This window comes from Cervus canadensis, chromosome 19, assembly GCF_019320065.1.
Source record: "Cervus canadensis isolate Bull #8, Minnesota chromosome 19, ASM1932006v1, whole genome shotgun sequence".
Classification (NCBI taxonomy): domain Eukaryota; kingdom Metazoa; phylum Chordata; class Mammalia; order Artiodactyla; family Cervidae; genus Cervus; species Cervus canadensis.
The window spans coordinates 6,592,959-6,853,240 of record NC_057404.1 but is presented as its reverse complement, the minus strand read 5'-3'; the positions used below and the strand labels follow the sequence as shown (position 1 = coordinate 6,853,240).

Sequence of the window (260,282 nt, the reverse complement as noted above, 5' to 3'; positions counted from 1 at the left end):
ACAACAAAAACTATGAAGAAACATAAAAATCTGAGCAGTGATTATATCTGGGTATTTTGATTACAAAAAACTGTTGTTTCAGTTTACTTTTAAGATTGTCCTAAATTTTTCCAATACGTTGCTTATAAGAAAAATAAACTCATTACACAAAAATCCACTTCCTCCTTTCAGTTCCGCCTCTGCCTCCCTCCCTCTGCCAACTCAGGACCTAGTTATTCTGGTAATATCAGGCACAGAATGATACATTGTGGGTTCTGTCCTTGATCCTCTCCTCCTTTGTTGATTTGGCTGTGGACTGGGGTTGTATGGCCTTTCTCCAGTGTGGATGGACCCCTGCCGGATATGTTCTCAGTGTCACTGATCCACAAAAGCTCTGCCACATTGCTTCTCATCAAAGCCAAAGTGGGCAGGGCAACTTGCCAGTGGCATGCTCAGGTTTCATTCAGCATATGCTGCTTAGAGTTCATCTTGTTTCAGAGGAACTGGGAAGGGCTAGGGAAGAGGGAAGGAGAGAGAATAGTTTTCCTGTTCACTAATATTTCTCTTTAGGAGATTAAAAGTCATACCTGGTGTCCTTGGCTGGATATATCTTGGCTGTTGATAACCTGCTTTTTGAGTCTCCTAGATCAAGAAGATCAAGAAGAAGACAGCATGGTTGAGCCGACAATGTGCAGAGAAGAGGCTCTTTCACTAATTCATTCATCCATTTGCAACTATTTGTTGAATTCCCCTTCTGGGTCAAGCATTGTTCTAGGTTTTAAGAATATAGCTGTGAACAAACTAGGAAAAAATCTCTGCCTTGATGGAGCTTCTGTTCTAGTTGGGGTGAGAGTCAATGACAGCCACAGGGGTGAGAGTCAATGACAGTCAACAGCGCGATGAAGAAAAATTCAGCAGAGTAACAGAGGTAGAGCAGGATGGGGTATGTGTGTTTCTCACCTGTCTTCAGTGGCCAGCTGCTGAATAGCAAAACTGGCGTCAAATTAGATTTCTTCAGGGTTGGAAATTTATGAGGAAAGAGATGGGGGGGGAGGGCAAAGGAAGCGGAAGATGTATGTTTGGGAACAATGACAGTTTTCTACTGTAGAATATGATCTGGGAAAATCGGAAGGTCAGAACAGGAGGTCAAGAGATAGGACAACTCAGATAGGTCCTGGGGGGATCAAAGAAATGTTGGAGTGAGAGTCAAGACAGAGTAAACTGGAAAAAATAAGAGTGGGCAGTAGTTGAGATGCTTAACATTAACACTGTAAGTAGATTGTTAGACAGAGTCTAGGGTAGGACCATGGCAGTGGTTGAGGTAGGATGGAGGACAAAATTATTGAAGGAGAGGAGGAAACAGTGAAAATGAATAGAGGGCTGGATTTGGAGTCAGGAATCCCGAGGCTGAGTCACAGCTTAGTTACTGACTAGCTGTAATCTTGAAAAAGTCACTCTACCATTCTCAGCCTTTATTTCCCTGACTGTAAAATTCCACTTCAGTGAGCAACGTGAAGTTTTAAATGGTATTAATATATGTGACAGTATTTCAAAACCAGGAAAATGCTTTCTGTATGTTAGGGATTGTATCCACTTGCCGACTGATGCAAGATAACTTTTCCATAGTTAGTGAACCAAAACAAGAATCAATAGAACTCCAGACTTTCTGTTTCTGGGACACTGAATAATCTGAGTGAGTATCAAAGGAAAATAATAAATCAGTCAAATGGATGACTCGTTGGGACTGTCCTGTTGACAGTATTTCCAGTTCTTTTTCTGTGATGAATAGTTCTAGATGTATGGTGTATAATGACTTAAAATCTTTTTGCAGGTGAGAGGCGTGGCTTTTAGGGCAGGGAGTAGGCACAAGAACTAGGAGGAGAAAGGTGGTTAAGTAATTCAACCTTTCAGTCAAAGAATAATTGCAATAAGCTGCTTTGTTCAGTTGTTTTAAAGGAATTTGATTTATCCTCAAATACAACCATTAGGATGGGCTTCCCAAGTGGCTCAGTGGTAAAGAATCTGCCTGTAATGCAGGAGCCACAGGAGACAAGGGTTTGATCCCTGGGCTGGGAAGACCCCCTGAAGGAGAGCATAGCTAACCCACTCCAGTATTCTTGCCTCAGAATCCCGTGGACAGAGGAGCCTGGCAGGTTCATAGGGTCACAAAGAGTCAGACACAACTGAAGTGATTCAGCACACACACACAACCATTAGGACAACAGAGATGGAAAAGACAGAACACTGGAAGAAGGAAGTGATTGTTTTGGAAGGCGTTGCTGAGAAGAGCCATTTAGCACACCTGCTAAAGAAGGCCCTGTGATAGAGGGATGCAGAATCATGAGTATTTTAATATTTGTAAGCACCATGTTCTTTCATTTTCTTTACTTCCTTTGACTTGTTGTTCAGTCACTAAGTTGTGTCCGAGTCTTTGTGATCCCATGAACTGCAGCACAGCAAGGCTTCCGTGTCCTTCACTATCTCCCAGAATCTGCTCAAATTCGTGTTCATTGATTCAGTGATGCCATCCAGCTATCTCATCCTCTATCACCCCCTTCTCCTCTTGCCCTCAATCTTTCCCAGTGTCAAAGTCTTTTCCAATTAGTTGGCTCTTCACACCAGGTGGCCAAAGTATTGGAGCTTCAGCTTCAGCATTAGTCCTTCTAATGAATAATCAGGGTTTATTTCCTTTAGGATTGACTGGTTTGATTTCCTTGCTGTCCAAGGACTTTGACTTAACCCCAGCTCTAATAATGCAAACCTTGCTTGTGCCCTCATGACCAGCCTCTAAACTTCTACTCCCCATTTTAAGAATAGGTGCCTGGGACTTCCCTAGTGGCCTGGTGGTTAAGAATCCACCTTGCAATGCACAGGACTCAGGTTCCAGATAGAACCCAAGGACCATCTGAGCCAATTCCTTAAAGTAGCCCTCCTCTAAAGAATCACTACCAGTTCAGTTTCCCAGATCTTAGGAGAATATGAAGGACTTCCCCGGGGGCACTAGTGGTAAAGAATCTGCCTGCCAAGCAGGAGATGCAAGAGATGTGGGTTAGATCCTGGGTTTGGGACAATCCCCTAGAGAAGTAAATGGCAACCCACTCCAGTATTCTTGCCTGGAAAATCCCATGGACAGAGGAGCCTGGTGGGCTACAGTCCATGGGGTCACAAAAGAGTCAGGCATGACTTAGCGACTAAACAACAACAACAAAGGAAGATAAGAAGAAATAGAATCTGAGAAGTGGGAAGAAATCACAGAAGACTTAGCACAAGAAGCTAAGCTAATTTACATACTAAAGAGCTAGCAGAGAGAGGAAAGGTGGAAGGAGGAAGGAAAAATATAGGCTGAGTATTGGGGAGAATTTGGGTTTGGGAAATTTGCTAAGGCTTATGAACTGGATTTCTGTTGATATTCTTTGAGAGATATGAATAAAGATTGAAATTGAGTTTCTATTAATTTTGAGTACAGTAACATGCTTCCTTATCTGTGACTCTATGCAGAGACTTGGTCACATGGGCACATGGCTTTTATTAGGGTTATGTTGTTGTTTTCGTTCATTTGCAAAGTCATGTTTGACTCTTTGCGACCCCATGGACTGCAGCAGGCCAGGCTCCCCTGTCCTTCACTATCTCCCCGAGTTTGCTCAAATTTATGTCCATTGAGTCAGTGATGCTGTCTAACCATCTCATAGCATCGCAGTGTATTTAAGTAAAATAAAATGCTTAGCATGCTACCTGCCCACCCCACCAAATTAGGTTTAGACTTGATTGCTTTTTATGTTAGGGATACTTGACGATTTGTTTCACATTTCTGTTTCTGATATCCAAATACTAGTGTTAGTACTGTACACACTTTAAAAAGCTATCTAGGAAGTTTTAGGCAGTGTTGGAAAATTCTTACATACTTGTTTTCATCCATCTAAAGAAAAATTGATTTCTTACAAATCCCCTCTTCTTTGGCTCTGGAAAAGCCCTTCCTTCTGACTAAATTGATTTTTTGTTTCGTTTTTAAAAGGATAGAATAAGTATTCAACTTATTGTTCAAGAACTTATTGTTCAAGTATAAATAATACCAGCTTTAATCTCTCTTTGTGTATGCATGTTGTTGCTGTTTAGGCCCTAAGTTGGGTCTGACTGTGAGCCCACGGACTAGTCTGCCAGGCTCCTCTGTCCATGAGATTTCCCAGGCAAGAAGACTGGAGATCTCCTCCTCCAGGGGATCTTCCTGACCCAGGGATTGAACCCGAGTTTTCTGCTTGGCAGGTGGATTCTTTACCACTGAGCTACCTGGGAAACCCCATTGTATGTATGTGTCTATGTATATACTCAAAAAACAAACAAAAAAACCAACCACTAGGAAGGTACATCAGAAATTAATAGAAATTATCTATAAGGGGAAAATTATCTGTAAGGCAAAGAAGGGATGGGAATAAGAGGCAAGGATGGAAGTGAGTATTATAAAAATAAAATTTAAGAGAAGAACACTAGATCTAAAGTCAGAGAGACTTGAGTTCAAATTCCAATCCTGCAACTAACTACCTTGAGAGTCCCTTGGACCGCAAGGAGATCCAACTAGTCCATCCTAAAGGAGGTCAGTCCTGGGTATTCACTGGAAGGACTGATGTTGAAGCTGAAACTCCAATACTTCGGCCACCTGATGAGAAGAGCTGACTCATTGGAAAAGACCCTGATGTTGGGAAAGATTGAGGGCAGGAGGAAAAGGGGACAATAGAGGATGAGATGGTTGGATGGCATTACCAATTCAATGGACATGGGTTTGGGTAGACTCCAGGAGTTGGTGATGGACAGGGAGGCCTGGTGTGCTGCGGTTCATGGGGTCACAGAGTCGGACACGACTGAGCGACTGAACTGAACTAACTACCGATTGACCTTTGAAAATTATTTAATCTCTCTTGGCTTCAGCCCCATTAATAAAGTGCAAAGGGTTGCTGGGAATATAAAGTAAGATAAGAGCAATGGAATACTTAGTCCAGTGCCTTGTAAATAATAAATGATTGGTAAATGTTGGCTATAGTTAATAACGTCTTGGCTCAGCATGAAAGGTCCAAGATTATGTGAATCTTGTAAGATTCTTAAGCTTTGTAACGACCCCTTTGTTTGTTGGTTGGTTTTTGTCCCCCTGTTTGTTTGTCCTACATTCTTAGGAGGAAAATCCTTGAGAGAATAGGTTTATATTTGTCTTTGAGGACAGCAGGAATGCAATGTTCTTACTCTGTAGCCATTTTGGTGTGGGATGAAAGATTGATAAGAACTCTAAGGGATAGAGAGAGTGAAAGCAGCTTTAGAGAGGAAATAGAAACAGGTTAAGATTTCAGGGCTTATTGCAAAGAAAGAGGAGGGAGTCCGGAGTCTGGACTAGAGGATGGTAGCCTGATAGAAGATCGGAGGGTATTTCCATATCCACTATGGATTTCTTCCTCCTTCCTCTCTTATTTTATTTTAAAGTTTTCTCCCTTCCTCCTGTTGTAGCGTGGAAAGCTAGGAGAGAGCATGGCTATGGATCTTTCTCAGCGTGGCTTAAAAATCCTAGGGGTTGTTTTCTTTGTTACCATCAGGAAATAGCTCTTGACTCCTTCTGTCCGGCAATCAATGCTTCATTGTTTATGAAGCTGAGGAAGTCCTTGGTGCAGATTGTATAATCCAGTCCAGACCTTTAGCATCTAATGCCTCTTTTAAAAAGAAACCAAAGCCTCTTTTCTTCCTGACATTTCAAGGTCCGGCTGAACCCAACAGCTTCCAAGAATTCTGCCCCTTGGCTACCTGTGTGATACTGGGCAAGTTTTTAAACCTCCAGCCTGAACATGGGTCTGTCCCCAGTGGAGACCAGTTGTGGGAGGACCATTCAGCCAGATCTCTCTCCCAGCACCAGATTAGTGGTTTTAGCAAGTGTAACAGAGGATTTTGTGAATGTGTTTCCACTGTGTGTGTTCCCCCGTGAACATCTCAGTCTTCCATCCTATTCTCACATCTTTTCCCTTTGTAAGATTCACAACTGATCTGAGTCAAAGCCTTTTAAAACTCCATGGCTCCTTCTGCTGCAGGTGAAGGCATGGGCCTATAGCAGCCAGGTATCTGTGGCTGGAGGCTTGCTGACAATGATGGAAAATGAGTTAATGAAAAGTTGCTCACAGAATTTGTAAGAAGGTGGGAGAAACAGGCTTGAAACCAAGGAGATTAGGCAGCAGACACAGTGTGGCCAGGATGCCACCACCCTTACCAACCATGGCCACCATCCTTGGACATCAATCTTAATACAAGCCTGCCTCCACCGCCACATGGATCCAACACCATTGTTCCTGTGACTTCGCACAGTTCAGAGTCCTAGATGGTGGTATCCTAGACAAGAAGAGCAAGATTTTCCATCTTTTCACGTCTATATTATACATATGTTGGCTACTCCTCAGAAGATACACGGCAGCTACACTGGGTTCACGTCCTCTGGTTAACTCTTGAGATGCTAGAGCCAGAAGAAGATTCTGGCTCATAATAGGGGAGGGAATGCCTCAAAATTTGGAAGGAGGATTTAGATGCTAAAGAGCAAGGGGGAAAAAAAGAATCTCCACTGATGTGCCAGAATCTTTAGTGTTGTAAAGTGAGTTTGTTTTTTTTTTTTTCCAACCAAGCCCTTTGTTCTGCCCTCCTCCACCTTCTCTCCTGTTGAGCTTGAGCCTGGCCAATTCCTGTTATGCTTCAGTACCTGAGCAGGTGGATTTGCTCCCTTTCAGCGCCTGGATTCCTGCCATCCATTGCTCAACTCCAACTGCTTGTTGTTTTAACATTGGGCCTCCACCCCCAGGGCCGCCTTCTGGCTGAAGTCTTGGAGTCAAGTGTCCTTTCATGAGGCTGCACATTGCCAGCTGATCACAGATCCTGGGACTTGGATTGCAATGGCCTTTTCCTTCCTTCTTGACTCTTCCCTCTGAGGGTCTTCTCTCTAATCCCTGGATGAAGCAAGAGTGCTGGATTGAAGAGAGACTCAAATTGGCTAACCATGGACTTGGACAAGTAATCTGACTTTATGAGCCTCGGTTTCCTTTTCTGGAAAACCCAGGGAGTGGTGACTGTAGAGATTTCTCGAGCTGCTGAATCACAGTGGTTCTAACTTCAGAGTCTTATTTTTCTCAACTCCACTTCCTGGGTTTCGGCCTCTCCTGGTTCTCCTACTCTTAATTCTGGTCTGCATTATTTCTATCCCTTTTGTTCATTTTTAACACACCAGTTATGGAGTCACAGTAAAAAGGGGAATTTTCCATTCTTCACTCAAGCCAGAGTCCTCCCACTCAGTATCATGTGTACATTGCCCCAGATCACTCAGCCTGAGGACTCTGACTTCCGGGATCTCAAGAGAAGAGTAGAGAGGCTGGGCTCTCAGCACGTGACCCTCACCCTTGCAGCATGGGGTTAAATATCCTCGTCGTTTTCTCAGTAAACACCCAGAGGATCCTGGTTACATTATGTTCCTTTTAGACAATATGGACTGCAACTTTAGAATCGGATCTCTGCTCCTTGGTTTTACCCAGAAGGAGGAAAAAGGGCCAGACAAAGAGATCTTTTGTTTATTTTATATACCAGAGGATTCTCTTGCAGGTTTTTCCCCTCTGCTGTCCCCATATTCTTTCTTTCCAGGTTTCATAAAAAATAACGGCTGTCATAAAAACGGCCACCGTGTACCGACAACTGGCATGGTAACAGACCTAGTTCTAGACGCTGGATCTACGTTACCCCATGTTGCCCTCTCAGTGAATGCAGGGGTTTGGCATCGATACCCTCCTTCTACACTTGAGGAAACTGAGGCTTCGAGAAGCCACATGACCTTATTCTCGGGACCCTCTCTGCCAGAGGGTCCCCAGTCAGCCCCTCGAGTGGGCTCGGTTTGCTCCCGCCAAGGTCCTCTAAGCTTCCCCACCTCCAGGGGTGGAGGAGTCTCTGCTGCCTTTCTGACTCTCGTCTTCCCAGAAGACTCCACGTCTCCTGATGTTTGCCCAGCTTCAGCTGTCTTTCTGGGAAGGATGCCACAGACGCTATGGGGCCAAGGACTTCTCACTGCTACCACGCTCCTGTTCTCACAGAGGCTGGCATGCTGGGGGTGGGCCCTGGGCACAAGTATACATTGGACTCCAGGAACCATGGCTCCAACATCCTCTCTGGGCCTTTTTGGGGTTAGAGCAGGAGTGGGATCTATAGATTTTTTTTGCAGAGGTCATTTAATTCATCTCTTCATCTTTACCGCGCTGACTCTTTTTTAGCCCACTTCTCAAGTTTGGTGACAGGCTCAGCTTCTCTCAAACTGCTCAAAATAGTTTCCATTTTGATTGAGACAAAATTGCCTTGTTCTACCCTATCAAGACCAGCAGTAATTAGTTATGACCCTCAAAATATTAATTTCTTTCCTTCTTTTTCTTTCCTTCCCTTAAAAAATATTAAGCAAGTGCTTTGGGGAGTTGCCTTTGCCTGTTAAGAAATACACAAACTATTGTTATGGGAGTTATAATTGGGAGGATTAATGTGCTTTTCTTTTGCTTTCTCTCTACTGGTTGGAGGAATCATTTTATCCAGAGAAGTGATTAAAATGGTTCGTGAAGAAATTCAAAGAGAAAGAGAGTTAATACAACAAAAATGGGATTTCACAGCAAGACAATAACTTGAATGCTGGGTCTGGGATGAGGGAAAGCATATTTCTAAATAATTTAAACTCCCATGTGGTCTAGAGCATAGAGTTTCTCCCATAGGGCAGAGAAGATAACTCTGTTTTTGATTTAGGTTTAGCCAGGAGTCTGTAGGTTGTATCTGGGTTAGAGCCAGGAAACTATAAAGCAGAGGAAATAAATGAGTTGCCTCTTCTCATCTGGGGCATCATGGGAAGAAGAGGCCACAGAGAGAAGCTAAGTTAGGAGGGAAAGTGGTGAGATACATGTTCTGATGAAAGGCATATTGGATCAGCTGAGAAGAGACCTCTGTTAGCAGACTCTGCTGTGGGCCAGTGGCAGGGTGGGCAGTCCAGTGTGGTATGAAAAGCAGGCTGTGTGTCAGGCAGAGAGAGAGGAGGAGCTTCACAGTCCCAAGTCTCCCTCCATTCCCACTGGAGAGCCAGTGAGCCAGCCCTGATGCCCACTGCACCCGCATGGCAGAGGGAGGCTAGGGCAGAGCTCTGAAGGGCCAACAGCTCATGAAGGAGCTTAGATGAGGCAAGGTGCCAGGGGACAAGTGGGTGGCAGGGTGGGGGTGGGAGGGATGACCAAGAGCTATGCCAGTTTTAGACATCAGTAATGGGACCAAACACCTACTAAGGACCGGCATAAATTCAAGGTGCCTTGTTCCCAGCATCATTGCCAGAACCCAAAAGGGACCAATTGAATAAACATTCAATTGACTAAGGTTTAAGCTGGTTTGGGCATTCAGTTGTCTTTCTCCTCTTTACCTAGCAGGTAGCAACAAATAAGACGAGGATACAAAGAAAACACTTTCTCTGCATAACCAAATTGTATGGTGAAGATATTTAAGTCTCAGTTCAGTTCAGTCACTCAGTCACGTCTGACTTTTTGTGACCCCATGGACTGCAGCATGCCAGGCTTCCCTGTCCATCACCAACTCCCGGAGCCTACTCAAACTCATGTCCATTGCATCGGTGATGTCATCCAACCATCACATCCTCTGTCGTCCCCTTCTCTTCCCCCCTTCAATCTTTCCCAGCATCAGGGTCTCTTCCAGTGAGTCAATTCTTCGCATCAGGTGGCCAAAGTATTGGAGTTTCAGCTTCAGCATCAGTCCTTCCAATGAATGTTTAGGACTGATTTCCTTTAGAATGGACTGGTTGGATCTCCTTGCAGTCCAAGGGACTCTCAAGAGTCTTCTCCAACACCACAGTTCAAAAGCATCAACTCTTCGGCGCTCAGCTTTCTTTATAGTCCAACTCTCATATCCACATGTGACTACTGGAAAAACCATAGCTTTGACTAGACGGACTTTTGTTGGTAAAGTAATGTCCCTACTTTTTTAATATGCTGTCTAGGTTGGTCATAGCTTTTCTTCCAAGGAGGAAGCGTCTTTTCATTTCATGGCTGCAGTCACCATTTGCAGTGATTTTATTTAAGTCTATTATCCAATATTTCAGTGGAAGAAAATCAGCTTTTTCTATTTCATGCCAGTGATTTCATTTTTTAAAAGTTTCTTGGTCCTGATGGCTAACCTCTGGGAAGTTCCTGAGTGTTTATATCCTCTGAAATTATAGAGTATGTTCCTCTTTTCCTACTCATCAACATCAGTGACAACAGAAACTAGGGAAGTTTACTGTTATGAGCTGAAAAATGTGTCCCCACAAATACATATGTTGAAGTCCTAGCCCCTCGTTCTTTAGACCGTGACTGCATTTGGAGAGAGGGCCCTAAAGAGGTAAGTAAGGTAATGTGAGGTGTTAGGGGAGGACTCTAAGCTGATCTGACTGGTGTCCTTAGAAGAAGGCAAAATTACGACACAGTAAGGAACACCAGGGATGTACACACAGAGCAGAAAAACCTTGTGGGGACACAGCGAGAAGGCAGCCATCTGCAAGCCAAGGAGAGAGCCCTCCGCAGAATCCTGCCAACACAGCGATCGTCAGCTTCCAGCCTCCAGAACTGTGAGAAATAAATTCTGTTGGTTGAGCCACTCAGTTGGTGGTCTTTTGTTACGGCAGCCCCAGCAAATGAATATACTTACCTTTCTTTGTTTTTGCCTGGATAACAGAATTGTGCAAGTGAGTGTCCCACGGTTTAAGAGAGCCCCACCTGGAGTCCCTTACTGGCACATTTTTTACAGTTGCAGAGTTCTGAGGATATTGCTGAGTATATTCCCACTATTTAGCATAAAAGTGCAGCCATGGCATGATGGATCAGTGATGGTGTTAGCTGAGAACATGCGATCTGAGGCTCCTTGCCGCCCTCACCCTTCTGAGTGCAGGCAGGCGACAGAGTCACAGAGGCACACGAGGATGGCAGCTGGGTGCCGTCCTTACCCATTGGAGCCATTTTTCTGGGACAGATGCTTCTTTTATACTGACGGGGAGGCATGGCATTAGTAGCACAAAATGAGAGACGGTATAAAAAACTGAAATGTAATCTTGAAAGTTGATCACAGAACAAGATGTGTAGGGAAAAACTTCAGGAAGTTTGTCATTTAGCAGAAACCTTCCAGCTGGGAGGGTGATAGAAACCCGTTGACTTGTCATCCAAAGGCCTGGGGTCTTGTGAGTATTCTTAATGAGCAATGCTTCCAACCAGCTGGAGACCAGCTCCTTAACCGACATCTGGAAATCACTCATGGAAATCAGGGGGCCCCTCATAGAAATGAGGCTCTGAGAAAACAGCTCTGAGAAAGAGGCTACAAATGAGGTTCTGAGAAAGCCATTTGTAGAAAATGCACCCTGTACATAGTCATAGGCTTTTTTTTTTTTTTTCTTTTCTGCTTTTCTGTTTTTTGTTATGGAAATGGGGTTGACCCAAGATATTCTGGGAATAAGTCAGCCTGAAGCCCTCAGCATCCTGCCCTAGGGATCCGGGGCTGAGGGAAAGAAGTCTTGCCCTGTACTGTGTCCAAGGTACTCAATTTTTGTCACATTCTGTGTCTGAGTGAAGGACATTAGGATGACTTGAAATACCAGGCAGGACTAAGAGCATTAATAGGGTGCCACCTGCCTTCAATCTATCTTTCTGTCCCCTCCAGCCCAGAGATAAACTTTGACTTCATCTACCCAACTCTCTCTGATAATCATTCACAGGGTCTTTTTCAAAACGAAAAGACTTTCTCCCATTCAAGTAGAATCCAGAGGGGAAATTTTTTCTGAAAGTGGAGAACTGTCTTTCCCACTCAGCCACCACTTATTTTGGGGGTAGAATACCAGGAGATGGTCCTGAGAAAATGCTGACCTGTCTGTTTTGACTTTGGCCCAAGAGCACATTTATTTCCTTCTCTAGGCTGGGAAAGATTGAAGGCAGGAGGAGAAGGGGACAATAGAAGACGAGATGGTTGGATGGCATCACTGACTCATTGGACTTGAGTTTGAGCAAACTCCAGGAGATGGTGAAGGACAGGGAAGCCTGGTGTGCTGTGGGCCATGGGGTCACAAAGAGTCAGACACGACTGAGCAACTGAACAACCACATCCAGGCAGCATTTCAAGGACAATTGTTTTCAATACACCCAGGTCCTGCTGCCTAGCACCTTGCACCCTCCTCTAATCCTGTGGTTAGAGAAACACCCCAGTTTTCTCCTTGTCCCAGAGCCTTGGAACTCCTTTCAAGGGGATGAATGGACAAGCCTTCTGGGTTGTCAAAGGTCTTTGCTACCTGAGTATTGCAACAGCAAATGGTCTGATCTCTTCCTTTAGATAAGCAGGGCCAGAGTTGAGGCAAAGAATCTTGTTCGTCAGGAAATAACAGCATGCTAGAACCAGAGTTGCCTCCCAGGTCATCTGGGCCACAAGACACAAATAAGAAAACTAAGGCCCAGAAAGAAGAAATAACCTTGCCAAGTCACATGGGCAGTCGTAACAACACCAGCTGCTCCCATTTATTGAGCACCTACTACATTAGCTACCGCTCCATTAGCATTTTACTCATATTAGTTCTCCCTAAAACAACTTTCCACGGTAGGTACTATTGCCTCTGATTTATAGAAAGGATGTGAAAGCCAAGAGAAGCCAAGTGGCTTGCCCGGGGACTCCCAGTTGAGCACAAAGCCAGGTTCCCAGCTCATACTTGGCTACTGCTCTCTGAAGTAAGACCCTGTTTTGATGGAATTGTCAGAATGCTAGATTTTCCATACCTAACATATGTTGGAGAGGTTGCTGTTGTGGTTTCATAAGTGACCACTATATACCAGGGTGCAAAGTAAACAAATAAATAAAACCCAAAACTGGTCTTCCCAGGGTGAAAGGATTATACCTCTCAGTTCATCTTTCCTCGGGCCTCTCCAAAGAGGCTGTGAAATGTTGACAAACGAGATCAAGTGCCAGCCACTGTGCATTTACTTCCTGATGAAGTGTACCCCTGGCATTTGCCGCTGAGGACACGGAAAAGCAAAGAGGGTGTTAGCTTTCTCATGAGGTGGTGTGAAATCAGAGTCTCCGTGCCGGTCTGGGAGGTGGGGCAGAACTGGTTTGTGCCTCTTCTTGACCCTTCCTTCTCACCACCAAGAGGTGTCTCTCCTTCCTTCATGCCCCAACAGCCCCCCGCGAAGCCCTCCTCCAGGCCGGGAGCTTTGCCCCGCAGCAACATACCTGTCCCAGGTGACACCTCTCCGGGATCCTGCTCTCTGCCTGCCCCAGGCTGGCTGATCCCTGGTTCCTGTGCTCAGGGCAAAGCTTCCTTCCTTTTAGGCAACACATCTGAAATTTAAAGGGTGGAACAATTAAGTTTCTGAGCAGTCTGTCGGGACTGTATTTGGGGAGCCAGGAAGGCTTTGTGGGGGGGACATATGATCACAATCTGATTTCCCAGTTTCTAGGGTTGCCATGAGCCTGATACTCTGCTTCTTTCCTCCCAAACTCTGGGGGGCAAGATTTCTGAGGTTCTGCCCATGCCAAGTATGTAGTAAGTGACACTTGTTTGTATTTGTGTCTTCACACAAACACTATACTGTGTGTGTGTGTGTTTATGCTTAGTCTCTCGGTTGTGTCCAACTCTCTGCGACCACATGGACTGCAGCATTCCAGGCCTCCCTGCCCCTCAGTATCATCCCATTTTACTGGTGAAGAAACTGAGATTTAGTGACTTACCAAACTCTTATCAGGAGGAAATCTGAGAGAGGTCCACGTGACCTCATAGCGTGCTCTTGTGTCTGGGCAAGGGCACAGATCTGTCAGCTCAGAGTGCACCTGTAGCCCAGGCTGAAGTGACTTGTACTAGCCCGTGAGAGCTGATCATTTGACTTTCAGGAATTTTTGTGAGCCAACTGTTAAACACAGCCATTGTTAAAACAAGAAATGCTATAACTTATAAGAAAACAAATTACAGCAAAAACAAAGGTAATAAATAATAAAAACTGACCACTATTGTCTATGCTGTTATTCAAGCCTGTTTTATCAGTACAGTGGAAATGCTAAATAATGCTGGACTATTGCACTCTCTTCCTAAGTGGGTGTTTGGTGATAGCACCTTGGTATCTTGAAATCAACCATGGTGGGATCATTCATACCATGGAAATTGGCAAAGGCTCAGGGCTTTTTCTTTCTAGAGAGCCAGTTGTTAAACATTTACTAGCAAGCCAATGCTCTAGCTCATTACCTCCTCATCTCAGACAACAAACCTTTATATCCTGGGGCTAAAAGAACATAAAAATCTAATTTAGTATTCTTCAAACTTATTTTATATTGGGCAAAACTATTGTGTCAAATACCATGCAGAAACCCAGGAACTGAAATAAGGAAAAGCAAAGCTCAACTAGTTGTTATTTCAAGACTTTAAGCTTTGTGGTGGACTTCTACATATAACATAGCAATAAATGATGAAAGATCTTTGTCAAGCCTCTTCTCTGGCTTGAGAAAGAAGCTTCTCTGGTCTAAGAAGTCATTTCTATGAAGCCAGACCCCTACATGAATGACTGCCCCCTAATCGTTGATATTCACCAAAGTCCCATTCTTGATCCCTCCTCTGTCAGTCTGTATACTCTGTCTGATCTTCATTCTGTGTCCTCAGCTACCAATTCATATGGATCACGTGTTGGTTTCTGAAAGATCCCAATAAATAGAAATTTTTCTCTTCCATGTTCTAAATAAACTAAGAAATTAAACAAGGCGTTAAAACAGATGCTAAAATTAAGGAACAAGGATATGTTGTATTGCACAGGAAATTATAGCCATTATCTTGTAGTAACTTTAATGGAGTATAAACTGTAAAGATACCAAATCATTATGTTGTACACTTGAAGCTAATATAATATTGTAAATCAACTATACTTCAATAAAAAAGATACTGAAAACATACAAAAAATCAATTATATTTTCACACATTAACAATAAAAAAGGAAACAAACAATTCCACTTACAATAGCATCAAAAAGAATGAACTACTTATGAATAAATTTAACCAAGATTTGTATACTGAAAACAATGAAACATTGCTGAAATATATTAAAGCAGACTTAAGTAAATGGAAGCACACTCAGTGTTCATGAATTGGAAGCCTTAATTTTGTTAATTTGGCAATACTCCGCAAAGCGATCTATCCAATAGAATTGTCCTTGCAAAAATAGTATCAACTTTTTTTTGGGGGGGGGAGGGCAAAAGTGAAAAAGCTGACCTGAATATTCATATGGAATTCAAGGGATCCCAAATAGTCAAAACATTCTTGAAAAAGTAGTACAAAGCCAGAGGATTCACTCTTTCCAATTTCAAAACTTACTACAAGACTTAATTACTAAGGTAATTAAGACTGATGCTGACATAAGGGTAGACATAGATTAATGAAATAGAAATGAGAGTTTGGAAACAAACCCATACCTCAGTAGTGAATTGATTTTTGACAAGGATGCCAAGACAATTCAATAGGGACATAATAGTTTTTCCAATAAATTGTAGTGGGACAACAAAATACCCAAAGAATGAAGTTGGACCCCTACCTCACACCACAGGCATAAATTAACTCAACATGGATCAAAGATGTAACAGCCAAACTAGAAAAATTAGGAAAAAAAATAGGGTAAAATCTTCATGACTTTAGATTTGGCGATGAGTTCTTAGATATGACACCAAAAGCACAAGCACAAAAGAAAATAATGTAAATTTGGCTTCATCAAAGTTAAAACCTTCTGTCACCAAAGGACACTACCAAGAATATGAGAAGGATGGGAGTTCCCTGGTGATCTAGTGGTTAGGATTTGGTGCTTTCACTGCCAAGGCCTGGGTTCAACCTCAGGTCAGGAAACTGAGATCCCGCAAGCCACATGGTGTGGCCCCCAATGTTTTTGGATTATATAAAGAAAGAATATGAAAAGGTAACCCATATAATGGGAGTAAATATTTTCAAATCGTGTATCTGATATGGGTTTGGTATCCAGAATATATAAAGAACTTTTATAACTCAAAGCCAAAAAGGCAATCCAATTAAAAATGGGTAAAAGACTTGAATAGATGTTTCTCCAAAGAATATACACATATAAGTGGCCAATAAGCATGCAAAAATATTATTAACATTGTTAGTCATTGGGGAGGGACTTCCCAGGTGGCAGCTATTGGTAAAGAACCCACCTGCCAATGCAGGAGATATGAGACACAGGTTTGATTCCTGGGTGGGGAATTTCCCTGGAGGAGGGCATGGCGACCCATTCCAGTATTCTTGCCTGGGGAATCAATCCTATGGACAGAGAGACCTGGTGGACTACAGTCTGTAGGTTCGCAGAGTCAGACAGAACTGAAGCTACTTGGCAAGCACACAGCAGTCACTAGGAAAATGCAAATCAAAACCACGACACATACCCCTTCACACCCACTAGGATGGCTATAGTTTAAAAAAAGAGAGAGAGGAAAAAAGGGGGAAAAAGGACAAAAAGCCCTGTGTTGGCAATACTATGGAGCAATTAGAGCCCACGTCCGGTGCTGGTAGGAATGTAAAATGTGTCACTGCCATGCAGACAGTTTGGCAGTTCTTTAAAAGTTAAACATAGAATAATGGAATTATCATATGACCTAGCAATTCCACTCCTAGGTAGGTGCATACCCCAAAGAAATAAAAACAAGTGTTCATACAAAAACTTGTACATGAATATTCCTGGCAGAATTATTCATAACACACCCAAAACACTAGAAACAACACAAGTGTTCATCAGATGCTGAATAGATAAATAAATGTGACATGTCTATACAATGGCATAAAAAAGAAATGAAGTACTGGTACATGCAATAACATGGGTGAATTTTGGAAATAAGCTAAAGAGAAAAAATGCCAGTCATAAAAAGCCATATGTAATTTGATTCTATTTATAGGAAATGAGCAGAGTAGGCAATTCTGTTGAGACTGAAGGTAGATCAGTGACTGCCAGGGACGGGAGTGAGAGGGTATGCGAAATGACTTCTTACTGGGCAAGAGTTTCTTTTGCAGGGGGCGGGGGCAGTGATGAAAATGCTCCGGAATTATACAGTGATGACAGTTATCCAACATTGTGAAGGTAATAAAAGTCACTGAATTGTCTACTTGAAAAGAATTGGTGAATATTATATTATGTTAATTTTACCATCTGTTTTTAAAATGGAGATGAAAATGTCATATTTGTTACTGGTGGAGGAGACTGGAGGACATTGGGGATCTTAGCTTAGCATAAAAGCTAACTGGGCCTACTAACTGAGCCCCCCGAATTCTATCTGGTAAGCAATCCTCCCAGGCAACAATGGATCTAGGAGTGTTTCAGAGAGGAAAGCACAGAGGGGAGCTTGTCTACTGTTAGGCTCCCTTTCAAGAGGAAGGGGAAATTGCATAGCCACTAAAGCCCACTCATCCCCAAAGTTATCAATCAGATGTGCAACTACTGCTCCAGAAGCGAGAAGGAAACAGAGGCAGAGAGAGGCCAGGTGTTACGTCCACTGAACTCACCATCCACGAAGGGAAGCATCAGGAGAAGTGAATGCACTGCCTCGTTGGTAGCACACATTCAGATGTGGGAAATAAATAGGGTTGCTTTGTTTTACATAATAGTTTGTAGTTTGTTTTCTTGGGGAGCCAGAATAACAGTGATACTTAGTCTTACAAATGAACCTATCTATGAAACAAATAGCCTCACAGAACAGACTTGTGGTTGCCAAGGGGAAGCGGGTGGGGAAGGGCTGGACTGGGAATTTGGGATTAGCAGATGTAAACTATTATATATAACACAAGGAACTATATTCAATATCCTGTGATAAACCATAACAGAAAAGAATATGAAAAATTATATATATATATATAAATATATATATAACTGCATCACTTTGCTGTACAGTGGAAATTAAACACAACACTGTAAATCAAGTACAGTGAAATCAACGTTTAAAAATACTTAGTCTAGCAATTAAAGGCATCTTGGACTCTTTTGGTTTACAATAACCTCATTGCAATTAAAAGCCTCTTTTAAGTAAATATTCAGTTAATTTAAAGTTCATCTCCCTGATGCTTTTTTCCCTCTTGCTCTTTTTCCTTCAAAATGACTATGCTTAAAGACGCTCATATAATGTCACGGCAAGAGGGAGGAAGTTCTGGGTCTTCATGCTGGCCCATGTGAGGCTTCTGATGCAGTGATGTGATTTAACCCCATCTCGAGAGTTTGGTCCTTGTGCCAATCGATGAAGGGCCTGGTTTTCTTGGCCATGCACAGGGAGCTGAGCTCTATCTAGCTCATGAGAGCATTTGATGCTGCTGGACCTGCAGACCCTTGGAGTTGCTGTCACATCCTCTGCCAAAGCCCTGCCTCAGTCATGTTTTCTGTGGGTAACCCTGGTTTCATTTCCTTCTCTGCTGGGCAAGTGGGACATGCCGGCAGTGGGGTGGTGGGAGGATGTGGGAACACATCACAAGAAGACAATGGAGAACCCAGAACTACTAGCGCTGATGCAGGCCTTAGAAAGCATCACTACAAACAAAGCTAGTGGAGGTGATGGAATTCCAGTTCAGCTATTTTGAATCCTAAAAGATGATGCTGTGAAAGTGCTGCACTCAATATGCCAGAAAATTTGGAAAACTCAGCAGTGGCCTCAGGACTGGAAAAGGTCCATTTTCATTCCAATCCCAAAGAAAGGCAATGCCAAAGAATGCTCAACCTACCGCACAATTGCACTCATCTCACACGCTAGTAAAGTAATACTCAAAATTCTCCAAGCCAGGCTTCAGCAATATGTGAACCGTGAACTTCCAGATGTTCAAGCTGGTTTTAGGAAAGGAAGAGGAACCAGAGATCAAATTGCCAACATCTGCTGGATCATCAAAAAAGCAAGAGAGTTCCAGAAAAACATCTATTTCTGCTTTATTGACTATGCCAAAGCCTTTGACTGTGTGGATCACAAGAAACCTGTGGAAAATTCTTCAAGAGATGGGAAATCAGTACCACTGACCTCCTTTGAGAACCTTAATGCAGTTCAGGAGCAACAGTTAGAACTGGACATGGAATACAACAGACTGGTTCCAAATAGGAAAAGGAGTTAACGTCAAGGCTGTAATATTGTCACCCTGCTTATTTAATTTATATGCAGAGTACAATCATGAGAACCGCTGGCTGGAAGGAAGCAACAAGCTGGAATCAAGATTGCGGGAGAAAGTATCAATAACCTCAAGTATGCAGATGAACACACCCTCATTGGCAGAGAGTGAAGAGGAACTAAAAAAGCCTCTTGATGAAAGTGAAAGAGGAGAGTGAGAAAGTTGGCTTAAAGCTTAACATTCAGAAAACTAAGATCATGGCATCTGGTCCCATCACTTCATGGGAAATAGATGGGGAGACAGTGGAAACAGTGTCAGACTTTATTTTTTTTGGGCTCCAAAATCACTGCAGATGGTGACTGCAGCCATGAAATTAAAAGGCGCTTACTCCTTGGAAGGAAAGTTATGACCAACCTAGACAGCATATTAAAAAGCCAGAGACATTACTTTGCCAACAAAGGTCCATCTAGTCAAGGCTATGGTTTTTCCAGTGGTCATGTATGGATGTGAGAGTTGGACTGTGAAGAAAGCTGAGCACGGAAGAATTGATGCTTTTGAACTGTGGTGTTGGAGAAAGATGTTGAGAGTCCCTTGGACTGCAAGGAGATCCAACCAGCCCATCCTAAAGGAGATCAGTCCTGGGTGTTCACTGGAAGGACTGATGCTGAAGCTGAAACTCCAGTACTTTGGCCACCTCATGTGAAGAGTTGACTCATTGGAAAGCCCCTGATGCTGGGAGGGATTGGGGGCAGGAGGAGAAGGGGACGACAGAGGATGAGATGGCTGGATGGTATCACCGACCCAATGGACATGAGTTTGAGTAAACTCCAGGAGCTGGTGATGGACAGGGAGGCCTGGCGTGCTGCGGTTCATGGGGTCGCAAAGAGTCAGACACAACTGAGCGACTGAACTGGACTGAACTGAATGCAGGTATGTGCATCCAGTCCCTGCCTTTGACACATCATTCTGCCTCTCCCTGCCATGTGGGATGTGACAGGGAAACAGAGCTCTGGCTGCAGTGTTCTATGACTCTCTTTGAAAAAGTCTGGGGTCCCACTTGATTTTGCAGTGTCTCTTCTTGCTCCTCTGTACAAAAATATTTTTTAAATAATTGCCGGTTTGTTTTTACTCTGGAGTGGGACATTTGCCACTGACTTCCTGTCCTTTCTCCTAAACTTAGCTTCCCTTTTCCCCTTTCCAGTTGATCTGACACACAACCCACCAAACAGAATGAATGCAGATCAGAGTGAACATTGGCTGTTACCCAGGTGCTGTCAGCGGAGCAATCTTGACAATGCTCAATGGTCTGACTTGATGGGTTTGGACCTTTGAAAAGGGAGCCGCCACAGTTCAGAAGTTTTGCTCATCTTTTGATATGGTCTTTCAAAACTATTGTCTCACTATGGACAGAAAAGAAACCTAGAGTCAAAGCTGAGTGATGACTTGGACACCTGCCTGGCATCCTACTCTCCCCTCCCTGAAGCATTGAATCACATTGATCCCATCAGGAGTCCCAAAACACCTGATTAAAGGTAAATGAAAAAGTAATCCATTCAAGATTTCTGAATGTAGTATTGTTATAAAGTATCATACTTTATAAACTCATAGTTTTAGCCCATTTTCATGTATCCAGATACCTTCTGGACTTTGTCTGGGTTCTCTACAGGCATCTCAAGCTTGGTATGTCCCAGGTTACTATGGGGAGCATTCTGAAAAGTGGAAGCGAAGCCTTCAGTGGTTAATCTTTCTCCCACCCTTGACTTACCCAGCTCTATCCAGGATAGAGGGTTTAAATTAGGACATTAAGCTATTGTGGCATGTTTTCTATTTATTGTTTTTAAAAAAATTTTATTGGAGTATAGTTGATTTACAATATTGTGTTAGTTTTATGTGTATAGCAAAGTGAATCAGTTATACATATACATATATACGTGTATACATATACATCCCCTCTTTTTTAGAGGGGATATATCCCATTCTTCTCTCATATAAGCCATTATACAGTATGGAGTAGAGAGTTCCCCTGTGCTATATACAGTATGTTCTTATTAATTTGTGGCATGTTTTTTTAAAACTTTAGATTTCAAGGACTTTATTTCTAGTTCTGTTTGAATGGATATCGTTAACATTTGAGTGAAAAGGCTATTCTGTAAGAGATGCACAGAAACGTCTATTTAACCTAAGAGGCAGGACTTACGTGGAGCCAACTAAGTCATTGTACAGCCTCCCACAGAATCAAAGAGCTCTTATCCTATTGTTTACAATGGAGTCAAAACTCTCATGAGTTCTATTTAGGGCCCAGATGGGCCAGTTATATCATCAGCAGTTGAATCTACAAGGTAATACTTACTACAAGCTCTCATTTCTGGAGTCAGACCAGCAAGGATCCAAATGCTGGCTCTTCTGCCTACCCAGCTGTGAGACCTCAGGCAGTCATGTAAACTCTCTGACCTTTAGTTACTTCATTTGTAAAATGGGAGGTAAAATAACTGCTTCACAGAGTTGTTGTAAGGATTTGATGAGACACTGCATTTAAAGTATTTGGTGTAGGGTAGACACTTGCACCGCATTATTTAATTTAGAGTAATGATCTGATCTCGGGCAAGTCATTTATCCTCTTTAAGCCTCAATTTCTTCCTTGATAAAATGGAGATAGTGTTCACCATTCTGCTTTTAGGTTCCACCACAAAATCTGGCACAGCAGATGCTCAAAAACATTTCTTAATAAACAAATGGATGAATGAGGGGGAAGAGAGAAAGAAGAATGTCATCTGTAACTATCTTACAGATTCTCATGAGGCTTAGGCGACATGTGGCTGAAGAAAGTCTTCTGTGGACAGTGAATGCTATTCAAAAATAAGCTAAAATTATGAGCAGTGTTTTAGGGTAAAGACAGTTCCTTGACTAGAGTGACTTTCTGGAATTTTATTCAGTTCCTCTCACATCTGGGACACTGCTCTTAGCCTTGTTCAATGAATTCTCCAGGAGTCTGATTATTTGGTCCCTGTTGTTGTTCAGTTACTAAGTCATGTCCCACTCTTTGTGATCCTGTGAACTGCAGCATGCCAGGCTTCCCTGTCCTTTACTGTCTTCCAGAATTTGCTCAAACTCATGTCCACTGAGTCAGTGATGCCATCCAACCATCTCATCCTCTGTCACCCTCTTTTCCTCCTGCCCTCAATCTTTCCCAGAATCAGGGTCTTTTCCAATGAGTCAGCTCTTTGCATCAGGTGACCAAAGTATTGGAGCTTCAGCTTCAGCATCAGTCCTCCCAACGAATATTCAGGGTTGATTTCCTTTTGGATTAACTGCTTTGATCTCCTTGCTGTCCAAGGGACTCTCAGGAGTCTTCTGCAATACCACAGTTCTTTGGTGCTCTGCCCTCTTTATGATTCAACTCTCACATCCATACATGATTACTGGAAAAATCATAGCTTTAACTATTCAGGTCTTTGTTGGCAAAGTGAGGTCTTTGCTTTTTAATATGCTATCTAGGTTTGTCATAGCTTTTCTTCCAAGGAGCAAGCATCTTTTAATTTTGTGGCTGCAGTCACTGTCTGGAGTGATTGGAGCCTAAGAATATAAAATCTGCCACTTTTACTTTTTCCCCATCTACTTGCCATGAAGTGATGGGACTGAATGCCATCATCCTAGTTTTTTGAATGTTGAGTTTTAAGCCAGTTTTTTAAATCTCCTCTTTTACCCTCATCAAGAGGCTCTTTAGTTCCTCTTCATTTTCTGCCATTAGAGTGGTATCATCTGCATATCTGAGGTTGTTGACATTTCTCTTGGCAATCTTGATTCCAGTTTGTGATTCCTTCATACAGCACTTATATGTACTCTGCATATAAGTTAAATAAATAGGGTGACAATATATAGCCTTGTCTTACTCCTTTCCCAATTTTGAATCAGTTCGTTCTTCCATGTAAAGTTCTAACTGTTCCTTCTTGACCCACATGTAAGTTTCTCAGGAGACAGGTAAGATGGTTTGGTATTTCCGTCTTTTTAGGAATTTTCCACATTTGTTGTGATCCACACAGTTAAAGGCTTTTGAGTAGTCAATGAAGAAATAGACATTTTCTGGAATTCCCTTGCTTTCTCTATGATCCAACAAACATTGACATTTTGACCTCTGGTTCCTCTGCCTTTTATAAACCCAGCTTGTATATCTGGAAGTTCTCAGATCACATACTGCTGAAGTCTAGCTTGAAGGATTTTGAGCATTATCTTACTAGCATGTGAAAGGCATGCAATTGTCCAGTAGTTGAACATTCTTTGGCACTTTTGGCCCCTAGCAACTCAGAATTCCTAGCCCAAGCTCCCTAGATTGGGCTGCCTTTGTGGTGACATGCCTGCTACCATGTCATGAGTAGGCAGAGGACCTCTTGACCCTTGAAGTTAATATCTTTTTTTAACTGGGTAAGGCCTTACATTCCAAAATTAGAACTTTGTTCTTCAGTTTATTGAACAAGGGATCTGTCCTTGGTAAAAATGCATTACTCACCTCAGTGTGAATTAGTTCATTACTTTTCTTACTGAGAGGGAAGTTTGATAATGGGAATGTCCATGGGCAAGAGATTTGGAAGCCCCCAGGGAGAAATGGACTTGGGAAGGTAATCCTTCAGGGCCTGGAAACTCCAGGTTTTGTACTCCACGTTCTGCCATATGGGCTGATTTTTCATCTCTTTTTTCCAATGACCTTCGTGGTCAAGTGACTCTGTGAGACCAGTATAACTTCTAGAAGAAACAAATGACTTTATGTCCTCACAAAATGAGTGAATTATAATTATACTTCCCCACCGCATCCCCAGGTCAGAGTTAGACAATCCATGTTCAAATTCCAACTCTTTTAGCATTGAAACAAGTATACTATCAAGGGTGAAACAGATCACCAGCCCAGGTTGGATGCATGAGACAAGTGATCAGGGCTGGTGCACTGGGAAGACCCAGAGGGATGGGATGGGGAGGAAGGCGGGAGGGGGGGATCGGGATGGGGAACACATGTAACTCCATGGCTGATTCATGTCAATATATGGCAAAAACCACTACAATATTGTAAAGTAATTAGCCTCTAACTAATAAAAATAAATGAAAAAAAATCTAACTCTTTTAGTTACCAGCTATGAGGTCTTGCGGGGTTGGGCTTCCCAGGTTGTTTAGTGGTAAAGAATTTGCCTGCCAATGCAGGAGCTGCTGGAGACATGGGTTCAGTCCCTGGTTCGGGAAGATGCCCTGGAGTAGGAAATGGCAACCCACTCCAGTATTATTGCCAGGATAAACCCATGGACAGGGGAGCCTGGTGCACTACAATCCTTGGGTCACAAAGAGTTGGACACAACTGAACAACTGAGCACCCATGCATGCAGTCTTGGTGAAGTTACCGAACCTCTCTTTGCCTCCTTGGTATTTATCTGTAAAATGGGGGTGATACTAGTAGCTATCTCAAGTATGGAAAAATAACCCATGCAAAACTAATCTATACTGTGAGAAGTCAAAGTGGTGACTTCTTTATGAGGACGGAGTGTGACTGGAAAGGGCCATAGGGAAGCTTCTGGCATGCTGGCATGCTGGCATATTTTTCATCTGGATGCTGGTGACATGGATGTGCTCAGTTTGTGAGAATTCATCAGGCTGTATATGATATTTGCATAACTCTGTATCTGTATTATTTTTTAATAAAAAGTGCTTTAAAATCCATGTAAACGACTTGACATATCATGTTACTATCAGCCATTACTTTGATCAGTGATCACTGTCTAAGCTTTAACATTATTCCCAAACACAAGGAAGGGCTTCCCCAGTGGCTCAGTGGTAAAGAAAGTGAAAGTGTTAGTCAGTTGTTTTGACTCTTTTGTGACCTCATGGACTGTAGTCGCCAGCTCCTCTGTCCATGGGATTCTCCAGGCAAGGATACTGGAGTGGGTTGCCATTTCCTTCTCCAGGGGATCTTCCCGACCCTGGGATTGAACCTGGGTCTCCTGCATTGCAGGCAGTTTCTTCACCATCTGAGCGACTAGGGAAGTCCCCAGTGGTAAAGAATCTGCCCGCAATGCAGGGGACACAGGTAATGAGGGTTCGATCCCTGGGTCTGGAAGATCCCCTGGAGTAGGAAATGGAAACCCATTCCAGCATTCTTGCCTGGAGAATCCCATGGACAGCGGAGTCTGGAAGGCTACAGTCCACATGGTCACAAAGAGTCGGACACGACTGAAGTGACTGATCAGGCATGCACACAGACACAAGGAAAACGACAAACAAAAAGAAGAACCGAGGGCAGGCCTTGACTGGGCACTCAGTGGTTTAATTAGATATTTGTACTTAGGGGTTGGGAAATCATGCAGAACAGGTTATTTTTGCTATTGTCTCATGCTCAGAATGCTTCATTCTATAGATGTTACAGCACATTTAGAAATAGTCACATTTCCAGAATTTCTCCTCTTATGAGAGCATCTTATTTGGAAAGAGGAGGGAAGGTGCCTTTTGGGAAGCTGAGTTTGCGTATCATTTTGTATGATTGAGAAAATGTCAAATGGACATATCTGAATTGGGGTGGGGGTGAAGCTGGTGAAGCTGATAGAAATACCGTATTCTGGTGCCACCACTTCTTAGAATACAAATTCTGAAAAAGGAGAGGAAGAGTCCCAGCAGAGGGAACTGGCAAGGCCTAATGCTCTCATGACACCATGAGCTCAAAATGTCTTGACCCAGCGCCCCCAGCAAGGTCATCTCAGAAACAACTGGGCTTCAGCAACTTGTCTTAGCGGCCTCAGAATGACTAAGGCGTATTTTAGCCTCATGGTTGGTTAATCATTAATGAAGATTTTTGACAAACAAAGTAGAACAAGCCAAGAAAGAAGGGTGGCTAAAAATTAGCTCAGAAAAGGTCACATTTCTTGCAAATGAAAGGTTTGGTGGTGTTTTTGATTGTGAGTATAACTGTGTGGAATGGAGTCACAAGGATATACAACCCTGCCGAGGAAGCCAGTGTGTCTTCAGGAGATTTTACTTAGGACTTTCCTCCACACTCACATTGATCTGCAGGACTATGGGCCTCCATCACCTTTCCCAAGAAGGCTGCGTTCCTGTAGGGCTTCCCAAGCGAGAGTGGGGAGTTGGGCCAATCCTTGCAGCTGCTATGTGACTCCAGACAGGAAGGATGGAAGGTCCCAGAGGGTGGAAGCTGCCTCTAAAGAAAGAAGGGGTGAGAACTTTCAGAGCCTCGGCTGGCCCTACAAACTCCCATGGAAAAATCAGCATTGGTGGGCATCACCTGGTGCCAGGTAGGCCGAAGAGAGACAGTTAGCTAGCAGGGGGAGCGCTCAGATGCAGCATGCTATTGATTGTTAGACAATCCCTCAGCCCTTCAGCTTAAAGGCAGTTGCCGCCATTTTCTAAAAGAAACTTGAAGTCCTAAATTGGAATGATTTAGGGTTCTTCCTACTTCCTTGTTATCCCGGCCAAATCTCTTCCTTCCAGAGTTAACACGGGCCTATCAACCGTGTTTAGCGTTTGTGGGGACAAAGGTTGTGTTTCTTCACTCCACACCCTTTCTCTTTTCTGAGGCTGCCCCACTGAACGTCTTTCAGGTACTTGTTTTTTCTTCTGGGCCTGGGCATTTCCTGTTTCCTCTTCTTCCTGCTCATCTGCGCACCCTCCTCCCCCTCAACTCATCCTGTTGTTCTTTGCTTAGATGCCACTTCCTCTCCAAAGTCTTCTTAACCCCTTGCCCAGGCCAGGGTGGGTGCCCCCTCCCACTTCATAGCCTTTTCATCACTGTCTTATCATGCCTGGGAGCTTCTGGAGGACAGAGGGGGGTTGATTTTGATCATCGCTGCTCCAGTGCATCATCCAGTTCTGATAGAGAGCAGGCACTCCACACATGTTTACTGAATAAGTAAGTGAACAAAAGCATAGGAGGGTGTAAAATGGAAAGGCTTAATGCAGTTAAGACAGTGGAAGGCATTCAGGCTAGTTTATAAAGAGGAAGAGAAAGAAAATAACTTTCTTGTCTATGATGTACCCAGCTTAAACATTTATTTATCCAGGCTTTTTAAAGATTCATTAACTTATTTGATTTTCACAGTAACCTTATGAGTGTATCTCTTTTACCAATTAAGAAACTGGTGCTCAGAGAGGCAAGGTGTCTTTTCCAAGGTCACAAGGCTGGTAAATAGCAAAGCTGGGGGTCCACCCACTAGGCATCCAGACTGCAAGCCCAGCCTGTTCCACCAGGCCACAGTGCTTGGCAGTCACTGAGGAACACTGGGCACCTAGAGAGGGAAGACTAATGAGGCGAAAGAGAAGGAAGGCCATGTCTAATCTGATAGCTTAGAACTTGGAACTGAAGCAAAACATGTCTCCTGAGTTTCATTCTGTGATTTAAGCCTAATCATGCCCTTGACCTTGAATGGTCAGAGAGGAGGAGTATGTCAAGGAAGTGGCAGGACAAGGATAAAATGAGTACATCTGTGTTATCCTACCACTAATTTTTTTTTTTTTAAAGCTGAAGATGCTTTTTTTTTCCTTTAGGGTCATTGTGTCAAATGTGATTTTTTTTCAAAACAGCCACGCTGAAATGTCACATTTCATGTTTGTTTGTTTTTTTAAACTCAACTCTCCCCAGAACACTTTATAATAAAGATAACATATAATATACTATATACATCTCTTTAAAATAGTCAAGTACCATAATGCCCTTAAAACAGGGTTTGGTAAGCCAGTAAGGTCAATTATAGTTGACAAAATACACTCAGCATGGGGCATGCCATGTCACAGCACCCAGTAAAATGCTGGGACTGTTCACAGAATTATCCTTCATTAGGAAAGAAAAATTAGAACTTCTGTGTTCTAGCTGTTTTTCCTTCCACCTAAATAAGTGCCTATGCATGTTGTCTTGACAGATATTTTTGGAATTTGAACATTGGGGATCTAGTCTAGTGAAGAATCAGAAGGGCATAGTTGACTGCCTACAGTAGGTTTTTAGTCCCGTCCATAATCCTCGACACAGCATCCCAAGTCGAATTTCTTCCACCTACCAGACAATTTTAGCAGCTCACCTAGTGCTACATCTTCTGAGCTGAACGTAGGCATTTCCGCCATCCTACCTTCAGTTCCTATCCCCGAGGAAAGAGGCTGCATGTGAAAACACAGTCAAAGCCAACGCAAACTACTTTTGGAGAAAAGCTTTTCTTTCTGTAGGCTGTGAAGCAGGCTGTTGGTCCTACTAAATCTATTTCCAGGGTCAGTGTGCTGAGACTTGGGAGTCTGAATTTCTTCCCTGGTTCCTACCAGCTGTGGGACCCTGGCCAGTCACATATCTGTTCTGCCTACTTCACTAAGTGCTTGGGAGGTCCCGAGGCAATGGAAACCAAACGGCCGTAGAGTCTAATGAATCACACAATCATAGCATTTCTCCCCACCCAACACACTGTTTACCTGCTTACTGGGTCTGTGTTCTCCCTCTTTAATGTAAGCTCTACGTGTACAAAGTTTTGTTGGTTTTGTTCATGCTGTACTCACCACAGCACCTAGAACAAAGTGGGGCATTTAGTAGAGGTGTAAGAAATATTCTGTAAGATTAATTCTTTTAATTCATTTTCTGACAAGAGCAATCCAATTGATTCTGCAACTTAAAGGGCATCTGTGCTCATCTCCTAAAACTAGATGGTATCGGCAAATCGCGTTGATCTCTCACTTTGGGAAGTTCCCTGGCCTTTCCTGTCTGTGAAAAAGACTTTATCCTTTTAAGAGGAAGCAGGAAGTTAGAATTCCAAGAACTGTGGGTTGGGAATGCCCATAACCCAGGCTACTCAAGACTAACTAGGTAAAATTCTTAATCAATGGCAAAGCTGCGTGGAGCAGTTTTTAGAGGTAATTCCACTGACAAGCTACCACTTTCCCTTGAATTCCCTTGAATTGGCTTTGCTGATGGAGCCCACCTGAAGTTAGTAATGATCTACAGAGAAAAAGGCAGTGTCTTGCTAATCTTGCTGCGTGCTGTAAAAAAAGGTGAAACACAAGACTTTGGTTTCCAATGTGGTGACCAACATACAGGTCACACCAGTACTTTCACGAGACCATCGAACAACTCAATGTCACGTCAACTGAGTCCATGTAGATATCTAAGTGTAAAGCTCGTAAGTGTAAAGCTCATAAACAAACTTCAGCACTGAGAACAGTGATAGGCTTTGCCACATCCTACTCTAATCCAGATGCTAAGTAGTAGTTGAGTGCTCAACTTTCTACCACCTGGACCCAAGGCTGAGAACACTGATAATTCACAATTTTTACTATGTACCTCATCTTCATTAATAATTCCAAATCAAAGATACGATTGGTCAATTCCTTCTATGCTATAAAGGTTTTTTCTAATTTTGTTAGGAAAAAAAAAGTGTATAAAGAAAACACAGTTTAAAATAAGGTATTGAAACTGCTTTAAAGAAAGTTTTATTTACTGCATACATCCTAAGAATGTATTGTAAATGAAGCAAGATCTAAATAAACTTAAAAGCTTTTCAAATACAAAGCGACTAAAGATAACAACTAAACTGCCAGCATGTTTGAAAACAGAGAACTCGAAAGCTTTTTTTTTTTAAACATTTTTATAGTTTGTTCTTAACCCTAAAAAAAAGTTCACATTTCAAGTTACAAACTTACCTCAGTAGTGTACATACGTGAAATGGTTTTAAAACAAGAGGAACAGGCAGACCATAGGTAGGTAGGAGGCTCACTGATACTTAACTGGCTATGTCACCAACATTTATTTTTAAGGTAGTTTGGTAGTTGCCATGTTAAGACACCATTTTTTCCTTTTTTTTTTTCCTTTTTTGCAAATAATTTACAGGCACATGTAAAATACAGTAAGACCTCTGGATCAGTCTCATCCAGTGAACCTCTGTGCTAATTAACCCCTCACTGGAAGGACAGTAAGAGAGCACTTCTTTCATACAAAGTCAAGGGATGGGAACTGAATGCAAACTGCATTTTGTTGGATTACTCATTACAACGGATTTAAGTTTGGATGCAGCTCGCTGGGTACATCATCAGAAACATTGCACAATTACTTTCTGTCATTTAACAATGATGGAAAGGAAGGCTAGGAATGTTTAAAGGCCTTTGCAGGCACTCAATAATCTTATAGAATAGTTAAATAAATATTGCTTATATATAAAAAATCCATCCCACCCTAAGATGAGGGAAAAGAGAGCATCTGGGAATCTCTTAATTTAAAATGTAAAACAGAACTAAAACATCTGCTAAGGGCATGATCCTATTATTAATCCACAATAAGAATTCAGCCATCAGCAAAATTCAGTGAGTGGAAACATTTGATGGAATCTCTAATATGATGTAAAAACACAACTATGTCCTTGCCATCTATTGCACACCTCACTTCCTTGTTAGAACCTTAAAAAAAAAAAAATTCCAAGTTGATGTATTTCATAAAGTAGATGACAATCTTAACATTTTACTGTATTTTACATTCACTCTGCTAAACAAAAGCCTTTAAACAGGCACAAAACACTGCAACAATACATTTACTTCCTAATAAAACAGAACTGTTTAATAACATTGAAATAAAATGGTTCCATTTTGCATTCAACTATATACCGTGAAATTCTGCAACATAAAACAACTAAAAATGAGCATTAGGAGATATTTACAAACTTTTACTCCTACAGGTCTCTCCTCCTCCTCCTGGCTGTGCACGCCCCAATTCAGTTCACTTGCCACATGCATGGCAACAACGGAGGGAGGCCCTGTTCAAAAGACATAATATTTCCAACACCCCTGACAACCAGACATTGTGCATGAAACATGATAAGGCAACTAGAAGCATAACCGTCTGCTAACAAGAGCCTTTGGGGTCTTGTCTATAATAACATTCTCTGTCTCTACAAACTTAGACTTCAAAACAAATATATAATAAAAGCATTAAGAAAGGAGTGAAGGTTTCATATTGGACAATTAAATAGCTATGCAAAGATGCCTTATGCAAACTATTAAAATCTTGTGCTTACACATACTCTGCTATTGAAAATAGCTCCCCAACCAAACCACAACCCCCCCAAAACAAAAACCCATACAAAACAAAAAACCCTAACAAAAAGAAGTATAAAAGCCATCAATGTTCTCTTGTCAGAGTAATTAATTTGTCCTTGACTTGCCAAATATGAAGGTGGGGGTGGGGGCGGGGGGGGCGTGAGTGGAGGGTAGCGGCGGGGTGGGGGAGGGGACATATCTAAGAGCAAAGGCACATGGACAATGAGAAGGGGCCCAGGACGATGGCAGCAGGTGACCGCGCCTTCCAGTGTTCAGACTCAGAAGTGTGACAAGTCTTTTCAATATTGGCTTAAGGAGAGGTCGAGCGTTTAAAGAACAGAACCATCATGAGTAACATGTGGTTAACACCCGTCAACCCTTAATTCCAGCAGAAATAGAGGTTTCACTCATTTTATAATTGCACTTTCCAGTATAACTTTTAAAATAATGTTTTCTGTAGTATTTTTAAAGCACTATTGTTTGTATCTTTAAATATTGAATATATTTTTCAAAATAGTTCCCTAGCTGCTCAAGTGTGCTTTTTTTTAATATATACTTGATATATTATTGAAGGTACTACAAAATAGAACTCTCTGGAGTGCAGAAGTTAAGAAAATAACCTTCATAACTGAAAATATATCCTTAAAAATACAAAAACAAAAACCTCTATACAAATGTACTACCGCGTACAAATTTTTAAGAGATGGTGTTTAAGGCACAAACCATTGCAAGTCTCTTAGAAATGTATGAACACAGGTCTGCTAAATTGAAAACAGTCTTAAAAAACTAGTGAAAACTTCATGTAATATAAAATATTCCAGTATGGTATCTGATAACATTCTTCGCGTTCGGGTTTCGTGTGTGCTAGCCCAGCACGCTCCTTCTTCATAAATAGTAAAGCGTTCCTTCAGCGGCGGCAGCAGGCCTCAGTAGGTCTGGTACACGTCGTGGATGGGTACCTGGATGGCTGCGGCGGGGAAGGCCTGAGGTATGTAGCCCGCGTACCCGCCGTACACGGCGGCGGCGGCAGCTGCGTTCTTCTGTAGTGTGGCGATCGTGGCCGTGGCGGGAGCAGCAAACGGCACGTAGCTGGCTCCGTAGATCCCGGCAGCGGGGATTCTCGGAACATTCGGAGCCACCGTGTACACTGGAGTTATTGGGCGACCCTGAGGGGAGAGAAAGCATCCTTATTCATCACCTGTAGGTATCTAACCAGACAGGCGGAGGACCCCACCCTAATGGCAGAAAGCGAGGAGGAACTGAAGAACCTCTTGATGAAGGTGAAAGAGGAGAGTGAAAAAGCTGGCTTAAAACTCAACATTCAGAAAACTAAGATCACGGCACCCGGTCCCATCACCTCATGGCAAACAGATGGGGAAACAGTGGAAACAGTGACAGACTTTATCTTCTTGGGCTCCAAAATCACCACAGACGGTGACTGAAGCCAAGATGTTAAAAGAGGCTTGCTCCTTGGAAGAAAAGCTATGACAAACCTAAATAGCATATTAAAAAGCAGAGCCATCACTTTGCCAAAGAGGTCTGTATAGTCACAGCTGTGGTTTTTCCAGTAGTCACGTATGGATGTGAGAGCCCGACTATAAAGAAGGCTGAGCACTGAAGAATTGATGCTTTTGAACTGTGGTGTTGGAGAAGACTCTTTAGAGTCCCTTGGATAACAAGGAGATCAAACCAGCCAATCCTAAAGGAAATCAGCCTTGAATATTCGCTGGAGGGACTGATGCTGAAGCTGAAGCTCCAATACTTATGGCCACGTGATGAGAGGAGCCAACTCACTGGAAAAGACCCTGACGCTGGGAAAGATTGAGGGCAGGAGGAGAAGGGGGCGACAGAGGATGAGATGGTTGGATGGCATCACTGACTCAATGGATATGAGTTTTAGCACATTCAGGGAGATGGTAAAGGATAGGGAAGCCTGGTGTGCTGCAGCCCATGGGGTTGCAAACAGTTGGACATTACTGAGTGACTGAACAACAACAACCTATCCATTCATTCAACAACCCCATTCATTCATTCAGCCTCCAGGGGTGAGGCAATGACAAAGAAACAAAAGTTTCCATTCTCAGGGCAGACAGACAGACAAGGACAGACAAGCAATAATCGTAAGGGACAGAGACAGGAGCCACTGAAGTGGAGCTGCGTCCTCAAGGCACATTCAAAGCCAACTGGTGACCATGACAGAACGGGCATGTTCACGGAAAGTTCAAATACTCTGGAATCTTCTGCCCACCATTCTACTCAATCAACCTATGCACCAGAGCGAGCTAGAGATGGGAGTTGAGGTCTACTCTTTACTCAGTTGATCTCACTGTAATTATGAATAAGTATTTTTCCTAAAATACATGCCACCTGCCTCAACTCATACCTAAATGAAGGAACATGATGTATCAACAATGGAGAGGAGCACAGTCTATGACTTTATGGAACAAAATACACAGCTCTCCCAAGGGCCAGTGTCATAAGCTGTGACCTAAAAAGATTGTGATCATACCAGATCTTCAACAAAGGCGTTTGCTTCAACTATCGCCGACTTAAGATACGACACCACTAAATATACAGTTGCTGTGGAAGCTTAGAGAAGAAGCCAACTACCTTGAGGAGCAAGAGGAAGCGTCTCTGAAGTGGAAAAATCTGAGCTGGGTTTTGAAGGATAAGTGGGGCTTCCCCGGTGGCTCAGATGGTAAAGAATCTGCCCGCAATGCCAGAGACCTGGGTTCTGTCCCTGGGTCAGTCAGATCCCTTGGAGAATGGAATGGCTACGCAATCCAGTGTTCTTGCCTGGAGAGTTCTGTGGACAGAGGAGCCTTGTGGGCTACAGTCCACGGGGTCGCAAAGAGTCGGACACGTCTGAGCGACTAACACTTTCACTTGGATAAGGTGGGATTTCCACATGAGCAGGAAGTGGGGAAGGAGGAGCTATCTGAAGCTGCCTTACTGTAGATGCCATGCTTCTGAAAGTCCAGGATGCTTCCTTCCCTCCACTTGAGAGTGGAACATACTACATTTTCAGAACAGGGGTAGACGAGGAAGACTGTGGTTCAGTATTTTCCAAAGTGTTTGCTATATGGAGTCCACTCTGTGGACCGCTTTAGGGAAAAGATTTTTGGTAAAACAAAACATAATACATTTATGTAACCAAACATCTTGTGTAACTTATGTTTCATAGAATGCCCTGTGGCACAAATAGTTCAGGATATGTAAAAGGGAGAATTAGATTTTAAAAAATTATTTCTTCCTGGGTCTTATAAAGGAATTACTTATCATTCCTTTACAAAAAATCTGCAAATTAGAGTCACAAAATTATGTTCAAAGCAACTTCAGAATTGAAGAGTCATTTTTTTTCAACTGTAATCCAAATAATAATTACAAATAATATCCAAATGATAGCAGTAACAGAGATTACAGTCTGCTGGGCACTATTCTAAGTGCCTTATTTAAATGACACTATTGAGACATCATCACAACCACCAATGAAGCTGGTGGATTATATGGAGAAGCTTCGATGTTTTAAATGACTTGCGCACGGTGACATAGCTTCTAAGCAATGGGATGTGTGAGCCTGGCACCTGTGCATTTAGCCTTGCATTATCCTGCCTGCTACAATGCAGCCACAATGAATGTTAGTAACACTTTACAGCCAAGGAGAGAAACTTTGGAACTGGGAAGGCTGTGGTTCACAGCAGGACACAAGCTGCCTTCTCCAAATCTGTGGACATCTCTTTAGTGACAAATGCACAAAGGAAAGGATCACCAGGAAGGTGAGATCTGAGAGAAACCACTCCATGTACAACAGTGCGAGCCCAACACCTGAGCCCAGGGGAGTGTGATGAGGTTGAGTTGAGTGTGGGGAGCTGGGGAGGAGGAGAGAAAAAGCCCTCAACTTCCCCTCCTCTCAAAAAAGGGATGGTTCTTGCTCTACTGATACCACTGACTTGCTGTGACGATTGAGACACTTTGAGAAATAAAAGTGAAAAAAGGATTATCTACACATGCAAGCTTTTTTTTTTTAAATTGCCTCTGAAGGCTACATGAAATTTTGGATTTAAATGGTTACAAAGGAACATCTCTGAGCTCCTGCAAAACAGAGGAGGAAGATCGAAGGTGTTCCCCAGGAAGGTCACTGGGAACCGATGTGTGGCTTCACCCTGAAAAGTGTTCTTTTTACCAATCCATGGAGCTTAAAATGCTCCTTCCTCTGCTCCAATTTGGCAGAGAACACAGAGGAGGCAGAGGACAGAACGTCTCCGAGAACCCAGGTCAAAGAGCTGAAGGCAGGACAGACAGTACTCAGCTTTGAGGGAGAGCAGTGGGGCCACACACTCAAGGCAGCCATTCCCACGTTACGGAGGAAGTAGCTCCAGGCATTCTGCAGAATATACTGGAGGAGGGAACAACGGCCATAGGAATCTACTGATGACGACAGCACACTGAACAAATCCCAAACCACAAGACCCCGACGGCAGCATCCAGTGCAGACTGAAATAAGACAGAAACAGTCTGCAATCCAGGATATGATCATGAAGCCTGAAATCTGGGCCGAACCACAACGGTGACCATGCAGCAAAGACCAAAGTTCACGGGTTTCCTAATAAAGAGGAGTTAGAATTAGCAGGATTCCACTAGGTAATGCTTGTAGGTTAATGTATGTATTTATAGTCAGGACACAGTAATAACTACTTCGTGAGTCATTTCCAACCCAAGACTACTGCCGGGGTTCACAAGCCTAGCTGTTTCAGCATTACTGAGGAGGTGGGACAAAATATGGATTCTAGAACCCAAGCCCAGCTCTGCTGAATTGGAATCTTCTGGGGTTTGAATCCAAGAATCTCTGCTTTATAAACATTGTCTCCTGGATAATTCTTATCCAGTTAGATACAAGACATCCCTGCCCTGAGTTTTTATGCTTATGGATTGATGAGGTGTTTGATACTCACTGCTTCACAAAAGATAGCTTCAACAAGATTATTTTTCTGTCTAGGAGAATGATATATTGTATAGGTATTCCCTGTGTGCTACATATTGCAGAAACAAAGAAATATATATAAGATGTGGCTCTTGGTCTGGAAGTACTTTAACTGGGGAGACAGAACATAGAACTTGACTGGTAGTTCAGTAGCCAATACTGAGAAGTACAGGACAGATGGTTTCCAAGGTGCGATAGATGGAAAAGGTTCTAGAGAAAAAAACCAGATAGAGGAGAACACTATGAGCAAAGGTGGGGAAGAAGGATGGAACGGTCAAACTGGATTGGGAGGAGAAATGGGAATAGTTGGAAATGGTTGGGAGAGAGGATTAAAGGCAGATTTTGTAAAGTTTCATAAATCTTTATCTCTATAGACATTTCTGTCTCTCTACAGGTACTCACATACATACATATATATATATATATGCATACATATATACGTACGGATATACTCAAGAGAGAGAGAGATGGAGGGGAGGAAGAGGGGCAGAACTTTAAAAAACCTTTACTGAACTATAATCTGGAATGCAAAAACTACAATCTGGCATGAACTATCCCCTGGGACTCCGTGTGTCTCCTCTGTAACGATAAGTACATGAGTTAAAAATTATCCTGTGTCATTAAAAAAAAAAAATAGGATGTATAACGTCACTGTGAGAAATTACATATGTCATTTTTGCATATTGCTTCCTATCTTTAATACAGTGGCGATTTTGGGATAGTACAATCATTAGCTAACATTTTCCCGTCCTGTCATGATTTATCTTACAAAAATATTTCTATCACTCAGACCCACAGTTCCAGCAGAAGGCCAGGCAAAGTGTCAATACATTTTTTTAGATAGATAGATTTTTTTTAGATAGATAGATTTTAGATAGATTTTTGGATTGGCTAACATTTTCCCGTCCTGTCATGATTTATCTTACAAAAATATTTCTATCACTCAGACCCACAGTTCCAGCAGAAGGCCAGGCACAGCGTCAGCGCTCCTGTGGAGTATTAAGCGAGTCCGTGATACCTGAGACCTCACACCAGCACCGCAGCAAGGCGCTTACCTGGAAAGGCGGTGGGGTGGACACGGCGGGGATGACGGCCGCGGCGGCCGCGGCGGCCGCAGCAGCGCTGGCTGGGTCGGGCTGCACGGCGATGGGGCTGATCATGTGCTCCATGGTGTGGATCTTCCCATCTTCAATCATTTTAGGGGCCGGAGCTGCCTGAAACATGGAATACTGGGCACCGATGGCAGGGATGGCCACTGCATGAGAAGGAAAAGGGAAGCAGAGCTCAGTCATGTCCAGCTGCTGAGGGAAGCGCCATCGCTTTCTCAACATTTTCCCAAACAAGTGTAGCAGCCAGGGGCTCTGCCTGCAAACGAATGCTCCCTCACTACAGGTGCTATCCAAGAGGAAGAGGGGGGAGGTGGAGGTAGCCCGTATCCTGCTGGACTTTCAAAAGGAACCATGTGGGCAATGCGTGGGATCTCCCCATGGATCCTCAGGACAGGCAAGCCTACAGTTAACTTTCTGCGCCCACATTTTCTACTGCTGCCAACAGAATTTAGAACAGAATAGCATTTAGACTCGCATGCTTGAGGTCCTACAGAGCAAGAAGGGCCTTGCAATTTTGAGAAAACAGGCTCAGAATAAGAAGTGAGAGCAGAGGCTTGAGGCCCAAGAGTGTGAAAAGAGCCTGCCAGCTCCTTATCACCTATCTTACTCAGTACCAGCCCCACTGCCCTTTTTCACTTTCACCACGTTTTAAAGAGCAGGTGCTGTTGAGAGTTTCATTCTGAGAACTCAGAGGTCAGTGTACATCCTCCCCGACCTGCCAATGCAAAGACATGTTTCTGTGAATAAAGTCCAAAGGACTCATTTCAACCAGAGGATCAGACAGATCACAGTTTTCGAATGTCAGTGTATGATGCTGCCGCTGCTGCTAAATTGCTTCAGTCATGTCTGACTCTCTGCGACCCTATGGACTGTTCAGCCCGCCAGGCTCCTCTGTCCATGGGATTCTCCAGGCAAGAATACTGGAGTGGCTTGCCATGCCCTTCTCCAACGTATGATAAGGAGAGGTAAAAAGACAAAAAAAAAAAAATTAGCCCTGACTTGGGGGAGTTTGTGTGAATGTGTGCTGTATGTTTTGAGGATGGTAAGAACATTGAAATGCATACAACAAAGTATACTTTCACTTGTTTTTATTCTCCAACTGTAGGTGACGTCTTCTAATAAAAGCCGATTTGATATCAGGTAAAGAGAAATGCTTGCGTGCTGTGTTCTCAGTTGCTTCTTTGTGTCTAACTCTTTGTGACTCTATGGACTGTAACCCAGCTAGCTTCTCCGTCCATGAGATTCTCCAGGCAAGACTACTAGAGTGGGTTGCCCTCCTCCAGGGGATCTTCCCGACTCAGGGATCAAAGCCATGCTTCCTGCTTTGCAGGTAGATTCTTTACCAAAGAGCCACTGGGGAAGCCCAAAGAGAAATGACTGTAGGCCAAACAATGGTACAGTCATTCAATAAAATATATCGAAAATCTAAACCAGATCTTTTACCTGCCTTTCTATCTATACGATCTTGTGCCTAGATACTTCACTATTGCCTGCTGTTCCTCCTAAAATACAGAGTTCTAGTTTTCTGAATGAATCAGAAATAGAGGTCAAGGGGACAGGGCCTAGAAAGGGCTGTAAGTTGGAGCTACATCTGAGTTGTACTAAGCAACTCCAGATTGTTCTGGCTACCAGCCACAGGAATTTCTACCCCATGCCTCAGAACACAATTACATGCTTAAAGATCTTTGAGTTCTTTTCTCTGGGCTTCCCTGGTGGCTCAGCTGATAAAGAATTTGCCTGCAATGCGGGAGACCTGGGTTGGGAAGATTCCCTGGGGAAGGGAAAGGTTACCCACTCCAGTATTCTGGCCTGGAGAATTCCATGGACAGTCCATGGGTTTGCAAAGTCGGACATGACTGAGCGACTTTTCTTTTCTCTAGTTAAATCTTAAACTACTGCCAACGGGAGTACCTTTCCCAACAAGTAGAAGTGACAACTCCTGTATCCAGGTTCTGCTTTATGGAATTAGAGAGAAACAGGATCAGTTTTATATCGCTTGAAGCATCAATGACATTTGCAAGGAAATCCAGTCTAAGGAGTCACTTAACTGCAAAAGTGGCAGAAATTTTTTCACAGGCATTTAGGAAAAAAAAAAAAATCACTGGATTACTTCAAAAGGAAGCTCTACTGAGAAAATGCCTTGTAAGCCCCTATGTGGCCAATGCCAGCCTATACCCCTTATACACAGCTCCCTTGAAACTGTTTCAGCCAGGGGAAGGAGTGCAGTCCTCGGCCAACACGAAGTCAGAGGAGCTGAGCTTCGAAGTGAGGATGCTCTCAAAGAGCTCTTCATCTACCCTCCAGGAGGCTGGGGGGTCTGGAGGAGCATCATGATGCAATCTCCCATGTGTCTGGGTGCTTGTGTGGTGTGTGCACAGAGGGAGTTTGTGCCCCGCTCACACTGCGCAGTTAAATAAAGCTCCTTGCAGCTGAGGATCAGAAAGAAGACCTGTCTCATATTAGACGACCAACGAGCCTTAACAAGGTTGGAAAACTGGTTTGTGGGGCCTGGAGGGTGGAAGCAAAGTTCAAGGTCCTTGGCTTCAATTGCTTGAGTGCCCCTACCCTCCATCTACTGATCCAGCAAGAGGCGGAAATGAGAGCTGGGAATTAGCTGCAGGAAGTTTCTCTGCGGCCTCACTCCCAGGCGTTCTGGTTGGTGAAGACCACGACAAGGGACAGCGGCGTTATTTGCTCCTGAAGGGGAATTTCCCAACAACTCTCAGAACTGGCAGAGTTGCACCTTCTGGCTTCTGATTGACTGGGGTTGAAATAGGCTTGAGTAAGGAATAGAAAGCTTTTAGCTGGCAGAAGGTACAGTAGAGCCTCGTATTTTTCTACCCTTGCACCCCTCGCCCCAACCTCCCTAACTGAGAATCTGCCTAATTGAGAAAAAGTCTAACAACTGGTGACATCCATTTGAGAAACCCACTATTAAGAAAGTTTGACTTGAACATGGTCAAAATTAGACCATCCCCCAAGTTCTAGATAAGAAGGCCCACGAGGCCAGAATCCTTGCCTAATCTCCGGCTGCCTTTGAGAAGAGGAAGCCATGTGCAGATGAAAGTGCCGAGGGAGTCACCTCAAAGAGAGAAGAGTTGGGGTTCAGGTTGAATAAACGCATTCTCACTCTGGTTGATACTGACCTGTACCAGGCTTAATGGCAACTGGATTGACGGCAGAGATTTCCAAATTCGGTACAAGTTCATATCCTTTTTCTTGCTGTTTTCCTTTTCCTTCATGATATCGGCTATATATACCACGGCCAGCAGAATATCCCCCAAGGTAGGAACCCCTGGGGCCCGGGGCCCTGTTGCCAGCTGCACCTCGACCCCGGCCTCTTATGCTGCCTGCTTATAATAACAACACAAAAAATGATGAGCTACCAACAGCGACAGTACGGGAGGTGGATCTAAACCCAGGGTTCTTGGCACTCTGGTATCTGTCCTGGCTCTAAGCTCTGCTCTTTAGAGAGCTCGGAAGATGCTTCAGACTTTCTCGCTCCAGCCTAGATGCATCCTAAGATGTCTGCTTAGTACACAAGATGAACTTGAAGGGTGAGTTCCTAGGATTGTAACTGCCACCCCAATAAATAAAAAATTTCGAAGACGGTCACAAAACTAGATGTAGAAGGGGAACTGCTAGTTCATCTTCCTCATTTTAGGCGTGAGAAAACAGGCTTCCGGAGCTTAAAGGGGCTGACTAAAGTCACAGAGCCAGTTAATCAGAGGGCAGGACCCAGAACCCAAGTATTTTGCTTTCCATTGTAATGCCTGCTTTCAGGACAGGCGAGTCAGTGACTAAAAACAACAAAACAACACAAACCCAACAATACTGTGCCCCCTAAAGGTTTTAACCTAAGAACCCAGAGACTTGCCGTCTAGCCCCACGTTGGATAGAGGCCCTGGAAGGGCAGAAGGCAAGAAAAGCTCGCATGCTGTGCGTGATGGGACACGTTACCTCACGCTGTATGTATGAACCATCTACATTTTCCTCGATGCGGCAGAAGTGAATGCCGTATGTGGAACCGACACCGCAAGGAGGGTGGGTTAGGAGGGGATCGCCGTCCACCAGCCCAGCAAACGACAGCCACCACCGTCCCCAACGGCATCCACCCGGCAGACGCGTCTCCCCCATCCGCCCACGCAGGCGAGGAGCCCCCCACTAACCTTTCACGAAGTAGTCCCTGTTGGGCCCGATGAGCGCGTTGTAGGGGTAGCCGTAGTAGGCGAGCGTGTAGGGGTCGCAGGAATACACGTAGCTGGGCGGCTGCACCACGGCGGCCTCGGCGGCGCCGCCGCCCTTGGCCGCCTTCTGGTAGCGGGAGTACTGCTCCTTGTCCACGGGCTTGGCCAGCGTCACCTCCAGGCACGAGCCCTCCAGCTCGGTGCCGTTGAGGTTGTTCATGGCGTGCACGGCGTCCTCGCGGCTGGCGAAGTGCACGAAGGCGTAGTCGCGGATCTTCTTGACGCGCTCCACGCAGCCCGGGTTGAACTGGCCGAAGCTCTTCTTGATGGTGTCCTCGGTGGTCTCGATCATGAGGTTGCGCACGTAGAGGATCTTCACGGTCTCCATCACGTCCTCGTCCACGTCGATCTCGGGCTCGGCCCAGTCCACGGCGATCTGGTGGCCCCACAGCTGGATGCGGCCGGGCATGAGCTTGCGGCGCGCCATGGCGGCGGCGCGGTGGCTCTCGTACTCCACGAAGGCGAAGCCGCGGTTCTTCATCTTGTCGGCCGCGCTGGCGTAGACGATCACGTCGAGCACGCCCTCCGTGACCTTGGCGATCTCCTCCAGGATCTCCTCGCGCTTCTTCATCTTGGGGATGCCCCCGATGAAGAGGCGGCAGTTGTCGACGCTGCAGCACACGCCCAGCAGGCGCCCGGGGCGGATCTCGTAGTTGTTGAGCTCGCGCACGGCGCGCTTGGCCTCGTTCTTGTGGCAGTACATGACGAAGGCGTAGCCGCGGTTCTTGCCGTCGAAGTCCATCATGAGGCGCAGCTCGTAGATGCGGCCCACCGCCTCGAACACCGGCACCAGCTCGTCCTCGTAGACGTCGCGGGGGATCTTGCCCACGAAGACCTCGCAGCCGCGCTGCGGGTGCGGGCCCTCCCAGCCGGGCGGCGGGCCGCCGTACTTGCGCTGCCCGTTCTCCTGCACCATGCTGTAGCCCGTGCGCGCCAGCAGCGCCAGCAGCGCCGCCTCGTTGGGCGCGCCCGCCACGCCCTCGGGCACCTTGGCAGAGGACCCGGCGGCGGAGTCGCTGCTCATGGCTGCGGTGGAATCCTCTGCGGTCATAATGTCAAAGGCATCCACGGCCGGTGGAGACCTGGGGACGGCAGGAGGGAGATGGTGAGCCTAGAATCTACACCAAGTTGAGCTACAACTTGACTACAGTTTTTTTTCTTTCTTCTTTTTCTCTTTTTCTTCTCTTTTTTTTCCTTAAAGCCATCCAAGACTCACGCTTAACTATCGGGTGGTTAAATGAGAAAGAAGATGGGGACTTCTCTGGATGAGCGGCAGCTCTAAAATAGTCTAAATTAGGCAAGTTGTTTTGCAGGAAAAACCAGAAGTGACTCAGGAGAAAAAAAATCAGAAGGAGCAGGTACTTCCGCCTCATCAGTACCCCCAGCAGCTTTGAAGCACAGAGAACCTGCTGTCATTGTGGGTGCAAATCTCATGTTCTTGAGGCAGTTGGCAAGATCTTTTGCTTAATTCCTGCACTGTCAACTCAGATTGATTTCCTTTTAGTTATAGCATTTTACCCCCTTTATTTCTTTGGCAGACAAAGCCTGCTTTCTTTTTAAAGAGGCTTTTTCATTTAGGAATGGAAAGAGGGCAGTGTATTTACATTGTTAAGGAAAAAACTGAGGAGGTGTTATTATGGAAGATACAGAACTGTGTGCTGAAGCTTTTTACAGGGAAGAAATGGAACATCCACAATAACGAAGGACTTGGGTGAGGAACTGTGCGAAGAGCTGGTAAGTCTGACTTTTTAAGGTGTCACTCCCTGTCAGCAAAATTCCTGATATGAACCATTCACGGATTTGGAATCAGTGCACAGAGCTAGATGAGGTTCAGGCTGGGGATTTGTGAAACAACAACTATCTGGTAAACTACAGGATCGTCTTCAGAGAACTGTCACATGCATTATCTTATTTGATCTTAATCTCCTTTCATGGTAAGTGATAGTATCATTAGTCCCAATTTGTCTATGGGGAAATACACTCAGAGAGGTTGAATAAATTACTCATTTCACAAAGTAGGTATCAGCTCCTATCAGGACTTGATTTCAAGCCATCTTGTGTTCTTTCTTCTAAACCAGTGCTGGGCAATAGAACTTTCTGTGATGATGGAAAAGCTATCAGTAGCCACTTGTGGCTACTGAATACTTGAAATGGGATAATTGCAGAGTTTTTCATTTTTTTCTAAAATTAAATAGCCACGTAAGTGCAAGTCTAAACCATGCCACCTTCACTCCTTCAGATCAGGGCCCTTAGAAATGATTTAAAATTATACAGTGAGATTATCACTAGGTGCTTCTTACTGTGCCTTTGTAAAGAATAGCTCTGATTAGCTTTTTTTAATGAAGTTTATTTCATTTTTTTGGACTATGAAAGTATTCAAGTAAATTTTATGGAAATTAAGAAAAGTAGGAAAAGAAGTTATTCCTAATTCTCCTACCCAGTGATAGCCACATAAACTTTCCCATCTTTCTTTTGATAGTTTCTTTGGGGGGGAATGGGAGAGGTGGAGCTAGGCTTCCAAAAATTTACATCTGCTGCTTTACTTCATTTTATAAGCATTCCTCCACATTCTTAAAACTGTAAAAATATGATTTATAATAGGAATATGGTTTCATCATTCAACTAAATTTTAAAAAAATTGACTACTGGGAATTCTACACAAGGATATTAAGGGAAATTTCAAGGTTAATTAAAGTACATTTGCTCATCTAAAGAAAAAAAAAATGATAGGGACACAACAGAATGTATGTTTTTGCCTGTTGACCAACCAGTACTACTTTGGTTCATCTGTTGAAACATTAAGCAGCAGTACAGTTTCATAGGTTAGTGAGTGGCCACTGGACTGATGTTGAAGCTGAAGCTCCAGTACTTTGGCCACCTGATGCAAAGAGCTGACTCATTTGAAAAGACCGTGATGCTGGGAAAGATTGAGGGCAGGAGAAGGGGACGACAGAGGATGAGATGGTTGGATGGCATCACTGACTCACTGGAGATGAGTTTGAGTAAACTCCGGGAGTTGGTGATGGACAGGGAGGCCTGGCATGCTCCGGTTCACGGGGTCTTAAAGAGTTGGACACGACTTGAGCGACTGAACTGAACTGGAACCAGAGTGCATGACTGTGTGTGAATCCTAGCTTGAACACTTCCTAGTTGTATGACCTGAAAGGATATTCAGCTCCTTTATGCCTCAGTTTCCCTATCTATAAAATGGGAATGATGATAATAGTATTAATTTTGTTAAGTTTACAAAAGTGAGTCAATACATACAAGCATTTTGAACTGTGCCTGGGAAATTGTAAATGCTCAAGAAATGTCAGTTATTATACTTCATCCAAACTTCTGGGTAAAACTTAAGACCAATTTAATTTTAGAGTAATTTTGACACTTTCTCAGTTCTTTAAAAACATCTGTTTGATATGGCTGCTATTCTTATTTTTAATTTTCTTTGCTCTTCAGTTGCTTGAAAGCTGTTTTGGCAACATATCCAATTATTATGAAGCCTTTTTTCTGGTTTAAATTTGAAAATAATACAGTTCCTGGAGTTTTGTGTTGAAGCAGAAATCTCAGTATCAGATTTGAACATGAAGATCTTTCCCCCCTTCCAAAAGGAAGCTAAGGATATATTCTTAAGAAGATAAGAAGATTCTTTGTACAAACACATGTGCATTTATAATCTGTGACCTGGGAAGGAAATGGCAGGTATATATAAACACCTATGAGGGAATTCAAGATCTTAACATGGTTTAGCTACATAAAACAGTGACTAAAGTCCAAAGAACAGTCCTTCTCTCTTTCTGAGAGATGTGGAGTTGACTTTTTCTTAATATTTTCATAATTGTACTTTGAAACTACTCTTTAACTCGCACAAAAAGCTGTATAATGCCAGGCTGAGGGAGTCATTTTCAATTCCAGCCCTATTAATTTCACCAGAAAATCTGTTGCTTTCAGTAAGTAGTTATAGCTTATTCTCTTGCACCTGCAAGCCAAGAAGAGCCTTTTTCCCCCTGAGCTTTCATCATCTGGGATAAATGAATCATGTTACTGGCTCCCTTTCTCTTTTTACTTTGGCTCCTAGGAGGTTCAGAATTGAATTTGTCACTTTAGTTTTTTTATTGTGTAAGACATTACAGCACACTCTCAGGTTCATCTGATCTTGGCTATAGTTCCATTTTTTTAGTCTCCTATATCCCCAGTACCATGAATTTAGCTATGTATATTATTCATCTTACTGTTTTCATATCCTTGGAAGCCATCTCTCATAATTTTGGAGTTAGGAGAGGAATAAAGGCATATACCCATGAAAAAAAAAATATATATATATAATTTGCATGAAATATAAATTAGTGTGGTATTTAAATGAACTATTTTTACACTAGAGATACATAAAAGCAACTGAGAACCGCAGTGAGATTCCACTCTGCATCCATCAGCATGCTATTGTGTGTGTGTGTGTGTGCACATATATGTGCACGCTCAGTCATGTCTGACTCTTTGTGACCCCACTGACTGTAGCCTGCCAGGCTTCTCTGTCCATGGGATTCTCCAGGCAAGAATACTGGAGTGGGTTTCCATTTCTTCCTCCAAGGGACGTTCCTGACCCAGGTATTGAACCTGGGTTTCCTGCACTGCAGATTCTTCACCACTGAGCCACTTGGGAAGTCCTAGCATGCCATTATAACCAACCAAACATACAAACTAAGAATGAAGTGTTGACAAGAATGTAGAAAAACTGCAACCTCTGCCCATTGCTGGTGGGAATGTAAAATGGTGCAGCTACTGTGAGGAACTGTAGAGCGGTTCCTCAAGAACATAACAGTTATCATATGATCCACCGATTCCACTACTGGGTATATACTCAAAAGAACTGAAAATTGGGACTCAAAACAGATATTTGCACACCATTGATCATAACAGTATTATTCACAGTAGCCAAAAGGCAGAAACAACTCCAAAGTCCACTGAGACATGAATGGGCAAATGAAATGTGGCATGTGTACTCAACGGAATGTTATTCAGCCTTGAAGAAGAAGGGAATTCTCACACGTGCTGCAGCATGTATGAACCATGAAGATGCCCTAAGTGAAATAAGCCAGGCACAAAAGGACAAGTATTGTATGATTCCACTGTCATGAAGCACCTAAAGAGTCAAATTCATAGCAGAATAGTGGTTGCCAAGAACTGTGGGGAGGGAGAATGGGGAACTATGGTTTATGACGTTCCAGCGATAGATGATAAGAAAGTTCTGGAGAGGGGTGGTGGTGATGGTTGCACATCAGTTAATACTTAATGCCACTGAACTGTACGTGTAAAAACAGTTAAAACGGTTCTTTGTTATGTAAAGGTTAACACACACACAGTGAAAAGGCTCAGAGATGCAAAAAGGATAAAAATAAGATTCTGTAAAGTTAGGATTTCATTAGAGGCCATTACAAATGGTATATTGCATTAGTTTAACACATTCAAGAAAATCTTATGGTCTACAAACTGCATTCTTCTTATCTATATGTCTAAGATGCCATAGTTAAATAAATTACCATGCTGTTTAATGAGTTTCTAAGGTCAAAGGCTTAGATATGTAAAAGATATATGGCTTATTTAATGTCTTAAAAGCAGGGGAACTATATAGCATTAGTTATATGACCCTTCTTTCAGAGATGAAACAGAAACCTTATTACAACTAAACATGCTTTAGACCAGGGCTTGGCAAATTACATCATGGTCCAAATATAGCTTGCCATTTGTTTTTTAAAATAAAGTTTTATTGGAACAGTCATCCTCCTTTTCTTTTTTTTAAAAAGATGGCTCTTTTTCCATTTCAGTGGCAGACTTGACTAGTTCAGACAGAGACTGCATGGGCCATAAAGGCTAAAATATTTATTCTCTGGCCAGGTATAGAAGAAGTTTGCCAACCTTTGTTCACAGAGAACATCAATGAGGCTAAATAATAAAGATTCTTCTTGCTAAGGTATTACAGTCACTTTCCCTCTGTTTCCTATGCTGAGCAATTACTTACCAGTTTTAAAGAGTCTTCTCAAACTGCTTGCCCCCCCACCCACCCCTGCAATTCTAAGCTGTCTTCCATTTAACTACACAGTCAAATTTATGAGACCAGAAGAAGAGACATCTGCTGAAGAATGCTGGCTCAGCCCCTAACACTTACATGTGAACAAAATTTCTTAAGATTTTAAATTCATTCGTTCTGCACATATTAATTGAGCACCTGCTGCTGCTAAATCGCTTCAGTTGTGTCCGACTCTGTGCGACCCCAGAGACAGCAGCCCACCAGGCTCCCCCGTCCCTGGGATTCTCCAGGCAAGAACACTGGAGTGGGTTGCCATTTCCTTCTCCAATGCATGAAAGTGAAAAGTGAAAGTGAAGCTGCTCAGTCGTGTCCGACTCTTAGCGACCCCATGGACCGCAGCCTACGCAGGCTCCTCCATCCATGGGATTCTCCAGGCAAGAGTACTGGAGTGGGTTGCCATTGCCTTCTGCAAATTGAGCACCTACTATGTGCCAAATACCAGTGGACCTCGTCCTCATGGAGCTTACCTTGAATCCTGACTGTGTCTTAAAAGTCTATACTCCAGCTGCCCTGAGTGACTCCTACCATTGAACTGAAATGATCCATGCAAAGCTCCCTGTGCAGAACCTCAGGCCAAGTGCTCAAGAAATGTTGGCATAAGAAATCTGAACTTAAAAATCTTACCCAGTCTTAAGACTGAGTTAAGAATCTTCCTTGTGTTTACAGGGAAACAAGAGGCTACCCCAGCCAACCTTAAACCAGTCAGAATGAGAGGCCTAGCCTGTGAATTCTGGTGTAGACTGGCATATCAGAGCTTCCCAGATTCCGTTCATAGCAGGTAAGTTGTCTGGCCGTGTGATTCTCCTCTGGTGACGTGGCTCAGCCATCCGAGTGTAAGCCTGTTTCTCACCTAACCTTTGGCTATAGCAGTTTGCAAGAGGCTCTTCCAGAAGGAACCTGCAGAGACTTGCTGCATTGGGCTCAGATGGTCCCGGGGCCCACATGGATGCCAGATCCCTGGCAGCAGGACCTCCCCACACAGAGCTATGCTCCCACACACTGAAGACGCATCAGTCTTCACTGAAGGCTGCTCTCATTAAACAAACATGGCATTATATTCAAAACTCATTTATTCACAGTTTGGCATGTAAAACAGCAGAATATACTATCAAATCAAGCTATTATTAATTTGACCTATTAGCTAGAGTTTTTGTTGTCTTTGTTTTAGGTTGAGTTTGGGCCTGTTAGCCTAAAATAACATCTCGGGGTTAACTCAGGCTTAAGGCAGAAATCATCGAGGATTTGAATTCCCTTAATACTGGTTTAGAATACCTTTCAGTAGGATTTTAAGTTTGCAGCGGGACATTTTTCTTTTGGCCCTGACGCATGGCTTGTGGGATCTTAGTTCCCTGACTGGGTATCAAACCTAGGCCCCCCAGCAGTGGAAGCGTGGAATCCTAACCACTGGACTACTAGGGAATTCTCTGAAGTGGGACATTTTAGAGGACAAGGGCTAACACTGTACTAGGAAATATTTCCAATGTTTACCAACCAGTCTACCCGGGATCAAAAGCAGGCATGAGTTTACACTCGTGGTAATGCAGACTACCAGTTAACTTTGGTTCAGAGCCGTGTGTGTGTGATAAATATGCAGTTTGGAATTGGAATTCTTGGGGGAGCTTTATTTGCTCACTAATAGACACACTGCAACTTGAAGAAAATACTCAGTGGTGAACAGTGTCTTCCAGCACTAGCTGGAATTTAATCCAGTGGAAGGTTTTAGAATTTATTCAAGAGGTAATTCTGGCTCTCTTTGCAGTTAGGGTTCTATTTTTATGTCCCCTTATTTATAACATAAAGTGTGTCTTACTAATAGTCACTTCTTGGGCATGACTCAGCATACACAATGTGCAGATAGAACACATCCTGTACTGGAGACAGCAAGGACTTTGGAGCTGAAGAAACATGAGTTCAAGGTCATGACTGTGCCACTTACCCGCCATGTCATATGGAAATGTCTACATCTCCAAGATGGTTCTAGTAATAGCACCCATCTCAAGAGGATTGGTTCCAAGATTAAATGATATTTAATATCACACATGAGGGGGAGAAGAAGACCAACTTCTACAAAAAGTTTCCAAGATTTGGCCTCACCCTGGGTGGTTACCTTACTGCTCTGTGCCAAGTTACCACCACCCATTACAGTAAATAGCAGAGCAGACACTCCTCCACTGGGCAGGCCCCCGGCCCGAGGACGGGCGGGCAGGCCCCCGGGCCCGAGGACGGGAGGGCAGGCCCCCGGGCCCCAGGAACAGGCCCCCGAGGGCAGGCCCCCGGGCCCCGGACGGGCGGGCAGGCGGGCGGGCAGGCCTCTGGGCAGAGGGACATTTCTGTTACCCCAGAGCTTGAACGTGTAAAAGCAGTTCTGCTGAAAACGGAGGCAGGATACTTGGAAATCACCTGGGGCCCCAAACAAAAAGCTGAAGCACAGCAACCTTTTCGACCTCGGCCAGCAGCCTTGTGCTATTTGAAGGCATGGCCCTTGGGACACACAAAAATCCTCCCGTGATTCTATTTAGGGAAAATCCTGGAAGGATAAAGAGGCCCTAGAATAGTGGCACTCTGGGCCATACCTTCTGTCGGCTCCTGGCAAATTCTGAGAAGAGTTAATTCATAATGGGTCTTCAACTGCACTGATGCCGGTACAGATTTTGTTACGGTAAAGCCATCACTCAGTGAATGACTGATAAACAGGTGAAAGCCGAGAGGTTCACTTTTCCCAGGCATTTCTATCAACATATCCCTGAAATGAGGCACTTGGCTGTGGGTTCCCAGGGACATTGGCTGTGTACCAGGAGAGGGGTAGAACCACCTGCCCCAGAGGGGTGGCGTGGGGGAACTTTCTGCAGGGTTTTGGCAGCATATAAATACCTGTTAAGAATCTGCTATCTGTACTCAGCTGTTAAAAAAAATGAAATAATGCCATCTGCAGCCCCATGAATAGACCTGGAACTTGTCTTACTGAGTAAAGTAAGTCAGACAGAGAAGGAAAAATATCCTTTGACGTCTCTTATACGCGGAATCTAAATATTAAAAAAAAAATGGATACAAATGAACTTAACAAAACAGAAAGAGACCCACAGAAGCAGGGAACTAACTTACGGCTGCCGGGGGGCAGGGGAAGGGATAGTTAAGGAGTTTGGGACAGACATGTACACACCGCTGTATTTAAAATGGATAACCAACAAGGACCTACTGTATAGCACGTGGAACTGTCTGTGCTTGATGTTATGTGGCAGCCTGGATGGGAGGGGAGTTTGGGAAGAGTGGACAGGTGTACGTGTATGGCTGAGTCCCTTCATGCTCTGCTGTTCACTTGAATCTGTCACATTGTTAATTGGCTATACCCCCAATACAAAATAAAAAGTTAAAAAGAATATGCCATCTGGTTAAATAAGCATTACACACGTATACTTCTTTCTCAACAGGTCGATAGGTAATGCTGGAAAAAAAAAAAATGAAACCTGCAAATTCGGACACATCTGCTTCCTGAATTAATGTTCTCCCAAGCTGTGAACAAGCAGTAGAAGGGACTTCTAGTTTCACCCCCTATCTTGGCTCTTCTGACCTACACCTTTGAGGCATCTGGCTCAGAACAGAGAGGTTGACAGGCCCACAAATCCTGGAGAGGAGAAGGAAAAGCAGTGATAGCCTGTATCATAATAGTAGCTTGAATGTATATAGTGTTTAGCAATTTAGAAAATTCTTTGATGTATGTAATTTTAATTTCCTAAAATCCAGAATTTGAGCTGCAAAGGAACCTTGGGTGTCATTTAACCCAAAGTTTCTGAACTGGGTTCCCTGCTGCCATTGTGGGTGTGATAATTCTTGGTTTGGGGTGGGGAGGTCTCCTGCAGACTGCGGCATGTTTCACAGGATCTCTGCCCTCTACATTCCCAACCCCCTACATGCGACACCCACAAACGTCTCCTGAGAGGCAAAACCGCTCCCTGTTGAGAATTACTGATCGAGGCTACTTTGGAGTCATAAACAGATTATACACTTACACATGTGTGCATGCTAAGTTGCTTTAGTTGTGTCTGACTCTTTGCAACCCTAAGGACTATAGCCCACCAGGCTCCTCTGTCCATGGATTCTCCAGGCAAGAATACTGGAGTGGGTTGCCATGCCCTCCTCTGGGGGATCTTCCCAACCCGGGGATCGAACCCAAGGCTCCTGCATTGCAGATGGGTTCTTTACCGCTGAGCCACCAGGGAAGCCCAAACATTTACACATGAAACAGTGTAAGTTTCATGTACCAATGAAATAGTAATATCTCCACACTCAGCATGGGCTTGGTGTCTTGACCTGGCTTTTCCTGTCAAGGCTATCAAAACTGAGACATGTGCAAAAGATTTCAAAGGTCCAAAGCAATGTCTCTTTGATACAAAACTACTCAAATTAATTTGGTTGGAAATCTATCAATTTAATTTTTCAAAGCAAAGAACTACCACCATAAAGCCCTATCATACTGATTCTGTTGTTAGACTGACTTTGCCATCCAGCAAACTGGCAGGCCTACGTCACACAAACAGCACTTTTGCAATCAGGCTAAGGATCTGCCAAGCTATAGAAATGCCTTATTAAATTCAGACCCCTTGGCTTCATGGACATGTGAAAACTGCTGACAAGCTGGTTTTTAAGACTTAGACCTTTTTCTGGTGTCACTGCTGGTTTCTAATTATGTCAAAGGCTTCACTTAAGACTCAGAATTTTGTTTTTTGACACACTATGAACAACCACTGCCCCTGGAACAAGTCAATTCACTGATAATAGAATCAACCTCTGTACCCCTTAGTCAGAAGGCAATGGTCTGATAAAATAGATGCTCAAACAATGTTTGTGCACGCATTCATTCAGTCATTCATTTATTCATTCATGCGAACACTTGCTGACTAAAATGACTGAACACTTGCTGACCGCCAGGCTGTGTTGGTGCTTGGTGATCCAGTCGTGAATGCTGCACAGTCCTTGGGGTTCCCAGCCTAGCAAGGGTGGACGAAGAAGGAGGGAGAAAAGAGGGCAGAGCAAACACCATGAGCAAAGACGGGCAGCCACGTAAGGTTATTTAACCCTAGGACTTCCCGGGTGATGCAGTTGATAAAGAATTCGCCTGCCAATGCAGGAGATGGAAGAGATGCTGGTTTGACCTCTGGCTTGGGAAGACCCCCTGGAGGAGGAAATGGCAACCCACTCCAGTAGTCTTGCCTGGAAAATTTCATGGACAGAAGAGCCTGGTGGGTTACAGACCATGGGGTTGCAAAGTTGGACATGACTGAGTGCGGACACACACAGGAACACACATGTGTTCTTTCAACAAACATTGAATGCCAAAGGTATGATCATAGCTTTGTAAAGTTTACAAGCAACAGTGGACTGTGGGTCAAAACAGAACCCAAAGAAGGATCCAGCTTTAACAGGTGGGTGAGGACTGAAAATCTGCACATCTGGCTAATTATATTTAGAGACAGATGGAAATTCTGCAAGGGTAATCCACCTTATCCACCTACACCTAAAACTACATTATCATATATTGATTGCATTACTGCAAATGTAATACCCAATGATGTTGTAATAGAATGAATTAATTAAAATCATGAAGATCAAAATCAATTTTATTGAGCATCTTTACAAGCCAGACACTTTGCTCACTGCTATCATTTACCGCAGTGGGACGATTTCAGAGGAGGACTGTATTCCACAGCATCTCCAGCATTGCTGGGAAAGTGGTTGGAAAGTGTTATTTCCCTCATATGCTAAGAAGAGAGTGGCATAAAAGAGAATAGATGACTTTAATGCAACTTAAATGCAATAGATGACATAAATTCCCTGGAGGGAAGGAGATGGACTAGAAATAATCTCTTACAAAATTTCTGTAATGTATGGTTTAAAAACTCTCGAGTTGCGCACTTACTGTGTGCCATGAGACACCTTAAGGAAGTTATCTGATTTTTCGAGATGTCCCTATGAGATGAAGTTTAAATGTGGGCTTTAGAGCAGGGAATCTGCAAACAGGCAGAGGGCCAGATTCAACCCTGTGGCTGTTCTTATAGAGTCTTATTGGACTCAGTTTGTTTACATGTTGTCCATAGCTGCTGCTCTGCTATAACAGTGGAGTTGAATTGCTGCAGCAGAGACAGTATGGCCCACAAAACCTAAAAGATTGACTGTCTGGCCCTTTCTAGCAAAAGGCCTGCTCTCTTTGGTCAGATTTCCTGCGTTTGAGCCCCAAACTGTGAAGCCGTGTGACAGTGATGTACTTATTTATTTAAAGTCTTTGTTCCTCACCAGCCTCATCTGCAGAATGAGACTGGACTGGCGGTAACAACAATCGCTATCTCAAGGTGTCACTGTGAGGAATAAATTAGATAATAATACCAAGTCCTTAGAACAAAACCAAGTACACAGTAAGAATTTAATACATGTTAGCTATTATTGCCTCCTTTTTAAAGATCAGGAACTTGAGGCTCGGAGTGATCAAATAACTTACCCAAGACCGCTCAGAATTGAAATTTAGCTGATGACAAAGCCCAGGGTCCTTTCTGCCATGGTAACTCTCTTTGCTGTGTTCTTAGTAATAGCAGAGTTAACTGCAGCCAGTGTTTATAGGGTAAAACTATCAGTGGGAGATGGACTTTGGTTGACAGAGTTGAAGGAAACGCAAGCACAGGTCCACAGTAAAATTGTTGGAAAACCATTCCTTTCTATAATACCAAGTGCCTCACTGCACCGCCCCACGTCCCCCACCCTTCAGAGAGTGCTGCAGACTGTTCCATAGCCTATTTCTGGCCCTTTATAAAGTAGTTAATAGGTTCAAATTTGACTTTTTAAGACTTAAAAAGAACTATTAAATTCTTAACTGGAAATGTTTAAGGACTAGAATTCACATAATCCAAATGTTTAAGTGAGGAATATGGGACCATGATATAGCAGTGGGAATGGGGGCTACTCACCCAGGCCCTGGAATCAGACCTGGCTTCATACCCTGGCTCCCCAACTTGAGAAGCAAGTGTTGTCACACCAGCCATATAATCTCCCTAAGCCTCAGTTTCACCATCTATAAAATGGTGATACTACACCTCACGATGTTGTGAAGATTAAGTGAGATAATGTATAGAAAATACTTAGAAAAGTACTTGGCTATATTAAGTGCTCAAATTTATTATTTTGTATTTTATATACTATATGATTTTTAAATAATTATTATTTCAGTTGAGCAAAATAGATGTTTTTCAAGGGTGTACTCTTGGGAATACAGCCTCATGTCTAAGTCACACCTAAGAATCACAAATTCTCTGCTTGACAATGTAATTTTAAAAGCTAAAGAATCTGAAGGAATTTACTCCCAGATTTCTGTGGACAAACTGAAAGGGAACTTCTGTAGCTATTACCTTCTATATTGATATAGGAAATGCATCATCATAACCACACATTTCACATGTGGTTATAATGATGCCTTCTTCAAAGCTACTGACTATTTTATGCCAAAGAGCAAATACTATGTTCTTTTTGATATTTGTTCAATTGTGTATTACCTTTTTATGACTATATTATAGTGTAGTATACCTACACTAATGCTTTGTGTCTACCCATTGAATGTAGTTGTAAATACTGTTTATTAACTATGATATATTCAAATTACCACTGCAAGTTTAAGAAAGTTACCTGGGAGTAATATTCACAGAAAAGCTTCATGTGCCAGCATTGGAATATATGAACTGGTGGTTTGATGGATGGTAATTTTTATAATAAAAATATTCTTTAATTTGCAAAGGGATTTATCATAGAGTTCCTTTAGCTAGAAAGTCCTCTGTGTCATCTAGAATATGATTCAAGTTATTGAAAAACTGATCTCTCTCTCTCTTTATATATATCTTTCCTGAATATACCTTCCCTATATTGATACAGACCTATAACACTGTGCCAAAGTATCGGTCCCATTTTCTTGATGGAGAAACTGGATAATCATGTGCTTAAGCTCAAAATCACAATTACACAGTGATAAAATGGGAATCACAATTTAATAAAGGAGCTTCATCTTTGGGAGTACAGTCTCTAGTTTAAATTCTGTTTGATAAATGGCCCATTTATCTTCAAGACAAATCTGGATAGTCCAAATATAGAACATATATATATACACACACACATATTTTAGAGTATATATACACATATACATATTTTAGAATATTATATATTACATATATATTCTAAAATTTGTGTATAAAGAGTATTTTTCATTCATTTAGTTTCTTGAATTTATACCAAAATAGATTTAGAAAGTGAACTTTCCCAAACATAAGCGTATGTAGCTTAATGATGGTGTGTAAATGCTCTTCCTTTCCCCCAGTTTCAAAGTATATTAGCAAGTGATAGTTATATAGTAATAGTATAGCCATTATTATTGTGCCGTATTATACATGAGTACATGCTCTATGGGTTCTTTTATTACCTTCTGGTGGTATGTCAAATCATAGTATACAAGAATATCATAAGTCTCCTTGTAAGAAAAATGACAAATTGCCTGTTCTGAAACAAAGACTCTCTAAGATAGAATGACATAGACAAACATTAGTTTCAGTTTTAGGTGTGACCTTCTGATTTTGTTTGGTTAACATTAGTCATCTCAGTTCTGACTAGGGGAACAGTATCTGCCAGCACAGAAAAAAATCAGATCCTGTTTAATGTTGATGTTCTTGTATTTGATTGACAAGTATCCCAAGGCACTAGTTACAGTGAAATAGAAGTTGGCCAGAAATACTCTCAACATTGATTAAGCCATGGGTTACTTTCTTCTACAAATATTTAAGTTGAATGTGGGGTATTTTTGAAGTTAAAAATATTTTCAAATACCACAGCAATATGACTATAATAGGCTCTTTGTGAGAAAACATATAAAAGGAAGTAAACTTTCTAGTGGGAGGCAGAGACAATATGCATTAAAATGCAACTTTAAACTAACCCCAAAATTACAGTTTCTTTTTATCCACTAAACATTTAAATGTTATTCTCCCTTAACTAACTTTCTAGCTTTGTTCTTCCTCTGGTGATACTTCGTTTATTATTATTATTTTTGCATATAGTGAAAAATGAAAATGATAGTTTAAAGAACACATGCTTCTAGCAAAAGTATGCCTAACGTTAAACCCTAGTACTTAGTAGCTTAATTCTTGCTATAAAAACTTGGACTCTATTAGAAATGGGGCCATTTGAGAGAGGGCCCTTTGTAACAGAGAAAGTAAAATTTACTTCCTATTGTGAAGTGATTGTAGACAGTTTAGCCTATTTCCACTTTATGCTTCACTGTTTGAAATGTATTAGAAAAAATAAAGAAACATAGTTTATTTCATTATCTATAATTGAAACTTTTCAAAGGCAGAGACCTTAATTGGTATCCCTAGTGCCTAGCACAAAATGAAGAAATGTTTCAGTAAAGGAAAAAAATTAATGAAAGAACCAATGAGTGAGCACCGTCTTTTATAAGAAATGTAGTAAGATAAAGCTAGAAAAAGAATTGTAATATTATATATAACTACCAATAAATTGCTTTGGATATCCTATTTATATTTAACTTTTGTTTTACCTGCATTTAGAACTATCTACAAATAGCCATACAGAGTATTGTCCAGGGAATAGATAGGGGAAACTCCCTGGCAGTTGAATGGCTAGGACTCCACATTCTCACTATTGAGGGTCTGGGATCAATCTCTGGTTGAGGAATTAAGATCCCACATCCCATGAGCCACAAAAAAAAAAAAAAAAGAATGGATAGGTCCGTTTTGGTGTTGTTTTTGTTATCGAGTTGCTAAGTTGTGTGTGACTCTTTTGAGGCCTGCCAGACTCCTCTGTCCATGGGATTTCCCAGGCAAGAATATTAGATTGGGTCGCCATTTCCTTCTCCAAGGGATCTTTCCAACCCAGGGATTGAACCAACATCTCCTGCACTGGCAGGTGGATTCTCTAACGCTGAGCCACTAGGGAAGCCCCAGCTTTGGCACAGGAGCTGGCATTTCTAATACACAGCTCAGGCGTCAGCAGGTCAAGGGGAAAAGCCCCACCGATCATTGACTGATGGACTATAGCCAAGGCGCCCAAGAGTCTGCTTGGAAAGCAGGTACTGGTCGGTCAGGCAGCTGGAGAACTCCCGTGACTTTTTTTTTTGCCTGAGCTGATATGCTTTGCTTCTACTATATGGTCTCAGAGATTCGGTAGAGAGTTTATGCTGCCACAAGGAAGGAGATACCAAGACAGGGCCTGACCAAGAGGGCAGCTTCCAAACGCTCTCTCATGTGCGGGTACCCTGAAAGGTTGGGTGTTCAGTGCTTGAGCTCACACAATGTTGGAGGGTCCTTCTCCCCCTGGCATTTCTCTGCTCGTGGGCGGTTCTCGCCCATGCAGTAGTGAGTCCTGATGACTTGGAAGAGAAATCGCAAACTAATCTGATGCTGGATATAATACAGAAGTTCATAAACGTCCGCACGGGAAATCTCCGCGATCCAGTATATCACTTATGTTGCCACACAGGCGCCCACAGCCTCTTGTTCAGGGGGTAAGAAGTGGGGAAGCAGCAGTGGGTCTCTGGTCTTTGGGGAGGGGGAAAAAAAAGCACGACTGCCATTTTCCCTGTTTATTCATATTTATTTCATCTTTTCTTTTTCTTAATTATTTTTTTCTCTTTCTCATCTTAAACGGTCACTTTATATTCCTGGCTTTCAAATGTAAATACACGGTTAATAAGTACTCCAGATGATCATATAGGGATAGAGTGATGCTACTGTCTGATTAGTAGCTGTTTGCTTTAATTCTTGTTTAAATAACACACACACACACACACACCCCCACACCCACACACACACACCCCCCCACACCCACACCCCCCCACACACACCCACACCCACCCACACACACACACACACACACCCCCCCACACACACACCCACACACACACACACACACACACACACACCCCACACACACCCACCCACCCACACACACACACACACACACACACACACACCTTTTTACCAAGAATTCACCACTTGAACAAAATGTGGTAACATATGGTTTTAAGCTAGGGAAAGGAGAAGAGTTTGTCATTTATGAATTATTTAAATGGTAAATGTCTATAATCTTTTTTCAAGGTAGAATTTGCAGGTTTGGGGGAGGAGAGGGAAGTTGTTCTATTCTGAGGAGAGATACATTTTAGAAGAAGGGAAAGTGGGAGACGGATGGAGGAGAACCAGTTTTCCCAGTGTCTATAATTTAACTAGGCAGTTAAAGTTAGTTGGAAATTTACGTAAAAGTTACAAAGACTATAAATATGCTACACAGAAATCAAAACTATATTAGTTAAACCCATGAAATACAGACTGAAATTTAAGAAAGGAAATGTGCAGAAACTTATATCCAGAGTTTTCCTGAACTTAGGGTGTTTAGAATGAAAGGGTCAAGTGTCAGGAAGTTTATGACTTTTCAGGTATAATAAACTTCTGGGACTGTTGTTTGAGACATAATTGCTGTTCACGCCTCATAGTCTGTGCTTTCCTTGTGTGTACTCGGAGTTAATATTTCAGTTGAAAAACTAGCATACCAGGAAAAACGTCTCTGATTTAAGCTAGTCATTTATTCCAGTCTCACAGGAGAAGACTGGATATTCTCTGAGTTGATAAAGTGTGAAATGACTTTAATGCTTCAGGGAAAATACACTATATCAGTCTTGCAACCTGTTTTTAGAAAGCGCGGCTTAGTCAAACCAGAAGATTTAATAGGCTTAGTTATTTCTTTTTTCTCCAAATTGCCTTTTATGGCCTAGAGAAGATGAGGACCTACAGCAGCCAACAGTTTATCTCTGTAGACCAGTCGCCATGAAAGACAAGAGGGGACAGACTGGGTCAGCGTGTTTCTCATAGGTCTTGAAGTCAGTCTTAGCAGATTTAACGTTAATTTATTTGAGATTTGGATGCCCCGTTGCCAATCCTGGGTTCTGATGTAGAGTTTCTAATTCGTGTGTGTATGCGTGTGTGCTCAGTCGTGTCTGACTCCTTGCAACCCCAGGGACTGTAGTCCACCAGGTTCCCCTGTCCATGGGGTTCTCCCAGCAAGAATACTGGAGTGGGTTTCCACGCCCTCCTCCAGGGAATCTTCCTGACCCGGGAACTGAACCCTCATCTCCTGCATTGCAGGCTGATTCTTTACCCCCTGAGCCACCTGGGAAGCCCAGTTCACCTGTAGAATCCTGCAGCTATGAGTGATGTGAGTGGGGTGCTGTTATCGCCAAGCCCATCAGAGCAGCCCGCCCAGGGAAGACCTTTGGTCCTGGTGATACTGGGTGAGGCAGCTTACATGGCCTGGTAGTTTCTTCTTACTTCTCGAGAGTCTGCAAGTGAAGGCTAAGCAGACCTTCACATTTTACACTGTAAGCACTTTTAGGTCCTGTCCACTGTAAAACAGAACTAGGATGACTGTTTGGAAAACACAGTTTGCCCACATAACGGTGGTTAATCTAGTTTGATTTTTCTAAAGCAGCACAGAAATTTATTTTTGCATGAACATAAATAAAAATGTGCTGTAGCCTGCAGCTCACAGCCACATCCAATATCTAGTGTGGGGTGACCTCATTCTTTCCCTCTGCTGCCATATATGTGTACATACATAACACACACATGCACACACATGACACACGCTCCCTTTTTCCTTCTTACCCTAAAACGCTACCTGCTTCTGCTGTTCCCTTGCTGGGGATTTCACCCAGCATGTTGACATCAAAATGCTTGTGGATCCCGGCCCCTGCCTCACTGTTCTCACCGCTGAATCCTAGCTATGGGAGGTAAGCCAGCTGAGCTGTTAGTTTTCCAACCACTTCAGCTTTCTCTCACTTGTCTGTTGGGAAACCACCGAAGCCTAGACTGGAAGGCAAAGTGAGTGAGGGTGAGCATGTGTGGGAATGTGTGTGTCAGTCGCTTAAATGACACATGTCATCAGTGAGACGTGGTGGGATTGAAAAGTACCTGTTTACAGGAAGAACCCTGACGAACCCTGACTCTTACCATACACCATATACAAAAACTGACTCACAATGGATCAAAGATCTAAATGTAAAAAGCTAAAATGATAAAACTCTTAGAAGAAAATATGGAGGAAAAACTTTATGACACTGGATTTGGCATTGATTTCTCAGACGTGACACTAAAAGCACAGGCAAAAAAGAAAAAAATGGGTAGACTGGGCTATAGCAAAATGAAAACTTTTGTGAACCAAAGGATACTCTCAGCAGAGTGAAAAGGCAACCCATGGAATAGGAGAAAATAATTTCTGAAAATATTAAGGAATTAATAGCCAGTGTATATAAAGAACTCCTAAAATGCAACAATAACAAAGCAAACCAACCAACTTAAAAATATGCAAAGGAATAAACAGGCGATTCACCAAAGATGATACACAAACAGCTAACAAGCATAAGATGCTCAACATCACTAACCATTAGGAGCGTGCAGATCAAAACCACAGTAACATAGCCACAATAACATACCACTTCATACCCATAAAGATGTCTTGTTATTTAAGACAAAACAGAAATAAGAGCTGGCAGGAATGTGGAGATGTTAGAACTCTTGTGCATTGCTGGTAAGAATACAAAATGGTGCAGCTGCTATGGAAAAGTTCCTCAAAAACTTTATCACATGATCTACTAGTTCCACCACCACTGAGCTAGTGGAACTAGTTCCAAAAGAACTGAAAATAGGGATTCAAACAGATAGTAGTACACCTGTGATCATAGCAGTTTTATTCACATAGCCCAAAGGCGGAATTATCTCATATGTTCATCAGTGCCTGAATGGATAAACAAAATGTGGCACATATACAAAATGGAGTATTATTCAGCCTTAAAAGGGAAGGAAATTCTGAAACATAACACAATGTGGATGAACCATAAAAAATTAACACTAAGTGAAACATACTAGACCCAAAGAATAAATGTTGTGTAATTCCTCTTATATGAGACTACCTGGAGTACTCAAATTTATGGAGACAGAAAACAGAATGGTGGTTGCCAGGAGCTGGGGAAAGGGAGAAATTGGGTGTTATTGTTCAATAGGTACAAAGTTTTAGGACAGGAAAATGAGATAGCTCTGGAGATAGATGATGTTGTGATATTTGTATAACAACGGAAATGCATTTAATGTCCCTGAACGGTACACCTAAAAATGATTACAGTGGTAAATTTTATGTTATGGATATCTGACCACAGTAAAAAGAAAAAAAAAATCATGGAAAACCAGCAGAGTTAGTACGTGGAATTAAAAAGGAGAAAGGAATGCAGGTTTTTAAGAGAAGATGGGGAAATTATTAGAAAAAATGATGTTCTAGATTATGCAGTGTTTTCTTCATGTTTATGATTCAAATGGCAAAGAGAGAAAACTGATCAATGTATTGGCTTATCACTGAGACTTTTCAAGTGTGTGAAATCTAGTCTAAAAGTGTCCTTGTTCTAAGGTTAAGAGTAGAGTTTCGACAGTTCCTTCATGCTTTTAGATATTGGAATCTGTTCCAACATATGTGTAATTTTTTTTCTAAGTACAGGACAAACCGATACTACAAGGTGACACAAAATCCCAGTAGAAAGGAAGCCAGCAAATATTTCTATCTACGATGTGTTAAGATGGAAGGGACAGTCTGCTCCAAAGAGAGGGCTCCATGGCCAGTGGCATGCTTTCTTCCAGAGTTTGGTCCAGTCTTCCTGGCATTGCTCAGTAATTGAGTCAAACCATCTTAACATTTCTGGTAGGTATAAGTGGTAATGGTGAAGCATAACTAAATATTCATGAGCTTAAACCTGTTACTCCTTAAACCTGTTCGATGTCTTCCAGTGTTTGAGAATCTGATTATGTTTATGATCAGTATTAGTAGACTTTCAGTGTTTCTGTGTTGAGGGGGGTGGCAATTGGTGAGGATGCCGATTAGACAGAACTAGTCTGTAGAAACTATCACTTTAAAATTCTAGTCGTGTGAATGCATGCTAAGTTGCTTCAGCCACGCCCAACTCTTTGTGACCCTACGGACTGTAGCCCGCCAGGTTCCTCTGTCCGTGGGATTCTCCAGGCAAGAATACTGGAGTGGGTTGCCATTTTCTTCTCCAGGGGATCTTCCCCACACAGGGATCAAATCCAAGCAGACACTCCTTAGATACAGACAAATTGAACCTCTTTAAAAAAGAAGAAACAGGTCTTGATAAGTTGTGACCCATCCAAGTTTAAGTATTTTTGTTTGTTGTTTGTCTGAACTCACCAACTGAATTAAGCTTCTTGTAGACAATGAAAAGGCCTTTTGTTCCCTGGAAGCAGGTGGAACAGATATGAACACAAGCGGTAGCATAAATGGCATGTGAGTGACTGCAAGCCTCACGGGTGCATTCCCCCGTGAACGGGCCAGAGGCATCGAGGTGGACACAGCATCAACCGGATGATACTGTCTACTTCAGAGGCCTGGCGTTAGTTAGCGCTGGGCTGGGTCAGGGGAGGGGACAGGCTTATATTTCCTAACCTTCTCAGATCTATTTATGATTTTAAATCTTCATGTGAAAGAACGCAATCTGTACACGTGTACAGTGGCATGAACCTTGTCATATGTCATGTTTGGGGATGGGGATGGCAAGTATCCTTTAGTACATTTCTGGAGGATAGTTTGACAACTTCAATTACAGTAGTCATTAAACTAACAGTTCATCCTCAAAAAAAAAAGTTCATTCTCATTAATTCCATTTATAGAAATTTAACCCAAGAAGATAATCAGGGACACGGGTAAAATTTATCGTCAGGTATGTTCACTACTGTGGTGTTCATAGCACTATGTAATGAACATCATAGTATGTATTTACATGTGATGTAACAAACCTTCAAAAATGTGAAAATGGCTATAACAATTACAGTGTAATTGTAGGCTAGAATATTTATTTCATGTTCTCAACTATGTTAATTTTGTTAAATTATATTTTAGAATATATATGAAAATTTTCAAAAGAGCTTCCCAAGTAGCTAGGTGGTAAAGAATCCGCCTGCCAACGCAGGAGATGCGGGTTCCATCCCTGAGTCAGGAAGATCCCCTGGCGAAGGAAATGGCAACCCATTCCAGTATTCTTGCCTAGTAAATCCCATGGACAGAGGAGCCCAGCAGACTACAGTCCACGGCGACTCAACAGACTCAGACATGACTTAGTGACTAAGCAACAGCAATTTTTAAAAACTTAAAAAAGGAATATACTACAGTGTTAATTGTGGTTATCTCTGGATTTTCGGATTGCAAGTAATTTTATATTATTCTTTAACTTCCAAGTTTCCTTTAATGAATAGGCTGTGACAAAAAGAAAAAAATATTTAATTAAAAACAATTTTAGCTCTCTGTGTCCCTGAGGTCAGTGGGCTATGTTCAGAACCCAGCCTAGAGGATGTGCAGAGAGACGTGGTGAGGCAGGTGGGCTGGGGGTGGGGGGGTGGGGGGGAGACAGTCGGGCGACCAGGGTCACTAGCAGCCCCTCCCTAACATACAGGGATCTGCCGTCTCCACCTCTCAGAGCGAAGGGACGGCTGTGGTCGCGGCTGGGCGGGCTGGCCGTCCAAGCCAGCTTCGGGGTGAAGCTGATGCAAGTAACCTTTTTCTTCTATGCCCCCTATCCCTACCATAGCATACCTGGGACTGTCACCCACAGAATAATGCCTTCTGCCTGTGGAGGATTGTAGAGTTGTCAAAGTGCATTTATATATATTGTAGTTCACAGGATTACCATGATTTGGAGAGTCTAACATAGTTATTTTTACCTTATATGACAGGTGAGGAAACAGAAATTAGAGGAGGCATACGGATTGTTCAAGGACATACCAGTAGCTCTCTAACTTTTACAAAGGACCTTCCTTGCAAAAATAATTTCAAAAGACCACTCTGAGTGAAATCGCTTGAACTCATTTGGGGGAGGTTGGGGAGGGTGAGGGAGACAGATACAGAAGCAGTAAACAATTTCCCTTAATTCCTAAGATGCTCACATAGCAGCAGCAGTAGCTTCTCGTCTTGGGCCTCAAAGATGTAAACTGAGCAAAGAAATAAGGATTTATATTGTTGGTTCAAAATGACTTATCACGTCGTATGTACTAATGTTGTCAATAAACATACATCTGGTACACAGTCTCTATACAGCAGATGTACTGGTTGACAAGAATGAAAACTTATCAAACTTTGGTAAGGTGTACTTACCAAAAACCACCAATTCGACTTGTCTGATCCTCTACACGATGTAGAATAAGAATACACAGGAAGATTCAGGCAGCTTTCTTGGGATTTCTCAGTTCAGTTTTTGGAGTGCCCCTTGAGACAAATCCTAAGGAGTTAAAAAAAAAAAAAACTGCTAGGGATGTTTTCTATTTCAACAAAATTTTCATACGTGCATTATGAATTTGGGGCCATTTTCTTCAAAAAATTAAACTAGTATTACTCTAATTATCATACTCTCTTCAGATCAAGAAATGCAACCTTTTATTCCTCCCCCTATCCTTGAAGAAACAGGGAACAGCCATAAGAAAATGACCAATTTCTTCCATTTGTTGTATTTCCCCCTCTGTCTTATTTAGAACCCTGCCTCCCCACCCCTGACTCCAAGATGAACAACACAGCCTTTAGGAATGAATACAGATGTAGCTTATATTTTATGCTTATAAATCCACAAGAAGAAGAGGTTGTACCCCTTTAAAGAGATGGTACTATCTAGCTCATGGACTCTCCCATCCCTGTTTGGGGGCTTATGTCACACATCACTATGGATCATCACATTCTTTCCTGCTAGATCCAGAGGGTCTCAAAAACCAGTGAAACAAGCACTTCGGTCAACCACCACCAACTGATCAGAGCTGGTATAAAAGAAACTTGTTATTCTGCCCTAAAATGTGTAAGACTCTTTGGAGGATGTTATTTGCACGGAGTACTACAAAAAATAGGATTTAGAGTCCTAGGATAATCTTGAAAGTCATAATATAGAAAGCATTCAAAAGAAACTTAAGTTCAAGAGAAAGGTATTTTAAAAGGGTATGTGAAAAATATGTATCCTGAGCACAAAACTTTTACCTTTATCTCACACCTGGAAATATTAATATAATCTGCCAAACTTCAGGAATATTCTCACCTAACCACAGAGGGCCCTCATGAAGCCATCTGAAGACCAGGATGACTGCCACAATCCAATATGGTGCAGTGGCTGCCAACGCCAGACTTGGAGCACCTAGAAGACTGGGATTTAATTCTAGCTCTGCCATGCTTTGTTCTATGTTCTTAGGCAAATCATTTTACCTGGCTGAGCTAAAGTTTGCTCCCCTGAAGAAAAATAAAAAGAGTTGGATTACCAGTAGTTTTCAAACTGGTTTTTTAATATTTGTTTTGTTTTGCCTTTTTTTTTTTTTTTAAAGGTGTAGCATCCTTTCTTCTACCAAAATTTTACCTAGATACAGAAACAAACTGATCAAACAGGAGCTGGCTAAGCTGAAGTAGGGGATGATATGGGAAACATCTCCACCCACTCTGCTTCATCGTCCATCCAGGCTGTGTGGGAACACCATTTAGAACCACAGAGCACAATTTAGAACCTGCCAATGAAACAGCCTTTTAAGTCAGTTACAGGCCTCCCAGGTGGCGAAGAACCCGCCTGCCAATGCAGGAGACATAAAGAGACATGGGTTCAATCCCTAGGTTGGGAAGATCCCCTGGAGGAGGGCATGGCAACCCACTCCAGTATTCTTGCCTGGAGAATCCCATGGACAGAGGAGCCTGTTAAGCTACAGTCCATGGGGTCACAAAGAGTTGGACGTGACTGAAGTGACTTAACACGCACGAACACAGTCAGTTACAGCTCCAAAATTATTCCACCATAACTATCTTTACATTGCAGTGACTGGCAAGGCATTCAGTGGGATCCATAACATTATAGGAACACAAGCAATAAAACTAAGCCACGAACTGGCTTTAATCCTAATTATTAATGATCTACTAAAAATAAAACCACACCCTCAAATAAATCATAGAATAATTGCTGTTAAACTCTGTACATCTCAAAGCATATAACCCTCACCTTTCTTAAAGGTTGCATCCTAGATAATACCTAATGATCACCGTCACAGTGTTTGATAAAGAACAATAAATGTGGAAATGACAAGGTGTGTCCTGAAATTAATTCTGCCCTATCAAGACAACAGAATAAAATGTAAACTCCTGCACTATTCATTTACTATTTAAGTGAATCCTGACAAACTTACTCAACTTTTCTGGGCCTCAGTCTCCATATCCATAAAGTGGAGCTAATTCCTTGTGGGACTGTATGGAGAACAGAGAAAATACTTATAAAACACTATTCCTGGCATATAATATTGGTGCAAAATTGTAACCTTTATAATGGCAAATGTTTCCCTTTGAAAAATAATATCATGGTAATGGAGATGTAAGCTCTATAAAGTGGAAGCAAATTATTAATATATAAGTGAAACTATAGGTTTTACATAGTTTTGTGCTAAATCTTAATGATGGAAAGGATTACTGAAGTGCCTCTCATGGCAATTCAAGTAACAAAAAATTTCCTGGGGGGGAAAAATACTTAGGACTATTTATTTACCGAAAAACCTGATTTTCCAGAATGACTCCAAACACAAGTCATTTCATAAATATTTTAGTACTATTTTATCATGAAAATCTTCAAGCAAAACCCACATGCCACTTTTTTCCTGTCACTCCACACTCATCCTGACACAATATTGGGTGTCCTGGGGCACCCCATTTAAGAAGTCCATCTCTAGTATAAGTCTTCCATTTTACTATGGAGTAAACTGTCTTACTGAAGGTCACATAAGATTTGTGGGGAAGTTCATAGAGAAACAAAATAGTTTACAGACAGAAACTGGGTTAATGCATTCACTCCAACCCTTCACTCCTTGTTCTGTGAAAAAGCTACAGATAGTGTCCATCATAGGCTTCCTGGGTGGCACTGGTGGTAAATAACTCCCCTGCCGATGCAGGAGAATAAGAGACACGGGTTCGTTCCCTGGTTCGGGGAGACCCCTGGAGGAGGGCATGGCAACCCACTCCAGTGTTCTTGCCTGGAGAATCCCATGGACAGAGGAGTCTGGCGGGCTATGGTCCATACGGTCACAAGGAGTTGGTAGGATCCGATGGCAATCTTCTGTTGAGCTTACGACACCTATGGCATCATCTTCATTTGCCTGCCCTGATTTCCGCCCTCTCTATTTTGTCTACCATATGTATTTTTGAAAGCTGTTCAAATCTATTTTTGGAATGAGGCAAGGTATAAATAAATATGTGAAATTAATAACTCTCTTTTTTCCAAAAGGAGGCTCTAGTCTAATATCAAGTTTCATGTCACATTCTGCTTCTTTCAACTCTCAAGCATAAACTGAGGCTAAAAATAACTTTCTCAACCCCAGTCCTCCACCAAGGAATGAGAATTCTGTTTCTTAAAAACAAACTGGTTCTAAACATAAACCAAATGTCCACACCCCAGGACAATAGAATACGAGTCTGAAGGGAACAGCTACCCACTCCAGTATTCTGGCCTAGAGAATTCCATGGATTGCATAGTCCGTGGGCTCGCAAAGAGTCAGACATGACTGAGCGACTTTCACTTTCACTTTTCACTAAAGCTACCAGGAGTCTCCCAGAAACGAGCGTCTGGTAACAGAGTACTGGTTCGGGCTCCGCCAGCAGCAGTCTGAGGCCCTGTACGGGCACGCCACTTAGCTTTCTGGCCGTAGCATCCTCACCAGCATACTGAAGCTGATATTAACGCCACAGGTGAGAGTCGTTACAAGGATAACACGAGACACTACATTTTGAAAGCCATCTTGTAAACTGCAACCATCGGCTCCTGCCTGGCCAGCTGCGGCAGCCTCCCAGCTGACTTCATCCCATCCACTCTTGCCTGTTGCAATCAATCCGGCTCTCCAGACGGGCAAAGTGACCTTTTAAAAACACACAATCTGGACTTCGGAGACATGGGTTCAATCCCTGGTCTGGGAAGACCCCGCACGCCTTGGGGCAACTGAGGCTGAGCACCGCAACTAACTGAAGCCCTTGCACCTAGAGCCCATGCTCTACAAGAGAAGCCACTGCAATGAGAAGCCCGCACACCGCAATTAGAGAATAGCCCCTGCTCTCCGCAACTAGGAAAAAAGCCTGTGCGCAGCAACGAAGATCCAGAGCAGCAAAAAATAAATAAATAAATAAATAAAACCCACACAATTTGATCATGTCACCCTCCTGCTTAAATCTCTACCCTTTCTTCCACTACCCTTAGAATAAAGTCAATGTCCTCAGTAAGGGACGTAAGGAAGACTTTGGCTCCTTCCCCAGCCTCATCTTGTGTTGCTTTTCACCAACACTTGCTACTCCTGGAGCTTTAAATCTTCACCAATGCCCTGCCTAGCGAGCTTGTTCTCATCCTTACACTTCACTCCTCGGAGGTCATCTCTGGAGCCCCTCTCATAACACTGGCTTGAATCTAATGAAATTGCCCCTTGAGGGAACAAAAACAGTAGAATACTGGCAATTTTATCTGGTTTAATCTTACAGTAGTTGGTATAATGGCATTCTCAAGTCCATTATAGACTTGACCGGGCAGGATCCAGACCTGATCACAGCTATAATCCCAGTGTCCCACACACAATCCTAGCACACAGTAGGTGCTCCACTGTTTAATTAGTGAGAGGGATTGTTACTACCTTTTCAACACTAAGCACATAATTGATATATTGTCATCGGGAGGATCATGTTTTTGTTCAAATGCTACTGTTCCATAGGAGTAAAATATAGCAAAAAAAAAAAAAAAGATCACCTTTTAAGACTTTCATGACATTTCCGGAAACCATGACTTTTAGTAAGTATAACACATATCATCAGGAATAGAATTTAGCCCACTGATAAGGTATCATTTATGAATTTTTTTCTTTTTCAACTCAAATGTTTCTTACCAAAGGGCAGAATAAAAACTCTCAAAGGAAACCAGATGATTTGGATTTATCTTTTTTTTATACATATATATACAGCTTTTGCCATGTGACGGCAAAGCAGTTGGGGGAAAACTAGCATACAAAAGGATGTTGGACTTGAAATTGAGGAATTTAAAAACACACTTCCTCATGATATTAAAAAAGAATACACCTAAAACATCCCCAGATCACCTTGCCAAGTATACCTTATCTTATGTCTCTCCTGAAATGAACATAGCAAAGACCAAGTCCAAACAAGCTGGGATGGACTTCCCTGGTGGTCCAGTGGTTAAGACTCGGAGCTCCCAATATAGGGGGCCTGGGTTCAATTCCTGCTCTGGGAACTAGGTACCACATGCCGCAACTAAGACCTGATGCAGCCAAATAAATAAATATTGAAAAAATAATAAATTGGGATGATTTGCAGGGTAGAGGAAGCTAGTCCCAATAGTACTAATTATAACAAATATTCACGGAGTGCTTATTAGGTGCCAGGCATTGTGCTAAGCGTTTCATGTATACGTATTTAATTGTTACTACAACTCCACGAAGCAATTCTATGTTTATACTCATCCTGAACATGAGGGAGACTGCTCATTTGTTCAGGTTCCTTAATTGTAACTGATGCAGCTGGGATTGAAACCCAAGAGGTCTGAGACCAGAGTCTGTGCTCTTAATTACTGTGCTCTGTGGAAGAATCCAATTGCTTCTATACCCCAGTTTGGGAGTAGAAAATGAAAATTTGTGTTACAACAGAAATGACAAATCACTCTGTATGTATTTATATGGCAGTTTCAGAGTCATTTATGAGAAGTCAAACTGTGAACAGCAAACCCATGGATTGTCAAGGCCCACCATCTAAGGGTTTTCTGAAGAATCTCAATATCCACCTTCAAACAGTAAAAGATATGCTTAGCTTGGGTTAGAAATAAAGCTAGGAGTGTAACTTTTTAGATGAAGAGTAGAAAATGTGAGATACTCATAAATATTATGGGCTCAGAAATACCTGGTTACCCAGCTTGTTCCCTAGATTCTTGAAAAACTGGCATGCTTGGGGAAGTTCTCGAGAAACCCTATGAAAGGCATAATCAGAGCCTGCAACTTCACTGTCTATGACTGTCAGTAATCTCTAATCAGATTGTTCTTTCTCGCTAACATTTAACAAAATTATCCATGTCTTTTCGTCTTTTCATAGCAAAGAAAATGAACACAGTAACCTTAACATCACAGAAATCACTTTTAAAATGAACAAAAATTACCAATTCTTTATGTATGATTCATAAACGGTGGTTACTGCAATCTCCCCTACCCACTCCCTCCATTTCTTGTGTGTGACATTTGACCCTTTTTATAATGTGCACCTTGTGCCAGTGAAACCTAAGGCACCAGCTAGTTACTCATTAAACCCGGGTGCCAAGGGCTGACTTGTACAAATTACGCTGTTAACTGCCCGGCCTGGCCTGTGTGCAAAAGTGGAAAAAGCAATCATCATAGCTGTGAAATTCTGTCATATCGGCAGAATTGAACTACAAATTGCAGCAATTCGTGCCTGACCTCTGATCTGTGAAGTTAAGTCTAAACCTTTGAACCTCAGCTTGGAGTTGAGAAATAGTATTAACTTGTACCCAAGAAGATGGCTGCTGTGAATAGTTAACCCCGGGCGCCTGGTGCTCCATCTATCTCCACCTGCCCTGAAAAGTCAAGAGGGAGATCTGGAGGGTAAACGTCTCATAAAGTGGCATCATGAAAAAAATCTAATAAAAGCAGAAAATTTCAGGATCTAACTTTTTTTTTTTCCAGGATGCAACTTTTTTAAAGGAGCATATAAAAATAATTCTTAAAAAGGAGAGAATCTGAGATAACTGAAATTATTGGACATTTAGGCCCAGTGAGAATGTGTGCTAAAAAGTTTTCTTTATAAATTAGGCAAAAATAGGGTTTTGACTATACATTAAAACTTTAAAAAATTTTAATCAAATGATACGATCTCTCATATGTTATATTTTTAAATAGTTATCTAATTTCTGTATAAAATACAAACTCATATTAAGTCAGCTCTATAAAAAAGCAATCTTGGGAAACCAGTTTTACTTTTTTGAACCTAAGCTTACCTTCTCATACTAAACATTAGATGTAGGCTAAGGAATAAGTATAATATCAGTAATAAATGTTTTTATGTATACATTTGTTATAACATTGATTCATCATATTTTATTCATAATGACCAGGGTTTTTCTTTTTAGGATTAGCTTCAAATGCTATCCAGATCACTCCATTTCCAGGTAGAAAGAAGCAAATAAAGACTCTTTATATCTGGCTTCTTTAATATTAGAACAAATCTAAACAGCACATAAAATATAACTAAATTATTCCTTCTAATAAAAGTGAAACTAATTTATATAGTGTTTAAAGTATATAAACCTACACTTACTTAATTCCATTTCATAAACTTTACTGTTGGCTTGAAAAAAGCAGTACGATTGATATGAGTCCTTTTACACATGAACTTTTTTCAGTCATTATCAGTAACCTTTACGTAGTAACTCTCAAGAGCTAATTCTATTAATTTCATAGTTTTCCTTATCACATCTCATTTAAATAATCACACAAAATTCTTCTGTAACGACTGAGTCTGAAATGACTTTGGAAAACAAATGTGGGTATTACTGATAAATTCCTGCTTTTAATCCCAGAATGAAAATAGCAGCAATCTATGAAAACATGACTTTTTTCTTCCACCTAGTTTTTTCAAGTGTGATAAAGTGAAGAGATGCTAGACAAACTGTTTTTGGCTTTTTTTTTTAATGTTCTTAAGAAGTTTGGTTTTGCTGCTGGTAAGGCAAACTGTGCAGCATTTGAAATTCTCACAAACTTCTAAATTTTTTTTGCCCTCAATTAAAAACAAACAAAATGGATCACTTGTTTATTCAACCTGATCTAAATTACGTTAACTAAACAAAACCATCTCCTCCTCTCTTCCAATTACAACAAATAAGGTGTCCCCTACCTTTCCAGTCTTGAAATCTGGATGCGACAGGCTAATGGTAACAAAAGCTTTGCTTAAGCAAACTTTGGTCCTGACCCAGGAACTGCGTAACTCTATTATACATGACACACTTCGCCTCATTGGTCAATGAGCTTTGGCCACTTAAATGCCTTGGAAGTCATTTGCTAAGGGCACCTGGAATGAACTTGAGTGGGTGGTACAGAAAGAAGGGAGGTGTTTAAATCACCAGATACGAAATGCTCCACAGCAGCCTGACAATTTAATGGCAAACTTACGGTAGTAAATGGATCTGGGGAAGATCCAAGAAGACAAAAGTCCTGACATTTCATAGAGAAGGAAATGTACCTGAAGTATTTTATTCTAACACCAATACTAACTAAAAGGAGACAAACTTTTTTTTTTAATTCACCTTCCTAGAAATAAGGTGGGTGCCGATTACATTGTTCTGCTTGCTACAAAAAAACACAATTCTTACTTCACCTGAGTTGTTGAGTTTTAAGCACTTCATGAAGCGCTTAGAAAATTTCCAAAATAGAAAGTACTCAAAAAATGTTACCATGATTTCCTAGAAATGTTCTATTTTTTAGTATTTTCCTTCTCATTGTATCTGGGGTAGGTAACTGGGAGTGAGTACCCTTTATCTTTTCTCCTAATCACTACCAGTAATAGGGTTTAGATAAGCCTGGTAGAAAAAAGAGAGAGGCAAAAATTACATAAGAACTAAACCCTCATTTATCTTACTTTACCCATTTGGAGCTGGCAATGGATTTACTGGTAAGAGGCAGGGGAAAATAGAAGGGGTAGAAAGAAAAAGGAGTAGTAAAACATGATTCATGGGTAATAAAAACAGTCTGTACATAACAACGGGTTGGGAGGACCAGAAGCACTTAAGCAGAGTAAATATATTCCTCTTCAAGCAGTGAAGAGATGGAACTGCTCTGGGGGTTGAGATTGTCACTTCAGACAGCCGGCAGATCAGGGGAGAAGGGACCAGAAGATGGACTGCAGGAGGGTTCCTGAAAGCTAAACCAGTGACATCTGGGACCACCTGGGCCAGAATTAACATGAGCTCTACAGCTTAGGGGTAAAGAATCCACCTGCCAATGCAGGAGATGCAGGTTTGATGGTTGGGAAGATCCCCTGGAGAAGGAAATGGCAACCAACTTCTTGCCTGGGGAATCCCATGGACAGAGGAGACTGGCGGGGATCACAAAAGTGGGACGGGACTTAGCATTCAAAGAAAGCACCCCACAGGGTACAAAGGAAGGAAGAAATCTATAACTCTATAATTTATCTACACATCTATAAATGTTTGAAACAGACATTTCAAACCTGTGGCCTTGAATTTTCCCTTAGTTGTTATTTTGTAAATCCCATAAACTTTAGCAATTTGAAGTAGCCAGGATGGGAAGTAAAAAGGCCAGAGTGACAAGTTTTAAATCTATCTACTTATATTTTTTAAGAGAGACAGTTTTATTACTCCCAAATGAAATAATCTAAAGCTATCAATAGTGACAAGAAAATTATCAACAGGTTCCTTAGTAAAGGGTCAAAATCCAGAACAAGTCTAAGATTATAATCACATTAAATATTATATAAAACTAAATTGCTAAGTTCTGATTAAAGGAAAATGGAAGCAATCTTGCAATGATACTAAGGCAGTGTTTTGAAAGAACTACTGAATTTACACTGAATTTCTTTTGACTAAAAAGGAACCCAGAAAATCTGCCTTTTTATATAAGTGTAATTGAGTATATTATGTAAGAATATTATATAAGAATTTTTATAAATTCTGGATGTGTGACATGCTTTTAAGCATTAGGAAGAATATTTTTGGCTTAAAGGTTTGGTTTATGAATGCATGAGAGAGAAAGAGAAAATGTGTGTGTGCGTGTGAATTCTTATACAAACATTACCAAGAACACAAAAACATAGGAAACAAAGAATCTCAAGATGATAAATTTTTAGAGTAAGCACAGGGCAGCTTTTCACTGAATATCTAAAGGCATAATTACAATTACAGCCTGCCCTAAACAAAAACGAGCAGCTTCTCCCTGCTTCTGCTTTGAACAGAGTTAATTTTAAAAGTATACATGGCACACCAATATCTATGGTCTTGGCAAAAACAAGGCACACAAGTTATCATAAATGCACACAGTATAGACAAGTACACAAGAAAAGTAAAAGTCAGCCCTTCTACTGGCAGGGACACCGATTCCTATTACATACACCTTGGTGAAGGCAGATGTATAAAAACTGCATGTTTGTGGCATCCCAGTAGACACGTGCTACATTTGCTGCCTAACTTCTGACAGCTCTGGCGTGCTTAAGTCATCCCTGGAGGAGCATCCTTTGTCTTAACAAGGCAACTTTGTCTTTAGAGTGGACTAAAGAAAAGAAAAAAAAAGAAAGTTTAATCCCTCAGTCGTGTCCAACTATTTGCGGCCCCATGGACTGTAGCCCACCAGGTTCCTCCATCCATAGAATTTTCCAGGCAAGAGTACTGGAGTGGGTCGCCATTTCCTTCTCCAGGGGATCCTCCCGACCCAGGGATCGAACCCGGGTCTCCCACGTTGCAGGCAGACACTTTACCCTCTGAGCCACCAGGGAAGCCTTGGAGTGGACTGACAGCAGGCAAATATGAGATCTGAGACTGTGGCAAAAAAAAACCTACTGGTGCAAAACAGAAGCCTGAGATCAGATGAGCTCTAAGGTAGATCTGGAAAAAGGAATAAGAAATAAGATTCAGACAGGTCATGCAAAAGAGAAGTTGTAGCATGGATGGGGACCTGGTAATAAACCGGGAAATTGTCATGTGGGTTATTTTAAATATAGGTAATATCTACCAGAGCTTCCCTGATAGCTCAGCAGTAAAGGATCTGCCTGCCAATGCAGGAGACTCAGGGTTCAATCTCTGGGTTGGGAAGATCCCCTGGAGAATGACATGGCAACCCACTTCAGTATTCTTGCTTGAAGATCCCCATGGACACAGGAGCCTGGCGGGCTGCAGTCCATGGGGTCACAAAGAGTTGGACATGATTTTGTGACTGGCCAATAACATTTATTAAAGTCCCTTTTACATCCTATTAGGAGAACATTATTTTTTATTTTATCTTACCTAAAGACTTAAAGATATAGCCAGTGTGAAGATCAAGTGAATGTGTGTTGCTCTGTATTTAATAGTAGTGTATAATTTTCCAGAAGTAAACTTTACACTATTTAGAATTTAAAAACTTTTGCTGAAATTGGTTACTGTATTAATGCATGACTAATGCAGAAGAGGAATAAATGACACACACACACACACCCCCCCGAGGTACGAGCCTTCATATGAAAAAGTGTCAATTATCGGCACTGAAGCCATATTACCTGTATGGGTGGTGTCAGCAACAATAGTTGGTCATGACCAGTAACTAATCAACATTGGGAAGGTGAGTTCAAAGAGTTGAAGGCATGCAGGGATGAGAGTCCTCCTAAAGAAGGATAAACAGGGAACCCACCAAAAGAATGGCAACATTGTTAAAGGATTAACACCTCCAAACATCTTTTGGTTTCCACATACACCCAGCATACACACACCTTGGCCTCAGCTGCAGGCACTGTTAACACCCCTTTACCTACAGGAATCTTCACTAATTCTTAGAAACCTGCTAGGTTTGACCACACAGACCGTGGGACCTCGTAATTACCAGTCCTTTCCTTCCACATCCTGTGGTAGTTTAAACAGACTTCTTATTTTGTAAAAGACGTTGAGAAGAAATACTGAATGCAGGTGGAGAGGAGGTATCTATGACAAAGTCATAAATGATGTGTAAAATCCAAGCCCTGTGTTCCACTTTTAACACAAAGAAAAGTCACACTGTAAAAAGGAGAACCCCTCCCCCCAATGAGCAATCAGCTTAACAAGCGCTCTGGAAGTGTGTGATTTTGCAAAGGAATATGCAGGTTTTACTCTTTTATAGTTAAATGGTATTTCAATTTCCTCTAAATTACCACAGAAATCTCCTACCATTCTGGATTTACCAAGCACTGTGCGTTTCTGTCCAGATGTGGTTTTTTTCAGTAATGCTCTGGGATATAGTCAAGCACAGAGGGAAAAACCTGGACCCTGACGTGGGCTCTATGAACTGGGAGCTAATAACTAACAATCTTTTCGGAGACAATCAAATATCAAACAACTAAAACACATAAAATACGGGGTGAACGCGGCACCACATGCTATGCAGACAGGAAGCACTGCAGTCAGGAGGGAGCCTCATCAAGCTGCCCAGAGTCCACGGGGACAGCGGCCATCCGGGGGTGCCGTGGGCTGCCTTCTGATTCACGGTCATCTTAGGTTACTTACACGGCCATCACAAGCCTCACAACTCGAAAACACGCACTTCTTGGGCCTTCCCTGGTGGCTCAATAGTAAAGAATCCACCTGCCAAAGCGGGAGACACAGGTTTGATCCCTGGTCTGGAAGGATCCCACATGCCTCGCAGTGACTAAACCCACGCGATGCAACAGCTGACCCTGTGCCCTGCAGCCGGAGGGCCGAATCTACTGAGCCCAGGAGCCGAGACTACCAAAGCCTGCATACCCTGGAGCCCGTACTCCGCAACGAGAGCGGCCACCGCGATGTGAAGCCCGTGCCCGGCAGCTGGGGCCTAACCCCTGCTCCCTGCGATGAGAGAAGAGCCCACGCAGCAACACGGACCCAGGACAGCCAAAGCCAAAACTTAAAAAATAAAATAAAAACACACTTCTCTGTTTACTTTGTGATTTAAAAAAACCAAAACCTCTTTGCTGAAGAATTTTTCCTATATTATACCTAATTTATTCCAAGAATTAGGACTAAATAATATTGGCATTAATCTTAAACATAATATATTTCATAAGTATAGTACCTTAATCAACCAAGAAATTGAATCTTATCCGGGGCTTCAATGGCTGGCAAGGTACTAAATAAGTCATGTTGTCTTTAAAAGACTTTTTTTTTCTCTTAAAACTCTTGGGTTCAGTTCTTGTTTAAGCTTAATTATCTGATCAATATACTTTTGCCATTTTCTAAAAGAAGCACTTACGTTTTGAGAACATAGAAGCAGATATTCTAAAGAAAAAATTTAATATGGAAACAATAGAAATCATGCAAAAAAGAATCTAGCAGATTAAAACTTTAACTGCTGTACATCTATAAACATCGGTTAAGTCATTAATTAGAAACATGAGGACACCTTTAATAGATCTAATTGCAAGGCTGGTCAGTTTAGATAATGCTAAAATTAGCAGGCAGTGTATGTTCAAGAAAAAGAACAACATAAAATAGTACTGAAGCAAATAGTTTAGACATAATGAACCTAATTTTCTATGAGCACATGGTAACTTCTCGAGATACTCAATTTTAACTGGTTAGATGAGTCATTCAGTCATTCAACAAATGGTTACTGTCATTGACTGTCTTTGTTCTAGACCTTGAAGATAAAGTGGTGACTAAGACAGACATGGTCCTTCCTGTTATGCTGGAGAAATGTAATCAAAAAGAAAATATATACATTTTGGGGCGGGAGCACAGTGACAAATACTATGAGGAAGAATAAAGCAGAGTTAGGAGGGAAAAGGGGGAGCTATTTTGAGTAGGGTGGTCAGGGAAGTCCTTTTTCTCTCAAGGAAAGATTGCAGTGGGGTATCTGAAGACAAAGTTGGTGAAGCTGAAGTAGAGTGATCAGAGGAGGCAGGGGTCAAATGTGGGGCTGACAGGCAAGGATTTTGGTTCTACTGGGCTTAATGGAGGATTTTTAGCAGAGAAGTGATGAGATCTGATTTTCTTTTTCTTAAGATCACTCTGGGGTGAAAACGAGATCCCAGGCATGCACATGAGGAAGAAGGGATGGACTGGAGGCTGTTCAGGCCTGGGAACCCTGGGGTCATGAGCAGAGAAGTTGACTTTGAATTACTTCATAAAGGTAGAACGGGCAGAGCTGACTAGTGGACGACCTGTAGTGTCCAGGATCCCTCACACTGCGGCCTGAGCAGCTGGGGTCGGGGTGGTTCCATGACAACATGTCAGTAATACGGGGTAAAACATTCTGCATGGCATGGCATTCAGTCATAGGCACTAAAAGTGCAAATGTATAGTATCAGTGATGTTGACCATCGGGCAGCATCTTGGAATGTTATTTTTAAAATCTAGGTTTAAGCCAATCAACTCAGTCTTAACTTCACTGCTAAATGTAGTGTGCGTAAACTCTGCAGTCCTCTCCATTTCTAGTTTCCTTTGGTACTTTTATGTTCTCTAATTCAAAAAAATGTGCATGCTATGGAAAGCTGACTTCAGGGCCAAGAAACAATAAATACACAAAATACAGTCTCATCGACCTTCGTTATTAAAAGAGACATGCTGGGTCGGTGGGAGAGGGGATATACAAAAGATCCATGTTATTGAAAACTTCCAGATTTGAGGGAGACACAGACTTGTATAAACAAGAGCCTGCCTGGAAAACCTGGGGAGCTCCCAAGGCCTCCTGGAGGGGAAGGTGGAGGACTGTAGTAAGTGGGTGTCTCCCTCATTCATGGTCTGGCCTTCATCTCCACCAGGCTCTTTGAGTTTGCTGCTCTTTTCTATTCCATACTCTTTCCATCTCGGGCTTCATGACCCATCCTACTTAATTCCCCTCATGACTATGATCTGCTTTGGAAGACCTCTATTACTGACTCCCCGTCTGTCCCCCAACACAAACTACAGTCTAGGATCTTCCTCCCTCATCTGTTTACATCACTTGGCCTTTACTTTCTATTCTTCCACTTGAAAGAATAGTCTACAATCTTTTTTAGATGTCCTGTTAGCTAATAATATGAAATATGCCAGCTAATATACTTATCATATATGCATGGCATATGTATTTTAATCTCTCACTTCAAGAATTACAGATGACTCAAACTTGACAAGATGTACAGCCTCATTGGTAAGCAAATAAATGTAAATTCAGGCAAGAAACATGCTTAGACTATCACTTTTAACCAATAAAATTAGCAAATATTTTTAATGAATAGTGCTAAAATATCACTCTTTAGTAAGACAAATATAAATTGATCAAAACCATTCCTTAAAAAAATTGTAATATATATGAAAAGCATTGAAAATATTTATTCTCTTCACTTGGCAATTAAATCATTAAGATCTATCTAAAGAAATAATAAAAATGAAGTTTACATACAAAGATGCTTATCTCAGCGATACTTGTAATACATTTAGAAACTATCCAAACACTTCACCTTGAGGGAATGGTTAAATAAATGATGGTAAGAAGCCACTAAAAATTATATTAGTTCTTCAGCCACTAAAAATTACATTTACATAGAATTTTAATGTTATGAATAAAAATTTATGATATGTGAGAGTAAGAAAATAGTACAGAAAACTGTATGTATAGCATGATCTCAACTGATACTATAGATGTAAAAACTAGAAAAATATAATAAAATATTGATAGTGGTTGTCTTTGGATAGTAAGAATATTAAATATGGTTATTTAAGTTTTTCCTCTTTGTAGTCTATATTTTAACATAACATTTGGTTATTAGAAAAATTTAAATGATTTTATAAAATAATTTCTTGTTTTAGCCCCTTTCTCTCCTTTCAACTCATCATTTTAAGCTCTTAATGCCAATTATTTCCCTTTCTCTTATCAATTTAGCTAACACTAACCACACACATGAGAAACACTGGGTTGGAAGAAGCACAAGCTGGAATCAAGATTGCCGGAAGAAATATCAATAACCTCAGATATGCAGATAACACCACCCTTATGGCAGAAAGTGAAGATGAACTAAAAAGCCTCTTGATGAAAGTGAAAGAGGAGAGTGAAAAAGTTGGCTTAAAGCTCCACATTCAGAAAACTAAGATCATGGCATCTGGTCCCATCACTTCATGGGAAATAGATAGGGAAACAGTGGCTGACTTTATTTTTTTGGACTCCAAAATCACTGCAGATGGTGACTGCAGCCATGAAATTAAAAGAGCCTTACTCCTTGGAAGGAAAGCTATAACCAACCTAGACAGCATATTAAAAAGCAGAGACATTAAATGAAGAAAATAAATAAATAAATAAAAAGCAGAGACATTACTTTGCCAACAAAGGTCCGTCTGGTCAAGGCTATGGTTTTTCCAGTGGTCATGTATGGATGTGAGAGTTGGACTGTGAAGAAAGCTGAATGCCGAAAAATTGATGCTTTTGAACTGTGGTGTTGGAGAAGACTCTTGAGAGTCCCTTGGACTGCGAGGAGATCCAACCAGTCCATCTTAAAGAAGCTCAGTCCTGGGTGTTCATTGGAAGGACTGATGCTGAAGCTGAAACTCCAATACTTTGGCTACCTCATGCAAAGAGTTGACTCATTGGAAAGCCCCTGATGCTGGGAGGGATTGGGGGCAGGAGGAGAAGGGGACGACAGCGGATGAGATGGCTGGATGGCATCACCGACTGGAGGGACATGAGTTTGAGTAAACTCCGGGAGTTGGTGATGGACAGGGAGGCCTGGCGTGCTGCGATTCATGGGGTCGCAAAGAGTCGGACACGACTGAGCGACTGAACTGAACTGAACCACACACAACCTCTTTCCTTCCCATTTGATAGCCACTTTTCCTGCTAACCATCCAGAAAGCAGTAAGAACTATCTATCTTAAGTGTGGCTGGGATCATATTACTCCAGTGAAAAGAATCTGATGTGATCCTGATCATCCATAACATTATGAGCTTTTTGATCATGAACTGCAAATCTTAACTTCTGACTACAAACCACTGCATAATTTCCCTTTGTTCCTCTCAACCTCAACAGACACACACCCACATACAAAATCCCCGACTCCCTTTCTACTTTCTATGTCTGAACAGACCTGTGTTTTCTTTCACCTCTTCTCTGGAATCATCTTCTCAGAAAGGCTTCTTATGCAGGTATCTCCACATGGCTTTCTTGCCACACTGCTTCAGCATTTCTGCTTATATATGTATACATACACATATATATATGTGTGTGTGTGTGACTATTTGACAACTGTGTGTCATTTGCAAAATGGTTTGGAATTTCTTTTATCACAGCATTGCATAAACTATAATTCCACATTTGAAAATTAAAACTTATACACAAAGTTTAAGACTTTCTCTTTATTTATTTATTTATTTTTGTTGTTGTTGATTTACATGGTTGCCATTCATTTGCATGACAAGCTGATAGTATTAATCCCTTACAAAATACATCATATACAAGCCATCTGCTTTCGACGTGTCTCCCTGCCAAGGGCATACACACGGAAATTCACTAACCTGGGTGCTCAATGCTCTTGATGAAATTCCAAACTACTGGTAAAATATTTTGACTTACCATATGGAGCCATAAATCATAGTTAGAAAATTCAGCTTAGTAAGAATCCTTGTGACACAAAGACCTCAAAGCTAAATCTCTTTAGCACTTTGGTGAACAACTATGAAGACAATTAGGAAGAAGAAAAGTCACAGTAACAGATGCTACCTCTGTGTAGTAAGAGCATGCATGTGTGGGCCTTTTCTGTTCTCCTACCATATTTGTTTCAGGCTTCCAATCTGAAATCCATATGTGTCCCTGACACCACAGTGCATTGAGAAGCACCTCACTTCTCTGACATCGTTTTATAGAAAAGGAAACAACAAAACACAATGGAACAACTTACTAACACAATGTGTTTTTAGAAACACCAGCGCTGAAATTACCAGCCCCAGTTAGTTACGACTGAAACTATGAAAGGATATATGTCTGAAAATCACTTTGATCTGATGTTAATGAAAATAACAGTGTCAGTTATGACTCCTTATAATTACTCAAATGGACAATATTTTTTATATTGGAAAAACACATTACTGTGAAAATGTACTTTTATAATGAGGAAGTAGACACAGCCCTCAAACTTACAAGCATGTGATTAACAAAAACTGCTTATTAGATTTCTTTTGAGTGACTGTCTCTAATGCATTTATTGGAAGTAAAACTACAAAATAATAATTAATTGAAGTGACAGAATATCATTTATAGTACTTAGTTCTCTTTCAAAAATGAAAGGAAAATTATGATAAGAAACCTCCATTTTAGATTCAGTTAATAATTAAACTTAAGACGGAGACATATCAGTTAATAACTGAACTTAGGTTGGAGATTTAAATAACTAAATGCAGTAGTTAAGATTAAAACTAATTTTCAAGTCAAACTAAAAACTGGTCCCGATCATTAGTTTTTCTTTCAACCAAGAATTAAATGGAATTTAGAAATATTTATTAAGGGAAAGGCTACCCACTCCAGTATTCTGGCCTGGAGAATTCCATGAACTGTATACAGTCCATGGGGTCGCAAAGAGTCGGACACGGCTGAGCGACTTTCACTTTCATAGCATTAAAACAAAGTCAAAGACAAACTACCAATGGGATGGACTACAAGACATATAATGAAAAGTCAGTTTCCTTACTGTGCAAGAGCTCTTACAAACCAATAAAGCAAACGGAACTCAATAAATACAAGCAAAAATATGAATAGGCAATGTGTAGAGAAATTCAATGGCCAATACACATAAAAATAGGTTCCACTTTATTCACATTGAACTTTGTTCCATTAAATAAATGTAAATCTAAATTTTAAAAGCCCTATCAAATCAGCAAAAATTTGGAAATTTATAACACCCACTGGTGGTGAAAGGTGGGAAAAACAGGGATTCACATATACTCTAGTGGGAATATAAACAGGTATAAGGACGTGATCAAGAGTTCTAAGATGCCTAAGGACACAGAGAAAATTCTTTTTCTCTTTTTAAACATTTTTTTGGATTTTTTTTATGTGGACCATTTTTTTTTTAAAGTCTTTATTGAATTTGTTACAATACTGCTTCTGTTTTATGTTTTTGGTTTTTTTTCTTTTTTTGGTCTGAGGTATGTGGGATCTCAGCTCCCTGACCAGGGAAGTCCCCAGAGGAAATTCTTTCATGTCCATATTCTTCGTGCTGCCTGACCTACTAGCTTACTCATACACTACAGACCCTCAAGTCAAAACCTGTTAAATAGCAAAAATATATTAATTTTTTCACTTGCATAAGAAAACAACCTAGCTCCTGTCCTATCAAAATGAAGAAGAAATGTTTATATATTCAATAGTAAGGATAATTACTAATTTGTATAGTGTTGTATAACTCATAGAATTCGTTCTTGTCCATACTTAATCTCAGATTGTGGTGGAGTAATTAAAGTTCTCATTAACTTTTAGAAATGGACTACATATAAGGAATATTTATGATAACGTTACACCCTGGGATGGGCAACAGACTTAATTGGAAGCTGTAAAATCCTCAGAGGAAAGAGGTCGGAGGGTGGTGCAATGAGTGCTGAGTTAAGAGAAATGGGTTGAGAAACACTGGCTTGTGAATTTAGAAGTTCTGGTAGGTCCAATTCCCCATATGACTATGATTGAACAGAGCACACATGTGCCCTGTTTAACTGTAAAGGCACTCACCTAGCATTTATGTGGCTAGTCTTTGGGTAATTTAGATAGTTAAACATAAAGTTTAATCAACTGTTATCTGTTGGGTGATCCCTGATTGTTCCTGTTTTCTGTAAGTCACCCCTAGTCTACTCACAAGGATTTAAATTTACTTTGCATCCCAAAGTCAATGCCAGTACTTAGGGTGGTCCCTGGTGGTTCAGTGGTTGGGGATCTGCCTGTCACTGCAGAGACATGGTCCGGAAAGATCCCGTATACCACGGGACAACTAAGCTTGTGTGCCGCAATGACTGAGCTTGCTAGCTGCAGCTCAAGAAATCCTGGGTCCAGCAACAAAGACCCAACTAAGCCAAACATAAAAATAAACAATAAAATTAAAACCTATATATGTATAGATTTTAAATGCCAGTACTTATTTACTCATTCACTGGAGTGGACGTGTCTTAAGATTTCAATAGTCACCAAAAATTACTCCTTGTGCTCCCCCAGGAGGGAGCAACCATAGGACAGCCAAAGTTGATTAGCTCTTTTACACCAGAAATTTCTTTTAGAAATCTTTATTGAGGATTGGCAGATAGAATTCAATGTGGCAAAGAAAAAAACAGAATGGGTCAGAGTCTCAGGAACTGACATGGTCCTTGTGGTCCCTATTATCTGATGATGCTAGTGATTTCACCTTAACATCATGCATTTCTTTCCTGTTAAAAACTAGTATCTAGATATAATGTATAATAAATATACACACCGTAACAGCTGCTTCAGGGTGTGTGGCTTAACTTGATGTCTTGGCACTCTTTGAAATGATCATCTCCAGGATTACTGGTCTCTTATTCTGGCTGGCCTAAAGTTTTTGGAAACTTTAGTAGTTTCTCTACAGTAGAGAAACTTTAGTAGTTACTCTATAGTAGACAGCCAATAACACTTACAGGTTGGTAATACAGAGCTACAAAATATATTGAACCTAAAGCTTTTGATAATATATTCTCAGCATATCACAGAAAATTCTATTGGATATTTAAGTGTTTAAGGAGCTCAGGCCTGGAGAGGTATCTGTGGTGCTGATCCCAGGCCACTCTAACTGCCTAATTTAGAACTCACAGCCCATTACTCATGGCCCTCAGCACATCTTCTGCCCCATCTTTCACACCCTTCTATTTGTAATCATGCTACACGAAGAACGAGAGTGGCTTGGCCCCACATATAAAGAGACAAACAAAATTTAATTATTATTAATATAACTGCATCTTTGACTAATTCACACTAAGTTCAGTCTTCCAAAAAATAAATCTACTTTTTACCTGTCTTTGGATAAAATTCATCTGATTTTATATATCATAAAGAAAGCTGATTGTCAATTTATAGACTAATGAGTCCTTTTCTTCACTTTTCCCCTATGTATAATCTAGTATTCTCGAATTTCTCTGTACCTACAAGGCCAGAGGAAGAAAGGGGGATAGCCACATCCTTTCTAATACTTAGTGATGCTTCTAATAAAAAATTTTGATGAGGGGAAAAAAGGGGGGGGGAGGGAGAAAGACTAGTTGAGTAATTGAGTACTGGTTGCACTTACTCTACTAACTAGAAAACACTGGGGGAAAATGTCTCAAAAATACTTTACTCTTCTCATGGGTAAAATGGGAATAATTATTTCCCTATAACAACCCAAGAGATGTTGTGAGGGAAAAAAATATATGATATGCATGAAAATGTTCTGAGCGTTCAGGAAGAGAAGCAACGTATTATTATTAAGATAATGCTCACCTATTGTTTTAATAGTAAGTACTTATATTCAGATGGTAAAAACATAAAACTTGGTATCTAGTTATAGTCAATAAAATATTTTTATTAAAATATTACTTTGCTTGAAGGTTTTAGCATTATCTTAACTATTATCATTCATGAATAACTAGAGATTGGCTATATTTTCATTTTAAAGGAAGCTAACTGAAGGTTTCCTGATGAGGATTGATCTGTATCTTTTTTCCTTTCTCTGAAAGTAAGAGACGTCCTTTGGCTGAAGGATGGGAATAACCTGTATGTGTTTTTTAAAAATTCCATTTAGGCACATAAATAGCAGCCCATGTCTTGAAGCTGCAATGGGAGAACGTGCTACCTTCATGGAGCCTAAGGCATCAGAATCTTAATGTTAGCTCCTCTGTCGAGTTCAGAGAGGGCATTTCTATCCCCACTTCAAGAGGAGAACTTGATGTACTATGAAACTTAAATTAGAATTTTTTAGTGACATGATTTTCATAATTTATGGTACTCCCATCCTGACCTTGTCTCAAATTTGTTTAGGAAAATACATTTCTTGGGACTTTCCTGGTGGTGCAGTGGATAGGAGTCTGCCTGTCAATGCAGGGGACACATCTTTGATCCCTGGTCCAGTAAGACTCCACATGCCTCCGAGCAAGTAAAGCCCTGCGCCACAACCACCGAGCCCAGGCCTGAGAGCCTGGAGCTGCAGCTAGTGGGCCCCTGCACCGCGCCTGCTGGAGCCTGAGCACCCTAGAGCCCGCAAGTCCCAGCTGCTGAGCCCGAATGCTGCCGCTGCTGAAAGCCGAGTGCCCGGAGCCGGCGCCCTGCAGCGGGAGAAGCCACCTCCACGAGCAACCCCCACACCGCCGCTGGAGAGAGCCTGAGTGCGGCCACGAAGACCCAACATGGCCAGAAACAAATAAATTCTAAAGAGAAATGAAATTCCTTGCAATTGTTCTCATAGTATCATTACAATATAGATAGATGGATGATCAAATAAGTTAAATCTGCAATCCTTTGGAGAAAAGAAGATCTCCTGTTTGGAAGTAACAGCCAAGGTGGCCACACTTGAGTAGGAAATGTGTCCTGGTAGTAAACGCAGGTGAGGTTCATCCTGGTAGCACATTCGGGTGAGGTCATGGATGATTGGCAAAGAAGTGCAAACTAATGGAAACACAACTCCAAGTTCTGTAGTTACTTTACATGGAAGTAGCTCAACACAGACCCATCTGACCTGACAACAACAGTAGCAGCAGAATAGCTAACCCGGATTGAGCATTTGCTATGTGCCAACTCTGGGCTTCCTTGGTGGCTCAGACGGTAAAGAATCTGCCTGTGCTGCGGGAGACCTGGGTTTGACCCCTGGGTTGGGAAGATCCCCCGGAGGGCATGGCAGCCCACTCCGGTATTCCTGCATGGAGAAGCCCCATGGGCAGAGGAGCCTGGCGGGCTACAGTCCATGGGTCACAAAGAGTCAGGCACGACTGAGCATAGCGACTCTGGCCGAGACTTCACGTGTTAGCTCGTTTAATCCTTTTTGCAACATCACTGTGAGGCAGTAACAACCTTATGCATACTTTACCAATGTGGAAACTGAGGCTTAGAGAACTTATATAAGTTGCCCAAAGTCTCACGGCTACTAAGTGAGAGAGAGAACTCGCACCGAGGCAGCCAGACTCGAGTCCATGTTTCGACACCAGAACCACAATGCCACCTAGACGCCATGATAGGGAGAAGCCAGCATTTCATCAATTAGTCTCTGTGTGCCTGCCTCGTGGATCCAGCTGCCTTGTGATTCTGTCCCCAGAGGAGGGTCTGAATGCACTGGCTCAGACTTGGCATTGCTCACCCACACTTGCAAACTGAGATAGAAAATGAAGACATCAATTAAAACGCAGTAAGCAATCCATCCTTCCACTTTAAGACACTGGAAAAAGAAGAGCAAACTAAACCTGAAACAACACAAAGAAGGAATTGAAATAAAAAAGAATAAAGATTCAAATGGAAATAAAGGAAACGGACATTAGAAAAATAATAAAGAAAATCAATGAAACTGAAAGTTGATTCTTTAAGAGAAAAAAATATGCAAACCTTTAGTTAGAATGACCAAGAAACAAGAGAGAAGACTCAACTTACTAAACTCGGGAATAAAAGAGGGGTGTCACTACTCACCTCTCAGAAATAAAAAATCATAAGGGAATACCATGAACAACTGCATGGCAGCAAATCTACGACCTCGATGTAATGGACAAATTCCTAGAAAGACATTTCTATCAAAACAGACTCAAGAAGAAACAGAAAATCTGAAGAGACTTATAGAAAACTACAAATCAACATCTCTTATGAATAATACAGATGCAAAACCCAAATTGAACACAACAACATATAAAGGATTATATACCATGACCAAGTATGATAAATCCCAGGAATGTGAGATTTTAACATAAGAAAATCAATCAGTGAAACACACTGTTGTTTAGTCCCTAAGTTGTGTCTGACTCCATGGCCCACCAGGCTCCTCTCTCCATGGAACTTCCCAGGATCAAACCCGTGTCTGCTGCGTTGGCAGGTGGACTCTTTACCGCTGAGCAACCAAGGAAGCCCTAATGCAATACATTACACCTTATCAATAAAGGCCCAAAACCATACAATCATTTTAACAGACACACATAAAAAAATCTGACATTATGCAACCTTTAATGATTAAAACAGTCAACATACTAGGAACCAAGGGAACATCTTCAATCTGGTTTAAAAAAAAAAATAAAAAGAAGCATCATCTACAAAAGCCCACAACTAACATCATGCACCCTGGTAAAAGAGTGAATGCTTTCTCCCTAAAATCTGTGACAAGATAAATGTGCCCATTCTTTGTCACATTTACTAAAAATTGTGCTGGAGATTTTAGCCAGGGCAATTAGGTAAGAGAAAGAAATAAAGGGCAATCCTATTGTAAAAAAAAAAAAAAAGAAAGAAAGAAAACTACATATATTCAGGAATCGGAGAAGTAAATGGCACTCCACTCCAGCATTCTTGCCTGGAAAATTCTACGGACGGAGAAGCGTGGCGGGCTACAGTTCTTGGAGTTGCAAAGAGTCTGTCACGACTGAGCGACTGAGCATATTCAGGAATTCCCTGGCAGTCCAGGGGTTAAGAATTCGCACTTTCACTGCTGTGGTCTGGGTTCAATCCCTGGTTGGAGAGCTAAGATCCCGCAAGCTACACAACTCAGCCAAAAACAACTAACAAAAAACTACATATACTCACGGCTGACATGATCTTGCATGTAGATTATCCTAAAGAATCCACTAAAATACTAGTAGAACTACTAAAACATTCAATAAGTTTAACAAGGTTGCAGGATAGAAAACCCATATACAAAAGTAATACAACTGTGTTTAAATTAAATTACAATTTAAATTAAAATACAATTGTATTTCTATAAACCATCAATGAATGGTCCAAAAAATGAAATTAATAAAAAAAATTTCATTTAAAATAGCTTCAAAAATATCATAGTACCATGAAAGCTTCAAAACACTGTTGAAAGAAATGAGAAGACCTACATAAATAGAAAAACATCCATGTTTATGGATCAAAGGTGTAATGCTGTTAAGATGGCAGTCCTCCTCAAACTGAACTATGTATTCAACACAATCTTTATCAATAGTCCAGCTAATGTCTTTGAAGAAATTGATAGCTGATCTTAAAATGTGTATGAGAATTAAAGGGGCCCAGAAGCCAAAATGATCTTGAAAAAGAATAGCAAAGTTGGAGGACTCACATTTCCCAACTTCAAAACTTAGTACAAAGCTGTGGGCTTCCCAAGTGGCACTAGACCAGTGGTAAAGACTCTGCCTGCCCATGTAGGAGCCACAGAAGATGCCAGTTTGATCTCTGGGTCAGGAAGATCCCCTGGAGAAGGAAATGGCAACCTGCTCCAGTATTCTTGCCTGGGAAATCTGAAGGACAGAGAAGCCTGGAGGGCTACAGTCTGTGGGGTTGCAGAGAGTCGGACACGACTGAGCGACAAAGCACTTGATGGTAATTAAGACAGTATAGTACTCGCTTGAGGACATACTGATCAATGGAATAGAACTGAGAGACCAGAAAACAAACCAACACACCAAAACCAGACATCTACAGTCAACTGACTTTTGACAAGGGTATGAAGTTCACTCAATGGGAAAAGAATCGTCTTTTTAAGAAATGATGCTAGAACATGGACTCTGTGGGAGAAGGCGAGGGTGGGATGTTTCGAGAGAACAGCATCGAAACATGTGTATTATCAAGGGTGAAACAGATCAGCAGCCCAGGTTGGATGCATGAGACAAATGCTCGGGCCTGGTGCACTGGGAAGACCCAGAGGGATCGGGTAGAGAGGGAGGTGGGAGGGGGCATCGGGATGGGGAATACGTGTAAATCCATGGCTGATTCATGTCAGTGTATGACAAAAACTACTACAATAAAAAAAAAAAAAAGAAATGATGCTAGAACAACTATCCAAATACAAGAGAATGAAGTTGGACCCATAACTCATACCATATATAAAAACTGAATAATATGAGTCACCCAACTATAAGAGCTAAAACTATAAAACTCTTAGAAGAAAAGACAGATGTAAATCTTCACGACCTTAGATCAGGCAATGGCATTTTAGATATAACATCAAAAGTATAAACAACAGAAGAAAAAAATCATTAAATTGGACTTGGCCAAATGAAATATTTTTGTGCCTCACAGCTCATCAATGCTAAAGTAAAAAGATAACCCACAAAATGGGAGAAAATATTTGCAAATTATATGTCTAATAAGAGACTTGTATCTAAAGTATATAAAGAACTCCTACAACTTAATAATAAAAAGACAACCCAATTGAAAAGCAGGCAAATGATCCGAATGGACTTACTTCAAAGAAGATATACAAATGGCCAAAAAGCACATGGAAAATGCTCAACATAATTAGCCACCAGCGAAATATAAATTAAAACTGCAATGAAATATCAGTTTTACACAACCACCAGGATGACCGTAACCAAAAAAGCTGATCAAAACAAGTGTTGGAAGGATGTGTAGACATTGCAACTCTCACACTGCTAATGGGAATGTAAAATGGTGCAGTCAAGTGGATGGAAAGCTGTCTGGCAGGTCTTTAAAAGGTGAAGCACAATGTTACCATAACCCAGCAATTCCACTCCATAGTATATACCCAAGAGAAATGAATACTCTCTTCATCATCCCCTTATACTTCCCCTCCTCAATCAGCTTCCTCACTCCAGCCAACCTTCCTAACAACCCAGAGTGGGTTAGCATAAAGAAAATAAGCCTTCGAGTCTGGTATGTGTGTGCATGCTCAGTCGTGTCCGACTCTTTATGACCCCCTGAACTGTGGCCTGTCAGATTCCTCAGTCCATGGGATTTCCCAGGCAAGAACATTGGAGTGGGTTGCCATTCCCTTCTCCAGGGGATCTTCCTGACCCAGGGATCAAACCCATATCTTCGCATCTCCTGCACTGGCAGGCAGATTCTTTCTCAAAAACTAACCTTAATCGCTTTCTACCTAGTAACCTTGGATGTTAATTTGTAAAATAAAGAGTACACAATACCAAAATTGTTAAAAAATATTTCCAGAGTTCCCACTGTGTGCTGGGTACTGAGAATACATACCTGAATAAGACAGACTCTGCAGCTGACAAACTCATAGTTTAGTAGGAGACAAAGAAAAGAAGCAAATAATTACTGCAATACAGTGTGATAAATGCCACGACAGATGACATCAGGAAGGAGGGAGTTGAGAAAGAGGAAGGCTTTGTGGTGTGGCTGTGGGATTTCAATTAGACAGTGTGTCCACAGGACACTTGGTACACAGCAAGTGTCAAAGTGTGTGAAGTTCCTTCTCCACAAAAGGTGCTAGGAACATACAAGAAAAAATTTTTAAAGTTTTGTTAAGAGAGATAAGAAACTGGAAAGGACTGTTCACTGTTCCAGCCTGTTACTGTTCTTGTTTTAGTCACTAAGTCATGTCTGACTCTTTTGTGACCCCTAAAGACTGCCAGGCTCCTCTGTCCATGAGACTTCCCAGGCAAGAGTACTGGAGTGGGTTGCTATTTCCTTCTCCAGGGGCTTAATTTAACTGAAGAAAGGTGGGCATCAATGTTTTATTTCTTCTTGCTTATAAATATAACTAGAAAGATATTATTATAATAATCAAAGAAATAACAAATAAATGTGGGTGTTTGGGGGTAATATTATGAATTTTAACCTAATTCTAATTTGGCCAAATTCAGGAAAATCATTCAAAAATTCCAGACTCTTCAATCATTCAGTACGTATTTTTTGATTCCCTACTATGTGGTACCAGGGAAGAGAAAGATAAAATTGAAACTACCACAAGCTTACAAATGACTAAGAGAAAACAAATCCTTAATAATTGCAGTGTTGACAGAATAGCATGCTGTATCTATTCTCTGACAAGGGTTATTCAGGAGGTTTTCCTGCTCTTGAAACAAAGCAGAGAGATAATGCTCATAATACTGGTTCCTTCCCAATCGGATCTGTACTCTTATGCCAATTTCTAGAACTAGACATTTGCAAATAGGCTTTCACTTGGTGGGGGGTGGGGGGCGGGGAGAAATGATAAAAATTTCTCAATATGGACAAGTCAAGTACTCACTGTTCTCAGAGTGAAATCTTGCTGAAATGATAAAACCTCCAGCAGTTATCAGAGTCTCAGCTACATAGAGAAACAACCCTAATAATCAGGAAATCCATGCTAGTGCAAGGAAGGTGGTGTAATTCAACTGTGGCGTCTGGGGCATAAGATGTGGGAGTCAGCGGAGGGCCAGCACAGAGGAGGGGAGCCCCCAAGCACAGCAGACACCTACTTTCTCCTGCCCGCCCACCCTTCCCCGTCTCCCGGCAACGGGCCCTCCAGGGCCCAGGACTCAGGGGCAGATCCAGGTGTGCCTCTGTGCTGCTGAATCGGAGTCCTTTCGGATATGAGAAAGCTGAAACTAAAAAGCCCACACACAGGACAACAGCCTGAGAGAGTGAGGGAGAAAAACAATCCTGATGACCTCTTTCGACTCCTCTGATCCAGTCACGTTCTACCTCCTTAGAATTTCCAGCTAAGTAAATATATATGTATATATGTAATTTCAAGTGATTTTAATTTGGTATATTCACTGATTGATTCCTTAAGCTACTTGGGATTGGATTTCTGTCACTTGCAACCAAATGAATTTTTAAATGGCAAAGGGTCTCACTGCAGCTCTCCTCCCCAGTATGTATTATCATGGGATGGGGTAACCAAGGTCACCCAGTACTCTCACCTAACCCCAATTCACTCTTCTCTCTCATTTTTACAGTTCAACAAATGTACTCTCCAGGTCTTGTAAAAAGCTTTTATTATTCCTTTCTCAATTCTTTTAGTAAAATTTTACTTTATGCCTTTTTGCCCCTATTGAAAAGGGCGTTTCATTGTTTTGTATAACAGAAGAGTGGTGCTAATGTATCTCAGAAGAGAAATGCTGACATTCAAACAGAAAATTAACCAAGGATAGGATTTCATTCCAATCCCAAAAAAAGGCAGTGCCCAAACTACCACACAATTGCACTCATCTCACATGCTAGTAAAGTAATGCTCAAAATTCTCCAAGCCAGGCTTCAGCAACACGTGAACCGTGAACTTCCAGATGTTCAAGGTGGATTTAGAAAAGGCAAGGGAACCAGAGATCAAAGTGCCAACACTGATTGGATCATCAAAAAAGCAAGAGAGTTCCAGAAAAACATCTATTTCTGCTTTATTGACTATGCCAAAGCCTTTGACTGTCTGGATCACAATAAACTGTGGAAAATTCTTCAAGAGATGGGAATACCAGACCACCTGACCTGCCTCTTGAGAAACCTATATGCAGATCAGGAAGCAACAGTTAGAACTGGACATGGAACAACAGATTGTTTCCAAATAGGAAAAGGAGTACGTCAAGGCTGTATACTGTCACCCTGCTTATTTAACTCATATGCAGAGTACATCATGAGAAACGCTGGGCTGGAAGAAGCACAAGCTGGAATCAAGATTGCCAGGAGAAATAGCAATAACCTCAGAAATGCAGATGACACCATCCTTATGGCAGAAAGGGAAGAACTAAAGAGCCTCTTGATGAAAGTGAAAGACGAGAGTGAAAAAGTTGGCTTAAAGCTCAACATTCAGAAAACTAAAATCATGGCATCCAGGCCCATCACTTCATGGCAAATAGATTGGGAAACAGTGGAAACAGTGGCTGACTTTATTTTTTTGGCTTCCAGAATCACTGCAGATGGTGATTGCAGCCATGAAATTAAAAGACGCTTACTCCTTGGAAGGAAAGTTATGACCAAGCTAGACAGCATATTAAAAAGCAGAGACATTACTTTGTCAACAAAGGTCCATCTAGTCAAAGCTATGGTTTTTCCAGTAGTCATGTATGGATGTGCGAGTTGGACTATAAAGAAAGCTGAGCGCAGAAGAATTGATGGTTTTGGAACTGTGGTGTTGGAGAAGACTCTAGAGAGTCCCTTGGACTGCAAGGAGATCCAACCAGTCCATCCTAAAGGAGATCAGTCCTGAGTGTTCATTGGAAGGACTGATGCTGAAGCTGAAACTCCAATACGTTGGCCACCTGATGTGCAGAACTGACTCATTTGAAAAGACCCTGATGCTGGGAAACATTGAGGGCAGGAGGAGAAGAGGATGACAGAGGATGAGATGGTTGGATGGCATCACCGACTCAATGGACATGAGTTGAGTCCAACTCGCGGGTAAACTCCGGGAGTTGGTGATGGACAGGGAGGCCTGGCGTGCTGCAGTTCATGGGGTCGCAAAGAGTCGGACACGACTGAGCGACTGAACTGAACTGAACTGAATTCCAATAAAGAAGGTGTCTTCTGGAATTTCCTTTGTGAAAAGTGGTCGTCAGGTCTCGGGGCTTCTCTCTCTGTCCTAATAGAAAATTCTCATATTCCTGGAGAGAATTCTTTTCCAGTTATTTACACTCAAATGCTACTGATGTGTAGTCCCTTAAAGACTCTGTTGCCTGTCGCCTCCAGTTCTGTGCCTGCTGTCCTGAGCAGCGTTAACTGGAATCACTCAAAGGAACAGAACCAGGCCTCTCACCTTCCAAGATGGCCCACACTGTGGAGTGTGTCTCTCTCTCAACAAATCTACTTTTTTTTTTTTAACAAATCTACTTTTTATCTATCAAAAAAAAAAAAGGAACAGAAACAATCCTCCTCATTTTCTATTTCCTTTTATTTTATCTTCCTTCTCCTGCTTCCCTCTTAGAAAAAAAGTCAGAGAGGACAGATAAGAATAAAGAACAAAACCTTGTGGGAAGTAACTTTTACAGCAAGCTGTGGAGAATCCGTAAGAGAATTTTCAACAAGGGTTGAAGCAGATCAGCACCTGCGTGGGCTAAATAGGGGCTCACTCAATATATCTGTTTATCTAGAGTGCAAAGCAGGGCTATCAGCAGAAACCATGGCTTCTAAACTATCCCTCGGTCTAGACTATTATACGTCAACCTTGGATGAACACCCTTGGCTGGAGATCTTTAAAAAAAAAAAAACAAAAACTAGAATTTGTGGAGGTTCCTAGCCCTCTGTCACTTTTAAAAGCTCTTCTTGGTGATTTTCATATGTGGCCAAAGTCAAAACCACTCCTCTCTACCGACATCCAAACAAACTCTTTATCCAACAGTTGCCATTATGCTGGGCAATTTGGGCTAAAACCAAAATGACCAGTAACAATGCTTCTGCACAAGCAGATAATTAAAGCTATCAGTTCTAGCGTCTTTACTGTGTATCAGTTTGTACCCAGCACGTTACAGACGTCATCTCTAACATTTGCAACCACCTTGGAAAGTACACAGTACATTCCCAATTTCAGCACAAGAAATGGAGAAATATAGTGGTAAAGGAATTTATTACACAGCAAATAATTAGCACAGAGACCCCAGTCCAAGCTGGCCCTCTCTCCATTATAAAGATAGCCCCTTGTCTTCATGTCTTTAATCCAAAATTGGTATTCTTCTAATATTCTACCACATGTGCAAATATGACTATTTAAAAACTGGTGAAAACTCAGAGAAATATATATATATATATTCAAAATAAGTTTTCTTCATTTTATAAACTGTTAATGCTTATTATTTTAAAAAAATTTCTCTAATTCTTGGGACTTCCCTGGTGATGCAGTGGTTAAGGATACACCTGCCAATGCATGGAGTCCAGGCTGAATCCCTGGTCAGGGAACTAAGATCCCACATGCTTTAACTAAAGGTCTTGGGTGTCACAACTAAGACCTGGCACATCCAAGTCAATAGACAGATGATAGATAGATAGGGCCATCTCTGGTAATCCAGTGGTTAATAATCCACATGCCAGTGCAGGGGACACAGATTTGATCCCTCGTCTGGGAAATAAGATCGCACATGCCGAGGGCAACTAAGTCCTTGTGCAGCTGCTACTGAAGCCCATACGCTCTAGAGCCCGTGCTCAGCAATAAGAAGGGCCACTGCAATGAGAAGCCGGCTCACCGAAACGAGAGAGGAGCTCCTTTTTTGCCACAACTAGAGAAAGCCTGTGCACGGCAATGAAGACCCAGTGCAGCCATAAAAAAAATATTTTAAAAGAAAAAAATTCTCTAATTCTAGAAAGAGACAAACGTCAAGATCTGTTACCAGCCTACCTTCCAAACTCTAATGCCCATTTGCAATGTGAATCAACTTTGTTGAGCAAGCTGGTTTTGCTTAGTTTGGTGAATGCACAATTGATTTGGGCCATATATCAGTAGCAAACCTAGCAATACATATCCCTAAAATCATAGTTACCTAAAATTGATGCTTCTTTAAATTCCTTTTCCTGAAAAATGCTTAAATTACTGGTAAATCTGGAGATTCCCCTTAGGGATCCTTGGAAAGCAAACTATAGCATAGTATTCTATTAAAACTGTTGACATAATAGCTTCTGATTGTTAGAAAACATAAGGCACACACACACACACAGAGGTTTTCATTTCTAACACAACATACAAATGTGACTGCAATTTGGTCCCTTTACAAAGTGGAGCAGATCTTAACAGACAGCTTCAGATAGGTGCCGTTCAGTTACCTCCCTATGGCATGATTACCTCATATCTCATGTTAATAGTAGGTACTCAGTAAATACTTGTTTTGAATGAATACATAAATGGGGAGGGGAGGACTGAAATGCAAAATTCAGGGAGAAAGCCTACCTCAAACAGAAAAACAAAACCCCACACAATCATTCAAAAATAAATTAGAAAGGGTGAAACTGAAGATCCACAGTGTGCTGTGCTGAATTGCTCAGTCGTGTCCAACTCTTTGCGACCCGCCAGGCTCTTCTGTCCATGGGATTTTCCAGGCAAGAATACTGGAGTGGGTTGCCATGCCCTCCTCCAGGGGATCTTCCCAACCCAGGGATCGAACCCAGCTTGCCCGCATTGCAGGCAGATTCTTTACCATCTGAGCCGCCAGGGAAGGCCAAGATCCACAGCATATGGGTCTTATACACTACCAAGAGGGCTTTTAGATTCCAAAATGCATCATTTATTTATATTTTCTGGTACATGGAAATAGATGGAGAAGTTTTCCTAAATCAGAAACGTGACTCTCTTCTTCCTAAAGACTCTATGAGGGGGACTTCCCTGATGGTCCAATGGTTAAGAATCCACCTTGCAATTCAGGGGATGCAGGTTCCATCCTTGGTTGGGGAACTAAGATTCCACCTGTCAAGGGACAACGAAGCCTGCGTGCCACAACTACTGAGCCCGAGCACTTTGGAGCCTGCGGGCCCAATGTAACCAAATGAATAAATAAATATTTTTTAAAAAAGACTCTACGAGGAAGCAGTTCACATCTTCAGAATCACATCTTATTAGTCATTCCTCCACTGTTCCCCAAGAACACTGAGTCTTTATTATAGCAGACAGCATATTCTGCTTTATATTACAGCTGGTTGTAGACACAGAGATAACCATAGCAATTTTAGCAACATTACAATGTTCTTAAGGTTGGGGGTTTTGCTTCTATTCATTCATTCATTCATCCATTGACTATATTGTGCTTTGCCCAAGAGGAGGTACACAATTAATCAGTGATACCACAGACACTTTCCAGCTACAGAACACCATCTAGTGCTCCTACATTGTGAACAACTGGAAGTCCAAAAGATATGTCTTATTCCTAACTGTGCCCTCAAAGCTTAGCACATATCTGAGAAATGTTGAATGACTTGAACCACGCCTTACAGTACATCTAGCTCAACCCTTCATTTCCTCTTGGTGACTGGATTATTTCTCAAAATGAAAAAGCGACTACTAGTTAGTGGTAAGCCTAGGACTAAAGGTCAGATTTCCTTTCTCCTAACCCAAAGTTCATGTAAAATCAACTCACAACTCAAGTGACACTGTGATACTTATTTCCCTTTAGCTCAAAAGCTCGCTAGTGTCCTTACAACCACATCCCTTCAAAGCTCCAATTTACTGGCAAAACACTGTGTTCATGGAATTGCTCTTCACAATTGAACACTGTGAGTTTTTCTACTTAGGTGAAGTCCTTAACATCATAATAATGAAGGTTAATAATAAATTGTGCTATATGTTAATATCCTGTTACAAATTTTATTATTACTACTATTTAGTATTATTCGTTACTCCGAGGTATTTATCCAAGAGAAATAACAACGTATGTCCACAAAGTCTTGTACAAGCATGCTTATAGCAGTGTCATTTAAAATAGCCTAAAATGTCTGTTATTTATCAATAAGAGAATTGATAAACTGTGATGCAGTCATACATGGAATACTGCTCAGTTACATCACATACATGCAACAACACGGCTCACTAGCTCATGAGCATAGATCTTAGCATAAAACATGCTGGTTGAAAAGAGTCTTACACAGAAGAATACATGCCAAGTAAATTCTACTTATACGAAATTCTAAAATAGGCAAAACTAATATATGGTAGGGAAAAAATCACATCAGGGGTTGACTCTGGGTGGGAGGGGGAGGGCCAGCAAATTGGAGGGGGCACGAAGAGAACCCTCTGGGGTGATGGTACGTCTTTATCACGATAGGGGTTTGGGTTATACCAGGGTACGCTTTTGTTAAAGCGCAGCAAATATACACCTAAGATTGCTGTATTTCTTTATATGCAAGTTTTATCTTAAAAAACTGAAAGCAAGTATTGAATGTTAGTTAATGAAGTGACTCAGGTTAAGTATGCTGATGTTTAGCACTTTATTTTTGAAGACCATCAAAAAACTACAAAGAATACATGGATGGAGGAATGGATTGAGGGGTAGATAATGACAAAACAAGTACAGTAAACCCTAATGGCAGAATCTAAGTTTTGGGTCTGCAGGTGTTCCCTGTAAGATCCAAATGTGCCCTATGTTTGAAATAATAAAAATAAAATAATAAAATGTTGGTTTAAAAAAAAGAGACTTAAAACAAGCATTCTCTGAGGGCCTTGTTCAAAGCCTTAATGAAGAAATTAACTGTTAAAAGAAATTATCAAGACAACTAGTGCACATAATTTTTTGAATTATTTGAGTTTATTTGAGTATTAGCAAGAGAGTTCCAGAAAAACATCTATTTCTGCTTTATTGACTATGCCAAAGCCTTTAACTGTGTGGATCACAATACACTGTGGAAAATTCTGAAAGACATAGGAATACCAGAACACCTGACCTGCCTCTTGAGAAACCTATATGCAGGTCAGGAAGCAACAGTTAGAACTGGACATGGAACAACAGACTGGTTCCAAATAGGAAAAGGAGTACGTCAAGCCATTTATTGTCACCCTGCTTATTTAACTTATATGCAGAGTACATCATGAGAAACGCTGGGCTGGAAGAAGCACAAGCTGGAATCAAGACTGCAGGGAGAAATATCAATAACCTCAGATATGCAGATGATACCACCCTTATGGCAGAAAGGGAAGAACTAAAAAGCCTCTTGATGAAAGTGAAAGAGGAGAGTGAAAAAGTTGGCTTAAAGCTCCACATTCAGAAAACTAAGATCATAGCATCTGGTCCCATCACTTCATGGCAAATAGATGGGGAAACAGTGGAAACAGTGGCTGACTTTATATTTTTGGGCTCCAAAATCACTGCAGATGGTGATTGCAGCCATGAAATTAAAAGACACTTATTCCTTGGAAGGAAAGTTATGACCAACCTAGACAGCATATTAAAAAGCAGAGACATTACTTTGTCAACAAAGGTCCATCTAGCAAGGCTATGGTTTTTCCAGTGGTCATGTATGGATGTGAGAGTTGGACTATAAAGAAAGCTGAGCACCAAAGAATTGATGCTTTTGAACTGTGGTGTTGGAGAAGCCTCTTTAGAGTCCCTTGGACTGCAAGGAGATCCTACCAGTCCATCCTAAAGGAGATCAGTCCTGGATGTTCATTGAAAGGACTGATGCTGAAGCTGAAACTCCAATACATTGGCCACCTGATTTGAAGAGCTCACTCATTGGAAAAGACCCTGATGCTGGGAGGGATTGGGGGCAGGAGGAGAAGGGGACGACAGAAGATGAGATGGTTGGATGACATCACCGACTCGATGGACATGAGTTTGGGTAAACTCCGGGAGTTGGTGATGGACAGGGAGGCCTGGCGTGCTACAGTTCATGGGGTTGCAAGGAGTCGGACACGACTGAGCGACTGAACTGAACTGAACTTTGAGTATTACAAAAAAAGGGAAATTGACAAAAGATGGCAGTATTCCTTTATCTCTAATCTCTACCTTTAGACTTAAAAAAGAAAACCAGGAGCACTCTTGGGGAAGGACTTCTAATTCACCTCTTCAGTGGTGAGACCAGGCCCAGAGTCGCCTCTGGGGCCCGAGGGCCAAAGCCCCCCAGCCCTGTGGCCATGCACTCCCTGGCTCAGGGGTACAGTACACACCATCCACTGCTGATGGGGTCACACAGCTCCCCAGTGATATCACTTACGTACAGAATCTACAAAAATGATACAAATGAACTTATTTACAAAACAGAAAGACTCACAAACAGAAAACACAGGTTTGATCCCTGATCTGGGAAGATCTCACATACTGCGGAGCAACTAAGCCCGTGCTCTAGAGCCCATGAGCTGCAACTACTGAAGCCCCAGTGCCCTGGAGCCTGTTCTCCGAAACAAAAGAAGCCACGGCAATGAGAAGCCCGCAAATCGCAACTAGGGAGTAGACCACACTCGCCGCAACTGGAGAAAAGCCCTCACAGCAACGAAGACCCAGCACAGTCAAAAATAATATAAATAAATTAAAAAAATAGCAGCCATATAAAACAAGAGGTCTAGGTGACTGAAGGCTTAATTTGGAGGCCAAATGTGCATAAGAGATCAGACGATGGTTTCATTTATGATGATGAGTAAAATAAAAGCAAGGAAACACTCCTGTCTTAATTTGAGCATAATCTAAACTTGACGTTGATCGTTTGGGTGGGTCTGTCGAGTTGGACAAATTGCCTGGTGTATTGTAATCATGTTGAGGTTATTTTCCACAGGATATTTTTTAGATTGGCCCTTGTTATTTTGTTCAGAAAAGAACAGCACTTCATTCGATGAATGAGCCTGGTCTGAATTGAGGAGAAGTCAAGTATGAATGAGGAAGTGGATTTGGATGCTCCAAGTGTTGTTGAGAAATGAAATGAATGACCTGGCTAAGCCCATGTTTTTCCCATCTCTCTGATGGGGAGGCGGGGAAGAAAAGGCGGGGAGCGAGGTTAATGAGTGTGTGTGAAAACCAGTCACTGTTCAAAGACACGTACTTGAAAACAGTTGAATTTGGTTAAGCAGACCGAGGGCAGTGTTTCATCACAGAACTGGTGACTAAAGTCCATGCTTCATATCGTCCCTGTTTTCTTTTTTTCACTTCCTGTCTTTGAAATGAGAACTACAAAGCCTTGAAATCAGAGCCTAAATCAGAGGAAAGAACAAATGTAACGGAAGTACGACGGGTCTGCACTGGGCAGGGAGGGCGGAGGCTACAGACAGGTGGGGTCTGCAGAGGGCTTGGTGGCTGCGAGTGGGCGACAGTGGGCGACAGGAATTGGAAGGAGAAGGCTTCCTCCAGATCACGGAGGCAGATCGTTCACGAAAAGTGAATTGCAGGCTGGACTTTAGGGGAGGAACTAGTGGAGGAGAGCTGTGGGCACAGGTAACACCGGTCCCTAACATTCCGAAAAGACTCAGAGGGGTCAAGACTTTGAAAGGCTTACTAGCAGCGTATAACTGGAAGGTCAAAAATCTTTCTTCCCAAGGTCACTGCTTTCTGCTCCCTTCACCTTGGACCCTGTTTCCTATATTTGACTTGTGGCTCTGATAGCAGACTTTGAATTTCAGTGATTTTTAGAAACAATATTTTCAAATGCTGCTTCTGATTACCCACAAAAAATCAGTGTTCACCATGGAAAACACAGAAACCACCCACCACCCCACCCCTGCCCCACAGACATACAGTCTGGGATGGATGATTTCTTATGAAAAGCCATAGGGAAGAAAGAGGATATGAGTTGGAAATATGGATAATTAAGTGTAAAACTGTAAATCCATCATGAGCGGGAATTTGGATTCTTCAGTGTTATTCTTCTCTATTCCTCTATATTATTTTTTTCAAACAGAGTACCATCCATGGAATTAGATTAAGCATTTCTAGATTAAGATTAAGCATAACTAGATTAAACATTTCTAAGGTTCCCGATACATACTGCCAAACTGTTTTCCTATGAGGTCATACCAAATATGTGTCTTTGTGTGGCCACCAGACAGGCCTAAGTAAGCTGGATTCTTTCATGGAAGGAAAATGGTACATCACTGTTTTAATTTGCAGGTTATCTGTGATACTGATTTTCTTCCTTATGGTATATACCAGTACTGCTCTATCGTTCCTTTTTTCTGTTGTTTGACTTCTCAGAGTCCATGATAAGGCCTTGTGAATAGAACAATGAATTAATAAAATTATACTGAATTACTTCTCTGCGTTGAAAATCCTTCCCCACCCAAAATCTTCATCATTAACTTAATTTGTTCACATTCCACTCACATTTCTTATTTTGGTCATCACTTTTATGTGACCCAGAAATAGCCCACGTGTGAAATATCTGTAAATGGCAGGTGCTTTACCAAAGAAGAGCTCAGGAAAGGCAAAGGACTGTTAACTTCTGAAGGCAAATTACAAAAATGAAAGAGGTCATTTGTTGTCTTTTTATTTTTCAGAATAAGAAGAGTCCTTTAATTTTTATTATGGCGAAGATGAAGAAGAGTTGGACTGAACTTCATAAACCAGGATCTTCTGATATTTCTCTACAGAATAACAGTATAATATATCCAAATCAGTGCTATTTCCTAGAATTAAAAGCAAAACAAAGCTTTTCACTGCACACAGACAGCAGAATGCTCCTGGGAAGCATACAACGTGTGCCGGCACCACAGATGAGATAGCAGGAGCGTGGAGAAGTTTCTCGAAGTCACAGACTAAATGGAAGAAGGCCCAGGAATAAGCCAAGTCCATGGTTCTCGGTCAGTGTTCTTTCCACCGCACTCCCCCAGAACCTGACATTTTCTACAAAGTATATCATTTTAAAATTCCAATGAAAACATCTATTCTTCTGAGCAGCAAATAAAGCCCTTACCATATTAACTTCTCCATGCTCAGATAGTCGTGTCCAGCTCTTTGCGACCCCATGGACTGTAGCCCACCAGGCTCCTCTGTCCATGGGATTTTCCAGGCAAGAATACCGTAATACAAGAATATGGTTTCCATCTCCTCCTTCTCCAGATTTTTTCCCACCCAGGGTCATATTTATGAATGGGATTATATTCAATCATTTTCAATGCGTGCAGATGCCCATGTGTTTAACACCTTCATTATATGATCTTACTTTCCCTGACATATCCATTCAAACAAGAACAGGCTCTGTGCCTAAGAACTTCTCTAATATTCTTTATTAAAAAATGAAAGAGTGGGCATATCTTACAGCTTTCTTATAAGAAGCCATTTAATTAGAGTAGAATAAAAATCCTTTGTTTCATTTCTACTCAAAGTTTGCATTTGTGATTGACACAGAGATCAAGCTTACTTCAACAATGGCAAATTTAAATGGGGAGGTTTCACAATCCTTAAGGGGGAAAAATGTCACACGTGACAATGTTCAACCTATTGAATTCACTATTAAGTAAGAGTCCAGTTCCATTCATGTGTGCCAACTTCCTTCCAGGGAATCCTCTTTGGGACGAAGGCAAACTAAGATTCCCTGTGATGTGCCAGATACTTTTATAGACTTCATGTTATCTCAATTAATCCTAACAGTAACTGCTGTTGCTGCTAAGTCGCTTCAGTTGTGTCCGACTCTGTGCGACCCCATAGACCCCAGCCCACCAGGCTCCCCCATCCCTGGGATTCTCCAGGCAAGAACACTGGAGTGGGTTGCCATTTCCTCCTCCAATGCATGAAAGTGAAAAGTGAAAGTGAAGTCGCTCAGTCGTGTCCGACTTTTAGCGACCCCATGGACTGCAGCCCACCAGGCTCCTCCGTCTGTGGGATTTTCCAGGCAAGAGTACTGGAGTGGGGTGCCATTGCCTTCTCCGACAGTAACTGCTAGAGGTTGGTAAATTTGCTGAGAAAGTAAAAACGCTGCACAGAGAAAGCCAGTGCACTGGGAAAGCAGAGCTACTGGCCGCGCTCAGTCGCTCAGCTGTGTCCAACTCTCCGCGACCCCACAGACTGTAGCCTGTTAGCCCTCTGTCCATGGGGATTCTCCAGGCAAGAACACTGGAGTGGGCTGCCATGACCTCCTCCAGGGGCTCTTCCCAACTCAGAGATCAAACTCAAGACTCCCGCACTGCAGGTGGATTCTTTACCATCTGAGCCACTAGGGAAGCTGGCTGGCTCTTCTTTTATCACGAAGGACATCAGCAGGAGGTTAACCTCAGGACGGTGTTTTCTTGTACCCAACTGGCGTCTGAGGTATCTTTCTGGCTGACTCATTGTCTTGGAGACAATTCTACCTGCAGCCACATTATAGTTGTCTTAGGTGCTGGAAACCACATGCTTCTATTGCAAGACTCGGTTCTTTGGTGAAGGTAAACAATAACTTTGATGGAGAGAAATAAGCTGTAGCTTTGAACACTTCTTTCCAATTTTCCATCATGGAATTGTTGTTTAGAACACAATAATCTTGAGAATTAGCGAGATCTTGAGAATCATCACATGGACCAATCTCCAAAGAAGAATCTTCCAGCTTCCCCATCGGGGTCTCCCAATCTCACTGATGAAGTGAGGACAGCACACAAAACCTGATAGCATGGCAACCTAATCTGGTTTTCTTACAGCTCCAAGAGTTAAAAAAAAACGCAAAAACAACCTTTTTAAAAACGGAATCCAACCCAGTACATGTCTTTGTTTAGTTCTAAAGAAAATGCCCACTTGTCAGGAAGGTATATTGAGATGAGTTAAGACGTGTCAACAGTTTTAGGGCTCCTGCACTTGCCTCACTTGTAATTGAGAAGATGAAAGACTTTTTTTTTCTGATGAGAGTCAGGATGGCATGAGGAAACTGAATGGACTTGGGGGTCAAGCTAATCTGAGTGTGAGGGCAGATTTCAGCATTTACTAAAAATGTGGCTTTATTCAAGGTTCTTGAGCTCAGTGACTCAGTTTCTCCATTTGCAAAATGGTTAATGAGTCCTAGCTTGAAATTTCAAGAACTGGGGATGATATACATATAGCAGCCAGTGCAATGCCTGGCACATGGTATGTGTGTGATCAAATGGTATGGCTTGAGCAGTCATCACAGACCAAAGAATGTCTTGAAAGAGCAGATTTTAATGGCTTATGCAGTTCACCAAATACTGCCTGGGTGGCGGCACATGCAGGCAGAAAATCTGAATGTCTCCTCTTTCACAAACTAGGTGTGTGACAGATTCTCTATTTCAGCTTCCTCATATACAAAACATGTAGATGTTACATCTCAGAAATTTTTCTTTAAAGGTAAGTATAAAACTATTTGGGAAAGTATTTTCTTAAGTGTAAAACACAAGATATTGGTGCTGTGATTGTTCATAAAATTAAAAAGAATCAAATCAAATCTTTGATGTTCAAGCATCCCATATGGAAGGCGCTTTCTACTGTGAAAATAATGATGCCTTTGAAGCAAAGAATCTGGGCATCTCTTGCTTTTTCTAGAAGTGACTCAAAATGTTTGACTGTGACAGTCAGGGTATTCTTCTGTCTCTCCCTGGGCATACAGGACTGCTTACCTGTGGCCTCACTGAAATGGTGACCTGATCACACTGATATGCCTTCCAATATTAATGCAAAATTAAAAACACAACCTCTTTCATTCCCAACTCAAAAAAAAAATCTAAAAGGTATATTCTCTCTTTTGTTATTCTGACCGAAGGGCATTCTGAGCAAGTTTCTGGTAACTTTTGAAGAATGAGACTGTGAATGCTTATACTTGTAGGGTGAAAATAAAGAAAGGCACTAAGGAGAGGAAATTTAGAAATTTTGTTCATTTCCAACATGATCAATTGAGTCAGAGACTTTGACATATAGACCCTTCTGGGAGTTAGAATTTAAAGCACTTCAAACCCCACAATGAAAAATGTGACTTTTGCCTCCCAGGAAATTTCTTGCCAATTCTGACTTGAAATTCATCTACCTTTCTTATAGTGATTGAACATTTCTTTATGCACAGATACTGAAACCTGAACTTATGTAATTCCCTGGTGGTCCAGTGGTCAATGGACATGAGTTTGAGTAAACTCTGTAAGTTGGTGGTATACAGGGAAGCCTGGTATCCTGCAGTCCATGGGGTCGCAAAGAGTCAGACATGACTGAGTGACGGAACTGAACTGAACTAGTGGTTAGGATTCAGTGCTCTCCCTAGTGTGGACTGGGTGTGGCATGGCCAAAATTTAGAAAAAAAGAAAGAAAATAACTGATCTTTATTTAAAAAAAAAAAGAAAGGAAAAAAAACAAAACCCTCAGTAGTTTGCTGAATAGAATTTAGATTCAGATATGCATCTGAAAAAAATCATAAGCCACAAAAAATTATTCATAAACAAAAGTCAGAATGAAAAATATACAAGGGGAGACCTCTTTTCAAAGCAAGAAAAACTCTGAAGGGAAAGATAGAGAAATCGAATTAAGAAAAATCAGGTCAATTGCCAGCTTTCTGACCAGAGACAGGTCTGTGCTACTGTATAAATGCTGAGTCTTCGTTAATGAGGTAGCACAGCCTCAAAATCCAGGGCATGGTCATGGCCAGGGCAGCACTGCTCGCTGCCGTAACCAACGGCTTGGGTGTGAAGACCGATTGTGCAGTTAGGAGACTCTTCTCAGGCTCAGCTTCCTCATCTGCAAACGATGGCTGTCCCCTCCTAGGGTAATGGTTTCAGTTAAATGCACAGCTCCTGCAGAGTACTTAATAAATCTACTCCCAGAAGGACTTCTCTTTTTCCACCTTTTCAAGTTGATAACATTTCCAACCCACCTTTTATGAGATCATGCAACTTTAAAGGGCTGGCACACATGGAATAATTTTCAGCTCATAGAGTCATGTTTTTAATCTCCGCGTGCCCAATTTATGAAACTGTGGTGCATTCTTACAAAGAGATACTATGCATCAGTGAAGGAATACATTACAGATACACAAATCAATGCTGAGTGAAAGGAGCCAGACACAGAAGAACACAGATATGTGATTCCACTTTTATGGAGCTCAAGAACAGCGAATGTAGGGACTTTCCTGGTGGCTCAGCGGTAGAGAATCTGCCTGCCAATGAAGGAGACATGGGTTTGATCCCTCACTCCAGAAGATCGCACATGTCGCGGAGCGACTAAACCCACATGCCACAACTCTTGAGGCTGTGCTCCGCAATGAGAAGCCTGTACACCCCCATCTAGAGAGGAGCTCCACACTCGCCAGGACTAGAAAAAGGCCCTCGCAGCAGCAAAGACCCAGCACAGCCATAAATAGATAAACAAAAATTATTAAAAAAAAAAACAGATAACGTGTGGCGATAGAAGTCGGAATAATGGTTACCTGGAGCAGGGTGGGTGGGTGGCAGGGAGGAGAAGCCCAGGGAGCCTTCTGAGACACTGAAAGAGCCCCATACTTTGAACTAAGATTGGTGGTTACACAGGGATACGTAAAAACTCAAGCTGTATACTTAAGAGTTGTTCATTTGACTGCCTTTATGTTATACTTCAATAAATAATATTTAAAATAATATTTTTCAAAGCACTTGTTTGACTTAATCTCATTACATAGAAGCTTCTCCCTTATCGCATTGTTCTAGGCTCTTTTTGCATTTTGTGTAAGTGCTCAATTTTTTTCACTGGTAGGAAATAACTGTAGGAATAAAGAACTTTATATATTAAAATTTCCAAATAGTTGAATATATCTACTTAAGTTAGAAAACTATTACTTTCTTGGAAGAAAATCTTTATACAAAATGATTTGTGGTCCTCAGTGTTATCTTAAACAAATGTTACTGAGCACATTTTCCTTGGTGAACCAAGGCTATCCTTAGAAGTTTATATGGTTGAGCTGGGCTGAAATGAAAGGATGGCTTCAGGGGCTGTTTTTCATTGCTCTGTGCCTGCCTCTAACCATCCTGGTCCTTATCCTCTGCTTTCATTCATTCATTCATTTGGTACCTGTTTTTAGAATGCCCAATATGTGCTAAGCACTGAACATAGAGTGAAGAATAAGACAGTCACAATTCATGACGTAAGGGGGACTTACTCTTTGGCAGAGGAGGCAAGTATAAAACTAGTGTGATGACTATCTTAAAGGGATAGGACCTAATTTAGGGGGTTTAGGAAGGTCACCTTGAAGAAATGACATTTAAGAACTGAGAGGTAACAACCTAGCCTAGAATGAGATCTTAGTAAGCATTTGTTGAATGAATGGATGATTGATCATTAGCCAACAAAGAAGAGTTCTGATTCATTGTGCATTAAGAAAACAGGAATTCTAAACCAAAAGCGAGTAGGCACAGAGTGAGGCCCTGATGGACTTAATGGCCTGAATTTTTTGAATGCTGTAAGGACTGTTTGTTGCCTTACTTAAGACCTTGTGTTACTAGACAAGGATTTCTTTCTCCTTATTTTTTTGGCCCCACTGTGGGCACATGGGATCTTAGTTCTGCAATCAGGGATCGAACCTGTGTCCCAGTCAGCAGAAGTCTTAACCACTGAACTGCCAAGGAAGTCCCAAGTGAAGGATTTTTAATCATTGCTCGACTAACCTATACAAATTCAGTTTTTACCAAAACAAAACCAGCCCCAAATAGCCCATGTCTTTATGATAATTCCCCTAGTCTGCCTGATAGTTCTGATCCCAAGTCCTGGCACAGTCACCCAAAAATCTTGAAAGGTGGGTGTTACTCACCCACACCTTTTTCGTGACAGCTCTGTCCAAGCAAGCCAAGACAACCCTGACTCCTTGGGCATTCCTGCATGTTGCAAACCGCCACCTAATTTGGGGGCCAATTACTGTCCCTAGAGATTTCACCTTCATGACATATTACAAACCAAGAGCTTGCTGTCTAAAGGAGAGAAGGAGCAGATGACAAAATCTTTGTGGAGAGACTTTACCCAAATATCTGCCTGATAAGGATTTCCCTGTAGCTCAAATGGTAAGGAATCTGCCTGCAATGCAGGAGACCGGGGTTCGATCCCTGGGTCAGGAAGATCCTCTGGTGAAGGGAATGGCAATCCACTCCAGTATTCTTGCCTGGAGAATCCCATGGACAGAGGGGCCTGGCAGGCTACCTCCTGTGGGTTTGCAGAGTCAGACACGACTGAGCAACTAACACACAGACGCCTGATAAAGCCAGCCTGGTACTATTAACATATCACATGGAGTAGCAGCAAAGTTTTAAGTGCCAGAGATAGGGGCCAGTGTATCCAGAGTTTAATTTGACATCTGAGTGGATCCATTCACAAACTGCCCAATAACTGCAAGAACTCCTAAAGAGAGATGGAAATGTAGACTTTGTTGATCTTAGTTTCTTACAGTTTCATACAGAGCTTTGGGACTTCTGATTTTAAATAAGCAAACAAAGGAACTCACTGCGTAGGATTTTCCCAATGAAATAGTGGGAAACAGGGAATGGCAAATATCTGGAAATGATTTATTTTTAGACTTCTTTCCAGTCTTCCTGTTCCTCTGATGAAATTTCAGACATAAAACTCTATCCATCTACCTGAGACACAGTGGAATTAATGCATGAGTTTCTTCACTGGTCAGGATCTATTTTGGATTTCTGCAGTATTAACAACATTGAAGGTCAAAAGTTTGACATACCCTTAAGCAATCAAGGTGCGTCTATGCGACGGAGAAGTAAACAGCAAGTATTCCTACCTCTGTTTCAAAATTTGAAAAGAGAGATAAGAAAAAGGTAATATACTTGTGGCAAGTTACATAAACTTACAGTGGTCGGGGTAGTGAAATGACTCAACATAAAATTCAGTTTTCTGACACGCATATAAAAACAATCAAATCTGCTTTCCCTCGGGTGAACTGATGTCTTCGGCCCTTCGAAATTGTAGATTTAGTCCTATTTGCCTAAATACACAAAGCCACACTGAACTTTTTCCCATGAAGGAAGTTTCCTCTAATTTTGAAACCATCGTTTATTTCAACCATTTTGCAATGACTGGGAACCTGTCAGAAGAAAGACTCTCAGCTTCTGACTGCTAGCGTCACCGGTGGAAAGAGTACGCTAATAATGTTCCTTCATAATCAGTGCTACAGTCCATGGGGTCGCAAAGAGTTGGATGTGACTGAGCAACTGAACAACCACATGCTTGAGGTTTAATGTTAACTTCAGTACCGTCTTTATGATTAGGTTTCCTGCCATAAAATAAAAACAGACTAAAGATTCCACATGCTTGTTACATTGCAAATACCATCCAGCAACTTCTTTTCCCAGGAACTGGCCATTAGTCACCTTCTGGAGTTACCCTTTTTCTAGATTTTCCTACCGACTCTTTGAGTTTTAACCACTAGTAACACAGTTCCAAGTATCTGTGTCCAGGATATCATTATTACACTTGATCAAATGTAAACATTTGATTATGGCTCTAGTTTTATCATAGACGCTCATGTTTTCTACAAAAGGAAAAAAAAAGGTAAAATACTTAGCATTCCCAAGAAGCATTGAGTCATTTGTTTCTCCAAAACTATGTATGACCAGGGTATAAAGTTATTCCTAGCAACTGTGTTCTAAAAACAAAAATTTGAGGGTAGGAACAGTCTTTCAAGCTGACCTTTCATCGGGGCAAGGAGTGGGTAAGAGAGAAAGTTTAAGAGTATTTTCACAAAACCCAAGCCACCATTTAGCAAAAGCTTTTCAGGGAGTGAGTCACGGGGTATAAAGAGACGCAAATCACAAGGTTACACGTTGCCTCCTAGGAACACTGCACCTGGTTCCGAATTCTTTGCTAAAGCAAACGCTGAGTTCTGATTCAGGCCGTGGGGAAGGAAACCTCAAGCGCAGGTAGATTTTACCTCCTTCTGTGTGACACACACGTCCCTGGACTAAAACCGAAAACAACATTCAGCCGAACCTGAAGATCACAATTATCCAGGGACTGCGAGCCACAGGAAAACACGGTTTGCAAAGCAGTTCTTTGGCCCCCTTCCTCCCCGTGCCCGCCCGTTCAGCAGAAGGAACACGTATGTAACCCAACATTTTAAACATGTATAAAAACTAAAGTCTGAAACCAGTACCTGCCGAACACCTGGTGCTCCCTTTCCCCTGCTGGCTCTCTCCTCCCACACTCTGGCAACGGAATGCCCTTCAAAACCCTGGCTCAGTGCTTCTGGTAAATGTTTTACGAGACACTAAACAGCCTTGCGTCCCACCCTCAGAGCAAACACCATTGAGAGAGCACAATATAATGCTCGAAAAGATATCGTGTGATGTGATGTGCAGTAATGCAAATGAACAGGCGGGCTCTATTTCCACACTTCCCCTTAAGGGGGAAAAGAAAATCCCAAACTTCCAAGGGGTGGGGGTGGGCTAGCAGGAAGGGCTCGCAGATACGAACTTGGAGTTTTGTGTGGGTTTTTTGTTTTTTGTTTTTTTTTAAGCCTCATTATGATAAGCTCATTGTTCTAATCCCCAAGCAAGTCTTGGCTTGTTAAAATGAAAAAGTGTCAAAGGCAAGAGTTAGTAAAGGGTAGAGGTCACGAGTGACTGTAGAGACTGCCACATCTAAACAGGTACTACGTATTTCTAATTTTCAGAGCAAAGCGGACGCCAAAAAAGCTTTACAGAAACCATCTTCCACACAAAATAAAACGTACTTCCCATTTTCCATACCCTTCAAGAAATTCACAGTTAAAAACCAACTCTGCTCCAAACCAGAAGTTTTGCATTCCATTCAAGTTAACAATTACAACTGGAGGATAACAGAAACTGCCTGGCACTGAATTATTAGCATACCCAAGTCAGGTGCCTCTTGGTACCACCAGGGTTAACACGATAAAGAGAGAGCACCCGGGGATCATCCACAACACACATGTACCTCGATGAAGTCGGGAGCTCCCGTGGGCAGCGCGCACCTACCTGCTCTTGGAGTTGAGAAATGAGAAAACAGAATTATCCCGTGACCGTCGCGCCGACTCCATAAAAAGAGACCAAGGCCGTGGAGAGAAGGAATTGACTTTGGCTTTGGAATCTCACACACGGCCAGGTTAGGCAAATAAGAAAACCCATTCTCTAGTCCCCACCCCCACCGGAGTCCCCAGGAATACCTAGAATTCTTCATTTCATACCTTTAGGATCTCCAGTGGGGTAGAAAGAAAACTGAACAGGGAATTGCGATCAAGGCTTTTGGGCACACCAGCTGTGTGACCTTGAACAAATCACTTAACCTCTCTGAGCCTGTTTTCCTCATCTGTAAAAGAAAAATGTCTAAAACCAGGAAAGATTTACCCAAAGAACTGCCAGCCCTCTTCATCTGGGAGCGCAGAAAATGGCATATAGACATTTTCAAAGCATTTTCAAGCTAGTTGTCCATTTTCTCTCCCCCACCCCTTACCTCTATAGGTTGGTCCTACCTTGTTTTCAGTTTCCTCAGTATTACAGATGCCTCAGGTTAGGGCTGTGACTAATCCGCCTTGGGTGGGTATCCTGAAGGCCGGTTATCTGCCTCCCAGAGGCGTGGTGAGCCGACCTCCGCGGCCTCCAGCCCAGGCTGCTAGGCCTGCGCTTTCACAACATCTCTCCTCTTGAATTCATCTTGCCCTCTAACACAGATACCTGCGTGCTCGCCTCCCTTCCCCGTTCCTGCTCTCTCTCTCTTATTTTTTTTTCTCATTTTCTCTTTCCTATCCCCCTTTCTACCCTTCCTTTTTTGCCCGACTCCTCGACAGAGAGATGATGTGTGTGTGGACATCAATCACTCCTCTCACCCTCTCTCTTCTTTTATTTTATGTGATAAACAAGCTGGTGAGGGAGTGAAACGGATGTGCTATCATCCAGATGCTACTGAAGAGAGACCGGAAAGGTTCAACAGCTGGCTCTAGGTCACGAGGCTGACGCTGGACTTTCCTGACAGGCCAGGGTTTCTCCCTCCTTTGCGGCCAGGACCACCCAATTCCCCGCCCTCAGATACGCCTCTTCTCAGAGCCTCAAATTCTCCACATGGTGTGACTGAGTCTCCCTGCTAATTCTGGCATATTCTCATCTTCCTCCCTCTGGGCTCATCAAATTCTTATCCTATTTGGGGGGCAGGGTGGGGGGTCTATCTCACTTGACTCCCACAGCCCACCTCCCTTTAAGCAAACCAAAGAGGAACAAATCTGCAAAATGACAAACCCACACAACTGGGGAATAATTATTCACTTCATAGGAGTCTTTCTCTTCATGAGTACCTCTCTTGGGTACCCAAGCCACGTGGTACCACATATCCACGCACATGTCAACCACTTTCTAGACCGTAAAAGGAGCCCCCTCTGCATCCTTAGCATGCTGTCCAGTGCTTATGGTTAAAGAACATAATTGAATTCTGAAGGAAAAAAAGTGTGAAGACAATATCAGAACCCAAAGCAGTGCCTAATGGAGTAAACTCCAGGTATGACTCCAGGAATGACTTGAGAGTTTAGGGTTTTGATGTAGTAGCTGTGTTTTGTTCTGTATTCCAAGAGGATGAGAAAAGTGGATTATATTGATAAGGTGGCAAATAAATTAACCATCAAATCATGCCATGAAACAAGAACCAATGATTAAATGCCAGACAGGGAATCCTGGCATGCTGCAGGCCACGGGGTCTCAAAGAATTGGACACGAATCAGCGACTGAAGGACAATTACCGGTTACCTGATAAACAATCCTGGTGACGGACAGGGAAGCCTGGCCTGCTGCATTCCATGGGGTCACCAAGGGTTGGACACGACTGAGTGGCTGAACTGAACTGATTGATCTACAATCTCATTTAATTTAATCTAACAGAGGAGGAGGAGACAGGTTCAGAGAATCTGCCCCAGGGCATGCTCTTAGCTGATAAGGGCAGAGCTGAGAATCAGAGGAGATCCAATCCAGTCATTGCTCTTCATCTGAGCCACTCTCCTGCCACAAGGACCCTGGCTCCAGGGAGGATCTGTTGCTCAAATCCAGTCACCTGTGCATGCTTTCCAGGCTCTACAAGAACACGTTTGGTCCTGTTTTTCTACTCCTTTTCCTTGGGTTCCCCAATCCTTCTTTTCACCTTCCACCCCAAGACAATCTGTCCTGCTCACTTTGAAATCTATGGACAGACTCTACTATCGAGGATCTCAGTTCAGTTCAGTTCAGTCGCTCAGTCGTGTCCAACTGTCTGCAACCCCATGAATCGCAGCACACCAGGCCTCCCTGTCCATCACCAACTCCTGGAGTTTACTCAAACTCATGTCCATCGAGTCGGTGATACCATCCAGCCATCTCATCCTCTGTCGTCCCCTTCTCCTCCTGCCCCCAATCCCTCCCAGCATCAGGGTCTTTTCCAGTGAGTCAACTCTTCGCATCAGATGGCCAAAGTATTGGAGTTTCAGCTTCAGCATCAGTCCTTCCAATGAACACCCAGGACTGATCTCCTTTAGGATGGACTGGTTGGATCTCCTTGCAGTCCGAGGGACTCTCAAGAGGCTTCTCCAACACCACAGTTCAAAAGCATCAGTTCTTCGGCGCTCAGCTTTCTTCACCGTCCAACTCTCACACCCATACATGACCACTGGAAAAACCATAGCCTTGACTAGATGGACCTTTGTTGGCAAAGTAATGTCTGCTTTTTAATATGCTATCTAGGTTGGTCATAATTTTCCTTTCAAGGAATAAGCGTCTTTTAATTTTCATGGCTGCAGTCACCATCTGCAGTGATTTTGGAGTCCAAAAAAATAAAGTCTGACACTGTTTCCACTGTCTCCCCATCTATTTCCCATGAGGATCTCAGTTGACCACAAAAACTGAGATATGGATAGTATGGATTTCCCCACTTCAAGTAAGCCTTTCTGTTCATTTTTTTCCTACGGCCACAAATTTGATATTTGACTTTAAACACTGTGGGCTGTGTTAAAATTCCCTGTGTCATATAGTCCTTGGCGTTCTATTGTATTCAAATATTTCACCTCATGCTGCTCAGAGGATAAATTCTTTGTCCCTGAGAAAGAACTGTGCCTTCCAGGCAATATAAATATTTGATAATAGCATTTTCCCACTTCCAGCCATGCAATTCTAAGTTGGGTTTTGTGCTATTGTTTTGGGTATGTCAGCATGCGGGTGTCCCCCTGGTACTTCTAACTGCCAAGTTCTGTTAGGGCAGAAAAATCAGCCTCTCTCTGCTCTTTCACCAGAGCGTCTGTCGTTCCAGAGGCCCACCTCTAGCTTAGATATATCTGAATCTAGCATGTATTTGGTCTGCAAGATGGTTCCAGATTCTGAAAGGGGTTTTGAGTTCTCTCTGACACTAGTGATAAGAAGGAGGAAGCAGCAAGAGGAGAATGTTTTATTTGGAGCGAGTAAGTCTCGCAGAATCCTGGAGAGGTCTTTCCTCCCCTGACTCGTTCAAGCCCCTTCAGTTTTCTGGAGAGGGTGTCCGAGAGCATCCTGAAGGCAGCCTTAGAAAGTTCTGGTCACCCAGCCCAGCCTAAATCAAACCCTAAGAAAGGTCCCAACAGTCCCTGGTGTTTTTCCAAACTGCTTATGGAAGGAGATGTTGGAACAGATGCGGGGGACACATGATGAATCAACACACAGGCCATCACTGTCTTTCACTGGGACATTAACAGCTTTACTGGGACCAGAAGGTTCTCAAAGTGAGGTCCCTGGATCCCCTGGGAGACCCTTTCGGAGGTCTGCAAAGTCAAAACAATTTTCATAATAACACTAATACTTCTGTATTTTTCCACTGTGTGGACATTTGCACCAATGCTGAAAAGGCAGCAGAGGGTAAAACTGCTGGTACCTCAGCACAAAAGAAGACAGCGGCAACAGCTAGCAATCACAGCATTTTTCTATTAGCAGGCACGAGAAGTTGTCTTCATTATTTTTTTGAATGTACCTGAAGCAGGAAAATATTAATTCCATTATTTAATACATCTTGACTCTTGAGCATATACCTTTTTAAATATTCTGTGTGAGGAAATGGGAGGCACGCAGAAAACACGCTTGCTGCATACTTAATCATGACCATAGACTCAAGAACAGTCACGTGTGTGACAGTCACAGGGCGGACTACAGCTGCTTATGTCACAGAACACTGTTTTTACTTAAAGAATGACTGACGGCTAAACTATGGTTATCCAGATATGGGGTATTCAGTAGATACTTTCTGGAAAGACAAATGAAATGTGCCTGTCACTTCAAAGAACACAACTAACAGTATTTGTCTCCAATGATAAAATTGGAGCTTTCAGGCAAAAGTTAAATTTTTGGAGAACTTACATTCACCACCATGAGCTTAATAGCTTGCCATGTTAAATGCTTTTCTGATGAAATTAGTTGTGATATTAGTAAATGTGATTTTTAATGATAGTATATAATGAAATGTGTCAATATTTCAATGATCTTCACAACTCAGTAAACCAGTATTTTCTAAATGACCAATTCATAATGTTACAGAATCACGCATAATAAAAGATCCATCCATAGCACAAGTAAACCAGTGGATTTTAACATGAGTATAAAAACTTCACTGATATGGTTTCAGATTCCATACTACACACCAATCTTTAAGAAACTATCTCTTTAAGGTTTGGCTTTGGTAGCAAAGAAGAATGTTCTCAACTACCTGAGAGGTATATCAAAACACCCCTCTCTTTTCCAACTACATATCTTTGTGAAGCTGAGTGTTCTTTATTTACTTCAATAAAAATAACATATTTCACCAGATTGAAGGCAGAAGCAGATATAAGAATACAGTTGACTTCTATCAAGCCAGTAATTAAAGAGATTTGCAAAAATATGATGTGCTTTCTAGCATCTATTTTTTTTGAAATACAGTTTTTCATAAAATGTTATTTATGTTAACATAAGAAATTCCAACTATTTTTGAAGTACTTAATAAATATTTTTAATTTCTTAGCTTGAATTTCTAATGTGGTAAATAGTTACAGATACAATCCACATAAACAAGAGCACTCTGGGTTCCTCAATAATTCTTAAGAACGTAAAGACAGGGTTGCCAGATTCAGCAAATAAAAATGCAGATCCCAGTTAATTTCTGTTAATTTTTATTTTATACTTAAGTATAGTTGATTAACACTGTTGTGTTAGTTAAATTTGACTTTCAGATAAACAACAAATAATATTTTAAGTATCCATGCAACATTTGGGGCATATTTATACTAAAAAAAATTACTTTATTGTTTATCTGAAGTTTATATCTGAGTGTCCTTTATTTGCCTGTTAAGATGTGCTGAGCCCAGAAAGTTTGAGAAAAGCTGCAGTAGACCATTCCCCACACACATGTGCTAATACTCTAACATGTATTTAACACCCACTGTGTACCAGACCCTGCACTAAATTCTTGACAAATACTACCTCTTCAATCATCTCCAAAATCCCATTATGTGGCAAGTATTATTGAGATCCCTAGTTTAAGTAAAACTAGTTATTGGTGGAAGGCAAGACTGGAACCCACTCACTCAGACACCAAAATCTCAACTTGTAACCATGAGGCTTACACTGAAATCTAAGGGAGCATCCCAAAGATGATGGGTTTTTCTGCATATTTGCATCTCCAAATTTTAGCAAAGCAATTTCTTTTTTTCTCTGTCTCACAGCTGTGTATATGTTCTTCTATCAGTAAAATGATGGAAGCCAAGGCTGTGTGTCAGGAAATTCTATCCAGAACTGGCTGTGAGTATTTGACTCAGAGCAAACTTTCCTAATGGATGCTTCCCTGGGCATGACAACTGCCTTTTTCCAGGCTGGGAATTCCAGAATGGAGCAGTGGCGCATGGGCACTGCTCATTACTATTAATTGGAAGCTGCTGGGAGCTTGGTGCTGGATTGGAATCATCCTTGAGAATTGATAATTTCTCCAAATGAATCTGTACCAACTGAAGCAAATGCAACTATTGTTTTAACTGAGCCAAGGTCCAATTTTTTGTGCGATCATGACTCAGGCCACTGGATATATTTAATGAGCTAAGGTTCGACAGTAAACAAACTAGGGAAAGTGAGTTTTTTAATGATACAGCATGGCAGCAAGGGTATATACTCACTGCACCTCAAGATCTGCAAATACAAAAATGAATTTGCTTGCAGGCAACTTGGATCTTCCCCCCATTCACCAAGGGGCTTCCCAGGTGGCGCCATAGTAAAGAACCGCCTGCTTATGCAAGAGATGTGGGTTCAATCCCTGCGTCAGAAAGAACCCCTAGAGGAGGGCATGGCAACCCACTCCAGTATTCTTGCCTGGAGAATCCCCAAGGACAGAGGAGCCTGACGGGCTGCAGTCCATGGGGTCGAAAAAGAGTCAGACACGACCTAGTGACTTAGCATCCATGCCCTAGTCGCCTTTCTTCTCCTCCAGTTTCAAGAGTGTGTCCCCGTCCGCGCCCCCCCACCCCCAATCCCGCCCTGCTCCCGTCAGCTAGACACGGAAGAGGGGCTACACAAGTCTAGACTGCAGGGCAAGGGGAGGCCCCTAAGGCAGTTCTTTACCTTTCTTTGTGTTCTTTACGGCTTAATCCCTGTGTTTGTATTTACTTTATCTGGGCTGTCAATACGATGAGGACAGCAATATTCACATGGCAAGCTATAGGCCACAGGGTTGCAAAGAGTCGGACACCACTGAGTAACTAACTAACTACTACTGTGCATAATGAAGTGTAGAAAGTGAGGAACATGCAAGGGAGGTAGAGAAAGATAGAGACACTAGTCTTTCAGACAGGAAAATTTCTTTAACAAAGGGAAGACTTACCTTTCAGATCTTTTGTTTTGTAAATTTGGATTTTTATTAGATGTGAGGCACACCAGATTACGCTAAAGGAGGTTATGTATACAGAAGCCAAGGCGGATATAATTTAGAAATTAGCCTGGAGGAGAGAATGGGACAAAGGGAGGAGAAAAAAAAAGTGTAGATCTGAAAGATTTTCCAGGCAAGAGTACTGGAGTGGTTGCCATTTCCTTCTCCAGGGGATCCTCCCCTCCCAGGGTCTCTCGCACTGCAGGCAAACTCTTTACTGACTGAGCAACCAGGGCAGTTGGAAAAGGTCAGTTTTCATCCCAAAGAAAGGCAATGCCAAAGAACGCTCAAACTACCGCACAATTGTACTCATCTCACACGCTAGTAAAGTAATGCTCAAAATTCTACAAGCCAGGCTTCAACAACACATGAACTGTGAACTTCCAGATCTTCAAGCTGGTTTTAGAAAAGGCAGAGGAACCAGAGATCAAACTGCCAGTATCCATTGGATCATTGAAAAAGCAAGAAAGTTCGAGAAAAACATCTATGTCTGCATTATTGACTATGCCAAAGCCTTTGACTGTGTGGATCACAATAAACTGTGGAAAATTCTGGAAGAGATGGGACTACCAGACCACCCGACCTGCCTCTTGAAAAATCTGTATGCAGGTCAGGAAGCAACAGTTAGAACTGGACATGGAACAACAGACTGGTTCCAAATAAGAAAAGGAGTACATCAAGGCTGTATATTGTCACCCTGCTTATTTAACTTTTATGCAGAGTACATCATGAGAAACGCTGGGCTGGAGGAAGCACAAGCTGGAATCAAGATTGCTGAGAGAAATGTCAATAACCTCAGATATGCAGATGACACCACCCTTATGGCAGAAAGTGAAGAGGAACTAAAGAGCCTCTTCATGAAAGTGAAGGAGGAGAGTGAAAAAGTTGGCTTAAAGCTCCACATTCAGAAAACTAAAATCATGGCATCCGGTCCCATCACTTCATGGCAAATAGATGGGGAAACAGTGGAAACAGTGACAGACTATTTTTTTGGGCTGCAAAATCACTGCAGATGGTGACTGCAGCCATGAAATTAAAAGACGCTTACTCCTTGGAAGGGAAGTTATCACCAAACTAGACAGCATATTATAAAGCAGAGACGTTACTTTGCCAACAAAGTTCCGTCTTGTCAAGGCTATGGTTTTTCCAGTGGTCGTGTATGGATGTAAAGAGTTGGACTATAAAGAAAGCTGAGTGCAGAAGAACTGATGCTTTTGAACTGTGGTGTTGGAGAAGACTCTTGAGAGTCCCTTGGACTGCAAGGAGATCCAACGAGTCCATCCTGAAGGAGATCAGTCCTGGGTGACTGGAAGGACATTGGAAGGACTGATGCTGAAGCTGAAATTCCAACACACTGGCCACCTGATATGAAGAACTGAGTCATCTGAAAAGACCCTGATGCTGGGAAAGATTGAGGGCAGGAGGAGAAGGGGATGACAGAGCATGAGATGGTTGGATGGCATCACCGACTCAATGGACATGAGTTTGAGTAAACTCCAGGAGTTGGTGATGGACAGGGAGGCCTGGCGTGCTACAGTCCATGGGGTCACAAAGAGTCAGACAGAACTGAGCGACTGAACTGAACTGAACTGACCAGGGAAGTTAGATAATTAAGAAGTACACTTTAGGAATCAAACCTTGGTGAGAAACTAGAGAGCAGGCCTAGGCAGAGACAGAGTTTGGAGAAATCCAAGGGCCTTTTCCAAGGGGCGTCTGAAGGGAACGTAAAAGAGTAATTAAAAAAAAATTTTAAATGGTCAACTTCACCCTGTGTCTCCGGCCCTCATGGCAGGGCTGCTGTCTGAGCTCAGACACCCGCCAGCCCTGCCTACTGACCCCCGTCTCGGGCAGTCTCTCTCTGCACATGCAATCCAGGTCCCTCAGGCACTGAAAGGAGGGTCTGCGAGGACAGGGAAGAGAAAAAGAAAAACAAACGGAGATGCAAGCCCGGCTCCTGCCCCAGAGAAGCCTGGAGGACCATGGAGTGCAGCTTTTCCCTTCAAGGGGCCTTCAGAATTTATCCTCCTGAACGCTGAATGTCAAGGAAGACACAGCCAGCAACTGTGACTCATCAAATTTCCAACGTCAAGACCAGAGAGCACAGACTGGATCCAAGGACTGGCTTTGCACTCAGAGTCAAGGCCCCTGCCTACTTCCAATAGAAAGGAGCCCTGGTCCAGCCTTCGCCCCCAGCCCTCTGCCTCCCGCTGACTTCGGCACCGGGAGAACGGGGAGTTTTATCCACTGTGCTTGAGCCACAGGCTATTACAGCATTTCAGAAAGCGGTCTGCCTTGAAAAGTGGTTGGATCTGTACATGAAGGTCACTCACTGGCCCTTCGTGTAGAGCCACATAGTAAATATTTTCAGCTCTGCAGGCCAAATGGTTGTATATGTTTCTTTTTCTTTTTTTGCAAAAGCCTTAAAAATGTAAAAACCATTCTGAGCTACATACAAAAACTGGCAGCAGAGTGGGCCTTAGTTTGCTGGTCCCTTACTTACAGCAACAGCTAGAGGTGGGCAGCATAAAAGAGGGGTGTCTGCCTGCAGTTTGGAGTCGCAGCTACTGAAGCCAGGGCCCCTAGAGCCCATGAGAAGTCACCGCAACGAGAAGCCCGTGTACACAACTAGAGAGTGGCTCTCGCCCGCCGCAATTAGAGAAAGCCTCTGCACAGCAAGGAAGACCCAGCACGGCCAAAGTAAATAAACCGATTCATTAAAACAAAACAAACCGTGAGGCAGCTGTAACACTGCCTTGTTGCTGACAAAGGCTACTAATTCTCCGTCGCACTTGCCTGGCCTAACATTCTCTGCTTGTGGAGTCATGATCCCTTTGCTGTGATCCTCTTCAAAGAAGAATTTAGCTATAGATCTGGTGAAATCAAACCTTAAAATGATAGTCTTATATAGTCAGAAAATTAGATCAATGGGATGGCATTTTCAATAAGTTAGAATAATTTTGACAGGCTAGTTCTCATTTTTCTTTCAGGTGTATCTGTGTGTGTGTGTGTGTGTACATGACTGCATTTCTGCCTAAAAGTAAACACTCCATACTTTCATAGTCCTCATATTTGTGTGTGTGTCTGACTCATTGTGACCCCGTGGACTTTAGCCCACTGGGTTCCTCTGTCCATGGGATTTTCCAGGCAAGAATACTGGAATATTCTTACTGGGTTGCCATTTCCTACTGCAGGGGAGCTTCCCAACCCAGGGATCGAACCTGCATCACTTCCATTTCTTACACGGGCAGGCTGATTTTTTACCAGGGGCACCACCTGGGAAGCGTGACTACGTGTCACAAAATTCCAAACATGGAAAAATCCTCCGACAGCGCCTGGCCTATAACTGTTTACATCTGGGAAAACTACAACCTACCTCAGTTAAACGAGACAGTCCGAGTTACACCACGACTGGCAGAAGAGCTGGGGCCAGAAAGTTGGTTTTCTAACTTTCCAAATTAGTTCTCTTTCTACGACTCTACTTCCTTGCACATTGCCGAGCTGGTACTAAAAATTCAATTCAACAAATACTTACAGGATTTCCATATGTGCCCAGCACTGGCTTGTGCTCGGGGATACAAAAGAAGTGTAAGAGAAGAGTCCTGCCCGAGAAAAACTTCTCAGCTCACTGAGAAAGTAAGGCAAACACACACTCATGAAACAAATATATTGTTTGACATTATTACGTCATGGCGGGGCTAAAGCAGAGCTGACAGAGCGTCCTACGATGGTGGAACAGTTTCTGTTTTTGCTGGTCTACATAGTGGCCAGTGGCCACGTGTGGCTGCTGAGCACTTAACATGTGGGTCCTGGGGCTTCCCGAGTGGCTCCGCTGGTCGATGCAGGAAGACGTGGGTTCAATCCCTGATCTGGGAAGATCCCACGTGCTGCAGAGCAACTAAGCCCATGCGCCACAATCATTGAGCCCATGCGCCCCAACGACCGAAGGCCCTGCTCCGGGGCGCCTGTGCTCCACAAGAGAAGCACCGCGGTGAGAAGCTGGCCCGCCTAGACTGCAGAGCAGCCCCTGCTCGCCGAGACTAGAGAAAAGCCCGTGCAGCAGTGAAGACCCAGCACAGCCAAAAAGAAAAGTAATTTTTTTTTTAAACGTGGGTAGTTCCTGGACTCTTTAATCAAGAAAAATTAATAAGAGGTGAGAAGAGGAATTCAGGCAAGGCTTTAATTAAGACTCCTGTTGCAGCACTAGAGAGTGAGGTGGGGTGAGCTGGTCCCTTAAATGGGGTGAGGGTAGGCAGGGAGCAGTGGGACAGGCCAGAGCGGTGGCTTGGGTGGCTAGCCCACCCTCGCGGTGGTGCTGCATGCAGGGATCACGTGCGGAACCCTGCTCTGGCTCCCGGCACCTCAGAGACAGCAGCTGGCCTTCTTGGTTTTGGCCTTTTAGTGTTTTGTTCATAATGCGCCTCGACTGAGGGTGTGCACAGTTATTTTTAGATCCTCACAGTTTCTTTGCGTTTTGTTGCTCGAGGAGACGTGTGTCCAGGAGTAAGCACTGCAGGAAAAGGTCCCGGGACCCAAGACCCAGACGGTCTCATGACTAAGGAAGTGACCTTTTAATGGTATTTAATTGTAATTCCCTGGTAGCTCAGTGAGTAAAGTTTGCCTGCAGTGCAGGAGACCCGAGTTCGATCCCTGGGTCAGGATGATCCCCTGGAGAAGGAAATGGCAAACCACTCCGGTATTCTTGTCTGGAACACCCCCATGGACAGAGGAACCTGGAGGGCTACAGTCCATGGAATCCCAAGAGTCAGACAGGACTGAGCGACTAACCCACCACCAGAATATTAATTAGTTTAAATAACCACATGAGGCTAGTGGCTACTGTATTGGGCATCACAGGTCTAAAAAAGCAGTTAAAGATATGGAGGGAAGATATGCAACAGACATCCTGTCACTTCTGCCCCTTGCACCTTCGGCAGAAACCACTGTGGCTCACAGAACCCGTTCCCTCTGAGCAGGGATGAGCTCTCAGGATTCTCCATATTTTCACTTGCCAGGATCTGGCATATATAATGAAACCTATTTGCCATCCTTGAGACAAATAGAAGGTGACAAATGTGGCAGAAGAAGGAAGTACTTGGGCCAAGCTTAGAAAGGCAGCGTTTACACAGACACAGAGAAAGGGGCAGATTTTGTGGGGCTCTCCATGGGGAGAACAGCATGAGCAAGGCAACTGATGGAGTTCTCCTGGTTCCAGGACAAGGGGGATGCTGGGCTGGCCAGAAAGGGGGCGTATGGTGGAGATAAGGGGTCATGCAGAGGGTGGGACTAGATGAAGGAGATCTTTGGATTCTAGGAGGTTAGACTTTTTCTCAAGAGCAATGGAAGCCCCTGAAGGTTTAAACAGGATAATGACAGGAGAAAAACATGCTTTAAGAATTCAATCTGATAGTGAACCACAGATAGGATTGTATAACGGACACATACATTCAGATACCGGTAAGATAAGAATTGATGTGGTGCTAGAGAAGACTCTTGAGAGTCCCTTGGACAGCAATGAGATCAAACTAGTCAATCTAAAGGAAATCAACCCTGAATATTGAACTGGAAGGACTCACGCTGAAGCTGAAGCTCCAATACTTTGGCCACCTGATTCAAAGAGCCGACTCACTGGAAAAGACTGGGAAAGATACTGGGAAAGATTGAGGGCAGGAGGAGAAGGGGGTGACAGAGAACAAAATCGTTGGATGGTATTACTGAATCAATTTACATGAGTTTCAGCAAACTCCGAGAGATAGTGAAGAGCAGGGAAACCTGGTGTGTTGCAGTCCATGGGGTCGCAAAAAGTCCGACACGAATTAGCAACCGGACAGCAACAAAGAAGGCTATTCTGCTAATGGTTCTTGGTTTTCCTTTAGGAAAGTAACACTTGCTTATTAAGGAAAATGAGTAAATCACTGAAAAGCATATATAAAAATTAAACTAGACCTCTACCTTTCACACTCAACCATAGTTGGCATTTTGAAGTAGCTTCTTCTAGGCTATTTTTTTTTTCCCCTTCCATGGCTATTGGAATAAATCAGGAATAAAGTCAGGACTAGAACTAGGAAGGTGGTAGTGTGAATAAAGAGGGAAAGCTACAAAAGGAATTTTTAAGTGAGACAGCAGAGTGATGAGTAAAAGTAATCTCTTCTTATTGGTGTCTAATTAAAGGACAGATGACATTTTCGAGACCTTCTCTAGACCTAAAATGGAGCTAAACTGTTTATATTCATGTCTCTGTGCATTTCGGAGAAGGCAATGGCAACCTACTCCGGTACTCTTGCCTGGAAAATCCCATGGACGGAGGAGCCTGGTAGGCTGCAGTCCATGGGGTTGCGGAGAGTCAGACACGACTGAGCGACTTCACTTTCACTTTTCACTTTCATGCATTGGAGAAGGAAATGGCAACCCACTCCAGTGTTCTTGCCTGGAGAATCCCGGGGACAGGGGAGCCTGGTGGGCTGCCGTCTATGGGGTCGCACAGAGTCAGACACGACTGAAGCGACTCAGCAGCAGCTCTATGCATTTTGGTGAACACACATAGACAACGGCAGTTGTCAAGACAATAAGGTTTCTTTGATCATTACGCCGTCAATAGCATAGAGTCCATTGTAATCTGTAAGACTTTAGGTGTAAAGTAATTAAAGTGTATGTTCTCAGCAGTGTTGCAGGGAGAATGTGTAGATGTGGTTCCCAGGATATGTCATGGGGTGGTGTAAACAGGGGATCCAGTCTCAGACAGCACGCCTTCAAGCAGTGATAGTGTCTTCCTAAGACCCAAAGGTTTTTAAGGCCCAAACCATCTTCATAGACCACATGGAAAACAAACAAACAACAACAACAAAAAACAAAAACAGCTGCTAGAGATCACAAATTATGCTTTCCAGAAAAAGTCCTTCACCAGGTTAAAAAGCGAAAGTGTAAACCAGTGGTTCTCCACATGGGACCTACACGAGACTCAATCCTGGCGTTTTCAAAAAATATTGATGGTTGGGTTCCTCCTCAGACCAATGACATCAGGGTCTCAGTAAGCAGGGCCTATGCACTGGTATTTTTTTTTTTTTTTAAGTTCTCAAGATGACTGAAGCCTGAAGCATTGGCAGATATCCCAGGGCTAAAACAGTTCAAAGGGTCTGGGGGCAGCGAGTGATGCAGACCTGAAAGACTGTGTTCTTAGCCACGCTGGTGAAAAGCTGCAGCCAGTTCCTTAGTGAAGGGGAACTAGAGGCCAAAAGAGAACCCACCACGACACTTTTTAATTTGCATATTAAACTATACATAGCTTCTATTTTCAGAGTATACGATCTGTCATTTTCAATACACCCTTTCATCATTTTTCACTGAATCAAGTGTGACTGAACTGCTGGGGACTGTGGCTAGTCAATGAACTCTGGCCAATGAAACACGCCTTTCTCTGAGGATCCCTTGCCTTCTGAGGGGCTGCTGGTTAAACAGTGTAGACGCTGGCCTCAGATGGACCTCGGTGAGCGTGCCAGCCTTGCTGCACACTCACTAAAACTCTGTGACCTTGTGCAAGTTACACATTCTGTTTCATACCTCAGCTTCCTTAGCTGCCAAATAGGAATCTTAATGCCTTTATGGGATTATTGTAGAAATTAAATGAAGCCATACAGGTAAAAGGCTTCCCTGGTAGCTCAGATGGTAAAGAATCTGCCTGCAATGCAGGGGACCCGGGTTCAATCCCTGGGTCAGGAAGATCCCCTGGAGAAGGGAATAGCAGCCCACGCCAGTATTCTTGCCTGGAAAATTCCACGGACAAGAGGAGACTAGCAGGAAATAGTCCATGGGGTCACAAAGAGTCGGACACAACTGAGTGACTAACATTTTCACTTTCATACAGGTAAAAGAGATAATACCATTAAAAGACTTTTTTGGTGCCTGGCACAGAGTAAGCACTCAATAAATATTATCATTATTGCCATTATTTATCATTTATTTTCATCATCACCTCTGGGTTCCTTCTAACACCAATATTTTATGATTCTAAGAATCGCTGGCGACTGCACAGAAGGAGATTGTCAAAAATTAGCAGGTACTAACAAGTTAAGTAGAAATTAAAGCCTCTTGATGAAAGTGAAAAAGGAGAGTGAAAAAGTTGGCTTAAAGCTCAACACTCAAAATACTAAGATCATGGCATCTGGTCCCATCACTTCATGGCAAATAGATGGGGAAACAGTGGAAACAGTGTCAGACTTTATTTTTTGGGGTTTCAAAATCACTGCAGATGGTGATTGCAGCCATGAAATTAAAAGATGCTTACTCCTTGGAAGGAAAGTTATGACCAACCTGGATAGCATATTAAAAAGCAGAGACATTACTTTGCCAACAAAGATTCGTCTGGTCAAGGCTATGGTTTTTCCAATAGTCATGTATGGATGTGAGAGTTGGACTGTGAAGAAAGCTGAGCACAGAAGAATTGATGCTTTTGAACTGTGGTGTTGGAGAAGACTCTTGAGAGTCCCTTGGACTGCAAGGAGATCCAACCAGTCCATCCTAAAGGAGATCAGTCCTGGGTGTTCATTGGAAGGACTGATGCTGAAGCTGAAACTCCAATACTTTGGCCATGTCATGCGAAGAGTTGACTCATTGGAAAAGACCCTGATGCTGGGAGGGATTGGGGGCAGGAGGAGAAGGGGATGACAGAGGATGAGATGGCTGGATGGCATCACCGACTCGATGGACATGAGTTTGAGTAAACTCCGGGAGTTGGTGATGGACAGGGAGGCCTGGCGTGCTGCGATTCATGGGGTCGCAAAGAGTCGGACACGACTGAGCGACCGAACTGAACAAATTAAGATTTAAATAAAGGCCCAGACTGGATTCAGCTCCCTTCATCCCTGACTCTTCAATAACTACTTCATTCTTTGCTTAAGCTGTCCCTTATATGTTGCAGATGCTAGTTTTAGTTTCAAAATGATGTCACTTATTTTGCAGGCACAGAACGTGGGTCATTCTTGATGAAAGCAATGTAGCTCTTGTTACTGTTATTTCTGGGCAGCACAGACACCTGCGAACCTGGCTGAAGTGAACGTCAGATCTTCTGCCTCCATCTGTCCCTGTTGCACCTGCACCCAACTGCTAACATCTGGGGGCAAACTGCCTGAACATCAGCCCCCGCCCCTACTCAGCATAATTCTGATGCTTGTCTAATGATGGGTATGAAGACGTTGTTCTTGGAAACTTCGGCGTTGACATTTGAGTGTTGCCCATGAAATTTGCCTAAAGGCCCAATGCTGACGTTAGCCACAGATGTCAGCCTCATAACCGTGAAATGTTCTCTTTGCTTTCCACCATACCAATACCCTCCTACAGAGCATAATGCCATCATTGATCGTCATTCTGCCAAAAGACACACAACCTGCTGATGCCCATAGCTTTCTTTTTCTTCGTCCATGATGGGAACAAACCTCTTCCTTTTAGGAAGACAGTCCTCCTTTTGTAGGCGAACATCCGCCATGATGTTATTGGTTGAATCGTGGCCTACATCCACCTCGCCACCTTTTCATTTTTGAAAATGGGTTACCTTGTTTTGCAAATAGCAAGTCATCAAGCAGGTTGCCAAAGGAACTACTGGCTCTGTGAAACTTTTGTCCAGGTGATGAAATAATTTTAATAACAGAAATTATCAGTTTGGGATTAGCCACAAACTCCCCATGAAACCCAGTTTTTCCTTAAGAAAATCAGTTTTTCCTAACGTATGTTGATTTGGGTCCAGAAAACACACCTCAGGATCATCTTAATTACAGGAATGACATGTCATGAAGACACTGGTTGATTATATCCACAACAAGCTAAGTGTGAGTTGGGCATAACTGCTTTGATACCAAGTCTTGGGAATTTCTTTGGCATATATCACCATTGGTCTTTATAAATAGCAAAGGACTTTGGCTACACAAAAAGTTACTTTTGCATAAATTCTCAACACCAGCCAGCCCATACCTGAATTAGCACTTTTATTATAAAACTGGATCATATATCAGACAAAAGGAGACAAGAGGTCTAGACAAGAAAGTGGTAAATTTGTTCTCTGGTAAATCTGGATATAGATGAGAAAAGAGACTCATTAACTTCTACTGCATTTTCAAAAATACATTAAATATATGAGTTATGATGTTGCTTGTTACTTGATTCATTCCTGCTTTATTAACATTTTCTCATAACTAAATGGTCTTCCCTGGTAGCTCAGCTGGTAAAGATTCTGCCTGCAATGCAGGAGACCCTGGTTGGATTCCTTGGTTGGGAAGCTGTCTTGAAGAAGGGATAGGCTACCCACTCCAATATTCTTGGGCTTCCCTGGTGGCTCAGATGGTAAAGAATCTGCATGCAATGTGTGAGACCTGGGTTCAATCCTTGGGTTGGGAAGATCCCCTGGAGGAGGGCCTGGCAACCCACGCCACTATTCCTGCCTGGAGAAGCCCTATGGACAGAGGAGCCTGGCGGGCTACAGTCCCTGGAGTTGCAAAGAGTCGGACATGACTGTGCAGCTAAACACAGGACAGTATCACTAAACGGCTTGGCTTTCCTCCTGAAACTCTCCTGGGGCAAGGGCCATGTCTGAACCATCTTCGTATTCCTCACACTCCTGCCCAGCATCTTTCATTATGGAGTACTTTTAAGTTTATTAACCTGAATCAAATTAAATTATGGGCCTTTTCCCCCCTCTCTGCAGTAGTAAGTTATATGGTTCAAAGTAAATACTAAGAAGTAACATGTGATGGGAAAAAAAACATCTATTTTCAGAAGAAGCATAAAAGTCACAATTAGAACTTGCCTTTGGAGACTGACTTCAGCAGCCTGGGGTCATTCTGTGAAGGTCCGCATTTGTAGTTGAGCAAATGAAAGAGAATTTGTTTCAACTCACTTGCTTGATCTTTTGTGTACCTTTTCTTTAGCAACTTTCCTTCATATGGACCACATGAGTTAGGTGACTGTAAGGAGCCTAAGTCCTACTTGAGTTATAGCATGCCTTCTTAAAACAAAATGATGGCAAGATCATTTTCCAGAAGGTAGCCCTTCTGGTAACTTTTAGGGATTTGAGGAAAATTGCTTCTAAGAAATTTGTGATCTCATCAAATGAAATCTACAGTAAAGGAACATGAAGAGTCATTTTAGCAAAGAAAACAGTATATTACACTGTTAACCTTTTCCTCCTTTTCAAAAGTAACTTGCATCTTCAGCTTACAGGTTAAACAATATCCACTCCAGAATTTATTAACTTACTTGGAATGGAAATCTAGGCTATGATGACTAGGAAAGGTCAGCACTCAAAATGTTTCGCTGTTTTACTTAAAGGCCACCAGAAATTCTGTGATTTTTCCCCTTTGCCCTTCCTAGGAATGTCCACCACCTGATGTCCTATCTTGATGGAGGTGCACAGACTTCCTGTGACTTGAGAAAAATCAGATAATGACCTAGATGTCAACTTTTTAAGAGGTCTGGCCAAAGAGGTCACCAAAAGTTCATACTAAAAGTTCAATTTTCTATATATCAATCATGGCCAGTGACTCCCTTTCTTTCTGAATGGGGAAAACTGATCAATCTTATCTCAAACTGAGGTAGAAAAATCTTGAAAAATAAAGTTAGAAGTTCTGTTAAAAAGATATATCTAGCCCTGGTCAGCCCCTACACTCAATAGATCTCTCAAAAATGACATCAAATTCATTCACGACTAAGAAACCAGCAAGTCTTGTCAATTCAATGGAACTGGGGCTCCGTGTGGTGTGTGGTATGTGCACATGTCTAAATGCACAGGTGTGAATTTCTAAATCTGTCAATTAAGTTACTCAGCCGCTCAGCAGTACTCTGGATAGAAAATGTCAACATAGAGCATGAAGATTTGATATCTGAGAATCTCATAATGGTCCAAAATAGAAGTAGGATCAGTAGCTGACCTCTGTCCATTCTAGTTAAACCATATATATATATATATATATATATATATATATTTTTTTTTTTTTTTTTTTTGGTCATGTCACACAACATGTGGAAATGTGGGATCCCAACCCAGGATCAAACCTGCCCCCCTGCTGCAGTGGGAGCCCATCTTTTTTTTTTTTCCTTAAATCTGGCTTTTCGATGGAGGAATTATATATTCCATTACCAGTAATCACCCCTCCCTGATGCCATTAAATAAACAAAGAAAAAGAAAAGTGGACACATTTGTTCAAGAAAACAATCCCTCACTAGAAGCTGATCACTCTCTGTGAGGGGTAGATGAGGGAAATTAAGAACACAAATCTGAGAAGAATTCAAAAGATTGGTAGGAAAATAGAACCTGGAATCCAGCTCTAGGAAATGATGCTAATCGGAAAGGAAAAATATAAGTCGAACCACAAAACCAAAAAAGTCTCTTAAAGGTCTTTAAAGACATTCTTACAGACATTTGACGAAGTCAAAAGATTCTTCCAGAATTTGACATCTGTTCCTCTGAAGACACTTTCCTTTACTTCTTTCCTCATTAGGTTTATACTTGTTCCTTGAACCTGATGCTCTCTGGCCCATTTGAAACCCTCCAGATACTCCTCATTTGACAAGTCGCTACTGCCCGCCCCCAGTCTCCCATGCCTAGTAAACCATTCCTTCTTCTTTGGGTCTCAGTTAAAACAGCACTGAAATTCCAAGAAACCTTCCCTGACGGTCACTTCTTTCACTAACATTCAAAGTAGGTCCTCTCTTAATTCCTTATAATTCTTCTTTAGCCCACTCACAACTCTTTCATTATTTAATGTCTGCCTTGACTAGCCCTGGTGGCTCAGATGGTAAAGAATCTGCCTGCAATGTGGGAGACCTGGGTTAGATCCTGAGGTTGGAAAGATCCCCTGGAGAAGGGAAAGGTTACCCACTCCAGTATTCTGGCCTGGAGAATCAGACGAGACTTTCACTTTCACTTTCTTTTTGACTACTAGACCAGGTTCCTGGGGGCAGAAAACCAATCTTTTCTGTCTTAAATTACCCAGCATCTAGCACAGAGCCTGGCACTGTGCTAGGGAAAGCCTTGGTTAGCTGATTCACCCACTGACTTTAGGGTTAAAGTACTATCACATGTGGTTCCCTACAATATAGAGGTTCTGAAAACATTAAAGCCTATATAAATCAGATCCATGTGATTTGGAGAATCCTGTCCATACTGTGGCATTATACTCTACAAAGATGCTATTCACCCATGCATTTAACATGAATGTGAATTTGGACTCATTCACACGTAAATGTGAAGAAGGAAATGGCAACCCACTTCAGTATTCTTGCCTGGAGAATCCCTATGGGCAGAGGAGCCTGGCGGGCTACAGTCCATGGGGTTGCAGAGTCAGACACAACTGAAGTGACTTAGCACAAGCACTCATGCACACATAAACCATCCTGACAAATCATTCTGGGGCGAAATATTCCAAAATAGAGCACCTTACTTGTAAACGCCACGATGCCAAGCACTGGAGAGGAAGCAGGTGTTGGATAAGAGAGGATCTGGTTCTAGGATCTGCTATCTAATTGACTGCTCCATGAGGTCACATGGGCTGTTCTGAAAGCCAGCACCACTGCTAAGGAGGCCCACGGGCTACTCGTCTCATCATATGGAGTAACAAAGATACTAGTTTCTAAAGGCGTTTGCGCTTTGTGAAAAATAGGACACAGAGAACACTTAATGTTAGTCATTTGGGGGTTATTAGAAGAATGCTGTATTTCACCAAATCAGAATCTCCGCAACACGCACCCCCACTTTCAGTTCAGTTCAGTTCAGTCGCTCAGTCGTGTCTGACTCTGCGACCCCATGAATCGCAGCACGCCAGGCCTCCCTGTCCATCACCAACTCCTGGAGTTTACTCAAACTCATGTCCATCGATCCCCACTTTAGACATGTCAAATTATGAGAGGAAATGTATTTTTAGAGTTATGAAATGCAGTGAACTACAGGAGAAACTCAGTATGAAAAGACTTCAAGCAAAGTCATTCACATATAGCCTTGGTCATTCTTTTTACTGTGGGAGTCCTCTGGGGCCAACGATACTTATACACATATAGGACACTCTGGCCTAGTAAATTAAGCAAATGTCCAGAAGCAAAAAACAATCAGTGTTGGTTAAAAAATGAGAGAGAAGGGCTTCCCTGGTGGCTCAGTGGTAAAGAATCCACCTGTCAGTGCGGGAGATGTGGGTCCAATCCCTGATCCAGGAGGATCCCACATGCCACAGAGCAACTAAGCCCACGCACAGCTACTGAGCCGGTGCTCTAGAGCCCGCTCGCCCTAGAGCCCGTGATCCGCAGCAAGAGAAGCGACTGCAGTGAGAAACCCACGCAGCCCAACTAGACAGCAGCCCTGGCTCGCCACAACTAGAGAAAGCCCACACGGCAACGAAGACCCAGCGCAGCCAAAGATGAACGGAATAACCTTTAAAGTACATAAATAATGACAGAGAGAGAGGGTTAACGTTTGGTGTCGCTAGGTAACGTTCACCTACTTTTCTCCAACGCTCGGTGATGCTTGTTTGAAGGGAAGACGGAGTCAGATGACTTACCAAACCTCCTCGGCGAGCCCAGGAGTGGCTGCTCACTGCCAGGGGACCCGACACAAGGTGTCCTGATGCCTCTGTTACCCGAACTCTGAAATGGAAAAGATAACACTGTTAACCCAGAGATGGCTAACGAGGACCGTGCGCTTGATGACGGCTAAGTGGACGGAGGGGAGGTGGGAAAGAGAAGAAATGTGGCGCTTGGATCACGGCACACCTTTTGTGTGTGCACTGATTATGGGGAAAGCTACACAACCAGTCAGTACACAAGATCCGCACTGGCTTACAAACATGGAGAAAATAGGTCATGTCCTTCTGCCAATTCCACAGGGCGATTCGGGCTGCTATTAACTAAAGTATGTTCAGGGCTTCCCAGGTGGTGCAGTGGTAAGGAACCTGCCTGCCAATACAGGAGACGCAAGGGATGCAGGTTCGATCCCTGGGTGGGGAAGATCCCCTGGCGGAGGGCAGGGCAACCCACTCCAGTATTCTTGCCTGGAGAATCCCATGGACAGAGGAGCCTGGCGGGGTACTGTCCATGGGGCTGCAAAGAGGCGGACACGGCTGGGAGCGATAAAGATGCCTGCACAGAGGATATTCAAGTGAAAAACATCTCAACTCTGACAAGGAGAGAAGAGGAAAACATATAAAGAGGTGGTGCAACTGGGAGGGGGAGCTCATGGATTTCCTAGGTGTTCAAACTCTGCTCTACTGCTTGCTAGCTTGGAGACTTTGGACCTTTTACTCAACCTCTCTGATCCTTCTTTTTCTCATCCAATATAAGCCTGCTATCCACCTGTTAGGGACGCTGACAACAAACAAGACAACAGGGCTATGAAGGGCTATGAAGCCCTTAGGGCCCCGTGAGAGAAACCATTCAATGGAGGGCAGCTATGATTATTATATTCCTTTAAATTTCTTTCTGCGGGGGCACATTAAGTGTGATCTTTTAGGGTAAATCACCAAACACTCATGATAGTTTGAAGTCTGTGAGCTGTTAGCGTTTCAAAATATTTCTTTAACGGAAGCCCTTTGCAGCTGGCTTTTCTGCCCATATATGAACAATGTTCCTTAAGTATTCAGCTTCATCTTTATGTAAACGCATTTGATTAACTAGGCTCTGTACACCGGACTTCATCACGCGACTAGTCCACCAAGAATTAATAAAATCGCACAGGACTCTCGCTCCCTTTCCAAGAAAGACCTTAAGTCTGCAACCTACCTCTGGGAAACAAAATACTGAGTTCTGCTAACTCCTCTAGTTGAAATAGGTAATCATTTGTTCCAAAGTTCTTCCCAACTCAACGGCCTCATTAACCAAGGTTGAGCTTTTGATTAACATACAGTGCTTGAAGGAACTTTGACCCAGAAAGCTGGCATCTGACTTGCTTCTGAGCCCAACTTGTGTCACGAGTGCAGGTTTCAAGGGTAATAAAGGATCCGGCTGTTTGCTCACAGCAAACGGAGGCGGTCCCATGTCATTACAGAGCTTTTCCCAACTGTCCACCCAACCCTTGGCAAAGACAGTTTGCAGTCTGCACGTCGGCTTTTGGAGTGAACAGAATGAAAAGGTGTGTATTACCAAACTGAAAAGCACCTAAGTTCTACCTGGCATTTTACCTAAATGTCAGTTGTTTAAGAAACATGAATATGATCCCCAGATGACAGTGATCAGAGCAGAGATTAGGTGTTAGGGCAGGTGCATGCTCTGTCTATCCAGAGTCTGCCTCAGTGAGCAAACTGCTCTCTCGGAAGGCTCCGGAGTTCTGCAACACTCATCAGCCACAAGGCGGAGACCACAGCACCTGAACGTTCACGTTCGTGCCTATTTTAAGATGAACAGTGTCCTTCCCAAATTCACATGTTGAAGTGCTGACATCATCCCCGCCTCAGCACCTCAGAATGTGACAGTATCTAGAGATGCCTTTTGAGAAGGTAATTAAGGTGAAAAGAGGTCATATGGGTGGGCCCTAAAGTTGCTCAATGGCTCAGCGGCTAAAGAATCTGCGGACAGTGCAAGAGACAAAGGAGATGTGGGTTCAATCCCTGAGTCAGGAAGACACCCTGGTGTAGAAAGTGGCAACCCACTCCAGTATTCTTGCCTGAGAAATCCCATAGACAGAGGAGCCCAGCAGGCTACAGTTTATGGTGTCGCAAAAAGGAGACTGAACCCTGTCATAGTATTATAGTTATAGTATAGTGCCTAGAATCATTCTTAGATTCTATTCAGGTGGTGCTCGTGGTAAAGAACCTGCATGCCAATGCCCAAGACACAAGAGACATAGGGTTTGATCCCTGGGTCAGAAAGATCCCCTAGAGGAGGGCATGGCAACCCACTCCAGTATTTTTGCCTGGAGAATCCCATGGACAGAGGGGCCTGGCGGACTACAGTCCATGGGGTCACACAGAGTCGGACACGCCTGAGCCACTAACACACACACAACCCAGTCTGACTGGTGTCCTTACAAGAGATTAGGACACGTTCACATTCAGACCAAGGGGAGACCATGTGAGGACACAACGAGAAGGTGGTCATCTGCAAGCCAAGGACAGAAGCCGCAACAGAAATCAAACATGCCAACAACTTGATCCTGGACTTCCAGCTTCCAGGACTGTGAGAAAATAAATCCCTCTTGTTAAAGCCCAGTCTATGGTATTTTTTTATTGTAGCCCTAGTGATCTAAGCCACTACCCATCTCTCTGTACCCCCAACTATATGTTCCAGGACCAGGCAGATAATAAATGAGGAAGCTGACCAAGAGCAAAATAACAGGAGAGGTGTCAAATTTTAAAACTTTTACATGAGACAAGTGCTCAGACCTGGTGCACTGGGAAGACCCAGAGGGATCGGGTAGAGAGGGAGGTGGGAGGGGGGATTGGGATGGGGAATACATGTAACTCCATGGCTAATTCATGTCAATGTATGACAAAAACCACTACAATATTGTAAAGTAATTAGCTTCCAACTAATAAAAATAAATGAAAAAATAAAAATAAAAAAAAAAAAAACTTTTAAAAATACTGGGTGGCCACACAAAGTATGTCCACGGATTGATTATATCACGGGCCTTTCAGTGGCAACCCCTGGGTTACATCATGCAATCAGATACTTAAAAGCACCCACTATTCATCTTGCAACAAATATTAATTGAACACGTACTACAGGATAGATCTGATACCAAGACACTGGGCTTATCAGTGTTGACTAATATAAGGTGTCTTCTTTGTCTGCATGGTATGCGGTGGTCTGGGACAGGGAGCCCAGGTACTGAGCTAGGCAAGAAATGCCAAATTGAAAAGACAAAGGTGCTGCCTTCCAAGGCGCCTCAGATTAGCAAACTGGATTTAGAAAAGGCAGAGGAACCAGAGATCAAATTGCCAACATCCGCTGGATCATCGAAAAAGCAAGAGAGTTCCAGAAAAACATCTATTTCTGCTTTATTGACTATGCCAAAGCCTTTGACTGTGTAGATCACAATAAACTGTGGAAAATTCTTCAAGAGATGGGAATACCAGACCACCTGGCCTGCCTCTTGAGAAGTCCGTCTAATCAGTTCAGTTCAGTCACTCAGTTGTGTCCGACTCTTAGCGACCCTATGGACCACAGCACTCCAGGCCTCCCTGTCCATCACCAACTCCCAAAGTCTACTCACACTCATCTCCATTGAGTCGGTGATGTCATCTAACCATCTCATCTTCTATCGTCCCCTTCTCCTCCTGCCCTTAATCTTTCCCAGCATCAAGGTCTTTTCAAATGAGTCAGCTCTTTGCATCAGGTTGCCAAAGTATTGGAGTTTCAGCTTCAGCATCAGTCCTTCCAATGAACACTCAGGACTGATCTCCTTTAGGATGGACTGGTTGGATCTCCTTGCAGTCCAACGGACTCTCAAGAGTCTTCCCCAACACCACAGTTCAAAAGCATCAATTCTTCAGCACTCAGCCTTCTTTATAGTCCAACTCTCACATCCATACATGACCACTGGAAAAACCATAGCCTTGACTAGATGGACCTTTGTTGGCAAAGTAATGTCTTTCCTTTTATTTATTTATTTATTTATTTATTTTTTATTTTTTCGGACCCGCCCAGCCCCGCCCGAGGCAGGAGGCAGGGGGGAGGGGAAGGTCGCGGCGAGACACAGGGCGCAAGCACCCGACCTGCGCGGGCGCGGGCGGGGACTGGGGCTGGGGACGCAGAGGGCGGAAGGCGCGCGCACCCGACTGGCGCCAGCGGAAACTGAGACTGGGTCCGCGGAAGGGAGTGGGTGCGCCACACCTGGGGATAGCGCGCCCATCAAGCCCCTGGCTGCCTGGACCGCTCTGACGCGGAAGGCACAGAGAGCAGGCGCAGCTTTTCCTTCCGCGCTTTCGTGTAACACCCGAGGGCTGGAACCTCGCGCAGCGCAGGGCGCGCTCCATATAGGACAGCCGGGAGCCTGAGCCGTCTTTCCTTTTAATATGCTATCTAGGTTGGTCATAACTTCCCTTCCAAGGAGTAAGCGTCTTTTAATTTCATGGCTGCAATCACCATCTGCAGTGATTTTGGAGCCCAAAAAAATAAAGTCAGCCACTGTTTCCACTGTTTCCCCATCTATTTGCCATGAAGTGATAGGACTGGATGCCATGATCTTAGTATTTTGAATGTGGAGCTTTAAGCCAACTTTTTCACTCGACTCTTTAGTTCTTCTTCATTTTCTGCCATAAGGGTGGTATCATCTGCATATCTGAGGTTATTGATATTTCTCCTGGCAATCTTGATTCCAGCTTGTGCTTCATCCAGCCCAGCGTTTCTCATGATGTACTCTGCATATAAGTTAAATAAGCAGGGTGACAATATACAGCCTTGACATACTCCTTTTCCTATTGGGAACCAGTCTGTTGTTCCATGTCCAGTTCTAACTGTTGCTTCCTGACCTGTATACAGATTTCTCAAGAGACAGGTCAGGTAGTCTGGTATTCCCATCTCTTTTAGAATTTTCCACAGGCTATGGTTTTTCCAGTAGTCATGTATGGATGTGAGAGTTGGACTATAAAGAAAGCTGAGCACTGAAGAGTTGATGCTTTTGAACTGTGGTGTTGGAGAAGACTCTTGAGAGTCCCTTGGACTGCAAGGAGATCCAACCAGTCCATTCTGAAGGAAATCAGTCCTGAACATTCATTGGAAGGACTGATGTTGAAGCTGAAACTTGGATGGCATCACCGACTCAATGGAGATGAGTTTGAGTAAACTCTGGGAGTTGGTGATGGACAGGGAGGCCTGGCGTGCTGCAGTTCATGGGGTTGCAAAGAGTCGGACATGACTGAGCAACTGAACTGAACTGAACTGTCAGACAGGATGACAGATGAAGCGAGCGCATTTTCCAGAGAGAAGAAACAGTCAGTTCCTGTGTGCGGGACGTGAGAAAGTACAGGCTCTTTGGAGAATGAAGACTAGCTGGACTGAGGGCGGGCAGTGGAGGGAGCAGCAGGATTCACGGCTGAACAAGGCAAGGAGCTCACATTTTATTGCACAGTGAACCACTAGAGAATTTTAATCAGGAAGGTGGCATGACCAGGACTGCTTTCTGGAAAGATCACCCTGACCACAATGCAGGGGACTAAAGGCAGGGTGACCCAAAAGGAGAAGATGAAGGCAGGAACCAGGGAAACAGACACAGGATGCTAGGCGGTCAAGGTCAGGGATGCAGAACGGAAACTGTCATGGTGTTCAACCATGGCCACGGGTGACACTGTCCAAGAACATCACGTGCATCAAGAGAAGCACTAAGTTTCTAAGGGTACTACTTTGATTGATAACACACATTTCCTAGGAAGCTTTTAATTTCATTTATCTTACCTTTCACACCAAGAAACTAACTCTTGTCCTTTTTATCTGTCAAGGTCACACGTGACTGTACCTCAGTATCCTGATCTGAACATGGGTAATAATGGGACCGCCTTCAGATTCCTTGAGCTCATTAATACAAGTAAGTAAAGTGCCAGAAATGCATTATTATTAAATCAACTATTATGAGAGCAGAAATAAACTTTAAAGGACAAACGGATAATTATTGACTGTGCAGTTAAGGATAATCCTCCCACTCAGTGAATACGAGGCAGATTAAAACCACCACCTACAACCACAAAGAGTAAAAACTTATATAATTGCCTTGAAAAGGAGTTGCCTCCAATTTCCTTAATCCCTCCAGAGCCCTCACACAGCCTTTCAGAAACGACCCTGAAGTGCACGAGCATGACCTTCAGTTTATAAAATGCTTTGTCTCCGGTATAAATATATATATACACACACACACATATATGTAAGATTAATGATCCAAGGGGATGTGCGACCTGCAAAGGGAGACCCACTGCAAAGAGGCACTAGAGAACCTTCCAGAGAGCTAAAAGTTCCTATATTTTGATTGGGGCAGTGGTTCCACACCTGCATGCATTCCACATGGCACTAAAACCTGTGTGAATGTTATTATATGCAAATTATAGTTCAATAAAGACTGAACAAGGATAAAAGGGCTGAAAGATGGGGGAACTGGGGACTCAAGGGGAAATGGATACCCATATTTCAAAGAAAAGGGAAAATAGATATGAGTGAAAGAACTTGCCTTAAAACATTTAATTTCCAAAAACACTGTCCCTTAGAATGGAAGAAGCTGGCTAAGTAAAAACTCTTCCTTATGCAAGAAACATTTTGAGAAATTCAGCACTTCATCCTCTGTCTAAAGAACAGAGCTTTTTACCCCTAGATTCACTGGACAAGCTGCCCTCTTGTGGCTCTGATAAATATTTCCCAAGCACAGAAGTGGGCAGTTACTAAGTTATCTAGGTAGCAAGCCCAGCCTGGCTGTAAATGCTCCTCGATGACTGGCAGTGGGTATGCTGGCTGCTTGCATGCAAGAGGTACAAGCCCATCCTGGGCTTGTGTCACAGGTGACCTTTAAATAACTAAGAAAATAGGGTTGCCACAAACTACATATTTTTGAGGCTAACAAATTCAAGAGACATTTTAACTGAATTTAAATCTCATTTTCATAATATGGTTATCAGCATATCAGAAGCAAACATCTGTCTCAAGGTGAGTGCAAGGAAAACAGAACCGAAAGTTTCATTTCCACCATCTGTGAATACTTTTCAATATTCCCAAGATAATGTTTGCAGGAAGAAAGAAAATAACAAGGCAGCAAATACCACCCAAACACTGGTCTTTATTAACACTGGTGGGCATCCCAGGTGGCGCTAGTGGTAAAGAACCTGCCTGCCAATGCAAGAGACAGAAGAGATGCTGGTACGATCCCTGGGTTGGGAAGATTCCCATGAAGGAGGGCATGGCAACCCATTCCAATATTCTTGCCTGGAGAATCCCAGGACAGAGGAGCCTGGAGGGCTAGTCAATAGGGTCACAAAGAGTTGGACAAGACTGAAGCAACTTAGCAGGCAGGCAGGCAGGGAATCTAAGTGTCTTATGAAACATTAAATGTTTGTTTAAAAAAATAAGGAAGAGAGGGAGGAGCAAGTAGCATAGCTTTTCAAAAGTTACACTAAAAAAAGAAAAGACGGCATAAGCCTTAACTCAAAAGATAATATTTTCTCTTTAGAAAGCAACACATCTTAATACAAGACCTTTTGTCAAAGAAATACATAAAGAAAAGACAAAGATATAGATGGAAATAGATGCTGTATTTCAACTGTCGAGATGTTAAAAATGCACCTAGTCCAGATCCAGTAATATCAGGCTGGACTAAGTTAACCTACACCAGGGTTACAGTCATTCCTAAAGAATGACTGCTAAATCCATATTCTAGTACAGTAGGCTTTCTTGAGCCTTCTTGATCCTCTATTTCCTTCCCTGCCTCTCTACCACTTCCTCACTCCAATGTGCTGGCTTTCTCAGTTCCCAGCCTTCCCTGTCTGGCTCTCCCTGCAACTGGGATCACCTCCTCCAAGCAGTCTTCCCAGATCACTCTGTGAAGATAGCCCTCCAATCACCAGCCCTGTACTCTCTCTCTTCTTTCCAAGATACAGGAATTTCCATCTCTCTAGGAAGTTCTTTATTTTTCTTTGATGCACTTTTTATTATCTGGAATTACATTGTGTATTCATTTTTATCACTTTTTGTTATCTCTCTGCCCCAAAGAAATGTGAGCTCCCTGAGAGAAGGGGCTTTCTCTCCTGAAACAGAGCCTGACACTTGTCAGTCCGAGATAACAAAGCCTAATGTGCTATATTTCAACACACCAACAAGTTCTTCCTCAGACCTATCTCGAGTCTCTCTTATTGCAACAAAAGCAAATATTCTGGATTTCCCTGGTGGTGTTGTGGTTAAGACTCTACACTCTCAATGCAGGGACCCAGGGTTCGATCCCTGGTCAGGGAACTAGATCCCACTTGCTGCAAGGAAAATATCCCACATGCCACAACAAAGATCAAAGACCCTGAGCGCTGCAACTAAGAAAGTAAAATAAATAAATACACACTATATATATATATATATTTAAAAGCCCCCACTATCTTTTATTTGAACCCTAGAGTGAGGGACAGGGTTGACCAGCAAGCTGTTAAGTAATTCTTTAGGACCACAGACTTTTGAAGGTGAAATGAAGCTTTTAGTTACAACTGACTCCAGTTTTGAAGATAAGGACACAGGCTCAGAGAGGTTGACTGGTTTCTCTAGGCTCACACAGGAAGAGTGAGTATCAGCAAACACCACATCACATCAAGGGCGCAGAGTGCTCACCTTATTCATTCCTATAGCCCCAGCAGCCAACACGATGCCTGCCACCGAGAAGTGTGCCCAAGGAACACGTGTCCCCACTTCTACTCTTAAGTGCTCATTCAACTGAACCTTCTTCCTTCCTCTCATCACTGTCCCACCTACAACTTCCCATCTGAGAGCCGTTCCAGTCATTTGTGTCTTATGTCATCATTTCCTGTCCTCTGTATGTATGTATGACAACATACCAGACACCACAATTGTCTATCTGGGGGCTGATTTGATTCTAACAGAATTAAAATTATCTAGCATGGAAAATACCTAGAAAAAGTGGAATAGGCAAATTAAAAAAAAGGAGGTTGGTGGGCAGGGGGGAGGATCAAAAAGCTAGCAGCGTCTCCGACCATGGGTGCTGTGGCTTTAATGCAAGGCAGGAGCCCTGTATGGTCCATACGTGTTTTCCGCAGCTCCTAGCACTGTGCCTGGCACATCATCAAAACCTATTTGTTGCGAGGAAGAAGACAAGGAAATAACACTGCAGATTCAGCTCACTCTCAAGTCTGTGTATGTGGGCGCTCAGTCATGTCTGACTCTTTGCGACGCCCCTGGACTCCAGCCCACCAGGCTCTTCTGTCCATGGGGATTCTCCAGGCAAGAACACTGGAGTGGTTGTCATTTCCTGCTGCAGGGGATCGTTCTGACCCAGGGGCTGAACCCACACGTCCTGAGTCTCCTGTTTTGGCAGACTGGCGGATTACCACGGAGCCCCCTGGGAAGCCCGAAGTGGCTCTGTAATAAGAAACGCTTTGAACGAACAGCTCACACTTCCATGGTGTCTTCTGTCTGCAGCACTGACATACCCTCTCATTGATCCTTGTAAGACATCCATCTCACCTGGAAGGGAGACGCTAAACTCTGAAAAACCAAGTATTTTTTAGGTCATTTAGCAGTCGAATCGAGACTCTCTGGTCTCTAACGAGACTCTGCAGGTTTCCTTTCTTCTAGTATACGAGCATCCACATGCTCTGCTGAAGAAACAGTGATGTGTTTGATTATGGGATGTTGCCCCAGACCCAGCTCAGCTAGTGATGTTAAGCAATGTGCAACAGACTATGTGCAAGAAACTATCAATATCCAAAATCTGAAATAATCTGGGTTCCCAAATGCATCTGATCCAGTTGGTTTCAGGTGACGGTGTCTCAGATTGACACTAACATGGAGGAGAAACCTGCCCACGGTCACGCGGGGAGGCTGAGATTCCAATCCGGACAGTCTAACTCTGCGGGCTGTGCTCGCGGCCGCCACGTTATCCTGCCTCTCTAATTGATGATGTCAGTATGATCTGAAAAGCAATTACTGCCTCCAGTATTTTTCTGGGGGCTCCAGGAAATAGGATTTGGAAAGGGGAACAGCGGGGGAAGACTTACGTCGTCAAGCATGAAGACTGATTGGGACCAGCGAGATGCCAACTAGATGAGGGCTTAGGGACAGTAACTCAAGCACAGAGGACCTCCTGGGAAGTCATGGCCACAACTGGGAAGAGGGTGCATGCTAAGTCGCTTCAGTCATGTCCAACTCTTTACAACCCCATGGACTATATAGCCCGCCAGGCTCTTCTGTCCATGGGATTCTCCAGGCAAGAACACAGGAGTGGATTGTCACGCCCTCCTCCAGGGGATCTTCCCAATCCGGAGATCGAACCTGTTGTCTCCTGTACTGGCAGGCGGGTTCTTTACCACTAGCGCCGCCTGGGAAGACGGTACACAAAGCTTTCGGCAATCAAAATTTCACCTCCCTGAAGGCATCCACAAGAGCTTCTGGGAAACAGTGAGACAGATCTGCTAGGAATCTGGAATGATCTTTTCCACATTCGTTTGCGAAATTACTCTACCAAGCTGGGTAGGAGAGCTGTCGGTGGGGTGTGAGCAGGACAACGTGTAAGAAGAAAGGGTGTGAGTGTGTGTGTACATGCATGGAAGCATACGCTCATTGCAAAAACTTCAACAATTATAAATTGCGTTCTGCCTTTTCGCTAGTGGTACAGGATCTGCCCACCAATGCGGGAGACCCAAGAGATGTGGGTTTGGCCCCTGGAGGAGGAAATGGCACCCTACTCCAGAATTCTTGCCTGGAAAATTCCATGGGCAGAGAAGCCTGGTGGGTTACTGCCCATGGGGTCGCGAAGAGTTGGACACTACTGAGCGACTAAGGAGAGCGCTATCCTCTAAACTAATTCTTTGTGGAAATAAAAGATGCTACTTAGTTGGGTCCAGCAGTGTTCTTACTTCACGAAGTACTTGAGGTAAACGCTTTTCTTCAGCTCTCAGTTCAGACGTTCCTTCTTCAGGGTAGTCTTCCCCTTCAGCAGCCCTAGACTGTCTCTCCTGTTTCTCATCTGGGTGTGAGCTTCCCTGGTAGCACTCATCATGATGTGTGATGAACGACTGTCTGCCCACTGCCTGGCTGTCCACCCCAAACTGTAATCTCCGTGAGGGCAGGGCCCTTTCCGGTTCACTCACGTCTGTACGCCCCGTCTGCAGGACAGCGCCTGACACAAATACACATTTGCTGAATGAATGAGGGAGCCCTGAATATCACAACAGACGTGCAGGAGGTGGCCAGCACTTCACCGGCAGACACACACAAGGGTCTGCTCCCACCTCTCAGTTGCGAAAGCCGTATTGCCTGTGCAGTTCTATTTGGCAATTCATCGCCCAGTGACGTGTTATCTCTACAGTTGGAGGCTGTCTCTTCACTTTATTACTCTTATTTAACTTTTAGCCTGTTTAGATCTTATCTTCGCAACTAGATTTAGAAGCACATCAAGTGTAAGCTATCCTGTCTTGAAGTCCTCAAAGCTCCCTCACTGGCACTCTTTCCAAATGGTTGCTTTATTGAGTGCTCAAAACAGGTATTGTTGCAGGTAAAACTACTGAATATTGAAGCCCCCAAGGTCAGAAGAGTGTCTTAAAAAATGTTTTTAAATAAATCAAGAGAGCCCAGGAAGACTTGAGTGTTGTTTAAATACAAAATATGGTTCTAAGTTTGCTTACGTGAGGGACTCACACAAGGGCAGAGAACATCTTAATTCAGCAGAATTCTTTTTAGTTTCATGAAATATCCCTTCCACCATCCTTCAGGTTCCACCCAGCTCAGGAAAACTCTCAGTGGTGCAGAAGCAGGATTTTTTGTTATTTTGCTAAGTCAGGCCCTTTTTTAAAGGGTAGAAAGAACACTTGTTCCTTATTTCTCAATTCCTCATTTCTGCTGGCAGCACAAAATATGTCCTAGCCCTGACTCTCAAGCACAACAAACCACAAATGAAATAGATAACTCCGTGTGCCTTCAAATCTATATTTCAAGCAGTTTTAAATGGCTATTTTTTTAGTCTAATTACTTATGATAGATGTTAGATGGATTAACAAACAGGCCTGTGAATCACTCATCTCTAGCCAAGCACTCGCATGCGAGCATTACCCTGTTCTCATTTTCTGCTCTGACCCTCACAGAAGCAAAACAGGAAAAAACCAAACTCATCAGCTAAAATGCGGTTGTCAAAACACAGCCAAACCACTCAGAATTTTCACAATTTGGGGGCGCTTCCTAACATGGCTAGGGTCACTGACAGTTAATGGTTTTCACCAACATCACCTGCAGAATCTGAAGCCACTTCGTGAAAATTGCAGAAAATCCCCCAAATGCTTTAAAGTACTCACTAAAGGCAGCCTTTAAAATAGAAGGGCATACATTTCTGAGTTATGCTTATCTCTACTTTCCCGAGGCGCAGGTGCTTTACAACTGAGATTCTGCATGGCCCAGCATTTTCTTCCCACCCTCAGAGGACCCACAGAACTCAAAGCATTCTTGCCAGGTTCCATTTTAAAAAATCTAATCAGACCTCACCATATAACCAGTTCCCTGCGGGGGGGGAATGACAGATGACCTGGTTCACCCTGTTCCTCCCAGTGCGGCCCATGTGTCACTTACAGGCTGAGCAGCCAGAAAGTGGCCCTGCCTGCCCCTTCCTTGCATCCTCCTGCATTTCAATTTTCAACATATTCTCTACATTGTGTTGATCTATGTCCTTTTTGACAGCTGACCACCATAGCAAGTCAAAAGCTGATGCTGTTGGGACTTCCCTGGTAGTCCTGTGGCTGAGACTCCAAGCTCCCGGTGCAGCGTGCCTGGGTTTGATCCCTGGTCAGGGAATTAGATCCAACATGCCGCATCTAAGGGTTCACACACCACAGCTCAAGATTCCACGTGCTGCAACAAAGATCGAAGATCCTGAGTGCCACAACTAAGGCTCAGCGCAGCCAAAATAATTATTGATATTTTTAAGTTGATGCTGTTCTCTTTTCTTTCATTCTTTTTTTTTTGGTGGGGGGGCAGCATGTTTTTAACACTGGCTATGTGCCAGAAACTGCATTAAAACAGACCACGTGTCTGGTTTTAATTCTCCAACAACCAAGCCAGGTGGGAACTGGTAAGCCTATTTTCAGTGACGGAAACTGAGGCTTGGAGAGTGCCTCGTTTAAAAAAAAGAAAAGCCTTCTATGAAGTAGACTGGGGAAAAAAAAAAAGAAGTAGGGTGAGGCTTAAACTTTGGTCTTTCTGGTATTAATATTATTTCTTATCCTAAAATAACAGATTCTTCTGCTAGGAGATCAGAAATCTCTGTCAGTAACAGTCATCAGAGGTCCACAGTGCATGGTCTGCTCAGTAACTGGAAACAATACACCAAGTTTTACATTTTAACATCTCCCAAATAACCATGTTTTACAATCTGTACAGTCAGATTACAAATCAGGGAACAAGCCCCTTAAGAGAGAATCTTCCAGATCCACTAGAGTTAAAGATATGCAAAAACAACAGACTATTGGTCTACTGGGCTCCAAGACTATAAGATAAAAATGAATAAAGAAAAAAAATGTATTAATAACTAGCAATAAGAAGAGGTGGGCCCCACTGGGAAGCCCAGGAAAAGCTGGACAGAAAAAAATTGATGGTACCCACTGGAATTTCCAAAGTCACTGGACTTCAGAAGGTTTTCAGCTGCCAAGACAACAAGCTCACCCTACTGAGAAACAGGCTGGGGTTGCACCGGGCCGAGAAAGAGGGTGCAGTGAGATTTTAGGTCCCTCTTCTCCTCAGCTCCAGTTCTGTGCTCACCCAGTAGTCTTCCAAAATAATCTGCTTCTCCCTATCCACTCAAGATTGAGACAGAATGTGCTCATTTCCTCAAAGTAACCTTGTCTCCAATAGTCAACGAATATTTACGGGGGGCATGCTGCAAGCCATCACCATGCTAGGTGTCCCTCTAGACCTTCTGCCCTGCCTTGGAGCAGGAACGTCCTCATCCCCATGGCGCCCCTCAGAGCAACCGTCCTCTGAAAGGTGGAGGACCACTGCCCTGGAGCAGTTTCTCAAACTGATCCAATTACCTGGAGAGCTTGTTAAAAATCAGACTCCTGACTTTGCCTTGGACTTTCTGCATCAGCAACACCCAAGCAAAGGTCTGGAAATCTCTCAGCTTAAACAGTGTCCCAGTCATTCTATTCATGAAGGAACTTTTCAATTACAGTCCTTTGGTGATTCATTTAACCTATTGTGGGTGTGGGCTCAGAGGCAGTATATTTAATGCAATGGGATACACTGGGGATGGACTTCCTTGTAGTCCAATGGTTAAGGCTTCGCCTTCCAATCCTGGGGGTTCAGGCTCCATTCCTGGTTGGAGAGCTAAGATCCCACATGTCTCTTGGCCAAAAAACCAAAACAAAAGACAGAAGCAATATTCAATAAAGACTTTTTAAAATAGTCCACATTAAAAAAAAAAAAAAAGACTGAGGAGTCAGAGTATTTAAAAACTGCTTTGAGAAATATGGGCTTTCCTGATAGCTCAGTGGTTAAGAAATCCGCCCACAATTCAGGAGACGCCAGTTCAATTCCTGGATTGGGAAGATCTGCTGGAGAAGGGATGGGCTACCCACTCCAGTATTCTTGGACTTCCCTTGTGGCTCAGCTGGTAAAGAATCCGCCTGTAATGTGGGAGACCTGAGTTTGATCCCTGGGTTGGGAAGATCCCCTGGAGAAGGGAAAGGCTACCCCCTCCAGTGTTCTGGCCTGGAGAGTTCCATGGACTGTATAGTCCATGGGGTCGCAAAGAGTCGGACACAACTGAGCAGCTTTCACTTCTTTGAGAAATAATAGTATAACAGCTTCTATGATCTAACCAAGGCTCTTTTCTCCTCATTCCTTTGCCCCAAATGCTACCAAACGAAGTCCCAGAAACTTAGATCCTATCTCATTGAGAGCTCAGATGACATGATATTCAGAAGACCAGCAAATGTTAGGTAGCCCACACTGATGGTAATATTGTGAATTAACACAGCCCCTACCCAATGCTTTGAGCAAGTGAGCACTCAACACTTTGTCAACAGCCTGCCAAAGCCCAGGGAAGAATTTATGTGCACAGAGCACTGCTCCTTGCAATGGTAACATAATTTGTCCGCAAGATGCTTCCTTTCTATCTGTGACTCCTCCCTAGAAAGAAAAACTTGTTTCACTGATAATATATTTTTTCCATACTAAGTAGTGTTGGTTCAATACTCAAGGATGCTCAGAAGTAATATTATTCTTAGAAGAGACATCAATGAGGAATTCACTCCAAGGGTTGAGAGTCATGTTGGTGGGTGTGAAGTTCCAAATGAAATATCCCAAAGAGGGTCAAATCCAGTGATAAACTGGCAGTTTAAAATCAAAGTGAATGAATCGAAACACGTATATTATCTAGGGTGAAACAGATCACCAGCCCAGGTTGGATGCATGAGACAAGTGCTCGGGCCTGGTGCACTGGGAAGACCCAGAGGGATCGGGTAGAGAGGGAAGTGGGAAGGGGGATCGGGATGGGGAATACATGTAAATCCATGGCTGATTCATGTCAATGTATGACAAAAACCACTACAATACTGTAATTAGCCTCCGACTAATAAAAATAAATGAAAAAAAAAAAAAAAGTGAATGAATCCATGTGCTACATTAGATTGGCATCCTAAAGTACATTTTTAGTATGATTTCAGACCTCTAAACTGTTCACCACTCACCTAAACTGGCTCCAGATAAATCTTTTTTGCTTCATAAACAGCACTTAAACAATGAACACTTTGATGATCTGTGGTTCTTTTTTTAATTTTTCTTTTTTTCTCTCATGATTAAATGGCTTTAAAAGCTGTAAAATGTTCTCAGAACTTTGTGGCTGTGTTGTGATTACCCTACGGGATCCCCAGAGGTCAAATTCTTCTGAACCATGCCATCTTAAAACATTTAAATACCTTAGATATTTACTAGCTGATTTAGATAAGAAAACTGAGATTCAGACAGGTAGCTTGCCCGAGGTTACATGGTCACCCAGAACTGGGGACTCTCCCAGGGCATGCAGGGTGGTCCTCAGAGCTGGTAATGCCCAGTAGGCAGGACCTGGGTGGACTCTTCCTGGTATATTTGAAGTTACAAAAAATACAAGGTATAGAGGTCATTCCTTTCTATAGGCCAGAGTAAGAACGCAGTTCCCACATTGCAGGGGGGTGTGACCATTTGACTTAGCTCTGGCCAATGAACAGAAAGAAAATGATGTGCGCCATGATGATGTGATGTGGACCTAGCTCTAAAAATCTATTCCCTTGGGTTTTTTCCTTGTCTGGATGACTGGGATAGCAATGCCTAAGCAACTCTGGACACCACGTGCTAGAAAAGGCAAAGCTATTCTCAGTTCTATTCAAGGACTTCCTTGATAGCTCAGTCGGTAAAGAATCTGCCTGCAAAGCAGGAGACCCTGGTTCAATTCCTGAGTTGGGAAGATCCGCTAGAGAACGGATAGGCTCCCCACTCCAGTATTCTTAAGCTTCCCTGGTGACTCAGATGGCAAAGAATCCACCTGCAATGCGGGAAACCTGGGTTCAATCCCTAGGTTGGGAAGATTCCCCCGGAGGAAGACATGGCAACTCTTGAAGATGAAACTCTGATACCTTGGCCACCTGATGCGAAGAGCTGACTCATTGGAAAAGACCCGATGCTGGGAAAGATTGAGGGCAGAAGGAGAAGGGGATGACAGAGCATGAGATGGTTGGATGGCATCACCGACTCGATGGACATGGGTTTGGGTGGACTCCAGGAGTTGGTGATGGACAGGGAGGCCTGATGTGCTGCAGTTCATGGGGTTGCAAAGAGTCGGACACGACTGAGCGACTGAACTGAACTGAACTGAACAAAACAACAGGAAGGAATCAATGGGATTTGGGGAAGAGTAAAACATACCAGACTAACTTAGTTCCTTTCCAGAATACAAGAAAAATCCCAATCTTTTTTCAAAAATTTTTTATTGATCTATTTGGCTGCTCTGGGTCTTAGTTGCACACATGGGATCTCTGATCTTCATTGCAGCATGTGGGATCTTTAGTTGCGGATATGGGATCTAGTTCCCAGATCAGGGATCAAACCTGGGCACCCTGCATTGGGAGTGTAAAGTCTCAGCCATTGGACCACCAGGGAAGTGTTAAAAAAAAAAAAAAAAACCCATCTCGATTTTAGAAATGTTCATTTTAAGTAGCTTTTTGAAACACAAAATGCCTTTTTCAAAGAAAGAATGTTAGAAATGATGTTCAGAGCCCCAGGCCCTACAGAAATCTTTTTTCACCCAAGTGCAATAGAAATGATTCTAAAGTTAATATCAGTCTTGTGGGCCTCTGAGGCCTGAAAACCCTCAGTGGGTGAAAGAGGCGTGGAAAGGGGCAGAAGAGCTTCTGAGCAAAGGCCCCAAGGGCTGAGGTGTGGAAGGAGGGCCCTGGCATAGGTGGCTTGGTCAGACTGGATAGTGGGAGTGAAGACTGGGAAGGGGCTGAGAAACACTTTCTCTTTAGCAACCTTAGTCTTGGTGAGAACACAAAGTCCATTTGTTCACATGGAACATTCCTCATCTTGTACTTCATCAAGGGAAGCAATGAATTCAACTAAGCGTCCACCATGTTTCTGACTTGATACCAAATGGCAGTTTCATTAATGAGCTGTGAAGTTATTTTCTCATTCATCCTGAGCTACCCTAGTGATATTAAGCAGTAGTCAGCATGATACTTGATTCTACATAGCATTGTGATAAAGACAAGGACTGCAAAGACACTGACACACATCTGCCAGCCGGCCTCGGGGCTGGAGCAAGCTCTTTGATGCCGCTGCTGGACTGGATGTCAACTTTTACTTGTTAGCTTACGTGAAGGTCTAGATGTCCTGGGGAGGGGGCTTGGCAGGCCAGGTGGGTGGTGGCAGAGACACAAGGGAGACGTGGAACGGCAGCTATCCGTCAAGAGGTTCAGAGAGATTGCACTGTTTTAACAACCAGCATGGCCGGGTCAAGTGCATACAGCTGCGTACCAGCGCTGGTGAAAAGTACAAACTTTGGAAATAGACCTAGGCGCCAATCTCAGTTCTGTTACCATCCAACTGAGTGAACGTAGGTAACTTATCACTTATATTCTCTGAGCCTTAGTTTGCTCAACTGCAAAATGAAAACGAAAACACAGATATGAAAGCAACTAATACAGTGTGTGATTTTAGTAGGTGCTTAGTAAAAGCTAGTTTCCTTAAAACCTCCTCAAGTTATACCATATTCAGAGCAAGCTCAAGGCACAAGGATAAATGATAGAGGATAAATGATAAGGACACATAATGGAAAGGATAAGAGGACAGAGGGAGAGACAGAGGAACCTGGAGGGGGTTGGTACCCATTGTTGAGAAGATCTGCTGCCAGTTGTAGGGACTCCCAGACCAGTTAGACCTTTCTGTTAGAGTTCGATTGTCTTGGTTCAAATCCTAGCTCTGTCATTACCAGTTGTGTGTACCTGATTTAATGTCTCCATATCTGTTTCTCCATTTGTACAATGGAGATAATTTTAGTATCTACTTTCTGGTTAATAAGCATAAACTGAGCTATAGGTAAAGTGCTAAGAATGGCGCCGACCAGATAGGCTAAAAGGGGAAGTTGGCTGGTCATGTCCAACTCTAACATTAACTAACTAACACTAGTCCAACACTAACTAACGAAAGTTAGTCGTGTCCAACTCTGTGACCCCATGGACTGTAGCCCACCAGGCTCCTCTGTCCATGGAATTCTCCAGGCAAGGATACTATAGTAGGTTGCCAATTCCTTCTCCAGGGCATCTTCCCGACAGAGGGACTGAACCCAGGTCTCCTGCATTGCAGACAGATTCTTTACCTTTTGAGCCAGCAGGGAAGCCCTACCTGATAGCTATTCTGATAGCCTACCTGATAGCTATTCTTTATTCATACTATTCATTGGTGGCACTGTGAAAAAAAAAGAGCACTGGATTCAGAGACAAAAAGCTCTGCCACTTCCTCAAATCCCAGGGATTTTAGGAAAGTTATGTAAATGACGGAACCTAAGCGCAAGTATCTATAAAATGAGGGCAGCATATTATAGCCAACATTTATCGACCACTTAATATGTGGTTCTCTCATTTAATGTTCAAAATGCTTTAATGAAGATTCCCTTATTACGTCCATTTTCCAGAGGAGGAAACTTGATCTTAAAAGGTGAACTATCTAACCAAGGTCACAAAGCTGGAAGAAGTCCAGCCACCGCTTCAAAGCCCGTCTGCTGAGACAGCAGATCCTGCTCTCTGAAGCATCGTACTCGGGGTCTCTGACCCCGAGATTCTGTGAAAGCAGGGCAAGCAGGCTTGCGGGGTATCGCGAACAATGCCGGAGCACAGCAAATGCGTCTGAAGAAAGGACTGCAATCCAGCGTCCCTAAAATTCTATTAGGGCTAGCCTAGTAGAAAGAATCAAGATAAAAGAGCTTTCAGTTGCCTGCTGTGACTCAGGGTGGGGCAGCACTCAGGAGAGAGAGAGGGATACAAATAAAAGCTAATGCTGGAGAATCAAGAGGCCCTGAGTCTAATATCATAATAGCCTTGTTAAAGTCATCATGCTTTATAAGTAAGACAATCTAAAATGACCATTTATATATTAAACCATATGCTAACACTGACATCTATTATGACCTCAGTGAATGTTTCCAAAGTCCCAAAATGAATAAAATGAATGAAACACCTGAGAATCCCAACAACATTCCTTTTTAAAAATGTTGTCTCTGCCATATTTTTGAATGGAAAAACTCGACATCATCAGATGCCATTTTGCATTAATGTATACATTTAACATGTCCACCTCCAAAAAAATAACAGTGGAATTTTTTTTTTAAGGGAGGGGTGGTTTTGAACTAGTTAAGTGAATCCTAAAATTCATAACCAGGAGAATCCTGATAGAAGGGCCACTAGCACTATCAAACACCAAAACACAGTAGAAAGTTTTAATAAAGAAATAATCTGAACCAGAAAGAACATAAGTTAATGCTAAACCTCAAATAATTTCTAAAAAAACATTTTCAAATACAGGATCCAACATCCAGTCAAAGACAGCCAGGTGCAACACAACATGTGTAAGAATCAGCAGAAATACAGGAAACAAAACTAAACTCACACAACTGTGGAAATAATTATTTTGAAATTTGACTTTAGAATTAATAATTTGAAATTATTAGGCAGACTATAAACAATTACGATTATCATGCAAAATGCACTATTATCATCAAAAGGCTTAATAGTTAGACAACTGCCTTCTCAGCACCAACAACGGAAACCAGAAAACAGTAGGATGATATCTTCAATGTGCGGCAAATCAACCTTATGATTCTATTCTTATTGAAAATACCTTTCAAAAACGAAGCTCAAAATGACGACATATTCTGTAAAATGAATAGTGAGGTTGTCACAAGTAGACTGCCACTAAAAGATGCTCTAGAAGCAGAAGGAAAATGGTCCAAGATGGAAAGTCAGAGAATACAGGATATAATGAGGAACAATAAAAGTGTTAAATTTAAATGAATACTGACTACATAAAACAATCATGATCATGTCTTATTAAGTTTTAATATAAAAAATATTTCATAAATTAAAAATACTATAAAGAGAATTAAAACACATGACAAGAGTAGCACGTAAGTCAATAGGCAGGTAAACGAATTTAAAAGCTGTCTAGTGGCTTCCTCGGTGTCTCAGGGGTAAAGAATTTACCTGCCAATGTAGGAGGCACGGGTTCAATCCCTGGGCAGGGAAGATCCCACATGCCACGGAGCAACTAAGCCCCTGCTCCACAACTACTGAAGCCCGTGTGCCCTAGAAACCGCACTCTACAATTAAAGAGTCGTTCCAGCTTGCCACAACTAGAAAAAAGCCTGTGAAGCCACCGAGACTCAGCACAGCCATAAAAAAAACAAATAAAAACTGTCTAGTAACATAAAAAGTAAAGGCTAAATACAAGCAGGATTCCAAACTAATAGAGGGAAAAATGGAATGATAAAATATAGACACCTATACACAAAAATCAAATTCTGGCACATAAGCAGTCACAGCAATGACTGAAACAGAATAGAAAATCCAGAAATATATCCAAGACTACATGGAAATTTCTTAGACAATGAAAGGCACATCTCACACCAACAGAGAGAGGGACTATTCAACAAATAGTCTAGGTGTTGGGACATCTAGAATTTCATCTAGAAAAGTTGGATTTATACCTTATGTCTCATATCAGGATAAATTCCAAATGGATCAACTATAAGTTCTGCAAGAAAACATGGGAGAATTCTTTTAAAACCTTCAAATGAGAAAGACCTTTCTACTGTGACTCATAAGCCAAAAGCCATAATAAAAGACTGATAGATTCAACTAGGTACAAAATTTATTTAAACCACAAAACAAAAACAAAAGATGAATAATCAATGGAAAAATATTCACAACTCGTATCACCAAGAGCTCATTTCTGTAATACCTAAAATGCTTATACAAAGCATTGAGAAAACCAATCAATAAACCAATAGAAAAATGGGCACAGGAGACAGACAGAGTTGACCGAGTACAGATTACTTTAACCTTTATGAAAATACGCAAATTGAAAATACACTGAGATATCATTGCTCATGTATCACATTGGCAAAACCCCAAAAATATGTTACAAATTTACTGTAACATATTAACATATTATGTTGGCAAAGCTATGAGGAAACTGGACGTCTCATACATTTCTTATGGGCGTATATATTGTTACCCCTGTGAAGGACACTTACCTATCATATTATATATCTATTATAATTGTCATTATTGCATATACTTTTTAACCTAGCAATTGTACTTTGGAGAATTTATCTTACAAAAGATATATTTTACACTTGCAAAATGACGTGTAGAGACAATTTCTTTCAGCATTGTTTTTAACAGCGAAGACTAGAAACCAATCAAATAGGATTCTAGTTAAATAAATCATGGTAAATCCATACAATGAAATACCATATCTCTGTTTTTTTAAAAGTCAATATGGGGGCTTCTCTGGCGGCTCAGTGGTAAGGAATCTGCCTGACAGAGAAACTTAGCTGGATTTTTCCACAGCTAAACAAGGCTCACCTGTGACCTGCACACGACACGTCTAGCACTTAGAAAACAGCTTTGAAAACTTGTCCAGACAACCTATCACACAATTATACCCAGCAGCTCTACTTGTAACAGCTGGAAAAATAAAAAAGTCAATATGAGGGACTTCTCTGGTAGTCCAGTGGGCTCCCAATGCTGGGGGCCTGGGTTTGATCCCTGACCAGGGATTCCACATGCAGCAATGAAGATGGAAGATGCCGCAACTAAGAGCTGGTGAAACCAAAATAATAAAAATAAATATAATAGTCAATGGGAAAAATCTCAATGTACTGAAATTGAGAAATCCAAAATGTATTGCTAAGTGAAGAAAAACAAGTTACAAAACAGTTCACCTAATAGTCTGCCTTCTGAGGAAAAGGGGAGAGGGGAGTAGATGCTATACGTATATTTATAGCATAAAGACATTCCCAAAGGATAGATAAGAAATTAAGACAACTGATATCCACATCTAGTTTATTTGAACAAAACAATTAACTTAATAATGAAAAAAGTACTGTGTTTTCATCATTATGCATTCTGTCAATTTAATGTTCCTGTGAAACACCTTATTTATTCATTTAAAAGCAGAGGACAGGGTAGCCAGGCGTGTGGCTATCCACGGGGTCGGAAAGAATCAGACATGACCTAGCCACTGAACAACAAAAAGTACAATATTTTAAAATTCGCCACAAAACTGTGGAGGTGAGAATGGAACAGGAGAAGACTTAATCTGATAAGCATATATCATGTGCATCTTTAAAAGATATGTAACTTCAAAAACATTATCTGCATTATCTCTGGGTTGTGGGCTTAAGATGATTTTTATTTTCTCCTCTGTGTTCTCAGCTTCTTTATTGGCCTGCATGATTTTTATAACTGGATTAAAATTTACTCTAGTAAAGTAAATATTATAAACGCTGTCTTTAGCATTTAAGAAAAGGAAGAAATGTTGATTTAGAGGGTAATTAAAAACTGGAACAGTATAATAAAGATAATTGGAATTTCTATGTCTGCAAAACTTTATAAAAATAGTATTAGATATCTTTGGTTTAAATATTCGTCTGTTAAATGCTAAAAGGTGGATCAGATGATCTTTTGTCACAAAGCTGTCATAGTAACTGAAGAGTAGCGTTTAGGATACTTTTTCTGTTAAGTAATTAGAAAGAATGAGGCTGACTGAATAGGTAGAAAAATCTAGGTTGCACAAACAGTTTTCAGTTCTGAAGCCTCTCTGTAGGCGTTATAGATTATTTCAATTCTTCTCCAAGAATCTAAGTTCCTCCAGAAGGTTTTACAGAGAATACAGTTTTATTGTTTCAGAGGTGGCCCAGACAAAACTAGCACCATGAGAAGAAACAAGCTTCCTAGTAAGATCAAAATTAATTATGGTTTTTCTAAAAAAACTTAAAAGACTTTTTATATACTCAATTCCAGTAAACCTCAGAGGACACCCTACCGAAACAAAAGAAGTTAAGACAAGAAAGAATTTCCACAGACTTGAGAAAACTCAATGACCCTTTCAGTCTGTTAGGCAAACTTGTGTTCTGTAGGTATGTTTTAGAATTTTGTAAGTAATCATGTGATCACAGACGATAGAGGAGGAGAGAAGAAGAGGAGCAAAATTGTAGAGAATGAACAAAAAAATTAAGAGAAACTCATATAGATTACAAAGATGATCAGGAGGTCAATCTTCTAAAATGTGGGCACTGTGATCGACCTCAGAGCAATGGTCCTCAACTGTGGCCCCTTTGATTGACCCCCAACCCAGAAGTTACTAGGCAATGGCCAAAGAGCTGGTAGCTCAGACAGTAAAGAATCCGCCCGCAATGCGGGAGACCCGGGTTCGATCCCTGAGTTGGGAAGGTCCTCTGGAGGAGGGCATGACAACCCACTCCAGTATTCTTGCCTGGAGAATCCCATGGACAGAAGAGCCTGGCGGGCTACAGTTCGTAGGGCTGCAAAGAGTCAGACACGACTGAGCAACTCAGCACAGCACAGCCCATGAGACATTTTTGGTGGCGGGTGCGAGCAGCATCTAGTGGGTGGGGGCTCCTGAGGCTGTTAAACATTCTCCAAGGCACCGGACAACATCCCACAACAGTCCAAAACATCAATTTTGCCAGGCAGGGTTAAGACATCCTGACCTCGGTAGAGGGGGTGAGCGAGTGGGTGGCAGAGTGTGAACGGCCACACAGAAATACTCAACCAATATTACAATCCACAAATGGAGTATTATTACCATAGCTACCTATAAGGAAGTAGCTATCTAAAAAAAACATCATCAAGGTGTCTGGCCCTGAAATTTGAGTAACAGCTTTGTCTTCAGCTTCCATTTAGGCCACTTTGATAAGAGCCTGCTGTGTGCCAGGGTAACCAACTCCCGTGGATTTGCCCAGTACTTCCCCAATGGCTCAGCCGTTAAGAATTTGCCTGCAATGCAGGAGACGCAGGAGACAAGGGTTCAATTCCTGGGTCACGAAGATCGCTTGGAGTAGGAAATGGCAACCCACTCCAGGATTCTTGCCAGGAAAATCCCATGGACAGAGGAGCCTGGCTGGCTACAGTCCCGTGGATAGACTGGCAGGCTACAGTCCGCAGGGTTGCAAAGAGTCAGACACGACGGAGCGCAGCGCAGCGGCAGCAGTCCTGGCTTCAGTACCGAGAGGAGAAGTAAAGCCACTCTGCTGGCCCAGAGCACAGCGCCGGTGGATCACAAGAGAAAAATCTGGTTCCTTCACGGATTTCTCTGATCCTTTTCTCATATGTAGCAAGCTCCTAAGATCTGCCTCCAGGAGGGAGAGACAGGGTTTGATCCTTCAGATGCTCTCTGTATCTGAAGACTATCTTGGCATCAGTCCCAGTGGGAAGGATTGAGCCTCTTGGGTCTCCGGCTTGTCAAGAGTTCATTCTTCTACCCCCACCCAGGCCAGGGGTCCAGAATCTTCTTTGGATAGGAGCCCTGGAAACACTGCTGCCCTGGAGGACCACATACCTTGCTAAGAGGGAGGGTATGCAATCAGCATTGGTTTACCTTTCTTAAACTCCCCCTGGGGAAGCACTCCAGGCAATGGAATGCATTTCTTGAGAGTAGAAACCTTTCCCCTTATCTTTCCTACATTATACTCTCTCCTATTTCTTATGAATGTGAAACAGTCTAACTACTGTCTATCCTCTGATCAAAGGACATCATGAAATGTCATAGGAAAGCATTTCACAAATCGGAAAATAGAAAATAAATGTAACATACTAACCTCTCAATGAGAAATCATTTGTCTGAGGTTAGCAATGGACAGTTATTTCTCTTTTTTGCTAAACATTTACAATTAGCACATGGTAGGCACTGTTATGGGGCTTCCCTGGTGGCTCAGATGATAAAGAACCTGCCTGCAATGTGAAAAACCTGGGTTTGATCCCTGGGTTGGGAAGATCCCCTGGAAAAGGGAATGGCAACCCACTCCAGTATTCTTGCCTGGAGAATCCCAAGGACAGAGGAACCTGGCGAGGAACCTGGGGTCGCAGAGTCAGACACGACTAAGCAACTAACACACACACAGAGAGGCACTGTGCATGTGTTATCTCATATAATATTAACAAAAATCCTATCAAGTATTACTATGATGATGCCCATTTTACAGATGAAAACACTGAGGTAGAGCAATATTAAATAACTTTGCCCGGGTCGCAGAGCTGGCGGTAATGGGAGATTAGATTCAGGCAGGCTGGCTCTGAAGTTCATGCTGGATGCTACTACCTATCACTCAAGCCATTTTAGAAGAAAGAAAAGTGGCTTAGAGAAAATGCCCTCCCACCCCAATGCCTCATAAACTTTGAACCCACACCATGCAGTTGGTTGCTTGAGGGCCACGTGCTGGAGCAGACACCCTGAGTGCGTCACTTACAAACACATGACTCTGCTCTTAGTTCCTTGTGGGTTTGCTTCCTCAAACAGCCTTTTTCAAGTGCTGAGCCAACAAACGGATGGGGACCAGTTTCAGTTCTGGGAAGAGGCTAAACCCCGTCTAGCCAATAACTGCCTCCACACTCCCACTCTGTGAGCTGGTGACCCCAGTCCAACACAGGCCACGGGGACTTCCTCAAACGTGGAAATGCCTGCTCACGAGGGTCCTTGACTAACACCCTATTAGCAGACTAGACACCTTAAAGCAGCCTCAGAAAGACCAGGTAGTTAAAGTTACATGAAGACAGTTCTGGAAACAGTTCACATGTCTGACAATCCAGACAAGTGCAGATAGTATAATAGGTACCTGTCAGATTTTATGAAAAAAGAAAGATGTTCCTCTCTGCCATTTATTCTCGCCTCCTCTGTCCCAATGTTTAAAAAATCCTGTGTTCCTTTCGCTGATCCTCTCTTTTCGTGTTTCATGCTTTAAAAAAAAAAAAAAAATGTCCAGAATAACTTTATAGTGACAGAGAGACAGGAACGCAGCCAAATCAGAAACCAAAAGCCCCAGATCTCTGCCTTATCACAAGCACTGTCAAACTCTGGGGTTTTCTCCTACCTCAGCACAAATCTTGACGTTAGATAGATACAGTACCATTGTGTTATTCCCTGGTCAAGAAACCAACAAATGCACAAGTATGATCTTTTTTCCTCCCTAGCACTTACTTATTGATTAAATGGGCTCCCTCTGACTCCATTTTCTACTTTCATTCATTTTTAGTTTTAACATTATATATACATACATAAAAAAATATATATATGTATATTTTTTTTTATTTCACCTTAAACTCTTGAGTGACTATATTACTTAGGATACGGAAAGGACAATGTCTCAAAACCTTAGGTCTGACAAAGGTGATGCTCATAAAATGCCTGGCACAATGCTTGGTGCATAGTAGGTGCCCAAAACATAATAGCTACAGTCAATGAACAAAAGCCCTAAATTAAACAGAATTTACTAGTTCTGACTGTCTATGTAGGTAAAATGCCATTGATAACATTTTAGAGTAATTACAAAAAATAAGATCTGACTTCAGGAAGAATTAGATAATTCACTGGGCCCACGTTATGGAGGTCGCTCAAATCAGATCAACTCTGCCACATGCATGGGTAAATCCACATGAACAAGAAGCTCCAGGGAAATTTTCTGAAGCATTTTCCTCTGTGGATCTTTCTTTCCAAAGATTTTGGAGTTACTATGTTGAGAAAATGGATGCTAGGGTAGTTACTGATCAGCAGAAATAAAAAGCATTTTCTCCCAAACTTCTCATTATGATACAGAAAATTTTAAGCAATATCTAATAATTTTTTGATCCCAAAAATGCTTTTTAGAGTGCTCCTAAGTTCTAGTTCTGTCTAAACTCCAGCGTGCCAAATACCATGGGCTTCTCTCCACTAGGAAATCTTGTTCCAACTAAATTTTGCTTAGTTAGCAAAGTCAAATAATTCCACCTCATGGACATTTTCTAAATTTGTTTACTTCCACTTAAAAAAAAAACAAACCACAACTAGAATCCAAGTGACTTACCTGTCTGCCTAATTCCTTTCCTCTTCCTCATTCTCCTCCTCCAACTTTATAGTGCCTTCTCTCAGTTGCGAAAGATAATCAAACTGCACAACAAATGAGTCTGGGTTCCTCATTTGAAACCTAAAACTCTAGATCCTCTTCCTGGTTTCAGGGCTCCAAGAATTCCTCAGAACATCACAGGAGCGCCTTGTGGACAAGCAATGAGGAACCTGCCGCATGTGGCAGAGGCTCTGTGACCACAGCACAGTGACAGTCGATCTACACGTGGAAGGGAGACCAGGCTTGAGATGATGATTGGTGGCATCTGCCAGTGAGTCAGGCAGCTGGGGCTGGTTCCCAGGCATTCACCAACGGCGTCAGTCACCGGTCCCCTGGTCACAACCACACCTCCTCCTCCTAGTGCTGACCTCCCACGGCATGGCAGAGCCAGAGTGAGTCACGCACGTCCTCGGCCCGTCCTCCTAGCTGACCAGCTCACCCCACCCTTACCCCACTGCAGGCTTCCAGTATGGACTCCAGCAGTCCTGTTTAAGGGCGTCTATGCATGTGTCAAGAACCTGGCCCTCAATTTCAGACAGATGTGAATCCTGAATCACCCTTTCTTGCTGATAACAATTAAGTCCATCTCATATGTAAAACTGTGACAATAATAACAACACCATGAGCTTGTGAGATGTCATGTCAAGGACTCCAGGACCTGGTACACAGTAGAGGCACAAAAGAGTCAGCTATTATTTTTGTTACACTGGGACTCGTGGTCTACCTCAAGAGCTTTCAACAAACAGGAAAAAACAGATTATTTATGTTAGAACAACTTTTATTTTACCATCAAATTGAACCACTTTTTTCTTCTCCTAAAATACATTACTTGACAGGGCCATGCTGCATCACTAACTCTCTAATAATACTGTCAGCCTCAGACTGGAGTCAGCCCAGATACAGAAAGTGCCCTGGAAGATTCATCAAGTGTTCACTTCCCTACAGAGAATATTTTCTGACTTAGGAAGCAAATGGGAGTTTTCTGACTGTGGCTATAAGTGATACACCAAAACAAGCAACCGAACAACACGAAAATAACCACATATCATCCTTGTGTGTCAAGCTGGGGTACTGTTGAAATGCTGTTATGGAGGGTCATACTGAGAGGCCAGTAGGAGCGAAAGGTCAGGGCATTTATTCTCGAGGTTACCTCCCTTCTGGGTGACACAGGGTGGCTGTGGCCCTTTACCAAAGGCCCCTCCTGGCAGGGCCTCTCTTTTCTCTGGGTTCTTGGCAGTACTTCACAATCTTTGCTGGCTTCCCTAAACCCTGATAATCCCTTTAATTAATCTCTCCTCAATTACCCTGGTGAGTGTATATCTGTTTCCTATGGGGAATCTGACTGATGTAGCTGCTCCCAACCCACTCCAAAAGATAGAGTCACTCTAGGAGCTAGTTTGTTTCAAAACAACTTAGCAGAAGCAGCTCGCGGGGAAACACCTTAATTTGAGGATGTTTCACCAAGATTTCAAGCTGCCAGACCCAAAGTCTAATGACGGCCTGCTATGATGTCAGCACTGTGCTAGGTCCTGGAAATGGGGGGGACCTTGAGCTTACCTGCTACCAGGGAGGACCAGGTATACAAATTGAAAAAATTCAGGCAACAATAAGCTCTGCCCAGCAGTAAAACCCGGGCAATGGGATGGAGACTCCCGGGGATCAGAGAAGGCTCTGAGACACTTGTGCTGAGAACTGGAAGAAGTGGAGGGGCGCTAGTGGAGATCTGAGGAAAGGACAATCTAGGCTCAGGCAAGTACAAATGTCCTGTGCAGATGTCTGCCAGGAAGATGCGTGTTTGTTTGCTCATATTGCTTTTAATTCAGGAACAGAAATCTGGTGATGGAGGCAGAGGTGAAAGAGCTGAGGCTGGGGAAGTGGCCAGAGGTTCTGTGACAAAGAACCATGGTGAGAAGTTTGAGTTTTATTCCAAATACAAGGAGATGCCACTGAAGAGTGCTGAGCTTTGCAGGGCGCCATTTGGGAAGATAGAGAATTTGAAAGAACCCCAAGAGATGGTTTGTTTGCTTTCCTAGTGGAAGACTTCTTCCTGGTACAATCTGTTTCTGAAAGGATGAGAAGAGGTGGGGTGGGGAGTGGGATTGAATTAGCATTTCTTCAGAAGAAAGCTCATAACCCACTGACAGAAAACGCTTTGAAAGATAACCTAGAGAGCATTCAAAGTATGTGATTGGTTGAAGAGGACTGGTGGTTGTGGTGATGGTGGTGGTGGTAGTGATGGTGGTGGTGGTGGTGATGGTGGTGGTGATGGTGATGGTGGTGGTGATGGTGGTGGTGGTGGTGGTGGTGATGCTGGTGGTGATGGTGGTGGTGGTGGTGATGGTGGTGGCGGTGATGGTGATGGTGGTGGCGGTGATGATGGTGGTGGTGGTGGTGGCGGTGGTGATGGTGGTGGTGGTGGTGGCGGTGGTGGTGGTGGTGATGGTGCTGGTGGTGATGGTGGTGGTGGTGGTGATGGTGGATGATGGTGGTGGCATTGGTGGCAGTGTGTGTCTCTGTGTAGAGGGGGTTGGTGGTAGTACATGTGACAACAGTCCCGCAGTAGGAAAAAGAAAAAGCAGAGAAAGCAACAGCTGCTCTGCGCTGCAGAACTCATGAGCCAGCTCCCTTCCAAACTCCAGCCCCAAAGAGCAACTGCTTGCTGGGCCCACCTCTTCGCCGTGCCTCTGTCTCTGACATTCTCCTTCCCCAAAACCTGCTTCCCCTCCTCTGTGCCCACCTTAGCACGTGGACCACATCCCCCAGGTTACTAACCAGAATCTGGACGGCGCCTGACTCCCCTGCTTCCTCACTGCCCTCACCCCATCAACTGCTGAGACTCACAGAGTCCATTCCCAGTCCCTATTCTTTTTTTTGTTTTGTTTTTTTTTGTGGCAGGGGAAGTAGGAGACGGATTAATTTTTTTTTTTTTGGATTAATTTTTAAATTGAGATAAAACTGACACACAGCACTGTCCGAGTTTGACTGCAGCACAACGATCTGCTATGTGGAGATACTGTGACCACAGTAAGATTAGTTAACATCCATCACCACAGAGTTATCTTGAGTCTCCAACATCTCGTCCCCCGTTTTTTTATCTCCGCAGTCACCAACTTGTTTCAAGCTTACGAAGTTTCACCCAAGCCCTTGTTGCCAAAGGGATCTTTCTAAAACTAGTGTCTGATGATGTCACTCAATGCCAGTTAGTTAGCAAAGCATACCAAGCCCTCTGGGATGGGTTCCCTGTCCCCTCTCCTGTCTGATGTCTCCTCCCAATGCCAGCTTTCTGTACTATGACCCAATTATTCCTTAGAAACTATTGACATTTCCTGAACACATTATTCTGGCTCCACACTGTATCATGTGTCTACACCAGACCCCCTAAGTGTTTCTTCTCCAATTTTAAGTCCTACTCTCAATACCTGTTCATTTATCAAAACAATTCAACTGTCACTTCCTCTAAGAAGTTGGTCTAATCACCACCCTGGTAGAATCCATTTTCTCATTACTGCCCCTGCCCACACTGAACTCTCCTCCAACGTATGGACATTTAACTGTCTTTTTTAAACTCTCCCCCTGGACTAACTGGTCAGTGAGCATCTTGAAGGCAGGAGCCTTGTAATAATATTCACCTTTGTATTCCGAGCACCCATCCGAGGGCCTGGCACATAGGAAGTGCTCATACATACTCCTAAATGAAACATTAGGAGAGTTATGGAGTGTGCCAAGTACAGAGTAAGAGAAGAGAAATTTCAGGATCAAAGGCTAATTGCAGAATGGGGCAAAGAACAAGGAGGGAGAACAGGAGAAGAAAGAAAAGTCAGGAATAAGACACAAAGAGAACAAGTAATTTTAACATTAAACCCAACTTGCAAATGAATGAAGCTCTGCCCAAGCCTTGCAGATAACAATAGCAACGTGGCAGACTGGGTCCCCAAGGACAATGTTGGCTACTTTATAAGGCCCTTAATAATAACAACAACAATAATAACCTCATAATCAGTAATTATGAACAAACTGAGTGCTTCTCATATGCCAGGCGCTTTATATGGGTTACATGTTTTAATCTTTGTAACAATACTATCAGATCGGAACTATTATTGTCCCATTTTATGGATGAGGAAATCAAGGCTTAAACAGTTTAAAATACTAGGCTGAGGTCACACAACTAGAAAATGGCAGATCAGTAATCCAAGCCCAGGTCTGCCTGACTCCAAAATTTGAGTTTTTAACCACAATTTTATCTTTTCTGTGTGTGGAATTTTTTTCTTCTCTTTTCTTTTTGGCCACACTGCAAGACCTGTGAAACTTTCCTGATCAGGGATGGCACCTGTGCCCCCTGCAGTGGAAGTGCAGAGTCTTAACCACTGGACCACCAGGGAAGTTGTAATCACAATTTCTATGGTCAAGGCTGTGCTTTGTCACCCTGCTTATTTAACTTATATGCAGAGTACATCATGAGAAACGCTGGGCTGGAAGAAGCACAAGCTGGAATCAAGATTGCCAGGAGAAATATCAATAACCTCAGATATGCAGACGACACCACCCTTACGGCAGAAAGTGAAGAAGAACTAAAGAGCCTCTTGATGAAAGTAAAGGAGGAGAGTGGAAAAGTTGGCTTAAAGCTCAACATTCAGAAAACTAAGATCATGGCATCTGGTCCCATCACTTCATGGCAAATAGGTGGGGAAACAGTGGAAACAGCGGCTGACTTTATTTTTGAAGACTCCAAAATCACTGCAGATGGTGACTGCAGTCATGAAATTAAAAGACACTTACTCCTTGGAAGGAAAGTTATGACCAACCTGGATAGCATATTTAAAAGGAGAGACGTTACTTTGCCAACAAAGGTCCATCTAGTCAAGGCTATGGTTTTTCCAGTGGTCATGTATGGATGTGAAAGTTGGACGGTGAAGAAAGCTGAGCACCAAAGAATGATGCTTTTCAACTGTGGTGTTGGAGAAGACTCTTGAGAGTCCCTCGGACTGCAAGGAGATCCAACCAGTCCATCCTAAAGGAGATCAGTCCTGGGTGTTCATTGGAAGGACTGATGCTGAAGCTGAAACTCCAATACTTTGACCACCTCATGCAAAGAGTTGACTCATTTGAAAAGACCCTGATACTGGGAGGGATTGGGGGCAGGACAAGAAGGGGACGACAGAGGATGAGATGGCTGGATGGCATCACCGACTCGATGGACATGGGTTTAGGTAAACTCCAGGAGTTGGTGATGGACAGGGAGGCCTGGCGTGCTGCGATTCATGGGGCCGCAAAGAGTCGGACACGACTGAGCGACTGAACTGAATTGAACTGAATGGTAATTATAGGATAAAATATTATTTAAGTGCTTTATAAAGTTATCTATAATTAGATTCATTAAACCATACTGTTGATTGGCTCTTTTAACCAATTAAAAGTTATTTAAAGTTCCGAAGTTTAGATTGAGATTCTCCTAAAATAAATGGGATTAAATATGTGATGCAGTTTTGGAATCAAAAATATCCAAGATCACCTGGGTTTGACAAGCTTAAAAAATAAAAAACCAGAATTATTAAATATATGTTATAATTTGCTATGACACAGAATTCCCTGTTCGTGTTTTAACTGAGCTCATTGTGATATTCTCACAAAGTAAACTGGTGAGAACCCTGTGGACCATGACATGGAACCTTTCGTTCCAATCCAACAGAGTGCTGTTCTATATTAATTCATGCGAGACAGTTATGTGAGTTTAAGTTTTATGGTGGTCACTTTTTAAAAGTACAAAACCAGGTGACGTTCATTTTAATATATTTTCTTTAACCCTATATACCCAAAACATCATTTCAACATGTAATCAATAAAGAAATTAGTAACTACTAAATGAAATTTTTACATTTTTTTATTAAATCTTCAAAATCTAGTGTGCATTTTACACTGATAGCACATTGCAATTTGGATACTACATTCTCATTGGAAATAATTGGTATTGCATAAAATTTACAGTTGAAAACGTAGACTCACACATCCAGGTTGCTCCAAACATAAAGTCTGTGTTTAACAAACAAAATACAATGCTTCCATTTTTACATTTCATTAAAATTTTAAAATTCAGCTCAGTCACACTAGCCACACACATTTCAGGGGCCACAAGTAGCTGGTGGCCATTATATTAGAAAGCATGACTAGACTGTGGTTTTTTTTCCCACATGCTCAGAATGGAAAGGTCAAAAAGCTGAAAGTAATGCTGGCTAATAATGTGAAGCAACTATTCTCAATTTACAGGGTGAATTAACTTTGTGTTCACTAATTCCATTAACATTGCACATCCTGTGGCTGAAAAATAAGGCAGAGAAGATGACTGTGAGGAATATTATTAATTCATTACTTTGCTTTTCCAACAGGTTGTACTTGGGGCCATTAAATGAATACCTAGTTCATGTGACTGGACAGCTTAAAGATTTTATCCCAACAAATCCTTGTTTGCAAAATCAAAAAAAAAACTAAGAGGATTAGATGTTTCCATGTTAGTTAAACTAGGAAAACAGAGTTGCTGCTGTTTGTTTTAAAACTTTACTATGCACAGGAGAAAAAACTGGTATGAAATGGAACTCATGTGCCAAATAAAAAATGAAAAGGGGAAAATAAATCAAGTTTTTGAGCCTCATTCTTAGTGTCTTTTTCATTTCAGAGCAGCAGAACTAGTTTACAGTCATCCAAAACTGTGACATTTATTGTAGAAGTAAGGAAGCAACTAAATTACCCCATATATATCCCTAACTGTTTCATTAGGCTCTAATAAACTGACTTTAGAGATCTCATGTAAAGAAAAGCACATCCATTACATAACCACCTATTATTTTCTTGCCTCACACTGGCTGTGCTGGTTAACCGGAGTAACCACATTGCTGGGGCTTCTCAGGGCAAAACTCATCTTAGCATCCATGCTTCAGAGCAAATCAAAGTAAACCCAAGCATCTCCAGAAGATGAGGGTGTCTCAGCACACGATGGAGCATGGTTTATTAACCAGGCTCCTTCGTCTACTAGTGAGGTCACAACGGGTCATCCGTCAAGCACCGTACAGAGAACATAGCTCTTTAGGGCAGGCACAGAGGCTATTTTTTATTCATTTTGACGCCCAGCACCAAATATAATTCTTGGCAGGTGGCAGTCAGTCTAGAAATATTTTGTTGAATGAATGAATGAATATATTCAGGGACAAAAGTGGAGTGGGCATTCTTTGGCAGTCTGCAAGGCGGTGAGCAGGGTAGTATTCTCTTCCCACACCACCCTCCCTCTTTCCCCTACCCTACGCTTCCTCCCTAAAGTACACTCGATGGTTCAGATCCACTCAGTTCAACCAAGATTCACTAAGTGCTCAGCACCTACAGCTTAAAGACACAGGACAGGAATCCGTAAGACAACAGAGGGTACTTGTCAGAGAATTAATGTGTTAGGGAGATGCCATAAAGGCCAGCTCCCTGCCTGCCACTTTTCTGCAGAACATGTTGAATGTGAAGATAATTGTGTTGTGATCTAATTGGTTCACCCTGTTGAAGTTTGCAGTTAAAAAAAAACAACTCTTGCTGAGCAGTGGTGGTGCTGGGCGGCTTCCCTAAAGATTGTGTTCCCTAATGTTAGACACACTGAAAAGAAGAGGCGCCTCACATCAGAAAGAGAACCTGGAAGATCAGCCTTCGACCACCAGGAACAGAAACTCCTAAGGTTTGGGATTTTCTCTTGGATGTGGCATCACACTTCTAGAGGGTGTTAATGGCAACCTCCGTTTCACGTAAATGTGAAGGAAGGAGACTAAAAGTAAAGGTCCAACTAGACGAGGAAAAGCCTTATGTTGTTAGAGTATCTAGCTGGATGCAACCTTCTGTGCTATTCCACTCCCTCAAGTCTCCTATATCCAGCTTGGACTCAAAATGCGGAGAGAACGGCCGCTGAGGACAGCTAGGTAGGGAAGGGGGTGGTAGTTGTACCTGGGGACAGCTGTCCAAGGAGAGAGCGGTCCTGCGAAGCAAGTCTTAGCGAGAAGGACCAGGCACCGCTCCCCAAGGGTGACCCTTTCCACTGCCACTCTGGAAGACCTGGGTTCCTTTTTAAGGGTGTCTTCTGGGTTTTCCCGGCAGAAGACAGTGCATACACACACAGCAGGTAAATGCAAGATGGCACCACGGTAGGGGGAATGGGGGTTGGGGGGAGACTCAGACAGCTGAGCACAAGCAATGAAGCAGGTTTTAGATAGCAGTGTGCCCCTGGGCATATCACATGACTTCTTAGGTCTTCGGCGTCCTCATTCAGAAAATGAGGGGTTTGGACCAAATATTACCAAAGGGAACTTCCTGCTCTGCTGTGAGCTAAAATGCGTGATACACACTAACTGCTCGAAGAGTCAAGAATGGGGAATTCTGGTGTGCTGGGAGAGTCGGGAAGGTCCTGGGGGAGGAGACGGGACTTGCAATGGGATGGAGGATAAAGAGGATTTAGCTATCGAGGGAGACAAGCGGAGGGAAAGGGACAAATGGAAGAACAGTTCAGATAGACTCAGAGTCTTAGACCAGAGAATCCTTGAGGACTGGAAGTACTAATGGGTCGGGACCAGATGCAGGGAACTTAAGCAGGGCTGAATGAGGAGCTGGCGGGCGAAGTGAGGAGTCACACTAAGGAAGAGACCAGAGGCCCCAGCCCCTCAAACTGCCCTGTGGTTCCAAACATTTGAGTGAGTTTAGTCGCTAAATCGTGTCCGACTCTTTTGGAACCCCATCGACTGTAGCCCGCCAGGCTCCTCTGTCCATGGGATTTCCCAGGCAAGAATATTGGAGTGGGTTGCCATTTCTTTCCCCAGAGAATCTTCCTGACCCAGGGATCCAACCTGTGTCTCCTGCATCACATTAAGATTCTTTACCACTGAGCTACCTGAGAGGCCCTCCAAACATTTACCCGTTCAGTAAACTTATATTAAAACTTTGTGCCAGGCACGAGATGCTGGGGGCAAGGAGAACATGGACGCTAAGAATGAAAACAATAAGTGGACTGCTTTTTCCTTCCACTTCTATGAATTCTTTCCCCTTTCGGGCATGTTTTGGAGTTTAATTTCATTTGATTTCACTAAATAAAATCTTGGAGAGAGCTGAGCGGCTTTCTTTCCTTAACCCTTCAGAGGTTTGTCTACATAAGGGGTATAATGACACTCTTCAAAGATAATTGTAAGAATTAAATGAGCTGCCCAGGGCAGGGAGGGGAATGCCACACTAATTAGGGTTGCTAATTACACTAGACAAGTAAATGGTAGTGCCCTAAACAAATGCTGGTTACTGGCATTTCCACTGTTTTCATTTCAAGGAAGTAAAAAGATGAAAATGCAGTTCCAAGGAATTACAGTGACATGCCTCTGGTCAAGGTGATGGAGTCAAGCCCAAACTTTGGGCTGCTGCCAGACAGCACCATGACTGGCATCTAGTTTTTTTTAAATCACTCTTTTGCCTGGCCAGTTCAAGGGGTCTGGCCATGTCAACTGGATAAGGAGACCCCAGCCTAGTGCCTGCCCCACTAAATTTGCACTTATTTGAGAAGTATGCAGAGCCCTCCCAGACCCTGCAACTCAAAGGACCAATGATACACAGAGCAGACACGGAGCCATGAGATATATCGGACTGTGGACAAAGAAGGCTGCCAGATAAAACGGAACATCCAGTGGCATTTTAATTTCAGATGAACAACCAATAATCTTCACTTGCTAAACAAGGCAAGCTGAGGCCAACAGGAACATAAGACAGCCTGCACGGTGAGTCTGGCAGGTTTTGAGGGGGAACATTCCAGGACCCCTGAGGCTTCCTCATTTAAAATTCAACGGTTCTCCCATAAGGTAACTATTTCCAGGGTGGTTTCTCTTTCAGGATTCAAAATGTCACAACTGAACCCTCAGTGAGAGTAATGACAACACATGGAAGGTCTTTACATATGTCTACTTCCAACTGAACTTCTCCTCACCAGATGACCAACCATATCTTTTTGTTTTCTAAATTGAAGTATAGTTAATGTACAATATTATCAGTTACAGGCGTTCAATATAGTGATTCATAATTTTGAAAGGTTATACTCCACTCACAGTTATTATAAAACAATTGGTTATATTCCCCGTGTTGTACAATATTCCAGTATATCCTGGTAGCTTATTTTATACCTCAGTTTGTACCTCTGAATCCCTACCCTGTATTTCCGCTATCCTTTTCTCTCTCCCCTCTGGTAACCTTTAATTTGTTCTCTACATCAATAAGTCTTTTTTGTTATATTTACTCGCTGTTGTATTTTTTAGATTCCACATACAAGTAATAACACATAAGCATTTGTCTTTCTCTGTCTGACTTATCTCATTTATCATAAGACCATCCAAGTCCACCCATGCTACTGTAAATGGCAAAGTTTCATTCTTTCTTATGGCTGAGTAGTGTTCCCTCGGGGCTTCCCTGGCGGCTCAGATGGTAAAGAATCTGCCTGCAATAGACGAGACCTGGGTTCAATCCCTGGGTCAAGAAGATCCGCTGGAGAAGGGAATGGCAACCCACTCCAGTAGTCCTGCCTGGAGAATCCCACGGATGGAGGAGCCTGGGGGGGTTCCCGTCAGTGGGGTCACAGAAGTTAGGACAAAGTATATAGAGCAAGGACCCCACAGAGCACAGAGGAAGGAACAAATCTATAATCTTCCTGAAACAAACGGTTTTGTTTCTGAAATTCACATAGAAATTCACTGGCTGGGATGAGAACCTACAAGCTTCCCAGGTGGGGTGGTGGCTACACTTTGATCAGGGAGATTTATTATAGCTTCCATCATCTCCATCCTCACCCCTTCTGAGCGAGGCCAAAGTACTATAGTGATGAACTGCTTGAAAGTGAAAGTGTGAGTCGCTCAGCAGTGACCGACTCTCTGCAACCCCATGGACCAGAGGAAAGTCCCTAGCATTGCTTCCCTTTCAACCCCTTCTGCAGTGCCATTAAAAATTCTGATATTTACGAATTCCCTAGCAGTCCAGTGGTTAGGGCTCCACACTTCCATTGTTGAGGGCATGGGTTTGTGATCCCATAAGCTGCGAGGTGCAGCCCCGCCCCCACCCCACACCAAAAAAAAAAAAAATCTGATATTTGATGGGAGATTGCTTAGGTCTGAGAGAGAGTAAGGGGGATAGAGGTGATAACTAAAGGTTTCTTTTCAAGGTGATGTAAATGTTCTAAACTGACTGTGGTGATGGCTGCACTCAGTGAGTATATTAACATCCACTGAATTGGACAGTTTAAATGGCTGAACTGTACAAACTATGAATCATATCTCAATAAACCCCCCCTTTTTTTTTCTTCTTATTTCTAGTATTTAGGAAAGCGATGAACACTAAAACAGAGGACAGAATCCTCAGGGCCTGTGGGGGCATGCAAGGCCTCGAAGGAAGCAGCTGGTTTCATTTCTTTTTTCTACTTTTGATAGAGACACGAACCCATCTTTCACTTTCCTCTAACTCCATTAATTAGAAAAAACAGCAACTCAAATGGTCTAATCTTTGGCCTTGCTAAGGAGGGGTGAGGGCTGTGACTACCTGGAAATGATAGTGGGCAGAAGGTGGAAGCCCACACCCAACTCTAGCTGGTAGTTGCTAGGTGGATATAGGCCAGGTATTGACGAAGCATTGTTTTTGTAACAAGACAGAAACCCAGGTGCAGTGAGCGGGGAGGAAGGGATAGAGGCAGAAAGAAAAAACTCTCTTAGGGTTTAAATGTATGCAACTAATTCAACGTTTAAAGGCTGGGCAGGACAAGAGTACACGGAAGAACAAACACAGACACAACACGCCTTGGGAGCTTCGTCTTCCTGTGAGCTGCCCATCTGCCACCTCTTACGTAGGGCGACTACTTGGTCCTGGCAGAGGCCCCTCCTCCTGGAGCAAGGGCCCCTGTGTCCAAGCTGAGGACACACTGCCTCACACTTGATGCACACCACTTGGCTGTGGCTATCTTAAAAAGCAACACCCAAGGGCGGAAACAACTCAAATGTCCATCAACAGACGAGCAAACCAACTGTGCTACATATAGCCACACAATAAAATACTAACCAAACCTGAAAAGGAAGGAAGTCTTGATGTATGTTAGAACATAGATGGACCTCAAATACACGATGTTAAGTGAAAAAAGCCAGACACAAAAGGCCACCTATTGTATGATTCCATTAATATGAAATATCCAGAATAAATCAATCCACAGAGACAGAGGGCAGATAAGGGGTCACTAAGGGGTAGGGGCTTCCCTAGTAGCTCATCTGCCTGCAGTGCAGGAGACCCAGGTTCAACCCCTTGTTCCGGAAGACCCCCTGACTAAGCGACTAACACACACACGGAGTAGGGGAAAGTGAGGTGAACAGTGATTTCTTAAGTGGATATAGTGTCTCCTTTGGAGGTGATGAAAATGTGTTTTGGAAGTAGATAGAAATGATGGTTACATTACATTGTCACTGTTAAAAACAGCATGGTGATTCCTCAGAAAATCAAACAGAATTATTACATGATCCAGCAATTCTACTCCTAGGTATAGTCTCAAAGGAATTAAAGGCAGAGACTCAGAGAGGTACTTGCACATCAGTATTCATAGCAGCGTTATTCACAACAGCCAAAAGAGTGATAAAAAGATTCATCAAGATGAGTGGATAAACAAAATGCGGGACTACACATAGATTAAATGTTATTCAGTCTTAAAAAGGAATGAAATTCTGACACGTTACAAATGAACCTTGAGGACACTACACTAGGTGAAATATGCCAGCCACAAAAAGACAAATACCATGTGATTCTACTTTTGAGTTATCTGACTAGTCAAATTCATAGTAAAGTGAAATTGTGGTTGCTAGGGGTTGGGGAAGGGAAAATGGGAAATTATTGTTTAATAAGTTTCAGTTTGGGGAGATTGACAAATTTCCAGAGCGGATGGTTAAAATACTAAATTTTATATTATTATATTTTGCCACAATAGAAACATTAAAAAAAAAAAAAACTCTTTCATTTCAGGTATATATCAAAATGCAGATTCCAAGGTTTTGGACCCAGAGTGAGTCTGATCCGGGACTCAAGCTGAATACACCTGAGAATCATTGCCCCTTCCTCTCCTCACTGAAATCACATTTTGAATCTTAATTCGATTTACTAACCTCCCCATCCCATTTAGTATCAATGGAAACAATTTAGGATACACATTATTATAAAAACACTATATAATTTTTGTATTCAATAAACCCCAGCTTCATAGATGGAAACCTTGAATTATACCTGACTACTATACTAAAAGAAAGAGACCCCTGGAAGACCACTTCAGAGGTATCTGAAACCCTCATAAATGTGTGTCCCTACCAATGCAAGGGAATAGTTTAGAAAAATCTCTTATTTTTCTCTCCTCCCCTCTTCCACCCGCTTTAAACATGAAAATTTCCACTCTGGCCTCTTTTCTGACCAGAACGGTGGAAAAGTGAGGAACACAAAGGACAGCAAATTCCGCTATAGTCAGGGATCTTTCTCCTGATTTGAAATGATAATGGAGCGATGGGGGCCCTTACGCAATCTGCTCACATTGGCTCTTTTGGAGGCATCCTGTGAAACAGCACGTCCCAGTGTCTTTAACATCTTCCGTACTGAGATAGCAAACCTGCGTGTGCGGAGTGACAGTGACCAAGACAGGAAAAGTCAAGGCCTCGTGGTCCTGCAGTCTTCTGGAACAGACGCCAGAGCTCAGACTTAAATCATTCCACAGGCACTGCTATTTCAGACAGGAGTAGATACACAGTCATGGCTACCAACTCCTCTGCCTGGCGTTCAAGGCCTTGCCTCACAGACACGCTCCCTCATTCCCCTTCTCATCTCTCTGTTTCCCTTCATAGAAGGTCAGACTGATCTGTTACCCATTTGCCACCTCATGTCTCTGCCTCACTGCCTTTCTTCATGCTGTCCCCATGGCCTAGAAGATTCTTGCTCTAAATTCCACTGACCGGAGCCCTTGTTGTTTTCCCCTGCCACCTCCTTCAGGAAGTCCTCCCGACTGTCCCCAGAAGGAAATCATCTCTCCATCCCCTCCAATCCAGTAACTTTCCTGTACCTCTCTTACAGTCTTTCTCATTCTCTACTTTGTATTTACCCTTTATCATTTTCTATTGTTCAGTATTTATATCACTTACTTAAAAGCTCCTTCAGACTGAAGGCTGTATCATTGCTCTCTGTATTCTAACTTTCGTGGCAGACACCCCAGATTGTTATTCCCCTCTTCTATCCTAAGGGAACTCCAGAGTCTCCCCAGTAACAGACAGGCTGCCTGACTTCAAAGTCCATGAAGCTCGCTATGGGGCACCCCATATGGGCACAGCACCATCCATTATTCACCTATTATCAGAAGAGGAAATCATCAAGTTGGAACAAATATCTGTTTAATTTTGGCTTAGGAAAGGAAAAGATCCATTATTAAAAAAACGAGGAAGAGGTATCATTATTTTTGCAAAAGGAACTGAAATTCCTCATCAACTTTTTATAAATTTATGTTTAAAAGGGCATTTGTTCAATTACTCTTTGCTGACCTCCGCCTGTCTCTGCAGCCGGCGTGTACATAATCTCTTAGGGTACATAAGCCAGAACTCTAGGAGAACGAAGACAAGGCAGGTCCAAGGGAACTCAATGTGCCAAGTGAGAGACAGTGAGCACACTGCTACGCCGAGGACTTTCTGGAGGGAGGAGGTGACTATCCTTGGAGCTGTTCTTTCTGTCACAGGACAAACGGAATTTGTTGGTTTTGTAGGCATGGGGGTGGGGAAAGCAAGCATAAGAGGAAAAGAAGCTTAGAGCAGAGGAACAAAATGTAATCATCCAGGGGAGGCGGGGTGGGAGGGTAATGGTCAATCACTGCTCTTGTCAAGAAACCAGAGAGAGAATTCCCTGGTGATCCAGGGGCTAAGAGGGTGCCCTGATCAGGGAACTGGATTCCACAAGCTGCAACTAAAACCCGGTGCAAATAAGTTTTTTTTTTTTTTTCCCAAAAAAAGCTTTTTGTCCATTTCAGCCTGCTCCCAGCCAAGGCACACAGACCTCCATATCAATCTTTCTCTAGCCAAATTTTGTACTCTGTGTTTATTTGTGTGTGTGTGTGCTGGACAAGGGGTCGGCAAATATTTTTTTTTTTTTTTGCAAGGATCAAATAGTAAATATTTTAGGCATTGCAGGCCATACAGTTTCCGTTTCAGCTACTCAGAGCTGCCAAGTTGCACAAAAGCAACCAGGGACAGTATGTTTTTACACTGTGTGCCAATAAAACTTTATTTATGGAACTGAAATTTGAACTTCATATGATTTGCAGGTGTCGCAAAAGAGTACTCTTCTTTTGACTTTTTTCCCCCAGCCAGTAAGTAAGCCAACAGGTTATATACGGCTTTATACCATACCTATTATAGCAAAGGCAAGAAGCCATGCCAGGGAGTGATAATCCCTACATTTTGGGTGAGACCCCTCCTGTGAAGGGAGGAAAGGGATTGGGACTGGGTGCAGTTTGCAAGGGGTTTCCGTTCCCTCATGTTTTATTCCTTATGTTGGCCTGTGGACACAGGGCTATTTGGGAAAGCACCATTCCTTGTACTTTTCAGTAGGTCTGAAATATTTCAATAGAAGTAAAAGTGAAGGCACATAAAATGAGCGTGCTCCAGTTCATTTCTACGTGCACTAATGACTACATCAGTAAGAAATAAAAACACCATTTACCCACGACAAACTTTTTTCAATTTTTGAACTGCTATATGAGATTTTCCTCAGGATCTCAAGCACAAAGAACTAGGTACCTGGCAACAACGAATTCACACCTCTTATCCAAAGCATCTTGATTTTACTTCTGCCTAGAGCACTTTCTGTTTTCTAAAACAGCACCTTGTGGTCCATTTAGTACACAAACTGCTAATACAGCTTCACAAAATGGCACATTTTTAGGGCAGGGAGCTATGCTAGGTCCCCAACAGTTGCTTTCTGAAAATTCTTTTGTGTATTATTGCATAGCAGAGTAGTGTGACAGGGATCAAAAGATTAGAAATAATTTCAATTAACTCCTTCTACTAATATAAGCAGTGGAATAACCATTGAATTTTGCCTCCATTTAAACTGGAAAACAAGTATCATAGACCAAAATTACAGAACTTTTAAAATGCTGTTTCAAAGAATCAAAACATCACAAATGCTCTGCAGGAATGAAAAGCTGGAAATGATGTGATAGGATAAGGCAATAAATTAAACTATTTATAGAAACCCTTTGATTTAGGGCTTCTATATTCTTCTTCTACCCATTCTCCAGCATCCTTCTGTTCACTACTCATATGTGCTTTATCTGCAAATGTATTATATCAGCGTATCTTCTGTCTGTCAGTCAGAAGGAGAATCTATCCTTATAGAGCTCTGATACCAATGAGTTAATCATCTTTAACTTCAGCAAATAATTAGAACAGATAAAGATTGTGCTCTATAACTAAAATAATTATTAGAAAAAGACATTCCTAAAGTTCAGATACCCGCCCCCCCGAAAGAGAAAGCAGTAAGTTCAGCAGGAGGACTTTAGAACCCAAACAGGAAGTACCACCTCCAAGCCAGGAAAATGGGGATTAAGTTAGGCTGATCCTTAGTACAGAAGATTAAAAATTACGGCAGAGCCTTTGTCACACCCCCCACTGAATGGTGGAGTGTGTCTCCCTCCACTTGAACTTGGATGGGCTCTGGGCCTGCTTTGACCTGAAGGTGACCCTGTGCCAGCTTCCAGGCCCAGGTCTGCAGAGACTGGCGGCTCTCATGGCCTCCCTGGGCACATTCACCCTTGGAGTGCCTGGCTGACATGAAGAAGTTCAACTACCCTGTAGGAGAGATCTTATGAAGAGGTTTGAGATTATCCCTCCCAAGGTGCCAGACATGAGAGAGAAGCCATCTTGGATTCTTGGACCAGACAAGCCACAACTTGGTCAACTCGATCAACCTGATCAAAGGACCAACAGGTCCCTTTTGATGTATATATCCACAGGAAGAATCTCCCTGCTGAGCAATGCCCGAATCTTGAGAGATGACTGGTATTCATTGGTGGTTACTTGACCTACTAGGAAATCAGAGTAGTTTAATGTACACCAAGAGATAATTGAGCCTATGGCTGATCCACGTTGATGTATGGCAGAAACCAACACAGTATTATAATTATCCTTCAATAAATTTTTTTTAAATTTAAAAAAAGAGATAATTGAAGCCCTCGCATCACTCTGAAAACTACAGACTAACGTAACCCCTCACTTAAAATTTCTGGAGAGCAAATTCTCTGGTGGTCCAGTGGTTAGGACTCTGTACTTTCACTGCCCAAGGCTCAGGTTTGATCACTGGTCAGGGAACTAAGATTCCACAAGCTGCACAGTGTGGTAAAAATTAATTAACTGATTAACTAAAAATAAAAAAAAAATTCTGGAGAGGTGACTTAAGAATCTTAAGCAGTATTACTCTTGAGAGCAAAACTAGGCCCTATACAGATGAAAGTCTTTATGAACAGGCTAGAAATCAAAAGGTTTTTTATAATTAGGCTAATTTATTCTCTTATCCTATTACATCATTTTCAGTTTTCCATTCCTGCATAGAGAAGGAAGATTGCAGCTAAATATAAGGGTTTCCTAGTAGGGCGCTCCATTCCTAGCGTGAAGTGTCTCATGGATGAGGTATCATGATGATGCACCCACCACTGTAAGAATTCAATGCCAAGACGGAAACAGGAAGCACAGCGACAAAACCCTCCAAGTTTGGAGTCAGAAAGACCTGTGTCTGGATCTGTTTGGCTATAATTACCTGTGTGTTCTAGAGCAAGATGCTTAACCTCTCGGAGTCTACTTGCTCATCGGTAAAACAGGAATATTAACAACAGCAACTCTGGCAGCTGTCATGAGCCCCTGGTCCTAGTGCACGTGTTATCAGAGCATGATTATCACCGATGCTGCAATAGCATTCCTACACTGGACGGAATGTCGAACCAGAAAGCCCCTGTGGTCCTGTCCAGCTGAAAAATGCTAGGTGTCCACCCATGGACAATTTGCTTGCTGAAAGCTAACTGGAAGCAGCCAAAAACATTTTCAATTACAACTCAATCGAGTCAATGGCATTCTCTTTCTATTAACTTGAGGTCATTTAATTTGTACACAAGCCCTTAATTATTTAGGCAGAAAAGAACAATTAATTTAACTCACGTGTCAAAAAAGTTTTGCTTTACTTGTTGGTTGACTTGACACAAAGCATTACAAAGCTCCATTGTGGATTTATCATGTAGATGGCACACCATTCTTCCTCCCAGCTTCCTCTGTTCCTGGAGACTCAAAGTGCAAGTAAAACTGCCTTTCCCAGATGGCCCTGAGTCATGGACAGGAGGAATAGTTTCAGTTTAGGCACTTACTAATCCTGTGACTTAGGGCACATTAAGAAATCTCTCTGGGCCTCAGCTTCCTCATCTGGAGAATGGGGATAATAATGAACCCTCACAGAGATGCTCTAAAGATGAAACAGAATAATGACTCCATATGGTTCATAGGTTGTAAAACAAAATGCCTTTTTCTTAGTAGTTACTACTTTTACAGCAAAATCATGGCAGATAATAAATTCCAAGACAATGAAGCCAAATGAAAACTGAGAGAAGCAGCTCAGGATCTTAGATTCACCCAATAGTTTCTCTTCTTAGTTTTCACAGTTTGCTGTTTCTTTCTTTCTGGAACAAAATGTTTTAATTTTAAAAATTCTTTTTGGGGGCTTCCTTGGTGGCTCAGTGATAAGGAATCAGTCTGCCAATGCAGGAGACACAAGTTCGATCCCTGGCCCGGGAGGATCCCACATGCCTCAGAGCAACTAAGCCAGTGCGCCGCAACTACTGAGCCTGTGCTCCGGGGCCCCGGAAACAGAACTACCGAGCCCCCACGCCGCGGCCACTGAGGCCCGCGTGGCAGATAGAGCCTGTGCCCTGCGACAGGAGAGGCTGCCGCAATAAGCCCGCACGCTGCAATGAGGAGTCGTCCCCACTCTCCGCAACTAGAGAAAAGCCCGCGCGTCACCGAAAACCCAGCACAGCCGAAAATAAATGAAGTTATTTTAAAAATTAAAAACCCTTTCTGTTCATTGCTTTTATTTTCTTCGTATTTTTTAAAATAGAAACTTCACTGAAGCATTTCATACGCACAGAAAATGCACAGACTAAAAGAGTATTTCTCAATGAATTTCACAAACCGAACACACGTGTCACCAGCACCCTAGAGGTCCCTCTTAGGTTCCCTTCCAGTCATCATCCAGCCAAGGTTGACAGCTATCCTGACTTCTAATTCCACAGATTTGTCTCTTTTTGAATTTTAGGTGAAAGGGACTCATGTATTTTATTAAGCCAGGCTTCTTTCACTAAAAATTAGGTTTGTGAACTGTGAACACATTTTTACATGCAGTAACAGTTGTTCATTCTCACTGTATATAGTATTTTATTGAATGAATATACCAGAGCTGTTAAATTCATTCCACTATTGATGGATATCTGGGTTGCTTCCAGTTTGGGGATATTTTAAATGATGCTTCTAAGGGCATTGTGAAACTTACCTTCTGGTGAACATATGTAACAGACTTCTGTTGGGAACATGCCTGGGAGTGAAACTGCTGGCTCAAAAAGTACATATACTTTCAGGGTTAGTGGGTCCTCTTTTAGGCACCAGGCATTTTAATCAGTGCTTATTTTATATCTCCTATCCCTGCTTCCAGGATCTTACTCTTCCATTTGATCTCATACAACAAACCCCACTTAGTTTTGTTAAAAACAGAATCAATCATGTTTATTTAACATTCTACGATTTGGAAATGTCATTCATAACACTGTCACAATCAAGGTCTTTTTCCTCCTTGGCCCTCATCAATCATCTACTCATTCGACAAGTTAAGTTCCCAGCCTTGAGGCACCTCAAATCTGATAGGGGCACGCTAAAAAAGTAACAGCAAAGTAAGACATTTTAGAGTCAAGTTCTGGAGAACCCAGAGAATCTGAGAAGACTTAAGAAAGGAGGAATTTTATGAGCTGGTGATAAGAAAGGAGAGAGAAAAGGAAAGACAGTCAAAAGAACAACATATTGTAATGAAAAAGCATGAATCCAAGAAGAAGAGAAGCATGTTTGATGTGACAACTCCATGGGGTCCTGTTGTGACAAGCCACACGTAGGGCTGGAGCATGGACTGGAGCCAGGTTTTGAAGGGCCCGTACCTGTCCAAAGCTTACCCGCAAGCCTCAATTTCTCAATAAATATGACACATCTCATTGGTGTGCAAGCTGCTTTTAGGTGGTAATAAGTGAAGGCACTTCAATTTAATGGTCTGGTGAATTTAAACATGCATTAGAAAAATACTAGTTTTCTGGTTAATGTAGGGAGATAAAGTTCCACTTTAAATGTGCATAAGCAAAACAAAATTGAGTTGATTTAAAGAAAAAATTAAACACCTATATAGGTAAAACATAGGGGAAAAATTATAAAGGCAGTAAGGAATGATTGGCATTGGGAAACTAACCTAGAAAGATGGAGAACTAGGGGCAGTTTTAAAATAGGGGAATGATGCAGTCAGATGCGTCTTTCACAAAGACAATTGTTGAGTACAGAGTACTCAGTCTCTGGCCTCATGTATCACACTCTCCTGCATCCCTCTTGCCATAGACAGTTCTTCAGAACAGGCTTGTCTCGTCCCACAACCCTGGCTTCACAGCATATCTAGGTGTTTGAGCAGTGAACTCCGAAGCCTGACGGCCTGGATTTGGTCCCCGGCTCTCCACCTGGTAACCTGGCTGGTAGCAGGCTGGTAACTTGGGCAAATTGTCTTTCTGCTTTATTTGCCACCTCACTGGGTTGTAATGAGGATGTGAAATGTGCCTGGCATTCAACAGGTACTACAGCACATACACATGTGTTAATTTATGATGGGTTTTATTTACCATAAAATACACCCTCCTTTCTATGCCTTGCAAACACTTGTTCATTTATTCAAACTCCAGGTAAAACCAAATGTCCATCAACTGATGAATGGATAAACAAAATATGTTATATCCATACAATGGAAAAGTTTTAAGTTATAAAAAGGAATGAAACATTGATATATGCTACAACGTAGATGAACCTTGAAAACATACAGGCTAAGTGAAACAAGCCAGACACAAAGGCCGCGTATTATATGATTCTCTTTATATGAAATGTCCAGAAGAGGCAAATACATGGAGACAGAAAGTAGATTAGTGGTTGACAGTGTGTAGGGGAAAGGGAAACAAGGAGTGACTACTTGAGAGGCACAGAATTTCCTTTTAGGATAATGAGAATGTTCTGGAATTAGATGGTGGGATTAGATTGTACAGTTCAGTTCAGTTCAGTTCAGTCGTTCAGTCATGTCCGACTCTTTGTGACACCATCAAGCGCAGCACGCCAGGCCTCCCAGTCCATCACCAACTCCCGGAATTTACCCAAACCCATGTCCATCGAGTCTGTGATGCCATCTAGCCATCTTATCCTCTGTCGTCCCCGTCTCCTCCTGCCCTCAATCTTTCCCAGCATCAGGGTCTTTTCAAATGAGTCAGCTCTTCACATGAGGTGGCCAAAGTATTGGAGTTTCAGTTTCAGCATCAGACCTTCCAATGAACATTCTGAACTGATCTCCTTTAGGATGGACTGGTTGGATCTCCTTGCAGCCCAAGGGACTCTCAAGAGTCTTCTCCAACACCACAGATCAAAAGCATCAATTCTTCGGCGCTCAGCTTTCTTTATAGTCCAACTCTCACATCCATACATGACTACTGGAAAAACCATAGCCTTGACTAGACGGACCTTTGTTGACAAAGTAATGTCTCTGCTTTTTAATATGCTGTCTAGGTTGGTCATAACTTTCCTTCCAAGGAGTAAGCGTCTTTTAATTTCATGGCTGCAATCACCATCTGCAGTGATTTTGGAGCCCAGAAAAATAAAGTCAGCCACTGTTTCCCCACCTATTTGCCATGAAGTGATGGGACCGGATGCCATGATCTTAGTTTTCTAAATGTTGAGCTTTAAGCCAATTTTCTCACTCTCGTCTTTCACTTTCATCAAGAGGCTCTTTAGTTCTTTGGATTGCACAACTTTGTGAAATATACTAAAAACCACTGAATCTAACACTTTAAAAATGGTGACATTTAGGGACTTCCCTGGCGGTCCAGCGGTAGAGACTTTGCCTTCCAATACAGGGAGTATAGGTTTGATCCTGGGTGGGGAGCTAAGATTTTACATGCTTCATGGCCAAAAAACCAAAATATATTTTAAAAAAAGCAATGTTGTGACAAATTCAATAGACTTTTAAACGGTCTGCATTTAAAAAAAATGGTGACATTTATGGTATGTGAATCATATCTCCAAAAACAACTACAAAATTCGGCTAAGGTATCTGCCTGGTGGTCCAGTGGCTAAGATTCCCAATGGGGCCTGGGTTCCATCCATGATTGGGGAACTAGATCTCATATGCCACAACTGGGAGTTTGCATGCTTCAACTAAAGATCCCACCTGCTGCAGCTAAGACCTGGTGCAGCCAAATAAATAAATAAAAAGAAAATATTTTTTTAAAAAAATCCAGGTAAAAGACCCTGTTCCTTCCTGAGCAGCCCCTCCTCTGGGGCTCTTGTCCAGACCGTGTGCCCTGTTATATTATAGTAAGTTGGGAGAGGTCTTGGAAAAGACCTTGACACTGGGAAAGACTGAAGGCAGAAGGAGAAGGGGACCACAGAGGATGAGATGGTTGGATGGCATCACCAACTCAATGGACATGAGTTTGAGCAGACTCCGGGAGTTGGTGATGGACAGGGAGGCCTGGCGTGCTGCAGTCCATGGGGTTGCAGAGTCAGACACAACTGAGCGACTGAACTGAACCAGGAGACGTCAGCTGTCCCCACTGGAGTGTCAGCAGCCTGAAAGGCAGGTAGGGTAGGTGGTTCATCTACAACTCCTCAGAATTTATCAGAATGACCAGTACCCACTAGTTGCTCCAGTTCATGCCCACTGATAGAGTAAGTAGAACCTTACCATTTGTGGGAAGAGCAGACTCGGAGAATACTTACTGTCCCCAAGTGTCCAGGCTCTAAAGTACCAACCCAGTGACCTAAGATCTTATGCCCCCACGCGAGGGCCCAAACCCTGTTGAGTATTAAGCCTGTGTACAAAACAGCATAAAAAGCCCTTTCTTTTGCCATCAAGATTGAAACAAGCTTAGACTTGGATTTCTTTTTCTCTCCTGTCAACTAGGCTTGTTTGTGCCCAGCAAATCCTGAACTTAGAGATTGTTGGAGCAATGACAATCTCTGCTCTGATAATCACTGACCTGCCACAGCCATTGTTAGTAAAGCAGGTACAATTCTTAAGATCCTGGCAAGGAAGCCACACTCTGCGTGAATGCATGTTATGAAGTAAACACAAGTAGCAGAAATCCTGCAAGCAGGGCACTGGTGAATGAAGTAGAGTGTCTTACATGAACATTCCTTAGAGTTAGTCTGCTAATCCTGCTGTCATCGTTGGTTTGGAAAAACAAGATTACATGAAACATGTGAGTTATCTGCAGTGTTTGGATATATTTCCATACCTCTTCTTATAACCACCTTTGTTTCGGAAGGTAGGTGTGAAATAGAAAAAAAAAAGTCAGAACATCAATTTAGAAGGCCTGAGTTAGGCTGTGGGTTCCCTGTGAGCCTCAGTGTCCACCTCTGTAGAATGGAGACCCTAAATATTTCAGGGACAGTGCAAGGATTAAGTGAGCTAACATGAATGAAAGTAATAGAGACTTTCATTTATGGTTCAAGGACAAGTATGTGAAAAGGCACAAGCACATTATCCAAAGGTATAAAAAATTTAACAAGCAGGAACCCAGGGGATTTTTCCTTCTTTTTCCATTTTTATTTACTTTCTATAAATTACCTGTTCTGCCTATGAGATAAAGTTCTATTTCTAAAGTTTCTTCCCGCCTCATCTCTTTCTGGGGTTAGGGATTCCCCCTCTAACTGGCAACGACCTGTTTTTCATATCTCTGAGTCTCTTTCAAGACTCAAGAATCATATCCACCTAGAGACGTAGGATGGGGTGGGAAGCGGGAGGGAGGTTTAAGAGGGAGGGGACATATATATACCTATGGCTGATTCATGTTGAAGTAGGGCAGATGCCAACACAATATTGTAAAGCAATTACTCTTCAATTAAAAATATAAACTAAAACCAAACAAAGGAATCACAGCTCATTCCAGAGCCAAACTGCCTGGCTTTGAAATCTGGTTCTGCCCTTACCAAGCAATGTAACCCTAGCCACGTTACTGGATCTCTCCGAAGCTCAGTCTTCCAGGCTGTAAAATGGAGATAATAATTCTATGTACCTCATAGTGTTTTTTTATGAATTAAATGAGTTCATCTTTGTAAAGTGCTTAGGATAGGACCAGGCACTTAACACATGCTATGTAAAGGTTAAGTATATTAAAGGTCTCATCTTCATGAAGAGTTTCCTAAGGGTCCCTCTTCCCCGAATACGCCTTCTCGGGTTAAACTGATGCTACCGATCCCTAACAGCATCTAGAAGATTTCACAGCACTCATTTTTAATGTCGTCAGTCTGCCTGTGCTAGCCTACAAGCTCCTTTAAATCATATCTGTTTTTATTTCTAGAAGATAAATGTACATGACACAAATGTAATAGACACAATAAATGTAGACAAAATAAATGGCTTTCAGTGAATCAATGGATGAATAAATAAATACCTCTATCACAAAAGTGGGGGAACCAGGTTCAATCCCTGGTCAGGGAACTAGATCCCACATGCTACAGCTAAAAGATCCTGCACACCACAATGAAGACTGAAGATCCCAAATGCAGCAACTAAGATCCAGCACAACCAAATGACTAACAATAAAAGAACTGAGAGTATTGAGAGTATTTCTTATCCGTTTTGTATCTCTAATGCCTGACATAGAACCTTTTACTCCATGAATAAATGGCTGAAGTTATTACTACCAGAAAGGCCAACAAATCACATAGAATTTTGAAGAAGAGTTTTGGAAGCAAACTTGAAAGCGTTATTTGATTCTTGGGCAAAACCACAGATCATCTTAGATTAACTGGGACAACTTTCCATCATAAGAAAAATATCATAGATGTATACATCTGCATCTCCAGTGCCACGAGAGGAGCAATGAAAATAATCAAGCATTCAGAAAACTAAGATCATGGCATCCAGTCCCATCATTTCATGGCAAATAGATGGCGAAACAATGGAAACAGTGAGAGACTTTATTTGTTGGGGCTCCAAAATCACTGTAGATGGTGACTGCAGTCATGAAATTAAAAGACGCTTATTCCTTGGAAGAAAATTTATGACCAACCTAGACAGCATATTAAAAAGCAGAGACATTACTTTACCAACAAAGGTCTGTCTAGTCAACGCTATGGGTTTTCCAGTGGTCATGTATGGATGTGAGAGTTGGACTTTTTATAAAGAAAGCTGAGCACCGAAGAATTGATGCTTTTGAACTGTGGTGTTGGAGAAGACTCTTGAGAGTCCCTTGGACTGCAAGGAGATCCAACCAGTCCATCCTAAAGGAAATCAGTCCTGAATATTCATTGGAAGGACTGATGCTGAAGCTGAAACTCCAATATTTTGGCTACCTGATGCGAAGAACTCATTTGAAAGGACCCTGATGCTGGGAAAGATTGAAGGTGGGAGGAGAAGAGGATGACAGAGGATGAGATGGTTGGATGGCACTCACCAACTCAATGGACACGAGTTTGAGTAAACTCCAGGAGTTGGTGATGGGCCAGGAGGCTTGGCGTGCTGCAGTCCATGGGGTCGCAAAGAGTTGGAAACGACTGAGTGACTGAACTGAACTGAACTGATAGGACACAAGCCTCTTCAGAACAGAAAGAGGAAGACTGAAAAAGAAAAAGACTCATTTCAAAAGCATGAAGGATCAAGAGAGCCATGTGCAGGTAAATCCACTACCTTGAGAAGCCTGAAAGTTAGCTTTAGAGGGAAGAAAAGTAAGCACTTCTTTAACACGACATCGTAAATTGTAGGGGCTTCCCTGGTGGCTCAGATGGTAAAGAATCTGCCTGCGATACAGGAGACCTAGGTTTGATCCCTGGGTCAGGAAGATCCCTTGGAGAAGGGAATGGTTGAGCCAGTTGATCTTAAGGGTAAAAGGAGGGAAATGGAGATAAGGTCCCTGGAATTTGAGAGAATTCACTGATCATGAATCCATAATGTGTGGAGTGTTGGACAATGGTATCTAGGGTTTGAATCTGACATTCAAAGAGTGTAACTAGAAATTCACGAATTACACTATACAAAATATATCTTAGGAACTCTGCTAGAGGCAGGAACAAAGGCCCTGATCTAACAAGGTATTTGTAGAGCTTTTGGGACCTTAAATGACCTGACCTAGCATAACAGAAAAAGGTGTTCTTTGATTGTAATTAATTTCTTATGGAAACTAGTTAAAAAACTAAGCTTCCTTCGGCCAGGAACAACTGTAAACCTAAATGCATTTATCCTTTTCCCCTAAATCTACAGGAAATCACATACTGACCAAAAAGTTTCTTCAGAGGAAAATGTCAGCAAAATACATGAAGGAACTTCGCTGGTGGTTCAACAGTAAAAAAAACCCGCCTGCCAATACAGGGGACACAGGTTTGATTTGGTCTGAGAGAATCCCACATGCCTCGAGGCGCCTCACGCACCACACCTAGAGCACCATGCCATTGAGCCCGAGAGCCACAGCTACTGAAGCCTGGGCGCCTAGAGCCGTGTTCCGCAGCAAGAGAAGCCACTGCATGGACAACCCAGCACACTGCACCAGAGTAGCCCTCACCAGCCATAACTGGAGAAAGCCCTTGCACAGCAACATAGACCCAGCATAGCCATAAATATAAACAAATAAAATTTTTTTAAAAAATAATAAAGGCAAGAACACTATTTGTTGTACAGACTGTAGTGGTTGTGGAGAGCAAAGACTCACCTAGAACAGAGTTTCCAAATCTTGGCACTACTGACTTTTGGGTCAGATAATTCTTCATTGTAAGGGGCTCTCCTGTGCACTTCGGGATGTTTAGAAGCATCCTTGGCCTCTTCCAGAGACGCCAGTAGCGTTACACCCCTCCCAGACTGTGACAACCAATAATGTCTCCAGACATTTGCCAAATGTCCCCTGGACAACAATCTCCTGCAGCGGAGAACCACTGGTCTAGAACCACCTTGCACACTTCGTCGCTCAGTTGTGTCCGACTCTTTGTGACCCCATGGACTGCAGCCCGCCAGGCTCCTCTGCCCATGGGGATTCTCCAGGCAAGAATACTGGAATGGGCTGCCATGCCCTCCTCCAGAGGATCTTCCCAACCCAGGGATCGAACGCAGGTCTCCCGCATTACAAGCGGATTCTTTACCGTCTGAGCCACCAGAAGCCCAAGAATACTGGAGTAGTATCCCTTCTCCAGAAGATCTTCTCGGCCCAGAAATTGAACCAGAGTCTCCTGCATTGCAGGTGGATTCTTTACCAGCTGAGCTGCCAGGGAAATATATCAGTAATAATCACTCCCTCAAATGGATTCAGAAATGGAGAATCAAGCCTGTAAGAACTTTGTAAGATTTGTTGTACAGGCCATATAACCTAGCTGTTTCCTTTCTGTGACTTAACATCAGGGTGACTGCCCTTCTAAAACCATCCCTACTCCCCATCCTCATTTACTCCCACCATCTTGATCTTCTCTTTAGAAATCCTATGAATAGCAACCTTTTATAGATTTGAACCATGAAAGTAAAAAGACTTAAGAGAAATTTGGGACTGTGAAAACATGTCTAGCCCCAAATCTCCCCTCCCATCTATCCAATTTTAAAGGCAAGGAAGTTGAAAGCCAATAAAATAAAATGCCATGTCCAAAGTCCCTAGTCTGTTAAACCAAGGGCAGATCTTGGTAAGAAGACTGGTCCTAGTCCAGGGATTTTTCCCAAACCCAACCTTCTTCAGGAAGCCTCATGAGAATCTACATCCTGACCACTATTTACCTTGAGCAAACTGCTTGATCTGTTAGTCCTTCATTTACATATCTGCTAGGTGAGGGTAATGTATGTGTGCTTACTCACGCAGTCACATCCAACTCTTTGTGACCCCGTGGACTGTAGCTTAACAGGCTCCTCTGTTCATGGGATCCTCAAGGCAAGAATATTGGAGTGGGTTGCAATACCCTCCTCCTGGGAATCTTCCCAACCCAGGGATTGAACCCAGATCTCCCGCACTGCAGGTAGATTCTTTACCATCTGAGCCACCAGGGAAGCCCAGACAAGGATAATAGTAGGACCTAATTCTTACAGTTGATTCTGCTGATTAAATAAAGTCAAGCCTGGCATTACAGTAGGCACTCCTTAATGTCAGCTCTTATTGTTAGCCATTATTATTTTCTGCTTTTAACTTTCAACTTCAAATATTTAGTTACAGATAGCTATTAAGCAATTACTCAAGCACAAGACTCTCCTTTTCTATCATTGATGACTGTAGGTACACACATATATAATTTGCCATCAAAGTATTTTCCTTATTAAAAATAAAATAGAAATAAATGTGAAATCTTCAGATACTACATATCCTTTTGAGCAGTGACCCATCTTATGCAAAACCAAAAACCACACCATTTGGCACAATTAAGCAACAATAAATTTTATCACACCTCATGGGCATCACTGGTGTTGACAAACCAGAATGAAAAGCTGCAGCCGTTGACAGTTTCTGTAGCCGTGATTGCAAAACATTATCCATTGTAACCTCCTCTCCTACCTCCACCCAAATGTAATGGTTTATGACTTTCTGAAACATTAGTTTTTTGGACTAGAGTTTTCTATTGCTTCAGACAATATAGTGTTTTATTGCTACAAATTTGGAAATACAAGCTCAATCTTCTTATTTTTAGAATAACCACTGGTAGGGGAGGGGTACTTGCAGGGGTGATACAGATGTAGCTTCCAGCCCTCCGAGCTCCAAAGCTTCATGTCTTACTTGTCATCGGATTCCCAAGCGCTTGCTCCAGAAGCTCAAAAAATGGATTTGGGGAGGGGGGATCGGGATGAGGAACACATGTAAATCCATGGCTGATTAATGTCAATGTATGGCAAAAACCACTGCAATATTGTAAAGTAATTAGCCTCCAACTAATAAAAAAAAAAATGGATTTGCTAGAGATACAAATCAGCCTTTCACAATGTAGCTTAAAGTGTGTCCGTGCTGGCTTCCAGTTCCCACTCACTTACTAGGCAGAAGTGTTACAGACCCTTTGTCAAGTTAGGTAAGGAAGAGACAAGAAATATATTTGCATGTCCTAAATGAATCCATTTGTATGTGCCAATATTTACAGCATGAATTTGCATGCCTCTAAAGTGGTTGTACCTCACAAGGAAATCGACTGTACTTCATGTTGTAGTATTTTCATCTTTTATAATATGGAATGAGTCTTTGTTCACGCATGATCTACACTAACTTTTCAATATTAAATAAGCTATTTAATATAAATTCAATATATATTAAATATATCTTCTACACTAAATATATTAAATATAATATTTAATTTTTAGCATATACATATTTCTGGGGAAGGAAATGGCAACCCACTCCAGTACTCTTGCCTGGAAAATCCCATGGATGGAGGAGCCTGGTAGGCTACAGTCCATGAGGTCGCAAAGAGTCGGACACGACTAAGTGACTTCACTTTCTTTCTCTCTTTTCATATACACATTTATAATATAGTAGCATATCAATTGGAGGAGGAAATGGCAACCCACTCCAGTATTCTTGCCTAGAGAATTCCTGTCCCGTGGACAAAGGAGCCTGGTGGGCTGCTGTCCGTAGGGTCGCACAGAGTCGGACACAACTGAAGCGACTTAGCAGTAACAGCGGCAGCAGCATATCAATGTGCTAACTATATAATGCAAATATCAAACATATAATACTGAAATATTAAATATGTATAGGATTAATCTGAATTAGACCATTCTTAATGGCTGAAGCTATACTTAAAAATTTTCAGCATGAACCCACCCTACGCCATGCCCACATTACTGCGTGTCTCATACACTGTGGATGGCTCATTTATTGTTAGAATACTGTTCAGCCATGTGCGATGTAAAGGTTACACACTTTATCTATATTTGCTAATCTGGACACAGTGATAAAAAGAAATAATGAAATCCAAAATAGTTGCCTAATAAATGCCTCTCACTCTTGCTAGAAGTGCTGGATACAAAAGGGAAACATCTCCTTGGGGTGTTTCACAGGCATCTCAGTAAACATTCCCCAAACTGAGCTCCTGGTTTCCCCAGCCCCCCTTGAACCCGTTCTCCTTCAGTCCCTCACATCGAACCCAGTAACTTTAGCTAGAATCCTCATTCTTTCCCTTACCCCTCCATCCAGGCCATCACTAAGTCTGGCTATTTCTTCAAGTCACTGGCGAAACCCCTACCCCAGCTGAACTGAGTCTGTAACCCAGGCAGGAGAGCGCAGAGAAGAAATGGCACCCGGCTGACCAGCACGCCTCTTCACTCACCGCCGCCTTCAGAAAGGAATCTTTATTTGTCTGCCACGGCATCCTCCCTCCAATTCAGTCTTTACCTAAGAGTTATTATTCAACCAGTAAGTCCTTTTTTCATGGCTTTCCATTGGAATGGGGGTAACAAACTATTCTGTGGTTGAAGGGCCTGCAAGCTCTACGACTCAGTTACCCCCGCGACCTTATCTTGTACCTCTCTGCTCCTTGCTCCCAGCACTGGGGCAACACTGGTCTCCTTTAAGTCCTTCAGCATGCCCAGCTGCTTCCAGCCTTAGGGACTGCCTAAATGCCACACCTGCAGCACCACCTCACATCCCAGGGGGAGCCTGCTCAGGCCACTCCGCCTAAGAGTCCCATCTTCTATTGCCAGACCCTCCCAGTTCCTTCAGAGTACTGAATCCCATCTCCACCCCTAAGGAAAGCCCCATGAGAAAAGGGAATTTTTCTTCTCCACTGCACACCTAGTACCTGGCATCTGGCACATAGCAGCTACTCAATAAATAACAGCTGAGTCTGTGTCTACATAAGGAAAATAGGTCTTTTCAAAGTCGGCTTTAAACCCGTTTAATCTACACTCAGCTTCCCTGATGGCTCAGTGGTAAAGAATCTGCCTGCCAAGTATTCCATATTCATCTTTTTTTTTTCAAGTATGCCTATTAACTAGGCCTATATTTTGATAAATTTTTCTAATTCATAAAGAATTACCACTAGCTCCACCTACATAGTATATTGTTTTTTAAAAAAAAAAGTTGCTCAGTCGTGTCCAACTCTTTGTGACCCCATGGACTGTAACCCGCCAGGCTCCTCTGTCCATGGATTTCTCCAGGCAAGAATACTGGAGAGGGTAGCCACTCCCTTCTCCAGGGGATCTTCCCAACCCAGGGATCAAACCCTGGTCTCCTGCATTGCAGGCGAATTCTTTACCAGCTGAGCCACCAGGAGGCCCAGTATATTCTTAAACACAGATCTGACTTAACATTTACATGCTACTCATTCTTAATGTCCCATTCGGTACATGTGATAAGTAATACAATGATTTGCAGAAAGTACTAGAAATATTAGCTGATTATTAGGTATACTCAGGGTTTTTAAAAATTTATTGAATTGTCCATTTTACTATCAATTATGATGACAGTTTCCAAATCAACTCAGAAATGAAAAATATCCAAATAATTGTAAATCAGCCACAAGCCATGATCAACAACAGTCAAAAATAACTATATCCACGATCTTCACATACCTTCAGCAGAATTTATACACTATTTTTTGTTTGTTTGTTTTTGGTTGTGCCATGCAGCTTGTGGGATCTTAGTTCCCTGATTAGGGATGGAACCCAGGCCCCCTGCAGTGGAAGCACCAGGCCCCTAACCACTAGACCACCAAGGAATTCCTGTTTTTTAACTGCAAAGAAACTTCCTGGAGAGTACACTCACCTTTAAGACCACTTCTAGGGACTGAACCTGGTGATCCAGCAGATAAGACTCTGAGCTTCCAATTCAGGGGACACGGGTTCAATCCCTGATCAAGAAACTAAGCTCCCACATGCCCCGTGGCACAATAACAAAAACCCTCCTAGGGTCCCCAAACCCAGTAGCCACAGGATCCCACCAGCCATTGGGGAAGACCTTTACAGAGTTATAGATCTAAAACTAACAGGAGGACACAGAAGCAAGCTGCACCTCCAAGCACCAAGAAATGCAGTTTTATTAAACCAAGGAAAACCGTGCGGAGGGAGGGAATACGGCAGGGACTAGCAAGCCAGTACGACAGACCAGAGGGTTGTGCCACCCCGTAAATGCAAGACCCGAGTTTTGTAAAAGGTTCTGGAGAGATATTAACAACTCAGACAATGACACTGGCACTCTTTTCATGCCAGGTCAAGGGGAAAGACTTAACTGAGCTCTGCGATCGAGAAAAGAATTGAGATGGAATCCTGCAGGAACAGCTTACATTTGGCAAAATCGCAAAGGTCTGAAGAGACAGTTAAAAAAAAAAAAAGTGCAAGTTGTCTTGACAGTTACTTTCAGGGCAATCATTAATTATAATTAAATGACAATAGAAAAAGTGATAAGCAACACAGTAACATGAGTTAGTTCAGTGTAATTATCTGTAGGGCACGCAATTCACAAGACTGGTTCAAAACAGAGCTGTATGATTTAGATGGACATCACAAAAAGATTGCCAAAGACTAGGCTTTGATTTGGAAACAGAAGTGCTGAAATGATTGCGCCATTCCCACACTTAGCTCTGCCTTGCTTGTTACTTAGTCACTGGCCTCCATCAAGGGCTCGTGGTGGCACAGAAATTAATGAAACCAGAGAAAATCTGGTAGCTTAATAGGAGAGGTCTGGGGGAAAATCATGCTTATTCAGAAGGACGCGCTTGCAGTTATATTTTGAGTAGAACACACAAGTACTACACTTTCCGTTGTACTTGTGCGGTGTAAGGGTCTGTGCTTTATTCACTTATTTGACAAATATTTATGGATTACCTACTCTGCGGCAGGAGCTTCCCAGCTGGCTCAGTGGCAAAGAATCCACCTGCCGATGCAGGAGACAAGGGTTCAATCCCTGGGTCAGGAAGATCTCCTGGAGGAGGAAATGGCAACCCACTCTAGAATTCCAGCCTGGATACTCCCATGGCCAGAGGAACCTGACGGACTACTGGCCATGGGGTTGCAGAGAGTCGGGTGCAACGGAGCACGCACGCAGTCTGTGGCAGACTCTGCTCTAAGACGCTTGACAAACATCAATAAATGACACAGATGTTCTAGTAGGGAACAGACAGACAATAAGCCACACAATCATAAAATACTCTAAAAAGTACAGTATTAAAAATAGAGCAGGGTAGGGAGAGAGAGTGCCAACAGGAAGGAGGAATTGCTGTCTCACTCAAAGGTAGGAAGAATAAAGACTTGGAGGAGGTGGAAAAGTGGAGCTTGGATATATTTGGGGAAGACAGTTCCGGGAGAGAGAGTAGTGAGTGCAAAGGCCAGGGAAGCACGAAGCTGTGGCTAAAGCAAAGCGATGATGGGGTGGCTGATAGGAGATGAGATTGAAGAGGTAATGCGGACTTTTCCTGGCATTCCACTGGTTAAGACTCCATGCTTCCAATGCAAGGGGCACGGGTTCAGTCCCTGGTCAAGGAAAGAAGATCCCACAAGCTCTGCGGTGTGGCCAAAAGAAAAAGAGGTAATGGGACTAGAAATATAGTGCCTTGTTGGCTTTTGAGGGAGATGGAGACACTCTGGAAAGTTTTCAGCAGGGAAATAACATGATCTGACTGCTCTGTGAGTCACTCTGGATACTGTGTCAAATACCCAGCGTGTGGGATCAGGGCAAAGGTGGAAGCAGGGAGAAGAGAAAAGCAGATTCTGCCGCTCCACTGACAATTTCATTGATTAACTTTAGCCGATGGGGAAAGGACAAGACCCTTCACACCTTAGTAGGATGTATGAGAACACGGGTGTCACCCTTTGATTCAGGGTCTGTGTGGCTCATACACTTCCCACTTGGGGGAGTGACTCCTAGGTCCCACTCTGGGAAGGGTACTGAGCGAATATTCGAAGATTCCTGCCTTCCCAGGGTTGGTCTCAGCCACTGGGAGTGACTGTGAATACGGAGCCACTGCAGATAGAAGGCACAAATTCCAGGGCTCCTTAGTAGTAAGTAGTAGTTTCTGCTTATTCACTGGCAAATCTACAAGTAACCTGAGGTGGATCATGGAACCCACAATCTAGGGCAAAAAGCAAAGGAGGTACCTGGGACAAACTATTGTTTGCACTAGCTAGCTTGTTATTGGATTCCCTTTGCCCTGCAAATAGGATTTCACTGGAGGCAATTCTCTGAACACAAGTCTTCACCACTTGCCCTCCTTCCTCTTAGCTGAGAATACACCAACAGCCACCAGAAACACCAACCGCTGGGGCTCAGAGCTGTGCACTCCCTTGAGATTGTTCTTCCTCGGTGGATCTCTGTTCACTCCCCCTAATTTTGAGAAAATGCACTTTTCCCTGATAATTATCTAATAAATTCCCTCTAATTTGAGAAAATACATTTCATTTCCCCCTTCTCACTGTTACCTAGTAACAAGTCTGGGCCTTCTAAAGGCTGTTAAAGAGCAGAAAAAAAGAGGTATAAACATTTAAATGTTTGCCGGTGTGATGGGCACCTAAACACTGCAACAATTCAGCCCCTCCCTTCCCCATCCAGATAAGCTTTTCAGAAGCTTGGCTGTGGATAAAGCTTCCATTCTGGTTGCTTTCTGGATATTTTCTCTATCCAACAATTTTTGCTAAAATGCTTGTGGAAAAATAGAGGTCATCCAAATAAATATGATTCATAATACATGCCCATGAAATGAAAAAAAAAAAAAAAAGCTGTCATTTTGGATGGTAATGAATTTGGGCAAAGAAATTCTTATTTACTGAGCACTTAACTATAAACTAGGGACATTGAGGGATGCAAATATTATTTACACACAAATCCTGCCTCCAAGGAACTTAATGTCTGTTTGGCAGGGGAAAACAGTATATGTACAAAAAGTATCAAATGATATAAAATGCCATGAGGAGTTCACAGATAAGACACTGGCAGTTCTGAGAAAGCCTCATACTCTGATTATGAATATGACCAGTTAACACTAACCAGCAGAAGTCATAATAGGAACTACTTAAGTTTGCTGTATTAAGGTCTTTTACACAGAGTATTTCTACTTTGCATTAGCCATTTCCAGATCTATACTTTTTTCAGCAGAACATTTGTCAGTCTCTCACTTAACAGATATGATAGCATCATTCTTTTTGCTTCTAATAAAACATCATACAGTTGATGATCATATATAGAGAGGAAAGAAAAAGGCATGTTAATGATTCAGTTAGTTTCTTTCTACAACTAAGTTACAAAGACCAAAAAAAAACTTGCAAAAAAATAGTGCCTGCCTATAATGGCAATGGCATTTGATCAAAAGGAGTGATCTTAAGAAGAGAATCCTAGATTACCATCACCAGAATAAGTCACAAAAGGAGTAGGGTAGTGAGATGAGAAGAATTCAAACACAGGAAGGCATCCTAAAATGATATATAATAAGTGAGCAATGCAGCACATCAGACTGACTGCATGCCAGGTACTGTTCTGAGCCCACTTTATACAATACATTGATTTATTTAATCCTCGTAAACTCTGTGAGATAGGCATTTTACAGCTGAGGAAACTGAGTCATGGAGAGATCAGGTAGTCGGTAAGTGGCCAAGCTAGGATTTGAACCAAGGTAGACTGTATTCTTAGCCACTTCTCCACGGAGTTTGAATTTTTTTTTTTTTTATTCTAATCATTCCTATGCATTTATTTTTTTTTTTTTTAATTCGGAGTTTGAATTTAATGTGAATGGTCATCCTTTCCCCACAGACTGTCATTTTCATGTGGGCTAACCACTCCTTCTTTTTCTCCACATGTGACCAAATTTGGTTCAGATGGTAAAGAATCTGCCTGCAATGAGGGAGACCTGAGTTGGATCCCTGGGTTGGGAAGCTCCCCTGGAGGAGGGCATGGCGACCCACTCCAGTATTCTTGCCTGGAGAATCCCATGGACAAAGGATCCTGGCAGGCCACGGTCCATAGGGTCGCAAAGAGTCAGACACGACTCAGAGACTGAACACATACCCTGAGAAAGAACAAGCCCACGGAGCTGGGACCTCCTCTGCATCATCACGCTGCAGCTTTGCCTTTTATAATCTAACTAAATTCCAAGGTAAATTCTCAACCACTGCATTCTTCCCTGGGAAAAGAGTAAGATCATCTGCACATAGAAATATATCATGATTATTAGCTGGAAGAATAAAAACAACAACAATAACAACAAAAAACCCATCAGGCCATTGAATTTTCTGTTAATAAGCTGCGGTGCCCCACTGAGCTTTCCCTGTCACCAAATTCTCCCAGTTGTAGTTACACAATGGCAACTTTGTCTTGAGACAGCTACTAAGAAGATGGGCCTAATCTTGGCAAGGGCTTGGTGTACCGAGAACCATGTTATTATTTTTGAAAATAAATGACAGCAAACAAAGAGAAATATTATTTAAGCCGTCTTTTCAAAAGGCACAGTGCTATCATCATCATGGACATGGAACCCCAGTTTTGGACACATGAATATTTTACCTGACCTCAAAAGGCCCAAATACACATTTTCAGAATGGCAATCAAACTGATCTAAGAAAATTAACACCTGAAAAAAATCTTCCTCACTTTATTAAGTACTTCTTTTGTTTTCTTTTGGTATGATATGTAATGCTTTACAAAAATGATTGAGTGAAGACTCAGTGCTCTGAAAGGTAAATACTTTTTATTATAATTTGTATAGGCTGGCATTTCCTTGGTCAGGCAGAGGTGTCTTGTTTCTGTTTCAGCTACACAATGCCCCACATTCATTGTACATCCACCCATTGCCCATTGGTATGTATAATTAACCCTTGCTCATCCACATGTGGATTACCCATTGCTTCTACAAACCGGCTGGTTTTTCCCCCAGTATATGGAAATTCAAGGAATATGACCAAAATTGACTATTAGCCAAAGCAAAGCACAATCAGGAAGCAAACACTGTCAGCAAATCCCCTTTCATCAACATCAACCACCAACTATGGTCTTGGCACTGGGACGTTATGTTCTCAAGAGCTACAAACATACAATATTCCCAAAGACAAATATCATGATTTGAGGCCAGTGACTGTTTTCTGGACTAATGTAAATGGCTGTAACATATAAACATACATTTTGCACTGCCGAGAGTCCGCTGAGACCAAAGGGCTGATGTTGCCTCAAAATCACAAAGCGTTTTCAGGGTTACACCAGCACTTTGTCTTCTGGTGTCATCTCTCTTAAGCGGCCTTCAGAAAGGTAGAGATTGTTCTTTTGATTTCTAAAATGATCCCATTCTTTAAAACCTGGTAGGGTTTACCAAAAAGAGAAACTATAAACTACAGTCAAGCATTTCTACTGTAGTCTCAGTTTTGTTGTTTTGTATTTTACAGATGTATAAACTGTTTATATCTAAACACTCCCACAAATCACTTCTGCATAAACTAACTGCCTAAGATGACAACATCTCCAGATTCACAGTGAAAAAGAATGCTCGTGTTATACACCTCAGTTACATAAACTAAGCTGTGGGTTTTTGTTTTTTCTTTTCAGGTATCCTTTAAACCACTGCAGAAAGTAGATGAAAGCCAGAGTGCAGTGTGGTTGAAGGGCCTGTCCCTTCTGCAATCAGTTTACTTTGGGCTGTACCTAGAGACAACATCTTGAAAGCATTCAAATGAGCCATCTATTGCAGTGCACTAGGGGCATTTGAATTACAAAAGTGGGGGTGAGCCTCAGATTCCTCCAGTTGCCAATTCACCTGCAACAGTTGGAAGGCATTAAATCCCACATTATTTTAGGGGCTTGGAGCTCACTTGTTTCTTGGCCATTTATTCCTCCAGACACTCTGTACCCTTCTACTTCTGCTGGAAAATCCCTTCCTCACCCACTTCTCAGGGCAAAAAAGAGAGGTTCTGGAAAGAGGGGGGTACAATGACTTAAAGGGAAAGATATCCTTTCCCTCTGAGTCCTCTCCCCATACAGATGCTGACAGAGCAGAAGGAGATGCAACTATCAAGAGGCAGAAACCATCAGAACGCAAGCTCAGACCATTTCAGGAATCTTTTACTGACAAGATGATTCAGGACCACACACAACAAGTGGCAAGGTGCCATTTCCCCCTAAATCCCAGCATGAGAGGTTTCTAACAACTTGAGGTGGCAGTTGAACAATCGCATATTATCATCGCCATGCTATTCTTCTCGGGAGTTTCTAAAAGTCTTCCATCTCATAACCCAAGTCATCCCTGCATTGCCATTATTGACAATCCTTTTCTGGTTGTTCTTTGAAGCAATGACCCTGAGCAGGTGGTTGTTTGGACTAACACACACGTCTCACAATATTAAATCAGAAAATCAACATCATCATAAGGCACAGAGACTGCTCCCAAGAGGAAAAACACATCTTTTAATCGGGCCAAGAGCTGAAACGTTCCAATATAACCTTTAACTTGGAATCATTCTAACAAACATTTTTTTAAACTGCATTTATATATTCAATGTAACTTTATAAACGTTTGGCACACAAACCCTAGGTTCTTACAAAATCTATCCTTTAGCTAAGTCGTATGAATCCCACACTTAAGCCCTCTTCAGAGTAAGTTTTTTTCTAGGATTATGCATCCTCTGGGAAAACCAAATCAGAGTTTCACTTGAACCTCAGGCCAACTTTGAGGAGATCTCCCTCCCCCCACTTGCACTCCTGTATCCAGTGCTGAAAAACCAGAAGGGACTTGAAATGTAGAGGTGGAAACCTATCTGAAATAGGCAAATACTTCCCTCTAGCAGTCAAAGCTCAATCATTTGGGACGTGATAGATTTTAATCGTCAAATCTAGAGTAGAATTTGGAAAGCAAGTTCATTTTGTAAGAAAATTATTTTATCGGCTTCAATCTTCTAATCTTTGTTTAAATTACTGAGAACAGGTTCTTGTTACTAGTAAATCACAGAACAGTCTAATCTGAATGCTCTTATCATGTGAGGGGGGGAGAAAAAATGAGAGTCATCCTAAACACCAGTCAGAGCAAGCATGAGGACACATGTCCTAAAGCACATAGTTTCCTTGCTTTCTATCTTGATTTCATCGTCAGTGTCACCAGCCCTTTTGGGCAAAATTTAGTCTACAGCAGCATAGGTAGGAATCAAAAATATGCTGACAATTAAAACTACAGAGATTGGAGTAAAGTGATGATGCCAAATTTTCAATCTAACAAGTTTCTGAAAACTCAAAAACCAAGAAAAAGATAAAGAATCTTCAAAACTTGATTCATTTTTGGCATCTGTTCACAAAAGACTTGAGCAGATGAATTTAAGTGTAGCCTTGTCAGGTAAAGAAGCGTGAGAGTCAGACTAGGAGCTTGGTTTTTGTCAGTTTATTTCTTCCTTTAACAAATATTGAAAAAATAACACTGGGCAGATTTCTCATTCTCCCTCTGTGCAGTAATTAAGTCAAAGAGGCCAAACGGTTTATCAGAACAAGGTGAAGGGTAAGGTAGACAAGAAAGGATATGAAAACCCAAATTCCTTTCTTTCCTTCCTCCTGTTTTCATTTTGGACTGGGTTAGTTTTGTTTCCCTCCAAGATTTCAGATCATCAATCTAACAAGGATTATTGTTTAATAGTCCACCAGGCTCCTCTGACCATTGAATTCTCCAGGCAAGAATATTGGAGTGGGTAGCCATTCTCTTCTCTAGGGGATCTTTCTGACCCAGGAATTGAACCTGGGTCTCCTGCATTGCAGACAGATTCTACCATCTGAGCCATGCCGAACAGCAATACAAAATCCTGCAAAATGCTATCTCATCGCCTTGACTGGGTACTTGGCTTTGTCTAGAGATTGTGTTTTACACTGTTGAAAATCTTTTACCTTTTAGAATCGGCACCTACAACTCTCAAATGCACTTGGTCTAAATTGCAACTGTGCTTAAATCTGTGGCAACCTCTTCACATTTATGCTTTTCTCTGCCCTAAAAAATTCTTGTGACTCTAGCATTACAAGTTTTAAAGAACACATTTCTAATCTAGATTCATACTAAAGAACACTGGGTGAGCCATTAGAATATGCTACGTCAGTAACAGCACAGATCAGTACGGCACAAATCAGCCCGGCCTATGAGTAAAGCACCTTGAGGACACGATCTTAGATACGCCTCAAGAAAGAAGACACATCCCCAAATGCTTTGGGACAGTACCCAAGAGTAGATGAAATTTTACCTTAATAAAAAATGAATCACTATTTGAAAAATTCCACTTCATTTATTTTATCTGATTTCTTACATATCCAGTGGTGGATTTGTCAGCTGTCATAGTTCATCAACCCTAGACTTTTATGCAGATTGAATTTTTTAACTTTCAACAACTAAGCCTGTGCTCAGTGTTACCTTGGGAGGTAAATGACTCCAAGATATTCCCCTCATATCCTCCCCCAACACACATACCCCCAGTAACCCTTCCCTCCTTACCACTCACTACTCTAAGATGCCTGTCATAAAGTTTTCTCAATCTCACTTTAATAATCTGAGTCTAAAAACTCACCTGTGCCTCTGGACAGCCCAACCATACGCTTTCAAGAGCCCAATCCTACTGTTTCAAGGGCGGGGGGGGGGGGTGTTTATTGCATGGAAAAGGTTTCATCACCAGAGGAAACGATGGGGCTGACTGTATATAATTTTCTGCTTTTCCAGAAGCTGACGTTTTAAAAATCTTATTGTAAACCATTTCTTTCCCATTAAATATGCGAGAGTCAGAAGGGGGAAGGTAGAGTAAGGGAAGATAAGGTCTAAAGAGAGAGGAAAACAAAATTTCAAAATCTGGACCCACAGGTAAGATTAAGGGACAGTAGTTGGAAAGATCGCCAAAAACGACCTTACCTTTGTGATGTATCTGCAGTCGCCCACTTCTGAAATTAACACCATTCAGAGCGCGGTGGCGACTGACACAGCTAGGAAGTAACCTACAACATCTCCTCGGCCTCCCTCTTTTTAATGTAAAACCAAAATAAGGAGTGTCCAGCGACTCCCTACCGCGCCGCTTAAAGCCACAGACCGTTTCAGGCTTCTCTCCCAGGCTCTGGGAATTCCAGTTGGTCAGAATCTCTTAACCTTGGCAACCCGCAGGAGAGAAACTCTCTCCGAGGACAAGTCCCCGAGCCCCAACTTCTCACTGTCCCAAACTGCGCATTCCAAAGTGAGAAGCCGGCGCGATAACCAGAAGGCGGTTCTCTCGGGGCTAAATTCCTGGCGGGAGCGAGCACTCGAAAGCGCGGCGGGTCCCCTCGGCCGAGCGGCGCCGGCCCCGCACCCGGCGGAGAGCGGCGGCCCCGGAGCCCTGCGTGCGTCCGGCGCTGCGCGCGGGGAGCGCTCGAGCCGCGGCTCCGGCTCTTCCCGGTTCCCTCCTCCCGCTCCGGCCCTCCCCCACCCGAGGCCGTCCGCCTCACAGTAGCAAGGTTGTCTCCCGTCGACTCCCTTCCCTTAAACTCACCAAACCAGATTTTTACTCCCAACACCGGCAACTTCCCGTAAATCTGCTCTGAAATTTTATCCTGCTCGCTGAGCCTCCGCTGGCTGAAGGCCAGCGCAACATTCCTGTTGTTTTAGGAGCGCAGATACCTCTGCTGAAGGTTGGGGGGGGGGGGGGGGAAACAAAACAGATCTGCCTCGACGGGGGAAGAGACGCGGGGACTTCACCACGCAGGCTCGTCGCTCCCCGCTCGAAAAGTCACATCCATTTTAGACGGCCAAGACACAGCCCCAGCAGTGGCACCTGCTCCACCTGAAGACATCTGCCCGAAATCAGACGTCTGGCCCCCGGCTCGGGGCGGCCGAGGGAAACCGAGCAGAACCACGTTTGAGGAATAAGGAACCCGCAGTTGAATCACGAGCCGGTCGGCACCCCCCCCGCGTGCTCCCCCGCCTCCCCCAGTAAGAAGTCGGGTAACCAGGTAGGATCCCAGCGAGCTCGGCGGCGGGCCTGGAGGAAGGGGGCGCCTCCCGAGAGTGTCCTTACCTGGGGCCGAGCAGCTCGGACGGGCACGGGAAGGAGCGTCACGCGGACCAAGCCCTGACCTTTGCCGGGGCCTTCACCGCAGGGCCTGGGGCCTGGGCGCTGCTGGTTCAGAAGTGGCTCATTTTAATACGCTCTGACCTAAAGTTACAGCTGGTTTCTAGAAAGGGGACAGAAGAACACGGCATCTGAAAACAGCAGCCAAGCCCTTCCTTAACCTCGGCCCGGTCCCCTGGGGAGTCGGTTCCAGCCCCCCGCGCAGCCCCATCCTCCAGAAATCCGCAATCTGTGCCCCACCCCTTCGCATTACCTGTTTACGCAGGAGTTAAGGAGCCTCCCGCATTTCAATAGAGCGCTAAGCCTGTTTGTAGGCGCGGAATCGGCCAACAGGAATCGAGTTCTGTGACTACACAAACGAGAAGAGGAAGCCGGCACCACCAGGAACCTGAAACGGAGTTGTGATTTCGGGTTGCGGTGTCATTCAGCTGAGGGGAGGGAAAAAAAAGTGCTGCTTCTCATCGGGCTGCTTTAGCGAAGGAATAGTTAAAATCTTTTTTTTTTTTTTCTTTTTTTTGGGGGGGCGGTTAAATGAGTTAATACATACAAAAAGGTTAGAACAGGGCTTGGCACGCTGTGTTAGTTGCCACTAATGCCACTATTTTTTAAAATTATTATTATTTGTACTATAGCTTTTTTCTGAAGAGGTGGGATCGTGATCAGAGAAGTGGGCTCTTGAGCCAACACTGCCACTCTCTAGCTGTAAAGCCATGAGTCAGTTTCTTTCTTTTTTTTTATTTTTTTAAACCTCTCCCAGCCTCCCTAACGGTGAAATTTCTGCCGTTTACATTCATTGAGTATAATGAAAAATAAAGAGCCTGTAAAAATAGTGTTTAAGTGATCTCCATCTCACTTAAAATTTGCAAGATGGACAAGATACATGAAAATAAATTGACCTGTACGCTCCATGAAGTTCTCTGACAGCGAGGAAACTCAGGATCTAGCCATCTACCACAGACTTGTGCTTCATTCGAATTCGGATTTAGGCACCTAATTTGCTGTCTGACCCCGGGGAGAGTTACTTATCCTAGCCAATGCTGGACAAATAATGGTCATTGCCATTTGACTATCAGCGTGAAACTGGGGGAAATAATTTTTAAGCTCTTCATAAATATTTGAAAGTAATTATTGGCTGCTAAGATGTGCAGTGCTGACACCCTTTTTTTCTCCACTTAACTTCACTCTTAAAGAAATCATGGCCCCTTTACCTGAATGAGGCCTTTAGTACTTTGCCGCACTTTAACCCACCTCATTTTACCCTACAGTGCTATCCTATGGAGTACGTCATTCCTGTTTTGCAGATTGAAGACACTGAGGTCAGTTACAGCACATTTTCCCTGAGTGTTGAGGCCGAGATAGTTCTCAGCTCCAGTTAAATCTTAAAAGCAGCGTTTGCCACCTTTTGGAAAAATGATTCCTTCAAACTAGTCAGGAATTCTGAAACATTTTAAATCTCTTTGATTTTTTGTCTTCCCTATGGTGCAAGACCTAACAGATCAATTAAATGTTTTCTGACTTTTAGATTCATTCCTTGTTACTATATAAGCCGTGAAGATCCGGCACTGTGACCCCTTCAAGGTTCTCTCACCATAACTAAGATGCCAGGCACAGACAAGCGTTCCACAGCCTCCAAACAACTTAAAAACTCTGACTCCACATAGCTCAGATTTTTCTTTTCTTTTCCATAAGTATCAGGATTGTTACCTTGAGAGCCTCACAGTATCAGGGACCTTCTGAGTTAAAGAATTCAAGAGGGGACATTCTCAGGCTCACAGATTTTCCCACCTCTTTTTCCAGGCTTTTCCATAGAAAGCAATGGGCCAAACCTGGGGGATAATGGCTAGGAATAATCAAATAAGTTTGAAAGCGTGGAGGTCAGTGACTGCAGGTGAACTGGAGCTGGAATCAGGGAAGATGGCCCTTGAGGAAGCCCAGCTCCCTGGAAGCAAGTCCTTATGGCAGAGAGAAAGTGGTTCACTTTCTCTCAAATGATGCCGGGCACTGCTCCTTCTTTCTCCGTTTTGTACACTGCCACCTATCAAGTGGATATCATTCTTATTCCTAACCACTTCCCACTGCTGCTCCTAGGAACACAGAGAAAATAAAACATTTTTTAAGTGACAGTCTATGGCAAAAGAAATATGAATGTTTGTTAGGACTTCTTTGTGGTTGACCTTGATGTCTGTTCTTCGTCTTTACTGTTATTATCATTATCACCATCATTATTTTATTCTCAGGTAAACCCCATGACCCTGGGGCATTTGAGTTCTGCAGACCCTCCCCTTTTGCTTTCTGTTTTCTTCTTTCCCTTCTGCCTAAAAGGCAGAGGGCTAGAATGAATGCCAAGAGCATGGAAATTGTTTCCCCATAGCTCCAAGTTTGAATCTCAGTTTTACCTCTTAGTTATGTGCTGCTGGGTAAATTGCTTAGTTGCTTTTGAGCTTCAGTTTGTGGTGGTTGTTCAGTCACTAAGTCATGTCTGACTCTTTGCAACCCCATGGAGAGCTTCCGTTACTTCATTTATAAAATAGTAACACCTCCCTCTCTGGATTTGTATAAGAGTTAAATGAGAGGTGAAGTCTCATTATGATTACTGGCACATAAGTAGGTACTCCAGAAGTGGTATTGCCTTTCGTACCTGGAAAAAACCTACTCCATGGCTCACAGAGAATTGTCTTTCATATGTTTAAGATCAAATAATACTGTTCCTAAAACAACCTTATTAATAGGCACAATCCTCTGACATTTGTAAAGAACCACAGTATAGGACTTCCCTGGTGGTACAGTGGGTAGGAATCCACTTGCCAATGCAGGGGACACAGGTTCCATCTGTGGTCCAGGAAGATTCCACTTGCCTCGGAGCAGCTAAACCTGCGAGCTGCAACTGCTGAAGCCCATGTGCCTGGAGCTTTTGCTCTGCAACAAAGGCCACTGCAATGAGAAGCTGAGTAGCCTCAGCTTCTCACAACAAAGAGTAGCCCCTGCTATCTGCAATTAGAGAAAGCCCAAACAGCAAGGAAGACCCAGCACAACCAAAAATAAATAAATAAATAATTATTTTTTAAAAATCACAGTATAATATTAACAACGCGTCTAACATAGACTTTCCAACAGTGATGTCATCTTTGGTCATCAAAACTGTATAAGGTATGCATGCTACCGATACTGCTAAGTCACTTCAGTCGTGTCCGACTCTGTGCGACCCCATCCCTGGGATTCTCCAGACAAGAACGCTGGAATGGGTTGCCATTTCCTTCTCCAATGCAGAAAAGTGAAAAGTGAAAGTGAAGTCGCTCGGTCATGTTGACTCTTCGCGACCCCATGGACTGCAGCCTACCAGGCTCCTCCATCCATGGGATTTTCCAGGCAAGAGTACTGGAGTAGGTGCCATTGCCTTCTCCGAAGGTATGTATGAATAAAGCACAAATCATTTGCATCACTCCATTGCTCAATTAGGAAACTGAGGTTATCAAGAGTTGCTCCAGGTGCTAGTAAGTACCAGAGTCAAGGCTTTTTGCTTTTGGCTTCTTTTTAAAACTTCTTTTTTATATATGGATTTTAGAAAGATGGTAATGATAACCCTGTATGTGAGACAGCAAGAAAGACACAGATGTATTGAAACAGTCTTTTGGACTCTGTGGGGGAGGGCAAGGGCGGGATGATTTGGGAGAATGGCACTGAAACATGTAAATTATCACATATGAAACGAATCGCCAGTCCAGGTTCGATGCATGAGACGGTGCTCGGGGCTGGTGCACTGGGATGACCCAGGGGGATGGGATGGGGAGGAGGTGGGAGGGGGGGTTCGGGATGGGGAACACATGTATACCCATGGCGGATTCAAGTCAATGTATGGCAAAACCAATACAATGTTGTAAAGTAAAATAAATTAATTAATTAATTTAAAAAAAAATAAAACTTCTTTTCACTATTTCCTATAGCTAGAACTATAATCACTCTATTTTTATACCCAGTTAAGGAACAAGGAGTTCCAAACAATTATTTTATCTCCCACCTGTGGGGAGAAATCCAGGAAATTCTAGCCAGAGTTTTGGGACACTTCCCACCTTAGAGGCATGGAAAGCCACAAAGAACCCCATCAAAGACCCTTATGGGAGTGAAGCACGCTGAGTCTATGTAGTATGCTTCCTAGTCTATGACAGACAGAAGGGCAACAAGATAAAGAGCTCGGACTTGATGTCAGTAAGACCAGACTTTGCATCTTGGCAATTGTGGGGAACAAGTTACCTAACTCTCTGAGCCTCAGTTTGTGGTTGATGGCAACACCTAACTGTGGAGTCATCATGAGGATTAAAAGAGGCGATACACATAAAAACACTGCTCGGGACTTCCCTAGCAGTCAACGGTTATAACTCTGAAATTCCGCTGAAGAGGGTGCAGGCTTGATTCCTGGTCAGGAAACTAAGATCCCACATGCCACGAAGTGTGTCCAAAAATTAAAAAAAGAAAGCATAGTGCTGGACACAGTCTAAGTTTTCAACACATTAGTTGGTTTTTTTTTTTAAAGACCAAAGACCATGCATTAAAATGATACATGTTAGGCCTAAATTAGGAATGTAATAAATGCAAAGAGCTTACAACGATGCCCAGAAGATTATAGCCCAGTAATTGCTATGTAACTGTTTCCTGTTATTACTGTTATAATTATTTCCCTATATAACAACTCCTTGTAACAGTGGTTATATGATAAGCAGTTGGCTATATATATATATGTTTGTTTTGTTTTTTTGTCTGTTGCACCAGGTCTTAGTTGAGGCATGTGGAATCTAGTTCCCCAACCAGAGACTGGAGTCTCAGTCACTGGACCACCGGAGAAGTCCTCAAGCAGTTGACTTTTTGGGGGGAGAGAGCCTCTAATGTTTATTTCTTATGGAGCTGAGATCATAAAATGAAAAAGGCAAGTATCTTCTCAATGGATTTACTTTCTACCAGTTTCCCTCGTTCCACCTAATTTTACCTGAAACAGAAAATTTATTAGTAGATGGGATAAAATCACCAGTCAAGCTTACTGTTGAGGCTATGGATATTTTGCCCAACAGAAATTATTTTAAAAAGTAACCCTCTGATGTGGCTTCCCTCATAGATCAGTTGGGTAAAGAATCTGCCAGCAATGCAGGAGGGTTCTAAATTATCAACCCTCTGGTAACTTAGAACATGCAACTCAACCCAGACAGACCTCTCATCCCGTTTCCAGTTTTGCATTTCCTCATATGGTGGCCACTAGCTACTCAGCTGTATCCAACTCTTTGCGACCCCTGGGGTTGCAGCCTGCCAGGTTCCTCTGTCCATGGGGATTCTCCAGGCAAGATTATGGAAGTGGGTTTTCATGCTCTTCTCCAGGGGAATCTTTCCAACCCAGGAATCAAACCCAGATCTCTTTGCATTACTGGCGGATTCTTTACCGTCTGAGCCACCAGGGAAGCCCTAGCTACTCATAGAAGCCTTTTTTAATGAATTTTTTATTTTTAAATGTTTATATTAAATCCCCACTGGACCTAATGTGTGCAGATTTAAGACATGTTATTTCTGAGCACACTTTAACCCAAAGAATTCAGCACAATGATTAATCCTAGAACGCAGTCAGCAGTCCATTGGGTCAAGGGATGAGGGAGGGCAGTGTGAACTCCGTCAGAAGGGCGTCTGGGTTTGTGGTTTCCATGCCACACCATAGGAGGGCCTCTAACTGAATTTTAAAAATGTACTGAGTTCACAGAAAAGGGAATTAAGTATAGCAGGGGTTCACTTCGAACATTAATCTTGGAAGCCAAATCCTTCATTTTGAGAAAGGCCTTCAATACAAGGAGTCCCTTGACCCCCGTACTTCCTGCACAAATAGCTCTGCCAAAGCCCGCCTGCTTAGACTGCAGGCTTTCCCCGACTCACCCGCCTGCTGGGATGGAAGGAGCCCTGATGGAAATTACAGGCCCTTAAAGGCCCCCTCGAGACCAAAATATGGTTTTGTTAGAGCAACAAACGCTGTTAATTCCTTTATATCCCTTTAAGGCTTATTCCCCACCAGAGAAGGTCTCCAGATTTATTTTTATTTTATAGTGGAAAACAGCCTCACATAAGAAGCTCCATTGTTCAGCAATAACTAATTAAAAATGATTGTCAACATAAAATTACTAACATTTATTAAGTGCTTCCTAGAGTTTTTGCTAGATGCTGTGTTAAGCACGTCACGCATGTTAACTATTTAATCCTCACAACAACCCCAAGAGATAGGATAGAATTTTTGTTATACCCATGTTATAGTTGAAGAGACCAATGCATTGGACAGGTGACAATGCTGAGGTCCCACAACTAGAAAGCATCAGAACTGATTTTTAACCCAGGCAGTCTGGCTCCTGAGCCTGTGATCCTAACCACTATACTCGACAGCCTCGAAAAAGATTCTGTATTGCCTACAATTACATTATATATAAGTGTATATATCTAGGAGCAGGAGTAACAGTGTAAACACAGGGCCCGGCACACAGTAGGCATTCAGAAAATATTTGTTAAATGAACAACTGAATGTGGATATACATTTGAATATTGTGATATCAGTTTGTAGAAGTGGGTGTCAAGGAAGATAGGGTTTAGCTCAGCTAGGATCTGAGTTTAGAGTCACATTGGAGATTGAACACAAAATAAGGTTTTAATTTGACACATTGTACAAGATGAGTATTTTACAGGACAGAATTCATTTCAGGTTTAGTCAAATTTACTGATCATAACAACCACATAAAATAATATGTGTTTTGCTTCTATTGGTTTCTCTACTTAGAATATCCTTGTATACACCTTCCATCCATCCAACACTGGTTTAAGCCTAGTAGTTAGAAATATGTGGGCCCAGACACCTAAGTCTGAATCTTATCTCTCCTGCTTACCAACTGTTGTCAAATAACCATCCAGGGCCTTTAAGCCTCTTACCAGTACCCTTAGCGTTAGGATTACTGGGAATTTTCCATGTGCTACTACAAGCAGGGTCCTGGGAAGGGCACCAGAACATTATAAGCCCAATGGAAGTATTTCCTGTTAGGATTCGTCATCCAACTGTCTACTTTTTGTTTTAAAAAATGCAGTACTTGGATGCAATCTCAAAAATGACAGAATGATCTCTGTTCATTTCCAAGGCAAACCATTCAATATCACAGTAATCCAAGTCTATGCCCTGCCCAGTAATGCTGAAGAAGTTGAAGTTGAACGGTTCTATGAAGACCTACAAGACCTTCTAGAACTAACACCCAAAAAAAAGATGTTGCTTTCATTACAGGGGACTGCAATGCAAAAGTAGAAAGTCAAGAGCTACCCGGAGTAACAGGCAAATTTGGCCTTGGAGTACAAAATGAAGTAGTCAAAGGCTAACAGAGTTTTGCCAAGAGAATGCACTGGTCATAGCAAACACCCTCTTCCAACAACACAAGAGACAACTCTATACATGGATATCACCAGATGGTCAACACCGAAATCAGACTGATTATATTCTTTGCAGCCAAAGATGAAGAAGCTCTATACAGTCAGCAAAAACAAGACCAGGAGCTGACTGTGGCTCAGATCATGAACCCCTTATTGCCAAATTCAGACTTAAATTGAAGAAAGTAGGGAAAACCACTAGACCATTCAGGTATGACCTAAATCAAATCCCTTACGATTATACAGTGGAAGTGAGAAATAGATTCAAGGGATTAGATCTGATAGAGTGCCTGAAGAACTATGGACGGAGGTTTATGACATTGTACAGGAGGCAATGATCAAGACCATCCTATATAAAAAGAAATGCAAAAAGGCAAAATGGTTGTCTGAGGAGGCCTCACAAACAGCTGAGAAAAGAAGAGAAGCTAAAGGCAAAGGAGAAAAAAGATATATCCATTTGAATGCAGAGTTCCAAAGAATAGCAAGGACAGATAAGAAAGCCTTCCTCAGAGATCAATGCAAAGAAATAGAGGAAAACAATAGAAGGGGAAAGACTAGAGATCTCTTCAAGAAAGTGAGAGATACTAAGGGAACATTTCATACAAAGATGAGCACAATAAAGGACAGAAATGGTATGGACTTAACAGAAGCAGAAGATATTAAGAAGAAGTGGCAAGAATACACAGAACTGTATTAAAAAGATCTTCATGATCCAGATAACCACAATGGTGTGATCACTCACCTAGAGCCAGACATCCTGGAATGCAAAGTCAAGTGGGCCTTAGGAAGCATCACCACGAACAAAGCTAGTGGAGGTGATGGAATTCCAGTTGAGCTATTTCAAATCCTAAAAGATGATGCTGTGAAAGTGCTGCACTCAATATGACAGCAAATCTGGAAAACACAGCAGTGGCCACAGGACTGGAAAAGGTCAGTTTTCATTCCAATCCCAAAGAAAAGCAATGCCAAAGAATGTTCAATCTACCGCACAATTGCACTCATCTCACACACTAGTAAAATAATGCTCAAAATTCTCCAAGCCAGGCTTCAACAATACGTGGACCGTGAACTTCCAGATGTTCAAGTTGGATTTAGAAAAAGCAGAGGAACCAGAGATCAAATTGCCAACATCTGCTGGATCATTGAAAAAGCAAGAGAGTTCCAGAAAAACATCTACTTTTGCTTTATTGACTATGCCAAAGCCTTTGACTGTGTGGATCACAACAATTGGAAAATTCTTCAAGAGATGGGAATACCAGACCACCTGACCTGCCTCCTGAGAAATCTGTATGCAGGTCAGGAAGCAACAGTTAGAACTGGACATGAAACAACAGACTGGTTCAAAATCAGGAAAGGAGTACGTCAAGGCTATATAGTGTCATCCTGCTTATTTAACTTACATGCAGAGTACATCATGCGAAATGCCAGGCTGGATGAAGCAAAAGCTGGAATCAAGATTGCTGGGAGAAATATCAATAACCTCAGATATGCAGATGACACCACCCTTATGGCAGAAAGCAAAGAAGAACCAAAGAGCCTCTTGATGAAAGTGAAAGAGGAGAGTGAAAAAGTTGGCTTAACACTCAACATTCAGAAAACTAAGATCATGGCATCCCGTCCCATCAGTGTATGGCAAATAGTTGGGGAAACAGTGGAAACAGTGGCTGACTTTATTTTTGGGGGCTCCAAAATCACTGCAGATGGTGACTGCAGTCATGAAATTAAAAGATGCTTGCTCCTTGGATGATAAGCTATGACCAACCTAGACAACACATTAAAAAGCAGAGACATTACTTTGCCAACAAAGGTCCATTTAGTCAAGGCTATGGTTTTTCCAGTAGTCATGTATGGATGTGAGAGTTGGACTCTAAAGAAAGCTGAGCACCAAAGAATTGATGCTTTTGAACTGTGGTGTTAGAGAAGACTCTTAGAGTCCCTTGGACTGCAAGGAGATCCAACTGATCCATTCAAAAGAAATCAGTCCTGAATATTCATTGGAAGGACTGATGCTGAAGCTGAAGCTCCAATACTTTGGCCACCTGATGTAAAGAGCTGACTCATTTGAAAAGACTCTGATGCGAGAAAGACTGAAGGTAGGAGGAGAAGGGGTCGACAGAAGATGAGATGGTTGAATGGCATCACATACTCAGTGGCCATGAGTTTGAGTGATCGCTGGGAGTTGGAGATGGACAGGGAGGCCTGGTGTGCTGCAATCCATGGGGTCGCAAGGAGTCAGACACGACTGAGCGACTGAACTGAACCAATATATATCGAGCATCTACCATATGTCAGCATCTACCATGATGTCTGTACATCATGCTGAATATAGAAAAATAAATGAAATACAGTCCCTATTTTCAAGGAATTTGGGTTCTATGGCAACAGGTAAGAGACATCCAATGGCCTTACAGCGTATGAGCCCAAGAAGTGCATGGCAGTTTAACTTTAGCTCAAGGAGTCCACCTAGGAGAGATGATGTCAGAACTGAGAAGTCTGAAGTTAGCTCAGGAGCTGGCCAGGTAAAGAAGGTGGAGAGGTATATTTCTGTTTCCCCAGAACAAGAGAGATGGTGGATTCAGGGGTGTGAGACAAGGAGCTCTCTGTAGCCAGAGGGTTAGATGGCAGTAGTGTAAGATGAAATTGAGGGACAGACCAAGTCATGAGAATCATCTGTCATGCTAAGGAGTTTCAGAAGGGCTTTGAATAGGGGGTGCAGCGATCAGACCGGCAAACCTGTGAGAGGCTATAGCAGAGGCAAAGTAGATGGAGAAGAGGGGATTGAGGATATATTTAGAAGGTAAGAGTCATGGGGCTTAGTGACTGATCAGACATTGGGGGTGAAATAGGAGACACAGATTTGGAGTAGAGACAATCACTCATTCCATACACATTTGTTGAACACCTACCATGCAGTGAACAAAACAGGCACAACCAAATATTGTCTTTGTGGAGTTTACATTCTGACTGGGAGAGACAAAAATAAATATGCAAATAAATAAAAATATACAGCAGGTTTAATGATGGTAAGTACTACGAAGAAAAATAAAGCAGGAAAGCAGGGAAGGGAATAGAAGAGCAATGCAGGAAAGGAATATCAAGCTGAGGGAGGTGGCAGTATTTCAAAGGTGGTCAGAGAAGGCCTCTCTGGAAAGGCGACAATGAGAGGGATGAAGATGGTGAGGGGCTTGAATGCCCGGGGGCAGTGTACTCCAGGCAGAGCCAGAGCCAGGGGTGGTTTAGTCACTCGGTCACCTCCGACTCTTTGGGACCCCATGGACTGTAGCCCGCCAGGCTCCTCTGACTGTGGGATTTTCCAGGCAAGAGTACTGAGTGGGTTGTCATTTCCTTCTCCAGGGGATCTTCCTGCCCGAGGATCAAACCTGGGTCTCTTGCACTGCTGACGGATTCTTTACCAACTGAGCCAGAATGTTGTGGATCAATTCGAGAACATCTGGAGGGCTGCTACAGCTGGAATGGAGAGATGGAAGGAGAAAATGACAGGAAATGAGTTAGGAGTATAATGGGGCCATGAGACCTCCCAGAGTGTTGGGAGGATAAGAAGAGGACAAGAGACAGGATCTCTGTCCCAACCGAGGGAGAAGAGTCCATGGAGAAGGCTAAGGAGGAAGTGTTTGCCCAGGAAAGAATGAGATTCAGGAAAGAAGGCATGTTCATGAAGTCAAGTGAGGCAGGGGGCAAATGAGATAATGACGGAAGACTACCATTTTGTTTAGCAACCAGGAGATAACTGGTGACCTTAACAAGGGTGCTTTCGGTGGAGGGGTAAAGCTGGGTGGTGAAGGAGTGGAGATAGCAGGTGTGGATAACCCTCTCAGGTAACTGGTCTTGAAATGAAGAACAGTGATAGGATCATAGCCAGAGGATCAAAGGAAAACTTGCTCTTTGAGAGGAGAAAGGCCTCAGAATATGCTATATGCTGAAGAAAAAAGCTAGTCAGATGGGACTGGGTATCCTAGACACACAGGACAAGTCATTCATTCATTCATTTGTTCAACAAGTATTCATTGAGTGCCAAGAACTTGTCGTGTTCAGTTGCTTGGTTGTGTCCGACTCCTGCGACCCCATGGACTGCAGCGCGCCAGGAATCAGGCCCTGGGTATAAACGGATGGATAGAACACACAGTCCATGTCCTCACTGGAAAGACAGACACATATATAACTATACACAATACAAAGTGAGGAAGGCAATAGGGAGAGATGCAAAATGCCAGGAGAAACCCACTAATTCTGCCTGTGTGGAAAGAGGGGGAAAGTGAAGGAGACTTCACAGAGGTGGAATTTTAAAAATAAGAAAATGAAGGGTAGTCGGCCTTCTAGTCAGGAGAAGGTCACAAACAACAGCAAGATGGGGGAGAGGTGGTGAGAGCATTTAACTCCCCGTGCGACCAAAGCCGAGGGCGTGGCGAACTAGCAAGATCTGCAGGTGGGAAGGTGAGTTGGGGCCAGATGGTTCAGAGACTTGAGTGGAAAAATGGTCCTTATGCTTATGGGTGACAAGATATTGAGCAGGAAAATAACATGATTACAGGTGTGTTTTAAGCGCAACACAGAGGATGGATTGAAGAGCAAAGAACTTGGGAGCAGAGAAACTAGGTATGAAGATATCGCAATGGTTCAGGTAAGAGGGTCCATAGGGCAGAGGCGGTTTAAGAGATGATGCATGTGGTAAATTATCTCATTCCACTCTCCTTCCAGTGTACCTTCTTGAAAGGCTGAAAAGCTAAAACCCCCATTTCCCAGACCCCTTGCAGTTAAAGTTCCAAATGCAATGTGAGTTCTGACAAACATCCGTTTTGTGCAAGATTTGTTACCATTGAGGAAGGGGGCAGGCTTCTGGCTGCTTCTGCTGTTTCTTCCAGGCAGCACAGTCATAAACACATGTTCCTGTGGCGTCAGCCCACGGGCTGCTGGCCTTGTGGGGCGATCACAGGGCACAGGGCAGAGGCAGTCTGTGTTGCTGGGGTGGATCTGGCAGACCTAACATGCCCTTGTTGCGAACATGGCGGTAGTAGCTTTGTGATCCCAGAAGGTGGTGTGTCCCAGAACTCAGTAGTTCCAGCGGTGGTTTTCTGACGCCTCACCTTCCTGACTGTGGCAGTGCAGCAGCTCCCCGGACAGGCTGGTTCTGGCAGCGTTACTGTGGAAGGCTGACCTCCAGGTCCAGTGGAATGCCCGCTCTTCCAATCACTGCATAAGGACTTGATTGCATATATTAAAGGCCTTCCTTGGTGGCTTAGACAGTAAAAATCTGCCTGCAACGCAGGAGACCCAGGTTCCATCCCTGGGTCAGGAAGATACCCTGGAGAAGGGAATGGCTACCAGCAAGAATGATTTCTATTTACTGCAGTTGAACACTCCCTGATTGGTTGAGTAAATAGAACCGAGAGAATTTGATGTCAACTGAATGCAAAAAAGGAAGAAGGATGGGGGTGGCAGTGAGAAAAAGAGAGGAGGCAACTGCTTCCGAGGTTTCTAGCTTCTTGTGGCCATCCATCAAGACAGGGGTTCACAGAGAGAACTGGAGACTTGTGGGTGGGAGAGCGGGGCATCTCATGGGTTGCCAGGAACAAGTTCTCTGCAGCATCTAGCTGTGGGGCAGGCAATTGAAGCTGGGTCATTGCTGACTAATAGGGGAGCAGAGGAGATTTGGTTCCAGAAAGTAAGTTTTTATTGTGATGCATCACTGACTTACACTTTCCAGTTCAATTATTGAATGAAGAGTCAAATGAAATAACAATGGCAGAGTTAGTGAAATTTATACACACTTACCTGTCTGTTCCCAGGGACATTTTCCCCCTCTCACTATTCAGAAAGCTATCATTCTGGTAGTATCTCCTTTCTTAACTTTGGTAACAATAGTGAGTTTTTTTGTTTTTAGAATAAGATGCTAGTCTAGCAGCATGTTTCTTTCAGGCCCTAAGTGACAGTGTTGCTCAAGTAAAATGACATTTTAACTTCAGCCCATTGCTTTTGTGGTGACAACCTGTCCATGGGCTAGTGACTCATTGTATGACTCCTCCTCTCAAAAATATTGTGTTTCACAAAACGGATGACCAACAAGGACTTACTGTATAGCACATGGAACTCTACTCAATGTTATATGCCAGCCTGGATTAGATGGGGGTTTAGGAAGAGAATGGATACATGCATATGTATGGCTGAGTCCCTTTGCTGTCCACTTGAAACTACCACAACATTGTCAATTGGCTATATCCCAATACAAAATAGAAAGTTTAAAGTGTGAAAAAAAAATGAAAAAAAGATATTGTGTTTCACTGTGGAGGTTATAGTAAACCTGGACAAGTAGTAACAGTTCCTTTTTCTTTATTCTTATTTACTTTTTTTTTTTTTTTTTTAGCATCTGATTCTGTTTACTATTAGCACAGTGACCGTGTTCCTAAGGTTGTAGGCAGTAGGAAGGTAAACAAGCCTCAGTTCAGCTTCCTTAACTCTTTGGACAAATAATAGCCCGACACTGCAACTTGAGATGGGAGCATGTGCTTTCTGGTTTTGTAATAAAATTCTGGTATTTACAAAATTGTCGTTAAGTGTGTACCTAATGAAATGTGTACATTTGTTAATGGACATGAGGATTGGAGGAAGAGGTAGAAGTAGAAACGTTGGCAATCTGTTGTAAATATTAGCACCTATGTTTTTAAAAAACAAAAAAGACCCTTGGTAAGATTTCAAGACACATTTGAATATGCCTTTATTGTAGCATTGGTGACATTTGGTTATAGTTAATTAAATGCAAATATCTCTGCTCAACTGGCTTATGAGCCCCTCCTGCGAGTGCAGAAACTATCTCGTTGAGCTGTGTTTTCCCCCATTCCAACTAGAGGTCCACATGGTGGGCACTCAAGGAATGCTTGATGAGTGATGAAAGGAAGTTTCTAAACAGGAGGTCAAGGGACAGTGTTTTAATACTGGCTTGAATTGAAGCTTGGCTTCAGTTTCCTCAGCTATGAAATGAGTTTCCAGGTCATAAGTCCTGTTATTTCCTTGAAGGGCTTTTTAACCATAAAATTTCTTGACCTCTAATGGGAAAGGATAAAGAATCTCCTTCCTAGAATGTGTGAAGTATCACTGTCGAATGGGTTCAGTTTGGTTGTGCCCACAGCAGAGTCATGGATTGCATAACCTCTAGAGGTTCTCTTTGGATTCTGGGTGGTGGGATCCTATTAACTCTCCTCTCCTTTTGAGATCTGGGTCAGAATTACTGGGTGTGGAGTCCCTTCCAGAAACAATTTAGCTACTGAATTGTTTCTATTTTCCTCTTGTTTACCATCAGAATATTTCCCCTTTCCATGGGGATTTTCTAAAAAGGTCACACAACCACCTCAGAAAACCATCCTCTTGTTGAATGACAATGATAGCCTCTTTCTCTGGTTGGCAACCAGAAGCAACTGCTGTCTGATTTAGGCAGAAAGAAAGGATTAGGACACTTAGTTGGCCAAGGCCAGAGGGAAAGTCCAGCCTCTGGTGATGACATAGAGACTGTGGCAAATGTCTCCATGCAAATGACAATTAAGCAAAGTTCCACCAAGGCCTTGCTAAAGCAGCCCAGGGGAAGGGGGCATCTTCTGTGACCTGCTCTGGGCTTTTAGAGGAGACCCCAAACACTTCAGAGTGTCCTGCCAGCACCACTTTTGCAGTACAGTTTCAACATGCATACACAAAATAATCTAGTGCCCTTTGGAATCAAGGATAATCCTGCTATAAGTGCAGTTAATAGCTCTGGGTAGAGCTATGAGTATAAACCAACCTCCCCTCCATCCATCAAACACTTCCTGAGTACCTGCCGTGTGCCCGATCCTGCAGTAAGTATTGGCTTCAGCATGGTGCATGAAATCAGAGACCATAGACAGATGGTCTGGTTAAGTAAGCATGCACAGTTATTATAATCGCACAAGGGCCCTGCTTTGCCTTAGTTCAGAAGGAACAATGAATTCAACCCTGTAAGTGCTGCCGACTCATCCATCTAGTATGATGACAGGTCCAGGATTTGGGTCTGCTTTGCCTTCCCATCTCACAACCTCTCCTGCTTCTGCGGCACTTGGCTCATCTGACCATAGCACTCGGCTCCCCGGATCCCTCAGTGACTCCCATCCCCTGTTAAGTAAAGATCCAACCCCTTAGTAAGGCATTCTCTTTCTTCTTTCTTTCTTTCTGATTGCTCTTGGTCTCCATTGTGGGGCATAAGCTCTTCGACATTGCATGGGCTTTTCTCTAGTTACAGTGCCTGGGCGCTACACTCCAGTTGTAAGGCAGGGGCTTCCCATTGCAGTGGCCACTCTTGTTGTGGAGCATGGGCGCCAGGGCGCACGGGCGCTAGGGCTTGCAGGCGGATTCTTAACCACTGGACCACCAAGGAAGTCCTGACTCCCACTTTCTTTTTCAACTCTACCTCTTGCCCCTTCATTAATGGTCCATAATTCATGGACCACTGAGACTTTTCATGTCTCAATGCCTTTCATGTCTCAGGGTACATGTACCTGTCCACACTGAAAATTGCTGCAAACACCTGTCCCTCCAGTTCTGCGGCTCTTCTTTGGCTGTGGGAGCAAGCCGGAAGTAGAAGCGTCCCTGGAAGCAGCTCCTCCCACTGCAGCTTCTTTGCTCTTTCGTTGAGATAATTCTGAGCCAGACGTTGTGTTACACGGACTCCCAGGGCTGCCCGAAGGAGTTGAGCTCCAATTACCCACAATGGTAACTGTCTCGATAACACACCCTCCTTCCGTTCCGGTTGCATTCCGCATTCTCCTACTGCTGTTTCCTGGGGTCATCTCCCAAACTATTGCATTCAGGTCACTGTCTCTGAACCTACTTCTGCAGGGATCCAAACCAAACGATCTCTCCTCTCTACTCCACGTTGGCCCCTGTGCCACAGGTCTCCAGTTGGCTGAGCTCCTCATTCTTGAAGTTCTGTCAGACATCACGTCTGTGATGCCCTTTTCATCTACCACACTCCGCCATCCAGCGTGAGGGCCTCCTTCCCCTGAGATCCTTGGCCCTTTACAGACTTCTCTTACAATGTGCAACAACATGGCAGGAACTACATTTAGGTGCATCTGCCTTTGCCCACTAGGGACTATGACTTACCCATCTTGTCAACTCAGGCCCTAGCAGAGTGCCTGGTATGGAGTAGATGCCCAATACATATTTGATGGAAGAATACGTGAGCCTTCTGCCATGGTTTCCTGGCTATAATTTCTGGGTACACAGGAAGAAGCTAGAAGCCATGTTCCTGACCCTGCACTTCTGGACCAAGAGAAATTCTTCCACGTCTTGAGAGGTGGTTGGGAAACCCTTCCTTGCCCTTCTTGTGGGACTGACTCTGATTGTGATCTTATTGCAAAAGTAATAATAATAGAGTCCTTTCACTTCAGGGCAAGTTGCCAAGCAGACTTACCCGGTCATTAGGAATCCAAGGAATAAATTCCAAAGGTGTGAAAAACCAGTGAGCTGAGGCCTGAGGGCTGGTGGAATGGCTATAGGAAAATGGCTGCAGATAAGCCTGACGTAACTCAAAGATGCCATCCATCTTTAAGAAAGCGGGCTATCTTTGTAGTAAGCTGTGGGCTGAGTAAATAGCCCAGAAGAAGATGTAATCTTGCAGAGGAATCCAAGACTTTTGATTGAGCAGGCAGCTGGTCTTTAGGCAAGGCTGGTTTCAGCTGAATTTCAGCAATGCTTGGCCTGCAGTGTTATTTTAAAATCTCACTGGCAAGGAAGACCTGTCCCTCTGGACTAGCAGGGATTAGATGGAAGGTGCCGGCTGACACCCCACAGCGTTCAACTTCAAACAAACAAAGAGGAACACAAATTCCAGATCCATGAGAAGGAATGTTGGTCTTCCCTGCTGAGCATAAATGGAAATGAACTAAGCAGCTTGCAGTGTAAGAAATGGGAGTTGGCAGAGGAAAATGACCCTAAGTTCTACCATGTTGCTAGTGGAAATCAGGAGAGAACTAAGGAGGATTTGAAGAGGGGCAGTAGGGGTACCGAGGAGGCAAGGGAAGAAAGAATAGGAGCGTCATTTAAGGGCTGTTACGTGCCAGGTGAGTTTTATTTGCTGTTCAGTAGCTCCGTCATGTCCGACTCTTTGTGGCCCCATTGACTATAGCCCGCCAGGCTCCTCTGTCTTTGGAATTTCCCAGGCAAGAATACTGGAGTGAGTTGCCATTTCCTCCTCCAGGGGATATTTCCAACCCAGGGATCGAACTCCAGTCTCCCACGTGGCAGGTGGATTCCTTACCGCTGAGCAACCAGGGAAGCCAGACGAGTAGCACTTAAATATTTCTTCTGCTGGCCCTTAGAGCTATTATCGCAGTCATGAACAGATGGAAAAAATAGAATCCCAGAGAGGTCAAATGACCCACCCAAGGGGTAAGGGATGAAATTTAGGTTCAAGTGACAAGATGAGTTTGAAAAGAATTCAAACCAAGTTCAGAACACAAGACGACCATCACTGTTTGATTTAGGTGATATGCTCAGGACTCAAAATTCAAAACTGGGCACATGTTTTTTCCTCCTCTGTGCATTTATCCATTCACTGCCTTTGGGAAGGCAGTGAGGTAGGCACTGTGACTGTGGGAGAAAGGAGGAGGAAAGGATCTTTTAGAGGATCAAGTTGAAAGAGGCCTCATTCCTGGAACATCTCCAAATTTGGGTTTAGCAATGTATTTGGCTGGGGTAGGAAGGAAGGAAGGGAGAAAGGCGAGGAGGGAGGGAGGGAGGGAGGGAGAAAGAGAGAGAGGGGGGCTGCAAGCACAGAATTTAAGTTTTCATACTTCCTAATGTTGGTTATGACCATAGGGAGACACTGAAAAATACCACGGGATTGGCAAGTACTGCCCTACTTTCAATTCTGCCCAAAGCAGGAAGGCTTAGGTAAGTCACGAGAAAGCCTCTTGTTACCACCCTAAGACCAGAACAAAAGCGCTGGGAGGAGACTCCCATCCTGACAGCACGATTTCAAAAGAAGCTGTGCTGGTCTTATGACTGATGTCTTGAGTGTCACAATTGTGTAACCAGCTGATATTTTAAATGATCATCAAACCAAGTACATAGGACTATGAAGATAATGTACATTAGTTTTAGTAAAAGAGTAGAGGAGAGATAATACTCGTTGAAGAGCAAAGAGAAGAAGAAAGAAACGTGGACTGGGATCCTGGACCTGTGGGTTCTAGCTCTGGCTCCTTAGCTAGTTTGAACTTCCTGTGCTGACTCTTCTCTGCTTTCATCAAGGAGCTGTGCTAGATAGCATGGAAGAGAGCTTCTAGCTCCAAAGATCTAAGGGAACATTTGGAGACGTTGAAAGATGGTAGGTACCTGAGTGTAATTTGGAGCTATTTGGCTATGAGTCAGAAACAAATCCAGGGACTATTTTTATTGCTCTTTACTTCAAATTCCCTAATTTGGGTTCTGCTACATGAAAGAGAGAAGGAGGGAGGGAGAGACAGAGAAAGAGAGGGGCGAGGGAAGGGGAGAACTATGAAGAGGTAAGGGGAGGAGCTCCTAGCAACCCAGTGTTTAGGACTTTGTGCTTTAACTGCTGAGGGCCAGGGTTCAATCCCTGGTTGGGGAAGTAAGGTCCCAGAAGCCCCGTGGCCAAAAACAAGGAAAAAAAAAAAAGAGGTAAAGAGGAAAAAAGTAAAATAACAAATAAAAAACAAGTGGAATAACAAAGCTAGGCACTTTTCGTAGACTAAAGCAGTTCTTTGATTGGCAACGTCACACTGTGGAAAGAACACAGACAAGTTTTGAACCCAAAGCCCTACATTTGAACTGTAGCTTTATCACTTATGGCTTAAACAACCCTAGGTAAATCTCTACTTCTTTGAGCCTCAATTTCCTCATGTAGAAAAGGAGAATAATGATAACAATAGTAGTAATAGCCACTATTTATTGAATGCTTTATGTGCCAAGCACTGAACTAGGTTCTTTGTATTATGTCTCCAAATCCACCCACAACTGTATAAATTGGGTGTTATTATCGCCATTTCATAGATAATGACATCGAGGCTAACCGAATCTAAGGGTAGAGCTGGGATTCTGACCCAATTTGGTAAAATTCTGAAGCTTATTCTCTTATCTACAGTCCTACACTTCCCCGAAGGACAATAACATATAACAAATAAATTACTATTTTAAAAGACACTTTGTGAATGTGGAAGTATTCTTGTTGTTCCGTTACTCAGTCCTGTCCAACTCTTTGTGACCCCATGGACTGCAGCATGTCAGGCTTCCCTGTCCTTCACTCTCTCTCAGAGTTTGCTCAAACTTATGTCCATTGAGTCAGTGATGCCATCCAACCATCTCATCCTCTGTCACCCTCTTTTCCTCTGGTCCGCAATCTTTCCCAGCATCAGTGTCTTTTCCAATGAGTCAGTGGTGTAGAAGTATTCTACACAATATTCATTATCAATACAACAATGATAATGCAGTAGTAACAGCAATATCAGTGGATTTTTAAATGTTTGTAATCAAAGCGAGTATCCAATAGGAATGCGTATGATTTTGTTTGAATGTCTAATCAAACAGCAACTAGATGATGTCTCCAAGTTCATCAGACTCTAAGAGCTTCCCGCATCAGGTTTCATCACTGAATGCCTAAGCTTCTGGGTTCAGAAAAGAAGTCTGCAGAGTAGACATGTTATTTGAGAAATGGGCAGAGAAGATACTCAGCAAAGTGAAACCTCTTGGTGTTGTGCAGTTCTATCACTGAAAGTGCCATCTGGCCAAGCAGATCAGAAAATAACCAGAGATCACCAGCTGGTAAATTTTACCTTTAAAAAAAAACAAGCAACAAACTCAGTAATCCATCAGTGCTGTAATCCTGGACTGTCATCAATAAAATAGGTGACAGACTGTCCCTATGAGTCATCAAGGCCAACAAAGAATCTCTCTGGCCTTTTAGAACTGGACCATGTGAACTTGAAAATGAACCTCAGTGCAGAGGAACGGTGCATAGCTCCTTTAAAAGAGGATGTGGGAAACCAGATGACTCAAGCAGGTGGCACAGTTGACCTAAGAGTCTCGTTTCCACTCAAGTATCAATGTCTGTCGGAGGGACCCTCCTCCCTACCTGCTAATTTGATTTCTTCAGTTCCCTTAAAAAGTCCTGGCACCTCTTAAACCTGTTAGAGACAGACATAGAATGTTAAATGTGAAGCAGACCTTAGATTTCATCTGGTCAAATGTTCTCATTTCACAGGGGAGAAAAACAAAGGCTCAGAGAGGTAACGCCTGAAGGCCCCAAGCATGTCAGCAACACCGGAAGATCACCAGTCTTCAGCTTTCCATATTGTGTTTTCCCAGCATCTGCTGCTGCCTCACCCATGCCTCATCCTCCGGTGCTCCCACACTGCCTGCGACACGTACACAGTGAAACATCACTCATGTGTGCACTAAGGTCTCCAAGAAGACAGTAATCCCAGAGTGTTACTCACAGGAAGTGGATGGTACTTCCTTTATGCACTTTATACGTATGAATGCATTAATCCTTACAATAACCCTGGAGGTAGGCACTACTATTGTCCCTACAGAGACAGGAGTCTGAGCAAGCTCCGGGAGTTGGTGATGGACGGGGAGGCCTGGTGTGCTGCAGCCCATGGGATCGCAAACACTCACATACGACTGAGCTACTGAACTGAATGGTTCATAGCATTGTAAATGGGCTTCCCTGGTAGGTCAGTTGATAAAGAATATGCTTGCAATGCAGGAGACCAGGGTTCAATCCCTGGGCCGGGAAGATCCCCTGGAGAAGGAAATGGCAACCCACTCCAGTATTCTTACCTAGAAAATTCCATGAACAAAGGAACTTGGCAGGCTACAGTCCATGGAGTCATAGGAGTCGAACACGACTGAATGACTAAACCAAAACCCAACCTGATGCCACTGAATTGTCCATTTTCAAATGGTTTAAACAGTACATTTTATAATATGTATATTTTACCCCCAAAAAAGGTTCTAAAGGCCTCTTGGCAGTGACAGAGAATACTGGGGCAGTGTTTTCCAAGACTCCAAGAAGCATATTTGGGTCTGGAGCCTAAGCGTCTTATTATAACTCAGTAGACATTTATCGTCACCTATTATATCTAAGGTTCTATGCAAGTTATGTCAGGGTATATGAAAATAATAAGGCCACAGTTTTCATTCTCAAAGAATAGCTGGGAGGCAGCTTGGTTGATGAAAACACAAAGTTAAGAGAAGGAGCTGGGAATTTCCTAGAGATCCAGTGGTTAAGATTCTGTGTTCTCACGCCAAGGGCCCAGGTTCAATCCCTGGTTGGGGAACTAAGATCCCACAAACCACACAGCGAGGACGAAAACGCAGAGCAGTTGCTTTTTGTTGAACCGTGACATGCTCAGCACAGCCACACAGCTGGCCTGTAGTAGGAGTTTAATCAACGTCAGCTATTATTACTGTTATTTGACTCTTCTGAGACTTATTTTCCTCTTTGGGAAAACTGTTGCTTAGTTGCTAAGTTGTTTCTGACTCTTCTGCGACCCCACGGACTGTAGCCCACCAGGCTCCTCTGTCCATGGGATTTCCCAGGCAAGAGTTCCAGAGTGGGTCACCATTTCCTTCCCCAGCGGATCTTCCCAGCCCAAGGATTGAACCTGCATGTCTTACATGGCAGGCAGATTCTTTACCACGGAGCCACCCAGGAAGCCGGGTAGACCAGAGGCTTGATATTAGATCATCCGCAGACTATAACCAGAATAGGGATGGTCTTCTCTCTGTTCTGTAGGTGAGTAAAGCAAGGCAAGACGTTCTAGAATAGCTGTTCTCACAGAATTGAGAAAATAGAAGCCTGAGCAACAATGTGCGGCTTCGTTTGGAAGTAACAGGCCTATGAGTTCTTCGGGGCCTGGGGCCCCATGATCAGCGGTGCTGGAGTTGCCTTGTCCTGGCTCTCACAGCTGCCGAGCCAGCTAAACTTTCAAGGGCTTCCCTGGTGGCTCAGTGGTAAAGAATCTGCCTTCAATGCAGGATATGTGGCAGGAGCCATGCGTTCGATCCCTGAGTCAGGAAGAGTCCCTGGAGAAGGAAATGGCAACCCACTCCAGTATTCTTGCCTGGGAATTCCCATGAACAGAGGAGCCTGGTGGGCTACGGTCCGTGAGATCGCAAAGAGCTGGACACGACTTAGTGACTAAACAACAACAACAAGTTGTTTACGAGTCACTATTAAAATTACATGACTGCTATGTGTGCTATGAAAGTCGCTCAGTCATGTCTGACTCTTTGTGACCCCATGGACTGTAGCCTGCCAGGCTCCTCTGTCCATGGAATTCTCCAGGAAAGAAGACTGGAGTGGGTGGCCATTTCCCCCTTCAAGGGATCTTCCTGGCCCAGGGATTGAACCTGGGTCTCCTGCACTGCAGGCGGATTCTTTCCCATCTGAGCCACCAGGGAAGCCACCAGGGAAATTGCATGACGTGAACTTACAATTCAATAAATTCCATTTAAAATGAAGTTACAAATACTCAACACATCATCTCCTAATGATTTCCTTACTTTGGCCACTATCTCTGTTTTTTAAGTTATTTACATTAACTGCATTTGAGTGGTGGAAAGGGTAAATAACAGCTGTGCTACCATGCATTCATCTTTCCCCAACTCCTCGTTCAGTGATGTCGGGTGAGTAGCCTGAAATCTGTCAAGGTAGGGGTATTTAACGCTGTAGATATCTGCAAACACAACAAATCAGTCTTCAGCCTCTCCCAAGGCTGGTTGTTAAACATTTACCAGTGCACCCCTGGCTTGAACCAGCATATGCATTTGCACTCTCTTGGAAGGACTCAACTATTGCTCTCAGACAGAAGAGCATAGTTATCATCTGACTGCATGTAACTCAGGGACACATGAAGAAACAGGCTATTAGAGGCAGCCCTCTTCTCCTCTGTCTCCTTAAGCAAAATAAAATAAATAACTCTGAGTGTTTGGCCCCCAGCCAAGGAGCTCTCGTGTTCGATTCTTCATCCCTTGCTTGCAAGAGCTAATTACAGTGAGGGGTGTGCAAAGCAACAGTGCTTTGTGTTCCAAGTGAAATAATGGCTTAGTCACCCCTGAGAGTATGAAGGCTCTGTACTTCTCCTCAGTGCAGTGAACACAAATCCCAATCTGATGGCATGTGACTTTTTCTTTTCCTAAATGAATCAGACTTTGTGAATAGAAATGTAGCCTTCCTCCGCCCACTCTGGCGCAGCCATGCCAGTTAGCATATTTTCTGTTTTTCTAGTTGAATTGACTCACCGATAGTTGTAGGAGCCAGTTGGTTCGCATGTTCAGTTCTGGTACTGTCACAGGGAAATGAAATCCTTACTTTGCAAACTCACTGATTACATAGCATAAATTTGATTTTGTTTTTGTGTAGAGAAAATAAAACCCACTCCCAAGATAGAGAACTGAGACCCGGGCTCAGAAAGGGCATCTTTTCTCTCCAGGTTTCTGGGGCAAAATTAGATCAGTGAATCAACCTGTTGGAGGTTTCAGGGCCTTTTCTGTGGGCCCAGGACATTGCAAGGTGGGTGTGAGCTGCAAACCAGGCCATGCCTGGACATATTTTAGGGCCTAAAAAGTATAGGCATCAAGACCCTAAATGTTGACCTACACTGGTGCTCCCTAACCTGTAGCTGATTCAAAATAAGTGTTTCAATAACAGTGGAAGGCAATGTAGAATTTTGGATAAGCACATATCCATGACTAGAATCAGACTGCTTGGGTCTGAATCCCAGCTTTCCCATTTATCAGTTTTGTGACCTTGGACCAGTCACTTAAAATCTATGTCTCAGTTTCATCTGTAAAAAAGGAATAATTAATAATAACTACCCTCATAGGGTTGGTGTGAAGATTAAATACCTTAAAATTTGTAACATGCTTAGAGAAGGGCTTAGTACATAGTAAGTCTCATATAAATGCTAGTTATAACTAGAATACCGACATGCTTTCTAATTGTTTTTGGATTGAAAATTTGTTAATAGGTTAATTGAAGGCAAATTTTTCTTTATTCTTCTTCTTATTTACTTCCAGGTGCCTTAAACACATGATTTCACTCGGAGACACTAGGCAGGTGTCTTGCAGTGCAGTTCCAGAAGCAAATCATCAACCAGTCCTTATGTAGCCTGGGCCTAGAATTCAAAGTACATTCTGGTGGTTAGGAATCAGGGCTTTAAAGTCAGACACAGAGAACTCTTTTGGCTTTTTGTTTACTTTTTATTTTTAAATAATTGTGGACTTACAGAAAAGTTGCAAAAATATAAGATTCACAACTACCCTTTGTCCAACTTACCCTGATGTTAACATCTTTCATAACAATAGTACAATTATTATAGCCAGTTAACAAATGTAGAAACAAGTCTATTAACTAAATTATAAATCTTTTTTTCTTCTTTTGTTTTTTATTTTTTAAATTATGAAAGTATGATAACACATTTACAGGAGACTTGGAAAATACAGAACAAAGTTACATATAGTTCCACTATATATCATAGTTACTTTTATAAGTAGATGAATTAAGATTTTTTAGTTGGAGTTTGAATATCAAGCTCTCAAATATTAATAGAATGGACAGAAAATAGAAGGATAGTATATCTGAAAAGCACTGTGAACCAATTGAACATAATTAAGTGAATCTTTTTGGGGGGGGACAGAGAAAACCTAGTTTCACAGTCAAGGATTAAACCCATGCCCCCTGCAGTGGAAGTGTGGAGTCTTAACCACTGAACTACCAGGGAAGTCTCTAAACTATAAATCTCATTCAAATTTCAGCAGTTTTCCATCAAAGCCCAGGATCCAACACAAGATTTTATATTGCATTTAATTGTTTTGTCGTCTTAGTATTCTCCAGTCCATAGCAGTTGTTCAGACGTTGCATTTCTATCCTGCTCTTGACACTATAGACGAGTATCGGCTAATTATTGCATAGAATGTCTCACCGTTTGGGTTCATTGGATATTTACTCGTGATTAGATTGAAGCTTGCCCTTTTGGTGGGAGGCCCACAGCAATGATGTGTCCTTGTATCAGGCTTTCCCAGATGGCTCAGCTGGTAAAGAATCCACCTGCAATGCAGGAAACCCTGGTTTGATTCCTGGGCCAGGAAGATCCACTGGAGAAGGGACAGGCTGCCCACTCCAGTATTCTTGGGCTTCCCTTGTGGCTCAGCTGGTAAAGAAGCCGCAATGTGGGAGACCTGGGTTTGATGCCTGGGTTGGGAAGATCCCCTGGAGGAAGGAATGGTTACCCACTCCAGTATTCAGACCTGGAGAATCCCATGGAGTGTATATCTAGTCCATGGGGTTGCAGAAAGTCCAACAGGACTGAGCGACTTACACTTTCACCGCTGTATCATTTGGGGGGAAGAGGAGGTTAATATGTCTTTATTAACGGTGATATTAACTCTGATTGCTTGGTTAAGATTTCTTTACTGCAAAGTTATACACTGTTTTCTAGAATAGAAGACATTGTTAGCAACCTTAGAATAAAGGGGAAAAAAATTTTTTTTGGCATGCCAGAGCTGCTATAACAAACTTTACATTTGCATCCTGCTCTATGAAAGATTTTATACATATTACCCAACATCTCAATGTGCTTTATTATTTGAAGTAAGAGAGACAGAACTACCTTATAATTTGAGTAACAGCTCAAATGAAAAATCATTTTGGTTACTTCTATGCAATGCTCATTTGAACTGGGTCTAAAAGCTTTATCATGGAATAACACACCAATGGAACAAAATTGTAAACTTAACACATATAAAGGAAATTTTGCACTGTAATGAACATGTGAGACAAAGGGAAAAAAAAACAAACAGTGAGGCCTATGTATTAGGTATGTGCCATGTATAGTCATTAAATGTAAGTAAGTCTTTGGGTGGAAAAAATTTAAGCCAGTGAAAGAGTCTGGAAATCCATTTGGAGGAAGAATAATACTGTAAATGCAAAATATCAGAGCTTGGTATTCTAGGCATATGTGGCAATATATAACATAATATACATAATCAAGCCATATCATCTTCACACACAGTATAGTTCATTTTCAGAATTCAAGAGCTAGTCTTCTCAGAAGACAGCAGGAGGCTAAGCTGACATCATTGCATTAGAAAGTGAAAATGTTAGTCTCTCGGTCGTGTCCAACTCTATGAGACCCTATGAACTGTAGCCTGCCAGGCTCCTCTGTCCATGGGATTTCCCAGGCAAGAATACTGGAGTAGGTTGCCATTCCCTTCTCCAGAGGATCTTTCCAATCCAGGGATCTAACCTGGGTCTCCTGAATTGCAAGCAACCTCTTTACCATCTGAGCCACTAGGGAGGCTTCTCTTAAGGAGAACTGTATTACCTTTGCTTTGTCTTCTACCAACAGATTATATGTAGCTTAAGTTAAACATATATTTCATATTAGGAGTAAATAATAAAAAAAAATTGAATTATGGCATTTTAAGCTATTGTTCTCTAGTGAAGACTTAGGAGAGAAAGAAAGAATAAATGTGGGGTGATACTAGCTAACACTTAGGTACTTGCCATATGCTAGGCACATTCACTAACTGCAAGTGTTAATTAATCTAATTTTTATAACAATTCTATAGTATATTTATCACTATCATCACCTCCATTTTACACATGAAGAAACAAGTACAGAGAACCTAGATAACTTGACCAACATCACACAGCTAGTTAAGTGTCAAATTGGGATTTGAACCTTCAAGGTTGCTCTAGGATACTGAAGTTCTCGTCTACCACAAAGCATGGTACCTCAAAAGGCTAATAACCTTTGAGATTCATACAATTTTCTTCTTCTAATACTATGTATCCAATACATGTATTTAAAATATCAGTTCAGTTCAGTCACTCAGTTATGTCCAACTCTTTGCAACCCCGTGGACTGCAGCACACCAGGCTTCCCTGTTCATCACTAATTCCTGGAGCTTGCTCAAACTCATGTCCATCAAGTTGATGATGCCATCCAACCATCTCTTCTTCTGTCAACCCCTTCTCCTCCTGCCTTCAGTCTTTCCCAGCATCAGGGTCTTTTCCAATGAGTCAGTTCTTCACATCAGGTGGCCAAAGTATTGGAGCTTCAGCTTCAGCATCAGTTCTTCCAATGAATATTCAGGACTGACTTCCTATAGGATTGGCTGGTTTGATCTCCTTACAGTCCAAGGACTCTCAAGAGTCTTCTCCAACACCACAGTTCAAAAGCATCAATTCTTCAACATTCAGCTTTCTTTATAGTCCAACTCTCACGTCCATACATGACTACTGGAAAAACCATAGCTTTGACTAGATGGACCTTTGTTGGCAAAGTGATGTCTCTTCTTTTTAATATGCCATCTAGGTTGGTCATAGCTAGTTATATATTTAAAATATACTGTATATAAAATTTTTAATATACCACAAATCAAATTATATATATATATATGTATATATATATATATATTGTCTCTTCAATATATGACAAATCAGTATTTCTGGCATTTGCCTTTTTCCCCTTTTTACTCCTTTCAACACCACTGCATCTCTATATACTCTAAACCATAGAAATGAGTACTCCACCATATATCCAGGCCTGGCTTGTTTTCTAACTGGCTTATGAATTGGGAAGTTCTATGGAGACAAGGATCAAGTCCTAGATGTACAGCCCATTCCTCGCAGGACACTAGGACAGAATTAATTGTAAGAGCTAATGTTTATGGGTCACCTCATTTGTGTCTGGCAACAGTTTAAGTTTTTCACAGTCATACTCTCATTCCTCAGAACTGCCTCTGAGGCACATGTCATTATTACCCTAATTTCACACGTGGGGAAACTAAAGTTAAGGGACTATTCCCGGGTTAGCCAGCTGCTGCTGCTGCTGCTAAGTCACATCAGTCGTGTCCGACTCTGTGCAACCCCATAGATGTCAGCCCACCAGGCTCCCCCATCCCTGGGATTCTCCAGGCAAGAACACTGGAGTGGGCTGCCATTTCCTTCTCCAGTGCATGAAAGTGGAAAGTGAAAGTGAAGTCATTCAGTCGTGTCCAACTCTTCGAGACCCCATGGACTGCAGCCCACCAGGCTCCTCCATCCATGGGATTTCCCAGGTAAGAGTACTGGAGTGGGCTGCCGTTGCCTTCTCCCCTAGTCAGCCAGCTAGTGAAGGGCAAATCCAAGATTTCAACCAAATCATGTCCAACCCCAGAATTGCTGACTCGACCGTCAGGATATGCCACATGCTGGCTGGTGCTACATACATGGCAGATCCTCAGTAAATGCTTGTTGACTGATTCATTGATTGACGCTTCATTCGTTTATTCTTTTTTCTTGGCTGTGCTGGGTCGTGGTTGCTGCTCTGGCTTTCCTCTGGTTGTGCAGAGTAGAGGCCGCTCCCTAGTTGCAGCGCTCAGGCTTCTCATCGTGGGGGCTTCGCTGGTTGCAGAGCACAGACTCGAGGGTGTGCGCCGTCAGTGGTTGCAGCTCGTGGGCTCGGCTGCAGCACCGTGGCCCCGGGCCCAGAGCGCAGGCTCAATAGATGTGGCGCCTGGACCTAGCTGCTCTGCAGCACGTGGGGTCTTCTCAGACCAGGGATCAAACCCTTGTCTCCTGCTTTGGCCGGTGGACTCTTTACCCCTTTCCCTGGTGGCCTTTTGATGAAGGAGTGAAGATTAAAAAAAACCAGGAAGATGGGGAAAGAGACAGTTAATAACATGGAAGTGGCCAGAAAAATAACTGAGCTGAGAGTTAGTGACCAAGTAGAGATGAATGCGGGGAGTGCAGGGGAGAGGCAAAAAAGACAGTGACTGCCTTGGCTGATGTCTTGGTTGGAAGTCACACTGGCCTCATGCAGAGATTATGCTGCTACATCCGTCTGGTGTGACTGGAGACCAGAGATTGCAGTTTCCATCCTGTCTCCCTAAACTCCAACAAACTTAGATTTTGTTTAATCTTGGAGTTTCAGTTTCATTCACTATGATGGGATAAACTATGCTCTGGGCCTTGGGAAGATAGAAATGAACAAAAGAGATAACAATTTCTATCCTCATGAGGCTTATGTTTTAATTGGAGGGATACAGACATTAAACATAATAAATAATTATATAATAGCATTAAGGTAGCAAAAATTGTAGAGCAGTGTAAGGGAGACTAGGAGGGCTTGGGGCTGGAGGGGGTGTGGTCAGAATAGATTTTACCTATAGGGTGGCATTTGAGCAATTATTTAATAATTTGAGCAATAATTTAAGCAATAATTTGAGCAATTATTTAAAGGAGATGAGGTCAAAAGAAAGAAAATGATAAGAATAGGAAGACCCGTATTACCAGAATAGAGAAGTTAAGAGTGAATGTTTTACAAGAAAATTACTACTGAGTAGTTGAGTACTTTTATAGAGGAAAAGTGACTTGTAGCTTTCCCCTTCTTCCCTGGAAGGTCTGGGAGATGACAAAGCGTCTACAACTCAATTTTCATTTCAATTGCTTAAAAATACAATTCCCACCCTAAAGCGGTGGTGGCATACTTTTGAGCCTTCAGCCAGTTTTGTTTGTTTACACATATACTGTTTGTGAATCAGTGCATGAAGTGGCTTGTTCTTATGGCCACGTAACTGTAAACCACAAAACGACAGTGAGAATTACCACAGAACAGCAGAGACATTGCTGTTCGTTAATCTGTACGTTAATCAAATGAGGCACAAAATTGGTAGGTACGTTTTCAAGTATAATCTAAACATTTATCTTTATTATAATATACAAAAAACACTGCTAACACAGTTTCTTAGGCAAGGAATATATAAACTCGAGTGTGTTTCTCAATTTTTATTCTGATAACTATTATTGAGTTCCTACCATGGCAGATATCCAGCAAAGAGTTTGACTGTATGTAAAATTTTGCTTAGTTTATTCACTCATTTCAACAACGATTGAGCCCTCTTTTGTGCCAGGCATCAGTCTAGACACAACAGGGAACAAAACAGAGAAAATCCCTGATCTTATGGAAATGGATATATAACAGACCATGTGGTCATAAATGCTACAGCAAAATCAAACCAGGCTAAAGTGGGTAGAGAATGCTGTTGAGTGGGGGTGGGGGGGCTGCTAAGTTATTATAGGGTGATCAGAGAAGCTCTCTGTAATAGGATGACAGTTGGTTTTCTGGGAAAAAAAATGTTTCTAGGCAGGGGATACAGCAGAAATAAGAACATGTCTAGTATTTGACTCTATAAGTATTATTTTATAGGAACCTGAAGGCTCCAGTATATTATTATTACATACACGTCCATATCACATCAGTAACAAAGGGCAAAGCCAAAAGACGACTCAAGGTCTATTAACCTTAAAATCCATGCCCTATTCTTCCAAAATACCATTTGATTTACTCATCCTACCCCAAAGACTTGCTCTTTAAAAAGACTGGCAGAGCATAAGACTACCAGGAATTAATTGGTGCTGCTCTTATTTCTCTAATTTACTCCAGCCTTAGGCACATTACTGACACTTGCTCTTCTCCAGAGCCTGTAAAATGGGGTTTGGGTTATTAACAACCCAGAACAACTGTTATGAGAACTAATTAGTTTCTGCTTACAAAATACTTTGAACATTAACAATAAGAGTGTCTTCACTCCAAGTATTACATTTTCCTCCCAGTGGAACTCTAGAAACCTCCATTTCCCCCCCTACCCCAAATTCGACCCCTAGTCCTTCTCAGATTTCCCTCTGTTGAAAAAAAAAATTACCTAGTTATTAAAATCAGAAGTCCAAGAGTTAAAGTCATTTTTAACTCCTTTCCATTCACTAACATACATTCCTGAGTCCTATTCATTCTACCTCCAAAATGTATCTTATATCCATCCACATCGCTCCATCTTCAATGCCACCAATCTACTTCAACCCACTATCCTCTCTTGCATGGACCATTGCAATAATTGGCTAGTCGGCCTCCTCTTTTTCCACCTTTTGTTCTTTTCCAATGCATTTGCCACACAAAAGCCAAGAGTGACCTTTGAAAAAGAGAGATCAAAACATATCATTTCCCTACTTAAAACCGTTCAGTGACTGCCTATTGCAGACAGGATAATACAGTACAACCTCTACCATGGTGAGGGTGACCAACTCGTCCCCCGTCTTACCCAGGACCTCCCTGATCTAAGCACTGAAAGTCTCACATTCTCAAAAACTCCCCAGTTCTGGACAATGGGGGTGACTGACCGCAGTCAGCGCAGGGAGTGGCCCTCCCTGCCCCGTGGCCCCATCCCACGCGCCGTCCCCTCAGCCACTATACCCTTTGCACGCTGGCCTTTGTCAGGCCCTAGAATGTCACTTTCCATTCTCAAGGCCTAGGTAGTTAGGCCCTCCTTCCCCTTGATCTGGAATGCTCTTCCTGTAGCTGGATTTTTCTCATCCTTGAAAGCTCCAGAAAGGCCGTCCCTGATTCAGGTTACCTCAACAGGTCCTATCTGCTATTGTCTATCATAGCATTCTTTTGCTTCCTTCCTAGAACTTACTTGTCTCGATTCATTTATCATTTTACCTATGTATCGTCCATTTCCTACCATTAGAATGTAAGAGGGCGGGAACCTTGCTGGCAATGTCCCTTTGGTATCCTCCAGCACAGAGCATATGGCAAGTGCTCAGAAAATATTTACTGAACCAGTCTTGAGCCTCACCCCAACCAAACAACTGGTGGACCCGTGCCCTGAAGAGACAGAGATCAAGGTCTTAGAAACAGCAGAAGATCTGGTTGACCTAGCTCCCCACCATTCCCACCCTACTGGTGACAACGACCTGACCTCATAGGAACCTCAAAAAAAATGTTGGTTTCTCTGAAGTCCTAGAGAGGTTAAAGGACTTGCCTGGGGTTACATACTCACTTTGCATTTAGCATCGGGAAAGGTAAAACTGATATTTCCTGCTTCCCTACCAAGTGAATTTAAATTTCAAAGGATCTTAGTGTAGGAAGAAACCTCTAGATCCCATTTGCCTCGATCTTTCAAAGAAGATTCTAGTTTGCAAGCTATAACACAGGGAATATAGCCCGTATTCTGTAGTAACAGTAAATGCAATATAACCTTTATTTATTTAATTACTTTTTATTGGAGTATGGTTGCTTTATAGTGTTGTGTTAGTTTGGAATATAACCTTTAAAAGTTGTGAATCACTATACTGTACCTTGTAACTTAAGTAATATTGTAATCAACTATATTTCAATTTAAAAAAATGAAAAAAGACTCTAATCTCTATTTAAAAGATAAGACATCTGGAGCCAAGAAAAATAAACGACTTTTCTAAGGTCACAGGGCTATTGAAAGGCAAGGAAAAACTTCATTATTAGTTGGTTTCTGGTTTTATATCTTTTTTTATTCTGGACTTTGTATAATCACGTGATCAAGTATCTTTTCCGCGTTGAGTAGGTTAACACATGCTTTAAAAAAGAGAAAACAAAGTGGATGCAAAGATACCTCAGGAATGACAAGTTGGTTTTTTGTGTGTTTTTAGTTGCTAAGTCACGTCCGAGTCTTTTGCGACCCTATGGACTGTAGCCCTCCAAGCTTCTTTGTGGGACTTCCCAGGCAAGAGTGCTGGAGTGGGTTGCCATTTCCTTCTCCAGGGGATCTTCCCGACCCAGGGATCGAACCTGCGTCTCCCGACCCAGGGATCGAACCTGCGTCTCCTGCGTTGGCAGGCGGATTCTTTACTCCTGAGCCACCAGGGGAGCGTTGAAACAGATGCAATGCTTTTGTTCCTGATGTATTAATTCATTCAACAATTATCTGAGTCTCTGTTAATTGCCATGAATTGTTCTGCATACTGGATATATGGTAAAGAATAAAACAAAGAAATGCGCTCTGCCCTCCTAGAGCTTACATTCTTGTGTGGGCCACAGAATATAACAAAGTGATCAAAGTGCTATCAAGAAAAGTAAAGCAGAGTGACGAGAGAGTGACAGACAAGGAGCACAGCTGCTTTAAATAAGACGGTCAGGGCAAGACACTTCAGCAAGAGGCCACGGGAGCAGTGATCTGAGTGAATTCAGGGCAGACACTAGAGGAAGAATGTCCCAGGCCAAGGGGAACAGAAGCACAAGGGCCCTGAGGCGTTATAGGGCTTGGCCTGTTCTGGGGAATGCCCAGGGGCCCTGTGGTTGGAGTGGAGGAAGCCGGAAGGAGGAAGAAAGGTCACACAGGGACATGGGACCAGATCCTGGTGGCAACTGCTCTTCCCTTTTAAACTGACACATCTTTATAAAGCAAATATTTGCAAAGCTAGGCCTTGGAGAGGGGGTTTCACTGAATGTGTTTCAATATTTTAACAAATGCCACAGGATTCGCTTTTCTTCCATTTCTCGTTGTTAGCATGTTAATCTGTTTAAATCCTTTCAGCTCCACTTGTTGGGAAATCAGTCACCTAGTGCTTGGAGCTAAAAGAGGAGACCGATACATCTCCACAGAGCAGATAGGGCCACCCCGACAGCCCAAGGTCTCAGTAGAAAACCTAGCCATTGTTCAGCTAGATAGTTTCACACTGGTTTCTAAAAATAAGCGCCTGAGTCATCCTTTCAGTCAGAGAGAGAACTTTATTCCTTTTACCCTCTTGGCTCCTGGTTGGTTAAGCAGTGGGTGGACAGGTCTGTCTGCCCCCTCACTGTGGGTGGTGTGGCAGTCAGGGAGAGAGGTGAACGGACTGGGAAGTCAGGCCCAAGCCAAATCCTGTTCTCACCACAGTCACTAGATATCTTCATGTTTTGGTCGCACAGCTTGTAGGATCTCAGTTCCCCAACCAGGGTTCTGAATTAATTTCAGGATACTGGGATTGACTGTGTTAAACATGATCAAGGCCATGAATAGTTTCCACATTCATGAGATCATGCAGTTTTCATGTCATGACATCATGATACACAACATAGCATCCATGAGAACATAAACTCTAGACTTGCCGCTAGGCTTCAAGTCTTGTCCCTGCCACTCTCTTTCCATGTGGTCTTGGGCAAGTAGTTATTTAACGTCTATGCTTAGTTTTCTCATTTGTAGAGCATCTGCTTCATAGGGTTGTTGTGAGGATTGAATCAAATAGTTATGAAATGTTTCTAATAGGGCCTGCCATTGAGAAGTAGTATACAAGTGCTTGTTAAATGTATTTCCCCCATCAACTTTCAGCAGAGCTGCTCAGAAGTAGCAAAAGGGAGTCACTTAAAGCTTCTCTCCTTCCCCAGCCCAGTCTACCCTCTTATTAGACAGTGGCATGGATTTTTCCAAAACATAACATCCTACAACATTTAACAGGGAACAAAAAGATGAACAATAACAACTAAGTTTTTCTCCCACCCCCTTGGGCATCCACACACTGGGCTCCCAGAAGTAATCACTGACACTATTCTCTTGTACATCTTCCTCAGACCAACTGTATACTGACAATAGTATGGATATTGCTATGATAATATATCATGTAAACCATTTTCACAGATATGTTTTTAACACAGATGAGGCCGTGGTATTCTGTTCTCTACCTTGCTGTTTATTGGAGATCCTTTCGCATTAGCACATTGAGAACTGCCTCATTCTTTTTGATGGCCATGGAGTATTCCACTGAATGTATATATCATATTTATTTTACCAGTCTCCTACTGATAGATATTTAGTTTTCAAGTTTTTCTATTACAATCAATAATATGATTACCCTTGAACATGTATTGTTTTCCATGTCTGTGAGTATATCTGCAGGATAAATTTCTAGAAGTGGAATTTCTCAGCCAAAAAATAGTGTTGACACCTATTACTAAGTTGTCTTCCAAGGAGGCTGTATCAATTTACACTCTCTCTACCATATAGGAGTGCCTATTTTCCCACCCCTTCACCAAAATTGTTGATTATTTCAAAGTTTTTATCTTTGCTGTAGACTCTAAGTCTGACTTTGACCTTCTGATGTCAATATGGTCATTCATACTTACTAGCAAGAGTGACATTAAAAATAAATGGGAATGCTCTTAGTCATGATTGTACAGAAAAATTGACCTCTGGAAATCAAGATCCTTTAAGGCATGGTTAGTGAAATGTGGCTTCTGTCTCATTCTCTGTAAGAAAGCTGTCAATGCAAGACTGTGAAGATTCACATATAAACAAGAGGGACCCACTGTATATAGCACAGGGAACTGTATTCAATATCTTGTAATAACCTATAATGGAAAAAGAATCTAAAAGAGAAGATAAATAGGGACTTCCTCGGTGATCCAGTGTCTAAGACACTGTGCTCTTAATGCTGGGGGCCCAAGTTTGATCCCTGGTCAGGGAACTCCTTTCGGTGAACCAAATGCTGTAGCTAACAGTCTGCACGCTGCAACTAAAGATCCTGCATCCCGCATGCCACAATGAAGATTGAAGATTCACTCTGCCGCAACTAAGATTCAGTGCAGCCAAATAAATATTTTTTTAAAGAGAAGATAAATATATCTTCAGATATATTATATATTCAGATATACATATCTGAATCACTTTGGCATACAACATTGTAAACCGACTATATCTCAATAAAATTAAAAAAAAAAAAAGACTGCAAAGACTTGATGAGGACAGAGATTCCTCTAAAACCAAAACAATCTTCCATAAGCAAATAAGATAACTTCTGCTTTGTCCGTTTAATGTAGATCCCCTAAGGTTTATATGGCATGGGGACATATAAATGGAACAGCACTTGCTAATTTGGAATATGGACTTTGGGCTGTTTTATTCTGAAAATGGGCTCTCAATAGGTATGACAGAGCTCTTTGAACTCAGAAACCAGTGCAGCAAAAACATTAAACTGCAAGCCAATCAACAAGGAAGAGTCAATCAGGAAAATGCTAGAGTCGATGATTATTTCATTTGCGTTCATCAATATGGCGTATCTGGGACTATTTCTTGCTGAGAAGCAGCAGTCCCTGTGCCTGGGAGCGGCCAGTGCGTGCCAAGGTATTTGGCAAGTGAAAGAAGTTTCCTTCCTGGAGCTAATACTTAAAGCTACTCATTTCTGGTAATATTATACTTTATGGTATTATTCATGTGATAATTAACAGCAGGCAATACCCTAAAAATGATTTTATGTACCAAAATGTGAAAAACTTTGTTTACTTTGGCACCTAGTGGGGGCAGAAGCTGTAAGACCAGATAAAAATCCTTTATCTGGATAAAAACCTTTCTAAAGTAGTAAGGTTTGAATTATAGATACTACATATTGGAATTACATATAGCTGTAGTTTAGATTTTCTTGTACCTTAGCCTTGTTTGGGAAAGCCTTTTCAGTTTTTGAGTATTTGTCTTTGATTTGGGAGTTCATACACAGCCGACCCTTGAACAACACAGTTGTGAACTGTGCAGTCCACCTACAGCAGATTTTTTTCAATAGTAAATATGATGGTAATACACTCATACACAACCATGAGGTTGGCTGAATCTGCAGATGCCAGATTGCACATGTGGAGGAACCACATATAGGGAGAAACCAGGAATCAGGGATCCGGAGGCCCAACTATAAATTATACACATATTTTTCACCTGAATGGAAGTTTGACACTCCTAATCCATGAGTTATTTATAGGTCAACTGAATTTTTTTTGAATCAGTCCAAGTTGGTTGGAAGTTTGGTAAAATTCTAAGTCTCAATGCTTTTTCTTTCTTTTCTAGATAAGATTTTGTTCAGTTTTCACTAAATAACATATAACTCTTCCCTACCTCCCTTATCTTTTCCCCATGACAGTGGCATCCAAACCTGTAAGGACTGATATTATATCATTTAAAGAAAGAATTTGGTCGAAACCAGCCATGCATGTAGTGTTTCCTTGCTCTTCCCTAATTTGTAAGTCAAAAAACAGATGAATGAACTATTTCAATTTGGTCTTGAATATATTTAATGTGCTATTGATGCCAATTGATGCTTTTAAATTGTGGTGCTAGAGAAGACTCTTGAGAGTTCCTTGGACAGCATGGAGATCAAACTAGTCAATCCTAAAGGGAATCAGTCCTGAATATTCATTGGAAGGACTGATGCTGAAGCTGAAGCTTCAATACTTTGGCCACCTGATGGGAAGAGCTGACTCACTGGAAAAGACCCTGATGCTGGGAAAGATTGAGGGCAGGAAGAGAAGGGGGTGACAGAGAATGAGATGGTTGGATGGCATCACTGACTCAATGGACATGAGTTTGAGCAAATTCTGGGAAATAATGAAAGACAGGGAAGCCTAGTGTACTGCCATTTATGGGGTTGCAAAGAGTAGGCCATGACTTAACAACTGGACAACAACATATTTTATAAGAATTCACAGATAGATAAGACAGCGTGTTGGGGTTTGAGAAGCAGTAATGGAGGCCGTCGAGCTTCCCCAATGTTGCGGGGAGTTGATGAGGAAGCGGTTCGCCAGTGCCCTGGATTGCTGAGCTCTCGCCGACTGCGTCTCCCTCTAGCGCCAGCGGGGTCATGCTGGCTTCGCGGATGGCGCGCGCCTCTTGGGGGGCCCTGGCGCGTGGGCACCGGGAGCGCGGCCGGGAAAGGGGCGCGCCCGCGGGGCTCTGCTCCCGCCCGCGCCCTGCTGCCTCGGTTTCCTGGCTGAGCGCTGGTGGCTACGCCCGGCCGCGCTCGGCTTGCGGCTGCTTGGGGCTAGCCCGTGAGCCCACTGCTCGGGCGCGGAGAAGGCAGCCCCCGGGCCCGCGACCGGAGAGGACGCTGCTGTTGAGGCCCGACGCGGCCAGTGGGGCCCGACGAGCGCCTCCAACCTGTATGAAAACCCATGGACAATCCCAAATATGTTGTCAATGACGAGAATTGGCTTGGCCCCAGTTTTGGGCTATTTGATTATTGAAGAAGATTTTAATATTGCATTAGGAGTTTTTGCTTTAGCTGGGCTAACTGACTTGTTGGATGGATTTATTGCTCGAAACTGGGCCAGTCAGAAATCAGCTTTGGGAAGTGCTCTTGATCCACTTGCTGATAAAATACTTATCAGTATCTTATATATTAGCTTGACCTATGCAGATCTTATTCCAGTTCCACTTACTTATATGATAATTTCAAGAGATGTAATGTTGATTGCTGCTGTTTTTTATGTCAGATATCGAACTCTTCCAACACCGCGAACACAGTTTCTAAGTATTTCAATATCAAAGAGGACACAAACAGATGGAGAAATATACCCTGTTCATGGATTGGAAGAATCAATATTGTCAAAATGGCTATTCTACCCAAAGCAATCTATAGATTCAATGCAATCCCTATCAAGCTACCAACGGTATTTTTCACAGAACTAGACCAAAGAATTTCACAATTTGTATGGAAATACAAAAAACCTCGAATAGCCAAAGTAATCTTGAGAAAGAAGAATGGAACTGGAGGAATCAACCTGCCTGACTTCAGACTCTACTACAAAGCCACAGTCATCAAGACAGTGTGGTACTGGCACAAAGACAGAAATATAGACCAATGGAACAGAATAGAAAGCCCAGAGATAAATCCACGAACCTATGGACACCTTATCTTTGACAAAGGAGGCAAGGATATACAATGGAAAAAAGACAACCTCTTTAACAAGTGGTGCTGGGAAAACTGGTCAACCACTTGTAAAAGAATGAAACTAGAACACTTTCTAACACCATACACAAAAATAAACTCAAAATGGATTAAAGATCTAAATGTAAGACCAGAAACTATAAAACTCCTAGAGGAGAACATAGGCAAAACACTCTCTGACATAAATCACAGCAAGATCCTCTATGACCCACCTCCCAGAATATTGGAAATAAAAGCAAAACTAAACAAATGGGATCTAATGAAACTTAAAAGGCTTGCACTACAAAGGGAAACTTATAAAGTTAAGGTGAAGAAGACAGCCTCAGCATGGGAGAAAAATAATAGCAAAATGAAGAAACAGGACAAGATTATCTCAAAATTAAAGCAACTCCTGCAGCCCAATTCCAGAAAAATAAATGACCCAATCAAAAAATGGGCCAAAGAAACTAAACAGACATTCTCCAAAGAAGACATACAGATGGCTAACAAACACATGAAAAGGTGCTCAACATTCACTTCATTATTAGAGAATGCAAATCCAAAACCACAATGACCGGGGTACCATTCACACCAGTCAGGATTGCTTCTATCCAAAAGATCTACAAGCAATAAATGCTGGAGAGGGTTGTGGAGAAAAGGCGAAACCTCTTACCCTGTTTGGTTGGGAATGAAAACTAGTACAGCCACTATGGAAACAGTGTGGAGATTCCTTAAAAAACTGGAAATAGAACTGCCATATGACCCAGCAATCCCACTTCTGGGCATACACACTGAGGAAACCAGATCTGAAAGAGACACGTGCACCCCAATGTTCATCGCAGCACTGTTTATAATAGCCAGGACATGGAAGCAACCTAGATGCCCATCAGCAGATGAATGGATAAGGAAGCTGTGGTACATATACACCATGGAATTTTACTCAGCCGTCAAAAAGAATTCATTTGAACCAGTCCTAATGAGATGGATGAAACTGGAGCCCCTTATACAGAGTGAAGTAAGCCAGAAAGATAAAGAACATTACAGCATACTAACACATATATATGGAATTTAGAAAGATGGTAACGATAACCCTATATGCAAAACAGAGAAAGAGACACAGAAATACAGAACAGACTTTTGAACTCTGTGGGAGAAGGTGAGGGTGGGATATTTCAAAAGAACAGCATGTATACTATCTATGGTGAAACAGATCACCAGCCCAGGTGGGATGCATGAGACAAGTGCTCGGGCCTGGTGCACTGGGAAGACCCAGAGGAATCGGGTGGAGAGGGAGGTGGGAGGGGGGATCGGGATGGGGAATAAGTGTAAATCTATGGCTGATTCATATCAATGTATGACAAAACCCACTGAAATGTTGTGAAGTAATTAGCCTCCAACTAATAAAAAAAATTAAAAAAAAAAATCCACAGACAGATAAAAATGAATAAAGGTGGCTGTGTTTTGGTTAAAAAAAAAAAAAAAAAAGAATTCACAGATATTAAAAAAAATTTTCCATACAGATGTCTTGAAACTCATGGAATTCCTTGCTGACTGGGACTTCAAAATGAGCAACTAGTGAAGTAGTAATACTTAAATCTGCCAGGAGATGTTCCTATAAAGTGTGACATTCTAGGGTCAGTGCTTACTTGGTGTTCAATTCTGAGTTATCAAAATTATATTATCATACCTACTTTAGAAGGTGCCCAGCTTGGTGGGATTCTTGTGCTTTCGGCCCATAGCAGTTTATAAAGTCTACAGAGAAAAAGACAGATACGGTATCTATTACAGACTAAATTGTGTCTCTTCAAGGTTTATATATTAGAGCCTTACTCCCTAATGTGACAGTATTTGGAGATTGGACCTTTAAAGAATTAATTAAGGTTAAATGAGATTACAAGGGTGACCCCAATCCAATGTGGCTACTGTTCTTATGAAAAGGGGGAGAGACACCAGGGATATGCAGACAGACAGAATGCCATGTGGAGACACAGTGAGAAGGTGATAATCTGCCAGCCGGGGCAACCAATCCTGTTGGCACCTTGATCCTGGATTTCCATTCTCCAGAATTCTGTTAAGCAACCCGGATTGTGTAATTTTATTATGGCAGCCCTAGCCAACTAATTCTGTGTGATTTTCAGGGAAAAAAAGAACTTAACTGTAGAATTTGAGTGAGTTTTTGAAGATCTTTCCCATGTGGAAGGATGTAACTCTCTGGAATGAGCTGACTCTTGCTGTCAACTAGACAAATAGAATGAAGCCATGAGCTGCCACTGACTGTGACCCTTGCCAAGGCCTGGTGTGCATCTCTTCCTTGGAGCCTTTTAATCTATTCTGGCCAGAGTTTGTTTGTTATTTGCAACCAAAAAAGAGCCTTAAGTAAAATGGGTCTTCAACTCACGTCTGAAGATTGACTATGTTTCATATATAACTATTATTTTTTAAAATACCTATAGAAGTTGATTAACAAGCTAATCTCAATCTCAGGTTGATAGTAACTGTTTTTTTTTTTTTTTTTTTTTTGCAGTTATGGAGTTTTCTCACTCAATAAAAGTCCAAATAAAATAGCAATGTAGTGATGCTAACAAGGAGATTCTGATAAAGAAGCAGGTTGGAAACCACTGATCTAGAGCTTTCTGGCCTCTTTTGTGAGGTAATGGCAATGAAACCTAAAAGGGTGATGGGCATGCATTTAGGGCAGGAAGTCATGATACCCACCCAAAAACTAGTGATCTAACCAGACCGACTGCCCGGCTCAGTGGAAGTTCTGGATGAAGACGCCTGGAAGCACACTTGTACCACTTTACAGCCTCAATCTGACCCTGTCCTTCAGAGAGAGCTCTGAGGGAACATTCAGATAAGTCATTGTGGGGTTAGGCAATGTACTTGAAAGGGTCTGTGCTCCAGCTGAACATGTTTTATGAGGCACTGTGTGTTCTGGAAGCTTGCTCCTAGTATACTCTTCCTTTTGAACGCAGCCACAGTGTGTGGTGGGTAAAGGCAGCTGGTACTTTGAAAGCAGATAGACTTCACCTTCCTGTGGAAAAGGACCACTGGGACATTGGCTATGTCCCTTTCACCCTTAACAAAGATAGATACTTTGAAAAAAGGGCAGAAATCCTTCCAGAGTAAAACTTGAGAGTCACTAGTGGTTAGATAGAAAGATATTGACTTTATTGTTGCTCCAGAGACTATAGTTTAAATGATTGTAAGTATTGTGAATCATGGCCAATCCATTTAAAAGGTCTACCATGAACTCTTTGCAAAAAGGAGTCTAAGGAGGGGGCCCTCAGTGGTCCTCATGCAACATGTGGCATATCTAACCAACATATTTATTTAATCAATATAAAGATCACATCTCCTGCTTTAAGATTACTTGAAATTTTAAGATAAATTATGCATAATCATTAAAATGATATAAAATCAATAATAATTTTGGAGTATGGTATTACCAACTACATGCCATCACCCCTTCCCCCACCTGACTCCTACACTGCACTCTTGTTGACCCACATGAGTCAGAGAAGCAAATACCCTCTGAATTTAGGGGCATTACAAACAATCATCATGCATAGCTGTTAATCCTCAATCTCACCAATTTGCTGACTTCTTACATTGGCATGCTCTTAAGGCTTTTCAAGTGTATTTTGAAAATGGACTTCCTTCATCTCTGGTCTTCCTTGCAAAAAAAAATTTTCACCTTGGCCTAATTCTCTGTCACAGTAAATTCCTGTATCCCAAGCTAATCCAGTGGTTCCAACTTTGGAGTTTCAGACATTCTTTTCACTTGGGGAAATATATGTCTTGATCAGAGTAATATTTGAGTTGCCTTCCAAGCTACCATAGAGCCAACAGATGCCCCACACAGGGAGTAGACATGTCCCTCTCCTTGGAACTCTGACTTAACACCAGCAAATAATTCCACAGAACCCATCACTTCTCCTTTTATTCATTGATTTTTATCTGAAATAATGAAAAATGATCAGATTCCCTCCTGAACTATATGAAGCAAGTTTAGGAAATAGAAGTCCAAAACCTATAGTATCACAATCTGGATTGATCAATGTTGGGAACTCCTGGCTAATTAGATTTAATTTTGTTTTGTGATCTGATGTGACCTCTCTCTAAAACACATTTCATTAGTAACAATAAACAATTCATATGTTCAAAGTGTTTCAGAACTGACTTCATAACTACATTCCTTTCATTGTTCCTTGTATCTAGGCAGTTAGTTTCTTTATAAAAATAAAAATAGTTATTTCCATTTCCATTTCCATTAGTGACCACTAAATGTTTAATTTACCAGTTCCTCTGTACTGTGTGACTAGGCATATTCTGTTAAAGATGTTATACACTTGAAAAAAGTGGCTACTTGGATACAAGGTGCCACACATGAAAAATAACCCATGAAAACTACATGAAAACTCCAGCCTTGTTTTCAATCAAGAACATGTTTTCTTGCAGACATAATATGCTAAATGCTGGATGGGTCCCCTTGATAACTCCACAGATTATGGGAACCTAAAATTCCAGTGCAGTCACATGACATAACACGTTTCTCCACCAAGGCTGACATGGCTGTGCCATTGCTCCGCCTCTTTCTTTCCATGGAATTTACATTTCCCTTTTGAAATCACTGACTACGGCTGAAGTCATTCTTGTCTTTGGCAGGTCAAAACACCTCTGTCCTTGGTGTATGAGAAGAGACGAGTATTTTTGGAGGTGTCCTTTTCTCGCCCCAGAACTGTGTTTCTGCTCTTCTCTTTCCTCCTCTCTGCTAAGTGCAGCGACCCCAGCTTCCAAGTCTAAAGACACGCCCATGTGGGTGGTGCCACGATTTTTTCTCAGAAGTGTTGAAGTTGAGCCATGCCTTTTCTTAACTGGGAGCTATACTTATCTCATCATTAACCATGCTTTCTTTTCTCTGAAGATCTAACCTGCAGAGGCAGTTTCCTATATGAATACCTTCTCCAAGCCACCCTGGGTCCCTGCGCTCTACCGCACGCTGGTTGATTTTGCTGCTCTTGTTGTTGTTCAGTTGCTCAGTCGTGTCCGACTCTTTCCGACCCCGTGGACTGCAGCACACCAGGCTGTCCTGTCCTTCACTAGCTCCCAGACTTTGCTCAAACTCATGTCCATTGAGTCAGTGATGCCAACCAACCACCGCATCCTCTGTCGCCCCCTTCTCCTCCTGCCTTCAATCTTTCCCAGCATCAGGGTCTTTTGCCATTTAGGTCCACTACTTAATTTGTTGAGATTGCTCCTTGTTCAGGAGTCCCCCCGTCTCAGTGCTGACCCAGCCCCCTGTCCTGGCCATCCTTGCTCCTCCCCTTCTCCTGGGCATGCCTGTTCCTCTACAGAGATTACCTATCATGATTTCTTTCTTTCTTTTTTTTTAAATGATTTTATTTTTTGGCTGTGCCGTGCATTATGTGGGATCTTAGTTTCCCGACCAGGTATTAAACCTGTGTCCCCTGCATTGGAAGCTCGAAGCCTTAACCACTGGGCCACCAGGGAAGTCCCACACATAGTTTGATTTATACGCAGCTTTCAAGATTCCTTTTCTTACTGATTATCGCATGCCCTCCTCACCCCAACTTCTGCTCCATCTGATCTTTATAAATCTTTGAGATATATTTCTTAGGTTTTTAGAGTTCTCTTATTTAGAAATTTTGCTATTGGTCTATCTCAGTCTTGCAAAACCAAGATAGTTTGATAGTAATGGGCAATATAGAAAGTGAAATGGTTAGTCACTCAGTTGTGCCCAACTCTTTGTGACCCCATGGACTGCAGCCCACCAGGCTCTCCTGTCCATGGGATTTCCCAGACAAGGATACCAAAGTGGTTTGCCATTTCCTTCTCCAGGGCATCTTCCCAACTCAGGGATCGAATCTGGGTCTCCTGCACTGCAGGCAGATTCTTTACTGACTGAACTACCGGGGAAGAAACATAAGCATTCTGGAGATTATTATGGTCCATAGAAATCAAGTCACGGACTCAATGAACAAAGTTTTGTTGGAAAAATCTCAGATAATACCCTTTGTAATGGTTATGAGTTTTATGGTGAATGTGGAGGTAAAAAGTTCTGAAAACTCAGGGCTTCCCTGGTGGCTCAGTGGTAAAGTAGCTGCCTGCCGATGCAGGAGGCATGGGTTCAATTCCTAGGCCGAGAAGATCTCATATGTCTCAGAGCAGCTAAGCCCGTAGGCCACAACGCCTGAGCCTGTGCTCTAGGGCTCAGGAGCCACAACTATGGAGCCCACAAGCTCTCACAGCCGAAGCTGGAGCTCCTAGAGCCCACGCTCCACAAGAGAAGCCGCCGTCGTGAGAGACCTGAGCACTGCAACGTGAGAGCAGATCCACTACATTCAACTGGAGGACACACCTGGGCAGCAAGGAAGGCTCGGCACAGCCATAAGGTAATCAACTATTTTTTAAGAGTTCTGAAAACTTGACAGGACAAGGCTACCCTTCTTAACAAGAGAGACAAGGAAGAACTCTCAAGGAAGCTGCAGATGAAAGCAAAGTAAATATCTGCTATTGAGAGGGTGGCAATCCTACCAGGAAAGTGACTGCAGATGTTCAAGGGAGGAGCTAAGATGGCAGAGGGATGGGACGGGGAGACCACTTTCTCCCCTACAAATTCATCGAAAGAACGTTTGAACGCTGAGCAAACTTCACAAAACAACTTCTGACCGCTAGCAGAAGACATCAGGCACCCAGAAAAGCAGCCCATCGTCTTCGAAAGGAGGTAGGACAAAATATAAAAGATAAAAAGAGAGACAAAAGATGTTCAAGGCTATTATAACCACAATTTGAAAAAGAAAATGCACCCATAGAATACTAATTAGATACATATTCCTGAGATGCTTTATCTATTGATGATTTGTTTTTTTCATTATATCAAAAATATTGTCATATAAAGTATCTCAGGTAGTCAGAATGTCAAAAAGCAAGCATTATATTTAACAGTTATCACCTCTACCTATTACATTACCCTGCCACTTATGTGACAACCACGGTACTGAATTTGGAGATCAGTACTGGACTCTTCAGAATAAAAAAATATGTAATTACAAATTACATTAGTTTGCTTTGCTCTTGTTTTGAAAATATTTTCTATTTTTAGGTTCTGTCATGTCCAAGAAGAAAAGTTGGAAACTTTGCCCATGGTGGTGTGCCCTAATTAATGACTTGTATTAGAAACAGTATTTCAATAAATATTCATTTATTCACTCTCTCAATTTAGGGCTTCCCTTGTGGCTCAGTGGTAAAGAACTCGCCTGCCAATGTGGGAGATGTGGGTTTGATCCCTGGGTCAGGAAGACCCCCTGGAGAAGGAAATGGAAACCCACTCCAGTGTTCTTGCCTGGGAAATCCCAGGGACAGAGAAGCCTGGCGGGCTATAGCCCATGGGGTCACAGAGTCAGACACAACTGAGCAACTAACACAGAAGCACATATTTGGCTCATGGAAGGCATAGTGCTAGGCACTGGGGGTACGAAAATGAGGTGGACAAAATCTTTGCCATCGAGGGCCTCCGTATGATGAAAATAGACAAGCAAGCAAACCATCAGGGCATAACAAGGGACTATAGCTAACTCCTACCAAGTGTATCAGAGTCAATATACAGAGGAGGTGATCCTTGAGCTGTCTGGAGGAATGATAAGCGGTTTGCCTTGTGGGCAAGTTCCCTTGGAATGGAGGAAGAGCATTCCAGGCAGAAGGAATAGCATTTGCAATGATATGAATATAAGAAGAACATAACAAGAACTGGCTGCCCATCGTGGCTGACCCCAGGGCAACTTTGAGGGGTGAGTGCGCAGTGAGACTGGAGAGGTAGGCAGAGTTCAGGCCATGGCAGGTCTTGATCCCTACAAGAGAATTTAAGGTTTATTGAAGTCAGGAGAAAACTGAAGATTTCAATTTCATCTGAAGGAAGAGGATGATTAGTTTAGCATTTTAGGAAGATGTCTCTGGAGACAATGGAGTGGATGGAGAAAAACGGACAGGGTCAGACATCATTGGTTAGGAGGTTAGTACAGGAGTTTAAGCAAGAATGGTAATTACTAACATACACTGAGGGCTAATCATGTGCCAAGCCTTTGACAAAAGTTATCTCATTTAATCCTTACAGTTATTCTTTAAGCTACTATACTAGTCAGGACAGGTTAGGTTATGCTGTGGCAAGAAATAACCCCCAAATCTCAGTGGCATAAAACAACCAAAATAATTCTCTGCTCCTACCATATGTCACATGCAGGTTGGCCAGGGAGCGATTCTTCTCATAGTCACATAGAATCCTGCAATAATGGAGACTTCATCTCAATACATGCCTCACAGGAGGGAGGTGGGGGATGGGAGTCACCGTCCCAGTAGTAGGCCAGAAGTGTGGTTCATTGTGTATAGACTCCCAACGCTTCTGCCCCAGTTTCACACGGCCACAACCGACTCCAGGAAGGCAGGGAAGTACAACCCTACCATGAGCCCAAAAGGAAAACCAGAAATACTTGGACACCAGCACTAATTGCTACCACATCCTGTTCAGAGCACAGAATAAAACTGTACTTTCTGACCTGCTTCTGAAGTTGGACATGGCTGGCTGTGTGACCCAATTCAGTCGAAGAGACAGAGGAAACCTTGAGAACTAGGGGCCTTTAAGAACTAGAACCACATCTGTTTGGCTCTTCCTCTCTCTCTGCCATGGCATCTGGCAATATTCCACACAGTGGCTTCTCGTTTAGCCCAGGTTCCAGAGTGGGAACCACTGATGGCAGAGCTCCCATTGACTTCCAGCAGGCACGGAGAGCTAGTCGCCGTTGTGAGTGATTGAGATTTGAGGAATATCTGTAGCTGCAGCATAACCCAGTTCACCTGGATTATTATGGAGGAGACAGAAAATTTCTGTGCAATCTTAAAACCTCTACAGATAGGTTTATGACGGTGGTGATGATGATGATCTATTCCCATTTTATAGATCTGGAAACCAAGACTCAAAAGAAGTCAAAGAATATGTCCAAAGTTACACCTAATAAGGCAAAATTCAAACTCAGGCAATCTGACTTCTGAAGATTAGGTAGGAAGAGCCTGACCTAAAGCAATGGAAATTGGGATGAACAGGTGGGACTAGTTTAGTGACATTTTAAAAGTAGGATCAAAAGATCTGCTGGGCCATTATATAAAGCTAGAGGACAAACAGGTATCTAGACTGGCTCCCAGTTTTCTGACTTGGAAAGTCAAATGAACAGTGACCAGGAATTCAAATAGGGATTTGAGAATGATGAGAAAACCGAGGGTCGGAGACGGTAATGAACTTGGGGAAGGGCTCTTTCAGCACTTTGAAACTGTCAATCATTGTCTTCTGTTTTCTCAATTTCTGACAAGAAGTCGGTCATCTCCGTGTGGTTGTTGTTCTATATGTAATGCGTTGTTCTTCTCTGGCAGCTTTCAAATTTTTATTTTTGTGTTTTTTGGCAATCTGACAATGATGTATCTAGGTATAGTTTTTCTTTCTAATTATGTTGCCTGGAGTTTGCCAAGCAATGGGGGTTTAAGTTGACCATTTCAACAACTTTGGGAAAATTTTTTCTTTCTATCATATTTCTGTCCCACTTTCAATGTCTCTTTTCGAGACACCAATTATACATATGTCTGATATTGTCCCAAAGGTCTCAGAGGAGCTATTCATTTTTCTCCGATTTTTTTCCGTTCTTCAAGTCAGATAATTTCTACTGATTAATCTTGAGGTTTACTGATTCTTCTACCATCTTCCACCTGCTGTTAAGCCACTAATGAATTGTGTACTTATTTTACTTTAAAAAAGTTCTAGAGCTTACACTGCTTCTTTTTCATAGTTCCCATCATCAAGATTCCCATTTCCTATTTATTTACTCATCCAGAACATATGTTTCTTTATTTTGAACATTTTTGCCTTTAATTCTTTGAATATTTTTATAATAGCTATCTTAATGTCTTTGTCTACTAAGTAAAATATCTGAGTAATCTTAAGGTCAATTTCTATTTTCTACTTTGTTTTCCTGTGTCCGTGTGGTAATTTTTTATTGTCATACTTAAGGCTACAGATGATGCACTGTAGAAACTGTGGATTCTATAGTTATTTTTCTCTGAAAAGTTTTGATTTTTGTTCTAGTAGATAGTTCAATTATTGTTTGACCACTTTGAATTTGTGTAGACATTTGTTTATTTTTTTATTTTGGAGGGTTTTTTTTTTTAGGGTAGATCTTTGGAAAGTCCAGTCTGTCTTCCAAAGCCCTCTGACAGCGTGCTCAGCCTTCACACAGTTCCCCTGTGATCTCGTCAAACTTGTTGTTAGGGCGGTTCTGGTCGAAGGTCTTCCTTTAGGGCAGTTGTTCTTGAACTTTAGCATGCATCAGAATCATCTGAAGAGTTTGTTAAAAACACATATTTCTAGGCTTTTCCCCTTGAGTCTGATTGAGTAGATCTGAGGTGGGACTCTAGAATTATTAGTATTTCCAACTGTATGTCTAACAAATTTCCAGGTGATGCTAATGCTTCAAGCCTGGGAATGACCAACTGAGAAATACTGCTTTAGAACATGATCTTTATTTTCTTTTTTTCCCTCAGAGAACAGGCTCTAGGCCTTGCGGACTTCAGTAGTTGCGGTTTTCAGGCTCTAGAGCAAGGTTCAGCAGTTGTGGAGCACAGGCTTGGCTGCTCCATGGCATGTGGGATCTTCTGAGATCAGGGATTGAACCTATGTCTCCTGCACCGCAGGCAGATTCTTTACCACTGAACCACAAGGGAAGCTCTCATGACCCAATATGTTCTATCTGGCGTCGCAGCTGGATGCCTGAGCTGTTATTAATAAAGTGTTCCTGTGGCTCTCCACTTAGGCTGCACCCAAACTTCTATGACCCTATCACTGCTTGAATTCTAATAATCCTGCTCGGCTTTCAACCCCACAGAAGCTGCTATCTGGTAATCCTAGGATAGTCTCACCTTACACATGTCAAACCAGCTTTTAGTTAAGCACCAAGAGGGGATTCACACAGGATTTTTAGAGACCTCCTTCTGCACAGCTCCTTCCTCTCAATGCCTCACCTTGCAAATTTTAACTGCTCAGTTGCCCCAGACTCCAATCTCTGCCTGCTCAGCTCAGCCAGTTCCTCAGTTCACTGTTTCTTAGTTGGGATATATTCCCCAGATAAAAAGCCAGAGTGATTCTGGGCCTCACCTCTTCAGTTTCTCTTAGGGACCACAGACTTGTACTGTCTGAAACAGTTGACTCAAATATTTTGCTCAGTTTAGTGATTTTTTTTTTTTAAGTGCTGGGATGGCTCATCTGATACTAGTTTCTACTTCATCATAGTCAGGGGTAGATATCCTAATTTTAGACCTTTTGAATTTAAGGAACTTTGGACTATCCAGATAGAGATATTCTACAATGGAAAAGTAGCCCAGAGAGTAATTAAGATCGTGAACACAAATCATATAGGAGGTAACACAAAATAAGAAGAGTAGAGGGTCTGAGGTAGAACCTTGGGGGAACTGCTGACTTTTCATGGATGGGTGAAAGGAAAGGGTTGACAAAAGAGGTACAGAAGGTGTAGTCTAATAGGCAGAAGAGCCACTGTCCCGGAAGTCAGTGGAGAAGCGTTTTAAAATATTTTGAATTCTTACTATGTCTCCCCATTGTGCTAAGAAAAAAAATTTTTTTGTTACTATTTCAAGCAGCCCAATAATTTAGCACTATTATCAAATCCATTTTATAGATGAAGATGAAACTCACCAGCCAAGTAACTTGCAGTGGGTCATGCAGTTGGTAAGTGGCAGGGTCAGGATTCTAATCCAGGCATGCTGGCTCCAATACTTGCAAAACCCACAATGTCTTGGCTCACTCCTGCTTCACTCCTCTCCTGTAACCCAGGAGAGGGTTACAAATGTGAGAGGGCCCTCTAGGAAGCTGAGGATTGAAAAGTGTCGATTGGATTAGGAGTGAGGGTCACTGTTGAGCTTGGCAAGAAGTCGCTGGAATAAACAGTAGGTGCTAATTAACTGCTCACACTATCACTTCCTGAGTTTAGCTCTTCGTGTGAGCCAGCAGGCTGCCACACACAAGGCGTCTCTCAGGCCCTGCCTGCATTGTCCTCCTCCTCAGCTTTCCGCTCAGAAAAAGGAGACTCACTCCCTAACTGTGTGCAGACAAGACCCACTGCTCCAGTTCCTAAGAGGTGAAGAGAAGTGTGAGGTGCCCATTAATACACAACACATGTGCCGCATACAGGCTCATGCACCTTTGAGCATATCATCAACTCAATTACCTGTGTGCAGATTAGCCTCAGCAAATCTTTAAGCGCTCACAGCTGTCTTCAGGTGTTCAGGGGATTATTATGAGGAGATGTTGATCAGTTGTTCTCCATGTCTCCTGTGGGCAGAACAAAAGGGAAGAGGCTTAAATGTCAGCAGAGGATTTAGATGTAAGTGAGAACTCTGTGAGGCAGGGAGGTCCTGTGTACTTAAGTAAGTTTCCAGACTTACTTCGCCTTAGCCTTACTTCGCCCTAAATATTCCCTTTCCCACCGTATCGCCCTTATTTGGTTTATAACAGAAAAGGACAACAATAACAATAATAGCAAATGCTTATATAGTTCTTCCTTTGTGCCAGGCACTGTTATTAAGTTTTCTACTCAGATTCATTCCTTCAGTACTCAGAATAGCACAATGCGGTAAATACTATCGCCAGCTCCAGTTTACAGATACAAAACAAACAAACAAAGCTGAGACCCGGAGATGGTGAATGACTTGCCAAAGGTCACACAACCAACAAACGGCGGAGCCAACATTTGAAGCCTCCTGCATAGTCTGTCCTTTTACCTACAACCCTACCCAGTTCATCTGTAGAAATTGCACTAGAACAATTCAAGATAAGCAGAGCAGGGAAGAGATGCCACCAAAGTGGCGTGGAGGTTGCGGTACATTGTCAGAAAATGGCCCTCCATAAACCAAGCCTCCCCAGGTTCACGCCATGTGCCGTCCCCTTTCACACTGAATCTGAGCCAGCATAATGGCTTGCTTGGCCGACAGCGTACGATGGAAGCAACCTTCTGGGACTTCAAGCCCATGAGAGATCTGACATGTGCACACTAAGTCACTTCAGTAGTGTCCGACTCTCTGCGGCCCCGTGGACTGTATGTAGCCCAGCAGGCTCCTCTGTCCACGGGATTCTCCAGGCAAGAATGCTGGAGTGGGCTGCCAAGCCCTCCTTCAGAGGGACCTTTCTGACCCAAGGACCAAACCTGTGTCTCTTAGGTTTCCTGCATTGGCAGGTGGGTTCTTTACCACTAGCGCCACCTGGGAAGCCCTGAGAGATCCGGAGCTTCAGCTTTCTCTCTCAGAACCCAACTGCTTTGTAAAGAAGTCCAGGCTATCCAGCTGTAGAGAGAGGCCACAGGTAATGAGATGCTTTGGAGGTTGAGAGCCACATGGAAAACAGACGCACCTCAGCCAAGGGCCAGCCTCACAGTGGTCAGTGAAGCCGTCCGAACTGCCCGCTGAGACATCACAGAGGGCAAAGGTGACCCACAGCTGCGGAGCGCTGCCCCTAATCCTGACTCTAAAAGGGTGGTGGTTTTAAGTCATTAAGTGTTTCTTTTCTATCATGAAACATACATAACAAAATTTACCATTTTAACCATTTGCTAAGTGTGCAGAGCTCTGAGGCATTCACATTGTGCAGCCATCACCGTGGTACATCTCCAGAGCTTTTTTCATCATCTCAAACTGAAACTCTATCCCCGTTAAACACTAACTCCTCACTCTTCCTTCTTTCCAGCCCCTGGTAACCACTGTTTTACTTTCTTTCTCTATGAATTTAAATCATTAAGCTTTAAGGCAGTTTGTTAGGTAGCAACTTATAACTTTATATAGACACTAATAGATTTAATAATCTGCTTTTAGAATATATTAATGTATTGTGAGTTTATTAAATACCAGAGAATTGCAGAAGCATTAGGAACCCTCTCAGAGCTTCAATTCTCTTTGTCATTGTACATTTAATGTGTCATGCCCTACAGTGTTATAGGTAAAATTATAATTATATGTAACATTTACTTTAAAGTTGAGAAGGCAGTTTCTCACCATTTTTTTTGCCTCTCACAACAGCTTTGTGAGGTGGAATGAGAGTTTTCATTTTATAGATCAGGAGACTGAGGATCAAAGAGTTTAAGTGACTTGCTCAAGGTCACAGCATAGAGTAGAGTGGGTTGGTTGGCAGCCATTTATTGATTACTCCTATTTGGTAAGGGAGATGGAGAGGAGACCCAAAAGACAGTTCAGTAGCTTGAAAGAGGAGCTACAAGCCCAGTCCTCAAAGAGCATCTGCTCTCCTAGGACACACCCGTGCCCACAGGAAAGCTCTTTGATCGTGCCGAGTACCGACCAAGATGGCTCCCAATGAAATGTTTTATAGCGTGTGGCTGGATCCACATTAAGAAATAAATATGCTTGGTTGTATTTGGGACAGGAATAGCATGATGAGGAAAGCCAGATACATCCCCACTGAGTAAAGCCTCAGGCTGATATGCCTTTCATTAAAGGGACATAAAATCAATTCAGTGGGTCACAAACTACACATGTGTGTGTGTGTGTGTGTGTGTGTAAAATAGAGCTAAATTCATTGAAATAATAAAGGTGAGTGTTTTTCTATGGGATTTATTTCAGTTACATTGTATACATACACTTGCATCTTCATGGTCAAGTTACCTGGGATTTGGATCACAATATAAAATGTATTTCTTAATATGGCTAAACAACTTGAAAACCATTGCCCTACCCCACCTCTCTCCTGGCCACAGCCTTCCTCAAAGTGCAGAGATATTCTGCAGCCTGAGGGGGAGTGTGGCCTATCTACACGTACTGACCTTGTGCAAAGAGTAGAAAACACAGATGTTATTTTAGCCCAAGAACAACACTCCAGAGGCCTGTATGGAGTACAGACATCTAAACGTGGCATCTAAAATGTTGCCCATGTTCCCAAGGTGGTTTACTGACCCAGAGATACGGTGACACAATGCTGAAAGTGCTAGGTTAGACACAGGGAGTCTGAGGTTCCAGCGCAGTTCTTTATCAGACGCCTATAATTCCTTGAAACTTTCTGGGCTTTCCTTCTTCCTCTGTTGGATAGAGGAATCAGACTAAGTTATCTTTAAGGAAAGTCTCCCACCAAGAGAAGGAACGCTGATAAGGTTTATGTCACTGCCTCCGCTTTTCCCCAAGGAGAAGCAATGGCATAAGGAAGGTAGAGGAAAAGTCAGTCTCTCTTCTTTAAAAATGTGTCCAGCTTTTTGTTTGTTTATATTTTATATTTTTGAGGTCAAGACAAACAAGCATGATCTTTGAAAGACAGCTAATGTCCATTTCTGGTTTGAGGCAAGGGACTTACCCTGAGTACCCCACCCAGGTCCATATGTCTAAAATCAGGAAAACTTACATAGTTTTATTCTCACGAATTAAACAGTAAACTATAATCGTCTAGGTTCAAAATATGATGGTGAAGTCATGGCACCTCAATCACATAAAAAATTCATCCCTATAATTAAGCCATGTATATAAGAAGGTAGTTGGAATTCATGGAGTCAAAACATGGGATCATGGTGATTCTCTAACCTGAGCCAAGGAAACATGAACTCCTTGATGGCTGGACTTCAATCCTGGAGTCTAGGCAGAGTCTAGGAAAGAAAGAGAAGGACTGTGGCAGAAGAGAAGGAGCTTGGATATTGCCAGCAGACTTTTTTTTTTAAAGAGTTGTAAAATATAATATATGTTTTAGATTCATGTCAATGTATGACAAAACCCACTACAATATTGTAAAGTAATTACCCTCCAACTAATAAAAATAAATGAAAAAAAAAGATTCACAGGTTAAAAAAAAAACAACTTATGAATTTTTGCCCTACTGAAAAATTTATGACACTTTGATTCCACTTATTTGACTTAGCATGAATAGAACGCTAGATTTCTAATTTAAAAAAATAGGTATGCAACAAGCGACAAAGGTTTACTCTATAGCACAGGGAACTGTAGTCAGTATTTTGTAATAACCTATAATGGAAAATAATTTAAAAAATAATATATGTGTATATGTATAACTGAATCACAAAAAGAAAAGAATTCTACTTTTTGAAATTTAGTAATGTTTATCTTTTTGCCAGTTTTTAAAAATATCATATGGAAATCTAATAACAACATTATGAGGTACAAAATTTTAAATATATTTGTGTAGGATATGAGAAGGGCATGGCAACCCACTCCAGTATTCTTGCCTGGAGAATCCCATGACAGAGGAGATTGGAGGGATATGGTCCACTGGGTTGCAAAGAGTTGGACACGACTGAGCATGTGTAGGATATAAGATTAATATGTGTAAATCTATTATATTTAAATTATTAACAAAATCATTCAAAATGCTCCTATTATTATTTTTTTCTGCACTTGATAAAATATTCTCAGAGATATGTTCATCTGTCTCACTATGGTTATATTTTTTTCTTTTCCCTTATATTTCTTTTGATTTTTGCTTTATGTATCTTTGTTTCTTTGTAGTTAGGTGTCTTTTTGGTGAATTGTACCTTTTATTATTAAAAATATTCATCTTTGTTTCATTTAAAAATAAATAATAATTAAAAAAAAAAGAATTGTGGCACCTCAGCAATAATGGCTCTGCTTCTGTCAATGTCAGCAGGGAGACAGCAGGGAGAGCTCTGAAGAGCTCTTTCAGCCATAGATGAGGCCCAAGAAATGTCCCAGAAGCCTGTGCTCCTTGCTACGCTGGGCTGAATCTGGAACATTTCCAGGAATACGCAAATGGGTCCAGGAGTGACATGGGAACTTAGCAGATTTGTTTGAAACTTAAGAGCAGAAATTGGTTTTCATCTAACAGAAAACATCCTCATCTACTTGATTTTCAGACAAAGTAATGCTGTTTGGGACTGATAAAAGTAAATGCATTCTCATTGGGAAACCCACATATTTATTCAATTTAGAGAGAAAGTAAGGGAATGGTTCAAATTGCTTCATTTATATTTTCTCATGGTATAGAGAAATGTGTGTGATTTGATAACTAATTTTTTATCATGATAATTTTTTTAGACATATTCAAACAAGATGACTTTTAATTGACTTGAATACTGCTTAACTCTCTGGATATGATAAAAATCATTGAAAGGCACTAATTGAAGGGGAAAGCAAGAGAAGATTTATTAAAGGGCAATAAATTATATTAATATTATTAGACCAGTGATCCCTTCTCTCCCCCTAAACTAACCCCAAGCCCAGTTTATCTAAGTAAACCAAAGGAAATTT

The 260,282-nt window shown here is 42.5% G+C and overlaps 1 protein-coding gene and 1 pseudogene across 12 annotated transcripts; one reads left to right on the top strand and one right to left on the bottom strand.

Annotated features, from left to right (window-relative positions):
• Positions 1 to 29,552: 29,552 nt before the first annotated feature.
• On the bottom strand, positions 29,553 to 204,406 carry RBM47 (RNA binding motif protein 47). 12 transcript variants are annotated; one of them, XM_043438772.1, is made up of 8 exons: positions 204,270 to 204,406; positions 203,963 to 204,119; positions 133,938 to 134,022; positions 64,829 to 64,952; positions 41,431 to 42,590; positions 40,408 to 40,614; positions 37,208 to 37,407; positions 29,553 to 32,337 (listed from the first exon to the last, which is right to left on the bottom strand). In XM_043438772.1, the coding sequence occupies exons 5-8, from the start codon at positions 42,557 to 42,559 to the stop codon at positions 32,098 to 32,100; spliced, it is 1,776 nt and encodes a 591-aa protein (XP_043294707.1). In that variant the 5' UTR covers positions 42,560 to 42,590; positions 64,829 to 64,952; positions 133,938 to 134,022; positions 203,963 to 204,119; positions 204,270 to 204,406; the 3' UTR covers positions 29,553 to 32,097. The 12 variants fall into 12 exon arrangements, with proteins under 12 accessions (XP_043294707.1, XP_043294719.1, XP_043294717.1 ...); XM_043438784.1 differs by having other exon boundaries at positions 40,408 to 40,611; XM_043438782.1 differs by lacking the exon at positions 64,829 to 64,952.
• Positions 204,407 to 241,738: 37,332 nt separating this feature from the next.
• LOC122422009 lies at positions 241,739 to 242,554 on the top strand (annotated as a pseudogene).
• Positions 242,555 to 260,282: the final 17,728 nt, after the last annotated feature.

What these genes read in the sequence shown, in the direction of transcription:
- RBM47 (XM_043438772.1), bottom strand. Translation starts at nt 42,559, where the DNA reads ATGACCGCAGAGGATTCCACCGCAGCCATGAGCAGCGACTCCGCCGCC. An exon ending in CAGGGACTACTTCGTGAAAG is followed by an intron (nt 40,615 to 41,430) that starts GTTAGTGGGGGG and finishes TGTTATTATAAG; the next exon opens with CAGGCAGCATAAGAGGCCGG. An exon ending in CCACCCCACCGCCTTTCCAG is followed by an intron (nt 32,338 to 37,207) that starts GTAAGCGCCTTG and finishes CTCTCCCCTCAG; the next exon opens with GGTCGCCCAATAACTCCAGT.